This window comes from Hibiscus syriacus, unplaced genomic scaffold (genome assembly GCF_006381635.1).
Source record: "Hibiscus syriacus cultivar Baekdansim isolate YM2019G1 unplaced genomic scaffold, ASM638163v2 tig00000002_pilon, whole genome shotgun sequence".
Classification (NCBI taxonomy): domain Eukaryota; kingdom Viridiplantae; phylum Streptophyta; class Magnoliopsida; order Malvales; family Malvaceae; genus Hibiscus; species Hibiscus syriacus.
In genome coordinates, this window is record NW_024061752.1 from 318,829 (window position 1) to 594,231 (window position 275,403).

Below are 275,403 nucleotides of genomic sequence, written 5' to 3' on the forward strand. Positions count from 1 at the left end.
ATCAAAGTAGGATGTCGGAGGACAATTATTACTCATCCTCCCCGTCCGGCTTTTGTCAACTTGGCAATGACAGTACCCCACAAAACATTTGTCCTATTGCCACGTGTACGGTTCGATTGTTCACCACCCCAAATCACAAGGAGGATCAGCAGATCATCATACAAAAAACGGCTTCACTGGTAAATTAATGTTTTCCATATGAGGTGGCAATCGGCATTTGTGGCAATCGGCATTTGTGGCAACCTGTCTCTTGGAAACTATGTATATAGAAAATATTCAGAAAAAATAAAATAAAATCCAGTCTTTCCTCTTCTCCTTTGCGACTTTCTAGTTTCTACTATGAAGAACAACGCCTTTCGGGAGATGGAAAACAACTAACATACAAACAAATTGTGCTTATTTGAGTTTTTAACTCGAAAAAGACACTCCTTTTATCAAATCGAAGAAAAGTTCTTGTTTTTTTAGCTTTGTTTTTATTTTGCAAGCTTGGTGCTGTTTCTCAGCTCTGAGACAGTCATGGCGGAGGCTGGACCGGTAGGATTCCCTGGAAATTACCTGGACCCGTCTGCACAGGAATTTTGGCCCGCTCAAAAAGCTGTTTTCCAACCCCAAATACCTATCTTCATGCCATCGGAACTTTACTATCCGTACGCTGCTGCGCCACCCTTGACGGTATCCTTTTCCGGTGGAGTAGCGCAGTTCCATGCTGCGGTTCCTGTGCCTGTACCTGCACCTTACGTCACGGGTTCCATGACGGTTTCACCTCAACCGCCACTTCTGCCTCCGAGTGCGGCGGCGACGAGGGCTTTGGTGTTGACGTCGGTTCTGTGCGATGTGAGCGAGTCTAGGGTGAGGGAAGAATTGGAGGTGTTCGGGGATGTTCGCGCGGTCCAGATGGAAAGGGTCGGGGAAGGAATCGTGACCGTTCATTTCTACGATCTGAGACACGCTGAGCGAGCATTGAAAGAAATACGAAACCAGCACATGCAACAGCAAAAACAACAACAACAGCCATTGCTGGTGCAGCCGGGCACGAACCAGGGGAGTCCGACGCGTGTACTCCACTGCCTCGTTCGGAACGTGGACGGATATTGGGGAAAACCGTTTGGGCCCACTTTATTATTCCGGCCAGTAATGCTTTGCCTGACGGGAATAATCAGGGAACTGTTGTCGTCTTCAATTTGGACCCCGGCGTTTCTAATTCTGAACTCAGAGACATTTTCCAAGCTTATGGTAAGCTTTTGCGTTTTCCCTTTTGAAAATAATGTAGCCAAAAATTACGGGTTTAATTGTAACTTAATGTCTCTTGTTTTGCAAAATTTGTGAATAGGTCCCGTGAAGGAATTGAGAGAAACGCCATTGAAGAAACACCAGAAATTCGTGGAGTTTTACGATGTAAGAGATGCAGCTAAAGCTTTAAGAGAAATGAATGGAAAAGAAATCAATGGGAAGCAAGTTGTAATTGAATTCAGTCGACCCGGAGGATATAGCAGAAAGTTCTTCAATGCAAACACTGCCAGCAACATTACGCCTTTCAAAGCTTACACTCATAATATTCCATTGACACCCAGTAAATATAATCACCCGCCGCTGCTGCCGCCGATAGCTCCTAGATTCTCTAACAGATATTCTCCCAACACCCATCGCCGTTTTCTTTCTCGAAGCCAATCGCCGACCAAGAAAGTGACTGATTCTAGCAAGGGAAACCCTAATGCCAATGACAAGAACAGGAGTTCAGTTGGAACGATGGTCGTCGGTGGCGGTGCTGCTGCTGCTAAGAAGACGGCGAAGAAGTGCCAAAACAACCAGTCGACGCAGAGGATTAGCAACGGGGCTAAGCAGCAGTGTAGGGGAAGGCCTTGGAAAGGCGAACAAGAGAGGAAGTTCGATCCTCGTTTCTTAATAAGCAAAGAAGCCATGGCGGAATCTGATTGTCAAGATTCAAGGACCACTGTCATGATTAAGAACATACCCAATAAATATAGGTTTGTCCTTTTCATCAACTCTTTCTACTTGAATATAAAAGAAAAATAACATTATTGTGATTTTGGTTTTATGGCATTTTGAAGTCAAAAATTGTTGTTGAACATGCTGGACAATCACTGTATTCACTGCAACGAGCAAACCGTCAACGCCGGCGACGACCAGCCTTTATCTTCCTATGATTTCGTCTACCTCCCCATTGATTTTAAGTAATTTTCTTCCCTTCCCATTTCCCCAGAATTTGTACATAGAAATTTACTGATAGTTTCATTGAAAAATCCAGCAATAAGTGTAATGTGGGATATGGGTTTGTGAACATGACATCCCCGAAAGCAACTTGGAGACTTTACAAGGCCTTCCATCATCAACACTGGGAAGTGTTCAACTCCAGGAAAATTTGTGAAGTAACTTATGCCAGAGTTCAGGTTTTTCAGTTTTCTTCTTCTTCGTATTGGATCAAGAACGATAACTTCAAATGGGTCTAATTTGATTATGAATGAATGAAAATAGGGATTGCAGGCGTTGAAAGAACATTTCAGGAACTCCAAGTTCCCATGCGAAATGGATCACTATCTTCCAGTAGTTTTCGCCCCGCCGCGAGACGGGAAGCTTTTGACCGAACCAGTTCCTGTAGTTGGTGAAAAGCAGCAGCATCGGTCGATCATCAATGGCCCCTCCCCGAAACCTGATGAAGAACAAGATGAAGAAGACGAAGAGCGTAGTGTTGATGAGAACTCTAGTGACGATAACCCGCATGACGGTTGTGGCGATGTTGGCAATGACACCCTGAACTGAAAATACGATTCTCTTATTTTGTGACCTTCTACCAGTAGTTTGCATGGAGAGCAGTCGTGGAGATTTGAATGAATGCAAATATAATATTAAGTTTTTTTTTTGTTGTAAAAAGACAAATGTTCATTTTCACATTTTACAGCTGTTATTTTTGCTGTTTAAAATGGCCGCACCCACTAATGACCGACGGGGTTCGTGTTGATCACCGGGCCTTTAATTTAGCTGCCCAAATCACCGCCAGTCTAGGGCGATTTCTCTCTCTGATTAACTGGGGCCGACTGCCATCAAATCCATTTACTGCTCTCATCACCTCATCTCTGTCCCTCCATGATCTTTTTCCCTCTAGTATAAGGCTTAATTGAACAGAACAGGAAGCATTTAAATTTTATATTTTAAATGTTAAAGTTATTAATCTTCACTCTGGATCTTTATTATTATTTTTAGGATAAATTACAAATGTCATCATAAAGTATCGATTCATACTATATTAAATTAGACTCCTAATTTAATGTCAGTATTGACATCACCAAATACCATCTGACAGTAGGGAAGGAAAACGAAGCTAGGAGTTTGGTTGAATGGTTTTTGTAAACGGATATTGTATTGAGGAATGTCGGATTTCAAATGAATTTTATGTTTTTCCGTTTTATTAGTTTGGGAATCTCATTTTCAGTAATGTAATATCACTAATAGTAAATTTTTGGGCATATTAAGGAATGTCATTACCACATTTTCCTTAGGTATTGTTAGATTATTAACATTTTGAACTAAAATATCCTTAATTTTTTTCTTCAAAATTATCTTTATTCTGTCATTAAATAATAAAAATTCTACGAATGTTAAATTATAAATTTATCTTTAAATTATTTTAGATTTAAAAAAATCTTTAATTAAAATTTTATATGAAATTCAGAGGTTAAAATAAACATATAAATTTTACAGTTTCATTAAACCTTTTTATATTTTAATTTTGTAAAAAAAATTATATAAATTTTTTGAATTTAATTTTTTTAAAAAATATATAAATATTTTCTAACTTATTAAAATAAATAAATATATAATAATGACAAAATTTGGTCAAATATACATTTTAATAATATTTTATTTCTTTAACCAAACACGGTAATCTTACATTCCTACTAAACCAACCAAACATAAAATACAACATTCTCAGTAATCTTATTCCCTGGTAATCTTATTCCCACTGGTAATCTTATATTCTCACTGATAATCTTACATTCCCACTGATAATCTTATATTCTCACTAATAATCTTACATTCCGTGAATTAAACACCTAATAGCAATGAATTAAGAAGAATGAACAGGAGGAACCAAGGGATAAAACGAAGAGGTGGGCACAAGGCTTTTACAAGAGTGGTGTCGGTGTGGGTGCAGTAGTTTGGCTGTCATCTTTCCCTGTAGCCCCCTGCCCTCTTTTCTCAGCATTTTAGGCTTTATTCTGTACCTGTGTTTCTTGCCGCACTATATTCTGACACTTCCACTTCCTTTTTCCAACAGGTTTTTTCTTTTATTTATATAAAGATAAGATTAGTGTTGATCAAAGAGAATTCGGAAAATCGTTTGAAAATTATGAATCCAATTTTGTTTAAAATTTTATTTGATTTCAATGGTCAAACACTAGGTGTGTTAGATCTTTGAAAAATATAATTTTACAAAATAGACATATTAACAGTTGGTTGAATTTACAAACAAATATTACGCAAGTTCCATAATTTGTGTTTTATATTATTTATACGCATAGTTTTTTAAAAATGTATTAATCAAGAAAAATGATAAACTTATAGGTAATTATGTAAATGGTCATTAATGTTTGAGTAAGTTTTTGTTTTCACCACTGATATTTCGAAAGTCACAATCGGTCACTAACGTTATAGTTTGTTACAATTGGTCACTCGACGTTCACAGCCGTTAATAGGCGTGACGGAAACACATCTGGTGCTGCTTGCGTGGACTGGGTTGATCGCCACGTTTTTTAAACTTTAGCGAGGAAAACGAAAACTTACTCAAACATTAGTGAACAAATGTGTAGTTTACCCTAATTATGAGGGGAATAAAGGGTTTCATTTATCATTCTTCTTCCATAAACTCGTTGCTTCTTCTTCAATAAACTTATTTTTTCTTCTTCCATAAACACATTCCTTTCTTTCATAACTCATTTCTTCTTCCTCTTCCATAAACCCAGTCTCTTTTTTCAATTCATTTAAGAGAAAATGTAGTGAGAAAAACAATTTCTTCTTCTTCTATTTATCCAAGAGAAAAAGTAGTGAGAAAAATTAGTAAAGAAAACCATCATACTTACATGGAGGTTACGGTAAAGGGGGACAACGCTATGTTTTATGGTAAGCTTCTTTTGGGTTTGATAGAAAATAAAAAATCAAACCTTAGTTGGGCATCCACATTGCAAAGTGGAACATCAATGGAGTCTTCTATCTTCACAAGATTTCTTTTATCTTACAATTTTCAGAATTTTTTTAAAGAATATATAGGAATGAATACCCTAATTAAGTTTAGGGATTGAGTTTCTTTTAAGGAGAAGAGGTGATCATTGAAGGCTTTCGAGTCTCCAACGTGCGGTTAACCTAGTCTATGTAAGCAGTTAATGCACCAGTTTGTTTTTTCGTCATGCATGTTAACAGTTGTTAAAGTCGAGTGACTAATATATACAAACGATAACGCTAATGACCGATTTGTGACTTTTGAAACATCATTAGTGAAAACAAAAACTACTCAAATATTAGTGAACATGTCGTAGTTTACCCTAAAATTATTCATAAAATGTGATTGATATATTTATTTTAAAAAATGTAAAAGACTGACATTTAAGGATAAAAAAAGAAATACAAGTTTTGTTCTTTGTTGAATTTTCTAATATTATTTTGAATGAGATAATTTTAAAATACCATTTAGTGGGACTGAGGAAGTATTTGGTTATTTTAAATGATTTAAATTTTATATTAAAGTAGATGTTTAATATTTTTTCTTATTATTATTAAGACATTTAAAAATTATCTCAATAATAATATCAAAGAAATTCGTCAACCAATAGTCCAAATGCCGTGTGAAATTGATTTTATAAATTGAAGATCTGACTATGAGGGATGTCTCAGATACGACAGTCTTAATATACGGTTTAAGGAAAGACGCTATCGAAAATGTTAATATTTTTTAACATTTTCGGTAAAGCACTACCTAAAACATTATTTTTTTTCTACCGAAAATATTAATATTGGCACTTACTAAAATGTTTAATATTTTAGGTAAACGTTACCTAAAACATTATTATTTTTACTGGAAATGAAATATTGGTTATACTAGAAATTAGTTAGCGAAATTAATATTTCCAGTAAAAAATAATATTTTAGGTAGCGTTTACCGAAAATATTAAAAAAAATATTAAAATTTTCGATAAGACATTTACTTAATCGTATATTAAAACTGACATACAATTGAACTACGCAACTATGAGTGCACGGTCAAAGGTTCGAACAACTTGATTTTGATACACTGGCAATATAGTCTCATTAACGAAGGGACGACATCTGACCAAAGGAGGGTGATTGACCGATGGGAGTGCGATGAAAAAAAAATTAAAAATTTTGAGTAATTTGGCGATTTTAGAAAATTGATGACGTTATTCATCAAAATAGTGTTGAATGACTCAACACAGAAGTACATTTTGAATGATTCAAAGCCATTATCAAACAGCATGTCACATTCAGAGCCTTTAAATCATTCAACATTTAAATCATTTAGCGTTTAATCATTATGAAGTAAACAAACAATCCCTAAGACTAATTCGTATAAAAAAGCCCACAACTCTAAAATCTAAAAAAAGACTTCATGGATCCGTTGCCCATTCCGTAGTGTAGCTATTGCAGTAACCAAGAATGCATGGTCGTCGAGAATATATAATAAAATTAAATAAAACAAATTATAAATTAATTTAGTGTTGAATCACTGTAATAAACTATGTAAAATATAAAATAAACTAAAATATAATAAAATATTAAAAATCACTGAAATGAATCATGTCACGTTATGAAAGTATCATAAATGTGACTTAAGTTTACAAAAACGTCAATTTTCTTTTGAATAGTTTTAGATTATTATAAGGTAGTATTTGTTTATAATTTTTTAATTTTTCAATAACGTATACATGTCATACAAACATAATTGCTCGAACTCAAATCGTCTAAGGAAAACAAAACTCTTTTTATCACTAAAAATATTTAATAATTAATTTTTTATGAAAATTTAGGTAACCAAAATATCAATATTATTTGATGAAGGGATTAGAAGAGTTACCAAATATTGAATTTGAGATAAATTGTCAAATAGAAATTCATTTAACAAAAATATTTTGTCACTACATTATAAACAAAAACAATGGTAGCATATATATATGTAGACACTCATTTTCGCCCGGAGTTATTGTGTTTTTTTTATTATAGTTTGTAAAAATGTTTTTGACAAAATATAATATATAATTTTCAGAAATGATTTTCAAAAATTATATATTATATAGTTTTTGAAAATATTTTTAAATATATATAATATATAGTTTTGAAAACTATTGAAACGTTTATATTATATAGTTTTTAAACCATTTGAAACATATAGTATATAGTTTTAAAACATTTTTTGTGAAATTATATAATATATTTTTAAAAACTTTTTTTGAAAAACTTATATAATATTTTAAAACGTTTTGAAAACTATGTAATATAGTTTTGGAAACTTTTTTTTAAGTATAATATATAGTTTTCTAAAACATATTTTTGAAATATATATATTATATAGTTTATCATAATTTATTTTTATTTTATTTTATTAATTTAATTTAATTTCATATATTTTTTTCTCCAGGTCTAAAAACGGGTCCAGAAACGGGTCCAAATCCAGTCAGACGGGCCTGATCCAGCCCAGAGGTCAAATTAGGGTTCCAGTATATGTCACAGCACCACACAACAGGGGACCGTTGGATCAACAAAGAGATCAACGGCTAACATAGCAAGGGAATCAGGGTTTGTTTAACCCACAAAGAGCTATCAGCCGCGGCCAATCTTGTACCGTTGGATCTGACCCAATCCAACGGTCAAGATCAAATCAAGGTTACCAGAAGCCTGAATGCCACCACACACCGGTCACCGAGATTTTCAGCCGAGGGGATCGGGACTGACCCATCCCGAAATCCCCGGCCAACCAACCACGATCCCGAGATCGTCAGGACCCCAACGGCCGGTGGGGTTATAAAAGCCCACGACCAACAGTACAGAGGGGGTTATGGGGAACCAAACAGAACCCACAGAGAGCATCGTCGAGAATTAAACAACCACAAACAAACAATGAGAGTGAGACCATCAACAAGGTCAAAGCAACCAACCACGAAAATCAACTGAAGCCAACAGTACATCAGAGTCACAAAAACCAGAAACCAGAAGACATCAAAAACCCATCAAACCACAACTACCAAATACATCCAAGATACAAAGCAAAATATATCAAAGAAAGGATCGAAACCCTTGGCGCGAGGAAAAGCACCACCGTGAGGAACGAAAAACGTGGATACGAAGGGTTTTAAGGGTAAAAATCGAATCTTTACGCCTAGATCTACGCCGGTAGGGGCATATTTGTGTTTTTGAGTCACATATTTAGGTTTACGGGGTAAAAATCGGCGGTCGTGGATAGCGTCGGCAGGTGGTCGGAATCGCCAAGGGAGAGGGGTTCAGAGCCTTCTCTCGTTTGAGAGAGATGAATCTGTAAGGAAATGTTGAAAATGAGCTGAGAAAAGATGTGTTTGGGCATTTATATCGAGGGACCAGTGTGCAAATAAAGGATTCTTAAATCCTCTCCGCAGTCCCTATCATTTTGAGTCGCAGTTCAATTTGGTCACTACTGTAAATTTGCCTCCATATTTGATTTAATCAATTTGGTCCCTATTTATATTTTTTTATATTCTGTGAATTGGTCCCTAACTTTTTATTGTTCTTTTGCAGTTCATTTTCTAATTCATTAAGCTCAATTTGTTCCAATTTGATCCTAAGTTTTATCTTTATTTTTTTTATTACTTTTAAATATTTTAAACTTAACCTTTTATTATTTCTTTCTTTCATTATTATTATTATTTTTTATATTTTTTATTCATTTTTTATTTATTAGCATTTTGTTTTCGCTTTTTATCTAACATATTTTGTTTCAGTCGTGATTTCAGCCGATCAAATGGTAAGTAATTCGGATCGAATAATTTTAATTTTAATTTAAATTCCAATTTTCGCAATTAAAGACAACCGATAAATTAATTGGTACCGAAAGGGCGGTTCAAGGGTGCTAATCCTTCCTTGACCGTAATCGACTCCCGAACCCAATGTTTTGTACAACGCAGATCAGGTAAGATGGTGTCCGACCCACCTAAATTCATTTTAAAGTGGTCGGTGGCGACTCCCAATCCACATTTTCCAAGTCGAAGCCCAATTCCGGGGCCCAATCGAAAGACGGTTGCGACAATATACATACAGTAATTTTTTTTAATTCTTTAAGCACATAAAGATTTAATGCAAAAGGTTAATACATATACATTTATTAAAATATTATAATAAAATGTGAGATTTTTTTCGTTATTATGTATAAAATAATAAGATTTATTTTCACTCATAGATTAAAAAATATTGTACGTTTAAATATGTTTGAACCCACATATTTTTATATGTTACAATAATAACAATATCAATAAATATATATGAAAAATAAAAAAACGAAATATAATATAAAAATTTTAACATTATAAAATGATGCCCCTTCACTCGTAACATTAAATTTAATAGACCTCGACATCTACAACTTGGAAAAGAATTAGTAATTTTATCAACCTTACAAGTATTCACTCGTCAGAAGAACCTGTCAAAACGTTAACCATAATCTGCATGACTTCGACCCTCATCTGCAGAGCCAATATATATTCAGCTGTATCCCTAAAGAGCCCCTCCAACCCCGTTGAATCGTTTCTGGGAATCAACCTTTTCAGGGTTTTCACCTTCTTTTCGATGGGGTTGACGACGAGTCTTCTAGAACGTTCTCGAACTGTCCTCCTCTTCATCGAGACACTTCTGGTTCGTGGCGTTCTTTGCTTCTTTGTCATCAACGACCGTCTCCTCGCCTTTGCTTCGGACCTTTCCTCGTTGCTTGGGGTGTCGTTCGAGTGAAGTCGAGGAATTCCCATGATTTGAGATGATCAAAATTTCTTGTTTAAGATGCAACGAGAAAACATTAGGGATAATGAGAGGTTTTTATATGGGTTGGAAGTGGATAATTCATAATAAATTAATGACAGCCTAAAAGAGTGGAGAGGCTCATGGAAGGTTGGGGTGGATGAATGAGAGACAGCCAAGTGTTATTAAGGGGTTGCTTTGGGCATGTTCCTCCAGCTCAATGCACATGCAACCACATGACTCCGCCACCACCACCCAACCCTAACCCTAACCCTAACCGCAACACCCTCCTTCACTAAAACCACCCCTCAATCTCATCACAACACCCTGGATTATTCCTCCCCCACTTCCCAAATTCAATGCATACATCATTTGAATCTGGGGTCCTCAATTTCCTTTGTCCAGCTCAACCAACATTCGCATCATTCCACGTTCATAAAACATACTTTCATTTTGTGATTCTTAATTATATTTAGATATAAAAATTCGTAATTCGCATTTGAAATACGAAAGTAGATAATAAATATCTAAGGGTGCCTATTTATATTTATTTTAAACCTACAAATTATAAAAGTTTTAACATCCAAATTTGAATAGAATTTGAATCCACAAAAACAATCAAATATTCTTAAGTATCTGAATTATCACCCCTAAATATGATCCAATTCAACTCTAAATATTTAACAAAAGTAAGAAAGAACTTCCATGTATATGTTGTTTCATAGTGGTTAGCCCATGTTTTCCAGACAGGAAGCCCTAGGCATAAATCATGAAGGAATTAGGATTGCAGCTTGTCAATATGTGTAAACAAAACAGTAGACAATTTAGATCTTAATGTTGGGATAAGGTAGATTTTCTTATGACATTCATGAATTACATTTTTTAATATAAAAATATATATGTTTGTTTTTCTTAAGGAATTAAGTATTTAAACCATCATGTTCGACATGTTCTGAAACCAAAATGGAAAAAAAATGCAAATGAAAGTGAGATATTGAGCTAGACAAATCTTGGGGACAAAGATGCATGCATCTATAAACCGCCGCCGATGCTGTACACGACATTCTCAACCTTTAAGCATCGCATGTTCTCTTTGCCTTCGTCCCCATATACCCTAAATATAAACCTTAAATTTTAAAAAGAGCAAATTATTTTTTATTAACTTGAGTGAACATAAGATAATATATATTAAAAATATTTTCAATCATTTAACAATAAACATTTAAACACCTCTACAAAAGTTATACTCGAACTCGGGACTTATAGAAATAACAGTAATCTCTTTAATCATTAAGGTCACTTAATTTGTATAAAATATAATACATTCATAATTTATACATGTAACGTAGACGAAGGCCTTCTAATTTTCTAATGAAATTTACAGCAACAGTGCAGTGTACACTGTAGCATTTTCTCCTCTTAGTTTATGCTTATCCAAATGTGGTTTAGGGTTTTTCATATAATTTTACACATCTTGATATTTTTATGTTATTTATATTTATTTAATAAGATTAATAATTGTATTTAATATTTTATCCTGTGAAGTAGAATATTTTCGATCCATACATTTATGTATACAATATATTACTAAGTTTTTTTTTTATAAATCTTAATTCTGATCTTAATCCTACCTAGACGGGAGGGAAAGAGTGGGCTCTATGGAACGGAGGGATGCTCATAATAGGTGTAGAACTTATGACCTAAACAAATATGAGGAAATAAAGAGAAACAGTTTGACCAACTGACGAAACATATTTACTTAATATATTACTAAATACTAAAATCAACAAACCAACGTATGAATCATATACTAATTTAAAACGCGTTCATAAGTCATGAACATGAAGTAATCCGTTCTTTATAATAATAATTATAAAATAAGCAAAGAGCTTTGGCACATGGATGAATCTCTGCCGCATGATTAATTGATTATATCATTATATGTGCTTATTGATTGATTATCCATTAAACTTTTCTAAGAAATGCTAACAGTGGAAACATGTTATATTTCCACATGCTTTGCAACCGGTTGTTAGCTTCTTTTTTTAAGTCAATAATAATACAGTAATTTGGATCATATTTATTTTAAATTAATTTTTAAAAGTGAAAAAATTATTTATAATAAAAACTAATATTATAATAATCAAATTTCAGCTTATAGCTACTCAAGTCTAATATATATATATATATATATATATATATATATATATATGTATATATATATATATATAATACACTCAAAACTTAGTCGTTGTAGAACTCATTGAATTGTTTATGTAGTGAAAGGGAATGTTGTTCTCCCTTAAAATTTTGAGTTTGAACAGTTACAATTGTAGGCTATGTATTATCAATGACTAAGATAGATTATAAAGAGATATATCTTGTAACCACTCTAAACTATTAAAAAATAAACATCATATAAGTAATTAAATAATTCTTACTCGCGATTGTCATAACCATTTTTTTAAAAAAACAATTTTCGAGACCCGAAAAAAAACGAATATCTACGGCGATGTTGATTTTTTTTATAAAAAAAACTCTAAAATAGAAAAACTAATATTTTCACTTCATTTGTATAGAATTATATATGTTGTATATGTCTCCTGGTGGTTATAGGTAACTCAAAAAGAAGGTTGTTAAATAAAATGATTGATAATAAGATACTTTGAAAAGAAAGAAAAAGATGGAAAATATTGTTTATAATTAAGTATAAATATTAATTAAGGGGGAAACCCTAAATCCCTAAGCGATTTAGGGTTTAGGCACGATGTCGGCATTACAAAGAAGGGCCTTCCATGTGCAGGAAATGATAGTCTATCCAAGTGGAAGCCAACGACAACGGTAGGCCTTCCTTGGCCCATTAAAGCTGTTCGCCTCTGCGCCCATGTTCTCCATGTGCGCTCCCACCTCTATTTTTATTTACAAACATAAATTATGCTTAAATCCAGACCTGAGCTATTCTCAACTTTAATATTTTGAGTTTCACTTTGTATTAGGATAAGGGTTATTTGTGGCTTTTTGATTTAAATTTTTCGAAAGGTTTTTAATGAAAATATAAAAAAATCAATCGTAAATTATAAAATTTTCATTAGAAAAACACAATTTGCGTAATACCGAATACGTGTTGTTGAACACACAAACATATATCAACGATTTTTTTCTTATATCTTATATTGAAATTTTATTTTTACGAAACTAATCAAACGAATTCAATGATTGTTATTTCCTAAGATTCGAGTAATTACGTCTGTAAGGTGTCTGCGTTGTCAATGACTAAGAGAGATTATAAACATATACTATCTTGTAATAATTTAGACTATTGAAAAAAAGAAAAAAATTCAATTTTAAAAAATATAATTTAAAATTGATTAAATTAACTAAAATACAAATACTAAATCCCAGCTTAATATACAGTATAGATGCATTTGACCTTTATTATTCATCTAAGCCTGGACTTCTTTAAAAGGTACGGCCAGGAAAGCACTGAATCATGACCACACTTATTTAACGAGCCCAAGTTTACGTTTAGAGGGGGGTGGCTTTAGAGAGGAGCACGCACTTATCCAAACATGCTCTTGGTAGATATAAATTCATATTATATATAGGGTACACTATGTATTTAGTCATCCATTTATTTTTACAGTTCCGTTTTGTTCATCAAATTATTTTTTAAAAGCATATATTATGTTTCATTTTGATCATTCGTCGTTAAAAAATTAACGGTAATATTGACGTGTTACCATAAGATAATGTCATATCATCATTTTAAAAATAAAAAACTTCACGTCAACAATTCTATTTATTTTTTAACGATATGTGAACAAAACAAAACAAAAATATAATTTTAGACATGATTTTGAAGAAAAATAATTTAATGACCTAAACAAAACCATAAAAATAGGTAAGTAATTAGATACGTAGTTTACCCTTATATCTAACGTCAAGCAATGGACATTGGGTCGCATTAATCGTCTACTGAGATGCTTGGCCATGAAGGTATTAGATCGGCACAAGGAGGAGAGGTGTCTTTTGTTGCGGAAGACGGCTATCGGATAGAGCAAAATCGCAACTGATAATTTGAGAAAATAAAAATGAAGATAAAAGAAACATAACCCCTAAAAATTTAGGGTAAAAACCACGGGCAACGGTAGAAGAATTTCACTATGAGAAAATAGGAATTACAACCTCTCTCGATCTACCAAGGAGAAAACAATGATAATTCTCTCTCGATAAAAAGGAGAAAATAACTCTCAAGAAACTCTCTAAATTCTCTCTAGTATTGGAAGAAAGCTAGAATGCTTTGGGATGGTTTTGAAGCTAAATGAGCTAGGGTATTTATAGTTGAAACTTAAGGACTAATCTTATAAATACCCTAAAGTTTAGTGACTAAAGTTTATAATTTACCCATTTAATTTTCAAACATTATTACACCTAATTTTGACATTGTTGCACCTAATTTTGACATTGCAATATTAGGTGCCTAACTTGAACCAATTTTCCAAGCTTTGACATTTCAACAATCTCCCACTTAAGGATTTGATTGGAACAATCATATCTTCACACCATTCTTTCTACCTTGTACCATCATGTTGCTTACGTCTCTGACAGGCCACAAGAGGATCGACACCAGGTAAATTTATCAGTGTTGATCGCCTTCGTCATGAAATATGCTATGTTGTCTTTGGTATGGATCTTCTGCATATCTACCGTTCCTTCTTCCACCTTTTCACGAATGAAATGGTACTGAACTCGTATGTGCTTAGTCCTTGAATGAAATGCTGGATTCCTTGCTAGATGCAAGGCGCTTTGACTGTCACAAAATAGAGAGACATACTCTTGATTGTGCCCAAGCTCCTCCAATAGCATCTTCAACCAAATTGCTTCTTTACTGGCTTGTGTAGCTGCTACATATTCTGCCTCTGTTGTGGACGTAGCCACAACTGACTGCAATTTTGAAACCCAGCTTACAGCTCCATCAGCAACTTTGAACACATATCATGTTGTAGATTTGCTTTTATCCAAATCCCCTGCATAGTCAGAATCTACATACCCATTGATTAGTAAGTTTGATCCTCTGTAATATAATGCAACATTTGAGGTCCCTTTGATGTATCTCAGGATCCTCTTTACTGTATTCCAATGCTCTTTGCCTGGATTCGCCATGTATCGACTAACCACTCCCACTGCTTGTGCAATGTCTGGTCTTGTGCATATCATAGCGAACATTAAACTTCCCACTGCTGATGCATATGGTACTCGAGACATCTCCATCCTCTCTTCTTCACTGCTAGGACTCATACTGGAGGATAATTTGAAGTTAGTAGGAAGAGGGGTAGAAATTGGCTTACAATCTTGCATGTTGAATCTTGACAAGATCTTCTTCAAGTAATTCTTTTGTGAAAGCCAAATCTTCCTATTACTTCTGTCTCGGTGAATTTGCATCCCTATAATCTTGTTTGCTGATCCCAAGTCCTTCATTTCAAATTCCCTAGCCAGTTGTACCTTCAATTCTTCAATATGATCTTTGGTGGGTCTTGCAACCAACATGTCATCCACATACAACAGCAAAATAACAAAATCGTTATCACCAGACCTCTTGAAATAAGCACAAGGGTCTGCATTAAGTCTGTTGTATCCAAGGCACATAATGAAAGAATCAAATCTCTTATACCAACACCTCGGCGCCTGCTTTAGACCGTACAGAGATTTGTTCGACCTGCAAACCAAGTTCTTCTTTTCTTTTTCTTCAAAACCTTCAGGCTGGAGCATATAAATTTCTTCTTCAAGATTTCCATGAAGAAAAGCTGTTTTAACATCTAGCTGCTCTAGATGTAAGTCCAATGTAGCACACATTGCCAAAACTACTCGAACTGTTGTTAGTCGAACCACAGGAGAAAATATTTCATTGAAATCAATACCTTCTTTTTGAGCATATCCTTTGACCACCAGTCTTGCACGATACCTCTCAACTTGATCGTCACCATTTCGCTTGATTTTGAAAACCCATTTGTTACCAATTGACTTTCTTCCTTGTGGTAGTGGCACAAGGTCCCATGTATTATTTTTATGAAGGGCTTCGATTTCTTCTTGCATCGTCATCCTCCATAGTGAAGCATCTGAACTATTTATTGCCTCCTGGTATGTTGATGGCTCACCGTCCTCTGTTAAAAGGCAGTATGCAATATTACCTTCTATAACATAATCTGAGTGCCAATTGGGACGTCTTCTTACACGATATGATTGACGAGTTGTTGGAGCTTCATAACTCTCTGGTTCTTGTTCATCATGTGCTGGTTCTGCTTCAGAAGAATCTCCTTCTTCAAACTCTTTTTCCACATGTATCTGAGTAGTCTCTGACTTTTCAGCGCTATCATCGTCTTCTTTTCTTTGTAGTTTATCTTCTACAAAGATAACATCCCTGCTAATAATCACTTTGCGGGCAGTGGGATCCCACAAGCGATACCCCTTTACTCCATCAGCATACCCCAAGAATTTACATTTCCTGGATTTTGGATCCAGCTTTGAAATTTCTTGGGAGTTGTACATCACATACACAATACTTCCAAATACATGGAGGTTTGAATAATCAGCTGGTTTACCAGTCCACATCTCCATTGGTGTCTTCAGCTCTATTGCAGTTGATGGAGCTCGATTCACCAAATAACAGGCGGTATTGACTGCTTCTACCCAGAATGATTTTTCTAGGTATGCATCCCTCAACATTGCTCTTGTTCTTTCTAACAAGGTTCTGTTCATCCGCTCTGCCACTCCATTTTGTTGAGGAGTGTTCGCCACTGTGAACTGTCTTTTGATGCCTTCTTTCCTGCAAAAGTCATCAAATTCTTCACTTGTGTATTCTCCTCCATTATCTGTTCTGAAACACTTGATTTTATTTCCAGAATCAAGTTCCACCCGCGCTTTGAAGTTTTTGAAAGTTGAAAACACATCGGACTTCTTCTTAATAGGGTACACCCAACATCTCCTGGAGTAGTCATCAATAAATGAGACAAAATATTTTGCTCCGCCTAGGGATGTAACTGGTGCTTGCCATACGTCAGAGTGAACCAGTTCTAGAACACTTTTGCCTCTAGAATTTGATGTGTTGAATTTCAACCGGTGCTGCTTACTTGTTATGCAATGCTCACATAAAGTAAGTGAAACCTTTGTTAAGCTTGGAAGTAGCTTTTGCTCCACAAGGACTTTCATTCCTTGTTCTGACATGTGTCCAAGTTTCTTATGCCATAGCATTGCAGAATCTGAACTACATGAGGCAACAGAGGCTTCTGCTTCTAGCAATGTCTCTCCCTTCAGCAGGTACAAGTTTGCAGCTATCTTTTCACCTTTCAGCACCACAAGCGCTCCACGAAACACCTTCATGATTCCTTTCCGTGTTTCAATCTTGCTAGCATTATTATCCAACAATCCGTAGGATAATAAATTTTTCTTCAGACCTTTCACGTGCCGCACATCTTGAACAACTTTAATTGTTCCATCATATATCTTCAATTTGATGGTTCCCACACCAACGATCTCTAAGGCATGATCATTGCAACTATACACAGATCCTCCTGAGACAGGTTCATAATGATGGAACCATTCTCTTCTTGAGGTCATGTGATATGTCGCTCCTAAATCAATGAGCTATATATCTGCAAATCGTTTTCTTCCTTCCACGGTGGTTGACGCTTCACAGCATAGAGCATCTCCATCATCTGAAGTGTTTGCGATATTGCCTTGTGGATTAGAGTTTTTATTTAGACTCCAACAATCCTTCTTCAAGTGATCCTTCTTTCCACAGTTGTAACACTTTAAATTCTTCTTGCTTCTCAACTTCGATCTACCATGTTTGTGACTGCTGCTTTGGCCACGTTCTGTTAATCTCCCTCTCATCATTGTCATCGTTGTCAACGCTTCTGCTTGTTGCAGATTTACTTGTCTGTCTTCCTTGTTCTTGCGCCGATTTTCTTCTTGTAGAACAGCAGCTGCAACATCATCGAAGACTAGACTGGTAACATTATTGTTTGTCAAGTTGATGATGAGTTGATCATATGAATCCGGTAGACTTTGAAGTAGAAGTTCAGCACGTTCTTGTTCTCCTATTTTACAGCTTAAGGATGTAAGCTGAGAAAATAAAGTGTTCATTGTATTTAAGTGCTCCGTCACTGAAGTAGATTCTGGCATACAGAGAGTGTACAATTTTCTCTTAAGGAAAATTTTATTGTGCAACGATGTGGCCTCGTACAGTTTGGTGAGATGATCCCATATCTCCTTAGATGTCTTCTTCTCCTCGATACTTGACAATACTTCATCTGCTAATGCTAGATGAAAGTTTGCCATAACATTTCCATCCATTTTGATCCATTTGTTGTCGTCTGTGAAATCTATTGGCCTTTCGCTGATAGCTGCTAGACAACCGTCTTTCCTCAGGATGACCTTCATCTTCAATTTCCACAATGAGAAATTTCTCCCATTGAACTTTTCAATATCAAATTTTGTTGCCATTGCTTCGTTTACGGGTAGCTCCCACGTTTTCACTATCGTGAATAGTTCTCTGGAACCTTCAAAGAATGAGTAATAACTTCTTACTTTCTTATGTTGGAGGATCCACCTTTTAGTGGCAACCACAAAGACAATAAGCAGATATTACACACTCTAATCTAGCTCTGATACCAATTATTGCGGAAGACGGCTATCGGATAGAGCAAAATCGTAACTGATAATTTGAGAAAATAAAAATGAAGATACAAGAAACACAAAATTTACTTGGAAAACCCCTAAAAATTTAGGGTAAAAACCACGGGCAACGGTAGAAGAATTTCACTATGAGAAAATAGGAATTACAACCTCTCTCGATCTACCAAGGAGAAAACAATGATAATTCTCTCTCGATAAAAAAGAGAAAACAACTCTCAAGAAACTCTCTAAATTCTCTCTAGTATTGGAAGAAAGCTAGAATGCTTTGGGATGGTTTTGAAGCTAAATGAGCTAGGGTATTTATAGTTGAAACTTAAGGACTAATCTTATAAATACCCTAAAGTTTAGTGACTAAAGTTTATAATTTACCCATTTAATTTTCAAACATTATTGCACCTAATTTTGACATTGTTGCACCTAATTTTGACATTGCAATATTAGGTGCCTAACTTGAACCAATTTTCCAAGCTTTGACATTTCAACATCTTTTTGTTGAGGGTAAGGCACTGAACAGTCTGTTCTTCCATGCTAATATCCGTCTCTTTTGTCCCAACTGGCAAAGCCCAATCGAAACAATACAATAGATTTGCGAGTAAAAGCTCCGATGTAACGGTTCACATGTACATCCCTGGACACCCTCTTCTACCACTTCCAAATGGCAACAACTCAAAGTTTTGTCCTTTAAACTCCATGGTGTTATCGATAAACCTGTCTGGCGAGAATTCTTCTGGGTTTTTCCAGTTCTTTGGGTTCCTTGCAATGGCCCAAGCATTGACTTGGATAAGTGTTTTGGGATAAATGTCGTAGCCGTTGATTTTGAAGTGTGACATGGTTTCACTGGCGATGAGCATCGGCGCTGGAGGATGCAATCTTAGAGTTTCTTTTATGCCTCGAACTTTGTCTTGTGCTTTCTTCATCAGTGTTGGATTTCTCACAAGCTCCGCCATTGCCCAGATCACAGTTAGCGCACTGGTGTCTACACCGCCCAAGAACATGTTCTGTAAACGCCGATCATTAGTTGAGTAGAATCTGTGCATAACTTAAAAAAATGGTGTTTTTGGGCTTACCAAGACAACTGCCTTGATATGATATTTAGTGAGCCAAGCATGACTGTGTTCCTCAATTTGCTCTTTTTCTTTGGTAAAGATAACTAGTCCCAGAACTGATATGTTGTCATTGGTTGTGTTGGTAATGCTCAATCTCACATAGTATTGGTTGTGGTAGTGGTAATACATGTCTTCGACACGTCCGCTCTGGTTTCGGGTATACGAAATTCGGAGCGACCTTGTTAATCTCGAGAGACGGTCCGCTTACTACAGCGATTACACACATCAGAACGAATCGTTTCTAAGGCAATAATTATACCACGATACGATTTACGAATATATTCCTTTTCCACAACGAAATAATGGGATGAGGATTTCCTACGTGAACATTTTACGGGATCAGAAAGTGACACAATTTTATCAATTCCCCTTCCTACTATGGAGATGGAAGATTGTTTGGTGTGGGGTGGTGAAAAAACAGGAACTTATACTGTGCGAAGTGGCTATCGTCTCCTTCTAGAGGATAGTTGGACTCTCAATCAATGGACAGAGCTTTATAAGAAACTTTGGGCGAGTCAATGTCAGCGTAAGATCAAACTTCAAGGTTGGAAGTTCATCCAAAATCTGGTTCTAACACTGCAAAACCTCCACTTTCGACGGGTTGCTCATTCTCCTTTCTGTTTCAGATGCCCAAACACAGTGGAAACTATTGAACATGTAACCAGGGAGTGCGGTGTAGCAAAAGAGATATGGACAGAATTTCAATTTCGTTGGCCATCGCATGGTTCGGTATGGACAATAAAAAAGTGGCTAAGCTGGATTTTTGCAAATCACGACTAGACCCACCTTAGAATGAACTGGATGGCTTTTCCGAGGAGTGTTCAGGATCAAAGTTTGTTTTTCTTAGTTTATACTCCCCGGTCAACGTTTCAAGGTTTCAAAAAAAAAAAGTTTAGCGGACAGTTATTACAAACCAAAGACTGTTGCAAGCTTCACTTGTAAGTATGTTTTGCATATTCATCGAAGACAATTCATACAACGTCTCTCCAACAGGTTTTTTCGGTCCATTGTCGCCATTGCATCGTCAACATAATTTAATTACAGTCTCATATGTAGTATCCTCATCTCTCAAAATCAGGACAACAACTGACCTACAACCTCAGTGATAGTGCTTCCAAACAATTTATTTCGATCTCCATCTTCTTATAGCCCCTATTTCACGCATGTTTCAGTGCATCATAAATCGTCCATAGCTCAACGATGAACACCGAGCATGTGCCTATTTTATTTACTTTGAAATTAGTTACATCACATGCTAAAATGATTGTCATAATTGTATATTTTGTAATCTAGTTAGTATAATTGTTATTATAACATTAAAGAGGAAATAGACTCAAACATATTTAAGTGTATATTATTATTTGATTTAGAAGTTTAAAAGCTTTGAATAAATTTAGATAGTTAATAGATATTATATTAAAATAATTATATATTCGATATCAATACATGGATAAGCATTACATTATTTTACACTTTACATAATACAAATAATCAAAATATTTAAATTTGATAAATTTTGACATGAAATCAACTTAAATTAAATTTAAAGATAATTTGTCTCGATCAATCTCAAAATATTTAAGAACATTATTATATTTATATTATTCAGCATATTATAAAACCATCAACATATGACAAACTCATTAGGTTTAATACTACAACATGCATTAAACGGGAAAACATAAATTCTATTCGTAATAATAGTCTACTGATCCGATCACTTGTCCCTCTTATTTAACACTAGGTCAAGTGCATGGCTAGATGGGGGTTGGTTTAGACAAGAGCACCCACTTTGCCTAGTGAGATGCCTGGCTAATTGGCACAAGAAGAAGAGGTGTCTTTTTCGAGAGGGTAAGGCACTGACCTGTCTGTTCTTCCATATTAACATCCGCCTCTTTTGTCCCAGCAGGCAAAGCCCAATCGAAACAATACAAGAGATTCGCGAGTAAATGCTCCGATGCAACGGTTCCCATGTACATCCCCGGACACCCTCTTCTGCCACCTCCAAATGACAACAACTCAAAGCGCTGTACTTTGGAATCCATGGTGTCTTCAATAAACCTGTCCGGGGAGAACTCTTCTGGGTTTTTCCAGTACTTTGGATCCCTTCCAATGGCCCAAGCATTGACTTGGATAAGTGTTTTGGGATAAATGTTGAAACCGTTGATTTTGAAGTGTGAGATTGATTCTCTTGGAAGCAGCAACGGCGCCGGAGGATGCAATCTTAGGGTTTCTTTTATGATCAGCTTGACGTATTGAAGTTGATCTAGATCGGTTTCCGGTACTCTTCCTTTCTTCTTCCCCACGATCCCTCGAACTTCAGCTTGTGCTTTCTTCATCAATGGTGGTTTTCTCATAAGCTCCGCCATTGCCCATATTACAGTAAGCGCGCTGGTGTCGATGCCGCCCAGGAACATGTTCTGTTTGATACTTGAAGTAAGATTATTTCAAGACTTTAATGAAATTAAAAAAGGATTAATACCGAAATAAGTGTCCAAATTATACATTTTTAATTTCTTGAATAGTTGCCTATAATATTTTTTTGGTCCTTCCATACGCTTAATGATACAAACGTTACCACTTTAGATGACCGGGTTGTTAACAGTGTTAATTTCCTCCTTTAAGTGACACGTGTCACAATCTAACAATTTTAAAAATTTTAAAAAATAAAATTATATATTTTTAAAAAGAAATATAATTTTTTTGAAATAACCCCAAAACTTTAAAAACCTTCATTTTAACCCACACCGACCGCTGCCATTTGTCGTCGACGAAACTCCACCTGACCTCACATCCCCCGACGACCAAAACCCCTATGAAATCATGACCGATAGACGATCGATCAACAGCGAATCGACGTTTTATAACCCGCGAACCCTATGATGAAAATCATGATCCAACGTGATTCCGACGAACAATCGGCGAAAATTACGGTGACGTATAACTAGGATGATGGCAAGGACTATGTCGACGACGGTGGTCGTAGCCGGAGAGGACGACAGGGGTTATTGTTAGGATTTGGGGATTTTAGGGATTTGAGGCTTTTTTATAATTTATAATTTTAATTTTTTTTAAAAATAAATTTCAAAATTGCCAGATTATGACACGTGTCACTTAACGGAACAAACAAATGTTACAGTCCATACATCTAAAGTGATCACGTTTGTAATGTTAGACACCTAGATGTGCCAAAAATACTGTGGGCATCTATTTGGAAAAAAGAGTATAATTTGATCACTTAGTTAGGTATTGCCATTAAAATAGTAATATTATGGGAAATAACTTACCAAGAGAATTGCTTTGATGTGATTTTTGGTGATCCAAGCATGACCGTGTTCCTCGATTTGTTTCTTTTGAATTCCGAGCATCACGTCGATAATGTCGTCCTCATGTTTTGTCCTTTCAGGTTTACGATGGTCTTCGATCAACTGTTGAAACAACGTATCCAACTTACGGAAAACTCTGTCTACTCTTCCTTTATGACCACTTATCCAGTCCACAATCCAGCCGAATCCCGGAAAGCATTCGTCGTAGCAAAAAGCTCCGGCCACCGTCTCGGCATCGTGAATCAATTCGTAGAACTTACGACGATCAAACTCGCTTCCACGGAAGGATTTACCGTAAGCTGTTCTGAAAATTATGCTCCCAGAAAAGGCAAATACCTTCTCAGTCAAATTCACCGGATCAGTCGGCGACGATGATGCCGACTGAGAGATAAAATCCATCAACGACCCGACCTCGTCTTCTCTCACGAACCGGAAAGATTTCACTCTTTTGACACTAAAAATCTCAAGAACACATAGTTTGCGCAGTTCTCTCCAGTACTCATTGTATGGCGAAAATGCTACGTCTATATAATTGTACGAAAGCCTCCCAACACCGGTTAGCTTAGGCCGGCTGCAACATGCGAGATCATTGACCTTCAACACTTCCTTCGCGGCATCCGCCGATGAAACGATTAGGACCGGTATACGACCGAGATGAAGGAGCATGAGCGGACCATATTTGCTAGCAAGTTGGCTTAGAGAACTGTGTGGCAGTGCACCGAGCTGGTGCAAGTTACCGATAATGGGCACCTTGGGTGGGCTCGGAGGGAGATTCTTGAGCTCTTTGTTCACATGTTGGGTCTTCTTCTTGAAGATTAGCAATAGGGGAAGGAGGAGGAGAAATGGAAGCCAAACAAGTGAATTAAACAGATCCATTATTGGTTTAGTTTTGAGGTTCCTCCACCGTTGCTTCGCTCATATAATAGGCCATGCTTCGGCACTAGGTAAGCGGTCACCGTTTATTTATCCTTTTTTGGGCAGATAATCAGTGCGCTACGTTTGTGAAATTAATGAGCTTCTTCTGCACAAGGAACCAATTATCAATCAAATGTAAATAATATCGACATATAATTTAATTAAAACTTTGATAACCACTGACTATTAAAAGTTTATATAAAAGAATTAATATATGTAATTGAATTGTTGTGGAAAGGGGAAAGTTTGGGTTTGTATTTAAGCTTAAGAATTAGGCGAGGTGCAATAATGCACGCCCATTTTGCTAGAGGGACAGAGGCTAGTTGGCATTTGGCAATATGGTTATGTTAACATCATTCTGTCAATGTCATTCTTTGGAGTATATATTTTTCTAACGTTAATATTAAAATTTAATAATTTTTCGTTTATATATATTTGATTTGTAAGTCTTTTAACGGATATGATAATTTTAAATTTAACATCAGCCGTCTTATAATCGGAGACTCGAAGTATTTATATTTTGAGGAAAGACTGAAAAAAACGACTCTCTATCTTTTGTTCCCTCGACCGCATTGCCATCTCAATGCTATTTTTATCCTGTGAAAATCATCGATTTATAATCGTTCTTACACTGGTTGTAATTCTCCACTAAATTAGGAGTGAACCACTAACGACCTACATAACTCATTTGTTCCTATTAACATATATCAATATATGGTTAGGTGTACGATTTCACGTTAAGAATATAGATTTTTAAAAAGATATATATTGAAAATTTAAAATTATAGGTTATATGTTGGGATTTGCGGAAGTTCGAATTGACAATCGAAAGGGTTTGCCAAGAGGGGTCGAGTCGGTTCTTGTGTTTAGGGAGTAAGGAGATTGAAATATAAAAATTTTGCACAGCGATTTATAGTAGTTCGACTTCTCAACCAAGTCTACCTCCACTACCTTAGCTCCTCACCAAAGATTTTCTAACAAATTTACTAATTTGTTCTTTCTTTTTCAAGGATTAAGAGTAACCTTTACAACTCCCTAAATTTTTACCGGCTAAACTAAAACCTTATCCCTAGCTTTTCAAGGGCTCAGCTAGAACATTTCCTTTGACAAAAGGATAAAAAGAAGTAAACAAATAAATCTCTTAAAGGTAGGGTGTGTACATGAATTTAAGCTCACAAGAACAAAATATTTACAAGAGAATTAAAATAAAGAGTGAAAAACTCTTCTCTTGTGTTTGAATGTTTGGATAGGTGTTCTCTACTTTCTTCATGTGTCATCAGCTTGTTTTTATAGCTTGAAATGAGTTTGAAGTCGTATATAGCCGTTGGGGATGTTTTGGAGTTGCCGGGGATTAATTTTCTACAAAATAAGACTGTCCAAAACTAGAAGTATCGGTACTCTACTATGGGTATCGGTACTACCTTTGTTAAATTCAAATTAACTAGCCGTTGGAGCCTTGTAGTATCGATACTGTCTTAAGGGTATCAATACTACTTTGCACTATGGTATCGATACCCTTTCATGGTATCGGTACCATTTTGCATTCTGGAATCTGAGCCTTCATGGTAGTATCGATACTACCTTGATGGTATCGGTACTACCTTTGCCTATGGTATCGATACCATAAGAATAGTATCGGTACCGTTCATGTGGTATCAATACTGCAAAGAACAGTATCGGTACTACTTGTACAAAAATCAATTTTTGCTCAATTCTAATTTAAAATGAACTTTAATTATTTTTGAAATCTTTGAAAAACTTTGAATAAATTCAATTCAAATCCAAAAATATTTTGCCTTAATTGTTATATCAAAAACTTAATTCTACATTATACAATTTCAAATTTTTATAGTGTAGGAAAGCTTCTCTTGAAAGCTTGGTTTCATGTTGAAGTTGGAAAAAAAAGGGATGAAGTAATGTTGTTTAGTTGAAATTTAATCTTTTTATTTTAACCAGTAATCGACTTACTTAATCAAATATGTTAAAATTATGGGCAAAATACACAAACGGTCTCTCGATTATATAATACTTCTTTATTGAGTCTTTCGACTATTAAAAGTTATAAATGGTCCCCTACTATAGAGTTATTTTGTTGAGTCCATCAACTATTAAAAGTTATAAAATAGTCATCCGACTATTCATTATATTCCAAACTCGTAATTTTCTGTTAAAAATTAATTGTAGTTTGAGCTGGACGTAAACCTACTGATTAAGATATGATAAAATCTGATCTCATAATTTCAAACGACTATCATATCTTAGTCAACATGTTCACGTCCAACTCAAAGACCAATAATTTTTTTCCAAAAAAATGAGTTTGGAACAAAATGAATAGTTGAATAACTATTTTATAATTTTTAATAGTCGATGAACTCAACAAAACGACTCTCTATAGTTAAAGGCCCATTTTTTAATTTTTAATAGTTAGAAGACTCAAAAAATTAATATCCTATAGCGATGGACCATTTGTGTACTTTACCCTAAAATTAAACGTGCCAATTAAATTGATTTTAACCAAATTTTACTTTACCTCTAAAAGCAACTATAGATGGGAGTCGGTTATAACAGTGTGTGAAAAGACTAGTTTACCCTTAACAGATGAAAGTATTTTCAGTAGTGTTTTCATGATGTCAAGCAACTTGATCTGAACACTTCATAAGTGGACTCTGAAAGAACCTTTCTTTTTCTCTCCTATCGAGTTGTTTGCATCCACCACCCGCGTAAATCTGAGTCGAAGAAGCCGAAGCAGAGCTTTCGAAAAGCTGGCTTAGAGTCGGAAGCCGCTCATGGTTGAGCTAAGACACTCGAGCAGCTCGCTCGGGAGCCGAGCCGCTTCTTCTCCAATGAAACGCGACGAGGACGCCTCTCCTCTGATCCACGATCAATTCTCTCCACACGCCGAGGATCACCCTCGCCATTCTTCAAGAGATCGTGACCGTTCGTTTTGGTGGCAAATCCACTCTTTTTTCCCTTCCTTTAAGGATGATCCTAGGTTTTCTCAACGCGGCTCCAGGATCTCTCTTTTCGTGCTCATGCTTGTCGCCATTGCCGGATTAATCTCCATTTTCTCGATCTTGCAGCGATTAGTAAGAAAACGGTTTACTTTTTTGTATTAAATAGTTCAATTTACGCGCAACTTTTTCTCTCTTTTTTCTTGTTTTGTACAATCAGATTTTGAATCATTCTTAGTTTTTTAGTAATGATATTATTAGTGTTCGGAATAAAAGATATTTGATTGGAGTAAGCTTGCAGAGTAAGCGCTACAAAAATTTAGCCTATTGAAGTTTGCTTAATGGAAATTGTGAGTTTGGCATTTAATTTGTGTTACTAATGCTAATATACGTGTGTTAATTTATGGTAGAATTCCCCGTATTTATGTAAAAAGGATGGCATTGTTCTGCATTGTCCGCGTGTAAGTTCCTGATTAATTTTGTTCTTTTGTTCTCATTGGTAATACTTTCCGTATTATTTCTGGTTTCTTCCATTTGTGATTGGTGTTTTCTGCTTTCAAGGTTAAGGAGAAGCCTTCACTTTGGGAGAATCCTTTCACTGCAACTACTTCATGGAAGCCTTGTGCTGAGCGTCGCGAAGGTGGAATATCAGGTATTGTAGGTTCCTCCTTTTAGGGGTGTGATACCAAGTATTTGACTGTCTCAGATTTGTGAAACACATTTATTGCATGTTTGGGAGCATGAATTTGAAACCCTGAATTTGGATTTCATTTTCTGTATAAATTGTGATAATGAAATGCGTACATTACATTTAAATTAGTTGTAAATCAATACGATTACACATTTAAAAGATATGAAACATGAATTTCTAATCCAGACAAATCTATAGGTATTTTAAATGTATCATTAAACCAACATTTAACTAATCCATAAATTTGAAAAGTAATATCAAGTGTTGCTGTTTCATTTGTTTTTATATCACAATTTTCACTACTTTTGAAATTCCAATCCAAAATTTAGAATTTAAATGCTGCAACGCAACCTTAAGAAATTGTTTGTTACTTGAAAACTTGTCCTGCCTTTTGTTAGCAAGAGAATATGGTATCATATAGCTTACTTCTACAATTTGTATATATACTCTCAAGATGGGGAACTACTAAGTTTTAGGTTATGGACCTATGGACATAGAGGATTAGATCAGTCTAAACTTCTTCAGATTGGTTAACTGTTAAATTCATGATATTTGTTATCAAGTTGTTTTGCTCTTGTTCATATTATCACAGCTAAGGTTAATCACTATTTTAAATATTGTCCAGAGCTTCCTCCCGAGAATGAAACAAGTGGTTATCTATTCATTCATGCTGAGGGTGGTCTAAATCAGCAAAGAATTGCGGTATGGATTCTTTTCTTCTAGTTGCAATCTGATCACATGTTTTAGTTATCCTTTTACCATTTTTTATCATATGGAGTTGGAAAAGGTTACAATTTCATTTTGAAGTTATTGAGTTATAATTAATGATACTTATAGTTGGTGTCACTGGTGTGAAATCTTAAGAAAAATGCTCTTGCCTGACCTTGCAATTCAAAATTATTATAGTCTCAATTATGTCACAAATCTTTCTGAAGTGATTTAAGCTATTAAATTACTGATACTTAATAGTTAGCATCACATGTGCATTATCGTGGTATGCAAAGGCTTGTGAGATTTGATGCTGTCCGCGGTTTACCCAAGTTAGGGGAGTCATCCCTAGCTGTGTGATGAGTTTTATGTCTGTGCCTAAGTTAGAATTGGTAATAAAGTGCTTCCTTAAAGCACTTTTTCTTCTTGTATTTGTCATGATTTCTTGATTTAATCTGGTACCTTTGCTGCTTGGTTCTATTCTAGTTTCTATCATTTCGAAATGCCTTTTGGTTGTATTTAAAATGGAAATTTTGTTGAATGTTTTGGTATCGTTTTATGTCCAGCAACAAACTAACAGACTTATTGTACAACTCCATGCAGATATGTAATGCAGTGGCTGTGGCCAAAATTTTGAATGCCACTCTCATCTTGCCAGTGCTGAAGCAGGACCAGATTTGGAAAGACCAAACGTGAGAGAACTTGTCCAATAACTTCACACATATTGTTTATCTTGTGAATAGAAATCATTGGAACCTAAGTATTGATATATGCATAAAGTAGGCAAGAAAGGATAAGTGACTAAGATTATTAATTTAGCCAAAAGATTTTGTATAATTATTACTCTTAGCTTCACAACCTTAATGCATTGAAGTTATGTCGTAGAAAGATTATTTTTCTTCACTTCAAATAATGCCTAATATCTACGAGAATGATGTACCCTGTGTTAATGTTGACATTCTTATTAATTAACATTTGAAGTGTCTAGGCACATTGTAATTGTTTCTTTATTCAAGTTACTTGAGGTTCATTAATAAGATGGATTCCTAGGAGTTGCAATTCGGAGGCAGATAAGTTAGCTAAGGAGGGAATTGGTTGATGATTATAGCTTTATGGTTGGTTTGGTTTGTATTTTATTTTGGGAAGTTATGATGTAAGATGTAAGATTATGTAATTTTGGTTTATTAATAAGATGAGGTACTCTTTTCCTCCTTCCGATGTTGCCTCTTCCACAAGAGCCAACTAAGAAGGAGGTTTTTAATGAGACCTCCTATTCCTATATAAAAAAAAAGTTACTTGAGGTTCACTTATAACCTTGTCAAGTTGTTAGGTTTCATGTGCAAATAGCAATACCTCAAGATTAAATATATTCTTGGAATCTTGCCTTGAACTTAGATTTAAAGCTCTAAGCTAACTGTAGTTTGCTGAGAATTTGCAGTTTTTTCTGCTCCTCTCGTGGTCCTAAGCAAATCACTTTATTGCATTACTTATCTAACTGCAGAAACTCTGTTTCATCCTTTTGGTTGTAATTTATTTGTTAAACCGTGTGCAGGAAATTTGAAGACATTTTTGATGTTGATCATTTCATTGACTACTTAAAGGATGACGTGCGAATTGTTCGTGACATACCTGAGTGGTTTACTGACAAATCAGAATTGTTTACCAGTATAAGGTGATCTTTCATTGTTTTTCTGCCTCTGATACATTTTCAATTTTAATTAGTTGAATAGCAATAATCAATTTAGAAGTTGTTTGCTTCTGTGAATTTGCTTCAATCATGACAGTATCATGATCTTCCTTGGGGTGTGCTTGGTTGAGTGGAAAAGTGGATAGGAGGGAGTGGAAAAGTGAAAAGAAAATAAATTTGGCGTGCTTGGTAGGAAAAAAAATTAAGAGGAAAGAAAAGGAGATGGATGATCGTTTTCTGTCCTCATGTGTAAAACATTCTTTCCTATTTGGAATGATACGAGGAGACAAAATGTGAGAGAGATGTAAGTTGGTTCAAAATTATGTATTTTCAAAAACTTTATTTTTTCCCCTCTCGTTTTTCAACTCTACCAAGCAACGAATCTGGAGAAAAATACTTTTTCTTTCAAATTGTCCATCTTTCCTACCAAGCACATCAATGAGAAGAAAAATATATATTCTTTATCTTTCTATTTTTCTATTCCTTTGATTTTTCATTTCCAATTTTCTTTCCACTTAACCAAGCAAAGCTTAAATTGTGGTTATGACCTCATCAGTTGCATGAAGTACTAAGAGACAAAAAGCTATAGGTGAGGGTGATGTGGGTCCTTTATGGACTTTGAACTACAAGTCTACTAGTACTTCTTTCACGAGGAGTTTAAATAGACCTCATAACTGAAAATTTCATTTCATTGTTTTAGATTAACTGATATGGTATATTAATATTTAATGTATTTTAATTTACTTTGGGAACAATGTCACTTGTAGCCAATTTTCTTTGAAAAGGAAATGTAAGAAATTATTTTGCTCATGTCTCATTTCATATATGTTAGAAGCATCATTGACAGGCCTCTATCTTGCTACATGTGTATCATAGTTCAGTTTGAGCTTGTAGCCATCCAATCATAGGCTTTATTGGATGATGATGTCCGTACTTTAACAAGATAAGTCGAGAATGAATAAAGCATCTTGATCGACATCTATTCCATCTTTTTGCCACTGGAATTATTTATATGGAGAATTTTTGTTTTGTGCAATAGACGGACTGTGAAGAACATTCCAAAATATGCTCCAGCACAATTTTACATTGACAATGTGCTGCCTCGGATCAAAGAGAAGAAGATAATGTCCCTAAAACCTTTTGTTGATAGACTTGGGTAAGCCATGGGTGTTTGATATGTGTAATATTACTTTCAAAAGTTTATTTTTCAGAAAAGAAACTCTGGTTTGGTTTATTAATTCTCTTACACTCCTTTATTTCCTTCCCTATTTCCGTGGGTGTTGGTTCAGGTATGATAATGTCCCTCCAGAAATCAACAGGTTAAGATGCAGGGTCAATTATCATGCTCTTAAATTTCTTCCTGAGGTAGAGGAAATGTCAGATTTGTTGGTCTCAAGAATGAGGAACCGCACAGGAAGTCCAAATCCTTACATGTATGTATTATTTTAGCTAAGATTCTACTAAAATTCTGAGTTCGCGCTTTTTTAAATCCAGAATAACTAATAGTTCATTTCATTCAGGGCTTTACATCTTAGGTTTGAGAAAGGGATGGTGGGCCTATCATTCTGTGATTTTGTTGGAACTAGGGAGGAGAAAGCTAGAATGGCAGAATACAGACAAAAAGAATGGCCTCGACGGTATAAGGTGATTTAGAACAGCATGCCTTTTCCGTTTGTTCTTTTTGAAGAACCAAAAGTTGGCGTGGATATGCTTATATCTGTAGTGATTGTGATGGCAGAATGGAACCCATCTCTGGCAGCTGGCTCTGCAGAAGAGGAAAGAAGGTAGGTGCCCTCTAGAACCTGGGGAAGTGGCGGTTATTCTTCGAGCAATGGGCTATCCGAAAGAAACACAGATTTATGTTGCTTCTGGCCAGGTTTATGGTGGTCAGAATCGGATGGCACCCTTAAGGAACATGTTCCCAAATCTGGTGCGTTCTTTTCAGTCTTTATTTTCTATGAATGGTAGAAAATCTTCTTGTACGAAATCATTTTTCTTTGTGGCACTTTTTATGTGCTACTGCCCTTAATTATAAATGGAAGCATTAGAGCTATACTCATCCAAGCCTGTCAATTAAACAAACAGGACTATGTTAGGGACTACAATGCAAGTAGTTGACATGACATACTTGAACTGCAAACGTTTCCATTTTATTTTCCTCTTCTTTTGCAAAGATGACAATTACAGGGCTTTCAAACAGGTTACCAAGGAAGAGTTAGCAAGTAAGGAGGAGTTGGCTGTTTTCAGGAAGCATGTAACAAGCTTGGCAGCACTTGATTTCTTGGTGTGCCTGAAGTCTGATGTGTTCGTAATGACACATGGTGGCAACTTTGCCAAATTGATAATCGGAGCAAGAAGGTACATGGGTCACCGTCAAAAATCCATTAAACCAGACAAGGGGCTTATGTCTAAATCTTTTGGGGATCCTTATATGGGCTGGGCAAATTTTGTCGAGGACGTGGTTGTCACCCACCAGACACGAACCGGATTGCCAGAAGAGACCTTCCCGAACTATGATCTTTGGGAGAACCCCCTGACTCCTTGCATGTGTAACTAAAGCCTGATAACATAGGTATTTCTTTTCGGTTTCACTATATTTTTCAGGATTATCACCGAGACGAAACTGCATATCTATCTGCATTTGGAATAAATGAAAATTCTTTTACTTTCAAGCTACAAGGGAAAAATAAAGAATAAAATTGTTTGGCCGGAAAAGAGGAGTGCCGACAGAGACGATGGTTGGCCTAATCGTATCAGAGCAGGGATTCATTATTGACCCTGTAAGGGCTGCCGCTACCACCGGGACGCCCAGCATTAGCAGTTTTGCTTTAGCCTCCAAAACTAAAAACTAGAAGATTGATTTTTGAACATATATTTTCACCTTCCTTTTTATCTATTGTCTTTGATTTGTACCTTCTGAGCATCAGGATGCAGTACGTGTAAAATATTATTGAAACTACCTAACTAGTTTCTGACCATCCAATTTACTTGTGTGTTTATACACACACAAATCCTCTTAATTATAAAAATTTTGAAAGTTTATAAATGTCTTTAAGAAAAATAAAATTTTCTATTAAAGTGGACTGATGTAGAATATTGAAATTTAAAGACCAATTTAAAACATAGGTCATAATTGAAGAACCTTATATGCAATTAATAAAAGTTGAGAGCTCTTATAGAATAAAACCAAGTGAAGAGTGAAAGAAAGGAGGAATTAAATCAGAGGAAGGAAAGGTAAAGATTATGAATGGTACAGGTACAGCACACCTTCCCTCCATTACCAGAAAAGTGAAACAGTAGTCTCCACCCCACACAACAGCTGCCTACCCGTACCCGTGTAAAATTTTTTGAACTATAAATTTGACTATAATCTCAAAATTTTATGAACTAAAATTATATGATATAAAAATCTTAAATAAATATATATAAATCATAAAACTTAAAAAATACATAAAAATCTTAAAAGTTCAAAATAATTAAATTTTCTTTGTTTTATTTTTTAAATTGTTTGATTCTTTTTAAAAAAAATAATTTTATGTATTTATTTTGAATTTATCTTTTTGAACACATAGTTCTAGAAGATTATAATACATGACATAATTTTATAATATTAAATTGTTAAAGTGTGGAAAATTAAAATTTAGAGATTAATGTTGAAAAAGGATCAAATTAAAAGATATATGAAATTTAAGGATTAAAAGTGATTTTACTCTTGGTTAACAGTAGCAGCTGAGGGGTCAAATGTCAAATACAAAGAAGAAGGCTTTGAATGTTAAATCAAAACCTTACACGATTTTCGGCACAAATCCCACTCACCAAACATCAATATGCTGTCGCCGAATCGCCCAGTGAAAATTTTGAAATATACCTAAAATAAAATATCAATATTAAATCCTACTTTTTTTTATAAGAACATAAATTCCTTTTTAGATTAAATCTTATATTATTTTTACCTTCCTTTTTGCTTTTGCAATTATTAAATCAGATAATCTTTAGCATTTGATTATTTATTTAGCAAATTAATAGTAAAAAAAAAGTAGATAATTTTCTTCTTTCGACCTTTTTTCCGGGAAATTGAAACCCATGGTTTCAGTTTCAAGTCCTTTTCCTTTCACGTTCCCAATCATTTTCCGTTTAGGAGGGTGACCACGAAATTAGCTCATTCAGAGAAAGATATACACAAGTTTTCACTTAAAGAGTTGGAGTTTATTCTCGCGATTTAGAGGATTTTTTTAAAGCGTTTTAAATACACTTTCAGTTTCCGCCAGATCTTGCTCTGTCATTCACTATATCACCTTATCGTTCAGGTAAGTAAATATTTATAGTTTATTTATTTATTTATTTTTCTTTTCTTTTTATTTAACGATATGTTCTGTTTGGTTCCCGAGAAAAATAAGCATCGTCTCATCTACATTCTGTATGAGCATTCCGTTTTCTAACTTGCTTAAACTAGATTTGTTTAGTATTTCAGTTTTCTGAACGAACTTGAGTCGTTTAACTTTTTTTTTATTGTTTGAAGTATAGTGGTATTACAATAACCGAAAACGTGGTTGAAATCGAAAAAAGAAATTCAGGAATAAGGCTGGATTTTTAAGATTAAATATTGTTAAAGGTTTTGATGGTTTTGTTCTGTATCTTTCAGACTAAGCAAGCTCGGTTGTTACTTTGAACATTTCTAGGCGTTGCTGCCTTTTTAATTTATTGAATTCAACAGTTTTAGGATTCCAGGTTATTAGCCAAAGAAAGAAAATGAAAATGCACATGCTTTCTTAATTGTAGAGTTATTGAATCCAGGACTGGGATTTGTTTGCCTCGCCGATTTGAACTTTTTGTCAAAGGCGGTGCACATGGTTGCTTGCTTTGTGAAGTTGCTAGTTGAAGTTTATTTTGGTTCTTAGTTGCTACTTAATTGCTTCATATGCTTGCATATTTACTATATAATAGTTACAGCATGAATGGAAAGGTCTCATGGCTTGTATTTTGTTTGCTGCTTTCTGCATATTTGGGTAAATTTGATTTAATTAGGATATTATCCTAGAGCGAATGGCTCCTAAATTGCTGTTTGTTCTCAGTTCTCAGTTAATTTATTTCATCTGTAACCATTTTTTTTGCTGAATTTTAATACAAAGTTTTGTTGATATCAGGTCTTTATGCTGAGTGACTTCACATCCTTTTTGTTGTGAGCATACGGTTATACGGATTTAAATAGCATGGGGATCTTTACTCGAAGGTTCAAAACTTATGATGGCCTCTTCATTAGAAAGAATTATTTATTTATGTGTATAAAGAAGTTACTTAGAAGTAGAAGTTATTTAACTTTTATTCAATCTTTGTGCCCACAGTGTAGCTAGTAGAAAGCCAAACGAGAGCATGAAGCTTATTGTAACAACATTTGTTGGAGTAGTTTTTGGATTCTTGATAGGATTAGCTTTCCCAGCATTGTACTTATCAAAGGTATACAAACTGTTGCCTCCGCTTTAGATTCATCATTTTTCTTCTATTCAATAATGATCTTTTTCATCTAAATAATGGAACTTCTGTATTTGTCTGAATATGGCAGTTCAATCTATCGTCCAGCGTTCTTTCTTCTATTGATTTCAAATACACTGAGTACACAAAGTCAAGCCCCTCAAGCTCAGCTGATGTGCCACTTCCAGTTGGTAATGATAGCAGCTCTACAAATGTCACATCAAATAAGGTATTCCTCCTCTCTTAACCTGAGGAGTTCTGAAATATATGAGATAGAAGTTTTGCATGCATGGTCGGAACCCCTTAATGATTAATTTGAGTTGAAGTTTGATGTGAGTAAGTGAAACTTGTGAAAAAATATAGTTCTTGTGGTAATAATGGCAGCTATATTTCTATTTGCATTCTGTTTCTTGTTGAATATTCAGTAATTACGGTTCTTGTGGTGATATTGGCAGCTCTATTTCTTTTTGCATTCTGTTTCTTGTTGAATATTCAGTAATTATAGTTCGTGTGGTAATTCATATATTGTTTACTTGGTTTACCTGTCGGAAAAAAATTATAAATCAGGGAAGCTGAATAAAATACCAAGATTAAATTAAAAATGTTGTGCATTGCTCACTTACCCTAGCATGTCTTGCTATGTGAATGCATATGTTCATGCGTCATCCATATATGTACTCATAACTATACCTATATTTGAGGCGTGTGTTTATTACTTTGTAGTATGTTAGAGGTTGCTTTATATTAATGTTGGCATATCCAAATGTATTATTGGCATCTGTTTTTCTACCACCACCATGTTCTCAAGTGATGTGATTTTTGTGTTTGATAATTTTGTAGGACCTGAATAATATGGTGCGACTTTTATATGCTATGTTTTTATCCTTTATGACTCTAATGCAGATTTGGGTCCCATCAAATCCTCGAGGTGCTGAAAGACTACCACCAGGAATAGTTAGACCTGAGTCAGACTTGTTTTTACACAAATTATGGGGCAAACCTAGTGAGGTTTGTTTTTGTGGACACTTCTACAACCTACTTTGAACCCTGGATTATTATTTAAAGATTTTAATGCAGGCATGAAGATGTTTAGCTCTCGCATGTGAAAATGAATTACATTTGTATCAATTGAATATTTTTTTTATAAATGGATAATCGCTTTTGGAATTGCTGGAAACATCTTTGCCGAAAATCCTTTTCAAGGCCTGATAAATTTCAGGATTTCAAAAATGCAGATATTAATGCCTGCGAGGTTATTTTCAGTATTATCTTTAGTAATCTAGTAAAAATCTCACTTGTTCCAGTCCACAGTTTTCACAAAGAACAGTATCAGATAAAGAGTAAAATATGCTGCAAGGTTTCCTATTTCCATGATTGTGTTTGACAATATTGGCATGTGCAGGACTTGACCAGCATGCCAAGGTATCTTGTCACATTTACAGTTGGCTATGATCAACGAAAGAATATTGATGCAGCAGTTAGTAAGGTATCATACTCTTTATATATCCAAGCATATATGTTTCTTTGAGTACTCCTGTGTATGAATGTGCATCCTTGTTCTCATATTCATGGAGGCAATTATGGATGGTAGCAGAATGCTGAGATGGCGATGGAGGTTTTCTCATGATTATGCGTTTGTTTGTTTCACATTGTAAGTTGTGTGACTAAAAATATTCTTCCAACAGTTTTCGGGGAACTTTACTATCCTTCTCTTTCATTATGATGGTCGAACAACTGAATGGGATGAGTTTGAGTGGTCAAAACAGGCAATACACGTGAGTGTTCATAGGCAGACTAAGTGGTAAGTATTTGTAATTGGAGTATGGATTTACAAATTCTAGTCCCAGATTCATGTAATGACTGGTTATTCTTTGTGTTACTTAAAAAGTTTTAAAGATTTAACTCTTGAGGTTTTAACTACTTAGGTGGTATGCCAAGAGGTTTCTGCACCCTGACATCGTGGTGCCCTATGACTATATATTTATCTGGGATGAGGACTTGGGGGTTGAGCATTTCAATGCTGAAGAGTGAGTGTTGGACATTATTAATAAATGTTTTGTTCACGTTCAACCTTGCCTTTTCCTTTAAAAGAAAATTACTAAGGAGTGTTTTATTTATTTCATTTTTCAGGTATATTAAACTGGTGAGGAAGTATGGACTGGAGATTTCACAGCCTGGTCTGGAGCCAAATAAAGGGTTAACCTGGCAAATGACAAAGAGGAGAGGTGATCGTGAAGTTCACAAGTAAGATATCAGCGAAATTATACCATTAATTATTGAATCAGATGAATTAATTGGTTGACAAGTAACTATTTTTGTTTTCCAATTTTGATTCAGAGAAACAGAAGAGAAACCCGGATGGTGCAATGATCCACATGTTCCTCCTTGTGCAGCGTATGTGTAGCTTTGAGCATTGTTGGTTGTGTAATCATGCCTTGATATTCCATAGATCTATTAACTATTAGTTTGTGTTTTCTTCCTTGTATGCAGGTTTGTTGAGATAATGGCTCCTGTGTTTTCACGAGATGCATGGCGATGTGTATGGCATATGATTCAGGTACAAGGGTGTATTTATCTCATCTTAATACCGTGTAGTTTCAAATTATTTTGCCGCATACTCATTTTATTGCTTTCGTATACAATGTCCAGAATGACTTAGTCCATGGTTGGGGTCTTGATTTTGCCCTCAGAAAATGTGTAGAGGTCAGCATCTCTGTTTTCTTCCCAAACCTTCTAGCAAACAATTTCTTTGTTCAGTGACCGTTTACTAAAAGTACTAATGTGTTTTTATAAAAACAGCCCGCCCATGAGAAGATAGGCGTCGTAGATGCCCAGTGGATTGTTCATCAATCCGTCCCCTCTCTCGGGAACCAGGTAACGACAGCTTTGATTTTCTCTTCATTATTATGGTTAGTACTAAACTTTTGTTGTTGTGCCTGAATGAAGCACTTACCATAATTTGTCTTTTGGTAGGGAGAGTCGCAAGATGGGAAGGCTCCATGGAAAGGGGTATGCAAACTTTTGAATCTCAGATTTACAAAATATCAGATTTTTTATAGTGATTGAACCTATAACCTTTTAGAGGAACGAGTTGTCTAGGGTTGAACTCGTGATAAGGTGTCGATCGGGATTTGATTTCTATTCAAGCCTGTTGTCATTGCGCCATAGCTCGACTAATAACAGCTTTGTTTATTAGCATTTATTGAAGTTGATGATTTGATTAATGGCATTGGCAGGTAAGGGAAAGATGTAGGAAGGAATGGAGTATATTTCAAATGCGGTTTTCAGCAGCGGAGAAAGCTTACTTCAAGGCGATAAATTCAACATCTCGCTAGGACTATTAGCAAGCAAAACTCGAAAACCCTGGCCTGTTCGGCGCATTATTCAGACTCAGAGCCACCCCTTACCGTCGCAGCTGGAATTCCTCGGATCTGTCACGGTAACTAAGAGAGCTTTAATATTATTTTAGAATCGTCATTCTTAAATTCACATAAAATTTGTAGAATCCAACATTGTTTTCTGTTAACCATTGGTTCTCGTATGTCATTGTGTCTTAAATTCGATTTCTTATAAGAAAATTCTGGTCCATGGCCTGCAATTTTTTTTAATAAAATTCAGTAAATAAATTACAGAAATTGGTATGCCAGGCACGATCGTTATTAATATGAACCAAACCGACGTGGCATCCGTTACTCTTTTGATTTGAATTTAAGTGATCTGGAAAACATAGGTTGCTGAGGCAGATAACTTATCAAACTATTCCTTGGATTTGCGTTATTTAGCCGTTTTCAGTTAGTTGGCGGTGAGTTGGACGGGACCCAGTGGGCACTACTTTTATTAATAATCTCTAAACTTAAAAATTATAAATACATGTATAAATATCATGGATTTATTGGGGGGGAAGTAATAAGAAAATCCAAAAAATTAAAAATATGGATATTCAATAATTATTTTAAAAAATAAGTTAAAATGAACAAACAATATATAAAATTATCCCAAAATAGATAGGGCTTTGTCGAAATCTATTAATTTTGAACATAAATGTCAAATTTATATTTTTTTTAAGAGAACAAATTGGAATAAAAGAAAATTAAGATGAATGGAAAATATTTTGGTAAAAAGAATACAAGGACATTTGTCTAAAAGCACATTAACATTAATGTATGTTCAAAATCAAAAAACTAAAATGCTAATATTTTTTTGAATTAATCACTGATATTTGATTTATTGACCAACTAATCTAGATCGGATACTGCAGAGATGAGGGTGATCCTCCCAAACCAGTTTGCTCTATTCGCAAACACCAGGAATCGAACCCGACCTTGCTTAAGGGACTTAATGCATCACCTGGTTGTTGGTAGTTAGATAATATTTTAATCCTCTCAAATCCTAATTAAAACTAAAATATAAAAACTTTTTGATCCGTTATTGTCAACCATTAATCAGTTTAAAACTATATTATATTAATATTTTGGCTAAAAACCGTTGATTCCTCTAATTGGATATTCAATATATTAATTTCTAAAATTGCAATCAAATTCTTTATTCAATTAATTATGGTATTTGATGTAAGCCAAACCAAATGAAATAAGGATTAATCATAAAACAAGTAATCAAGGGGAACAAATTAAGGAATTCCATAGAACATGTATGAACAAATGGTCTCAAAACAAAACTCCCCAACATAGGGAAATCACATGAACCCTAAATTAATGTATTAGAGAATCAACCTAAAGGGCAGTACATGGCTCAGCGAATGAAATATCCTCCACCAAGTAAACCTCAAATCAAGGAATAAAGGGTTATATACAAACCGAGGCATCTCGGTGAAGTTTCACCGTCGTTAATAATTCAATCGAACCCTGGTAGGACCTCCGACTAGCCGTTACAAGTACAAGCATATGAAGCTGCTTGAAGATTTACCCTCTTTCTCTTATACAATTTCCAGGCAAAAGGAATTTATATTTATCTGCATTCTCGAGAAGAAATGATGGCAGATGAACAGCTGAATAGGAATGAGGGATCGGTCCCATTTTCCCGATTATTTCCTTGAAAGTGTACTCCTCCGGGAGCATGTCGAATAGATCAGAGCCCTTGCAGATTATTCTTTGTATCCTTTTCGGGTTCAAAAAGCGTGAGAACCTCACTCTATCGTTATGGCTGTAAGCTTTCATCTTAAATACGAACTCGCTAATGCTGCGGAAGCAAAAACTGCAATGCCACCCTGCATCTGCCAGAATCTCATCGCTCTGGCGATAATGTGCATACCTTGTTTTCCCCGTTTGATATCTATGGACCGACGCCCTCCAGCTGTTATTATCAACAAGAAACTCAAAGGAATAAAGATAATTCTTAAGCCGAAGATGAAGCACTTGAGGTATGTCATCGCACCACCTGAGGAGGTTCATGGTATGCCTGCTTGGTATCTCGTCAACATCCGACATTATTAACAAGTCATCATCCGAAATCCCGGCAACTTTGAGAAGCTGATCCAACGCTACTCGCTGCAAAGCCTCCTCAACAAATGGATTTTCTCCTTTCTTAAACCTTCCTCCGATTGTCCCGTAAGTCAACCGGGGCTCAACAAACTTGAATTTGTCTCGATTGCTAGCAAATACCATAGGCTTTGGAATCCCCGTGAATGTCGAATTAGACTCGAGAAGAACAAACTGCGTAATGTAGGGGTACAACTCTTGCCACCGTAGAGTAAGAATATCCACCTCATTACTAAACAACACCGCATCATAAACCCGTCTAGGAAATTCACGAACCCCCCAACCATGAAGTTTGCAGAGCTTCTCCATCGACACATTCTCGTGATAATAATGCGGGATATCATGGAAAGGCTTGGGCGGCGATTCCCATAGCGGCCGGAGAAAGTATGAAATCTTCTGACCATGAACATATATGCCAAATATGCATGTCGGAATCAGAACAAACATGAAAATGTAAGTTTTCAAATCGATGCCTCGCAGTATACAACGAATTCTCGACATGCTCAGCTGGCTTGATTCCTGTAGCATACAGAAAATACAATATTAATTCTAATCAAATTCAAAGTAAAATTTCAAACAAGGCAATCCAAATACATCAATGGCTAGTATAAATCTAGGAGGAGAAATCTAGAAAAGAAAAATAATGGAATAAATGCAGCGTAATGCACTTTCAGATTCTTAGAAAAGTATGGAAGGAGCTGAAAAGTATATATATACATATACACACACACACACGTATATACAAAAGCAGTAGAATCCATTCAAACCATCAATCGAACACCTTAAAAGCAAGCTAAAATATTTGCAAACAAAGTCCCCAAAGTAAATAAAATAGTTAAATCTGAAGAGTTTCAGACCGATAACAAATCAGTAGGCAAACTCTCAATCCCCAAATAAAAAGCGAAGACTTAGAAGCTAACTTGTAAATGAAAATATTTACTAAAAATTTAAAATTTTTGAACCCCGTTGATTTCCCTCACATCCCCCCACGAAACCCAGAAATCGAAACATAAAAATAGAGAGATCAAAGGAGTAAAGTACCTGTCCACAAACATCTCCACAGATATCATCAGATTTCTTCGAACAATACTGCCCTCCTCCTTCATTCATCATCCACCACATTTTTTCAACAAAACGAAAGAATAAACCACAACAAAGAGAAATCTTTTAGCTGGAAGCTGAAGAACCCAGGTAGATCAACCACCAGAAAAGTAACTATCTAGATCTCCGACTATCCCACTTTTCTCCTCTAACGGTTACCTATAATCTCTCTCTCTCTCTCTCTGTAAAAGGGAAACCCCAAAAGGCCCAAGAGAAAGACACTGAATTCTTAATGGGAAAGAAAATTAACAGAAATACGGAGCTTTAATAATTAGTTTATACGACCCAAAAATTGAATTTAAAGAAATTATTGAATAACTGGGTATTGTCTATCTGTGAATAGGTGACACTTGTTGATACTCGATAAACAATGGAAGGAAGTGGTGATAATAGCCAATTCTCTTGTCGTCTACTTCTGCTCTTCTTTCCCCAATGCTATACCTTTGCTTTATATAATTTTTCCCTTTTTACCTACGTTTATGAATTTACCCTTAGGGTTTTACTTCGTGGCTAAGTCATGGGTGTTCCAGCGAGGGTGGTTTAGGTAATTACGGTATTAAAAACAGGGGTTGTCGGACCGGGTTTTTCCGCGAATTGGAAATTTGGGAAATTGACAGGCTCAGATCGGCAAGACGAAAACGTCTTCGGTTTTTACTAGGGGTACACGTGGCCCTCACATGCTAGTTTGAGCCGAGTCTTTTAATGCACGCGCTTTAGTGTTTTAGCCTTTTTGGACTAAGTGGCAAGCTAATTTGCCATTAGGTCCTTTGATGCACAAGTTTGATACTGTCAATACAGATGTATTTTTTAAGCTTACATATTTTTAAATCTTATCTGTTTTTAAATATTATTATAATATAATATATTTTAGAATTTTTATAGTCATTAATAATACGTTGATAGTTTATACACATAATTATTTAAAAAATCCATTATTATGATTATCAAATTAATTTAATTTAATTTTTTATTTATATTTATATTTCAACTAAAATATTAATGAAAAACTGTATTTACCTCTTAAGATAGAAGAACACCAAACACATTGAAAATTATTTAATTTTTATTAATAGTATTAAATTAAAAGAGGTGATGGTCCTCCATGAGGGTTTCCCTCCCTTTATTTATATTTATATTTCAACTAAAATATTAATGAAAAACTGTATTTACCTCTTAAGATAGAAGAACACCAAACACATTGAAAATTATTTAATTTTTATTTAATAGTATTAAATTAAAAGAGGTGATGGTCCTACCATGAGGGTTTCCCTCCCTTCCATGAAGGACCTACCCCTTGCTGAGATGCACATGGTTTTAATAATTGAAATTATATCCCCAGTTCCTCTCATTTACCTATTATTATTATTATTATTATTATTACTACAACTACTATTATTAAATCTATATTATCTCATTATATTGCCTATACTTTTGATAAATCTTTTAACATTTTAAAAAAATAATTTGGATTATTATTTTCTAAATATATTATTATTATTATTTCAACTTAGAAACTTATCAGACCAAGCATCGTGCATGGCATGATTTTTGTGTTCATTTTTTTTTTGAAAAGGGAGTTTTATATTATTAAACTAAATACAAAACATGATAAATACACGAGTCTCATTAAAAAACTCCTATAACCAATGACCAGAAGACATTACACCATGCCAAACACTTCGACAGCACTGCAAATTGGTAAGCACTGAACCCACCTCATATGGAATTAATGTTCAGTAGTAAATTATCTACACTAGATCCTTGATTGGATCCCTAGATGATCTATCCACATTTCCCATATCAAAGTAAATAAATAAATTAATATTTTGTTAAAAAAATATTTAATTTGCATGAAAAATAAATAAACAAATTATTTCATAATTATATAATTAATATAATAATAAAACAAAACACACACGTATATATCGAAATTACCAAATCTAATTTTATTCCAACGGCAAAGTTGAGTTCCCGACATTACAAGTTAATTGCTTCACAATTTAAACGTGAATTTCATCAGTTATCCTTTTTCATCACTTTTAGATTGTGTTTTCCTTTCAATATTTCTAAAATTTGTAAAATTAAAAGTTAATACGATAAAATTACATTTTAGTTCTTATGTAATTTTATAATTTAAGTTCAGTCCCAGAAAGAAAAGGAATTTATGGTTTCGTCCTTGTTTAAAATTTTAGACTTTTATAGTCGGCATGGATGTGATATTTGAGATTTGGGGGAGGTGATTATAGTTGAAGTTGAGGGACCAACTAAATATATTAAAGTTACCAAGAGAGAGATGACTATCCAGCTCAGTTGATAGAGCACAAAGTTCTTAACATTTAGGTCGTGGGATCGAGTTTCACGGAGGGCATTTCATAATTCGGAGGTCTTCTACGGAAGCTGTTCTCAAACTGGTGTTGGGGGCAGCCTACTATCTTACCTTCCCCTTACCCCATTACATATGAAAACAAGGGACAACCATTTTTTACCAAGAGAGTAGGTGGAAGGAAGATTCAAAAAGGGTCAACTGAAGAAATTCCAACGTAAAACTCCATCATCGTCAAGTCAATGGCTCCCATATACACTCATTAAAACATATAGACATTGCAAACCTTAAACTAAGCCCTAGCATGCAACTTGCAATCATCTTGTTGAGTGTTTTTAATAAAGTATACCTAATAATAATGCAAATGACAACCGAGGAGAAAATTCATAGTTGGATCTCATTTTAGTTGTAAATTGAAATATAAACCGTTAGATAAATATAAAAAAATATGAAAGGTGTAGTCGATAAAAAATAGATGGAGAATTAATATGTGTGAGAAAGCAGCCATGGAGGCTGTGAATGATGAAAGGGTCGGTGGTCTGAGTTAACAAACGTGGAATGAGAAAATGTAAATAGAGAGACGACATAAATTTTCTATTGAATGTTTAATAAACTCTGTTTCAACCTCATACAAAGGTATGTCTTATATAGCCAAAGTAACCAACAAATCATAACAAACTAAGTCCTAACTAATAACAAATACTAACTAATCTTATTAATATTCTAATAATATGAATTGATTCAATTAATTGAACAGATACTAGTACCCTTAAAATATAGCGACATCAGAGATTGGCAGGAGTCTCAGTTCCTCTTAACTTTGTCTCTTTAAAAATTGTACAATTCTTGTTCTCGAGTAAAAGAAATTAATTTCGTGTATGTGTACAAGCCACATTCTAATAATAAGATGAAGATAGCAATCTCATTTGATCCATTCGAGGGGAACCTAAACTATTGTTAAAAAAAAAAGTGAACCCTGAATTGCTTTTGACATTGTTAACAAAAATTAAATTGGTCAACAACCCTTTTGAAGTCGTTATCCTTAAATTTCTGGAACCGTTACTATACTAAACAATATTTAGTTGATTGATTTGACGATATCAACGTTAAATTTATTTAAGTCATTTCGTTCTTTTTTTCAAATTGTTGCTCTTATTATCCTATTCATTTTTTTTTCGTTGTGAGTTTTTTTTACTCAATATTGGAATTGTATATGCTAATATGCATGTACGAGTCTAAAATTTGATTTATTAATATATTTCACATCGAATTTGAACAAGTATTCAACGTTAAAGGAAAGACCCAATTAAAATGATACTAATATTTTAAAATCTCAATTTGAACTACAGAAATTATGAACTAATTTAAATTTACGTTATCGTTTGAAAATATTTCATGAATCTAATTTTTTTTCATCGTCATAAATAAATATAATAAACTTTTTTTTATATAAATTTCCTTAATTACAAATAACCTCAAATCTTTAAGTAATTAAATCGAAGAAGATTACATGTATAAATGTATAAAAATTTATGTTCATTAGGTCCAGACTAAATGATAAGATTGAAATTTTAGGATTTTTTTCTTTCTAGATTTAAGTATTTTATCTTTGTGTGTGTTGAGATTCATATTATAAAGATCTTAGCGGATAGATCAGAATCATACTAATCCAGATTTTATTCTAATTATATTTTAATATTTTTTTAGAATTACATATAAATTCAATTTTTATTCGAATAAATATTAATTTATTGGGTCCAAATTTTTAATTAGGCAATTTCAGTGGCCAACAACATTGTGCCGTGCAATCAACCAATAACCTATTAACGACATTCCTACACAATATTACATTACCACCAATGTCTTGTTTACTGGTCGAGCCTTTGGACTTTTCTTTTTTAATTTTTATTGGGAAATGGAAACGCCGACGACTCCGATTATTTTAATTTAAGGGAAATTGCTAAGCAGCGTCTAATAACATTAATTAAGCCTCGACATGCATGAAATATAATAGTCTTTAAAGAATGAATACATAAACATTATTTGATGCCTTCAACCACTGATTAAACGGCAATACAGATCAATCGGCCGGTGACAAAAACCCAGAAATGTATTTCCAAGAAATTATTCCACGGCAAAAACCTTGTTTTATTTACGTTATAATATTAGCCTTGTTTACGCCAATAGCCTGATGACTGCTTTAAATATTCCTGATTCCTCGAGCCTTTCAATTCCTGTCAGTTCAAAACCCAGTTAGAATTTCGAAATTTTCAAATACGGAAGGGATCGGATTCCATTTACATTGCAGATGAAGCCAGATGAACCTCAGTTTAGAGCATAAAGTTCTTAACTTTAAGGTCGTGGATCGGGTCTCACGGAGGGTATTCATAATATGAAGGTCTCCCATAGAAACTGTTCTAAACTTGACGTTGGAAACAACATATTACCTTACCTCCCCTTACCCCATTACATATAGGAATAAGGGACAGTTAATTTTTATAGAAAAATAATAAATACAATCATTTTGCAGTTATTGGCCCAATAAAATAAAAAATCGAAAATCTAAAAGAATAAAATGATTAAAGCTATAATTTATATATGATATAAATACTAATCATAAAATTTAACCTTTTAGTTGATAACTAGGAGAGGGCGTAAGGTGGAAGATGAATAGGGCGAGTGGTGCTAATGCTTGGACTCGAGAAAAAGAAGATGACACGTGCTTTTAGATTCTTTACAGCCTTTCTGATTAGCATATTCTCTATTCTTAGTTAAAGAGGATGAACAGTAAAAACGGTGAGCTTAAGCTATGGCTAGGCTTAAATAATATGGAGAAAAGGGGTATTACTTTTCCAGTTCCAACCACCTTCATATGCGACCTAAGTCCTAACAAAGCTTTAACCAAAGATGCTTTAGGCTTAGGCCATGCAAAGTCCAGATGCTAATTTCAATTTTAATATTTCAGTTTCCGGTTTCAATTACAGCCTGAAAAAAACAAAATTATTGGGTCATATGTACATAATATATACAATACATAAATAATTAAATAATTATATTATTTTCCTATCATTAAAGTTTAAAAATTCAAATTATGATGTTATAAATAGGTAAACTAAGTTGGAAATATCATTGTTGTATCGAGTCTCTACATTACTTAATCTGGATCATAGGCGGAACATCTCCCATTGGCCCTTGCTAATTATTTTTTAAATTTTCATTGATAAAATCAAGTACACTTTTATATTAATTTTGTTTAAAATTTACGATTTTTTTGTTATTTTATTTTAACATTAAGTCTTATTATAAAAAAATATTTATTTTCTAATTGAATTGAATTATCAATAATTTTTTTTTGGAAAAAAAGGTATAAATTTGGAATAAAACCCAGTACATAAGATGTCGGAACCATGAAACCAAAGGCATAGTGGGCTGGATATGGTTAAGATCTAGCAAGTAGCAATATCCAAGAAAAGCAAAACGTTTGGGCTCATATAGATCATTAGACATATTGGAAGGCTCATTAGACAATATGTCCGCCGCCCCCCCCCCCACCCCCAAGTTTCTGAAATTATAGCCCACAACTTAACAAATTAAACTATTAGTTCGATTGTTATTGCTGTTTATTGAATTTAGTTTAGGATAGGTATTGCTGTTAGGTGATATCTGATGTCTGCAGGGATGGATACGGTGTGAACAATTATCATATGAAAATTTAAAATTATCACGTATTTTGAATTGTTTTATAATTTTTTTATTGAAATTTTTTTTCGTCCCCCTAAGATTTTATAAGTTAATCCCTCATAAAATCTTAGAAGTTCACCTCTTAACGTAAGATTTTGCATCTGTCCCTACATGTAATTTTATAAGTTAATCCCTCATAAAATCTTAGAAGTTCACCTCTTAACGTAAGATTTTGCATCTGTCCCTACATGTCTGATCACAACTGATAAATAAAATAATCAAATTAAAACCTTTTAATGTGGTTAGAGAAAATATTAGATTAAGGAATGAAATGAAAGTATATATATGAGGTTAAAATCTTAAAATAAAGGCGAATGCTTAAATTATTGCAAAAGGAAAGAACACTACCGTGCTGAGTGGTCCCTCCATGGGTGAACTCATTGATGCGATTTAAGCCACAAAGTCCATAACGTGAGATCAGATAAACCAAAGCTTAAAGCCCCAAAAAGAAGAAAACCTTAACAATCAAAGATACGAGTGAATAATTGCTGCCATTTGTCAACAACTGTATAAAGTTTGATATTCTATTACTAAAAATATTTTTTATTTTACATTATCGTCCTTTTTATATATCATTTTACAACACCATGGATTGGATTGGATTGGACTCTGGACCTAATCATTACGAGCATTTTCTCTCTCTTTTTGGGTAGGGATGGAAAAAAATCCAAACTCGACGGGTAAAATTTAAAATCGAATTAAACGGGGACGTGAAAAAATCATTTATGTTAAACGGGTATGGGAACGGAAAAAAATCGTTTATGTTAAACAGGGACGGGACGGGTTTAGAAATCCCCGCCCCGATTACATGGCCCGATACCCGGCCCGATAAATATTAATAATAATAATTATATATATAATATTAATAAATTAAATTTAAATTAAAAAATATATAATATTTATATATTTAATTTAAATATATATACCCGGCCCGATACCCTACCCGATACCCGTTTATGCTAAACGGGATACCCGTTTCCCCGCGGTTTTCCCCGATTACCCGATGGGGATCTCCGTTTAAATCCCCTTAGTTTTTTAAGCGGGAACGGATACATGTTTTTTAAATAGGGACGGGGCCAATACCCGGCCCGAACCCGGCCCGTTGCCATCCATATTTTTAGGGTTGATTGTTAAGGTGTGGTACTTGTGGAAAGTTATTTATGGGTATAAATTTAGATTATGATATTAGAATTTCAAAAGAAGATTATGATTTTTGTCAAGTGGATATGCGTAAACGTTGAATATCAATTAAAGGGTGTTAATGCAATGTACCAAATGGCTTGTCTAAGGTTACACTTATCTGGCCTGGCGGGTAACTTGACCTTTAGATAAGTATATGTTTTCCTGGATCGAGTTCGAATCGAATATAAATACGAGAGTAATATAATATATAACTATTTAAATTTATATATACGATGAAATGACAATGATACCGTTAAATTAACAATAATTATTTTAGTATTTATATGAGACTCAAGTCTCACAAAGAAAAAGATGTTAATCATGGATACTCCAACAAATGATTGAAAAGATGGAATGCTGTGATGGTCAAAATTCACCGATCTAGTAATGATGAATTTGATCTGCGATTTTGGTTTGATTCGACGTTTCAGCCTATTATTTGCTCTTCTTCCCTCGACCCATCTGCAAGTTACACTACTGTGAAATTCAACAGTAGCACACCAAATTATATCGCGACACCCAATTACCCTATCGGTAGTTTTTGTTGTTTTCTTCAAGATCTGGATTCATCACGAGCGCATAAACCCCACCACCTCATTGGTAAGAAAAAGGCTGAAAGTGACATTGATTCGAATCCATGCACGGCCAATGCCCCTGAAGGTTACGATTCACAAGATAAGCGTGTGAGTTTCTTTCCAAATTCCAAGCTCTCGAAAGTTGGGTTTTAAATAACAGACAGACAACGATAACACCAACTTGAAGTAAATTGCCGGGTAGATAGTTATCAGAGGTGACAAGCATTTCTCGTGGCGTCACTTCAATGTTGTTTCAGGCCCATCCCGAGAGCCCTATGTTGCTTAAGTTGTATGCCGTTAGATAAACGTCGGACTCCAACCGTGTCTTGTCTTGTGATTGTATATTATTAATGAATAAAGCAATAGGCCGTGTCATTATATGGTTCAATATTTAACGACCCATTTCATATTTATAATATATTTTAATTGAATGATTGAATTGTAATTTTTTTTTAAAAGTGACCCATTTATAACCGAACTAATAATTAAATAACCTGAAATGTATTATCTATAATAATTCTATATACTCCATAAATCAATAAGTCACTATATATGAGCATGTAAAATGAACACATAGAGATAGACAAAGTTGGAAACAATGTATATTCTCTTCTGATATTCATTGATTTCCCAAAGCAAATCTCTGAACAAGGAGGAGGATTCCCACTTTGCCCGTCACCTTCTTCCCATCACCATGCATCAATTATAAGTTTCTTTCTTTAATATTCCTTTGTTTTTGTTCGAGTCTTTCGGTGTTAAGTAGTTATACGAATTCCGATTATATCTAAATTTCAGTTAGATCAAACCCTTGAATAAAGGAAAAAACTTTCTCATTCAAAAAAAAAAAACTCGAACTCAAAATATTATAAAAAGAAAATATAAACTCGATAAAGATCAGGTCACTCTCTTCAAAATTCTAATCTTGCCGATCACTATCTTCTTTCATTTAGTCCGACCTTTCTAAGCCGCTCTTTTATTCCATACACTTGAAGATATTCAAAAATAATTTAATGAGATCCAAATTTTCTTAAGCTGAGTCGAGGCAAAGGCTTAGGAGCTTCAAAAATTCAACCCCTAATGATCCAAGCTACAAAGGATTTCCAATCGTGGAAGTGGGGGTACAAGGGTCCCACACCACGGACCCCAAAATGGTCCTACTAAAGGAGATGTTGTCGGCTGGCCGACCCTTAAGGTAGCACTGAGAAGGACCATTACAGGCATTTGTGGATTACCCTTTCCTCGCACGTAAGGTTGACATCAAATTATCCCCCACAGAAGACTTCACCCTGTATCCATCTCCACTCAATTTCATCACATTATCCTTAGCCTACACCAAAAAAAAAATATTGAGATCACCAAAGTTGCCTGGCCTTAGGGTCGGCATTGGTCGAGCCAAGACGAATCTTCGGTCTCGGTCTTTAGTGGACAATGATCAAGCCTAAACGGAGACTGTATCTTAGTCTCCCTTGTGATATGCCTCAGTTCTTCACGACATTTAGGTACACAACATGGCCTCTTTCACAAAACCAAGTTGTTTAATGTTACGTTTTTAACTTATTTATTGATTGGATTTGCAGAGAATACTTGTTCTGGCTTTATTTTTATACCCTTTTTGTTTCTCCCTTTCACTTCATCATATTTAGCAGCTTGAAGAAAGTTCCCATTGAAACATCTTTAGCTAAATCAGGTGACCATGAAAACCCATTTCCCTTTTTGTTTTTTAATTGTTTATTCTGAATTTTCCTTGTAATTTCTATCTGGATTTTTGCTTGGTCATGCTGTGAATCCAAGCCATTAGAATAAGATATTATATAAAACAAAGACTGCAAAGCTTGTGACCTTCAACTGCATTAATGAATCTCTTTTACAACTGAAAAAAAGAATACACTTTCTCTTTTCTCAACATACTAACATTCACATTAATGATCTGCTCAACTTCATGATCAGCGGACCATTTTGGATTAAATTCGAGGAAAGGGTTGTTGGTGATATTTTAGTGAAAATCACAAATGGCAGTTCAGCTCCAGATTTTTTTAGTTGTGGTGCAGATTGCAGATTGCACTTGCAGCACCCAAATTTTTAAAAATATATGATCTGCAATGTTTAAAAGTCGTCGGTGACTCTGGTTAAAGGCAACTATAATAGCCATACACATATATATTCTATTCCTTCTTTCAGCTTTTTCTTCTTTACTTTCTTTGTGTAAAGTTAGCAGACATTATAAATGGTAATTGAGTGGCGTACGATGCTGCGTATAAACTAGTTTTTGGCTAAAATAAGCCTGGGGCCGTACAGATGAAAAAAGAAAAACATTTTGGGTGTACACACATATATATACACATGTACAGGTTGAATTTTTCGATGAATGGTTGGCATTTGGTGTCGGATTTTCAGGTTGTTGTCTCAAGAAACATTCTTTCTTTCTAATTGGAGTAACATATTGAACCTCAACTTTCTTGTTTTCTTCTATGTTTACACTGCAATGGCTTTGATTCTTTGTTTTGCATGTCCAAACCAAATGGGGTATGGAATTTGGATTATTTGATCTTCTTGGTTTCCTTCACTTGACAGTTTTGGTTGGGTAGTTTTGGACCAGGAAATTGATGGTCTGGTTGGTGCACCAAGAGACGAGCTTTATTAGTTCCTATCATGTTAATTTGTAGCTGGTGAAAACACAATTCAAGAAGAACACAAAATCCAGACATGAAGTTTATGAAACTTGGATCTCGACCAGACACCTTCTACAGTGTTGAGGCTTTAAGGTATGATTATGAAGACACACTCAAGTTTCCATTTTCTTGTTATTTTTTTAGGAAGATTCCATGATTTTCTTTTCTTGATGCAGGTCCGTCTCTTCTGACGTCTCTAGTGACCTTATAATTCAAGTGAATGGAAGTAGATATCTGCTTCACAAGGTAGTTTTTTATTCTCAGATTGTTGTGGTTCAATTCAATCTCTTTTTTTCTTATACCGATTGTTTAATTCATTGTACAAGCAGTTTCCTTTGTTGTCAAAGTGTTTGAGGCTTCAAAGGATATGTTCTGAATCCCCTGAGACATTACAACGCCAAATAATCCAATTACCTGATTTCCCCGGAGGTATAGAGGCTTTTGATCTTTGTGCTAAGTTTTGTTATGGTATCACAATCACCCTCAGCGCCTATAACATCGTCGAGGTCCGATGTGCTGCCGAATATTTGCAGATGACGGAAGATGTCGAGAAAGGGAACTTGGTTTACAAAGTTGGAGTTTTCTTCAATTCCTGCATCCTGCATGGTTGGAAAGACACTATTGTGACCCTGCAAAGCACCAAAACTTTTCCTTTATGGTCCGAAGACCTCGGGATCACGAGCAGATGCATAGAATCGATTGCGTCAAAAGTTTTGACACACCCTTCGAAGGTGAGCTTGTTGCATAGTCATTCGAGAAGGGTTCGGGAGGATATATCATGTAATGGAGCCGAGAGCCAGCGGCACCGACCTACAACCAAAGGTTGGTGGGCCGAGGATGTTGCTGAGTTGAGTATTGACTTGTACTGGAGAACCATGATAGCTATCAAATCTGGTGGGAAAATACCTTGTAATCTTATCGGCGAAGCACTGCGAGTTTATGCATCTCGATGGCTACCGAATATATCGGGAAAGGTAAAGGCTAACAAAGAAGCAGCAGCATCAAGCTCGGATTCGGACTCGGCTAATGAGGTTACTTCGAAGCACAGGATGCTGTTGGAATCTATAGTAAGCTTACTCCCATCGGAGACAGGTGCTACTTCTTGCAGTTTTCTAGTTAAGCTCTTGAAAGCGGCCAACATTCTTAATGCTTCATCGTCTTCGAAGATGGAATTGGCTCGAAGAATAGCACTTCAATTAGAGGACGCAAGAGTCAGTGATCTGTTAATACCTTGTTTAGCACACTCAAGCGATGCCCTCTACGATGTCGACGTGGTTCAGTCCATTTTGGAGCAATTCATGTCACAAGGACAAAGCCCTCCTACGAGTCCTCCAAGATCCAAGCTGGGGATTGAGAGGAGAAGAAGGTCGCGTTCGGCCGAGATTGTCGATATCGAGCTTCAGGAAGCTAGGAGATCTTCTGCATCACACAGTTCCAAACTAAAAGTAGCTAGAATTGTAGATGGATATCTCCAAGAGATTGCCAGAGACATAAATCTTCCCCTGTCGAAATTCATTGCAATAGCTGAGACAATCCCAAATTTCTTGCGGCCTGATCACGACGATCTCTACCGAGCCATCGACATCTATCTCAAGGTACATACAAACTGGTTTTCTGACCTCATCGGTCCACCATATACTAGTAATCATCTCTGGAAACATTACCAATAAGCGTGCAGATTCAATTAGTTGTTGTGTATGTACATCCAGGCACATCCGAACCTAAACAAGAGCGAAAGAAAAAAGATATGCCGAATCCTCGACTGCAAAAAGCTGTCGGTGGAGGCCTGTATGCATGCTGCTCAAAATGAAAAGCTTCCACTTAGAGTAGTGGTACAAGTTCTGTTCTTCAAGCAAGCTCGAGCAGCCGCTACGGGCGGCAAAGTGACTGAACTCCCTAGCAACATCAAGGCACTTTTAGCCGCACATAACATCGATCCATCTAAGCCTCCAGGGCCTTTAAGCACTACTACTAGTAGCCACATTCCAGCAGATGACCAATGGAGCATGTCAGTCATTAAGACCCCGAAGTCCAGAACTTCGACATTACGGTCGAAGGAGGCTCTAGACGATGATTTGGACGAAAACGACATGAACTTCGATGGAGTCAGAAGACCTTCAATGTTCAAGGCTTTCTGTGCTCTCCCTACCAGACCCAAAAGAATGTTCAATAAGTTGTTGTCCATGAATAGAAGTGGCAGTGAAAAGAATTGAGTGAAGTTTTGTTTTATTTTCAAGCTAGGGATGCTAATTACACCAAATTTAAACAAACTATCCGGTTGATTTAGATTTATGTGGAATTTAATTGAAATAATAATGTAGGGTGGTAGTTTTAACAATACATTTTGAAATTTTGATTTTTTTTAGATTCATATTATTTTTATTTTCAATCATTTAAGGTTGATTTTTATTTGAGTCATTTATAGATTCAAATTTAGATAAAAATTGTCGGATTATGAGTGAATAAAATATAACTTTCAAATGAAGATTTGTTGTAGGAATTTTATATTTTCTCATTCAATCATTCGATGATATGTTATCCTTGTATGATAACAAGTGTCATTAACATAGATTAATCATTAGGGATTAAATGAAAATAAAACTTAAAGTTAGTAATTTGTTTGTGCTTTTTTAACTAAAATTTAAAATATAGTATATAATTAAATGACGAACTGTGTAATTTATCCAAAAGTTAACAGATTGAATGATTTATCATTATGTTAGATAATGCCATAATGAGTTGGGTATGGGCGTATGGCAGTGTGGGACTGGAAAGCTACTTGTGGTGAACGGCAATTCATACCTCGATGAGTTGGGTATGGCAGTGTGGGACTGGAAAGCAACTTGCGGTGAACGGCAATTCATACCTCGAGAATTAACCTTTTTTAAGATGTGGATTTTATATCTTATATTCTTATTTGATTATCGATAAGTAGTTTTACCTGATGTTTTATACAGTAAATAGATATGATTACCTGCTAATACACGTATGTTTTCTTCTTCTCACGGCGTCTCGTAGTTTGTGCATTTTCCTTTAAAGACAAGCCAACCAGACCACAGCAAAACTCACTCCGGTTCTCTGTTTTTGTCTCTCACTGAAGAACCAGTAAACTCTGTTCGTGTTTTTGTCTAAACTCTAAAAGCAAGGCAAATCGATCCTTAATGTCCGAATCGAGGTTTGCGGGTGAAGCCATTTGAAGCGAAAGGTTAGGAACCCAGAACTCAGAACAGAAAAATAAAAAAGAAAGGAAAGAAACAGTAATCACAGAGATACGGTATTTTGCTGTATGTCAATAGACTACTACAGTGCTAAATACTACTGTGGATACTGTGAGGTTGCTAACCCCTTGCAATGGCCTCAACTCAGGAAAAAGCGACGCCTTGTTGCATACCCAAAACCATCAACAACAAGGTCCCTTCTTCTTCATCTGCTGAAGTGTTGCGTCTTGCTGTCGTTTCTGGGTCTGATCCATCTGAGGATACCGTCCCCAAAAGAGCTTCCATGGCGACCCTGATCCGACCCGTTGAACCCATCTCGGATCCTCCTGCTACCAAGAGACCACTGCCTCCAAAGGTTTCACTTTCACACTTCTCTTTTTGTTCATCTTTTGTTGGATAATCCTACTTGGCTTGTTTCTTGTTGAAATGTTATATTTTTAGATATGTTTCATGTTCAATTTGGTGAGTATGTTACCTAGGTATTTCAGTCATGCCAAGGGCTCAAACCAGCCATCCATTGGATCCATTGTCTGCTGCTGAAATCTCTGTTGCAGTGGCAACTGTAAGGGCAGCTGGAGCAACCCCTGAGGTAAAAAAGAAATTTATTCAACAGCTAATTTATATTGTTGCTTCACTTTTGATTTTATCATTTTAGTAGCATTTTTTTTCCACATGAATCAATGGATGTGTATGTTGTCTTAGTTTTTTTTTGGTATGTTGTCTTAGTTTAACTTGTATCGTTGCTTCAATTTTGATGTTATCATTTCAGTAGCTATTTTTCTTTTATATGAATTGATGATATGTATATTTTCTTTCCTTAGGTGAGAGACAGCATGCGCTTTATCGAAGTGGTTTTAGTGGAACCAGAGAAGCAGGTTGTCGCATTGGCAGATGCGTATTTTTTTCCCTCCTTTCCAGCCTTCATTAATTCCCAGGACAAAGGGTGGACCTCTGATTCCTACTAAACTTCCTCCGCGCCAAGCAAGACTTGTTGTTTACAACAAAAGGTCCAATGAGACTAGTGTATGGATTGTTGAATTGTCGGAAGTTCACGCTGCAACTCGAGGAGGCCACCACAGGGGCAAAGTCATTTCGTCTAAAGTTGTTCCGGATGTCCAACCTCCCATGGTAAATATGTGTCTTCTCTTTTAAGAATATGAAAGTATTTCTATAGGTATGGTTTAGACTGGACCGACTGTCAAAATATGCTATTCGAACACTTTTAATAAGCGACTTTATTAGTTATTACATGGACTGGAACGAGTAATGTCTGATTAATAAATGTTAATCTATGTTGTGCTTGTCCTTTGTTATGGTTTTTTGCATCCAGCACACATGATACATATGTAATCGGCATGTTTGTCCATTAATGTTCTTATTCTCAAACTGTAGGATGCTATGGAATATGCTGAATGTGAGGCTGTTGTTAAGGACTTTCCTCCATTTCGAGAGGCAATGAAAAAGAGGGGTATTGAGGATATGGATCTTGTGATGGTTGATCCTTGGTAAGTGATCATCCTTAGCTTTCTATGCCTTGGTGTTCTATAGAATCATTTCTCTATTGCAGGTGTCTTACCCTTCCATATTTGGTTACTTGCCTTCTGTAGGTGTGTGGGATATCATAGTGATGCCGATGCTCCTAGCCGAAGACTTGCTAAACCACTTATCTTCTGCAGAACTGAGAGTGACTGCCCCATAGAAAATGGTTATGCTCGTCCAGTTGAGGGAATACATGTCCTTGTTGACATGCAAAATATGGTGGTGATTGAATTTGAAGACCGTAAACTTGTTCCCCTTCCACCGGCTGATCTTTTAAGAAATTACACTCCTGGAGAAACACGAGGAGGTGTTGATCGAAGTGATGTGAAACCACTGCAGATCATTCAACCTGATGGTCCCAGTTTTCGTGTTAATGGGAATTTTGTTGAATGGCAAAAGGTGATTGGTAGTGAAACTATGTTTATAACTTTTATCAGTTCAAGATGCACTGATTTATTTTATTTGTAATTTTGGTTCAGTGGAATTTCCGAATTGGTTTCACCCCTAGGGAGGGTCTTGTAATTTATTCTATTGCTTATGTTGATGGTAGTCGTGGCCGGAGGCCTATAGCCCATAGATTAAGTTTTGTCGAAATGGTAGATCCGTATGGAGATCCAAATGATCCACATTATTGGAAGAATGGATTTGATGCTGGAGAAGATGGACTGGGTAAAAATGCACATTCTCTTAAGAAGGTTTGTCTCTGCTTTTGTGTTTTTGTTTTTATGTCGAGTTTCATTTAGATCCTTCCATTTCTCTTAATTTAAGTTGAAATTTCCCCTTATTCACTCCTTATCTTTTGTAGGGCTGTGATTGTTTGGGATATATCAAGTACTTTGATGCCCATTTTACAAATTTCACTGGAGGTGTAGAAACAATTGAGAATTGTGTTTGTTTGAACGAGGAGGACCATGGGATCTTATGGAAGCATCAAGACTGGAGAACAGGTTTAGCAGAAGTCCGACGGTCGAGAAGACTGACAGTGTCATTTATATGCACTGTGGCTAACTATGAATATGGATTTTTCTGGCATTTCTATCAGGCAAGTTGGTGTCTTCCAGGATTGTGTTTGCTTACTATGCATGAATATACTCGTCTTTGTTCGACTTCTGAATAATCTAATTCCTCCTCGTAACTAGCTGTTATGCTGCTATACACTATATATTTTTGTTGTATCGAATGGTCCGTTTTTGCCTTCTACATTTTTAATGTGAGTTTTCCCTTGATTTGAAAGTTGTGTTGCTTAAAATTTGATTAACGGATGCATGCTATAGGATGGTAAAATTGAAGCTGAGGTTAAACTCACTGGAATTCTCAGCTTAGGAGCATTGCAGCCTGGTGAAACACGGAAATATGGCACAACCATTGCTCCTGGTTTATATGCCCCTGTCCATCAACACTTTTTCGTGGCTCGCATGGACATGGCAGTTGATTGTAAGCCTGGTGAAGCATTTAATCAAGTAAGCAGTCACGTTATTCCTTAATAATGATTTGCCTCCTTTAATTCATTGGCATTTGCTTCCTATAATGCATCCTATGATATCCATTATTTTGTGGTTAAAATATTCATGGCAGTTTTAGCTTGTAACATTGATCATCTCCATGTCTATTCTCCGCTGGTTGCTCCTATAGAAAGAAAGCAGGGAGTTATTCAACCTTAACTCATGCAAAACTAAAACATTTATGCATTCTTACAGGTGGTTGAGGTGAATATTAAAGTTGAAGAACCAGGGAAGAATAATGTTCATAACAATGCATTCTTTGCTGAAGAGGAGCTACTCAGATCCGAATTACAAGCAATGAGTGATTGTGATCCGTTGTCTGCACGCCACTGGATTGTAAGTAATTGTGATCCCATCAACTTATAGCTTCCTTTCCTTCTGTTCCTTATTGTTTCTGAAATCAGATCAGTCAATGGCTCTTACTTGAATCTCGTTTAGTCTTAGCTCAAGTTATTTTGCCTTGCTCGACTAGCATTTCATGTAAGAGCTCTTTTATATGTATGTTAAAAGAAATCTTGGAAAATGCGTTTATCTTCTGCACTGTTCAAGAAGTTGATCCCTCACCGTACTTACTATTTCCAATATTTTAGGTTAGAAACACACGGAATGTCAACAGGACCGGGCAGCTGACAGGTTTCAAACTCGTTCCTGGTTCGAATTGTTTACCACTGGCTGGCTCTGAGGCAAAATTTCTGAGAAGAGCAGCTTTCTTGAAACATAATCTTTGGGTCACACCCTATTCTCGTGAAGAAATGTATCCTGGAGGGGAGTTTCCGAATCAAAATCCACGCGCCGGGGAGGGATTAGCTACTTGGGTTAAGCAGAACCGATCTTTGGAAGAAGCTGATATAGTTCTGTGGTTAGTTTCTTACACATGTTTCTCTTAGGAACGGTAGTGATAATTTATGTTTGCATTTAACTATAGAATCATAGCATCCGACTGTATATGCATTCACTGGCATCTCAGTATGTATCATCTATATTTGCATTTAACTTATGATATCGGATTCAGTTGGCAATCACGTGCAGGTACGTCTTTGGAGTGACACGCGTTCCTCGGCTGGAAGACTGGCCTGTGATGCCGGTGGAACGCATTGGTTTCATGCTCATGGTAGCATAAATTCTTCGACACATTTTCTTTTCCGAGAATTTGTAAATTTTACCGACATTTAAAAGTTACCCTTTGGTATACGTAATGCAGCCACACGGTTTCTTCAATTGCTCGCCGGCAGTTGATGTTCCTCCTAGCGCAGCCGATCTGGAGCTCAAAGACAACGATATTGCAACGAAACCTATCCAAAATGGGATAATTGCTAAGCTTTGAGTTGATCATAATTCAGGTATTAGTAAGGTCATGCATTTCAGCCTGCTGTATGCAATATCTGGTACTGAATTAAGCATAAAGATTTGTAATTGTAAGGAGTAAGGATTACCCCCATGTTTGTGGAACTACCTTTGAGTCATTGCCATCTCTTGTACTGCTAAAGAATCATTATGGACTTTGATGATTATGTCGGTGTTCATGATGATCATCAAACCGTTTCCTTCTCAACAGTATTAATTATGTACTTTATTTATGATTGAGAAGATGATGTTCAAGCTAACATCCGGCACATATATGGGACATTTTTTGACACCAGAACATTGTAGGCTTTGGGCTGGCTAGCCGCCAAACCCTTCAGCTCCAGCCGTTCAAGTCCAGGCTGTCCCCCACGTAAACTTAATTTGACAAATATTTGAACTGTCAGGGATCTGATGTGTCACTATACAAAATAACAAAAGGCTTTGGGGATAGTCAAGGCCTCTAACGTCATTGAATACGAATCTATCTTATTTATAAACATTTATTTAATTTGTTTTAAAATTTAAAACGTTAAGTGGATATTATTATATTCAGATAAACACGTTTATGTGCTTGATATAGAACAACTCGTTTGTTTAAAAATCAATAGAGAGATTCTTCAATAATTGAAGCAAACTCTACTTTAGAATAAGTAAATTGATCCTTATCCTACCATATATGCTTTCATGATTTACCCCATTGCTCCCTTGTCTCCTCCCATGATACAAGTGGAAAAGCAGGCTCAACAAGGCACAGTCACCCAACATTGGCGAATGAATAAAGGAATGGTATTATTATATTACAAGGTGTCAAGCCTCCATGTGGTCTCCATTCTCCAATAATAACACTAAGTAGGGGGGGGGGAGTTTGGTTTAGTAAATAATCTAATCCAACATTATTTTGATTGGCTGTACGTGTTGGAACATGATTGCTTCAATCTCTGATAAAAGTTTTGTTTTTCTGTACAAAATCATCTTGAGATTACATGAACTCCCCCTTTGTCCACTTTTTGAACAATGGCTAGCTTGGATTTGTATCCATGCTATCCCCTTCACATTCTTCAATTCTAAACAAATATATCATCTTCCTTTCTCCTGGAAAAATCTTATTTATTCTCTTAAATATTTATTGAGTTTAGATTTTTTTTATTGTTTAAATCAAAAGAGATGAAATATTAAAAAATGTTGCAAGTACCGACAATTAGTTGGTCTAGTGGGATGAGGGATTAGATCCTTTAAGCAAGGTTAAGGGTTCGAATCCTAGCTATTGCGAACGGAGCAAACTGGGTTGGGAGGGTCGCCCTCGCCTTTACAGTACCCGATTTAGATTAGTCGGTCATTAGATCAGATACCAATGGTTAATTAAAAAAATGTTGCAAGTGACAATATTGTCAATTATTGGAGGGGTTATTTGGGTTGGAACTTTTAAGAGTTGAATAAGGTCCCCATTAAAACGTAGAAGAAACCCCACACTCGTGCCCTTTTCATTTTCTTTTGAGTTATTAAAGTCACATTACAAGGAAACTTCCCGCATTCATCAGAGTCGGAGCTGGGTGGAGGTTCTTTAAGATTGTAAAATACGAAGTTTCATATGGATGACAATGAAGTCATTGATGGATCGAAGGGATTGTCAAAACAGTCGATTTTATAAAAATTTGAAATTTTCTTAACAATTTATTTTCATCTCTTAAAGTTTTATAAATTTACCATCTCTGCCCTAAAATTATGTAAACGTTTCAAAATAAAACATAAATGGAAGTTATCAAACTTAGTATCAATCTACTGTTAATAAACCTTGTCCCAAGTTTTTTCTTATCTACCTTTTACTGCGAGTTTGGCAACTTTTGGGGTAAGATTTTAACCCTAGTTAGATGTTGACTTGCATGTGTCACTACTGCGCATGAACATGAAACTTCTGCTAACTATGAATCGTGATTAATACTGAAAATGGGATGATTTAGAATTTCTACATTAAAGTTGCAGCTCTGATTGCTGATAGATTCAATACAGAATCCAGAAAGAACCATACTATATATGGAAACTTGAAAGAAAGATAAAAGAAGCTAAAGATTTCCATGTTATTTATGTACAAAAACTTCAAACGATCATCACTACAAAGTAGCCTAAAACAGATAAATTAAAGAGGAAGGGTAAGAGAAGAAACAAGCTTGGGTACGATGGAAAATTAGTAAATTAGTTAGCCCTTTCCCTTATAAACAGAGTCTCCAAATCTGGGGGAGTGAAGAACTCTCTAACACCAGTTCTTCCATAGTTATTATTACACTTGAACGAAGCTTTTGGCTTCCTCGGAGCAGGCGGTGGACGCGTGAATAGAGTTCGAATCCTGGCTTCTTCTCCGGTTGGAGTCGATGAGTCTTCATCGTCATCATTATCGATGCTTTCTTTATCTTTCTTCAATGGAGGGTCAGTTGATTTTGTGTATATAGGCTTCAATGGAGCTCGTATGGAAATCATGGCTAAGACCCATTTTTGGCCTTCGGATTCTAAGCCGTCGTCCACCTTTGGCTTCCTTGAAAACCCCATTTCCTCGGATCAAAGATTGAATTTTTTGGCTACAATTATAGATTTCCAGGAGGGAATAATGGAATAAAGGAGGAGGAATAAAAGAATATGGGGTTTTTCCGCTTTCTTTTCCTTTCCGTTTGTGGAGAGAATCAAGAGGAAAGCAAGAGGAAAGTGGCGGAAATGGAATCAAGGATTGTTACGGCGTTGTTCTGATCGGCGTTTTATCTACTCAAATTCGATTTGAATATAATATATTTTATTTGTCATTTGATCTTATTTACAATAAACATTGGATCCCTTGCTCACTGATGATGCATCGTTGAGTTCTTGCGGTAACGCATCACTTCTTCTACTTCAAGTTGCAGAATTATTCATTTAGCTGAAGACTTTTATTTCGAGTGTTATCGGCTACTTTTGGTTTACTCACATCTTCCTTATATGGAACTTGTTATGATCGCAACATCGACAATCCACACACATTTTATAAAGACAACTGCTTAAATTTAAAACATTTAAAGAGAATAACATTCCTTTTACCGTTTAGACAATTTGAAGAGTTCTACTAATAAGAATTATTACTTTTTTTCCTCAATAAATAAAGAAGACACGGAACATAATCTTAGAAAGTTATAAAAATTAAAGCGAAACAACCATTTCCTCCAATAAAAGATTATTGAAAGCACAATGAAGATAAAATCGCACAAAATATATTAAAGATTTAAATAATTCGAAAAAATAGAATATATAAACAAACCCCACTTTCTATAGTGAAAGATAATTGATGCAGGGCATCCGAGACAGATGATGTTGAGCTATCAGATTGCACCTTGATGGCGCTGAGATACCATGAATTGGCAGATCAGCGCAAAGGCGGGAATTGATTGTGACATGTTTTTCATTGGGGTCGTTTTGAGTATGTTTTAGTCTTTTGGCCATAACTTTGGTTATAGGTGTCAGAATCGCGCATAAGACCCCAATCCGAAAAGCTCTTTTCGACGCGCACGCTCTCCACAGCTACGCTCCATGTGGCCTTTTTTTCAACCTCAAATTCTGCCGTTTTCCCCTCCGAATCACTAGAATTATATATTTTTTACTATTTATGGTAATATTTCGATTGTCAATTAGGAAGTCAATTTAAATCCGATTTAGGCCGGATTTTTTGGAGATTGTTTATTTTATTTCGAATTTCAATTTAGAGTGATTTTCGGGATTTTGCTATTTTTGGCAAAATTCGAATAAAGACGATTTTTGGCTATAACAGTCCGGCTTGTGGACTGATTTTGGCATTGTTTGATTTGATAATATTTTATTAAACCCTAGAGACTTTTTTTTCTTTGGAATTTTTTTGACGAATTTTCTCTTGTGAATCATCTGTTGGAGCGTTTGCAGGATAATCACTATTCTGTCTGGCGTCAATAATATCATTAATATTAACATAAAAAATGAATATAACAATGACAATATACTGACAATTGATTTTGTTACAAACCAAACACAATCTATTTGATTACAAACACTTATCAACCTGCGAAGATAATTTAAAAGTTAAAATCAAAGGTTTACCAATAAGATAAAAACATCAATTGAAAATACGTCTAACTATACTATAATAATTAAGAAAATGTATTATAATAACATAAAAAATGTGTTATAAGGATAGACAAAAACGTTCACTGTTTTTATAAGAAAACAAATATATTTTATGAAATAAATAATACAATTTAAATATACAAAATTAAAAGGTTAAAAGGAGAAAAAAAAGTAAGATAAAAGAATACAAAATTAAAAGGTTAAAAGGAGAAAAAAGTAAAAAGAACAATAAGAATATGATAAAACATGCGTAATAGTTGTTTGGGCAAAAACTAATGACATGATAGGTAAAGGAAGATAAAAAATCAATAAAGACCTTGATGACACATGAGATGATCAAGGGATACAATCGTTTTTTTCCTTTCTTCAAGGTGTGTTTGAAGTTAAATTTACAGAAAGCTTTCGATTCGATGGATTAGGTATTCCTTTTTGATATGTTCGAAGCTCTTGAGATGCCAAAGGATTACTTGGGGAGTGTATCGCATGTCTCTTTCTGTGTTTCTCTCAATGGAGGGTTAGTGGAGTTTTTCAAATGAGCTAAAGGGGTGAGGCAGAGTGATCTTTTCCCCTTATCTCTTGCGATTATGATGAATGTTTTACCTAAGCTTTTGGATATAGCAGCTGAGTATGATGTGATGCAATATCACCCAAAACGTCACAGGGTCAAGTTAACTCATCTTTGTTTCGCTTATGATTTGTTGGTATTCTCAAAGGAGATTTTTAGTTCCGTTATTGGAGTCTGGGAGGTGCTTAAAACCTTTCACAGGTTTTCAGGGTTGCAAATGCACTCGGATAAGTCAGAGATGTTCTCATCTAGGATTGGGACTGAAGTGTTGCATGTGACTTCTGAGGTTACGAGCATTCGGAGTGACAAGTTTTCGGTTAGGTATCTTGGCATTTCTCTCGTTGCCAAGAGACTCATTGTTAGGGATTGTGCCCCTTTGATTGAGAAGATTGAAGCTAGGTTGCAAGGCTGGCAGGCTTCAGCTTATTCGTACAGTCATTTATAGCATTGAAAATTACTGGTGTAGTCAAGTGTTGCTTCCTGGGGCGGTTATTAAGAGGATAAATCAACTTTGTTTGAGGTTCTTTTGGAAGGGTGAAGATAAGGCGATTAAGCGAAAAAGGTAGGTTGGACGCAAATTTGTACTCTTAAGGCTGAGGGAGGTCTTGGTCTCAGGGACCTTAAAACTTGGAACCATGCTTTAATGGTTGGTGATTAGGAAGCTCTTATTTAAAGATAACTTCATTTGGGTTGCAAGGGTTCATGCCTATATTATAAAAGACAATTCTTTTTTAAATCTGTCTTGTCCTCAAATTTGCAGCTGATCATGGAGGGAATTATTGCAGCTTAGGTTGAAAGCGGTTCAAGTCCAAGGTCTGCTTATTGATTCGGTTTCCTCCACTCGGGAGATTTGGAACTAGATGAGGATGAAAAGGGAAAAGGTGCCTTGGGAAAGACTTGTGTGGCATTCTGGTTACATCCTCAAGTTTTCGGTTACAACTGATGGCAATTTTGAATAGATTGCCCACTAAAAACTGGCTCATTTCGGTTCCTTTTTTGTGTACCTTTGTATAATGTACAAACTACAAGCTTATCTTTTTGCACGAGCAGATGGTGTAGATGCAACAATGGGGTATATTTCCATAGGGTGATGGTTGTCGTTTTGCATAGAATCTATGTGAGAAATTCCAAAAATACAAAGTAAAATCCATGTAGGTTGAAGCCATGGTATCAATCGACAGTTTTCGACTTCAAAACAGATTAACCACATAGGCAATGACACCACTCCATAGTGTCACGAAATTGGGCCTTTTCCCCACACTTTGGGCTATGTTGGGCCACATTTGGTCTTGGAGGTTGATAGAATAGTGTAGATTATTCTAGAACACTCAAGACTTGTACATATTCTAGAAGCATTCTAGAGTCTTCCATGTTAGGTAGGAAATAATGGAGAATTCTAGAGAATCTCTCCCTACCGTAGGATCAAATCAATCTCCACCGTCCATTGAGGAGGTGGATCTATAAATAGGTGTAGAATCCTCATTTGTAAATCATCCAAGAGTTGTAAGCATTCAAGCATTCAACAAGCTTTCTCTCTAAGTTCTTTCCTCCCTTCTTTGTTTCCTTGCCAATCCTTTCTCTAGCACGAGTTCGAGTGAGGCTGACTTAGCTATCGCGAGGGGCGAAAAGGAGCTAAGGCCGCACGAGGCTTATTGAGCGATTAAGTCCGTGACAATAGCCTATGTTTAATGGGAACGCTGTGGAAATCCTCCATAAGATTACATAATGAATAAAGGTCAGCATCATTTGGCTAAAATTGGGTTAATGCAATTACAGTTAAGGGTGGAGAGTTGTTTCCAAAATTTTAAATTCTTATAATTTATATGTTTTATAAATATCTTCATCTCTGAAATTTTATAGGTTCATTTCCTCTTAAAATTTTATAAGCTTATTTCACATAAAATCTTGTGTTTTCTTTGATTTAAACGTTTATTCATGTATGTTTATTGATATACGATATGAGATATTAATTTGCGGCAATTCAATAAATTATAATATAAATGATAGTTGATAATTTGTGATTCATTTCTTTTTAATTTGGACAGAAGATCATCGATGGTCTTAAATTTATAAATGTCTTCTTTGATTATTTATGAGAATCTAGATAAGAGAATGATTTTTTGAAGAGAAAGATGAATATTTATATCTCGTTTATCTTTTATTATATGTGAATGAGCAAAACTAAAAAAAATGGTTCATTCTGAATGGATATATATGATTTTTTCATGAATTTATTTTATTAATATAGTAAACATACTCTCCATGGCTGCTTGAAACTCCTTAGTTTTTGCTCGTGTGATGGGGCCACTTGGATATTTCTCCGGGTCATTGCTATTGGCGATCATATCATGTTATTTTTTTTAATTGCTATATTATTAAATTGATGTGATGATGTAACTAATTTGTAACATCATAAAATAATATTTTAAAATCTAAAGGTATAACACTATCTATTTAGATATTTACAATATCTTTAATTATATAAATTCTTCATTGACTTTTAATAAAATTAAAAAAATATCCCTGATTCAACATAAAAAAAAGTGAGTAGATGAGCCTGAGTTATTGGAGGATCTACGGATGCAACTCCAAAAGAAAGACGTGTCCAATAATCTAAACAATATGCCACCATGGGAAAGCACACTCATTATTCATCCTTATACCATCTCGCCTTTACCTTAATTATCTCTAATTACCTTTAATTTATTAGATTAATAGTCTAAATATATTTAAATAGAGTCGACACATGACAATTGATAAGATTTGAATTACATATCCTTTACACAGTAAGAATCAGATCTGAAATATTAAAGTTAGTGATCCAATAAGAACAAGACAAATAGTTTTAACATATCATTGTGAAAAAAGTAGACAGCTTCGGATAATGAACATGTGAGTTTATCAACGTCCACTTCCGGATCACGGGTCACCAATTCTCAAATCATCAGCTATTTAAACCCCACTAGCAAGAGCCAAATTCCCCCATTAGCTTTTGAGACACCCCTATTGGATATATATCTGTTCCTTGGAACTGATAGCATCCGTCCATGGGGTTTTAACAAACGCATATTAGGTGGCGGAGGGTTTGGAGGTTTCGGATTCCCCCGATCCTCACCCTCTGCCACCGAAAACTGTTTGCCTTTGCTTAGACCGATAGCTCGGCCTAAACAGAAAACACCGTGCGCATGGAAGATATATATCTGAAGAGGAGGGTTTTTGGCTAATGCAAAGGCAAATCGGCAAGTCACGAGAAGGGCAATGAACTCATGTCTACGAGTCTTTTTATCTGGCTAAATATATTTATATAATATGTTTTGTTGTATGGTATTGAATGCTTTCAATCATGGTTGTTGAAATGTAATAAAAAACGAAGCTGTGTGATTAGAGCAGAGACTCACCCTTTGATTGATGTGTGAATTTGCTTGTTTTGAAATTTGCAGCATGTTGCTGCAAATGGATCGAATAGTTTAATACATTTTCAGTCTTGTATTTTGTGCATGACCGAGTGACAGAGTCAACGTTCCACTATCTCTCAAGTAATATGAAGAATAAGCTTGCCGGTTGATTTAGAGAGGTGACTCGGTTGATTGATGTCATTAGGGAAATTAAGGCGGTGACAAAAGAGAGCACATTTCTACTAAGATCTTTATTGCCATAGTCTGCCTGAGATCTCAATGTTCATTTCTCCGCAGACAATTCCAGATGGTTCAATAATATGAACTAAAACATTACTTTATGAGGCTTCTGCCACACACATCTAATCAACATATCCCAACGGAAAGAGGAAACGTTGAATAATCTGAAATTGAATACAAGAACCAACGACTTATGCAGCTGCAGTGATGTATTGGATGGCCTCCGCATATACCAGTCATTGTAGCTTCAGGACCATAAACCTGTGATGCAAGCATCCCAACAATTATATGTTAAAAGTTAGTACGATTGTAAAGATAAAAATGACAAGTACACGTAGATTTATGTGAAAAGTTCTAAGAGAATTATGCGAGAGTGTATCGGACATTAAAATCCTCGTTATATATATAGTTGTATAAACACAATAACTCTAGTCGAATAAAATTGCACCGCAGATGAAATTTGGGTCACAAACTATGAACAACTTTTAATTTTTTCTGAGTAAATATACCTTTTCTTTTCCTTCTTTTATTTATTCATTTTTAATCAACGGTAAGGGAAGGGATTGTCCAGGTGATAACAAGGATCTAAGCGTTGCAGGTCATTTATTAATCATCATTTACATAATTAGATTTGGAGTGTTATAAGTAGTTGTACAGGATAGGGATACCTCAATGGGGATGCCAATTTCATCTCCAAGTGCCCGCATTTTTGCAAGCCCCTTCTGGTAATTGGGACCTCCTCTCCTCGCGTATATGTGCATATTGGCTGCTTTGAGCTTTGATTCCTGTATAAATTATTTAGGGTTGCATATCCAGTTATTCTTAAATGTATATGAAGGATGATGAATAAAGCAAATGCAAATATAGTTGAGGTCACCTTCTCCTTCAAAGCTCGAATGATGCCATTGAATGTAGAGCCCACATCAGTAAAGTTGGCTATTCCTCCACCGATTACAAGAGCTCTTTCACGACCATCAGGTTCAGCAGTTGCACACTGTAGAGGAACAATGAAATTATTTGTACAGCCAAAACCATAGAAACCAGTTTGACTCAAGTGTGAGTATTGGATAATGGTACGTGTCTCCAAGTGTTTTCAGATCCTTCGGAGGTCATATCATAACCTCATACCAACGTCTAAGACCGGTGATTCAAGAAATAAAGTTGGACAGCATTAGCTGGTTAAGTACAAACAGTTTCAACTCTAACAACAATATAATATGAATAAAGTGGCAGGCTTCTTACATCAATTACGACTCTGGCATACTGCAAAACTTCCTCTTCGTTGGGTGCTCCACTGTATTCAGCATAATTTCCAAGCTCAGAGGCGAATCCAAGATCTCCAACCTGATGAAGCATATGTTATATAAGTAAATTAAAAGCATGGCCAATTTCAAATTATCAGGCTTTAGTCCTATCCTGAAAATTCTGAATGCAGAAAGCAGAGAACCAACCGTATCGGCGTAGATGACACTCGCACCTCCTCCAGCAACCATTGTCCAAATGCGTCCCTTAGGGTTCAACACTGTAAATTTTAAAGATGCACTTGTCTGCAAGATTTTTATTTAAAAGTTAATACCATACTTGTGGATGAAGCTACTAAATGAACATCACACCACTTCATCAGAGAAGAATTCTTAGATTGTAAATTTTTTAGTAAAACAATCATTAAGACCGAACTGAACATTCAGGTTTACTTAAAAATAACATATATGACAAGCTGGCTAATAAAAAATTGCCATATCTGCCATATCAGATATAGATCAAGTTTCTTCTGCAACTAGGTGATTAGCAAGTAAAAGATTTTGCCATCCATTACATCTAGAATACCTTCTCATCTAGCCCATGAATATAACTTTCATTTGCACTCATTACTCTTCCAAATGGCATTGGGAATTCAATATTATCCCACCTACAGGGAATGAAATTGCATCAGATGATGTTTTCCTGGCTCCATATTACATTGAATCGATAAAATAAAGAAAACTATTGATGAAAAGGGATTTACTTCTTGAAGTTCTTGAAAGAAGCAGTGTCATCAAGCTCGCCTCTCATATCCAAAGGATAAGGCTTTCCATCAACCAGTGTGAAAGGGTTCATCTCAAGGAAAGTGAAGTCAAGATCTAACATTTTGGCATTTTGAAACGTGAAAAAGTTAATGGCAAGTTCCAAACGTTAATATGAATACTGAATAGTATTAGATTCAAAACCGTTATATGGCATACCTTGAAATAGAGTAAAAATCACTTTGATGAACTCCTCAATTTCTCCTTTGATCTATAATTAAATAACATAGAATCGTCAAAGATTCAGAGTGTATTTTACTGATGAAGATATATAAATCTACTGATTTAATTGGTAAATCCATCTAAAGTTGTTCATTACACAAGGAAGGAATGTGCTCCAGCTATGAAATGGAAAATTCAATACTGGAAATTAATGACCTTAAAGTACTAGTGAAACTACGATCAAGATGCAGAAACAGCTCCCAAAATCAATAAGTATTTGGAAAAATTACCTCCAAGGGAAGGGTTGCAACAAGAGGAGCACAAGCCTCTGATGTGAAAGATGAATCGGTTGGGACAAATATGGTCTTTACCTGTATTAAGGTACCACCGTAAGAAATAGAAGAAATAAAGTTGAAGTCAATAAGAAATCTAGTTTATCTTACAGTACCTTGTCCCAGTTCTCTTCAATTTCAATTCCTCCACACTCTGAAAAGCTAATGCTGTTACCGAGTCGCTCCGAGACAATATTAAGGTAGAACTCTTCATTGTGAGGAATGAAAGGTTCAACAATGAATGTTGTTACAGGTCCTTTACATCCACCCATTTCCACCTGCAAGTCATCAAACAGGTTAACATAAAGCCTAAACTTAAACCTTACCAATAACGTCAAATTAACAGTAGTAACCTCTTTGCCGAGGCGCTCTTTCACAAAAGCAATAACTTGAGCGAAATCAAGATTTAAGCCAACCAAACCACTCTTCCCACGCTTTCCAAACAACATGTCAGGTTTAACAACCAGCTTCTGCGACAAAACCCATGGCTCCTTCTCTGCTAGCGCAATGAAATCAGTTGACTCCGTCACCTTAACTCAGCAGCACAACCAAACAAACAATTTGAAATTCAATACTTGCAGTAATCATTCATAAACGAACCAAGGAACGATAAACATCCTCCAAATCCAAAAGTTCCTGATCTGGACAGACTACTTCTTTCATAAAATAAAGAAGGTCAATAAAGGAAACCGAACATTCGTCTATCTTAATTTTGTTTTGAAATCAGTTGAAATTTGCTCAGCAAACAAAATACTAATCAAATCTGTGACAAAACATGCGAAATATTGAAGAAAAAAGATACGGAAGGAGAAATTGAACTGACTTGTGCAGATTTGATTGGCAAATCTTTGCCGAAATGCTGCTTCAACAATCTCTTGGAATCGTACTCTCTGATCTTCTTGCGTGCCATTTCTTCGTTCTTTTCCTTCTTCTCTCCTCTGCAAAATCAAGGCGTAAACCTTTGTAATTCAGATCTGGAGAATAAAATCTCATTGAAGATGAGAGGAAAATGAAACGGAAAAATACCGTTGAAAGACAGGCGGTGGTAGTTAGAACTACTGCGTTCGAAACCCTGTTTCTCTCACTTTTGTTTTCGTTTGGTGTATGTATTTATAGTTAGCTTCTGCTATGCCGGTCCAAAATTTGGAACTTTTAAGAGAAAAGTTAGCTTCAAATACTGCAATGCTTACGTTTATCAAACATCAAACAAACAAAATATGTTGTCATTCTTATTTTTAAAGAGTCCAAGTAAAATATTTGTACGCAATTAACTATCGACATTTTTCCAGTAAATTTCAAGTTGAGCGGCTTGTCGTTTTGACAATGTTATCAACGCTTTTGTTGAGCTTATTTTGAATTGCATATTTTCCATAGACTAAAGAGTAAATATTATAGATAAGCTTATTCTCAAAGCCTCAAGTCCCATCGTACGCAGTTGACCTTTGGCTTGGCAGTGAAGCAACCTTGGAATCACTGGTCACTTGCCATGATTTGGACACTGGTAATCTCTCACTTTCGTCTACCTTCTTGAGTTGTTTCAAAGAGTTGATTATACGCCTTTTAAAATCTTTGAAGACATGAATTGATATACTCTATAAAATCATTTTGTGTTTGGTGTCGGATGGACAAAACCAAATACTAATATTAGTAATAGAAAGATGGCTGAAACCAATCAAATTTTTGTAGTATTAAAATTGGGTTCGGAAGGTGAGTCAACAAGGAAGAAATTGAAGATTTGTCGCATGAAAAGATAATAATTCATTGAGTCAACACTGACGGCACAGGAAAAAAAACTTTAGTTCTATTTGATTTCCATAGAAAACTAACTCCATGAGTTCGCCGGATCTGTAAACAGGGCCGATTCAATGAGTTTTAATGCCCTGAGCGAGATAATAATTTTATGCTATGGGCGAGATAATAATTTTATGCCCCTATACTTGTACCGTATAATAGACAAAACATAAATCTGGCACATCTGGCACATCTGGCACAAGGATATTAACCAAATATATATCTTATACATAATTCAATAACTAATATAAAACTTTGCCTTTTAAGGTATAGAGAAATGCATCTTAAAATTATAGCTTAAAAAATTTACTATTTAACACAAGGATAAATTTCGTTTATGATATTTTATTTTGATTATATTTCAATTGTTCATTTAATTTCTGAATATGTTGTCAATGAAGAAAATGATGGAAGAAAATGAAGAGTATAAATGCTAAATGACTATTGCCTCTGTCCAGCTCACTTGTCAGTGGTAAGTAAAAAAAAGTTGTCCCTCACTCATCTAACATATGTATTGGGTCGGGTCTGGCTGTAAAATAAATGGATAATTTAAGATTACATGATTTAGGGGTTGTTTGTTTACTTCAAAATGATTAAGCGTTGAATGATTCAGAGGCTCTGTTTGAATTAACTCTGAATGTGACATATTGTTTGATAACGGCTCTGAATCATTCAGAATGTACTTTTATGCTGAATCATTCAACAATGTTTTGCTGAATCAGTCAGCACTGAATCATTCAGATGTGAGAAACAAACGCGCTAAATGCTGAACGGTTCAACATTCAACGTTGAATGATTTTATTCAAATCATTTAGAGTCAAACAACATCCCCTTAAGTAGCACTGCACCGACTAGTCCCAAATGCACTTCAGACCCCACGATGTTTGGGGATGCTTTTAATTCTAATGGTAAACTATATAAGTAGTCACCAAAGTTTTAGGATATTTTCATTTTTGTTATCAAACTTTTAAAATTTATAATACAATCATAAATTGTTAATTCATTCTCAATACAACCACTATCGTAAGTTGTCGTGTCTAGGGGTGTAAACGAACAGGGCATTCAGTGACTGTTTGTGAATCGTTCATATAATGTCCGTTTATGTTCTTTTACTATGCTAAATGAATGAGTATGAACAAAATTTTTTGTTCATTTAATAAATGAACGAATACGAACAGAGGTGTGTTCGGTTCGTTTATGTTCACGAACAAGCTCGTTTAGAAGCTCGTTTATTTTTTGTATTTTAAATATTAGTAAAGGTACATACTAATTGAATATATGATGAAATTTGGAGTTTAAACTATGAAATTAAGAAGTTTAAGCATTAGTTGTACAATTTTACCATTTTCCCTATTATAACACAAAAAAACCTTTTCGTCTCACTCTCTTTTCCCTTTTATTCTAAACGAACATGTTCGCAAGAAAGATACGAAAGATCTCCCTCCAAGCCGTACATACGACTTTCATCGAATACAATTTTCCACATACTGCTTGTCCTTACTTCAACAAAGGAAGAGCTAGTTCGTCTGTCGGTAAAATTATAACACAAAATATATTTTTTCGTCACTCTTTTCCTTTTATTCTAAACGAACATGTTCGCGAACACTAAACGAACATGTTTGCGAATTAACGAACACGAACACCTTCAAAAGTAAATAAATGTACACATACACCTTCAAAAGTAAATAAACAGACACTAACATGATACTAAAAAATTAAACGAACATGAACACCTCCAAAAAATAAACAAATAAACACGAACACAACATTGTTCTTTTAAGCTCGATTCATTTACACCTATAGTTGTGGCACACTAATGCCATCTCCTTCCCAAAAAAAATTAAAATCTTATTCTAAATTGACAACAGACCTTGTTACCGTTCGTCATCACTTAACACAATACTCACTTTAAAGAACTTTCAAATCTCAGAATTCCTCAATGGTCTTGAATGCACCACAAGTACAGTATACAAATCCCAAAGTACTGGTGTTCTGTAGTTTTAGATAATTACCTATAAAATTTAGTACAATTTACGGGAGGATGGTATTATGTTTCTTCTTCTTTTGGGGCAGACAGTATTGACCTTTGCTTATTCATTTTTATGCCACAGCAATCCAGTCTAGAGCTCCTTGTTTTATTTGTACCATTCAATGAACCATATATTTGGTAATTTCCTCTTCTTGTTCTACTTAGAGGTAGCATTTTTCCATATTTTCCTTTTTGGTATTACTAACCTTAGCTGCGTCCTCGCATATTCATATTTGTGCAGCAAAATTTAACCAACATGTATATAAGATTGAATTGGATATTAGCTGGTTTTAATGAATGACCTATGGCTGCATATAAACTTTGTATTATTTTTCATAAAATATACTACTTTGCAGATATATATATATAACATATTTAAATGTTCGAGTATTTACCTTTTTAAAAATAATTATGAGAAGTTAAGCTTCGAATTTCATGTAAAGTACCATCTGATTTTATCTTTGGTGCAGGACAAGATTAAAGGCCTCTCCATTGTCACTACATGGATCCACATTAAGCTGACATTCAGGATGAATAACTAAAGCATCAAATTCATTAATAATCGTCTTTGACCACACAATTATCCCAAGAAACAAAATGTAGCATTCGAATCACTTTCAGCATTTCAAATCCCAGATAGTTTTCATACATACAAGGATTCATCATAGAACTAAAACTAAAGATAACAACTAGACTAGTACTACTTAAGTCCTTTCATTTCTCTGGATTCAGACCATGGTCCACTCCCACAAAACTGAGAATCCTGGAATAAAGTTCTACATATTTTCTCAACTGGTTTCTGACTTCTCCAATGCTGCCAAAAGGAAAACGCAGAGTCAATGAAAGGCAATAACAAACAAAGCCGTTTACACCAAAAATGAACTTCCATGAACAGAATGAGAGCAGGAAAGGGAGACAGATAAATTACTGTTGTAGTTCAGAAGCTTCTCGATGAGGTCCACATGAGTCATTAGCATTCTCCTACAGCAATAACGAACTAATCCCAAAGCATCAAGAGCATCTCTGCAGGTCAAAAAAAAATTCACAGTTTATTCTCTGCAATATCATTCTAAGTCTTGATGCCTTGGATAACTTCCGTTAATGAAGACTATGGTTCATAGATCAGTAAAAATACATAAATTTGATTATGATTCGCATCAACCTGCAATATAATACTATAAAACACATGCTTTGCTTCTTGGATGCATTTACCGATGTTTCAGCAAATGGAAATGGTAGAAAAGATGTCAATGGGATGAATAACTTCATCAAATTATTGTGAAATGATTCAGATTTCAAATTTCTGAAAGGCAATTAGGATTGATTTATTATTTAGATAAGACATTTCTTTACCAATATATTCCTCCACTTCCAGAACTTTAACCTTCCCTTAACAATCAAGCAATCTAGTTTCTCCAGTATTTCCTTCTTAAATCACCCAGTTCCCAATCACATCCTTGTAAGAGTTTTCCCTACAAGTTAATTTTCCAAAAAGTACTAGCACCTCTTTTTTAAAACCAAACTCTTGCCTCACAAAGTACCTAATTTGGGTGTTTCTGGATCACAAAAATCACTAAGACATGCAAATTAGCCAAAGAAAGAAAAAAAAAACCTTGGAGAAAGGCTTTCGGTTTAGTGCAAAGGCAAAGTCAAGTAGTCAACTTCTAGTGTATGAATCCATTAAGTAAGATTAGTAGCATTGTAATTGAGAATATGTGATGAGAGCATTTACTATTGGCTTTCTACTTTTCTAGACTGACTTGAAAAGGCAAACAAGCAGGAGCCTTTTGGACTATTTCACCAAAAATTATCAATGAACGGACATATGATCGGTTTCCATTCAACGGACAGAACATATTAATTGGCAACATGTATCAAATTGTACACAGCTGAAAGTTAGAGGGAAAAGGCAGAGATGTTTGACTATTTAGGTTTAAACAGACGCATAGAAATCTTAAGCATCAAGAGAACCTAAATTAAAGCGTCCTTAAAGTGCTCCTAAAGATATCGATCAAGCAGTCGCGATGAAAATGTTTAGACCCAGATAAAAACAAACCTAAACTGAAGTAAATCACCAGAAAACAAGTTTTAGGCACAAGAGATTATTATACATCAAAGAAATCACTTAATTCCTTTAAAACTATTAAAATAGAGGGACTGGAACTGTCACAAACCCTTCGGTATAGTCGGCCTGGAGAAGATCAAGATAAGTGTCCCATTTGTTACCAATGACCTACAACAATAACCAACCCAAACTTGCAGTTTAAGAAACATGCAAGGGAAACCCTAAAATTAGTTGAAAGAAAGAAAACCAGGGCAAAATACCTTTCCGCAGGTAAAGCAACGAACTGGGATGATCATCTTGCTCCGCTACTTGTTTGTCTCGACTTCGAAGTTTGCCCTACCTCTCTCGGAGTACTCACCTTCCTATTTATACTACTCCTTCTCGCGCCCTAAAACCTTCTCACGGGATTGCAACTTTGCCTATGGGTAGTGCGGCCGTTCACCAAATACCTTGGCCTCGAAACTACGTCGTTTTATACGTAAACTAGACCACCTGATTTTTAGACTTAATTTTTAGGTTAAAATATGATCTAAACTCCACTAACCCAATCCTACTCTTTTATTGAGGGTGTATATTTTCATCGGTTTTCAGATCAATTAGCTCGAATTTTGTTTTTTTTATATCAATTTTAATTTGAGACCTTTATATTTTATATTAGTACTCTTCATCATTTGATAAAATTTTAAAATATTTTTTATCAATATTTCTTAAAATTTAATTTTTTTAAGTAAATAAAAAATATATAATATAATATATTTCACTATTTTTCCTAACCACCATCATCTGTTATCTGCTACCATCATTTAACATCGCCCAACTCATCACCTACCTTTGGCTTAACAATTTAATATTTGGAAACCACTTTTCTTAGCCATTGCCAATACTTTAATAGACAAAACAGGCATGGGAAACACCACCTAGCATTTGTACACAACCAACAGACAAAAAGTAAGATAAGGATGGCTTTGAGATTGAACAAAGGATGCTTTTAGCCAACTCCATTTCAAGAGAATGGGTACACTTTGAGAAAGAAAGGGGGGATACGCTGGATGTCACACACAATGAAAGGGTATTATATTTTTCATCTTTCAAAGAATTTTGCTTCACATTTTAGGATAAGTACACTTGGACACCAGCAATTTTCATTACCTGGCATACAGGACAAATTGATCGATAAATCACAGTCTTTACATAAGCAGAGATGCCTACACGGCATCACTAAAATGGATACCTCCTTGGCTTTGCAAGCTCTGCAAATAATGTGTTCCTTCGTGGAACTGGAAACGCCTTTTGCAGCACTGAGAGGGGCACTGAGAAGTTGTCCGGATCAATATATGAGGCAGCATCATCAACTTCACTGTCTCCGAAACCTTCCTTCACCTGTTGAGGGCCCTGTGAGATTACTTGCTGAAGGTTGCTCTTCAACAAGTTAACAACCGACTCGTTGTATTTTGCTCTATAATGCCAATTTTGGACTTCTGCAGTCACCTGCTTTATTCTCTCAACCAGTCCCCTATTCTTGTTATTCACAGTCTCTAATTCTATGTCTTTCTCCCTAAGCTTCTTGCTGATGCCTTTCTCGATAGCAGCAAAAGAAGCCACGTGTTTCTGCTTCATGTCTCTTATTCCCTTTGTCAGGTGCTCTTCCTATTATGAGAATAAAACGAACCATAAGTTACAAAATCATGACAAAAAATTTAAGTCAATATCCAATTACATAGTTATATTATAATCCTTTTATTAGAATAATGTGACTGATAATTAAGGAAATCCCTGATAAAAAGGAGACAGTTTATTTTTATTGGAATGCATCAGATTGTACCACAATAATACCTGAATTTTGATGTACTGATCAAACTCCTGTTTCTGACGATCAAGTTCACTTCTAATGTTGTCACCAAGTGACAAGATCATCGATGGTCCATGCGCCATGCTTCCACTACCAGATGTCACAGTAGAATTTCGTTCATCATCATCATCATATGATAGCCGTAAGCCAGTTGAGACAGCATTGGGATTTGGAATGCTAGGAGAAATCCCACTTCCTCTTTACAAATGTTGTAATTCAAGGAAATTTGTAGCTTTTGCTGCCTTTGGACATCTTCTGTTTCTCTGCCTCTTTTATTGGGTCGAATCATGGGAATGAGATGTTCGTTTCCAAAACAGTTCACAGGATCAACATTGCATTCGTCTGGCACTGAACATTTAAGAAACTATGAATCAGTAATGAAAATTTGAGAGGATACCAAAATAGGGGAGTGAAAGAAATAACTAAAAAAGAATCTAATTGCAAAGGTAAAGTAAAAAGATAACTTACAGCTTCCAAATAACTGCAGTTGGTTTGATGCATTAGTCTGATTCTGATATTGAAGATGATTCTCATCCAGGAAAATGGGAAGCACAGGATTACCGTTGTTGCCTCCTAACATTCTCCTTATAGAACCTAAATTACTGTGATTTCTATAGCTCTTTGAGGAATACCCACCCACGACTGAGAATTTGCCTGACCAAGAAAAGGAAAATACAGTTTAAACTCCATTTCAATGTCTAGAATAAGGGTTCATTGTCCCCATCTTCGATACCACCACAATGCAATGACCAATTATAATACACATTTATGAGAAAAGATTTCATACAAATTTTTACCATAAAAATACACTATTAATACATGTCCAATTTATATATTCAGGGAAAAAAAACAAAGTGACCATGCACTTGTCTTCCTTAAATAAGGTTCAAATAAATGGAATTCTAATTCCGATAATCTATCAAACACCACAAGGACCCTCACGCGGCTAATTCAAGCACATAATGCTCGCAAACCCTCACATTCTTATAAAAAAAATCTTCAGAAATAAACAAAAGGTGACAACAAACACCTTAGACGAGGAATCAGTTTCGTAAAGTTATACTTCTACCCCAGTAAAGTAAATTCTACACGGTGGTAAGGGTGAATAAAAGATCAAGCTTGAAAAAAAAAAGAACATGACTGAATTTCTGGATGTTGCTTCCTAGAAAAATTCCGATTCTTCAAAAAAACAAAAGGGTTTCTTTGTTTACATAGAAAGTCCATGACAAACAAATTAATATAATCAAAGTTAAAACCCGGACAAAAGAATCTTGGGAAATGATTGTGGGAAAGGAAAATTTTGAGGTAACAAAAATAGAAAACAAAATCAAACCCAAAGAACGAATCCAGTTTTGATATCTCTGACGGTTCCGATGAAACAATTAAAAAAACCCACATAAAAAAACAAATTACCTGCGCGAGATGAAAGCACTATCGATTTCGATTCCAACAAAAAGTAACGACCCAGATCCTGCAATTTCAAAAACAATCCTCAGATACCCATAAAAGAAGAAGGGAAACCCATAAATAAACACAATAAATAACGAGTCAATAAGAAACGCACCTCAAAATGTAACGTTTACGGAGAAGAAATCAAAGAGATGAACCGATCATTTAGGATCTGAGAGAATTGGGCTCAGAAAAAGATCAAGGGAAGATTACAAGAGAAACAAAGCCAAGAAACGAACGGTTAGAGAGGCAGAAGAAAATAAATAAAATGAAAAAAAGAAAGAGAAAGGAGAATAGGCAACGCAGAGTGTGGGGAGACGTTGGAGGAAGCATAATTACTTTAAAACAGATTTTAAAAAATTTTCTCAATTTAACTTACATCAATTATAAATTGAGAAAATCGTCTCAGTGATCAAAAATACCTTATATATACGATTTTAACCAACTTTTTTTGGATTTGTCAAAATGACCAATAAATCGCAACGCGATATCAAATCGCAACGCGATTTAGAAAATCGCAACGTTAAAAAGAAAATCGCAACGGTCAAATTATTCGATCTGAATTTATGTATTGAATTATATTTTTTATGTTTACTTAAATTTAATCTCAATATTATTTAACTCGTTTCATATTTATAGAAGACAGAAACTTTCTCCAGCAATGCGCATCTTGTTTTGATTTTTTTTTAATTTTTTTAGTTTAATTTATGTAATTTAAATTATTTTTCTATAAAAAAATAAACATGATGTATATGGTTATGGATAGAACTTTTATCATTTTCTAAATTTTATTTTTATTCTTATCAAAATATAAACTACAATAATCAATAATTGTAATACCCAAAAAGGTTAAGTGACCAAAATAAAAAGAAGTATAAAAGTTTGTGTTTAAGGTATAAATTTAGGAAAGGTTGGGGATTTGTTTAGTAATTTATCCAAAAAATTATTTTTATTGGATAAATAGGTCGAATAGAAATTTAAGAAGTTATTCTAGTCTTTTAAGATAAGAGAAATACATCATTTTCTAATTTTAGGATTTATATTAACCATTAAATTAAGAAGATTTCTCATGTTAAATATGGACCATTAGATAAAAAAGGATAAGATTGACATTAAAATTATTTTAATGGCAAAATGGTCTTTTTGACATTCCATAGAATGAGTATAAACCATAAAATGTTTAGAATGACACGTGGCATGATATGGATCATAAATGTGCAAGGGCAAAATAGTTCTTTCATTTTGAAATGGTTAAAATAATATTAATTATATAACCATTGTTAAAGAAGAAGGGAAGTAAACTTAGGACGGTTTGTTTACCTTTTAATGAAATCATTCAACGTTAAATGTTGAATTATTCAGTATTGAATGTTGAATCGTTCAGTATTGAATGTTGAACCGTTCAGCATTCAGCGCGTTTGTTTCGCACATCTGAATGATTCAGTGTTGACTGATTCAACAAAACAGTGTTAAATGATTCAGCACAGAAGTACATTTTGAACGATTCAGCACAGAAGTACATTCTGAATGATTCAGAGCCAGTAACAATAGCATGTCACATTCAGAGTTAATTCATCCAGAGCTCTGAATCATTTAGCATTTGAATCATTCAACACTTAATCATTCTGAAATAAACAAACAACCCCTTACCTTCTTCTCAAGCCGCTGTATTTGTCGAACGGGCGGATTCCAACGATCCGAAAGCCTTGGTTAACCTGAAGTTGACGAGCTTGAGCAATGTGAAAATCAACTGTAGACAAATCAAGCTGCGATGACATTAACTGCCAACAATGTGCACTGCATCACACTCAATCCAAACATGATTATATTGCATCTCAAGAACCAAATGAGGACCATAAGTGATTGCATATGCTTCAGCTATACCTGCATCGAAACAATCAGGGAGAGGGATGGCTTGGCAAGCAACCACCAAACCATGATGATTTCGGTCAACTAAACCAGCGGCCGAACGTCCTCCTGACGGGAATAAGCTGTATCTAAATTAATCTTCAAAACAGATTCTGGGGGCTTGCACCAGTGATCCAACGGAAGCCTGTAGGCGACAAAGGGGAGCCCGTTAAACGAACTGCAGCATCAAAAGAAGCAACCAGCCTTGCTTGTACTGACCACATGCCAACCTGGGATTAACCTACCCTCTATGAGAAACACATTGCGACGATTCCAAACAAAATAAAGCACCACTAATAATAGTCGAAACTGATCAAGGCAAAGCTGAAGAATAACGATAAAAGCCACTCGCCACCAGAAGAACCCCATCAAATAAACTTGAATCATGGAAACCGGCAGCTTGCAGATATTTCTTGTGTCTTGACAGTCCCTAAGGGCATGCAAACATGTCTCATTATCCAGCCCACACATAGGGCATTGACCATCGGATAACCCTGCCATTTGAAGACGTCGACAGACAGGAAGCGCCTCATGAGCCAGACGTCATCCAAAAATTCGATACTTAGGAGGCAAAGACAAACGAGATAAGCATAACCAGAGAGGTGACACTAAATGGGAACCTGTTGTCTTATCAACAAGAATATCTCGAACGAACATTATAAACCCCCGAGGAATGGCTAGACAAATCATAACATCTGTCGTTGTCGGAGCTATCAGACAGCTAAAATCGCAGTTGCATCTGGAGGTTGAAAGACTGCATTTTTCAAATGGGTATTCCAACGAGATTCGTTTCGCTCCATAATTCCCCACATTTAACTGGTTGAATCGGACTGTTGACATAGGTTGACGTAAATTGGATTGCATGAGAGGCGCCCCAACGATCAACAACATGCGTGAGGCACTATTCTGACCCACCCGCCTATGAAAACCGTACCTCAACTAAGCAGTAAAAATTCCCCTCAAAGCGAAAGACAGACGAGTGCTCAATCTAGACTAAAAATACAGCCAGTTGGGAAGTACTTTGCAAAGTACACACGGGTTAATAAGCTAGAGGGCGAATGGAGGCATCAAACCTGTTTACCAAGCAATACAAGATTAAATTGCCGAAGATCGCGAAATCCACGTCCATCAAGGAGTTTCAGCTGACAAATATTCTTCCAGACAATCATAGGCCAGCCACGATCAGAAGGACTACCTTCCCACCAATACGATTAGAGAATGGTTCCCATATCAGATACAAGACCTTCAGGAAGAATAGCATCCCATGAGATATGTATAGCTTGACGCCTTCACCCATATATAGAATATACACAGTCCGGCCGTGAAATGAAAGAAATGCTCTGTCCAACTACGAACCCCATAAGTAATCTGTCCCGAAGAAAACTAAAAGCATTATAATCTTGTTCTGATCGACTTCTGGCAGAGTCCCCAAATATCGGCCTGGCTCATCGATCAAGTTTACACCAATATGGAACTTAAAGTACATCTGTAGGTGTTATATGGGCACCAAAAAACAAGTTGGATTTACCAAAATTAACATGCTGCCCCGAAGCCTCACAGTAGATATGAAGCACTCCTGAACACAAGGAAACTTATTGATCGTGTTACGAAGAAAGAGGATACAATCATCAGCATAAAGCAAGTGGGTAATCCGAGGTGCCAACGCTTCACTCGAAGACCACCAAGGTGCCAGATTGCCGCTCATGAAGGAACGAGATAGACCTTGAGAGAACAGTAAAAATAGAAATGGTGACAAAAGATCACCTTGTCATAAACCACGTTCTGGTTTGAAACCTTCCGTGAGACATCCACTCACCTAGACACAATATGATACCGAAGTGACATATGACATAATGGGCGAAACCCAAGCCGGAGCAAAACTGAGCCGAAGTATCATATCTCTAAGAAAAGACCAGTCAACCCTATCATAGGCATTCTCTATATCAAGTTTCAAAGTTGCAACCTGACTAATTCCTGAAGGTGCCGTTTTAAGATAATAAAATAATTCATGGGCAAGAAGAACATTGTTCGCAACCTTTGGAATAAGCACAATGACTGTCGCATTTACATCCTCCATTAATGCTCGACCAATGAGAAGATCTAAGCAGAGCGTAAGAATGTCATCCCCAACAATCAGCCAAAACGTTCGGCAGAAACTGCCAGGAAGCCCATCTATACCCGGAGCTTAGTGTGATGCACTTGGAGGAAAGTAACATGAATTTCTTCTCAGTGTAATCAGCCATAAGAGCAACATTAATTTAGGAGTAACCACTGAAGCAACAACATTTAATAACTAACTAGTTGGTATTGGAACAGAGGATTGGTAAACAAAAGTAAAATAGGTATACACCTCATCCAAAATAGAGTCCAAATCATCTACCACAGACCCATCAGCTTTAATTAGCCGCCGTATATGATTCTTACGACACCTCCCTGAATATCTTGCATGAAAATAGGCGGAGTTAGAATCGCCCTGTGCAAGCCATTGAACACGCGAACGTTGCTTCCAAAATAGTTCTTCACGGCTAAACGCCTCATCAAATCCTCTCGAAGACGCGTAAACTCCTGGAGGTTATCCGAAGTCATCTGCTGTTACCATGGCGCAAAGCATGAATACCATTCCGATCGGCCTCTCGACGATCACGTTGCCACCGTTGAAGGTAAAACCTACAGATTGAATTTTCGAGAGCGTAGACCTGAGGTCGATTCCCAAGCTGTTTCCACCCGCTGAACACATTCAGGTTCATTCTGCCAACATTCTTCAAAACGAAAATAGTCCTCCCTCCGAGTCAAGAGAGAAGATAAAGGTTGAAGGGTATCCAACAGAACATAGCAATGACCCAAAGTAGCCATAAACTCACTCGAAACTGAACAAGACAAGTGAAGCGAGAGCCATGCAGGAGTACTAAGAAAACGATCCAGCGTTCACAAATAGCTGCTGTAGGAGAACCCCCTCTATACCATGTGTGCCATCCACGAATTGGCCTGATATCCCATAAGTTGTTCCGGTTAATACAATTACGGAAAACAGTCATATCAGAGCGAGATCTACGAAGACCCCCGGACTTCTCAGAATCCATAAGTATTTCATTAAATCCCACCCACTACCCATGGAAGTTGAGATTGCGGCCAAAGAGAATCAATGAGTGACCAAGTATAGATGCGGTTCCGATGATCACTACCGTATTTATATGATGATCTGAGTAGGATAACAGATCCATTGGAACAGAAGATCATAATACTATCAAACCAGAACAGAAGAAAGCTAGGTACACTAATGCAGCCATCCATATGCAAATATACTTAAGAGATTCCACCCGAGAATGTTGAAGTCGAGATTCACAAAGGAACAGTATGTCAGGACCTTTTCGAGCCACAAGGAGCTCTAATGATCGAACTGTATGTGGGTTCCCAAGCCCACGACAGTTCTAAGCTAAGATTCACAAGGAACACCTGCACCAGGGAAGATGAGACTTCTCCGGTAGCCATACACACCACTGCTAGAGTGGAGCCGTGAGTGAGAGAACGAGAGAATATATTTTCTTTTTCGTTAAAAAATCATTTAATCTAAGTTGAAAAAAAATTCATATACTTTTAATACTTGAAGAATATATATATATATATATATGCATATGGGTAAAATTTATTGACACACATAATTTACTTTCATTTTAATACAAAAATATTCTCATTTGTTCCGATTAATTTCAATCGATCCATTTTAAGAGGTTTGCACTTTAATTATCGAATATTTAAAACTTAAATTAAACGACTCTAATGTGAAGTTTAAAAAAATAGGTGACCAAGCATAAATATACGTAAATATATAATGGATAAAAACATCCGAATAAACTCAAAAGACACGGATTGATGTAAAGGAACGGCCTTGGATGAAAGGTTGAAGAAGGTCAAAGATAAGCTGTTTGACTGATAGATTCAACTAATCATATCATTATTGTTTTCCCACCTTTATTTCCCAAGAAAAAGAGAAGAAATTCAACTTGGTGATTCACGCCCCAGTAGGTGGCGGAATAATAATCACGCCGGTTTGACATTGAAAATTTTCATTATAACGGGTTTTTATGATCTCACCAGCGACAATATTCCACCAAATCCCTTGTTGTTTTCTATATATATTATCTTCTAATGAGATGCCAGCTGGGTTAGATGTAGAAAATCCAGAGATCAAAAGCTCTTCCTTTTGTTTCTCTTCTGTTTCTGGGTTTCTTAAGCTCAAATTGTAGAGGAAAAAATGGATCTTCTCGCCGATGCGTCTACCAAAATTCTCAACCCCAAACTCAAATATCCCATTTGGCTCTCGACATTGGAGGTTTGTTTTCCTTCCTTTGATCCTTGAATTTTCTCGAATTCCCCTTTCTTTACCCTGTTGGACCAATTATCGCCCGATTTAAATCCTCCCATTTACAGAGTGAATTTCGTTGGTTTGCTTGCAATATACGCAAATATATAATGGATAAAAACATCCGAATAAACTCAAAAAGACACGGATTGATGTTAAAGGAACGGCCATGGATGAAAGGTTGAAGAAGGTCAAAGATAAGCTGTTTGACTGATAGATTCAACTAATCATATTCATTATTGTTTTCCCACCTTTATTTTCCCAAGAAAAAGAGAAAGAAAATTCAACTTGGTGATTCACGCCCCAGTAGGTGGCGGAATAATAATCACGCCGGTTTTGACAATTGAAAATTTTCATTATAACGGGGTTTTATGATCTCACCAGCGACAATATTCCACCAAATCCCTTGTTGTTTTCTATATTATCTAATGAGATGCCAGCTGGGTTAGATGTAGAAAATCCCAGAGATCAAAAGCTCTTCCTTTTTGTTTCTCTTCTGTTTTCTGGGTTTCTTAAGCTCAAAATTGTAGAGGAAAAAATGGATCTTCTCGCCGATGCGTCTAACCAAAATTCTCAACCCCAAACTCAAATATCCCATTTGGCTCTCGACATTGGAGGTTTGTTTTCCTTCCTTTGATCCTTGAATTTTCTCGAATTTCCCTTTCTTTACCCTGTTCTGGACCAATTTATCGCCCGATTTAAAATCCTCCCATTTACAGAGTTGAATTTCGTTGGTTTGCTTGCTGATTTGTGTTTCTTTTTATGCCTACTTTGCTTCCAGTTTATCTACCGTCTAGTTAGTTTTTTTCTTCTTCTTTCTTCCCTTGTTTCCTAATTCTTTGATAGGTTTTTAGTTAAACTGTTTGAAAGTTAGCTTAACGGTTGTTAAGAGAGTTTGAGCTTTTGGGTATAAAGGTTTGACTATTTTTTCATATGTACTGAAAAGAAAGGAGTGAAACATTTACACTAATGCCTTTTCTTCACATTCCATTTAGATTCAACAATTTAAATTCTGAGAAGCAACTTATTGCAATCGTCTATGTTGGTTGACAGGTTCTTTGATCAAATTGGTGTATTTCTGTAGATATGATGATAGTTGTAGAGATGATGATGATGAGCTAATGTCCCAAAACGATAGTCTTTGTTCCAAGAGGGAGAACAGTCGACCTGTTCTTGAAGGGAGGCTTCATTTCGCAAAGTTCGAAACTAGCAAGATAAATGATTGCTTGGAGTTCCTTAGCTCCATGAAACTTTGCCTTGGTGGTATGCTTAATTTTGTTTTGTTTTTGTTGTAATCATTCCTTAAGATAGTTTTCCTTGAATATCATTAATTTTTTGTTGTCTTTGAGTGGATTTCAAGAAGCGTGCCTCTTAAATTCTAAGAGGCATTATGATTACCGACGACAATAATGTGTAACTTAGCCACACGACCTAAATAATAGGGGTTGCAAGATCTTATTCAAGTTTAGACGATGGAGTTGCTTAGTTTAATTTTACATGCAGGCTTATTTAGCACAATGAAAGTTATTTCCAGTTTCAGATATATTTTATTTAGCTTTGGCTTGTTCATTAGTGTGCCTTAGCTATATTTCAGCATCGTGCACTGCTAATATAAGTGATAGGATGTTCTTAGTTGGCTACTTCATGTAATTAAACTGCAACATGGAGAAGATTGTTGTTGTAATCATCATTTCCTTGGACTTAGCTGTCCTTAAATATCATTAATTGAATATGCTTTTGAAGCTTATTTTATTCTGATGTTGCTGAAGTTTATTTTCTTATCAGCAAATCTGAATTCAGGTTTCCATGATCGCTCTGCTCCTTCGAGTGATAAGATCTTTATAAAGGTAAAACTTGATTTCACATTTCTCTGGTTTCTGAAGGAGTTCGGTTTTTCTGGACATTCTGTTTTATAATCTGATAGGAGCTACCTATTCTTAATAATTGATCAATTTTATTATATCACGTAGCCAATGTTATTTTCCCCTCCCCCTTTATTTCTGACTGTTTTTTCAATGCTATAACTATTTACTGCTTTGAACACTTATTTCTCTCAACCTGCTTGTGTTAGACATGTGTTGTTGGATGTTTTGCAGTATAAACACACATTAAACAGTTAATATCTGTTTGCAGGCAACGGGTGGTGGTGCTTACAAATTTGCTGACCTTTTCAAAGAAAAACTTGGTGCCAGTCTTGACAAAGAAGATGAAATGGAGTGCCTTGTGACTGGTTCTAATTTTTTGCTTAAGGTGGGGATTCTAATACTGCAAAAATGTTGTTGGTATGCAAAAATTAGTCTCTTAATTTCATTAGTATTTAATCTCCGACTATCATGAAGCCGATCCTATCTGTTGTCCTCCTGAATATATGTGTGTGCTAATATTTTTTTTCCTTTTTCACTTTTTGGAAATTAATGCATGCCTGTTAAATGTATTGTATTCATTTTGGCTGTTTGTCATGATTATGGTATTTTTAACAGCACAGTAGATTATATGATGTTAATGGAGAATTTAACATTATGCCTCTCGCCTTAAGATAATCTATCTGTATTCATCAGTGTATCTAACTGGTTAACTATTTACAATCTGATACTATGGTCTGCTTATGTGTGAGAGAGAATGGAAAGAAATCGACATTACTATTTGATGGCAGAGTTCTTTTTACCTATGAGACTATTCTAGTTGGCTTTCTTCTGAGGTTTGACGCCTTATGGAGTCTTGGTGAGTTATAACAAAAGTGGCTTTGAAGTTTTATTCTTCTTAGTTCTCTAAATTTAGAGAATACACTTATCTTTATTTTTGAAAACTAAAGAGTTTTACTTAACCACAGAAGTTTTTACTTTTTCCTTTACTCATAGTCACGATGTTATCCGAAAGTTAGTGTGAACATTCCTGTAGTCTCTTTTCCTGTTAGGGTCGAGGAATATATTTATCAATACAAAATATGCATGGCAGTGAAATACAGTTCTAAGTTTACATTTTCAATGATATTGTTCTATGGGAGTTAGCATGTAGTTTTCTATGTTTTTTTACACTGAGTATATTTGCCTATTGTTCTTTGATAGGCAGTCCACCAAGAAGCTTTTACATACTTGGATGGGTCAGAAGGAATTGTTCAGATTGACCCTAATGATTTATATCCTTACCTTCTTGTTAACATTGGGTCCGGTGTTAGCATGATAAAGGTATTATTTTCATCTACATTACTTGGATAATATTTAAAGCTTTTAATATGTATAGCTAATTTTCAATCCTTTGGTATATAGGTGGACGGAGATGGCAAGTTTGAGCGAGTTAGTGGAACTAGCCTTGGAGGTGGCACCTTTTGGGGTATGGGAAGACTTTTGACGAAGTGCAAGAAGTAATTATCATGTCCCGATTGTCTACCCTAATCTTTGATTCCTTTAGTTTTGTGATTTTTGTATGTAAACAAATATATTTTCTGTCACAGTTTTGATGAACTACTGGAGCTAAGTCATCGGGGAAATAATAGAGTTGTAGATATGCTTGTTGGTGATATCTATGGTGGAACCGACTATGCAAAGGTACGGAGATGTCTTTCTTCTAACTTAGACAATGAGAACCTCTCCATATTGATGTATGTATATGGAGTTTTCCATATAACGGGACCTCGGTTTGCTTCAACACAATAAAAGTCTGTAATTACCATCTTTGACTTTTTGACATGTAACCAATTGAACTGCTTCACAACTGTTTTATTAATGGCAGTTTGGTCTCTCTTCAACAACAATTGCTTCCAGCTTTGGCAAGGCCATTTCTGATAATAAAGAGCTGGAAGATTACCAACCTGAAGATGTCCCGCTCCCTTTTACGAATGATTTCAATAATATTGGCCAGGTTAGTTTATATAATGGTTTTCTGGCTATGGTGAATCAAATATTTTTCCTAAAACAGGCAATATTTGAAGCTTGCCTGCCGAAGTGGAAAATTTGAGTCACCATATGGATTTTGGCCTCAATGTCGATAGATATTGCTTCTCACGCCTGGTCTGTCCTTTTACAATCATTCCATGTATTAGTGGCTAATTTGGTGGATAAGAATTCCAGATTACTGTTTTGCCTAATTGATTTTGTTGCAGAATTAATGTTAGTATCTGATACATATCATGCTTGTGGCTTATAATTAATAATAATTTGTTGTTCTGCTGGCTTCATTTTCCTTTCTTGTCCCAGATATCTACTTGAACGCACTTCGATTTGGCCTTAAGCGGATATTTTTGCCGGATTTTTTATTCGGGGTCATGCCTATACCATGGACACTAATCTGTTGCTGTTAATTTCTGGTAACTATAAACGCTATTGCATTCTAAATTTTCCCTTTTACCAAATCGATCTTCCTCGACTTTCAGTTTATTTTCTTGCTTTCTTCCCTGAAATGCAATCTTACAGGTCCAAAGGTGAGGCTAAAGCAATGTTTTTACGGCATGAAGGTTTTCTTGGGGCACTAGGTGCATTCATGAGCTATGAGAAGCAGTGTCTCGATGGCTTGACAGTCCATAAAATGCAGCAAAAGTTCCCCATCAGCTTATCCTCAGCCGGGGATAAGAGTTACTGTGCACGGAACAGTAATTCAGATGAGAATGGAAGTATGAAATGGAAGTATTGAGTGCACCGTATACGGAACATAGAGACAACATACAAGATAAGTGATTCTTATGGAAGACTCTAGGTAACCATGCAAAAAAAAGTTCCCATCTTGAAGGATGTGTATTACCTAATAGATATGTTGCAGGACCTGGAATTTCGACAGAAACCGATACGAAGAAACAATATAGTTACTAACAATTAGACAAAGATTGTGTTGATTTTCCCATCATTGTAGCTTACATGTACCATATATGTAGTTTTTTTAATGAAATTATTCACTTCAATCTGTTCTGAATATTTGATTCTGTTGTGGAGAGGCATTTTGGTACCTGATCTTCGTGATTTAACATAACTTCATTTGGAATATCCAAATGTAACAGATCGGTTTGAAGAAGTTATAAGTAATGCAGATTTTTCATTTTTCGTTGAAGTATTCATATTCGACACTTTTCTCTGATATATATTCGAACATCATATGATCTTTCAAATATATAAAAAATAAACATTATTATATTCATATCAGCCAAGTATCTGTATCCGAGACATGTAAGATAATACAAGTGTTTTGGAAGATTTCAAAAGTTAAAACGGGAACATCATAACAACGATGGGCTACTCTCATGCAACAGTCAACGTCCTCTTACCACGAGGCTTTGCATTTCTCCTATGAAGGTTCCATCTTTGTTTAATGTCGTGAATCTCCCCAACTTGATGATGTTCATTAATTTCCTTAACAAATCTATGCTCGTTTGAATTTTCAGCGTCAAATACACCCTTTAGTATGGCAGCTTCGCGCGCAGATGGATCAGCATCTCAGTGGTTTTGCAGGTTATTCCCCTCAGATACCAAGAAATGGGCGGGGGCGGTACAATGGCTGGCTGAATCAATTGGTCCAAGCTCACCTTCGAACCAATCCTTCCTTTACCTCCGGTACATGAACAATACTCTGCCCATGTTTTAGGTTTGAAAGGAAAGCAGATTCTTCATCGACGAACAGGCTCTCTCTCCAGTGGCCTTCAAATTTTTTCATGAATCCCACGTTTACTTGCTTGAACTTCATCTGTAACAGTCATCATTAGAATTTAAACCCGAGCATGATCTTTTTCGGTGACAACTTATGCATTGGGGAATTCTGACATGATAATATTAAGCAAAAATGAAATTAAGTGCTTCACTGAATGGAGAATCAAATCTTTTAAAGTCCAAGTACAGAAGCTTGAAAATTTTAATGTAATTAAGCACCACAAAATCAAAGTCTGACTTCATAAGAGAAGGCTCTCATGGATATTAACATCGAATAATCGAAAAATTAATCCTTACCGAGTGATCTTCTCTGTTTTGATCCACTAAACATGAACTGAGATGGTCCCTGACCACCAAGAGGAATCTACACAAAGCTGCTTGCTCCACTTCAACCACCTGCCTTTGACCTTCATCAACTAAAACCTTTCTAGATATCACTTCCTGAAGCATAAGATCAGCTTATTATATAAAAAAATACCTGAAACGGATTGAAACTTAGAAGCTACAAATGACATTGCCTAAGATTAGTAGTTTTTACCAAAGATAGAGAACATATCTACTACCGCAGGTGAAAATGTAAAGCTTACCTAATATTTTGAAAACTCTTTTGTTATCAGGATCAGTTACAATATTATACACAGCATCAGGAGGCAATCCGACATCAACTTTGCCCTTAAGATTGCAAAGAGAACCTTTTGGTACACTGACCTGCCAAGAATAACATTATTGCAAATTGATAGATGCTTAAGGTAAATATCAGACAAGCAATTGAGAAAGTAAGATGAGAGCAACCTAGTGTAAACAGTGGATAAGATAATCAACCTCTAATATAAAAACCAGGATTTTTCTTCGGTGTTGCCTATGTGGAAAAAAAATAGTACTATGAAAGTGTCCTCTAGGTTACAAAAACACATTCTATATAGCTCGTTATTCGAACTTGGGTGTGTCAGACATGAGCATGTGTTTGACGTGGGTATGTTCAGTTTCTCTATGTTTGTCCCTCTATTTGGGGGTTATATCCTTGTATCAACGTCCATAATTGTTTTCAAACACATGTCTAAGACGGGTACTTCGAGAAAAATGAAGAGTGAAAGCAGCATAGTATGCTAGATAGACAACATGTTTGAGACAAAGGTGAGACTACAATCTCTTGATAATGAAACCACAATTTCCTCAATAATCTTTACTTAATTTCTGGGGGTTGATTGACCCATGTAGGATTTTTCTCCAATCTTGCAATTGCTTCTCCAGTTCAATCCCAATCCGGCAGATAAACCCTTCTTCCCAAGAGAAGAGTTAACCGAGTTTGTTTCTCATTATCTTTTGCTAATCTCTTGATCCGTGACTGTAATAAAAAAAAGGACCCTGCCCTTCAAAATCTAATATAGAAAAACCCATCCATCAAGTTCACCACAGCTTTCCAATTTCCATTGGACAAGTTCCCCTCTACATACGAGTCATGACTAACCTTAAGACAATTTTGAAGTTGGTTTTGGAAAGCTGAACAAAAAAGGCAGAAAAGGCTGGATCAAGAACCTTCAGTTTTCCATTTCTTCACTCCTAGGAATATCAAAGCTTACTTTTTTCCCTTCCATCAAACCTGTCAAAATCTAAACATTAATACAACGTTAATCCACAAAAAACTAAAAGATGTTCAACGTAATTGCTTTGGGGGAAAAAATACTATAAAAGCAGTTTACAGATAGCAGAGAATGCAAAGCTTAGTGGCAAGATATTTGGTAACTAACATGAGACTTAGGTATTAGTTTCTCGATTATGCCTCGTTTCAAATATTAGATGCAAAAGCGTATTAAACACCAAAACCTATATAAACTTTGAATAAATCCGGGATGAAGGATATAACATAAACTAATGCTTATTCACCGAGTTGAAATGTAAATTTGTCATCCTACATACTAAAGATGACATAAGACTAACCCTTAGTTAAACAGACACCCACCCACACTGAGACAATCTCTGGAATTACTACCGATTTGTAATCTCCGACCATACAAGAAACCCAAGAAATAAACCATATTCTAGTTAAATGCTCTGGATAGGTCAAGCACATTAAATCATTATCTCTAAAATTTCTACTGCAACCAGAATTTGTGGGGGGATAGGGATCTCTGCAGTAAACCAAAATTTCAGTTAACAATATCTTTATATGTATTTTCATCAGCCATTAACTGAAAGCACATAAGTTAAAATGGAGTAAATCCATCAGCCATTAACTGAAAGCACATAAGTTAAAATGGAGTAAATCCATTAAAAGCTCCAGTAATAAGATTAAAGTAACAATTATTCCACAAACCTCTTAAGTCGGCTCTAAACTGACGTCAGATATGAAAGAAATTTATGCATAAATGAAACAATTCTGAGACAAATTCTTAGCAGTATTTCATGGTCTGCCGCAAAATTCAAGATTCTAATTCAACATAGGCCAATTGGAATCGATACCCATTAAAATTTACAACGAAAAAAAAGATAACGGAAAAATACCAGAAAACACCGAATCAGAAAAGAAATATAAACATGACAAGCAGTAATATATCAGACTTTTCAATGAAGAATTAAGACAAAGATAACAGAGAATATGGGTTTAACTTACAACATGAATCTGGTGACAAGAATGCTCATTCCAGTTGAGATTCGACGTGAAAAAAAAAGAGCGCGGGAATATGAAATTCTGGCAGGAAATTGTAAAAGGGATTTATTTTCTTGTGTTTTTCAGTTTCTTGTTTAGAATTTTAGAAGTTAGGTACAACACGCGACGCACATGGAGCGCGGAAATTGGAGGAAGCAATTGTTGTACGTTTGCAACTTCAACCATTCACTCAAAAAGAAGCTCACTTTAACTTCCAGATGGGTAATTCACATTGTGGTTCAACCATGTTTATAAAATATTGTTAATTTTAAGAATATTTTATATATTTTTATTTAAGTCGCATTACGTAAATTAAAAATAAGCTTGTAGCAGTCGTATAAAAAACTAGCGAAAATTAATATAACGAATGAATGAAAAAAAAAACAAATTTTACATGGCACAACATTAAAACATAGTAATATATTACGGTTTAAAATTTTTTATTAGGAGAGAAATAAACATTTATATAAATATTTTAGTGCCAATAAATTTATGATTTCAAAATAAATAAAAAATATCAACTAATTATCATTTAAAAAAAATTCAATGAGAATGGTCAGACAAGGGATGACCTTCAAGGTGGCTGGATTGGGATGCTTACACTTCTAAAATATAAAAACACTAACTGCAATTACAGGTTATTTATGAGGCCTATTTACAAAGCCAAGTCCCAAGTTTAACTAGTTCGCTACTTAATATTACCAGCAAAAGAAGAAGAAGAAAAGAGTAACAAAATTACACGTGCAAGCCTGCAGATTATGGGTTTCCAATTGTGGTCACAAAAGGCACCAGCCTTCTATATTCCCTTCTTCTCCCCAAGGCGCAGCTATCGAGCACCCGCCCGAAGATCAGTCGGGTGTTTTGCAAGGCCACCTCTTTAGGTGGCATACCTGAGTCGGTGGAGAATGGTTTGCATGACTGATGTTGAAACTACTCCGTACCCTGGTCCCAAAGCATACTGCAGCAGCCCGCTTCGAGCCATAAATGAGGTCTGAGGAGCTAGTGTCTTCTCATCTGAGCCGTTTTCAAATGCCCCGGACTTGTGTGTAAGTGTACCAGTCAATGAACTACAGCTCTACAAAAGAGCTTCAAATACGCTAAGTGCCTCTCAACACAATGAGCTCTCCACTAGTGGGACACGATAGCGTACATATGTGGGCTTTGAGCTGAATCCATGGGAGTGTGCTGGAGCAATGCCTTAAGAATGCGCAATATTACACGTTGATACTCGGTTTGGTCTCTCCAGTAGCCGCAGCAAGTGTCCAAAAGCCAGAGCTGAGTGCTTAGGGAACCATTCATTGCATAACAACGGTGATATGCAGGCAAGAAGATTCTCAATGCATCTGGAAGCTAGGAAACTATTAAAACACTATACACATACACTTTGTAGCTGTAAAGAGTGAAGACACCTAAAAGCTCTAACGAAGGCAAAACAATCTGAAGCACAAATTCTAACATGTTAAGGAATTTGTGGAATGAATTAGCAGTGACAATTATGAAAAAGGGATCCTGAGAACCATGAAATATTCATTATTCTGCTTTGTTCGCAATGAATTGATTTTGTTGTACATGAAACACCTATTGGACCTAGGTTACATGATAGAGGTGGTTCACTCTTTTTCCATAATCAGAAAGCCCACTACCAAATTTTCAAACCTCAGACCTTCAAGATAAACTCCAAGATTTTCAACCACAAAAAGGGAATAATAATAATAAATCCAAAGGTTTAGCCAGCAGGATGCCCCTTTGTAGACAACGTTATTACCAATTTTTTGTTACAGAATGTCACAACCTACATCTTATGTTTTACCATGTAAAGGGGAAAATGACAACATATGAATTTTTGTTGAAAATTTTCATCATAACTAGAAATTCAGAAACCCTTTTATAGTAATTTTAACAAGTTCAAAATCAGTCATTTCTATGAAATTTTAATGTCCCAAACAACAACACAGCTACCTGATCCGAGATAAGGCGCCTAGGAGTTGGGCAACTAAGTCAATAAAGAGACCGCAAATCAACTAGTGAGGGATACTCAACTTGGCTAACACCCTGCAACAAGAATTTATTTACTATAACTCATTATTCCGGCAAGATCATGCATAAGTAAATAGTTAGGGTAATATCCAAAATCTCTTAGGCAGTATTTCTATATTAAATATTATACTAACATTAAAAATGCCATAGACAATTTATTAGGCTAATAATGAAATGTTTTTCCCTTTTCGTACTCAGATGGAAATGCAGCAAAGTAATGAAAATTATTTTGGTATAATTGGTTCTGTTCTTTGGGTAAGACGAGTCACCAACGCTAAGGAAGCTGGCATAAAATGCAACCTTTACAGAATTCAATATTTGTAACAAATACCATATAGCATCCATCTGAAGAAGCATATAGATGCAGCTGCATGATAAGGATATACCTTAATCAAATTCTCAAATGCAAAACATATATTTGTATACTTCAATTAACAATTTCTGATGACTTGGTTGAGCAGGCTCTCTGCAGATATTTAATTTGAACTTCAATTCAGGTGCACAGTTTTCATTTTTTTATGGACTCTTTAGGAGAATAAATCAGCCTGGAGATGAATCCTCCTTTATATCGTACTACCTACTTTCTTATTGTTTGGTTTAACACCTATAGTTGGCAGCTTGATAGTTGTTATTAGGACTTTATTCTCCAAAATTATGCCAGTTCACATATTTTGGCATAAGTTATTGCTAAAGTTGCCAAACAAACAATGACATGATGTAGCCTTCCCATCTGTTGGTCCCCTAAATATGTTTAAGCTAAAATAAATGAAAAAATGATGAAATTGCTAGTTTCCTTGTTCTTATTGGCTGTAGACTGTAGTAGTATATAAATACATAGGCTTGTATCATTGTTTTAACTTAAGTCAATAAAATAATCTATTTTTCCACATGGTATCAGCAAATTTGCTTCTTGGGAATTCTATTTTCATCCCCCCCTTTTTAAAACAAGTTCAACTACACTTCTATTGAATTTAGGCAGAAGACTTCTACAAATTGAAAGCTTCTGGATCACCTTGTCAAATGAATCGCTGGCAATTTAGCAAATTCACTACCTTCATCAAGCCACAAAGCAAATCACTTGGTAACCAAGGACAAACTGCTTCTCATTCAACATTAATTTTAAGCATGACAGTATAATACTGAAGCTATAGAAATTTAATATCTAGTCAACCCTTTACTCAAACAAGTAGCTCCTGATCAAAACTCATCCTAGTAAGCACTAAAGTATTCTAGCAGCTGAATAACTTCTTCTTTTTTATAAGAATTGGAGGTCTCATTAAAAACTCCCTTTGTATTCTTCCACATACTTAGAAGTAGTTGAAGAACATTGGAAGGAAGAAAAGAGTGCCTCAAATTTATTAAATAGAAGACCAAGTACATGTGGTAACACCGAACCCTCATACGGGAATATACACCATTACAACCGTATCATCTAATAATCCTCCAACTTCAAACAAAAAGCCCCTAAGACAATAACTCTAATTCTAGAATACACCTCAAGATGTATAATAGCAAAATAGAAACCAACAATTACAACAAACTAAAAAATGCCTGAGAAGATAGCTGGCGAACAATCACGATCCGATTGGAAGAACAAGTTCTAATGAAATATCGCAATCTTCAGGGACCCAAGAGTTAGGTTTGAAGGACGGATCAACTTCATGCACCAAGATTTTGAATAAATTATCACCGACCTTCAACTCCATTAACTCATCAATTCTCCCTTGAACATTTGTGAGTATTTGAATTTTAGCCCGATCAAAAGACGATGGAAACTCACAACTGCTATCAATTGCTATTAACTTGCCCCAATTAGTTGCGATGTTTTTGAAAGTATCCCAATTCCAAACGTGAAAGGGAATACCCTCGCAAACTAACCACACGCGCCGACACTCCACCACAAGGCTCTCTGACCAAGTTTCCACTCTGGAAAATCATTCTGCAAGAGTCTCTAACTTATCCTCCTTCACGCTTCTCAACAAAACAGAGTCTTCAAACACCATTAGAACTACATTTCTAGCAGCTCTCATTAGCGTGAAACCAGCTAGTCCTTTGGCTTGTATTTGGTTAGCAAGATTACCAATTTTGATAAAGTTCTTGCACCACCCCCACAAGACAATTACTCAACACGTGAAGTTTATCTTCGTCCACAACACCCTCAACTTCACATTGTTTATTCCTCGGACAATCTTCCATCCCAGACTTACTTTGAAAAACTGTCGAGGACTTTCGCCAGTAAGACTGTCGGGGTTTATATTTAGCCAAAGAGACTCTAATTTTGCTGTCGTAAATATGATTACCATTCATCATAGAAATCGCTTTCCTTGCTTCTTCAATTGTAGCATAGCGTATAAACCCAAAGCGAACCCCATTCGAGTTTTTTTTTAAGAATGAAGGCATCAATAACTCGACCATGTGTACCAAATATAGATCCAAGTCTCTTCCAATGGACCTTCTCAGGAATGTTTTCGATAAAGATCGTGTAACAACCATTTCTAAACCCATCACCGATTATTGGCTGACCTTCCTTCCACCAATTATGAAACCCAGTTCTTCTCCTTCCCGCTTCTTCAGAATCGGAATACCCTTTCGAATTGATCTCCTTGACTCCATCATGATCAACATCAGCGCCAGAAGGAGCTGGTGTTGCCTTTACTAAAGAAAGCTTTCCGATCATGTTTTTCCCTCTTTGTGAAGGAGACTTACCAATGTCATCAACTCTGACAACAGGTGGCTGACAGTCCAAAGTTGCTTTGGTGGAATACTTCTTCAAAGGATTGTTTGATAGTGGACTTTCACCTGACCTCGCTGAATATGTTTCCAAATTTTGTTGATTTTGGGTCGTAGGAAACTGTCTGTAAGTAGTACTGTCAGGCTCAACTATCCAACCAGCCTCACGTGTCAAGGCGGCCAGTACATCGTTCATAGCATCATGCAGGGGAAGAGGGAAGTTACCATATTGCCTCAATCCGACCAACATGCGTCTGATGAAAACTCGCCTGTGCCGTTTTTGAATCTTTGTCCTCTCCTTTACTTTCTCACTTTCACGTTTTTCCTTACCCGAGTAAGATGACGTGGTTGCACCGGCGAATCTAGAGGTCTTGAAAAACCTACCTCGTGCTACTGCTTTCTCCTTCATTTTTAATTTCTTTTCCCGCTTACTCAAATTTGCCACAATTGCTTTAAGGTCCTTCACTCTCGCGTGTAACTCCTTGGCAGATTCCAAAGGAACATCGACAGTACACCACGGCTAAATGATTCAAGAGGGCTTTTAGAAGTCCTTGACGATGAAGGAGGAGTAGTAGCGTGCCTCACAGAGGAAGCTGCTACTGCCCCTGTTGAAGCGAAACCTGGAAGTCGGCTGGGCTTAGATGGGGGTTGGAGTTCCATGGTGAGTTTAAAACTGTTCACCGATTCTCGACAGTAGAAAACTCGGGTTTTTATCGAGATGAAGCGCTGAGTTCGGAAATGAGGCAGAGACGAACTGAAATGGCGGGAGGCGGCGTAAAACTTCAGTGGACGGCGTGTAGATCTGCGTCAAATGGCAGACTTTTCGCGAATCTAAGGCCAGATCTATATTCACCGTGAGAAGACAACCATCCCAGGAAAAAATGGCGTCAAACGGTGGTCGGAGAATGGCGACGAACGGCTGACGGTGGAGAAAACACCTGGGGCCTAGAGAGAAGCTCCACTAACGGGTTTAAGAAGGGGATTGGTTGATTGTAAGATTAAAGCTGTATTCAGCTGAAGAACTTCTTAATTAACGGTATATTATTTACAAAGAAAAATCTCCCCATTTTTAAAGTTTTCCATTTACGCAACAAATTCCATTTCCCTTAAATATCATTCAAATCAACCCCAGCAGGTAGGGATGGCAAACGGGTACAAATTCGTGGATTCCGCACCGCATCCGCTCCAATTGGAGCGGGGATGGGTATAATTTTAGCGGGTAGTGGGCGGGTGTGGATTTATAAAGTGGTACCCGTCGTGGGTGGTGGGCGGGTAATGGGTTTGAGACATTACCCGCCCCGCATCCGCCCGCCCAGCTAAATATCTATTAAATTTTGGACCGTTATGAATTTAGTTGTAATTTTAGAGACTAATTTATAAATTTTAATATTGTATAATGTATAACATATAATTTAACCAAATATTAAGGATATTTAGTCTTTAATCTGGTCTTTAATTAGGGAAATATTCGGCTCTTTGATTAAACCCATAATCCCACTAACCACGTCACTTTCCATGTTCTTTACTTTCCATGTTCTTTAGCCCATGCTGCCCATCCAAACACAAATTAGCCGTACTATAAGCATTAACATCAAAAGCAATAGTTTCCATGTTCTTTAGCCTCTCAAAACCCATATTAGGCGCATTATAAGCATTAACATCGAAAGCAACTCAACAATCCAGCTCTGCGACTACATGCTTCCTACAATCTGTCTCCATAACATTCGTAGAGCCACTCCTCTGACAAATTGAAGCATGCGCTGCTACCCCATCACGAACTGTCTGGGAACCAACTCCAACATCCCATTAGTTTGCTTTCAGGTGGGTCTAGATGGGTATGTTGCTAATGGGTAGTGGGTGTGGGGATGGATTTGAAAATATACCCGCGTGGGCGGGTGTGGATTTGAAAATTTGTACCCATCATGGGTAGTGGGCGGGTGGTGGATTGAAAAATATTAGGTAGGTATGGGGATGGGGGAGGGGGTATCCGCACTCGACCCGCCCGTTTGCCATCCCTACCAGCAGGTGTATACTCGGCTATACTCGATACAACTTAAGCTACACGGAATTTTTATGATTTATCAATATGGGATAAACTATAGTTCATTTAATGAGTTAAAAGAGGCAAAAAAAACTTAGACACTTTTTCCATGCTTAAAAGCATGACGATTGCTATCAAATTCAAGGAAATGAAAGGTTATAACAACAGCACAAAATTACGAATAAAGTAATAGCAAATTAGAGAAGAAACCCTAAGACTGAGCCGTTTCAATGCGGCGCCGAGCGAGAGAAAGAAACCTCTGCAGCAAAGCATCTACAATCAACTTGGCAGCACTTCCTGACTTCATTTCTTTCTACAAAATCTCGAAACATGACAGCTTAATGCTCAAAACAACGATTTATGCATAAAAAAGATAATTGAAAATAAATATTCTTCTAGCAAAATCATGTAGGACAATTGATGCTTTCAAATTCGGAAAGAAGAAGCGGAAGAAATACCCGGAATTAGGGCTTTACTAAATAATAAGACATTGAAGTTTCAGAGAGAGAGAGAGAGTGAGGAAGATCCGAGTCTTGCTGGCTTTTTTTTCCTTTTTGCTGATCGACGATCAACGAAGTTGAGTTGGTTTTGTAATAGAATCGTTATAATAGTATTAAAAAATGATTATTACCGGAAAAAATAAAATAACGATATTAAAATAACAATTTTTCAGAGATTAATAGTACAGAGGAGCATTACCAGAAATAACCGACTGTCTCTGGGTTTTAAATTCTTTTAGGTATAATGTCACATTTGGTATTTGTACTTTAATAAAACATCAATTGTGGTATTTGTACTTTTGAAATATTCAATGTGATACATATTCTTTGACCAAATATCAAAAGTAACACATTAAAATAGTTTGATAAAATAATTACAAAACTACAAACTGAAAACATAATACATTACGTAAAAGTATAAATAAACTAAATACGAGAGGCTCCGAAATATATTGAGTCTCACATTAAGAAGCAATACCAATTAAAATGGGAAGATAACATGATATGATGTGCATGATAGACTAATAAGCCATATCAATCCATACATCCGCTAATCTGTACAAGTAGAACATCCTAAAACAAAAAAACATTTTATTCTCCAACAAGCAGTTATACATGATCGTATTACAATAAAAAACAATAGTATGATAATATTAAATTTTCAAGGGACGACTTTCCCCACCTGCACCTAGGGATGGCAACGGGTCGGGTATTGGTCCCCCGTCCCCGTTTAAAAAACTCGTACCCGTTCCCGCTTAAAAAACTGCGGGGATTTAAACGGGAATCCCCATCGGATAATCGGATAAAACCGCGGGAAAACGGGTATCCTCGTTTAGCATAAACAGTTATTTAAACGAGTATCGGGCCGGGTATATATATTTAAATTAAATATATATATATATTATTTTAATTTAAATTAAATTTATTAATATTATATATATATAATAATTATGTTTAATATTTATCGGGATGGGTAATCGGGGCGGGGATTATCAAACCCGACCCGTTTAATTCGATTTTTCCCGTCGGGTTCGGGTTTTTTTACCATCCTACCCCTTGGTGTATCCCTGGTAATAAGCATAAATATATAATCGTATTACAATAACAAACAATAGTATGATACATACTACAAAAAAGTGACATCCTCCTGCACAACATGTCCTATGTATAATGCAATATGATATATGAATAAAGAAATAATATGTATAGGACATGTTTATCAAGCTATCCATAATGCATGCCAATAGTATGAATTAAGTATGTATAGGACATGTTTATATAGAAATTTTTAACAAGTAAAACAATTACCCAATAAAATAAGGATAAGCGTTCACGTCATTAGAGTGTCTCCACGGCATATAGCACCACTGGCATTTAAATCAGAGGACCACTCTTAGATGTATTCAAAATAAACTCTAACTAATTAATTTATAATTAATTCGCAACTAATCATAATATCATTAAAACCATATTTTTTTCGTTTTAAACTAAAAAGAATACTTAAAAAATATATAAATAAATTATTTTAAAATCAATGAGTAAATGTCGTGAACAATACAAAAATTACAATTGTGAAACTATAATTAAGTTTCCTCAATATTATAAAGAATTTTCAAGCAAAAAAAAATTATAGAATCTATACATCAAATCTTTGCCAAATTTAGTAGGATAATCCGGACGTTAATTTTTAGAATATACTACTGTTAAAAAAATTATATTAGAATCTAAAACATTTATTACAGTAGATTAGAAACTTTTTCACGTTAACATGATGAAATTTAATAAAAAATTATATTATATGAAATTCATTTATAGAACTCATCATGTTAACGTGACAAGTTACAAGAAAATATACATTTTATAAATCTAATCATGCAAACATGCCAAGTTCCTAATCTATTGTAACAAATGCTATAAATCTTGAAATAATTAGTAATCAGTCAGTAGATCAAGTCATAAATTAAAAATGGGTAAGGTCAATCTTAGTCAGAGTGGACCAGTAAAATAAATTTAAAAAGGACTATTCGAGATATGGGTTAATACTAGGTCAATCCTATTTGGGCTCAACTACATTTGAGCTTATACAAAATAATTAATAAGTTTTTCAATCAATAAATAGGGTCATGAGTCAAAATTGGATAAGGCAAACCTTAGTCTAAATCAATTGGTAAAGTTAAAATTTTCTAAATAATGGGTCAATCCTATTTGACCATGACTTACTTCTGAGCTCATAGAGAATAATTAATAAGTTGGTTCGATCAACAAATCATGTTATGAGTCAAAATTGAATAAGGTCAACCTTAGTCAAAATTTATTAGTAAAATTGAGTTAAAAATGTATATTCGAGACATGGGTTAGTACTAGATCAATCCTAGGCTCCACATACTTCTGAACTCTTACAACCTATGCTCAAGCGAAATAGTTTATACGATTGGGTCAGATCCTTGGGCTTGGCCATCACCCATCAATCCAGAGGTAATAGGTCACACTAAGTAGGTATTATTTAGGCTCAAACAAAATGGGCGGAGACTAGTTTTTGAGTCAAAACTCATTCAATTGAGTCCATTGGGCTTGAAGGTTAGGTCCAAGCCAATCAAACAATCGGGTGTATAGACAAAATAAACAAACTGACAAGAGGGGTTCTTGATTTGAGCTACAAAAAATTGGGCCGAGTCTAACCTGAACGGATCTACTCATGGGTTATAGCTAAATGACTTGTAGCAAATGACTTGTGTCCATTGAATATATGGATTAGTATTTGGCTCTGAGTGTTGGCCGCAATGATTAGCGTCGGGTTGTGACGGTTGACTATATGGATTAACACTTGGCTGCATAGATTGACCATACATACTAACCCTCGTTGACGTTGACATTTTTTGAGATGGAAACTGAGAGTTTGTTGATGGAGGTTGAACGCGTGATACTAGGTGCATAGTAGTACTGGCAGAGAATGAGTCCCCAAAGTTGAAGTTTGTAATCGTCTCCGAATTTGTTGAAGGGCTGAAATATTATGAAACCTGTAGAACAAACAAGAAAATATTATGAAAGAACTCAGCATCCACATTATTTATTCTCATATCAAGAATGAAACTCCAAAGCAATATCTTTAACAAATTGTTAACGGGAGAAGAAAAATATCATACAGATCCCACTGATCATGATCCATAAATGTAATTGGAACGTACATAAATAGAACTGAATAAAAAAATCTAGATTAAGCATGGTACTTCTCTATTTGAGTTTCATTTCATTGCTAATATTCTCAAAGGTCTATTACTCAAGAAAGGAAGAAAAAAATAAATGTCAACTAGTGAATGAATGAGCAATAACTATCTCACAATTAAAGGCAATAATGAGAAAATACAACAGTACCTTTAGGGACCTTATAAAGCATATACATTTTCATCTTATGAACCAAGAAAACCAAAAGAAACTTCACTAAAGCAAATGTCTGGATAATCGTATAAAACTTAAGACCTTGAAATCAAATGAATCAAAACAACAACAAATAAAAAAGATGCACCTTGATATCAGCACCACCAGAAAATATTTTACGAACTTTTATAGATGAAAATGTGGCATTCTTGACACATTTAAGTAGTGCATCCCCTAAACTTGTTCCATTATCATTTTGGTCCACTGAGGAAGCTTCTTCTGCTTTTGAGGTGAAATTATCAGAAGCAGCAGCAAAGATTCCCCATGGACTGCGATTTCAGTTAGAAAAATTACAAATTGACTCAGCTCATATACCAGACAATAAACGAGATAACTAGATCCTAGACAATTTACTTCTAAAGTCTGAACTTCATGGATGCTATAGCTGTAAGGAGTACCTTCAGCACTTGCAACATTACAGTCTATTGAAAAAAAGGCTAATAGACAAAAGAGCATATTCTTAATTCATGGATTTTATTAGAAATCTGAATAACATACCTGTATAGCAGGTTAGGAGCCCATTAATGGTATGCAGTGAACTTTCCATTTGTTTTATGTTTTTGATATGTATGTAGATAAGAATATATGAATAAGGCTTAAGAGAAAGTAAACTATTGCGACAACAAAATCAATCCTCATGTTATCTGCTTACTAGTGGTCTGGAAGGAATAAAAGAACAAGAATCCATGACATGTAAAAATTGTAACTTTACTTGATATTGATCTCAACTAAATATATACCCAATGCTATGTTTTTTTTTTATAGGAATTGAAGGCCTCATTAAAAAATCCCTTCATGATTAAGGAACTCAAAATGAGTTCCTTTATCAGAGGAAGGAGGAAAAGAGTGCCTTATACTTCATTAATAAGAAACATAAATTATAAAAGACCTTTACAAACAAGCGTTATAACCCAAAATAAAATACCCCTACACACACTGTAATTAACCAATAGCAGACTTAGCTAACCCATCAGCCTCAATATTGGCTGTCCTTGCAACCCATCTAATAACACCCTCCACTTCTTTATTCTCGACTGATATATCCCTGACAATAAAGACAAAAAGTTGGGGACACAAAGTCCCATCTAACCCACTCCACTACCAATTTACAATCTGTTTCTATAATCAACCGACCCTTAATGCCTCGTCTCACTGCATCAAAGAAATGCAATCCCTTCTGAACAACCTTTAACTCCATCAAAATAGGCGGACCCGGACCAATAGCTTCCATAAAAGAGCCTAAAAGAAGACCTTCCTCATCTCTTAGAATCCCCGCAACTCCACTACTCTTCCAATCCAAACTTGTAGCTGCATCCACATTCAATTTAACACAACCCTTAGGAGGGAGTAACCAAGGGATGAAAGTGACAATCGACTTGTTGAGTGGGAAACAAGAGTCCCCAAGGGAAGGGTCACATATAAGAGAATCCATAGAAATAATCGTGTCAGCAAACTTAGCTAAGAACCAAGATGCAAGCCTAACTCTTGCTATAAAGAATAGGTTTGTCTGGTCAAAAATCCCTCTTTCGAACACAATATCATTTCTAGCTTTCCAAACAGTCCAAATAACAACAGTCCAAATAACAACAGCAGGAATTAGCTTCCAAATAGCAGAGTTATGATTTAGTTCTTCCCAAGCTTGGAGGAACTTCTGCGCATTCTCATGAAGAACCAAACTAAGACTCCAATATTGCTCAAATTTATTCCAAAGTGACCAAACCACAGCACAAGAGAAAAATAAATGTGAAGAAGATTCATCAGCCAAATGACAAAGAGGACAAGACAAATCTGCAATACCCGTAACCCCTCTTTTAACCAGTTCTTCCAAATAGCAGAGTTATGATTTAGTTCTTCCCAAGCTTGGAGGAACTTCTGCGCATTCTCATGAAGAACCAAACTAAGACTCCAATATTGCTCAAATTTATTCCAAAGTGACCAAACCACAGCACAAGAGAAAAATAAATGTGAAGAAGATTCATCAGCCAAATGACAAAGAGGACAAGACAAATCTGCAATACCCGTAACCCCTCTTTTAACCAGTTCAGTCCTCACTGGCAGCTTTTGTATACTTGCCACATAAAAAACTCAACTCTTGGGGGCACCAATCCTTTCCACAAGTTTTTCTTCCAAAAGGAACTCTCTTGGGAAGTCGAGCTACAAAACTTCACACAAGAATTAACAGTATAGACACCACCCCCGTCTCCTTTGCAAATCAGACCATCAATAGATTCTGTGGACAAACAGAAATTAGAAACAATATTCATAATATTAGCCCACTGTTCAAATTCCCAATCTGTCAAACTCCTTCTCAACTGGATATTCCAAATCCATCCCGATGAACTAAACTCGCCAAATGCAATTAGTTTGCCACTCTTATTTGAAGAAATAGCAAACATACTCGGAAAAGAGGTCTTAAGCGGGCAGTCCAATGCCCAATTGTCCTGCCAAAACCGAATAAACTGGCCATTCCCAACTTGAAATCTGCACATGCTGCGAAACTTAGATCCGAATGAATCTTCTTTAAAATGCGAATTTACCACTAACCTCCAAATCCAAGAAACTTGATTATTTAGAGAGAGAAAAAAGCTCACTTGAGAACTGATACTAGGCCTAACGATATTGCAAGAACATAGCCATCCAAATTTCCAAAACCTGAAAAAAGAAGTTGAAATCGCAAGGTCAATCATAAGTATTCCAACTAAAACTTCATAATAATTATTTATTACAGACCCTAGTTAGTTACAATCAGAGTACAAGGAAAAGTCAAGATGCCATGTTCATAGGAAAACTGTAAAACTTAACAGAATGAGCGGAACTTAGATTAACTGAATTCATAAACTTTGCAACAGATATTCAAATTACCAAATATGCATATAACATGAACGCCGACTTGTGATCTAAAGCAATATGCATTTAACAGAACATGGTATCATTGATGTATGAAACAATGAGCACCACATTAAATAGATTAACTTTCATAATGTTGGTATATAGGCTAACTTTGTATACGATCAAAAAAATTTAACAATAAAGTATCATTTTCCTTCCTTCCCTTCCCCTTCCCTCCCCTCGCCCAAATCAAATCCTGCTAATGACAAGGATGCTTTTCCTTGAGAGGCGATCAGAAACACCAGTTCTTCCTTTAGAAACTGGTAGGAACCTATAGTCCTAGTATACTAAGAAACCTTTTGTTGAACTCTCTTTATCATCTCATATGGGACAGAAGCATGAACCAGAAAAAGACCAAAACAATAACATAACCCAACTCGTTGAAGCCTTAAGTTAACAGCACAAAACTATGAAATGCAGAAAATCCAAAAATTCATTCTGAAGCATGGAGAGATATTATAGAATGAAAAGATTGCTACAACAAAACTAGAGATGTGGTGGCCACTGCTATCTTTTCAAGAAGAATTAGATTTAGAGATATGAAAACCTTGTTGAAGAAACCAAATTAGCTTATTCAGAAGTAGTCATCTAGCAAAACCAATGAAATCAATAAAAACCTAAAAAAAATGTATTTGTAGTAAAAACTTAAATTCATATATAGCAACTTGAAAACTTCAGTCAATGATTTTTTTTTACTTTTCTGCAAGGTGAACACTAGAATTACCAATAAACAAGTACACCTCAATTTCTCAAAATGTTTTAATGCAAAAATTCATTCTAAAGCATGGAGAGATATTATAGAATGAAAAGATTGCTACAACAAAACTAGAGATGTGGTGGCCACTGCTATCTTTTCAAGAAGAATTAGATTTAGAGATATGAAAACCTTGTTCAAGAAACCAAATTAGCTTATTCAGAAGTAGTCATCCAGCAAAACCAATGAAATCAATAAAAACCTAAAAAAAATGTATTTGTAGTAGTAAAAACTTAAATTCATATATAGCAACTTGAAAACTTCAGTCAATGATTTTTTTTTACTTTTCTGCAAGGTGAACACTAGAATTCCCAATAAACAAGTACACCTCAATTTCTCAAAATGTTTTAATGCATTAGGGAACACAAAGATATATTCAACAAACAAGCTTGTACTTTCTTTTTTAGATTTTTTTTCAATGAAGCATAAAGAACTTCCAGATGTCATCTCAAGCAGTCTTAAAGAGTAAGAATACTTTAATAAACCTAGTCGAAGATATGGCCATCCATAAGCTTAGAAGATTGCTCTAAATAATGATGCATTTCAACAAGAATTATTTTGTTGATCTTGCCAGCAACTTAATAATTTATCATGACATGTAGAAGGATCCATATCAGCCGGCAGCAAATGCAAATCATCAAAGTCAAAGCTGCTTTAGCAAACCAGAATTCATTATGGAAGTGATTGATTTGAACACCATATGATCCCAAAAGCCCTGCATGCTTCTCTTTGACAACCGAGCAAACATGAAAAATAATAGTAACAGTTTATTTAATATAGAAAATAAAGAAGGGAAAACAAGACACATTTTGTACTGAAATACAAAAAAAAAAAAACGATTTGGCATGGAAGTTTCTGGATGGCTATAATATGGACAGCTGCTAATGAGAACTTGTTGAAGCAGGTATGTCAAATAGATACACGTTATTCAAACTAAGTAATTTTAAGACGAGCATGCCAGTATAAGGTGGAGATACATCAGTTATTAGGATCTCTGTACAACTGCACATGCAATCAACACGCAAAGAAGAGAATTATTATTTTTAGAATATAGGCTAAGTATGCATTTCATCAAATGTAATACGCCTTTTTAAAAAAAATGAAAACTACTACCATAAAATTGGATTCCATGAAAATGTCAAAGTTCATACTTAAATTAGTTTCCATGAAACTCAAGAAAATCTTAATTCACCAAATGGAAAAGTTAAGACGTTAAGAGTACATAATAATCCCCAAGTATCCTATTTATATTCAGACGCATTCTTGGTGCTACCTAGCAATTTTTGAACAGACATACTTCCAACAGATGGCTAATGGTAGAGAGGCGCCGCATGAATATCAAACAAGTGTAAAATAATTTTGCATTTACCATATCAACTAAGTTTCCTAAAAAAAATTGCTATAGTGCTAAGAGCACAATTTTTAAAATTATTTCTATAAAAATACAAATCATATAAACATTATATAGGCTGGAATAATACTGCTAAGAGCACAGTTTTTAAAATTATTTCTACAAAATACAAATCATATAAACATTAAATAGGCTGGATGCATGCACGAGAAAAGTTGACATGAAAGAATTTCTTACAGTGTCTGTGTGATGGCATTCCTCAATGTCCATCTCAACGTAAAGGTGTGAATCTTCCAATGTGCTATAAGTTCAACATGAAAAATGTTTAGCCAATAAGTCTCAATAACATAAGAGCAAAGATATAAGGCTTTGGTATGAAAACTTCTATCAAACCTTTCTCAAAATGTTGATTATGGAAGATGGGAAGTCTAATGAACAAGAACATTTGGCAAACTGCTCCGTGGAAAAATAAGTTTTGGCCTACATACCTATTTTTCATGCAGAAAATGAATAAAGAACTTTATAAGAGATCCAAAGTCATAGAGATTGGATCCATGCAATGACGAGAAACCTTTTCAATTTGATTACCATTATACAAGTTACAAATGTAAGCTAAGAATTACTAATTACAATGGGAGAATAAAAGCTATGTAAATATGTAATTAACATGTTGATTCACAAACATCTAATTTGAAAAGAAGAAGAAGATGTAATTAACATCCATGCAATGACGAGAAACATTTTCAATTTGATTATTATTAAACAAGTTACAAACATAAGCTAAGAATTACTAATGGGAGATTGAAAGCTATACAAAAATGTAATTAACATGTTGAGTCACTGACATGTAATCTGAGAAAAAAAGGATGAATAAACTAATGCATGAATATCCGTGATAAAGTGACTGAGCCAGGTCTTTATCAGATATAATGCACGTCATGATCCTTTTTAACATCCTTATATAAGTTGTAATTAAAATAAACTGTTTCCCACATGAAGCATAATAACATTTTCACACTTCACATGTCCTCCTCACAAATCATCAATAATAGTTTTTAGTTGTATTTATCTTTTTACATACCATCTCTAGCCCATTCTTTTCTAGGTTAGCTGTGATTGAAAAAGCATGTCAAGAAAGTTTTCAATTACAAATATTTGACTAGTCCTAGAACATTTATCTTACTTAGTTATGGATCCAATCATGATAAAAAAAAGGTCCAAGCACAAGCTAGCATAACTGGTAAAACCACAAGGAATTGTACGAGGCCTCCACTTCTTATAAAAAAAGAAAAGAAAAGAAGAAGCCTTTTTCTTTGTTTTACCTTCTTTTAGTTGGAAAGACAAAATGACAACATATCTAAGTAATTTAATAATCTAAACATAAAATACACCATAGAAAACACTAAAATGTAACCTGTGGTACAACCTAAATACTTGAAATCATACCTTTTGTTCATAGATGATTGTTTTATTCGGGTATAGTTAATGGATATACAGAACATGATATCCAAAAATAAAACAGAGCTTTCTTTAAGACACCCTAAAACTTGCCAAAAAGGATAAATAATTAATTAGAGTTGGTTCGCTGAAAATTCATTATCAAGTTCCTAAAATTGTTAATGCCTATGTTAAGTGATCAGTTCTATTCATGAAGTACGCAAAGAGCAACATAAGAAAGTTATAATATTACCTCAAAAGGAACAAGACAAAGCCTTATATAGCTTGTAGTTGCATCTTCTTTCTTTCTATTTCAAGAAGAAGAATAAGAATGGAACAAACTACTGAGACAGATCAACATTATGTAATTGCAAGATGCATTCCACATACGAAAAGATGATTAGATATGGGATAAGAAAAGGCTTTACTTAAAGATTGTTTTCACAATATCATTGACTACTACATTCAGACAATTTTTAAACTGCAACCTGGAAACTAAAACTAAATGGCTTAAATATTGTTTTCCAATAATATATGCAAAATTCAAATACATTAACACTTGTACAGACATGCACCAGTGATACTTGTGAAGGACAATAATTGATCACTCAGAAGTGAAGACAGCGGAGGCAAATATAAAAAAAAATGAAATTGCAAGAAGATTTTAATTATCTGAAATGGTCTTGGCATATCAACGTTTTGGAAGAAATAATTGTTTCTTTCAGCCAATATTCAATAATATGTTGCATCTTTCTTCCTACTATTTAGATGGATATGGCATTGTACCATAAAAGCATCCATAATGTCTTCTTCTTTTAACTATCCTTTATTACCAGGACAAGATGGCATACTATCTTATCATACGGTGTCCACAGAGCAAACATAAACAAAACATAAGCATGCTTGGCACATGAATTGGAATGTTTAACACACCATTAAATACTTAAAGATTAGCAAGATCAACAACCCAATAAATTATATAGAAGCACTTGATAAATTGGAAGATATCTCTAAAAGGAAAAACAAAGTACCTCCATTGAAAAGAATGTCTTTTGCAAATGAGGGATTCCAACATAGTTTTTATAATCCACCATATACAGAGGACTGCACCGCACAATATGTGTTGAAAACAAAAACACCTCAAAGAGAACACGATCTTTGCCTATATATTTTAGAAACAAACAAACAATGTTAAGATACCAGAACAAATTTCATAAAAGAAAGAAAAATGCTTAAAGTTCTGAGCAAAAAGCCAATGACTTAAACGTAGAAAAGCTTACCCGGACCATGAAATGCGAAAATTTTAAAAGCCACTCATGGTATAAGAGAAAATCCCCATGAATCTTTCTCTTCGTAAGCAATATGACATCCACACATGATAAACATGCTCCAATGACTACTATACGATGTAGAAGACCTTCTTTGAAAATTTTACCTAGATTTTACATATATACACGTGTATAAATACATATATATCATATATATATATATATATATATATATATATATATATATATATAGTTTTGAAACTTTAGTAAATTTCTCAGGTTAAAAAAAAAGGTAAAAACAATCTTTTTGCTACTCCAATCAAAAAAAGAAAAAAAAAAGAGCCAGAATTGAATGGAATGTGGAAGGGGAGGTATGTAGAATATTTCTTGCTTAGTTTGATGCATGATAATAAATAAGAAGGATTTGAACTTCAAACCGGAGCAACAGCTGATGCATAAACCATATATTTCCACACAAAAAAATCATATATATTTCCATTCCAAGACGCATATCTAATAAAATCAGACCACTTGTCTAAATAAATTGATATAGAATTTAACCCACTTTAATAATCCCGCTAACATCAACAGATGCTGATTCAACAGATCTTAATACATCATCGCCTGGGAAAACTAATGAACAAATATTTTGTCCAAGATACTGAATACTTCTACAAAATAGAATTTTATCCAAGATAATTATTACTTCCATGTTACTAGCCTTGTTGACAGCATAATGAAACAAAAAATAAGCACATATACTCTAAAAGTGACTAAATGGTAGGTATTATCACAACTTCTATCCATCCAGGGTACGAATATAAATAGGCATTACAATAAAAAATTAAAAAAAAAACTTATAAAAAATAGAATACCATGGTTCCCACTATCACATGCCATCTTGCCAAAAGAATGCATGCGCCCAGGCTGATCTTCACCATTGATGTATGTTAAGGTGCTTCAAAGTACTTGACGTATCTCTAGAGATCATAAACCAAAATATATGACAATCAGATATGATATAAGCAGCTCCCAAAAACCAACCTGAAAAATCACTAGAAATCAATTGCTCACAATTTGATTTGGCAAAACAAGCTCCTTCCTATCCACACGTCTTTTCTACTTGTAGTAGTCCATTCTCTTCACTAGTGGGCAAGAACTACAAAGAGATAACAAATTAAAGAAAAAAACCAACCATTGTGACCAAGAAATGTGTAGCTATATTAGATTCACTCGTATTTCTTCAAGAACATGTTCATTGGGTCGAACCTTCAAGTATAGAAGGCTTGAGATCATCAACCCTGTCCTTACCATCCCAGATTTACGGTCCACAACCACAACATTCTCAATATCCTCCTTCAGCCACGAGTAAGCACTTTAACAAAAGGATATGATCAATCGAATTTGGGGGAGGGGCAATTATGGTCATCAAATGAGAAACTAGCCACCTGAAGAAAAAGTTGGATATCAACTATAAGATGTATAATTTCATTTCACATAGGTCATCTTACAGTAAGTTCTAACAGGCTGCATTTGCTGTTATGCATTAACAAGTAGGAAAACAAATGGTCATAAAGATTTGTCAAAGATTAGGTGGAACTGACTCTTCTTAAGAATTATCTTCTGCCAACAATTGATTTTCATCATTGAGTGAAACACTCTTGTCCATCAACTCCTAATGGATTCAATTGCCAAATAGTTTAAGAAGAAATTAGAGGCTGATTTTTCTGATTTGATCCACATGTCCAACCAAATGGAAGTCAAAAAATATTTTCAAAAGCCAACATAACATGGTATGGTTATTTGCTTAAGAGACCTCGAAGAAGATCTTTTATCAAAGTTATATGATAGGCACATGGCACACAACAACAGCTAACCAAAAAAAAGCCCAGGTGGAAGTAAACATATAGTGAGTTACCCCAACAACATACCTTTCCTTCAAACAATGAAGCATCATACAGCCTCTCAGAGAAAAGATTATATACTTTGTACTTGTCCTGCATTGAAGTAAATAGGGTTTAGGATCAAACAATACAATGCATGGCAATGATGAAACATACACAAATACATATTAACTAGCAACAAAACGGCCCCTTCAAACCCAAATTTTATTTTTAAAGTAGATCAACCAAATAGTCAGCGACAATGATTTTAACAGCTCCAGAAACCCCAAAAGACAAGATTCATATTGAATGAAAGGTGGATATAATCTAAAAAAGGTATGTAGATCAGAAATTTGACATTAGACTACTGAAGCTGTTATTTAACTAGGTAAATACGGACAAGTGCCAAAGCACGCATAGCCCAAAGCAGACAAAGAGCTAAGCCAGTTATCATTTTCAAAGAGCTGAAAACATATTATAGGAAGAGGAACAATAATCTCTGTCCACCAAAAGTGTAAACTCCGTAAACCAGCATTTCAATGAGTTGCTTTGTCGAAATGGACAACTTATCATCTGCTAACATGTATAAATAAATACTGATCAACCTAAAACAAACTAGACCATGTTGTTTTTCTCAACTTAGGATGTTAAGAACTATAAAACAAAAACACATACAGCTGCATGGTGGAGAAAACCAAGGTGAAAAAAAGGAGGGAGAAGAAGATACAGATTATAGATTAGTTAGTAGACCTGACATTACCTTGTGATGTGTTTAAAAAAACTGAATCACTTCTTCCATGATATTTCAATAGAACCCCTTTATCACAATTATAGAATTCTTTGACTAATTAAAAGAGGATAGACAAATTCAAAAGTCAAAAATTGATTAGTGTAGCTACCCAACGTATCCAAAAAAACCCAGACCTCATGTCACCAGCAGGGACATAGCAATTATTTTCTCAGGGACATAGCATTACCTGTAGCAGCTCTAAAAGAAGAGAAAAGCATCTTTCCCGTAACTCACCACAATCCTTTTTAGAAAGACCAGTCCCTGAAAACAAAAATAAAGAACAACAAGAGACAAAAACAATGACGAAGATCATGGGTAACACACAAGAGAATATATATATATAGCATATTAAGGAAAAATTCATTGTATCAACCAACTAAATATCTAACGTATTATGGAAAAGTAATTGAACAATGAAAGAGAAAGAAAATTAACTTTTTCTTTCAAACTGTGAAAAAATTTAATGCTTTAATATCATGGATTTCTCTCTCTCTGAATCACGATTAGAATTCAAAGAAACGCTTGGAAATAAAAACTAAAAGAAGGAAACAAACAAAACCCAAAAAGGAAAAGCGCAAGAAATCATTTCCCTGATAAAATTGAACAAGTAGCCAATGACCCCATTTAAACCCTACACCCTCCTTCCTCATTTTACCCCAACCCCAAAAACAAAATGCACCCATTACCCAATATTCCAATTCGAAAAAAAAAAATGAAAGAAAGAAAAGGGGGTGAAGAAAAAGAAACCCAGAAACACCATGCATTATTCAATACAATAATACGACATTAATGAATGCAACATACCACTACTATCGCAAACTTCATAGTCCATACCGAGAAAAAAATTCAAAAATAACGAAACAGAAAAAGATTTCCCGTTCGTTGAAGGAAAACAGCACCCCCGAAAGAAAAGAAACAAAACCCTAACGAAAGAAGAAGCCGGTGACGACGCAATCGATCGAATGGAAATGGGAAGAGTTGAAGTAGGAAGGCTTTTTGGGTATAATTTTGGAAAGAGATTTGATTTGGGGATAGGAAGAGATGGATTAACGCAAGGCAAAGGAGGGTTTTTTTGGACTTGAAATTGTTCCTCGAAGATAAGAAAGAAAGAAAAGGCGGTGAAGAAAAAGAAACACCGTGACATTAATAAATGCAACATACCGAGAGAAAAAATTCAAAAATAACGAACCAGCGAAATATTCCTGTTAGATATAATAGCCGTTGGTTGAATATGAGCTGTTAGATATGATAGGCTGAGGCTCCCATTTGATTTAAAGATTATTTTATTTGAAAAATTCATAGTACATCGTAATTAAATTCTATCGAGTCACGTGCCGGGTTTTTGACTGTCTTAACGTTGATTCGAAAATATTTTATTAATATCAGATTATGTCGTTTCTCGATAAATTTTAAGTTTTTCCCATTTTGATTTTTATTTTATAACCTCGACCCAAATCGAATATATCAATTTAAATAATTTATATTTATAATTAAATAATATATTTTAACACTATAAAAATAAAAATATTTAAAATCAAAATATTATATATTTTATACTAGGTCTGGTATGTGATTTTTCACCTTAAACCCTATCCCGTCCTACCCCAAACCTATCTTGTATATAACCTGTCCCGCCCCGATCCTCGAAATTTCCAAAAAAAAAAAAAGAAACGCCCCTATTGATCGAGTTGGGTCGGGACTCGTCAGATTTAGGTATTTTGACAATCCATATTATGAGATGCTTTTTACGGTTAATTATTCTTTTTCAGATGTCAAATAGTTTTATTTGTATTTTATTTATCATAGGAGTGTATGTAAGTGAAGAACCGATATGATGAGGTATATAAATCCAAGAGAATTTCAATGGAAATGCATTATCTCGGAAGATTTGACTATCCTTTAATATACTATGCAAACTGGTATAATAAGCTGCCAACGACTCGGAATCATTATAATTTCTTTCTGGTCAGATTTTGGCATTAATTTGCAAGTGCAGCTTGGCTTGCTTCCTTGTTTGACATGTTCAACGGGATAGCTACAATTTCACTGTGTTAGATATGTCATTCATTTCAGCAGTGACATCAGAAAAGGTTTATGAAAGCCACAAATCTTGGGAACATTCAGGGTCTTGCAGCTGCTTTAAGTCCAATGAAATTTTTTAAGAGGATATTTCATCAAATTTTATGCTTATAATTTTCATCAGGTGTTACCAGATAAGAAATGCATTCAACTTACCAAACCAAAAGAATCAAGTTTGATCTTTTAACATAAAACAATATGAACCCATGTGATGCCAACTAAGCAAAACAAATCACCAATAAGTAATGTTTTTTTGCCAAATGTTAATATGCACATGCATACCATGGTCGGAATGGAAAAATGAAAATATTACCATGCAACATGCGAATTAAGTTTTCAAAACAAATTCAGATTAAGTCAGATTAATAAAAGTTTAACTGTGTAAGGATAAAGCACTTTGATATAATGTATTTGTCACAGACCGCCAGCCCAAGACCGAGCCCAGTTCGTTCAAGGCTGCCAGAGACTACCTTTGCCACGTTTTGGGCCTTCTAGAAGACCCAGCAGAGCTGGCCCATCCACCTTGGAGAGAGAAGAGGCATGATAATTATTTGAAATTATCTTAGAGATAATTCCCACTAATTATTATTTAATTTAGAGTTATAGATAGAGTAGGGCTCTTTTCTGACCGTTGATGTAATTTAATCTTAACCGTTGATTGTAGGGGGCTCCAACTATAAAAGGAGGCTCACCCCCACCTCATTTACTCACTTCAGATTGAGGAATACAAGTTAGCATTCACTCTAAACTCTCTCTTCTCCATTTGAGCATCCATCTCTCTATTTTTCCCATTTCCTTTGTTTTTGCAACGTTCTAAGCATTCTCGCTTAGTGAAGGTTTGGGTTACTTAGCCGAGTTTCGACCTCGAAAACGACTAAGGCCGCACGAGCTTGCTAGCAGCAGTCTAGCCCCGTGACAAGTGGTATCAGAGCCTATTTCTTTTTTATTTTCGTTGGTTCGAGATGGCACCACAACATGGTGAAGCGACGGGTTCTGATGGGAATGAAACCCGCAATGCTGGAAAGAAGAGAGCACCCTCGAAAGATGTTCTCACGTCCATCCAGGAGAAGGTTACCAGGCTCGAGGGTTCCATGACGGAAGCCAAGGTAGTGCTGGATGTGCTAGAGTCCGTAGACCTTGAAAAGCTGGGATCGTTGGATCTCGATAAGCTGGAGTCCTTGGAGAGTATCAGGGAGGAGGTTCAGGATTCACTCAACGATTTGGATGTGAAGGTAACTGATCGAGGTGATTCCTTAGAAGCCATGGTAGTGGCTTTAAGGAAGGAAGTTGAGGAACTCAAGAGTAAGGGTTCCGATTCTGAGGTGGTCGAGCTAAAGAGGGAGGTCGATGTTGAGTTAATCGAATGACGAAATTGGCCAAGAGGGGGGTGAATTGGCAATAAAAATTTTGTGGAAGCTTTTGCAGAAAATTGAAAGCAATTGCACAGCGATTTACAGTGGTTCGACTTTCTCAAACAAAGTCTACGTCCACTACCTTAGCTATCCACACTAAGGATTTTCCAACAAATTCACTAATTTGTTCTTTCTTTTGAGGCCAAAGAGATAACCTTACAATTTCCTCAAGAGTATACCCCAACTCTTGAGAACACTCTTTTCTCAAAGAGAAGATTACAAATTTGCAAACTTACAAGAAAACCTCACAAGGTAAGATGTTTGCACAATTCTAGAACAAAGAAAAGAATACTCAAAGATGAATACAATTGAGCACAAAAAGTGTTCTTGAAAGCAAAATGAATATTGAATGAAAATGGGCTTGAAATGCTCAAACTTGAGGTTTGATGCTTTCTCTTTGATTCTCTCTTGATTCTAGTTGCTTGATGTTTCTTATTTTTGATCAATGGCTTCTAAGCTTGCTTAAATACACCTTGGATCACTTCTGAACGTTGGGGATAATTAGAGAAGATATTATAGCCGTTTTAGTGTGAAAACATTTAATAAAACAGCTTGGACAGTGGGGGGAATCGGTTCCCTCTCATAGGGAATCGGTTCCCTAAGTGTAAAATTCAAATATTTCGACCGTTGAACAAGGGGGAATCGGTACCCCCTTGGGGGGGAATCGGTTCCCTCCGAGCATTCTGGAAATCTCGGAGCCAAACCATTCAGGGGGGAATCGGTTCCTCCTATGGGGGGGAATCGGTTCCCTCTGAGTAATCTGGAATTTTTGGCTTTGAATTGGTTCGAAATACTTTATAAAATATTTTGAAATTGTTTTATGATTAAAACTTAATTTTACACTTAAGTAAGGATCAAAAATGATTTTTGAAATATTTGGAGTAATGTTTTGATATTCGAATAGTTATATCGAATATACTTAGAAAATCATTTGGAAAATCTTAAAATCCATTTAACTTAATTTGTTATATCGAAATATTAAAATGTTTCAACAATCTCCCCCTTTTTGATATAACAAAACATTTTAGTAATTTTAAGATTTTTGAAATCAAGTTTTGAAATTAGAAATTATTAGAAATTACTCCCCCTTACTTTAACACTTAATTCTTCTCCCCCTTTTTGTTAAATCAAAAAGTCATTGTAAAACAAGGTTTTGTAAATCATTTAGACAATTGATTTATTAATTATAAGCTTAAGCTGCTAAGATCATAATCAAAAGAGAGGTTAGCCATTAGTTTCATAAATCAATATTCATAAATAATGTGATATGGCAAAATTGGTCATATTGCTAATGATAATGTAAATGATGCAAAAATGAATAAAACAAACCAAACATATAAGTTCACACCATTCATATATCCAAAATCCAACAATCCACAAAATCAAACATATCAAAATGTTGAAACAATATTCATTTTGTTCAAGGTTTTAAAGCTAAACATAAAATCAAGCATCCGGATCGGTAGGAGGAAAACGGGCTCGCATAGCGGCCATCTCGTGTGTGAGTTCATTGATACGAGCGTTGGTTGATTCATTGTTTGCACGCATCTCCCGAAGAATCTCTAATTGTTGAGCTCCCATTGTGGATAAATGAGACTCTATAGAGGAAAAACGCGAGTCCATGGTAGCGTATCGGTAATCGAATGTCTCCATAAAGGATTGAAAATATGGAGGCATTTGATGCGTTTGTTGTGCTTGCTCCTCGGGCTGCTCTTCGGGCTGATCAGGTTCTTCTTCAACTTCATCAATATCCCTCATTAATTGTTCAAACTCGGGATCTTCGTCAGCTTCGGGTGGAGCTTGTGAAGAACTAGCTCCCGGAGTAGAAGAACGAACCCATTCACCGGTTTCTTTGTCCTTTACCCATCCCGCTCTCGTTAAGGAAAGAAGATTTATTTGTTTCTTAAGAGGAAAAACGGCATCTAGACCGACTCTAAGCCCAGCTTTGGAAAACAGATTACTCAAAAAGCAACCGTAAACTAGAGATGAACAGTGTTTCTTGTTAGGAACAAGATTTACGGTTTCAACAATTTCAGCAAAAATAATCTGAGGTAGGTTAATTTTAATACGGTTTTCAAAACAATGTAACCACCAAAGATCCAACGCTCTAAGAGTAGAATAACGACCTCCGGATGGTCGAAACCACCAAGAAATCATTAGATGAAGAAAACGCTCATGTAGGTCTAAGACACTCGCACTATCCCTTCTTTTATAACGAGAACCTAAGATTTGTTTTTCATTCGAAATACCATCATTATCTAATCCAAAAGTATTGGCTATATATGCCGGGTCAATATATAAGAATTGTCCTAGAAGGTAGGAACGAATTCCTATGGTTTCGGTTTCAGCTTGGTTTTTAACACATACGGCATTAGAGTAGAATATACGAACAAGTTGATGGTAAACGATGGGTTCAAGATCAAATAGTTTATCAAATTTCCATTCTTGTAAAATGGGAAGATATTTAAAATTGATAGCTAACATAGCTTGACGAGAAGGAATACGTTCTTCCCGGATTTTGTAAGAATCGAAATACTGATAATACCAATATCGGTGATTTCTAGACCCAGGATGATTGAAACACGAATTTTGGATAGTCAAGTTAGGATCAGTGGGATTGGGATTAGAAATTGGAATAGAAGGAGGATTTTGAGGTGGATTTGGTTGACGACTAGAACGACTAGATGAAGACCTAGGACGTTTAGGATTTGACATGGTGAAGAAAATCGGAATAGATATAATAACCTGCAATTTTAAAACAAGTGTATGCAATTCAATTAATCCCAAAACTCAAATGAGTCCTCAATATTTCAAGATTCTCTAAAACAATCCTAATGGGCAAAGTTTTTGAAAAATGAGAAACAATATATGTATAGTTTTTTATAATAACAATATAATTTGATCAAAACACAATAATTTGAAAAATAACATTTTTTTTTTTTTATTTCGAAAATTTTAAAAAATTTGAAAAATTCTTGTGTTTTTGATGAAATTAGTTGTAACATCTAGTTTCTAATCACTAAATAACCAATGCCCGATCACTATTTCAACCTAGAACTAATTGAAACTAATCCTATGTTCAAAAATAATGAAATAAAGAGTTTAGAAAAATTTACCTTGAAATATGAAGATTGAGGGGATTTAGATGTTGTTTGCACGATTTTAATGATTCCAACAGGTTTGGAAGATGATTTATGAAGCAAAATCCGATTATTATCGTTGATTTGAGGCAAAAATGGAGATTTGAGGGGTTTAGAGAGTGAGAACGGCGGAGAGAGAGAGAGGGAAAAGGGTTTTTGGAGAGTTTAGGTTATTCTGCCCGATTTTAGCAGAACCCCAGGGGGTATCGATTCCCCTGTGGGGGGAATCGGTTCCCCTTCAAAGGGGGAATCGGTTCCCTCAGGGGGGGATCGATTCCCTCTGCACAAAAATGCTAAAATCCGAATTTTTAAGCACAAAATGCTAAATTAATCTTTTCTAGTGGTATTGGCAACTCATATATCAAACTTTAATTATGTTCAAATAATTAAATTAATCTTTAATTGATTTTTGAACATAAAATTAATTTTCATTAAGAATCACAAACTCCCCTAACTAATAGCAAGAATGCAATCAAAAAATATAAGCATTTTTCAAGATTTATTAAAAGTGCTAAAATTATTTTAAACACTAAGTGAAGATAGATTGGTCAAACCTAATTCTCTCCTAAGTGTCCAAAATCTTTCCTTGTCTAAGGGTTTTGTAAAGATATCCGCTAATTGGTGCAAAGTATCAACAAATTCTAGAACTACATCTTCCTTAGTGACATGGTCTCTAATGAAGTGATGTCTTATTTCAATGTGCTTAGTTCTAGAGTGTTGGATGGGATTTTTAGTGAGACAAATAGCACTAGTATTGTCACACTTGATAGGAATAGTACCTACTTCAATTCCATAATCAAAAAGTTGTTGTTTCATCCATAAAACTTGTGCACAGCAACTACCGGCTGAAATGTATTCCGCTTCAGTGGTAGATAATGCAACACAATTTTGTTTCTTTGAAAACCAGAAATCAGCATATTTCCAAGGAATTGGCAAGTACCGGAGGTGCTTTTCCTATCTAATTTGCATCCTCCATAATCCGCATCAGAAAAAGCATGCAAGCTAAAACTAGAGTCTCTAGGATACCAAAGTCCTAAACTAGGAGTGTCCTTAAGGTATCTAAAGATTCTCTTAACAGCTAGTAAATGTGATTCCTTAGGACATGATTGAAATCTAGCACATAAGCAAACACTAAACATAATGTCCGGTCTACTTGCAGTTAGATAAAGCAAAGAGCCAATCATTGACCTATATAATTTAACATCTACACATTTACCTCCTTCATCTAAGTCAAGCTTTGTTGAAGAGCTCATTGGAGTGTTATGAGGTTTCCCATTTTCCAGTCCAAACTTCTTGAGCATATCTTTGACGTACTTAGCTTGATTAATGAAGATGCCATCTTTTCTTTGCTTGATTTGGAGTCCCAAGAAAAATGAGAGCTCCCCCATCATGCTCATCTCAAACTCACTTTGCATTAGCTTAGAAAATTCTTGGCAAAGAACATCATTAGTAGAACCAAATATTATATCATCAACATAAATTTGAACTACTAATAAATCTTTACCTTTTCTTTTTAAAAACAATGTAGTGTCAACCTTTCCTTTTAAAAAAATCTTTTTCAATTAAAAAATTTGACAATCTTTCATACCAAGCTCTAGGAGCTTGTTTTAAACCATAAAGAGCTTTTGTCAATTTTAAAACATGATCCGGAAAATTTGAATCTTCAAAACCTGGAGGTTGTTCCACGTACACTTCTTCTTTTATAAAACCATTTAAAAATGCACTTTTAACATCCATTTGATATAATTTAAATTCATTGAAACATGCAAATGCTAATAACATTCTAATTGCTTCCATCCTAGCTACGGGAGCGTATGTTTCATCATAGTCTATGCCTTCTTCTTGAGTATAGCCTTGAGCAACAAGTCTAGCCTTGTTCCTCACTATATTACCACTTTCATCAAGTTTATTTCTAAAAACCCATCTAGTACCTACAGTAGATTTATCACTAGGCCTTTCAACTAATGTCCATACTTTACTTCTCTCAAATTGATTTAATTCTTCTTGCATAGCCATAATCCAATGTTCATCTTTTAATGCTTCTTTGATGTTCTTAGGCTCTATGCATGAAATAAATGCAACATAATTACAGATATTTCTAAGAGAAGAACGAGTAGTTACCCCTTTTGATGGATCACCTATAATTTCACCATCTTTGACATAGTTGTACTCTCTTGGAAAAGATACTTCCCTTTCTTCAATGGTTGGATTCTCGAGGGGATCATGAGTTTCCTCATCTTTTGTTTCTTCCTTTGATGATGATTCTCCAACGTCATATCTAACGTCATTTGCTTGTACAATACCTACATCATCATTAACAGAAGAATCCTTCCTCGGAAGGGGATTATCATCGAAAACAACATGTATAGACTCTTCTACAACTAAAGTTCTTTTATTAAATACACGATAAGCTTTAGAGTTTAAGGAATAACCCAGAAAAATTCCTTCATCACTTTTAGCATCAAATTTACCAAGATTTTCTTTACCGTTGTTTAAAACAAAACATTTACATCCAAAAGGATGAAAATAGCTAATGTTAGGCTTTTTATTTTTGAGAATTTCATATGGAGTTTTCTTTAAAATTGGCCTAATCATTACTCGATTTATAACATAACAAGCGGTATTTGTGGCTTCCGCCCAAAAATATTTTGGCAAATTATTTTCACAAAGCATGGTTCTAGCCATTTCTTCTAAAGTTCGATTTTTCCTCTCAACAACTCCATTTTGTTGAGGGGTTCTAGGTGCTGAAAAATTGTGGCTAATACCATTAGAATTACAAAACTCAATAAATCCAAGATTTTCAAATTCAGTTCCATGATCACTTCTAACACTAGTGATAGAGTAACCTTTTTCATTTTGGATTATTTTGAAAATGTGATGAAATTTTCTAATGCTTCATCTTTAGTACTTAAGAATAGAACCCAAGTGTATCTAGAATAGTCATCTACCAAGACAAATGCATATTGTTTTCCTCCCAAGCTAGTAGTTCTAGTTGGCCCAAAAAGATCTAAATGGATCAATTGTAATACTCTACTAGTTGATACATCATTAATAGATTTAAAAGAAACTCGTTTTTGTTTTCCTTTAGCACAAGCATCACAGATTTTATCATTATCAAATTTAAGCTTAGGCAACCCTCGAACTAAATCACCTTGAATTAGCCGTTGCAAAACACTCATACTAGCATGACCTAGTCTCCTATGCCATAACCAACTATCATGCTCATCCTTAGCAACTAGGCATAAATTAGTCATATCAATAGAATCTAAATGCACCATGTAAATGTTTCCTATTCTATGACCAACAAGCATAATCCGATTAGATGCAATGTCAATGACTTTACAACCATTAATTTCAAATAAGACATTGAATCCTTTATCGCATAATTGACTAATACTCAATAGATTATGCTTTAATCCATTCACATATAAACATTTTTAATTTGTATGGAAGAGGTATTACCTATTGTACCAATACCTTCAATGTGACCTTTTGAATTGTCTCCAAAAGTCACTTCTCCTCCATTTTTGGCGTTAAGCTCAATGAACCGGCTTTTGTCTCCGGTCATATGTCTTGAGCATCCACTATCAAGGTACCATGAGTTTGAATTTGTTTCCCGTGCCTTGTAGCAATGCTCCTTTCCCTACAAACATAGATTAATTTTTGATTTTTGGTACCCAAATTCTTTTGGGTCCATATTCATTAGTTTCCAAAATCCTAGTTCCCTTAGGTATCCATTTTTGTAGGATATCTTTATCTTTAGTAGTAATGAGTCCTTTAGGAACCCATATACTTCTAAATATTTTACCATTTAAGGTTCGTTGAGGATTTCTATGATTGTAGTTTCTAAAATCTTTTCTAACAAAGTTGGATTTTGAATTTTCTCCTTTTTCAAAACGTTTTGTTCCAACTTTTCAAAAGAGATTTTAAGATCATCAATTTTCTTTTGATGATCATCATTGACCTTTGAAAGTAAATTTTGCAAATCTAAATTTTTCTTTTCAAACTCTTCTAGTTTGATTTGCAAATCTTTACTTTTACTTTCAAGATCATTGTTGGTTTTGGATATGAGTTTATTTTCATTTTTCAATTTTGAAACATCATTTTTATATTTTAAAAATAATTTCTCATAATCCGAAGCCAACCCATTATATTCCTCTAATAGCTCATCATAAGATAAATCATCAAAATCAGATGAGTTAGAGGTTACCTTAGAATCTTCCCCGAATGCCATCAAGCACAAGTTTGCTACTTCTTGTTCCTCTTCATCGGAACCTTCTTCATCGCTCCATGTAGCCACATGAGCCTTGTGCTTATTCTTTGATTGACCCTTTTTCTTCAATTGTGGGCAATCATATTTGACATGCCCCGGCTTTTTGCATTCATAGCAAATGATTGGGTCCTTCTCTTTTGATTCATTTTTGAGGCCTTCGTTTCGTTTGAATTTTCTTCCTTGGTAAGGTCTCATCATTTTTCTGAACCGTTTGGCAAACAATGCCATTTCCTCGTCATCATCATCATTAGAATCACTCTCATCTTTTGTGGATTTGAGAGCAACTCCAATGTTTTTCTTCTTCTCCTTCTCCTTTGGTGTCTCTTCAACTTTATCAAGGTCCACCTCATCTTCAAGCATCATCTCATGAGTGAGGAGTGAACCGATAAGTTCTTCAAGAGTTAAAGACGATAGGTCCTTAGACTCGATGATTGCCGTCTTCTTTGATTGCCATGATTTTGGGAGGGAGTAGACTAACTTCCTCACAAGCTTTTCATTTGAGATGATCTCTCCATATGATTTGAGACCATTGACAATCGTTGAAAATCTATCCGTCATAGCTTTGATGTCTTCATTTGGTTTCATCCTGAAATTTTCATAGCTATGCGTTAGAATACTAATTTTTGATTTCTTTACCTCATCTGTACCTTCATGTGTGACTTGAAGTTTGTCCCATATTTCTTTGGCGGTTGTACACGATGAAACTCTTCCGTATTCATCTGGTCCAAGAGCACAAAAAATAATATGGATGGCTTTGGAGTTGAGCTGGAACATTCTTGTCTCTCCTTCACTCCACAACCTTGGATGAGTGAGAGGTTTGATGTATCCTTCTTCTACAGCATTCCATGCTCCCATGTCACTTGCTTGAATGAAGTACATCATTCTATTCTTCCAATAGGCATAGTTAGCTCCATTGAAGAAAGGAGGCTTGTTGACGGGCATCGAATCAAGACCGGAGTCGAAGTTTGAAGTGGAGGCCATTGATGACTTTGTAATCGATGTAACTCTTCCCGGATCGACTCAAGAGGCGATTAAACCTTCAAATGAGTTAGGCTCTGATGCCAATTGTTGAGTTAATCGAATGACGAAATTGGCCAAGAGGGGGGTGAATTGGCAATAAAAATTTTGTGGAAGCTTTTGCAGAAAATTGAAAGCAATTGCACAGCGATTTACAGTGGTTCGACTTTCTCAAACAAAGTCTACGTCCACTACCTTAGCTATCCACACTAAGGATTTTCCAACAAATTCACTAATTTGTTCTTTCTTTTGAGGCCAAAGAGATAACCTTACAATTTCCTCAAGAGTATACCCCAACTCTGAGAACACTCTTTTCTCAAAGAGAAGATTACAAATTTGCAAACTTACAAGAAAACCTCACAAGGTAAGATGTTTGCACAATTCTAGAACAAAGAAAAGAACACTCAAAGATGAATACAATTGAGCACAAAAGTGTTCTTGAAAGCAAAATGAATATTGAATGAAAATGGGCTTGAAATGCTCAAACTTGAGGTTTGATGCTTTCTCTTTGATTCTCTCTTGATTCTAGTTGCTTGATGTTTCTTATTTTTGATCAATGGCTTCTAAGCTTGCTTAAATACACCTTGGATCACTTCTGAACGTTGGGGATAATTAGAGAAGATATTATAGCCGTTTTAGTGTGAAAACATTTAATAAAACAGCTTGGACAGTGGGGGGAATCGGTTCCCTCTCATAGGGAATCGGTTCCCTAAGTGTAAAATTCAAATATTTCGACCGTTGAACAAGGGGGAATCGGTACCCCCTTGGGGGGGAATCGGTTCCCTCCGAGCATTCTGGAAATCTCGGAGCCAAACCATTCAGGGGGGAATCGGTTCCTCCTATGGGGGGGAATCGGTTCCCTCTGAGTAATCTGGAATTTTTGGCTTTGAATTGGTTCGAAATACTTTATAAAATATTTTGAAATTGTTTTATGATTAAAACTTAATTTTACACTTAAGTAAGGATCAAAAATGATTTTTGAAATATTTGGAGTAATGTTTTGATATTCGAATAGTTATATCGAATATACTTAGAAAATCATTTGGAAAATCTTAAAATCCATTTAACTTAATTTGTTATATCGAAATATTAAAATGTTTCAACAGTCGAGTTGCTCAAGACCGAGTTATTGGTGTGTAAAGCTGCGTTCGGGAATAGCGTAGCCACGGTTGCACCCAAAGCCTTGGGTGACGTCCCTAAGCCGGAGAAGTTCAAAGGAACTAGGTCTGCCCAGGATGTTGAGAATTTCCTTTGGGGGTTGGACCAGTACTTTGCAGCCACGGGCATCACAGAGGATGCCAAGAAAGTAAGCATCGCTAGTGTTTACTTGTCAGAGGTCGCCCTCATGTGGTGGCGACGCAGATGCAACGATGTGAAGCGTGGGAACGCTGCCATCGAGACCTGGGTAGAATTCCAAGCTGAGTTCAAGGAACAGTTCTACCCGGAGTATGCTGAGGATGAGGCGCGATCCAAGTTGAGGCGTCTCAAGCAAGAAGGGTCACTGAGGGAGCATGTTCGAAAGTTTGTCGAACTAATGCTCCAAGTCCCAAATTTGAGTGAAGAGGACGGGTTCTTCACCTTCATGGATGGGTTGAAACCATGGGCGAAGAACGAGCTAAGGCGACGAGGAGTTAAGGAGCTCTCGGTTGCCTTAACGACGGCCGAGTCAATCATTGAGCTTGGCGTCAAGAAAGTGGACTCCAAACCAAAGCCGAAGTTCCGAGGTAGCAGTGGTGATAGGGACAAGGCGTCCAAATCTGACAAAGATTCGAGTGGCAATGGCAAGCCATCGAATGGTAAGCACTCGGATAAGAAAGACAAGCAAATTATCCAGTGTTACAACTGCAAGGGCCAAGGGCATTTGGCGAGGGACTGTCCGCAGAAGAATAAACTCTCGGCTATCAAGGAGAAAGATGGGGAGGAGAGTGAGACTCTAAAGCTTGGATCCATCCTTAGCACCATGGAGGTCAAGAAGGGTCGAAAGAAAAAAGGGTTGATGTTCGTTGACATCACCATTGCTGGCCAGAAATTGAGTGCACTAGTGGACACCGGTGCCTCCGAGTTGTTCATGTCAGAACAAGTTGCCAAGAAACTTGGTCTTTATGTCGAGAAGGCTTGTGGTTCTATCAAGACCGTCAACGCCAAAGAGGTTCCGATTGCGGGGGTCGCAAAGGGAATTGAGTTAACTGTTGGAGGTTGGTCCGGAACGGAAGCCATCAAGGTGATTCCTCTTGATGACTTCGACTTCGTGCTTGGGTTAAGTTTCTTGGACCGAATCAATGCTTTCCCAGTACCTTTTGCCGATTGTTTGTGCATCCTGGATCCAAAGCAACAGTGCATTGTTCCAGTGAGCCGAGGGCCCGAGTAGGGCCAAAGTTCTATCCGCAATTCAATTCTCGAAGGCGGTGCGCAAGGAGGAACCGTCCTTCTTAGCTGTCTTGGTGTGTGAGGAGCCAGCCACAACCAAGAAAGTTCCTGACGTGGTGAGACACGTGTTGGCAGAATTCCAAGATGTGATGCCTGCCGAGTTGCCTAAGAAGTTGCCTCCAAAGAGGGAGGTGGATCACAAGATTGAGCTTGTGCCGAATGTGGAGCCACCCGCTCGAGCTCCTTACCGAATGGCTCCGCCCGAGTTGGAGGAGATGCGCAGACAATTGAAGGATCTACTCGATGCCGGGTACATCCGACCATCCAAGTCCCCCTATGGTGCCCCAGTGCTATTTCAAAAGAAGCACGATGGTTCTTTGCGGATGTGCATCGATTATCGGGCTTTGAATAAGCTCACGGTGAAGAACAAGTACCCGATTCCTCTTATTGCGGACTTGTTCGATCAGCTTGGTGGTGCAAGGTGGTTCACCAAGTTGGATTTACGATCGGGCTATTACCAAGTCAGGATAGCCGAGGGAGATGAACCGAAGACAGCCTGCGTGACTAGGTACGGTTCGTATGAATACCTTGTGATGCCCTTTGGCCTCACGAATGCTCCAGCCACCTTCTGCACCCTGATGAACAAGGTGTTGCAACCTTTTCTGGATCGATTCGTTGTTGTCTACCTCGACGACATCGTCATCTACAGCAAGACGTTGGAGGAGCATGTTGAACACTTGAAGCAAGTGTTTCTGGTGTTGCGAGAGAACGAGCTCTTTGTCAAAGAGGAAAAGTGCTCATTCGCCAAAACGGAGGTTCCTTTCCTTGGCCACATTATTGGAGGTGGCAAGATCTGGTTGGATAGGGACAAGGTTCGAGCCATTGATGAATGGCAAGTGCCAACCAAGGTGACGGAGCTGAGATCATTCCTGGGGTTGGCCAACTATTACCGGAGGTTTGTCAAAGGTTACTCAAAAATCGCAGCCCCCTTAACCGAGTTATTGAAGAAAGACAGGCGTGGGATTGGGGCCCGAAGTGTCAAAGTGCCTTTGATGAAATCAAGCTTGCTATGATAAGCGAGCCAGTTTTGGTGTTGCCAGATCACACCAAGCCATTTGAAGTTTTCACCGATGCATCCGACGTTGCCATTGGTGGGGTCCTGATGCAAGAGGGACATCCGGTTGCTTATGAAAGCCGGAAGCTCAATGAGACCGAGAGGAGATACACGGTCCATGAGAAAGAGATGACTGCAGTTGTGCACTGTTTACGCACATGGCGACATTACTTACTTGGGTCCAAGTTCGTGGTGTTTACAGACAATGTTGCCAACAGTTACTTCTTAACCCAGAAGAAGTTGTCACCGAAGCAGGCTCGTTGGCAAGAGTTCCTTGCCGAGTTTGACTTGTCCTTGGAGCACAAACCTGGGAAAGTGAATTCCGTGGCCGATGCCTTAAGCCGAAGGTGTGACATGGAGTTTATGAGTTTGCCGACGGGACAGATGCGGGAGCGCATCAAAGAGGGGTTGTCACATGATCCGATAGCCCCTTCATTGATTGAGCTTGCCAAGGGGGGCAAGACTAGAAAGTTTTGGCTAGATGGAGGCTTGTTGTATGCTCGAGGACACCGCCTCTATGTGCCACAATTTGAAGGATTGCGAAAGGAGCTCATGAGGGAATGCCATGATTCCAAGTGGGCGGGACATCCGGGGATCCACCGGACTTTGGCCTTGATAGCGGAGCACTATTATTGGCCGCACATGGGCAATGATGTCGAAGCCTATGTGAAGACCTGTCTTGTGTGCCAGCAAGACAAGATAGAGCAAAGGAGACCAGCTGGATTGTTGCAGCCTCTGCCTATCCCCGAGAAACCATGGGAAAGTCTTTCCATGGATTTCATTGTTGGTTTGCCTGTTTCCGATGGATTTTCTAGCATCATGGTCGTGGTGGATAGATTTTCCAAGTATGGGACCTTTATTCCAGCTTCCAAAGTTTGTCCAGCCGAGGAGGCCGCTCGTCTTTTCCTCAAGTACGTGGTGAAGTACTGGGGTGTTCCAAAGACGATTATCAGTGATCGGGACACAAGGTTTACTGGAAGGTTCTGGAAGGAGTTGTTCAAACTGATGGGATCAAGCTTGAACTTCTCGACAAGTGTTCATCCACAAATGGATGGGCAAACCGAGAGAGTGAATGCACTCGTAGAGACCTACTTGAGGCACTATGTGAGTGCCACGCAACGTGACTGGCCAAAACTGTTGGATGTAGCCCAGTTTTCCTACAATTTGCAGAGGAGTGAAGCAACCAATCAGAGTCCATTTGAGATTGTTATCGGGCAGCAGCCGCTTACACCAAATGCGGTTGTGACCGGGTACCAAGGGCCAAATCCAACAGCATACCAATTTGCCAAGGAGTGGCAAGAACAACATGAACTAGCCCGAGCTTGTTTGCACAAGGCCGGGAAGCGAACCAAGAAGTGGGCAGATCGAAAACGTCGGGATGTAAACTTTGAGGTTGGTGACCTAGTCCTTGCCAAATTAAGTGGTATCTTGCGCAACCCATATCACAAAGGGCTTGTGCGAAGATACGAGGGGCCATTCAAAGTTTTGAAGCGAATAGGCACCATGGCCTACAAGTTGGAGTTGCCTTCGACCATCAAAGCTCATCCGGTGTTCCATGTGAGTTTGTTAAAGCCATACCATCAGGATGAGGAGGAGCTAGATCGAGGCAAGTCACACCGAGCGCCAGTCGGGGTAAAGGTCTCATACGAGAGAGAAGTAGAAGCTATCCACGCAGAGAGAGCCGTTCATGGAGTGGGAAAACGACCAAGGCATGAATACCTTGTTCAGTGGAAGGGACTTCCGGAGAGTGAGGGAAGTTGGGAACCTTCCGAAGCCTTGTGGCAATTCCGAGATAAGATTGACCAGTTTCACTCTAGTCGCGCAACGAGGGCGTCGCTAGAACTAGTGGGGGAGAATGTCACAGACCGCCAGCCCAAGACCGAGCCCAGTTCGTTCAAGGCTGCCAGAGACTACCTTTGCCACGTTTTGGGCCTTCTAGAAGACCCAGCAGAGCTGGCCCATCCACCTTGGAGAGAGAAGAGGCATGATAATTATTTGAAATTATCTTAGAGATAATTCCCACTAATTATTATTTAATTTAGAGTTATAGATAGAGTAGGGCTCTTTTCTGACCGTTGATGTAATTTAATCTTAACCGTTGATTGTAGGGGGCTCCAACTATAAAAGGAGGCTCACCCCCACCTCATTTACTCACTTCAGATTGAGGAATACAAGTTAGCATTCACTCTAAACTCTCTCTTCTCCATTTGAGCATCCATCTCTCTATTTTTCCCATTTCCTTTGTTTTTGCAACGTTCTAAGCATTCTCGCTTAGTGAAGGTTTGGGTTACTTAGCCGAGTTTCGACCTCGAAAACGACTAAGGCCGCACGAGCTTGCTAGCAGCAGTCTAGCCCCGTGACATATTGCACACAACAAATATCAGAAGCCACCATGTGCAATCGATATGACCCTAAAATTTGACCCTATTTTAATGTAAGAACTCATACTTTCATTTGATATGATCTCATATATATATATATATATAAATCTTACTTTCATTAGGTAAAATAAAGACATAATCGAAAAATTATAAATATATATATATATTAGAAACCACGAATAAGTATTTTATTACCCGATCCCATCCAACCCCGACCCTGAGCCGAACAGAGCCGGACAGACGGTGGCGTTGGCGGTGCGCGAGAGTTCCCCTTGTTCTCTTTCACTCAACAAGGAGGTGGAGAATCCAAACCTTAAATACCCATTCCCAATAGTGTTTCCAATACAATGTGGGATTGAGTATTACCAACAAGGCATTACGGCAACCATTGAATTGCAGTAAAAATAAGACAAGCATGGTGACGATGAGCTACAACAGCCTTGAGTCGATGACGGTGAGCCACTCTCGTTGCTACTGCTTAAGTTTGAAACTAATTTTATGTCCTCAAGGCTTATGCATTGATGAAAAACAGGATAAAGAGAACACCCCAAGCTTTCGACAAAGCATAGCAAAATAATCTTTGGTCAACACCATGCTCGGAAGGAACATAGTTAACCTTAAGCTTGTCTGCTGCAACCTTTTCTCTCACAAAGTAAACATCTAGCTCAACTTGTTTGGTTTTCGAATAATAAACTGAATTAGCACTCATTGCTATTGCACTCGAGTTGTCACTCCATACAACCAGTGTAGCTTGCAACTCTACCCTCGTGTTATTCAACAACGCCTCAAGCCATACAAAATAAGAAGTGACAAGTAACATCTGCCAAGCTCTTGTATTTTGTTTATGTGGTCAACCTGGAGACTATTTTCTTCTTCTTTGAACTCCACATCACCAACAAGAACTAATACATTATCTTATTACAGTAACAAGCATCAATACATGATCATATTACATTAGTAAGCAGGGGCGAACACATCATTTTATATTAGGGAGAACTTATAAAATTTTAAGGAACAAAAATAAATTTTTAATAAAAAACATAGAAAAAAATCTAAAAATATATAATAATTCTAAATTTTCAGGAGGCGATTGCCCCACCCACCCCTCAGTCCATCCCTGGTAACAAGCAATAATATATAATTGTATTACAATAACAAACAATAGTAGGGTACATTGTACAAAAATAATGATTTCCTCATGCACAACATGTCTTATGTATGATGCAGTATGATATACAATCAACAAATATATTTCCAATCAAAAATATATCATGAAGCTTCCCACGTATGGATGAATCAAGAACAATATATAATTATAGCATCTCCAAGGTGTATAGCAACACTAGAATTTAAAATCAAAAGACAACTTTTAGATGTATCAAAATAAACTCCAACTAATTAATATATAATTATAGGAGAATCCATGTATCGTGGCAGGTGTATATTTTTCAGCGTTGTGGAATATATTTTTCTAAATTTTATACAAATATTTTTATAAATTTTTATACAAATAATTTAATATATTTTTCTACGGCTTATTCAAATTTATGCTTTTTATAAATTTTTATACAAATGATTTAATATATTTTTCTACCATTTATCAGTTTTGAAAAAAATAAATATGCACTAATATTATGTGAGATTTACATACACTCACCGATGTAAGTATGTATTTATTTCTACATTTTTCCATAGTTTATTCAAACAACATGTATGAGTATTACTAGCAAAAATCATTACAAAATATTTAATAGAATTAATGAAAAACAAAAAAGATATAATATAATATAATATTTTTATGAAAATTCTTTAAAAAATAAATACAATGAAATACAAAAATTAATAATTGAATCAAACACATACATAATAAATAATGGCAAACCAAATATGAGAATACAATTTCGTAAACAAATATTTGTAACGCCTTAAATCAGACCTAGACATTACGACCAATTCAGGATGTCACAAAGTTTAAAATACTTATTTTCCATAAGTAACACATTAAAATAGTATGATAAAATAATTACAAAACTACAAACTGTAAACATAATACATTACTTAAAAGTAGAAATAAACTAAATATGAGAGGCTCCGAAATATATTGAGTCTCACATTAAGAAACAAGGCCAATTTAAAATGGGAAGATAACATGATATGAAGTGTATGATAGACTAATAAGCCATATCTACGCATACATCCGCTAATCTCTACAAGTAGAATTTCCTAAAACTAAATAACATTTTATTACCCAACAAGCAGTTATACATGATCGTATTTCAATAAAAAACAATAGTATGACAATTTTAAATTTTCAAAGGACGACTTCTCCCACCCGCACCCTTTAGTCTATCCCTTATAATAAGTATAAATATATATATAATTGTATTACAATAACAAACAATAGTATGATACATACTACAAAAATAGTGACATCATCCTACACAACATGCCCTATGTATAATGCAATATGATATATGAATAAAGAAATAATATGTATAGGACATGTTTATCAAGATATCCATAATGCATACTTCATGAATGAATTAAGTATGCAATTCCCATATGAAATGCCCATAAGCGTTCACGTCATTAGAGTGTCTCCACGGCATATGGCACCACTAGCATTTAAATTAAAGGACCACTCATAGATGTATTCAAAATAAACTCCAACTAATTAATATATAATTATAAAATATAATTAAACTCCAATAACACAATTTTATTAATTAGAATCAATTCGCAACTAATCATAAAATCATTAAAACCATATTTTTCGTTTTAAACTAAAAAGAATAACTTAAAAAATATATAAATAAATTTATTTTAAAAATCAATGAGTAAATGACGTGAACAATACAAAAAATTACATTTGTGAAACTATAATTAAAATTCCTCAATATTATAAACAAAACACATTTTTTAATAAAGTAATCATTGGAATACAAGCAAAGAAAATTTATGGAATCTATATATCAAATCTTTGCCAAATTTAGTAGAATAATCCGGATTAGAATATACGACTGTTAAAAAATTATATAGGAATCTACAACATTTATTATAATAGATTACAAACTCTTCACGTTAACATGATGAATTTTAATAAAAAATTATATTATATGAAATCCATTTATAGAACTCATCATGTTCATGTGACAAGTTACAAGAAAATATACATTTTATAAATCTAATCATGCAAACATGTCAAGTTCCTAATCTATTGTAACAAATGCTATAAATCTTTAAATAACTAGTAAGTGGTCAGTAGAACGAGTCATAAATTAAAATTGGGTGAGGTCAATCGTAGTCAGAACGGACAAGTAAAATAAGTTTAAAAAGGTATATTCGAGATATGGGTTATACTAGATCAATCCTATTTGAGCTCAACATACATTTTAGTTTATACAAAATAATTAATAAGTTTATTCAATCAATAAATAGGGTCATGAGTCAAAATTGGATAAGGCAAAGCTTATTCCTAATCAATTGGTAAAGTTAAAAATTTCTATTCGAGAGCTGGGTCAATACTGGGTCAATCCTATTTGATCAGGACTTACTTCTGAGCTCATTGAGAATAATTAATAAGTTGGTTCGGTCAACAAATCATGTTATGAGTCAAAATTGAATAAGGTCAACCTTAGTCAAAATTTATTAGTAAAATTGAGTTAAAAATATCTACTCGAGATATGAGTTGGTACTTGATCAATCCTAGGCTCCACATACTTCTGAACTCATACAACCTATGCTCAAGAAAACTAGTTTAGACGATTGGGTCAGATTCTTGGGCTTGCCATCGCCCATCAAATCCAGAGGTAATAGGTCACAAACTAAGTAGGCTTGTATTATCTCTGCTCAAACAAAATGGGCGGAGACTAGTTTTTTAGTCAAACTCAATTCAATTGAGTCCAATGGGCTTGGCGGTTAGGCCGAGGCCGATCAAACAATTGGGTCTATAGACAAAATAAACAAACTAAGAGGGGTTCTTGATTTGGGCTACAAAAAATTGGGCCGAGTCTAACCTGAACGGATCAACTCATGGGTTATAACTAAATGACTTGTAGCAAAATGATTTGTCCATTGATTGTGTAGGTCAATGATTTGGGCTACAAAGTATTTGGCTATGAGTGTTGGTCGCAATGGTTAGCATCGGGTTGTGATGGTTGACTATATGGATACTTGGCTGCATAGATTGACCATACATACTAACCTTCGATTGTGTAGGTCAAGAAGCTAGAAAAACATCAACTGATATATCATTTTCCTAATCTGGACTTGACAATTTTTTAGATGGAAACTAAGAGTTTGTTGATGGAGGTTGAACGCGTGATACACTAGGTGCATAGTACTAGTAGTACTGGCAGAGAATGAGTTCCCAATGTTGAAGTTTGTAATTGTAATTGTCTCCGAATTTGTTGAAAGGGGCTGAAAATATTATGAAACCTGTAGAACAAACAAGAAAATATTATGAAAGAACTCAGCATCCACATTATTTAATATTCTCATATCAAGAATGAAATTCCAAAGCAATATCTTTAACAAAATGCTAACGGGAGAAGAAAAGTAATCATACATATCCCACTGATCATGATCCATAAATGTAACTGGAAACGTACATAAATGGAACTGAATAAAAAAAACTAGATTAAGCATGAACCTTCTTTTTTTGATAAGAATTAAGCATGGACCCTCTCTATTTGAGTTTCATTTCATTACTAATATTCTCAAAGGTTTATTACTCAAGGAAGGAAGAAAAAATGGATGTCAAGTGGTGAATGCATGAGCAATAACTACCTCACAATTAAAGGCAATAATGAGAAAATACAGCTGTACCTTTAGAGAGAAAAACCACTTTAATCAATCTCAATAAATTTTCCATGGACAAATTAATGTTACACGTCAAAATGTAACTGATGTGTAGCATGCACCTGTCTCTCATTGTTATGTGAACAACAAATACACCATAACACATTAAGTTCAACCCAATATATCAGATAATGTTTCACCTAAACCTTATAAAGCATATATATTTTCATCTTATGATCCAAGAAAACCAAAAGAAACTTCACTACAGCAAATTCCTGGATAATCGTATAAAACTTAAGACCTTGAAATCAAATGAATCAAAACAACAACAAATAAAAAAGATGCACCTTGATATTAGCACCACCAGAAAATATTTGAAGATCCTTGACACATTTAAGTAGTGCTTCCCCTAAATTTGTTCCATTATCATTTTGGTCCCCTGAGGAACCTTCTTCTTCTTTTGAGGAGAAATTATCAGAAGAAGCAGCAAAGATTCCCCATGGACTGCGATTTCAGTTAGAAAAATTACAAATTGACTCAGCTCATATACTAGACAAAAAACAAGATAACTAGATCCTTGACAATTTACTTCTAAAGTCTGAACTTCATGGATGCTATAGCTGTAAGGAGTACCTTTAGCACTTGCAACACTGCAGTCTATTGAAAAAAAGGCTAACAGGCAAAAGAACATATTCTTAATTCATGGATTTTATTAGAAATCTGAATAACATACCTGTGTAGCAGGTTAGGAACCCATTAATGGTTTGCAGTGAACTTTCCATTTGTATTATGTTTTTAATAAGTATGTAGATAAGAATATACGAATAAGGCTTAAGAGAAAGTAAACTATTGCAACAACAAATATATCCTCGTGTTATCTGCTTACTAGTGGTCTGGAAGGAATAAAAGAACAAGAATCCATCACATGTAAAATTTGTAACTTTACTTGATATTGATCTCAACTAAATATATACCCAATGCTATGTTAAACATATATTTTCTTGACAAACTCGACTTTCGGACACTTCTTAGTTGTAAAATCTGAAAGACCGATACAAAGAAAAACAGAGACAAAATAATAGAGATACGAATAAAATCATTATTGATTATTTAGATAGAGAAAAGAGCTCACTTGAGAACTGAAACTAGGCCTAACAATATTGCAAGAACATAGCCATCCAAATTTCCAGAACCTGAAAAAAGAAGTTGAAATCGCAAGGTCAATCATAAGTATTCCAACTAAAACTTCATAATAATTATTTATTACATACCCTGGTTAGTTACAATCAGAGTACTAGGAAAAGTCAAGATGCCATGTTCATAGGAAAACTGTAAAACTTAACAGAATGAGCGGAACTTAGATTAACTGGATTCATAAACTTTGCAACAGATATTCAAATTACCGAAAATGCATACAACATGAACGCAGACTTGTGATCTAAAGCAATGTGCATTTAACAGAACATGGTATCATTGATGTATGAAACAATGAGCACCACATTAAATAGATTAACGTTCATAATGTTGGTATATAGGCTAACTTTGTATACAGTCGAAAAAATTTAACAATAAAGTATCATTTTCCTTCCCTTCCCTCCCCTCGCCCAAATCAAATCCTGCTAATGACAATGATGCTTATTCTTGATAGGCAATCAGAAACACCAGTTCTTCCTTTAGAAACTGGTAGGAACCTATAGTCCTAGTATACTAAGAAACCTTTTATTGAACTCTCTTTATCATCCCATGTGGGACAGAAGCATGAACCAGCAAAAGACCAAAACAATAACATGACCCAACTCATTGAAGCCTTAAGTTAACAGCACAGAACTATAAATCTTACAAAGTGAAATGCAGAAAAAGCAAAAATTCATTCTGAAGCATGGAGAGATATTATAGAATGAAAAGATTGCTACAACAAAACTAGAGATGTGGTGGCCACTGCTATCTTTTCAAGAAGAATTAGATTTAGAGATATGAAAACCTTGTTGAAGAAACCGAATTAGCTTATTCAGAAGTAGTTGTCCAGCAAAACCAATGAAGTCAATAAAAACCTAAGAAAAAAAAAACTAAAATGTATTTGTAGTAGTAAAAGCTTAAATTAATATATAGCAACTTGAAAACTTCAGTCAAGGATTTTTTTACTTTCCTGTAAGGTGAACATCAGAATTCCCAATAAACAGGTACACCTCAATTTCTCAAAATGTTTTAATGCATCAGGGAACACAAAGATATATTCAACAAACAAGCTTGTAAAGATGGAGAGAGTTGCAAGCAAGAAGGATATGTGCAATGCGGTGGAGAAGATGAATAATGTCAGGATTGCCGGGAAGATAATTTATGTGTCAGTAGCTAAATATGACAAGTTATCTGAGATGAAGAGTCTTGAAGGGCAGAAGATTGACTTCTCCAGCACAAGGGAAAGAGAAAATGGAACGAATGAGCAAGTTCCTTGATGGAAGGACTTATAGAGACACGGTGGTTGGGGTGAAAAAAGTTCCAGTGGGTCATCAAGTAAGCAGTCAAAGGAATACTAAGGAAGAGAAGAAATCTTTGGAAGTATTTATCCCGATGGAAGAGAGATTATGGTTGAAATCTTCACTTACTGGCGTTTGCAAATATATTTTTGAAGTAGAATTTGTGCAGAAAGCCTTACGGAATGAGGTCTTCAAAGTTAAGGTGATAAGGTGGGGATATGCGAAGAATGTGTGTCTGGTAGTGTTTCAGTCGGTTAAAGAGAGAAGAATTGCAATGGAAGAAAAATGGGAAGCTCTGACGTTCTGGTTTGAAATATTGGAGCCAGTGGTAGAGGAGGGGGGCATCCCATTAGCTTATTGTGCGATTTCAATGATTGGTGTCCCATTAAATTGTTGGTCGGTCCCGTTCTTTTCTAGCTTAGCATCCAGATGGGGAAAGGTAGTAAAAATCCAAGATCAAACTGCACATAGAGTGGATTGCAGAGTGGCGCAGTTGTTACTAAGGGTTGAGAGTCCATTTGATATTCCAGAACAGATCATCATCACTACGTATGGGAGAAAATTCATGATTAAAATTAAAGTTGATGATGCTTAGGATTTTTTCCCAGAATTAACAGATATGGAGGTAGAAGAAGCTGCAGAGGAACCATGGGAGGAAAGCTCTTCGGATTGGAGCAAGGAAGATGTGCAGAATCGGCAAGAAGAGCAGGTGGGAGTACAGGAGTTGTCAGAACCCCATAATAGGATTGAGTATTGGGTTAGAAGTTCTCAACAAGGTAAAAACACAACTACCAAGGGAGGTTTGAATTTAAACATAGGTATGGAAAATACTTTTGTCTTGTGCAAAAAAGTGACAGAAGTAGGGGATGTCTCCATACAGCAGGAAAAGTCAGAAGAAGTTAATGAAGGGAGAGAAAATGGGAAAAGTCTGGGAGGTGCTCCCATAGAGCATGAAAAAGTTGACTGCGGAAATGGGCTTATTAGGGGCCCGGATATACATTTGAGGAGTGGGCTGGATCAAGAGGAGGAGAGATTAAGCAAGGGATGTTGTTTCGAAACAGCAGAAAATAATGTTGTGCATTGTCAAACTCCCGTGCAGGTGGGGTCTGTTTCCTTGTCTTCTCATAAGAATTCGGGGGCTGTACCTGGGAGTAGAATGGGAAGGGGCAAATACAAACATGTTTATTCAAGATCTAGGTTGAGGGGAACTAGGAGCTGTTTAGGTACAAGTTCGGAATATGAATATAGAAATGAGGAGGGGGATGGGGCAGAGGCATTGGAGAGCTAGAATGTAAGTAAATTGTTAGGGGTTACATTTAGAGGGGGGGAAAACTTTTATGAACAAAGCAACTCCATTGGTTAAGGAGAGAGGTGCACATGGGGGAAATTAAGGGGTGATGGATTTCAAGGTTATGACTGGATATAGATGACTAGTTGGAATTTACTGTCTTGGAATGTTAGAGGTTTGGGTAGGAGGATAAAGGCTAGAGCTGTAAGGAGGGTTGTTAATGAGAGAAAGCCTTTAATTTTATTCATTCAGAAATCGAAAATGGAAGTGTTGACTCCATTGGTAGTGAGGAAAATGGGTGGTAATTTGTTGACAGCTTCGGCAGTTTCAGCAGCTGTAGGTTCTGCTGGAGGTCTGATTACTTTGTGGAATGAAAAAGAGTGTAAGGTTATAGAGGAGATCATTCATAGGAGGTTTGTAGCAGTTAAGGGTATTATTGATGAGTTACAAGGATCCTGTTGGTTCATAAATGTGTACGGTCCGAGTGTGGATTCAGAAAAGGAGGCGTTTTTCGGGGGAGCTGTTATCATTCTTAGAGAATATAGACTGTCCAATGTGTCTCGGAGGAGACTTCAATGTTGTAATGTCACAGGATGAGAAGATTGGAGGTGCAGTGAACTTAGCTACAATGTTTTCTTTCAAAGATTTTATGAGCAAAGCTAATTTACTGGATTTTCCTTTGGTTGGAGGTCGATTTACATGGTGTAACAATAGGGATATCCCAACTTATGAGAGGCTAGATCGATTCCTAGTGGATCAAAGATTTTTATCATTGTTCCCTATGATAACTCAAAGACTCCTTGAAAGGTCTGTTTCAGATCATAACAACATCTTGCTGGAAAATAGAGGCTGGAATTGAGGCCCTAAACCGTTCAATTTTTTTAATTGTCTTGGAAGAAGATGGATTTTGTAAGATGATGGAAGGAGAACTGGTCAAGCTTTGTAATGTGGAGAATAGACAACCAATCTCTAGTGTACTAAAAGGAGTGCAGGTTGTAGTGAAGAATTGGTCTGGGAAGGGTTATCTTGAGATCCCCGGGAGAATAAATAGGTTGGAGAAAGAAATTCAGGAGATGGAACTTAATTTGCAACAAGGTCTCTCCATGGTGTCTATGAAGAACCTAGTGGAAGCAAAGAAAGAGTTGTGGCTTTGAGCTGTGGGACTTGTATAAAAAAGATGAACTGAGCTGGCTTCAAAAGTCAAGATTGAAGTGGAGATTGAATGGGGATAAGAACATTAGATTTTTCCACCAGTGTGCAAGAGGTAGAGGAAGGAGAAATGGTATCAAATCCATCAAAGTAGATAATGAAGACATTTTAGATCCAAAATTAATTAAAGCTTCGATGGTGAACTTTTTCAAGGGGTTGTTAAATCAGGAAAATACATTGGAAGTTGAGGAGATGGACTTGGATTTTTTACAGCTCTCGAATCAGCAGAGTATGGCACTCGAGAAGCCTTTTTCTGAAGAGGAAATTTGGGGTGTAATCGCTAATTCGAATTGTAATAAAGCACCTGGCCCGGATGGACTGAATTTAGGCTTTTTTAAGAAGTTTTGGTCAAGTCTGAAGGAAGTTTTGTTGTTGTTTTTTAAGGAATTTTATGAGGGAAAGGAATGGGACATGGAAACCAATCATTCTTTCCTCTCTCTTATTCCCAAGAGGGACAATCTGGAGGGGCTTGAAGATTTTAGGCCTATTAGTCTAGTTGGGGGTTTCTACAAAATTCTCTCAAAAGTTATGGCTAGAAGGTTAAGCTAATGCATTAATGAAGTTATTAGTCCTTCACAGTTCGCATTTATACCGGGGATGCACATTTTAGATTGCTCGTTTATAGCAAATGAAGGCATTGATTGTTGGAGGAAAAAAGGATTGAAGGAAGCTGATAAATTAGCTAAAGATGGGATAGGGTGATGTTTTGGTTACCGTTTGTTTGTGTTAAAGTGTAGGAATTTGTGCTGTACTTAGCTGTGGTTTTTAAGTTTTATGTAATTCTTGAGGATGTTAGCAGATTGTGAGGGCTTGCTTATGATGGACTAAAGTTTTCATCTATAAATTTCTAGGTTCTCTTTTCCTCCTTATTTGTCCTTCATGTTACTTGTATAACATGGAGGGTGTAAAAGGGGGTTTTTAATGAGGCCTAATTTCTATAAAAAAAAAAGAGCTTTTGATACGGTTGATTGGAGGATCTTGCTGAAAATAATGAATAAAATGGGGTTTGGAGCTAGATGAAGTTCTTGGAAGTACAAGTGTGTTTCAACAGCTTCCATTTCAGTTTTGGTAAATGGCACACCTACGGAGAAAATTCACATTACTAGAGGACTAAGGCAGGGCTGCTCGTTATCCCCTTTGTTGTTCAATTTGGGAGGAGAATTTTTACATTTAATGTTGGTAAAAGCAGTGAACAAGGGGCTGTTTTCGGGTTTTGAATTAGGCTCTAATGATCGTTCTTTCATGTTATCTCATTTGCAATTTGCGGATGACTTAATAATTTTTAGTAAGGCTTCTATTCATGATTTGGTGAATATTAGAATGGTGCTTTTAATTTATGAACTGATGGTGGGTTTGAAGTTGAATCTGTCTAAGAGCAGAATTTTTGGAATTAATGTGGGGGAGGAGGAACTAGTTTCATGGGCAAATAGGGTGCGTAAGGGGAGTTTTTCCTTCGGAGTACTTAGGTCTTCCATTGGGGGCCAAGAGGAATTCATTTTCCCTGTGGGAACCGGTTGTACAAAAATTTTATAATAGTTTGGCTGGTTGGAAGGCCAAGTCTTTATCTCTGGCTGGAAGGGTTGTCTTAGTCAAATTGGTGTTGTGCTCTCTTCTAATTCACTATCTTTCTATTTTTCGGATCCCTATTAGTGTTCTCAACAAACTAAACTCTATCATGGCATCGTTTCTATGGGGGGATCATCAGATAAAAAGAACATTCATTGGATCAAGTGGGATTTGGTGTGTAAGCCAAAGAAGTTGGGGGTTTAGGGATTCCAAATCTGTTGCTATTAAACAGGGCTCTTATGGGAAAATAGGTGTGGAAATTTGCTGCAGAGAAAAATTCTTGGTGGAAATCAGTTGTGTGTTGTGTTTACAATATGGATCCTAATTCATTGATGATCCGGAATACTTGGACAGCTCGTACTTCTTGGATTTGGAAAGGAGTTGTTAAGAACTTCTTTTCAAGTGATGCATTTGGGGACTGTTTTAGGAGAAATTTGTGTGTTAGAGCTGGAAATGGAGAAACTGTTCAGTTTTGGCATGATGTTTGGTTGAGTTCGGTTCCTCTAAAAGATAGGTTTCCAAGGTTATTTGCTCTTTCGAATAACAAAGAGGGTAAGGTTGTAGAATTCAGATTGTACAATGATTCGGGTTGGGTTTGGGATATTCAAATGAGAAGGAATTTGGTGGATTGGGAGGTTGAGCAGTGGCTACAAATTATCTCTCTGTTGAATAGCTCTTCTTTGTCGCTAGTAGAGGAAGGTTGTTGGATTTGGTTGGGAAATGGAGGGTTGTTTTACAGAAAAATCATGCATGAAAACTTATTTTGATAGAGAGGGTATTGATCAATTAGAAAGTAATTGGGAAAGGTATGTTTGGAAAGGAGTAGCTCCACCACGTGTGGAATCTTTTGTTTGGCAACTTGCTCATCATAGAGTTGCGATGAAAGAGGAACTGCTGAAGAGAGGAGTTACTGGGGTTGAAGACTCTGTCTGCCCTATGTGCAAGAAGTACAATGAGTCGGTCTCTCGTTTGTTTTTCACTGTGAAGTGGTATGGGTTTTGTGGGCTAAGTTTTTAAAGTTATGGAATGTTTTCTTTGTGGTTCCTGGTTCGTTGATGAATTTCTTAATTGCCTGGGATGACCTAGTGCCGCGATCTCATATATGGAAGTTTATTTCAAGAGCAGTGTTGTGGTCTGTTTGGAAATGTAGGAATGAGGTGATTTTTCATAATGGGAAGGTAGATTCAGCATTGTTGTTCTTCATTTCACGTTTCAGAACTGTTTCTTGGTTTGAAACATCAGTTAAGGATGTTCATTTTCATTTCGATTCCTTGATGGGGGATTTAAAACTAGCAGATCAACATGTCAATCTTCCTTCTTCTAGGTGGAGTCCTCCTCCGGAAGGGTTCATAAAAGTAAATGTAGATGGTGCAATGGTCAAAGGTTGGGATAAGGGTGGAATAGGAGGCTTGATTAGGGATGGCAGTGGGTTGATGCTTGGGTCATTTTCAAAGAAGGTAGGGGGAGGTCCTCCCTTACTCGCAGAGCTTTTGGCGATCAATAGAGGGTTGATTCTTATTGAGGAAGTTGAAGCTGATTTCTTTTCAAATCAGAGGATCATTTTGGAATCGGATTCTTCCAATGCTCTGAAGTGGATTAATAATCCGAACCTTAGTACTACTTTGTTTCAATCCTTGGTAAGGGATATAGCTTCTACTGTGGAGAGGAAGGGTATTATCACAAGGCTCATCTCGAGAGCAGCAAATTGGGAAGCGGATGAATTAGCTAAAGCTGGTATAGGCTGATTTTTAGGTTTGTGTAATGGTTAAGGTGTTATGCCTTGGTTGTTCTTATTTAGGGAGTATCAGGGTGTGTTATGTTTTCAGATTTATGGTTTTCTGTTTTGTAAGAAGTTGTTAGTTGTTGAGGTGTGGAGGTGTATTATTATTCTAATTAAAAAAAGTTAGAGGCACTCTTTTCCTCCTTCCAATGTCCTTCATGTTATGTTTGTAACATGTAGGATAAGAAGGGGGTTTTTAATAAGGCCTTATTTTATCAACAAAAAAAACAAACAAGCTTGTACTTTCTTTATTTTTTTTTCTCTTTTTCTTTTTTTCATTGAAGCATAGAGAACTTCCATATGTCATCTCAAGCAGTCTTCAAGAGTAAAAATACCTTGAATAAACCTAGACGAAGATATGGCCATCCATAAGCATAGAAGATTGCTCTAAATAATGATGCATTTCAGCAAGAATTATTTTGCTGATCTTTCCAGCAACTTAATAATTTATCATGACATGTAGAAGGATCCATATCAGCCGACAGCAAAAGCAAATCATCAAAGTCAAGCTGCTTTAGCAAACCAGAATTCATTATGGAAGTGATTGATTTGAACACCATATGATCCCAAAAGCCCTGCATGCTTCTCTTTGACAACCGAGCAAACATGAAAAATAATAGTAACAGTTTATTTAATATAGAAAAAAAAAGGGAAAACAAGACACATTTTGTACTGAAATACAAAAAATAAAAAAACAAAACGATTTGGCATGGAAGTTTCTGGATGGCTATAATATGGACAGCTGCTAATGAGATGCAAAAGTCAAGAGGGCCTTGTTGAAGCAGGCGTGTCAAATAGATGCACGTTATTCAAACTAGGTAATTTTAAGACGAGCATGCCAATATAAGGTGGAGATACATCAGTTATTAGGATCTCTGTACAACTGCACATGCAATCATCACGCAAAGAAGAGAATTATTATTTTCAGAACATAGGCTAAGTATGCATTTCATCAAAAGTAATGCGAACTTTTAAAAAAAATAAAAACTAATACCATAAAATCGGATTCCATGAAAATGTCAGAGTTCAGACTTAAATTAGTTTCCGTGAAACTCAAGAAAATCTCAATTCACCAAATGGAAAAGATAAGACGTTAAGAGTACATAATATACCCAAGTATCCTATTTATATTCAGATGCATTCTTGGTGCTACCAAGCAATTTTTGAACAATCATACTTCCAACAGATGGCTAATGGTAGAGAGGCGCCTCATGAATATCAAACTAGTGTAAAATGTAACCAGTGGTACAACCTAAATACTTGAAATCATACCTGTTTTTCATAGATGCTTGTTTTATTCGGGTATAGTTAATGGATATACAGAACATGATATCCAAAAATAAAACAGAGCTTTCTTTAAGATATTCTAAAACCTGCCAAAAAGGATAAATAATTAATTAGAGTTGGTTCGCTGAAAAATCATTACCAAGTACCTAAAATTGTTAATGCCTATGTTAAGTGATCAGTTCTATTCATGAAATACGCAAAGAGCAACATAAGCAAGTTATAATATTACCTCAACAGGAACAAGACAAAGCCTTATAGCTTGTAGTTGCATCTTCTTTCTTTCTTTTTCAAGAACAAGAATAAGAATGGAACAAACTACTGTGACAGATCAGCATTATGTAATTGCAAGATGCATTCCACATACGAAAAGATGATTTGATATAGAATAGGAAAAGGCTACTTAAAGATTGTTTTCACAATATCATTGACTACTATGTTCAGACAATTTTTAAACGGCAACTTGGAAACTAAAACTAAATGGCTTAAATACTGCTTTTCAATAATATATGCAAAATTCATATCCATTAACACTTGTACAGACATGCACCAATGATACTTGTGAAGGACAATAATTGACCACACAGAAGTGAAGACAATGGAGGCAAATATATAAAATAAAATAAAATAAAAAAGAAATTGCAACAAGATTTCAATTATCTGAAATGGTTTTGGCATATCAACATTTTGAATGAAATAATTCAATATTCAATAATATGTTGCATCTTTCGTCCGACTATTTAGATGGATATGGCATTGTACCATAAAAGCATCCATAATGCCTTCTTCATTTAACTATCCTTTTTTTATCAGGACAAGATGGCATACTATCTTATCATAGGGTGTCCACAGAACAAACATAAACAAAATATAAGCATGTTGGCACATGAATTGGAAATACACCATTAAATACTTAAAGATGAGCAAGATCAACAATCCAATAAATTATATAGAAGAACTTGATAAATTGGAAGATATCTCTAAAAGGAAAAACAAAGTACCTCCATTGAAGAGAATGTCTTTTGCAAATGAGGGATTCCAACATAGTTTTTATAATCCACTATATACAGAGGACTGTACCGCATAATATGTGTTGAAAATTAATACACCTCAAAGAGAACACGATCGTTGCCTAAATATTTTAGAAACAAACAAACAATGTTAAAAAACCAGAAAATTTCATAAAAGAAAGAAAAATGCTTAAAGTTCTGAGCAAAAAGCCAATGACTTAAACATAGAAAAGCTTACCCGGACCATGAAATGTGAAAATTTTAAAAGCCACTCACGGAATAAGAGAAAATCCCCATGAATTATTTTCTTTGTAAGCAATATGACATCCACACATCATAAGCATGCTCCAATGAATACTATAAGATGTAGAAGAACCTTCTCTGAAAATTTTACCTAGATTTTACATATATACACGTTTATAAATACATATATAATTAATTTTTGAAACATAGTAAATTTCTCAGGTTTAAAAAAGGTATAAACAATATTTTTGCTACTCCAATCAAAAAAGAAAAATAAAAGAGAGCCAAAATTGAAGGGAATGTGGAAGGGGAGGTATGTAGAATATTTCTTGCTTAGTTTGATGCATGATAATAAATAAGAAGGATTTGAACTTCAAACCGGAGCAACAGCTGATGCATAAACCATATATTTCCACACAAAAAAATCATATATATTTCCATTCCAAGAGGCATATCTAATAAAATCAGACCACTTGTCTAAATAAATTGATATAGAATTTAACCCACTTTAATAATCCCGCTAACATCAACAGATGCTGATTCAACAGATCTTAATACATCATCGCCTGGGAAAACTAATGAACAAATATTTTGTCCAAGATACCGAATACTTCTACAAAATAGAATTTTATCCAAGATAATTATTACTTCCGTGTTACTAGCCTTGTTGACAGCAAAATGAAACAAAAAATAAGCACATATACTCTAAAAGTGAATAAATGGTAGGTACTCACAACTTCTATCAATCCAGGGTATGATTATAAATAGGCATTAGAATAAAAAATTAAAAAAAAACTTTAAAAAAATAGAATACCGTGGTTCCCACTATCACAGGCCATCTTGCCAGAAGAATACATGCGCCCAGACTGATCTTTACCATTGATGTATGTTAAGGTGCTTCAAAGTACTTGACGTATCTCTAGAGATCATAAACCAAAATATATGACAATCAGATATGATATAAGTAGCTCCCAAAAACCAACCTGAAAAATCACTAGAAATCAATTGCTCACAATTTGATTTGGCAAAACAAGCTCCTTCCGATCCACACGTCTTTTCTAGTTGTAGTAGTCCATTCTCTTCAGCAGTGGGGAAGAACTACAAAGAGATAACTAGTTAAAGAAAAAAACCAACAATGATGTGTAGCTATATTAAATTCACTCGTATTTCTTCAAGAACATGTTCATTGGGTCGAACCTTCAAGTATAGAAGGTTAGAGATCATCAACCCTGTCCTTACCATCTCAGCTTTACAGTGCACAACCACAACATTCTCAATATCCTCCTTCAGCCTGGAGTAAGCACTTTGACAAAAGGATATCAAATGAGAAACTAGCCACCTGAAGAAAAAGATGGATATCAACTATAAGATGTATAATTTCATTTCACATAGGTCATCTCACAGTAAGTTCTAACAGGCTGCATTTGCTGTTATGCATTAACGAGTAGGAAAACAAATGTTCATAAAGATTTGTCAAAGATTAGGTGGAACTGACTCTTCTTAATAATTATCTTCTGCCAAAAATTGATTTTCATCATTGAGTGAAACACTCTTGCCCATCAACTCTTAATGGATTCAATTGCCTAATAGTTTAAGATGAAATTAGTGGCTAATTTTTCTGATTTGCTCCACAGGTCCAACCAAATGGAAGTCGAAACATATAGTGAGTTACCCCAACAAACCAGAACATACCTTTCCTTCAAACAATGAAGCAACATACAGCCTCTCAGAGCAAAGATTATATACTTTGTACTTGTCCTGCATCAAACAATACAATGCATAGCAATGATGAAACATACACAAATACATATTAACTAGCAAAAAAACGGCCCCTTCAAACCCAAATTTTATTTTTAAAGTAGATCAACCAAATAATCAGCGGCAACGATTTTAACAGCTCCAGAAACCCCAAAAGACAAGATTCATATTGAATGAAAGGTGGATGTAATCGAAAAAAGGTATATAGATCAGAAATTTGACATTAGACTACTGAAGCTGCTATTTAACTAGGTAAATACGGACAAGTGCCAAAGCAAGCATAAGCACAAAGCAGACAAAAAGCTAAAGCCAGTTATCATTTTCAACGAGCTGAAAACATATTATAGGAAGAGGAACAATAATCTCTGTCCACCAAAAGAGTAAACTCCGTAAACCAGCATTTCAATGAGTTGCTTTGTCGAAATGGACAACTTATCATCTGCTAATATGTATAAATAAATACTGATCAACCTAAAACAAACTAGACCATGTTGTTTTTCACAACTTAGGATGTTAAGAACTATAAAACAAAAACACATACAGCTGCATGGTGGAGAAAACCAAGGTGAAAAAAAGGATGAAGAAGAAGATGCAGATTGTAGATCAATAGACCTGACATTACCTTGTGATGTGTTTAAAAAAACTGAATCACTTCTTCCATGATATTTCAATGAACCCCTTTATCACAATTATAGAATTCTTTGACTAATTAAAAGAGGATAGACAAATTCAAAAGTCAAAAATTGATTAGTGTAGCTACCTCAACTTATCCAAAAAAACACAGACCTCATGTCACCAGCACGGACATAGCAATTATTTTCTCAGGGACATAGCATTACCTGTAGCAGCTCCAAAAGAAGAGAAAAGCATCTTTCCCGTAACTCACCACAATCCTTTTTAGAAAGACCAGTCCCTGAAAACAAAAATAAAGAACAACAAGAGACAAAAACAATGACTAAAACCATGGGCAACACAGAAGAGAATATATATATAGCATGTTATGGAAAAATCCATTGTATCAACCAACTAAATATCTAGCGCATTATGAAAAAGTAATTGAACAATGAAGAGTGAAAGAAAATGAACTTTTCTTTCAAACAGAGAAAATTTGTAATGTTTTAATATAATAGATTTCTCTCTCTCTCTCTCTCTCTCTCTCTGAATCACGATTAAAATTCAAAGAAACGCTTGGAAATAAAACCTAAAAGATGAAAACAAACAAACCCCTGAAAGGAAAAGCGTGAGAAATCATTTCCCTGATAACATTGAACAAATAGCCAATGACCCCAATTAAACCCTAAACCCTCCTTCCTCATTTTACCCCAACCCCAAAAAAATGCACCCATTACCCAATATTCCAATTCGAATCAAAAAATGAAAGAAAGAAAGGGGGTGAAGAAAAAGAAACCCAAAAACACCAGGCATTGTTCAATACAATAATACGACATTAACGAATGCAACATACCACTATTATCGCAAACTTCATTGTCCATACCGAGAAAAAAAATTAAAAATAACGAAGCAGCAAAAGATTCCCTTTCGTTGAAGGAAAACAGCACCCCGAAAGAAAAGAAACAAAACCCTAACGAGAGAAGAAGATGGTGACGAAGCAATCGATCCAATGGAAATGGGAAGAGTTGAAGTAGAGAGAAAGTGGGAAGGCTTTTTGGGTATAATTTTGGAAAGAGAATTGATTTGGGGATAGGAATAGATGGATTAAGGCAAGGCAAAAGAGCGTTTTTTTGGACTTGAAATTGTTCCTCGAAGATAAGAAAGAAAGAAAAGGCGGTGAATAAAAAGAAACACCGTGACATTAATAAATGCAACATACCGGGGGGGGGGAATTCAAAAATAACGAAGCAGCAAGAGATCCCCGTTAGATATGATAGCGTTAGTTGAAATTGAGCCGTTAGATATGATAGCCGTTGGTTGAATATGAGCTGTTAGATATGATAGGCTCCTATGGAAGCTCCCATTTTATTTAAAGGTTATTTTATCTGAAAAAATCATTGTATCATCGAAACTAAATTCTATTGAGCCACGAGCCGGATTTTTGACCATCCCAACCTCAATTCGAAAATATTTTTTATTAATATCTAATTATTTCCTGTCTCAATAATTTTTAACTTTTTTCTCAATTTTAATTTTTAGATTACAACCTCGATCTGAATCGAATATATCAATATTTTATATAATTTAAATAATATATTTTTTAACATTATAAAAATAAAAATATTTAAAATCTTAAATATATTATATATTTTATAGTAGGCCGTGTAGGTGATTTTTTACCTTAAACCCTGTCTTATCCTGCCCCGAACTTACTTAGTATATAACTCGCCCCGCCCGATCCTCAAAATTTCCAAAAAATGAAATCGTCCCTATAGGTCGAGTTGGGTCGGGATTCGTCAGAATCAGATATTTTAACCGACATATTATTGAGATGCTTTTTTACGGTTAATTATTGTTTTTCAAATGTCAAATATATTTGTTAGTAATTTATTTATTATATGAGTGTATGTGAGTGAAGAATTAATATGAGGTGTTTTTCTCAAAAAATCATCGGTGATCGGTATATTTATCGATCTAACACCGGTCAGATTATATTTTTCGATCTAACACCCGTAGCAGTAAAGCGTGCCCCTGAACCACGTTATATGTTGATTTGGCGCCACGTGGGGTATAGTGCGCCCCCTGATCCGCGCTATACGCCACGTAGGGGTATAGCGCGGATCAGAGGCCGCGCTATACGCCACGTAGGGGTAATTATATTTAATGCGGTCCCTGGTCCGCGCTATATCTTTTTTCTGAAAAATTACATATAGCGCGGTGCAGGTACTGCGTCTTATATGATTATAAATACACTCCTCCGCCGGTTAAGTTTCTCACATCTCGTCGCATCTCTCCTCTCAACTTATAAATTAATACAACAATTCCGTCAACGAGTAATAATTTTGGTAATCTTCTCATATTTGATTTAGAAGTTCGTGTGATTTTTCGTTATAAGATAATTTTGTTATAATTTTTTAATTTTACTTATTGTTTATTATCATTATTTGAAAAAATATTATACTAATTATTTTCAATTAATTTTTATGTTTGTAAAATTGAAAAGCGGGAGCATACATCGAAATAGTTTTGTGTTGCAGGTAATAATATAAAATTATATTATTTAAATTATTTACGTTGATGTGTAAAAAAATTATTGTGTTATATTTTCGTTCATATATAATTTATTTAATCAGTTTTGTTTCAGTTATTTTTTTTGCAGATATAATATTGTCGCACTTTTAAACTCAAAGAATGACACGACTTTCAGCTATTGTTTATTATGATGGTAAAATTCGAGATGATGAAACCGGCGTTGTTTTCTTATCAAATGAGCGTGTTAAAATATCATTCAAGAGAAACATAACTCTTGAGGAGCTGATAACGAAGATTTCAAGGAAGATTCATGTTGGAAGTAGTAGAAGAATGTCGTCGTTGCAGTACATATTTCCAACATCATTGTTGTCATTAACTTATACAGCGTTCGAACTTTCGAACAATGATGATGTTCAAATGATGGTTGAAGCTCAAAGTAATTATTCAGACGCCGCGATTGAGATGTATGCACATTTTGTTCAAGTGCGTATTGTTCGGGGTCAATCATTAAACTCCCACTATGGGCTGGTTGAACAAGTTGATCAAGTTGACAGACCGACTACAATAATGTGTAATGATTTTAATGCCATAATGGGGAGACATTCATCCGTAACTCCTTACGATATGTACTGAGGTGGGTCTACGAACAATCCGTATGGCAACACCGCGTCCAGTTCAAGGGGAAGACAATCATCTGCAAATTTCTTTGACCTTAATATGGAGATGTCATCGACGCAACAATCTGTGCATTTTCCATTTGACACGATGGCTTCAAGCTCCAGGGGGAGGCATTCGACTGCGAGCTTTTTCGATCTTAATGTCGATATGCCTTCTAGTTGAAGGGGAATACATGCAAGTAGTAGGTTATTCGACCTAAATGTGGAGCGCATGGAGGAACCATCATCTCCACCAGAAGAACCGCTTCGTGAGCCTGGTGCGGATGGTGCTGAGACTGTACTATTCATTCACCCAGAATCACCGCAATTCAACTCCGATGATGATGATGTAGATGAAGTTCCAGGAAATGTGACACAAACTGACCCTCCTGCACACATGTATGAAGCTGATTATGGTGTAATGTACGGGCCAGAATTTACGGATATACCTCATTTCGGTGATTATGGATATTACTCATCAATAAATAATGGTGAGTTATCTTTAGACATGGAGTTTTCAAGCAAAGAAGAAGCAATGATGGCTATAAAAAATTACAATATTCGTAATTCTGTTCAGTCCAGAGTCAACCGATCGACGACCGAAAAATATGTATGCTACTGTGCCTGACGCGAAAACGAATGCAATTGGATGGTCCGCGTATCAAAAATGAAGAGAAAAAACAACATATGGGAACTAACAGTATACAATGGTCCTCACACATGTTGTGCTGGAGGGGTCAACCAAGATCATCCCAATTTGGACTCTGAAATGATATGCCAAACCATCATGCCAATGGTAAAAGCAAGCTCTCATATATCTGTTGCAGTGTTGATTTCAGCTATGCAATCGCAATATGGGTACAATGTCTCCTATAAAAAAGCTTGGTTGGCAAAACAAAATGCCATTATCAAACTTCATGGCGAATGAGATGCATCTTACAACGAACTTACAGGTTGGTTTAGGCTGGTGCAGACGTTGAATCCTAGGATAATTGTGGACTTCAAAACCTCCTATGCATACCATAATGATCGAGTTCTTCGCGATCGAAGCCAATTCTACCGGGTTTTTTGGAGTTACCCACAGTGCGTTAATGCTGCCAAATACTGCAAGCCTGTGGTCCAGATCGACGGGACTTTCTTGTATGGAAAATACAAGCAAGTTTTATTATTGGCAGTTGTCCAATATGGCAATCGCAACATTCTTCCAGTTGTTTTTTCTCTTGTCGAATGAGAAGATACAGATTCTTGGGCTTTTTTCCTCCGAAATTTACGTGCACATGTTATCACGAGGGAAAACATCTGTGTCATTTCAGATCGCGGAGCTGGGATCAAAGCAGCAATGGAGTCTTTGGGTCCAATGTGGCAACCACCCTTTGTCCAACATAGGTATTGTCTCCGACACATTGCTGCGAACTATCATGGAAGGTACAAGAAGAATGATGAGCGTCAATTAATTGTGCGCATGGGTAAGTGAAAGCAAGTTAGTAATTTATACATTTTTTTGATCATTTTAATTTTGCAAAGAAAGCAAGTTAGTAAGTTATACATTTTTTGATCAGGTTACGAACTACTTCCTCGAACGTTTGAATCAATGCTTCAAGATTTGCGGGCGAAGAACGAGGAAGGATACGATTACATCAGCCTCATCGATAAAGAAATGTGGACGAACGCATATGATGGTGGATATCGATATGGACACATGACGACCAACATGGCTGAGGCAATCAATTCAACCTTAAAGGATGCACGTCACTTACCTGTAGCGGCTTTGGTAAAAACTACATATTTTTGTTTGGGGGCGCTTTTGGCGAAGCTCGGGGAACATGCTCAGACCTGGATGCAAGGCGGTCATGTCTATCACCCTAGATTAGTTGCAGATCTACAGAAAAAATTGATGCATCAAATTGAATGTCTATAACAAGCTTCTCTAAAAGGTATGAAATGTTTCGTGTCACAGAGTTGCCGCGACCTCTTCAAGGGATTGAAGATGTGTCGTTAAGAGTAAATCTAAGGGACAAAACGTGCGACTGCGGGTTTTTTCAAGCTCTGACGTATACATGCTCTCATGTGATACCAGCTTGCTCGCACACACGTCAATACTATAATCATTTTGTGGATCTCGTATACCTACTATATGAAGTTTTTAAGGTACGTGAATTTGAGTTTCCCCCCATAGGTAATGAAAAAGACCCTGATGAGGTTCAAAATTGGCTTTCGATTGTACCAAATCCGAGTTTTTTGAGGGAGTGTGGTCGTCCAAAATCCAATCGAATTCATTGCGATATGGATATTCGAGAAATATCTAGACAATACAAAAGATGTGGGCATTGTAGAAACCCAGGACACACGAGAAAAACATGTCCACTTATGTTATCACCAAGTAACAATTTATGAGGAAATTATGTATTTATTTATCAAATAATAATTCTTGTACTTTAATTTGCATTTAGTTCAAGTTAATGATAACCAAATTGGTATTTGAATATAATTTTAAATACAACAAACTTACAATAAGTATTAAATGGTAAATGATAACCAAATTACAATAACTGATATTAAATGGTAATAAACAAAATTAACTAAAATACATTAAAAAAAAGTCCAACAAATTTAACAAAAATAAATTAAGTATTAAATGAGAAACAATAAAAAATTACAATTTAACAAAATAAAGTAAATACAAATATAATAAAAAAATCTATCGATGCCTGCGACGCGAATGTGTTCCGCAGGGCGGCGGCTGTCGGTCTCGAGGAGGATTTCTTCGTATCACTAGTTCTGACTCCTCGTTGTCATCATTATCACCATCGTCGTCGTCGTCATCGTCCTGAGCAGATACATTAGGTTGATGAGGAGCTGATGACGATGAAACACCTCCATAGAATAAGGACTCTGGAGGTGTATGACTGACTATCCCACCGGCCTGCGAAAACTGGGAAAACCCAGACATCGCTGAGTGTGAAAACTGTACAGGAGGTGTCTGTGTTGCGGCCATGGGTGATGAGGTTGAACCCGCCAAATATCTAGCATATGAACCCTAAGTCGAATATGCAAACATAGACCTATAATAGCCTCCAGGAGGGGTTATTTGTGACGGTGGCGGCGACGGGGTCATAAAATCAGGTGAAGGCGACGGCGACATCTGGTAATAAAAAGGCGATGGCAGCATCTGGTAATGAAAAGGCGATGACAGCATCATATATGGATGTGGCATCATATATGGCTGCGGTGGCTGTTGTGAAGGTCCTGCTGGTGCAGCTGAGGATGAACCGGAAGCACATACTCTCTGTTCACGAGTCGGGGGATGATGGTGCTGTGTCGGATCACGTCTCTATCGACGTCGCGGAAAGGTCTACCCTCGTGCATCCTCGGGAAGCAGAAACGGTTTCCCGTTACTGTTGAACCACTCATAATAACCCTCAGCATACATCAAGAAGTCAGTAAAAATGGGCTCTCTACGGGGAAGACGCCGATGTCGATCCTCCCACAACACGACCCACTCATGATGCCTCACCAGCCAATCTGTATCTGTCTTGTCGCGTCTATCTAAGCTATGCAACTCGTCCATATTGCGCTGTGCATCCGTAATTAGTTGAAAACAACCAAACTGCCGGAGCACGCGATCAGTGGAGTGCCACTCGACGGTCGCATAACAGATCAGAGGGACCATCGTCATCCAAACATCTGATGGACCCCTCAACTCAGGCGGGATCCCCGCCCTCACATCAGCAGTAGAATATGACACCCATTCAAACTAAAATAAATAATATATATTTTTTATCAAAATAATAATATAATTATATAACTATAATCTAAAATTGATTTTTAAACATTAAAATTCATACCTGTGTGCCAGCCTTCTCATCGATTAGCACCATAATTTTTTCTAAATCATCAGGTATCTCTTGATGATTTTTCCTATCAGTAGACCACCTATTCAAGGCAAAAAATTTATTATACGCTGTATAAAATTATTAATATACAAAATCAGTTTTATAATTACCTCAGAAGTAGTGGAAATACGAATGGGTTCTTCACAACGGGACATAAAAAGGGCAATCGATACCATGCCCAAGACTGCAGCAGCAGGAGACATCCGCCAATAGCATTACGCCTGTAGTCAGTGGCTCCACACATCTCCCTATACAGCAAAGCCAAAACTGTCGAGCCCCAACTGAATGTTCCGGCGAGACAAAAGTCGCTAAGATGTCGCAACCACATGCAGTAAACTAGGTTGTGCGATTTGTCTGGCATCAGCAACCCTCCTATCAACTGCAATATGCATGCCCGTGCATACATCTTAACCTCATCCTCAGAGGCGTCTGCGCTCAACTCCCGAAAATTAGCATATAACCAATTTAACGGTATCCTACCTTCGATAAAACTTTCCGGGACACGTTCTAGATTATCCCGACAAAAAGTAGTCAAAGAACCGGAAGCTATCCCTAATATCACATCTCCATCCACCTGAAGCCCCATGTGCATAGAAACATCCTCAAGCGTGATCGTGCACTCTCCGCACGAAAGATGGAATGTGTGGGTCTCCGGCCTCCACCGCTCTACTAAGGCGGCAGAAATAAGGTCTGGTTCTATCTTACAGAGACCCTGATATCTACCTATGTAACCAAACCCAACCTCTACTAAATACGGCAAGACACAACTAGGTATCACTAACTTAAGATTCATAATAAAAAGATCTAATACACGGTCCTTCTCCTAAAAGTAAATAATTACAAAAATTAATTCTTAATATAATAATCATGCATTAAATAAATTAAAACGTTAAAATGTTACCGTATCAACAAAGTGTCAAGATATATGATTTCTATCCAAGCGAAGTAGACTGCCTTCCATTATATATCTGCAAAAGAATTATATTAGTAAAATATTAAATAAAGTAAAATACTTAAATAAATTAAATACATAATATTATAAATATTATAAAATATACCATAAACAGATAGAGTATTTGAGAGAATTTGAGAAAATTTGAGAGAATTTGGTGTGATAAAAGTGATTGAGGATGGGGATATTTATAGGGAGGATTGAGGTGTGGACGGGTGGGTAATTAAAGGTATAGCGTGCCCCCTGTACCGCGCTATACCCCACGTGTCAGATAACCAGGTATAGCGCGGGCCTTGATCCGCGCTATACCCCTACGTGGCGTATAGCGCGGATCAGGGGCCACGCTATACCCACGTGTAACCCATGTCAGTGTATAGCGCGAGGCAGGAGGCGCGCTATACCCCACGTGGCACCTGTCAACACACCTTTTCGTCATACTAGGATTCAAACTCCTAAAAATAGGATAAAATTTTGCTAGGATTCAAACTCCTAAAAAATATGATAGAGTTCTACTATGATTTAAACTCTTAAAGATATGATCCACAAGCACTATAAATAGCCATTGTAACTCACTATTGTAAGGGAGAATTTACAGACAAAATACAAAGGAAAACACGGAAAATACAAAGGCAAAGCTATTGTAAACGATTCGAAAAGGAAATAAAAGGTAGCATTTTTTGTTGATTCGTTCACTTCTCGCATGTGCACGTTATTTTTTTTAGATTTGGTTCGAGTAACCCAAAACGTGGGTTGCGCCGATGACAAAAAATGGGTGGGGTTTCGAAGTTTCGAACCTAGATCTACCCCGAGACGTGTTCATTTTTTATCCCCTAATGCGTAATATCAACGTTAATTGTCTTTCAAATTTGGCCCCAATCTTTATTTTTCTTTATATTAGTCCTTTTATTTATTGTATAGATATTTTTATTTATTTATTATTTACATTATTTTTATTATATAAATATATATACGTATGTTCTTTTAAATGGTTTTCAATTGATTTTTTTTACACTATATATTATTATTATCTATACATATATTTTTTATTTATTTATATTCATTTAGTTATTTTTTAATACTATATTTATTATTTATATATATATATATATATATTTTAAATATTTTACTTATAAGCGTATTATTACTATATATATGTATATATATTGTAATTATCTTTATTTAATTTTTTTTACTTTATCATTATACATATATATGTATATTTTAAATAGTTTATTTATAAGTCAATTATCATTATATGTATACTTTTATATTTGGTTTATATATTTATTTATTTTTGTTTTTATTTTTTTTATATTATATTATATTATATTTTCATATTACTATTATTATTGTTATGATTATTATTTTTCTATTTTACTCATATATATATATAATATTTCATTTATTTATTTATTTATTTTTCCTTTTATTTTTTTACTTATTTTTATTCTTCATTTTTTCATTTATTCATTTTTTTCCTCTGACACATCTTATGACTTTTTAAGGGTATTTTCGTTAATTAATCAGAGGTAAGTAATTCATTATCAAATTTTACATTTTAATTTAAAATTACAATTTTCTTAATTAAGACAACGGGAAATTACGTAGTACCGAAAGGGCAGTTCAAGGGTGCTAATCATTCCTTGACCGTAACCGACTCCCGAGCCCGACATATTTCTGGTAAGACGCAGATCAGGTAAGGAATAGGGTATCCGATCAACCCATTTATTTTTAAATAAATGATCTGTGGCGACTCCAATCCACATTTTTCAAGTTGAAGCCTAATCCCGGGGCTCAACCAAAATACGGTTGCGACAGCGCCAAATCAACATATAATGCGGGATAAAGGGCGCGCTTTACTGGTACGGGTGTTAGATCGAAAAATATAATATGACTAGTGTTAGATCGATAAATATATCGATCACCGGTGATTTTTCGAGAAAAACGTCCTAATATGAAGGTATATAAATCCAAGAGAATTTCAATGGAAATGCGTAATCCTGGAAGATTTGACTACCCTTTAATATACTATGCGGACCGGTATAATAAGCTGCCAACTTCTTGCAATCATTATAATTTCTTTCTGGTCAGATTTTGGCATTAATTTGCAAGTGCAGCTTGACTTGCTTCCTTGTTTGACATGTTCAACGGGACAACTATAATTATTCTTCGTTCTCTGAAAATGCTATAAATTTAAAAAAGAATTCTATTAAATAACTTTACAGTACCATAAATATGTGAAATTAACAATAAATAAGTCACCAAGTTAATGTCTTTTTTCTTTTATTGAGAGAAATTTTCCATTAGATACCTTTAGCATTGATTGGATAATGATCTTCGCTTATCTTATCTATTTTAAGAGGCGATATGCCACAAGTTCCAATATCATCCGCAGAAGGATGCAATTTTTTTTCGTCTCCTTTAGAAAGTGATTCCAAGATTGTTGTTAGTTGGGTTTCAAATTCCACCAGGGCCCCGCCAAATTAATCTAATGAAGCTCATATTATTTATGAGTCTATATCTAGTGGTCGACTGATTTTCCAACATAATTTGGAAGTCATTAATGTTGAACCCGATGCTCTTGTTAAAGAAGGGATTGAGTGATGTTCAAGTTACATTCCTAAATTGGCTTTATTGTTATTTTGTCATAGAGACGAGACCAAGTGGTGGGTTAGATCAAATGTGATTTTTTTTTATCATAGACGAAACACTATCTTATTTAAAAAAAAATCATAATGTTTAGTGGGAGGAATATGAGATGAAAAATATATATATTAGTTTAAACAAATTAAATTTTACATATTAAAATAAAAATATTTACATGAAAACTCATAAAAAACATTTTTTATACTTATTCAAATTTATGCTTTTTATAAATTTTTATACAAATGATTTAATATATTTTTCTACCATTTATCATTTTTATTTCTTAAAAAAGCAAATATACACTAATGTAAGTATGTGTTTATTTTTAAATATTATGATATTAAGAGATTTACATACACTCATCGATGTAAGTATGTATTTATTTCTACATTTTTTTCATAATTTATTCATGGAAAATGAATGAGTATTACTAGCAAAAATCATCACAAATTATTTAATAGAATTAATGAAAAACAAAAAAGATATAATATAATATTTTTATGAATTTTATCTAAAAAATAAATATAATAAAAATAATAATTGAATCAAACACATACATAATAAACAATGGCAAACCAAACATGAGAATACAATTTCGTAAACAATTTGTAACACCTTAAATCAAACCTAGACATTACGACCAAATTCAGGATGTTACAAAGTTTAAAATAGTTATTTTCCAAAAGTGACGCATTAAAATAGTATGATAAAATAATTACAAAACTACAAACTGAAAACATAATACACTACTTAAAAGTAGAAATAAACTAAATACGAGATGCTCCGAAATATATTGAGTCTCACATTAAGAAACAAGGCCAATTTAAAATGGGAAGATAACATGATAAGAAGTGCATGATAGACTAATAAGCCATATCTACGCATACATCCGCTAATCTCTACAAGTAGAATTTCCTAAAACTAAATAACATTTTATTATCCAACAAGCGGTTATACGTGATCGTATTACAATAAAAAAACAATAGTATGACAATTTTAAATTTTCAAACGACGACTTCCCCCACCCACACCCTTTAGTCTATCCCTGATAATAAGCATAAATATATAATCGTATTACGATAACAAACAATAGTACGATACATACTACAAAAATAGTGACATCATCCTGCACAATATGTCCTATGTATAATGCAATATGATATATGAATAAAGAAATAATATGTATAGGACATGTTTATCAAGCTATCCATAATGCATACCACATGAATGAATTAAGTATGCAATGCCCATAAGAAATGCCTATCAATCATGCAAGATAATTTATATACAAATTTTTGACAAGTAAAACAATTACTCAATAAAATAAGGATAAGCGTCCACGTCATTAGACTCCACGGCATATGGCACCACTAGCATTTAAATTAAAGGACCACTCATAGATGTATTCAAAATAAACTCTAACTAATTAATATATAATTATAAAATATAATTAAACTCCAATAACACAATTTATTAATTAGAAACTAATCATATAAAACCATATTTTTCGTTTTAAACTAAAAAAATTAACTTAAAAAATATATAAATAAATTTATTTTAAAAATCAATGAGTAAGTGACGTTAACAATACAAAAATTACATTTGTGAAACTATAATTAAAATTCCTCAATATTATAAACAAAACACATTTTTTAATAAAGTTATCATTGGAATACAAGCAAAGAAAATTTATGGAATCTATACATCAAATCTTTGCCAAATTTATTAGAATAATCCGGACGTTAATTTTTAGAATATACGACAGTTAAAAAATTATTTAAGAATCTAAAACATTTATTGTAGTAGATTAGAAACTTGTCACGTTAACATGATGAATTTTAATAAAAAAATTATATTATATGAAATTCATTTATAGAACTCATCATGTTAACGTGACAAGTTACAAGAAAATATACATTTTATAAATCTAATCATGCAAACATGCCAAGTTCCTAATCTATTGCAACAAATGCTATAAATCTTTATATAATTAGTAATCAGTCAGTAGATCAAGTCATAAATTAAAATTGGATAAAGTCAATCGTAGTCAGAGCGGACCAGTAAAATAAATTTAAAAAGGTCTATTCGAGATATGGGTTAATACTAGGTCAATCCTATTTGGGCTCAACATACATTTGAGATTATACAAAATAATTAATAAGTTTATTCAATCAATAAATAGGGTCATGAGTCAAAATTGGATAAGGCAAACCTTAGTCTAAATCAATTGGTAAAGTTAAAAATTTCTAAATAATGGGTCAATCCTATTTGACCATGACTTACTTCTGAGCTCATAGAGAATAATTAATAAGTTGGTTCAATCAACAAATCATGTTATGAGTCAAAATTGAATAAGGTCAACCTTAGTCAAAATTTATTAGTAAAATTGAGTTAAAAATGTCTACTCGACATATGGGTTAGTACTAGATCAATCCTAGGCTCCACATACTTCTGAACTCATACAACCTATGCTCAAGCAAAATAGTTTATACGATTGGGTCAGATCCTTGGGCTTGGCCATCGCCCATCAAATCCAAATCTAATATGTCACACTAAGTAGACTTGTATTTAGGCTCAAACAAAATGGGCGGAGACTAGTTTTTGAGTCAAAACTCAATTCAATTGAGTCAAATGGGCTTGGCGATTAGGTCCAGGCCAATCAAACAATCGGGTCTATAGACAAAATAAACAAACTGACAAGAGGGGTTCTTGATTTGGGCTACAAAAAATTGGGCCGAGTCTAACCTGAACGGATTTATTCATGGGTTATAGCAAAATGACTTGTCTCCATTGAATATATGGATTAGTATTTGGCTATGAGTGTTGGCCGCAATGATTAGCATCGGGTTGTGACGGTTGACTATATGGATTAAAACTTGGCTGCATAGATTAACCATACATACTAACCCTCGATTGTGTAGGTCAAGAAGCTAGAAAACCATCAACCAATATATCATTTTCCTGGTTTGGAGTTGACAATTTTTGAGATGGAAACTGAGAGTTTGTTGATGAAGGTTGAACGCGTGATACACTAGGTGCATAGTACTAGTAGTACTGGCAGAGATTGAGTCCCCAAAGTTGATGTTTGTAATTGTCTCCGAATTTGTAGAAAGAGGTTGAAAATATTATGAAACCTGTAGAACAAACAAACAAAAATATTATGAAAAAACTCAGCATCTACATTATTTAATATTCTCATATCAAGAATGAAACTCCAAAGCAATATTCTCAAAGGTTTATTTATCAAGAAAGGAAGAAAAAATGGATGTCAACTGGTGAATGCATGAGCAATAACTATCTCACAATTAAAGGCAATAATGAGAAAATACAGCTGTACCTTTAGAGAGAAAAACCACTTTAATCAATCTCAATAAATTTTCCACGGACAAATTAATGTTAAACGTCAAAATGTAACTGATGTGTAGCATGCACCTGTCTCTCATTGTTATGTGAACAACAAATACATCATAGCACATTAAGTTCAACCCAATATATCAGATAATGTTTCACCTAAATCTTACAAAGCATATACATTTTCATCTTATGAACCAAGAAAACCAAAAGAAACTTCACTAAAGCAAATGCCTGGATAATCGTATAAAACTTAGGTTGAAATCAAATGAATCAAAACAACAACAAATAAAAAAGATGCACCTTGATATCAGCACCACCAGAAAATATTTGAAGATCTTTGATAGATGAAAATGTGGCATCCTTGACACATTTAAGTAGTGCATCCCCTAAACTTGTTCCATTATCATTTTGGTCCCCTGAGGAAGCTTCTCCTGCTTTTGAGGTGAAATTATCAGAAGCAGCAGCAAAGATTCCCCATGGACTGTGATTTCAGTTAGAAAAATAATGAAAAAAAGGCTAACAGACAAAAGAGCATATTCTTAAATCATGGATTTTATTAGAAATCTGAATAACATACCTTTGTAGCAGGTTAAGAACCCATTAATGGTTTGCAGTGAACTTTCCATAATGAGCACCACATTAACTTTCATAATGTTGGTATATAGTCTAACTTTGTATATAGTCGAAATAAATTAACAATAAAGTATCATTTTCCCTCTTTCCCTTCCGTTACCCTTCCCTCCACTAGGCCCAATCAAATCCTGCTAATGACAAGGATGCTTTTTCTTGAGAGGTGATCAGAAACACCAGTTCTTCCTTTAGAAACTGGTACGAACCTATAGTTCTAGTATACTAAGAAACATTTTGTTGAACTCTCTTTATCAACTCATATGGGACAGAAGCATGAACCAACAAAAGACCAAAACAATAACATAACCCAACTCATTGAAGCTTTAAGTTAACAGCACAAAACTATGAATCTTACCAAGTCAAATGCAGAAAAAGCAAAAATTCATTCTGAAGCATGGAGAGATATTATACAATGAAAAGATTGCTACAACAAAACTAGAGATGTGGTGGCCACTGCTATCTTTTCAAGAAGAATTAGATTTAGAGATATGAAAACCTTGTTGAAGAAACCGAATTAGCTTATCCAGAAAGAGTCGTCCAGCAAAACCAATGAAATCATTAAAAACCTGCACCACAAAAATCAAAATTGTATTTGTAGTAGTAAAAACTTAAATTCATATATAGCAACTTGAAAACTTCAGTCAAGGATTTTTTTACTTTTCTGCAAGGTGAACACCAGAATTCCCAATAAACAGGTACACCTCAATTTCTCAAAATGTTTTAATGCATTAGAAAACACAAAGATATATTCAACAAACAAGCTTGTACTTTCTTGTTTTGATTTTTTCTCAATGAAGCATAAAGAACATCCAGATGTCATCTCAAGCAGTCTTAAAGAGTAAGAATACTTTAATAAACCTAGACGAAGATATGGCCATCCATAAGCATAGAAGATTGCTCTAAATAATGATGCATTTCAGCAAGAATTATTTTGCTGGTCTTGCCAGCAACTTAATTCTTATGATCAAAGTTAATCTGCTTTAGCAAACCAGAATTCATTATGGAAGTGATTTATTTGAACATCATATGATCCCATAACCCTGCATGCTTCTCTTAGACAACCGAGCAAACATGAAAAATAATAGTAACAGTTTATTTAATATAGAAAATAAAGAAGGGAAAACAAGACACATTTTGTACTGAAATACAAAAAATAAAAAAAAAACGATTTGGCATGGAAGTTTCTGGATGGCTATAATATGGACAGCTGCTAATGAGACCTTGTTGAAGCAGGTGTGTCAAATAGATACACGTTATTCAAACTAGGCAATTTTAAGACGAGCATTCCAGTATAAGGTGGAGATACATCAATTATTAGGATCTCTGTACAACTGCACATGCAATCATCACGCAAAGAAGAGAATTATTATTTTCAGAATATAGGCTAAGTATGCATTTCATCAAAAGTAATGCGCCTTTTTAAAAAAAATGAAAACTAATACCATAAAATTGGATTCCATGAAAACGTCAGAGTTCAGACTTAAATTAGTTTCTGTGGAACTCAAGAAAATCTTAATTCACCAAATGGAAAAGATAAGACGTTCAGAGTACATAATAATCCCCAAGTATCCTAATTATATTCAGATGCATTCTTGGTGCTACCTAGCAATTTTTGAACAGTCATACTTCCAACAGATGGCTAATGGTAGAGAGGCGCAGCATGAATATCAAACTAGTGTAAAATAATTTTGCATTTACCATATCCACTAAGTTTCCTAAAATAAATTGCTATAGGATGGAATAATATAGCTAAGAGCACAGTTTTTTAAATTATTTCTATAAAAATACAAATCATATAAACATTAAGTAGGCTGGAGGCATGCACAAGAAAAGTTGAGATGAAAGAATCTCTTACAGTGCCTGTGTGATGGCGTTCCTCAATGTCCATCTCAACATAAAGATGTGAATCTTCCAATGTGCTATAAGTTCAACATGAAAAATGTTTAGCTAATAAGTCTCAATAACATAAGACCAAAGATATAAGGCTTTGGTATGAAAACTTCTATCAAACCTTTCTCAAAATGTTGATTATGGAAGATGGGAAATCTAATGAACAAGAACATTTGGCAAACTGCTCCGTGGAAAAAAAAAGTGTTGGCCTACATACCTATTTTTCATGCAAAAAATGAATAAAGAACTTTATAAGAGATCCAAAGTCATAGAGATTGGATCCATGCAATGACGAGAAACCTTTTCAATTTGATTACCATTATACAAGTTACAAAGATAAGCTAAGAATTACTAATTACAATGGGAGAATAAAAGATATGCAAATATGTAATTAACATGTTGAGTCACAAACATCTAATCTGAAAAGAAGAAGATGTAATTAACATCCATGCAATGACGAGAAACATTTTCAATTTGATTATTATTAAACAAGTTACAAAACATAAACTAAGAATTACTAATGGGAGATTGAAAGCTATACAAAAATGTAATTAACATGTTGAGTCACTGACATGTAATCTGAGGAAAAAAGGATGAATAAACTAATGCATGAATATCCGTGATAAAGTGACTGAGCCAAGTCTTTATCAGATATACTGCACATCATGATCCTTTTTAACATCCTTATATAAGTTGTAATTAAAATAAACAGTTTCCCACATGAAGCATAATAACATTTTCACACTTCATATATCCTCCTCACAAATCCTCAATAATAGGTTTTAATTGTATTTATCTTTTTACATACCATCTCTCTTCCATTCTTTTCTAGGTTAGCTGTGATTGAAAAAGCATGTCAAGAAAGTTTTCAATTACAAATATTTAACTAGTCCTAGAAGTTTTATCTTACTTAGTTATGGATCCAATCATGATAAAAAAAAGGTCCAAGCACAAGCTAGCATAATTGGTAAAACCCCAAGAATTGTACGAGGCTTCCACTTCTTATCAAAAAAAAGAAAAGAAGAAGCCTTTTTCTTTGTTTTAGCTTCTTTTAGTTGGAAAGACAAAATGACAACATATCAACCAACATATCCAAGTAATTTAATAATCTAAACATAATATACATCATAGAAAACACTAAAATGTAACCTGTGGAACAACCTAAATACTTGAAATCATACCTGTTGTTCATAGATGCTTGTTTTATTCGGGTATAGTTAATGGATATACAGAACATCATATCCAAAAATAAAATAGAGCTTTCTTTTAGGACACCCAAAAACCTGCTAAAAAGGATAAATAATTAATTAGAATTGGTTCGCTGAAAATTCATTATCAAGTTCCTAAAATTGTTAATGCCTATGTTAAGTGATCAGTTCTATTCATGAAGTACGCAAAGAGCAACATAAGAAAGTTATAATATTACCTCAAAAGGAACAAGACAAAGCCTTATAGCTAGTAGTTGCATCTTCTTTCTTTCTTTTTTAAGAAGAAAAATAAGAATGGATCAAACTACTGAGACAGATCAGCATTATGTAATTGCAAGATGCATTCCACATACAAAAAGATGATTTGATATGGAATAAGAAAAGGCTTTACTTAAAGATTGTTTTCACAATATCATTGACTACTAAGTTCAGACAATTTTTAAACTGCAACCTAGAAACTAAAACTAAATGGCTTAAATATTGCTTTCCAATAATATATGCACAATTTGTCGAAACGATTTTTTTCTTAAATGTGAAAAAGTGAGATTTTAAAAAACCACATTAATTCTTAATTATCTCTTTTTAATTTAAAAACAAATATGATTTAAAAGACCTCTCGTTTCGAAAATTTTTGGATTTCCTTTATGATCGAAAAATACGGTTCAAAGAGTCGCCACCAATCTTTGATTAGGGTGTGATTGGGCACCCAAAAATGCTTTGTCATTTTAAATAAAAATTAATTTTAATTAAAACAACAAATTGAGGTCTGCATAACCAAAATCCGAGTTCGGGAGTCGGTTACGTGTGGGGAAGGATTAGCACCCCCACAACGCCCTAAATCGGTACCTAATCAATTAATTAACGTTTTTGCAATGAACTTTACAAATTCGAACTTAATTTGATTTTTGATCCCATAAAACAAAAATATAAATTTAAAACATTCAAGAACACTCAAACGAATTAAATTAAAATTACCAAGTCATTTTAGAAAGATAAAGAATGTTCGATTATTTACAAATATCGAGACCAGATCTTAAAGATATAACAACCTTTTCTCGATATATTTAAATATACAAACATTTCTTTTTCTTTCATTCCCAAATTTTAGGTGATGAATCAAATTTTTTTGTTTCACTTTCGGGATACACTTTTATTTTAAAATCATTAAAAGCGGACCTCAAATCAGTTATGACTGCCCACTTAATACAATTTTAAATTAAAAGTGTATTACCCTTAGTCCGATTATGTAATAGGTCGAGTTATGCAAATGAGGTTACCATGCGAATCGTGTAAAAAAATGTCATGTCAAAATTGATTAAACAAAATTAAAAATATCATACAACGTGACATACAAAAAAAAATCATATACACATATTTTAACTAAAAAATCATAAACCATGCATATTAACATATTATGTACACATGTGACCTAAAATATAAAAACAAAATCATAGCATGCTAAACTATAAATTAAAAAAGTATATATATATACATAAATATAATGACTAAATTCAAATACACATAAAATTAAACATACTAATTCAGAATTAAAACAAAGACTTAAAGAAAAACAAACATAAATATAATGGACTTAAGCCTAAAATAAAGTATGGTGATATGGTACATACATACATACAACGACATTGACATACATTAGAATTATACAATAAAACATACTATTAATAATTCGATTTTATATTCAAAATTACCATGAAGGACCAAAATAAAAATAAAATAAATATAAGAATGCAAAAATGTAAATCTAACAATCTAAACGAACATGCCATAGGTCCAAAGTGTAAAGAAAATAAACAACAGGCCTTTTCCATAAAAATTTCATTTATAGGCACCTCAAACCTAATATAACCCAAGTGTTACACGGGACCAAAATGCAAGTTCCCAAAATTACATATCAAATGTAAAAACAGTAAGAAAATAGCCCCAACACAACACTGGACTGAAATGAAACACGGATAAAATTAAGAGACAACATTAATATACTAGCAAAGCTCGATTTAGGGATCAAGACGATACAGTTCAAAGCTGCGAGGACCTATATAGATATTACCCCAACTTCTAAAACGCAGTTCATCTCCCCCCCAGACAACAACACGCTGCCGTTTTGACCCTCTGGAACGACGCCGTTTTGACATATGATTATACGGGATATTTAGGGTAAAACTTAAACCTGATTCATTCTCACTCTCAACCTCACCAACCAGACCCTGCCGTTCTCTATACCCATTTCCCCTCTACCTTCTTCTTCTACTTCTCTCCCTCAACACGAACAGCGGCCATGGCCACCCCTCCGACACAAGTAAGCTACGATGAAGAACCCACAAGACTCGATCACAACCCCTAGCCTCAAATCTTTCTCCTCTTACCGAAAAAAAAAACCTTAGACCTAATCTTCCAAACAGAAAACCCATACGAAATCAAACCATGAATAGCCACTGTCTCGCCATTCATGGTCTCTGATGACGAGCCAAACTATTACCCGACTCAAAATCCCTAAAAATCGAAACCCTAACTTTCCTAAATTAGAAAAACCCCTCAATAAATCCCTAGAACCTGAGGTTTAGAGCACACATGCATAACGGGAAAATAACGAAAGAGGGTTTACCTTCTTCTAGATGGGATGTTTGTTCCTAGCAAAGGCGACGAGAGCTTATGGATCAGAAGGGTAAGTTTTTTTTTGCTTTCCTCGGTGGTTCGTTCTTTGGTTGATGATGCTTTCATAAAACAGTAGGGTCTCCTCTTTTTCTCTATTTTTTTTAGTTTTTTTTTCTTTCTTTTTTTTATTTAAAATGTCTCCGGTTTTTCTGGTGATGGCTACTGGTTTTCTCCTCTGTTTTTGATCTGTGTCCTCCAACTCTCCTTGTCCTCTCGGTTAAATTCCCCAAATTGATGAGTGGTCCTCAAAAAAACTGACCATCCCCCTCCATTTATAGTTTTTTGATAACTCAAAATACCCCCCCACTCTCTACAAACCGTTCCCTCTCTTTTCCTGCTCAAAACTGCCCGTCTTAGTGGCCTAATCCAACTAAGCACGGGTTGGGTTAAATATCATGTTGGGCTCGATTCGAATTGTCTAATCTGCTATAAGCTCGGACAAAACGAGCATCTACACAATTCATATCCATTAACACTTGTACAGACATGCACAAGTATATTTTAATTATCTAAAATGGTTTTGGCATATCAAATATTAGAAAGAAATAATTGTTTCTTTTAGCCAATATTCAATAATATGTTGTATCTTTCGTCCAACTATTTAGATGGATAAGGCATTGTACCATAAAAGCATCCATAATGTCTTCTTCTTTAAACTATCCTCTTTTTACCAGGTCAAGATGGCATACTATCTTATCATAGGGTGTCCACAGAGCAAACATAAACAAAACATAAGCATGCTTGGCACATGAATTGGAATGTTTAACACACCATTAAATACTTAAAGATGAGCAAGATCAACAACCCAATAAATTATATAGAAGCACTTGATAAATTGGAAGATATTTCTAAACAGAAAAACAAAGTACCTCCATTGAAGATAATCTCTTTTGCAAATGAGGGATTCCAACATAGTTTTATAATCCACCATATACAGAGAACTGTACCACATAATATGTGTTGAAAACAAATACACCTCAATGAGAACACGATCGTTGCCTAAATATTTTAGAAACAAACAAACAATGTTAAGATACCAGAACAAATTTCATAAAAGAAAGAAAAATGCTTAAAGTTCTAAGCAAAAAACCAATGACTTAAACGTAGAAAAGCTTACGCGGACCATGAAATGTGAAAAATTTTAAAAGCTACTCATGGTGTAAGAGAAAATCCCTATGAATCTTTTTCTTCGTAAGCAATATGACATCCACACATGATAAACATGCTCCAATGACTACTATAAGATGTAGAAGAACCTTCTCTGAAAATTTTACCTAGATTTTACATATATACATAAGTTTTGAATTTTGAAACATTAGTAAATTTCTCAGGTTAAAAAAAGGTAAAAACAATCTTTTTGCTACTCCAATCAAAAAAGAAAAATAAAAGAGAGCCAGAGGTATGATAATAAATAAGAAGGATTTGAACTTCAAACTGGAGCAACAGCTGATGCATAAACCATATATTTCCAAAAAAAAATCTTATATATTTCCATTCCAAGAGGCATATCTAATAGACTGATATAGAGTTTAACCCACTTTAATAATCCCGTTAACATCAGCAGATGCTGATTCGACAGATCTTAATACATCATCGCCTGGGAAAACTAATGAACAAATATTTTGTCCAAGATACTGAATACTTCTACAAAATAGAATTTTATCCAAGATAATTATTACTCCCATGTTACTAGCCTTGTTGACAGCATAATGAAACAAAAAATAAGCACATATACTCTAAAAGTGACTAAATGGTAGGTATTCTCACAACTTCTATCAATCCAGGGTATGATTATAAATAGGCATTAGAATAAAAAATTAAAAAAAAACTTATAAAAAATAGAAAACCATGGTTCCCACTATCACAGGCCATCTTGCCAGAAGACTACATGTGCCCAGGCTGATCTTCACCATCGATGCATGTTAAGGTGCTTTCAAAGTACTTGACGTATCTCAAGAGATCATAAACCAAAATATATGACAATCAGATATGATATAAGCAGCTCCCAAAAACCAACCTGAAAAATCACTAGAAATCAATTGCTCACAATTTGATTTGGCAAAACAAGCTCGTTCCCATCCACATGTCTTTTCTAGTTGTAGTAGTCCATTCTCGTCAGCAGTGGGTAAGAACTACAAAGAGATAACAAGTTAAAGAAAAAAACCAACCATTGTGACCAAGAACTGTGTAGCTATATTAAATTCACTCGTATTTCTTCAAGAACATGTTCATTGGGTCGAACCTTCAAGTATAGAAGGCTGGAGATCATCAACCCTGTCCTTTTACGGTGCACAACCACAACATTCTCAATATCCTCCGTCAGCCAGGAGTAAGCACTTTGACAAAATGATATGATCAATCGAATTTGGGGGGGGTAATTATGGTCATCAAATGAGAAACTAGCCACCTGAAGAAAAAGATGGATATCAACTATAAGATGTATAATTTCATTTCACATAGGTCATCTCACAATAAGTTCTAACAGGCTGCATTTGTTGTTATGCATTAACGAGTAGGAAAAGATATGGTCATAAAGATTTGTCAAAGATTAGGTGGTACTGACTTTTCTTAAGAATTATCTTCTGCCAATAATTGATTTTCATCATTGAGTGAAACACTCTTGCCCATCAACTCCTAATGGATTCAATTGCCAAATAGTTTAAGAAGAAATTAGTGGCTGATTTTTCTGATTTGCTCCACAGATCCAACCAAATGGAAATCAAAAAATATTTTCAAACGGCAATATAACATGGTATGGTTATTTGCTTAAGAGACCTCGAAGAAGATCTTTTATCAAAGTTCTATGATAGGCACATGGCACACAGCAACAACTAACCAAAAAAAAAGCCCGGGTGGAAGTAAACATATAGTGAGTAACCCCAACAAACCACAACATACCTTTCCTTCAAACAATGAAGCATCATACAGCCTCTCAGAGCAAAGATTATATACTTTGTACTTGTCCTGCATTTAAGTAAATAGGTTTCAGGATCAAATAATACAATGCATGGCAATGATGAAACATACACAAATACATATTATAACTAGCAACAAATAGGCCCCTTCAAACCCAAATTTATTTTTAAAGTAGATCAACCAAATAGTCAGCGACAATGATTTTAACAACTCCAGATACCCCAAAAGACAAGATTCATATTGAATGAAAGGTGGATGTAATCGAAAAAAGGTATATAGATCAGAAATTTGACATTAGACTACTGAAGCTCCTATTTAACTAGGTAAATAGGGACAAGTGCCAAAGCACGCGTAGCACAAAGCAGACAAAGAGCTAAGCCAATTATCATTTTCAAAGAGCTGAAGACATATTATAGGAAGAGGAACAATAATCTCTGTCAACCAAAAGAGTAAACTCCGTAAACCAGCATTTCAATGAGTTGCTTTGTCGAAATGGACAACTTATCATCTGCTAACATGTATAAATAAATACTGATCAACCTAAAACAAACTAGACCATGTTGTTTTTCTCAACTTAGGATGTTAAGAACTATAAAACAAAAACACATACAGCTGCATGGTGGAGAAAACCAGAATGAAAAAAAAGGAGGAAGAAGAAGATGCAGATTATAGATCAATAGACCTGACATTACCTTGTGATGTGTTTAAAAAAACTGAATCGGTTCTTCCACGATATTTCAATAGAACCCCTGTATCACAATTATAGAATTATTTGACTAATTAAAAGAGGATAGACAAATTCAAAAGTCAAAAATTGATTAGTGTAGCTACCTCAACGAATCCAAAAAAAAACCCAGACCTCATGTCACCAGCAGGGACATAGCAATTATTTTCTCACCGACATAGAATTACCTGTAGCGGCTCTAAAAGAAGTGAAAAGCATCTTTCCCGTAACTCATCACAATCCTTTTTAGAAAGACCAGTTCCTGAAAACAAAAATAAAGAACAACAAGAGACAAAAAAAATGACGAAGATCATGGGCAACACACAAAAGAATATAACATGATATATATATATATATATAACAACATAATATCTAGCGTATTATGGAAAAAATCATTGTATCAACCAACTAAATATCTAGCGTATTATGGAAAAGTAATTGAACAATGAAAGAGAGAAAGAAAATGAACTTTTTCTTTCAAACAGAGAAAAAATTTAATGTTTTAATATCATGGATTTCTCTCTCTCTCTCTGAATCACGATTACAATTCAAAGAAACGCTTGGAAATAAAACCTAAAAGATGGAAACAAATAAAACCCAGAAAGGAAAAGCGCAAGAAATCATTTCCCTGATAAAATTAAACAAATAGCCAATGACCCCAGTTAAACCCTAAACCCTTCTTCCTCATTTTACCCAACCCAAAAAACAAAATACACCCATTACCCAATATTCCAATTCGAATCAAAAAATGAAAGAAAGAAAGGGGGTGAAGAAAAAGAAACCCAGAAACACCAGGCATTGTTCAATAGAATAATAGCACATTAATGAATGCAACATACCACTACTATCACAGACTTCATAGTCCATACCGAGAAAAAAATAACGAAGCAGCAAAAGATCCCCCGTTCGTTGAAGGAAAACAACACTCCCGAAAGAAAAGAAACAAAACCCTAAAGAGAGAAGAAGATGGTGACGACGTAATCGATCCACTGGAAATGGGAAGAGTTGAAGTAGAGAGAAAGTGGGAAGGCTTTTTGGGTATAATTTTGGAAAGAGATTTGATTTGGGGTAGGAAGAGATGGATTAAGGCAAGGCAAAGGAGGGTTTTTTTGGACTTGAAATTGTTCCTCGAAGACAAGAAAGAAAGGAAAGGCGGTGAAGAAAAAGGGACACCGTGACATTAATAAATGCAACATACCGGGAAGAAAAATTCAAAAACAACGAAGCAGCAAAAGATCCCGTTACATATGATAGCCGTTGGTTGAATATTAGCCGTTAGATATGATAGGCTCCTATGGAGGCTCCCATTTGATTTAAAGGTTATTTTATTTGAAAAAATCATTGCATCATCGTAATTAAATTCTATTGAGGCATGTTCCGGGTTATTGACCATCTCAACCTCGATTCGAAAATGTTTTATTAATATCTGATTATGTCGTGTCTCGATAATTTTTAAGTTTCTTCCCATTTTGATTTTTAGATTATAACCTCGATCTGAATGGAATATATCAATATTTTTTTATATTTAAAATAATTTATTTTTATAATTAAATAATATATTTTAGTAGGTGATTTTATTTTTGGAATACCAGACTAAATTGGATAAAAGGTTCGATAAGAAGCTCCAGTTCCACGCTAGTGAGTTCAAACTCCAAAAACAACAATTAATTTGTTTTATTTATATATACAGAGGCTAGAGATACAGTTTCTTCCTTGACTGGCATGAAGGGCATAACAAAGGTGTTTGTTAACGGGAAAGACAATGACTACCATACAAACTATACAAACCATACAAACCATTAAACTACTCCAATGTCACTAAAACTTTATGGTTTGTATGGTAGTCATTGTCTTTCCCGTTATATTTAGGTTGTGTTTCAATTTGGCCATTACATTTTAAAACGCTTTACCTCTAGACTCTGAACTTTAGTTTCTAGTATATTTACATTGAAACCAAAACTAAATTTCTAGTATATTATGAGCTGGTCTCATGTCCTAGGTTCGAACCGCGTTGGCTGGGAATCCTGGAAAAAAGCGGGGGAACAGAGTGGTGGGTTCTTTGAGCCCCTCCGGAGGTTGCCTTGTAGGATCGGGTTTTTTAACCTAGCCTTAGGAGGTCTTACGTTATAAAAAAAAAACTAAAGTTAAGTGATAAAATTAGAGCGTTTTAAATTTAAACCAAAGTTCAGTGACAATTAGGATAGTTTACCCTATAATCTAAATGAATTCTTATGATGCACAACCAAAACTGATTCTTTTGCATGTTGTTGTTGTTCAACTATTTAAGCATAAGTTATTTCAAAAAAAAAAAAAAACTATTTAAGCATAAGTTGAATTACCTCTTTGTGATGCTTCTCAAAGCATTTAATCTTCTGATACTTGTTTGGTTGCCATTGCCAGTGGGAACTAATCACTAATAGGTTATGCATTCAAAACTCGAAGCTTGCTGATGATTTCTTCGTGTTATAGATGATGTACTTCAACTCTTCCTCTGTTCTTGCCAGTGCTTAAATTTTGGTTCAATGCCAAAATTCTCCATGATCTCGGTATTTAATGCATGATAGTATGTATTAATTATTTGGAATTTAATCATGGTATAAACAAATATTAAATTAGATAATCAAACTATCAAGTGGGGACGGATCTACATGGGAGGTGGGAGGAACGATTGCCCCCTCACTTTGATGGTTTAATTGGTTTTAGGTCATTAATATTTTTGAAATTATTACAATTAAGTCACCGTCCCCCCTAAATTTACTGGTTTAATTATATTTTAGGACAATTTTAGTTTTAAAGTGAAATTTCGACTTCTAATTTTTTTGGTTTCATTACTCTTTAAGCTCCTTCAATTTTAAAATTAGTGAAATTAAATCATAATTTCTTTAATTTTTATGGTTTGTTCAATTTTAGAGATTCTATTTATTTTAAAATTAAACAACTTGTCCTCTCATAATTCCATCATGACTCTATTCCTGCTATCAAGCAATCATTAAACATTACCATCAGGACTAAAACATATCAAAGACGAGAGTTCTAAAGTATGAATTTGATCATCATACTTGGTAAATTACCATAGCCTAGTAAAACTAGCAACATGTTAGTCATCATGACATATGTCGCGTTTAAAAATTTTTAATTTTTTCATTTTTAAAAAAACTTAATAATATTATTATTTAAAAAACCTTTTTTTTGAAATTTTGAGAAAAACCCCAAAATTCTGAAAATCTCTAATTCTTACCCCTTTACTTCTGCCGTTGGTCATCTCCGGTCACCCATCCATCTTCCATTGCGGCAACCATTGAACAATGGGTTCTGTTATGGGCAGTTGAAGAGATACACTTGAAGTAAAAATAAGACAAACATGGTGACAATGAGCTACAACAGCCTTGACTCGATGACGGTGAGCCACTCTCATTGCTACTGTTGAAGTTTGAAACTAATTGTATCTCTTCAAGGCTTATGCATTGATGAAAAACAGGATAAAGAGAACACCCCAAGCTTTCGGCGAAACATAGCAAAATATTATTTGGTCAACACCATGCTCAGAGGGAACATAGTTAACCTTAAGCCTGTCTGCTGCAACCTTTTCTCTCACAAAGTAAAGATCTCAACATGTTTGGTTTTCCAATAATAAACCGAATTAGCACTCATTGCTATATTGCACTCGAGTTGTCACTCCATACAACCAGTGTAGCTTGCAACTCTACCCTCATGTCATTCAACAACGCCTCAAGCCATACAACATAAGAAATAACATTTGCCAAGCTCTTGTATTATAATTAATATATAATTATAGGAGAATTCATGTATCGTGGTGTATCGTGGCAGGTGTATATTTTTCAGCGTTGTGGAATATATTTTTCTAAATTTTATACAAATATTTTTTATAAATTTTTATACAAATATTTTTATAAATTTTTATACAAATAATTTAATATATTTTTCTACCGCTTATTCAAATTTATGCTTTTTATAAATTTTTATACAAATGATTTAATATATTTTTCTACCATTTATCAATTTAAAAAAAATAAATATGCATTAATATTATGAGAGATTTACATACACTCAACGATGTAAGTATGTATTTATTTCTACATTTTTTCCATAATTTATTCAAACAACATGTATGAGTATTACTAGCAAAAATCATTACAAAATATTTAATAGAATTAATGAAAAACAAAAAAGATATAATATAATATATTTTATGAAAATTCTTTAAAAAATAAATACAATGAAATACAAAAATTAATACTTGAATCAAACACATACATAATAAATAATGACAAACCAAACATGAGAATACAATTTCGTAAACAAATATTTGTAACGCCTTAAATCAGACCTAGACATTACGACCAATTCAGGATGTTACAAAGTTAAAAATAATTATTTTCCATAAGTAACGCATTAAAATAGTATGATAAAATAATTACAAAACTACAAACTGTAAACATAATACATTACTTAAAAGTAGAAATAAACTAAATATGAGAGGCTCCGAAATATATTGAGTCTCACATTAAGAAACAAGGCCAAATTTAAAATGGGAAGATAACATGATATGAAGTGCATGATAGACTAATAAGCCATATCTACGCATACATCCGCTAATCTCTACAAGTAGAATTTCCTAAACTAAATAACATTTTATTATCCAACAAGCGGTTATACATGATCGTATTACAATAAAAAACAATATTATGACAACTTTAAATTTTCAAATGACGACTTCCCCACCCGCACCCTTTAGTCTATCCCTGATAATAAGCATAAATATATAATCGTATTACAATAACAAACAATAGTACGGTACATACTACAAAAATAGTGACATCATCCTGCACAATATGTCCTATGTATAATGCAATATATATGAATAAAGAAATATATGTATAGGACATGTTTATCAAGCTATCCATAATGCATACCACATGAATGAATTAAGTATGCAATGCCCATAGAAATGCCTATCAATCATGCAAGATAATTTATATACAAATTTTTGACAAGTAAAACAATTACTCAATAAATAAGGATAGCGTTCATGTCATTAGACTCACGGCATATGGCACCACTAGCATTTAAATTAAAGGACCACTCATAGATGTATTCAAAATAAACTCTAACTAATTAATATATAATTATAAAATATAATTAAACTCCAATAACACAATTTTATTAATTAGAAACTACTCATAAAATCATTAAAACCATATTTTTCGTTTTAAACTAAAAAAATTAACTTAAAAAATATATAAATAAATTTATTTTAAAATCAATGAGTAAGTGACGTGAACAATACAAAAATTACATTTGTGAAACTATAATTAAAATCCTCAATATTATAACAAAACCATTTTCTTGACTATAATTCAAGATGCTTATAGCTTTTGCCATCTTAAATCTTGCCGGCATATTGTTGCAACTTCTAGCCACTTTTCTTGACTTTTCTACATAATTCCAAGAGTTTGAATTCCAACACTCCCCCTCAAAAAATCAATGAGTAAGTGACGTGAACAATACAAAAATTACATTTGTGAAACTATAATTAAAATTCCTCAATATTATAAACAAAACACATTTTCTTGACTAAGTAATTCAAGATGCTTATAGCTTTTGCCATCTTAAATCTTGCCGGCATATTGTTGCAACTTCTAGCCACTTTTCTTGACTTTTCTACATAATTCCAAGAGTTTGAATTCCAACACTCCCCCTCAAACTCGACCTTCCATTCCTAACTTTTCTTTGAGTCGATTGAATATATCTGCTCTCAATGGTTTTGTAAAAATGTCTGTTATTTGATCTTCAGTTCTGCAGTAAATTAGCTCCACATTTTTGTTCTTCACCTGCACTTGTATAAAATGATACTTTGTATCAATATGCTTGTTTCGGCTATGTTATTTCTTTCTTCTTGTTTAGGAGCATATCTACAGTCATAACTATAATGACCATATTTATTGCAATTATAACATTGTACCTGAGATTTATTTTCTTGTTGATAACTGCCCCTACCTCTGCCTCGGAATCCTCGTCCACAACCTGATGTTGGATTGTTTCCACTTATTTGATTGGTGCCATATCGACCACCACGTCCACGAGTTCCTCGTCCTCCTCTGTATCTTCCATGATAACCACCACGATTTCCCTGACCTCGTGTGTAGCTGCTGCTAGCTTCTCATTCGTTGACATTCATCTTGCTCTGTAGAGCTTGCTCCAAATTTTCTGAATCTTCATTTTGTTTTATTTTCTGCTCATGGGCTTGAAGTGAACCCACAAGCTCATCAATCGATATCTGAGATAAATCTTTTGATTCTTCGATTGCCACAACCACGTAATCGAATTTTGTTGTTAATGATCGCAAATTTTTTTCCATCACTCTAACATCGTCGAGTGATTCACCATTTCTTTTCATTTCATTTACGACCGCTTTCACACGGCTAATATAATCATCGATGGTTTCTATATTTTTCATTTTTAACATATCAAACTCAGCTCGGAGAGTTTGTAAGCGTACCTTTTTTGCTTTTTCGGCACCTTGTAGAGATTTTTGCAAAATCTCCCACGCTTGTTTTGCGATCTTCGCATCAGAAATTTTTTCAAATGTAGATTCATCTACTCCTTGAAAAATAAAGAACAACACTCTTTTATCTTTTTCCCAGGATTCATTCAATATCTTCATTTCTTCATTGACCAGGGTTGCTTCTGCTGCTGCATTTTCAGGCTCGGTGTAACCATCCTCGAAGATATCCCAACAATCTTGGGAGCCTAGTAACGCCTTCATTTGAATGCTCCAATTTCCGTAATTCGTCTTTGTCAATCTCAGGATTTGTGGTTGAATCATGTTAGCCATCTTCTCCACCACGTTGAACTCGAACCTGGCTCTGATACCACTTGTTGGAAGAGTAGATGGGCTCTCGGTAATTTCTAACTCAAACTTTTATTTATTGATACGAAACAAAATACTTTACAATGACACTACCTTAATATTACAATATTGCAATACTATAACACTACAATACTAGCTGCGGCTTGTTTACAAACACAACCTCGCTATTCTAAGCTTTGCTAAACTTTATTCAAATTCTCTCATAGCTTTGCTAAGCTATCTCTCATTTGGCTTTTCTTAGCCTTTACTTTTCTCACTTATGTTTTTCATATGGCTTACATACATATATATATATAGTTGTAATAAACCAACATTGATTGAAGACTTTAAAAACTTCTCAATTTTGCTTAACGTGTTATTTCATGTTTGCTACGAACTTATCCTTTTATGGGACCACCTTAATAACTAAGTAATTCAAGATGCTTCTAGCTTTTGCCATCTTAAATCTTGTCGACATATTGTTGCAACTTCTAGCCACTTTTCTTGACTTTTCTACATAATTCTAAGAGTTTGAATTCCAACATATATAATTAGTAATCAGTCAGTAGATCGAGTCAGAAATTAAAATTGGGTAAGGTCAATCATAGTAAGAGTTGACCAATAAAATAAATTTTAAAAGGTCTATTCGAGATATGGGTTAATACTAGGTCAATCCTATTTGGGCTCAACATACATTTGAGCTTATACAAAATAATTAATGTTTATTCAATCAATAAATAGGGTCTTGAGTCAAAATTGGGTAAGGCAAACCTTAGCCTAAATCAATCGGTAAAGTTAAAAATTTCTATTCAAGATATGGGTCAATCCTATTTGATCAGGACTTATTTCTGAGCTCATAGAGAATAATTAATAAGTGGGTTCAGTCAACATGTCTACACTAGATATGGGTTAGTACTAGATCAATCCTAGGCTCCACATACTCCTGAACTTATACAACCTATGCTCAAGCAAAATAGTTTAGACGATTGGGTCAGATTCCCGGGCTTGGCCATCGGCCATCTAATACAGAGGTAATAGGTCACACTAAGTAGGCTTGTATTATCTTGGCTCAAACAAAATGGAGGGAGACTAGTTTTTGATTCAAACTCAATTCAATTGAGTCTATTGGGCTTGGAGTTTAGGTCCAGTCTAATCAAACAATCGGGTCTATTGACAAAATAAACAAACTGACAAGAGGGGTTATTGATTTGGGCTACAAAAAATTGGGTCGAGTCTAACCTTAACGGATCTACTCATGGGTTATAGCTAAATGACTTACAGCAAAATGACATGTGTCCATTGAATATATGGATTAGTATTTGGCTATGAGTGTTGGCCGCAATGATTAGCATCTGGTTGTGACTGTTGACTATATGGATTAACACTTGGCTGCATAGATTGACCATACAAACTAACCCTCGATTGCGTACGTCAAGAAGCTAGAAAAACATCAACCAATATATCATTCAACTAAAACTTCATAATAATTATTTATTACAGACCCTAGTTAGTTACAATCAGAGTACAAGTAAAAGTCAAGATTCCATGTTCATACTGTAAAACTTAACAGAAATAGCGGAACTTAGATTAACTGAATTCATAAACTTTGCAACAGATATTCAAATTACAGAATATTCATATAACATGAACGCTGACTTGTGATCTAAAGCAATATGCATTTAACAGAACATGGTATCATTGATGTATGAAACAATGAGCACCACATTAAATAGATTAACTTTCATAATGTTGCTATATAGGCTAACTTTGTATAAAGTAGAAAAAATTTAACAATAAAGTATCATTTTCCCCCCTTCCCTTCCCTTACCCTTCCCTCCCCTCGGCCCAATCAAATCCTGCTAATGACAAGGATGCTTTTTCTTGAGAGGCGATCAGAAACACCAGTTCTTCCTTTAGAAACTGGTAGGAACATATAGTCCTAGTATACTAAGAAACCTTTTGTTGAACTCTATTTATCATCTCATATGGGACAGAAGCATGAACCAGAAAAAGACCAAAACAATAACATGACCCAACTCATTGAAGGCTTAAGTTAACAGCACAGAACTATGAATCTTACCAAGTGAAATGCAGAAAAAGCAAAAATTCATTCTGAAGCATGGAGAGATATTACAGAATGAAAAGATTGCTACAACAAAACTAGAGATGTGGTGGCCACTGCTATCCTTTCAAGAAGAACTAGATTTAGAGATATGAAAACCTTGTTGAAGAAACCGAATTAGCTTATTCAGTAGTCGTCCAGCAAAACAGGTACACCTCAATGTCTCAACATGTTTTAATGCATTAGGGAACACAAAGATATATTCAACAAACAAACTTGTTCTTTTTTTTGTTTTTTTTTCAATGAAGCATAAAGAACTTCCAGATGTCATCTCAAGCAGTCTTAAAGAGTAAGAATACTTTAATAAACCTAGACGAAGTTATGGCCATCCATAAGCATAGAAGATTGCTCTAAATAATGATGCATTTCAACAAGAATTATTTTGATGATCTTGCCAGCAACTTAATAATTTATCATGACATGTAGAAGGATCCATATCAGCCGGCAGCAAAAGTAAATCATCAAAGTCAAGCTGCTTTAGCAAACCAGAATTCATTATGGAAGTGATTGATTTGAACACCATCATGCTTCTCTTTGACAACCGAGCAAACATGAAAAATAATAGTAACAGTTTATTTAATATAGAAAATAAGAAAGGGAAAACAAGACACATCTTGTACTGAAATACAAAAAAAAAACGATTTGGCAAGGATGTTTCTGGATGGCTATAATATGGACAGCTGCTAATGAGACCTTGTTGAAGCAGGCGTGTCAAATAGATATATGTTATTCAAACTAGGTAATTTTAAGACGAGCATGCCAGAATAAGGTGGAGATACATCAGTTATTAGGATCTCTGTACAACTGCACATGCAATCATCACGCAAAGAAGAGAATTATTATTTTCAAAATTAAGGCTAAGTATGCATTTCATCAAAAGTAATGCGCCTTTTTAAAAAAAATAAAACTAATACCATAAAATTGGGTTCCATGAAAACGTCAGAGTTCAGACTTAAATTAGTTTCCGTGAAACTCAAGGAAATCTTAATTCACCAAATGGAAAAGGTAAAACATTAAGAGTAGATAATAATCCCCAAGTATCCTATTTATATTCAGATGCATTCTTGGTGCTACCTAGCAATTTTTGAACAGTCATACTTCCAACAGATGGCTAATGGTAGAGAGGCGCCGCATGAATATCAAACTAGTGTAAAATAATTTTGCATATACCATATCGACTAAGTTTCCTAAAAAAAAATTGCTATAGGCTGGAATAATAATGCTAAGAGCACAGTTTTTAAAATTATTTCTACAAAAATACAAATCATATAAACATTAAATAGGCTGGAGGCATGCACGAGAAAAGTTGAGATGAAAGAATTTATTACAGTGTCTGTGTGATGGCATTCCTCAATGTCCATCTCAATATAAAGATATGAATCTTCCAATGTGCTATAAGTTCAACATGAAAAATGTTTAGCCAATAAGTCTCAATAGCATAAGTGTAAAGATATAAAGCTTTGGTATGAAAACTTCTATCAAACCTTTCTCAAAATGTTGATTATGGAAGATGGGAAATCTAATGAACAAGAACATTTGGCAAACTGCTCCGTGGAAAAATAAGTTTTGGCCTACATACCTATTTTTCATGCAGAAAATGAATAAAGAACTTTATAAGAGATCCAAAGTCAGAGAGATTGGATCCATGCAATGCCGAGAAACTTTTTCAATTTGATTACCATTATACAAGTTACAAAGATAAGCTATGAATTACTAATTACAATGGGAGAATAAAAGCTATGCAAATATGTAATTAACATGTTGAGTCACACACATCTAATCTGAAAAAAGATGTAATTAACATCCATGCAATGACGAGAAACATTTTCAATTTGATTATTATTAAACAAGTTACAAACATAAGCTAAGAATTACTAATGGGACATTGAAAGCTATAAAAAAATGTAGTTAGCATGTTGAGTCACTGACATGTAATCTGAGAAAAAAAAGGATGAATAAACTAATGCATGAATATCCGTGATAAAGTGACTGAGCCAGGTCTTTATCAGATATAATGCACATCATGATCCTTTTTAACATCCTTATATAAGTTGTAATTAAAATAAACAGTTTCCCACGTGAAGCATAATAACATTTTCACACCTCATATGTCCTCCCCACAAATCCTCAATAATAGTTTTTAGCTGTATTTATCTTTTTACTTACCATCTCTCCCATACATTTCTAGGTTAGCTGTGATTGAAAAAGCATGTCAAGAAAGTTTTCAAGTACAAATATTTGACTAGTCCTAGAACTTTTATCTTACTTAGTTATGGATCCAATCATGATGAAAAAAAGGTCCAAGCACAAGCTAGCATAATTGGTAAGACCCCATTGAATTGTACAAGGCCTCCACTTCTTATAAAAATAAAATCCTTTTTCTTTGTTTTACCTTCTTTTAGTTGGAAAGACAAAATCACAACATATCAACCAACATATCCAAGTAATTTAATAATCTAAACATTAAATACACCAAAGAAAACACTAAAATGTAACCTGTGGTACAACCTAAATACTTGAAATCATACCTGTTGTTCAAAGATGCTTGTTTTATTCGGGTATAATTAATGGATATACAGAACATGATATCCAGAAATAAAATAGAGATTTCTTTAAGACACCCTAAACCGCCAAAAGGGATAAATAATTAATCAGAGTTGGTTTGCTGAAAATTCATTATCTAGTTCCTAAAATTGTTAATGCCTATGTTAAGTGATCAGTTCTATTCATGAAGTACGCAAAGAGCAACATAAGAAAGTTTTAATATTACCTCGAAAGGAACAAGAAAAAACCTTATAGCTTGTAGTTGCATCTTCTTTCTTTCTTTTTCAAGAAGAAGAATAAGAATGGAACAAACTACTGTGACAGATCAGCATTATGTAATTGCAAGATGCATTCCACATACGAAAAGATGATTTGATATGGAATAAGAAAAGGCTTTACTTAAAGATTGATTTCACAATATCATTGACTACTAAGTTCAGACAATTTTTAAACTGCAACCTGGAAACTAAAACTAAATGGCTTAAATATTGGTTTCCAATAATATATGCAAAATTCATATCCATTAACACTTGTACAGACATGCATCAGAGAAGAGAATAATTGTTTTGAAATGGTTTTGGCATCTCAACATTTTGAAAGAAATAATTGTTTCTTTTAGCCAATATTCAATAATATGTTGCATCTTTCGTCCGACTATTGAGATGGATATGGCATTGTACCATAAAAGCATCCATAGTCTAAAAGGAAAAACAAAGTACCTCCATTGAAGAGAATGTCTTTTGCAAATGAGGGATTCCAACATAGTTTTTATAATCCACCATAAACAGAGGACTGTACTGCACAATATGTGTTGAAAACAAATACACCTCAAAGAGAACACGATCGTTGCCTAAATATTTTAGAAACAAACAAACAATGTTAAGATACCAGAACAAATTTCATAAAAGAAAGAAAAATGCTTAAAGTTCTGAGCAAAACGCCAATGACTTAAACGTAGAAAAGCTTACCCGGACCTTGAAATGTGAAAATTTTAAAAGCCACTCATGGTAAAAGAGAAAATCCCCATGAATCTTTTTCTTCGTAAGCAATATGACATCCACACATGATAAATATGCTCCAATGACTACTATAAGACATAGAAGAACCTTCTCTGAAAAGTTTACCTAGGTTTTACATATGTACACGTGTATAAATATATATATATACATAATTTTTGAAACATTAGTAAATTTCTCAGGTTAAAATAAGGTAAAAACAATCTTTTTGTTACTCCAATTAAAAAAGAAAAATTAAAGAGCCAGAATTGAAGGGAATGTGGAAGGGGAGGCATGTAGAATATTTCTTGATTAGTTTGATGCATGATAATAAATAAGAAGGATTTGAACTTCAAACCGGAGAAATAGCTGATGCATAAGCCATATATTTCCAAAAAAAATCATATATATTTCCATTCCAAGAGGCATATCTAATAAAATCAGGCAACCTGTCTAAATAAATTGATATAGAATTTAACCCACTTTAATAATCCCGCTAACATCAGCAGATGCTGATTCGACAGATCTTAATACATCATCGCCTGGGAAAACTAAAGAACAAATATTTTGTCCAAGATACTGAATACTTCTGCAAAATAGAATTTTATCCAAGATAATTATTACTTCCATGTTACTAGCATTGTTGACAGCATAATGAAACAAAAAATAAGCACATATACTCTAAAAGTGACTAAATGGTAGGTATTCTCACAACTTCTATCAATCCAGGGTATGATTATAAACAGGCCTTAGAATAAAAAATTTAAAAAAAATTATAAAAAATAAAATACCATGGTTCCCACTATCACAGGCCATCTTGCCAGAAGAATACATGCGCCCAGGCTGATATTCACCATTGATGTATGTTAAGGTGCTTCAAAGTACTTGACGTATCTCTAGAGATCATAAACCAAAATATATGACAATCAGATATGATATAAGCAGCTCCCAAAAACCAACCTGAAAAATCACTAGAAATCAATTGCTCACAATTTGATTTGGCAAAACAAGCTCCTTCCCATCCACACGTCTTTTCTAGTTGTAGTAGTCCATTCTCTTCAGCAGTGGGGAAGAACTACAAAGAGATAACAAGTTAAAGAAAAAAAACAACCCATTGTGACCAAGAAATGTGTAGCTATATTAAAATTCACTCGTATTTCTTCAAGAACATGTTCATTGGGTCGAACCTTCAAGTATAGAAGGCTGGAGATCATCAACCCTGTCCTTACCATCCCAGCTTTAAAATGCACAACCACAACATTCTCAAAATCCTCCTTCAGCCAGGAGTAAGCACTTTGACAAAAGGATATGATCAATCGAATTTGGGGGGGGCATTATGGTCATCAACTGAGAAACTAGCCACCTGAAGAAAAAGTTGGATATCAACTATAAGATGTATAATTTCATTTCACATAGGTCATCTCACAGTAAGTTCTAACAGGCTGCATTTGCTGTTATGCATTAACGAGTAGGAAAACAAATGGTCATAAAGATTTGTCAAAGATTAGGTGGAACTGACTCTTCTTAAGAATTATCTTCTGCCAACAATTGATTTTCATCATTGAGTGAAACACTCTTGCCCATAACTCCTAATGAATTCAATTGCCAAATAGTTTAAGAAGAAATTAGTGGCTGATTTTTCTGATTTGCTCCACAGGTCCAACCAAATGGAAGTCAAAAAATATTTTCAAAAGTCAACCTAACATGGTATGGTTATTTGCTTAAGAGACCTCGAAGAAGATCTTTTATCAAAGTTATATGATAGGCAAATGGCACACAGCAACAGCTAAAAAAAAAAGCCCATGTGGAATTAAACATATAGTGAGTTACCCCAACAAACCACAACATACCTTTCCTTCAAACAATGAAGCATCATAAAGCTTCTCAGAGCAAAGATTATATACTTTGTACTTGTCCTGCATTTAAGTAAATAGGTTTTATGATCAAACAATACAATGCATGGCAATGATGAAACATACACAAATACATATTAACTAGCAACAAAACGGCCCCTTCAAACCCAAATTTTATTTTTAAATTAGATCAACCAAATAGTCAGCGACAATGATTTAACAGCTCCAGAAACCCCAAAAGACAAGATTCATATTGAATGAAAGGTTGATGTAATCGAAAAAAGGTATATAGATCAGAAATTTGACATTAGACTACTAAAGCAGCTATTTAACTAGGTAAATACGGAAAAGTGCCAAAGCATGCATAGCACAAAGCAGACAAAGAGCTAAGCCAGTTATCATTTTCAAATAGCTGAAGACATATTATAGGAAGAGGAACAATAATCTCTGTCCACCAAAAGAGTAAACTCCATAAACCAGCATTTCCATGAGTTGTTTTGTCGAAATGGACAACTTATCATCCGCTAACATGCATAAATAAATACTGATCAACCTAAAACAAACTAGAACATGTTGTTTTTTTCAACTTAGGATATTAAGAACTATAAAACAAAAACACATACAGCTGCATGGTGGAGAAAACAAGGGTGAAAAAAAGGAGGAAGAAGAAGACGCAGATTATAGATCAATAGACCTGACATTACCTTGTGATGCGTTTAAAACAACTGAATCACTTCTTCCATGATTTTTGAATAGAACCCCTGTATCACAATTATAGAATTCTTTGACAAATTAAAAGAGGATAGACAAATTCAAAAGTCAAAAATTGATTAGTGTAGCTACCTCAACGTATCCAAAAAAACCCAGAGCTCATGTCACCAGCAGGGACATAGCAATTATTTTCTCAGGGACATAGCGTTACCTGTAGCAGCTCTAAAAGAAGAGAAAAGCATCTTTCCCGCAACTCACCACAATCCTTTTTAGAAAGACCAATCCCTGAAAACAAAAATAAAGAACAATAAGAGACAAAAACAATGACGAAGATCATGGGCAACACACAAGAGAATATAACATTATATATATAACAACTTAATATCTAGCGTATTATGGAAAAATTCATTGTATCAACCAACTAAATATAAAAACATCTAGCGCATTATGGAAAAGTAATTTAACAATGAAAGAGAGAAAAACTTTCTCTTTCAAACAAAGAAAAAAAATTAATGTTTTAATATCATGGATTTCTCTCTCTCTGAGCTGGATACAAACAAAACCCAGAAAGGAAAAGCGCAAGATATCATTTCCCTGATAAAATTGAAGGAATAGCCAATTGCCACAATTAAACCCTAAACCCTCCTTCCTCATTTTACCTCAACCCCAAAAACAAAATGCTTCCATTACCCAATATTCCAATTCGAATCAAAAAATGAAAGAAAGAAAGGGGGTGAAGAAAAAGAAACCCAGAAACACCAGGCATTGTTCAATAATAATACCACATTAATGAAAGCAACATATCACTACTATCGCAAACTTCATCGATCATACCGAGAAAAAAATTCAAAAATAACGAAGCAGCAAAAGATCCCCGTTCGTTGAAGGAAACAGCACCCCCGAAAGAAAAGAAACAAAACTCTAAGAAGAGAAGAAGCTGGTGACGACGCAATCGATCCAATGGAAATAGGAAGAGTTGAAGTAGAGAGAAAGTGGGAAGGCTTTTTGGGTACAATTTTAGAAAGATATTTGATTTGGGGATAGGAAGAGATGGATTAAGGCAAGGCAAGGCAAAGGAGGGGTTTTTGGACTTGATATTGTTCCTCGAAGATAATAAAGAAAGAAAAGGCGGTGAAGAAAAAGAAACACCGTGACATTAATAAATGCAACATACCGGGAAGAAAAATTCAAAAATAACGAAGCAGCAAAAGATCCCGTTAGATATGATAGCCGTTGGTTGAATATGAGCCGTTAGATATGATAGGCTCCTATGGAGGCTCCATTTGATTTAAAGGTTATTTTATTTGAAAAATTCATTGTATCATCGTAATTAAATTCTATTGAGCCACGTGCCGGGTTTTACCATCCCAACCCCGATTCAAAAATATTTTATTAATATATGATTATGTCGTGCCTCGATAATTTTTTAAGTTTTTTTCCGTTTTGATATTTAAATTATAACCTCGACTCTAATAGAATATATCAATTAAAATAATTTATTTTTATAATTAAATAATATATTTTAATATTATAAAAATAAAAATATTTAAAATCTTAAATATATTATATATTTTATACTAGGTCGGGTAGATGATTTTTCACTTTAAACCCTATATCGTCATATCCCGAACCTACCTGATATATAACTCGCCTCGCCCCGATTCGATAAATTTCCAAAAAAAGAAAACGCCCCTATAGGTCGAGTTGGGTCGGGACTCGTCAGATTCGGATATTTTGACCATCCATATTATTGAAATATTTTTTTACGGTTAATTATTCTTTTTCATTTGTCAAATAGCTTTATTTGTATTTTATTTATTATAGGAGTGTATGTGAGTGAAGAATTAATATGAAGGTATATAAATCCAAGAGAATTTCAACGGAAATGCATAATCCCGGAAGATTTAACTATATGCAAACTGGTATAATAAGCTGCCAACTACTTGCAATCATTATAATTTCTTTTTGGTCAGATTTTAGCATTAATTTGCAAGTGCGGCTTGGCTTGCTTCCTCATGCCCATACCACTAGCAATTGGTTGTTGCATCTTTTCCCATTTCACCAGTGGTATGGTAGTGTTATTATTACTTGTACCTTATATAAATCGTCGGATAATTTTCTCCATTTCAACACATACTCCTTTAGGTAACCAAGAGGATTGCATTACATAACACGGAATAGCCTGAAGGACAACCTTCGCAAAGGTGATACGTCCCGCTAATACAACGTTCTCACCACCCAACTCGAAAGCCGTTGATTCATACGATCAAGGAGATAAGCATTCGTGGCCTTGGTAACTCTACTACGAAGTAAAGGGATCCCAAGGTACTACCCTAGATCATTGACCTCCTTAAACCCAAAGCTCCTGGCAATAAGGTTCCTCACTTGTGCCTCGTAATTCTTCGAGAAATGTATATGGGTTTTTTAGACACTAATTTGATACCTCGAATCCTTACAAAAAACCATTAAACACCTCTTTTATGACATCTAAATGATACAAATCAACCTAAGACCAGATCATCGGTAAAGAATGAAGTGACAACCCCGGAATACCCCTTGAAAGGTGTTTCGGCTTCCATTGACTCGAACTAATTCTCTCCTTAATTGATAATCTGTCACAACCTCTCAATATATAAAACAAAGAGATAAGGGGATAAGGAATCCCCTTTCCGAAGACCTCTTGAAGGTTTAAAAGGTTCAGATAAATCTACATTTCACAAAATCTTCGGGGAGACTAATTTAACACACATCATAATAATAAGATCAACAAATTTGTCTAGCAAACCTACAACATGAAGCGTCTCCTCAATGTAGTCTCATTCCAACCGATTGTACGTTTTCTGAAGATCCACTTGTATTGTTATTTACCTTTTTTTTACCTGACTTATTAACCATTGAGGGAATTGCTTCTTGAGCTAAGATAATATTATCCTTAATTTTTAATAATTTATTATTATTTATTCACCCAAGATTTCTAGTGTTTTCCAAAAGTTTAGGATTAAGATTTGTTAATAATAACTTAAGATTTTAAGTTTAAAATTAAGATTTAAGTAATTTAAGTTAAGAATTAAAGATTAAGTTTCAATAATTTAAGTTAAGAATTAAATTTAATTAGATTAAAATTATGATTAGTACAATATATAATAAAATATTAAATTAAAAATATTTAATATGTTTTAATTTATAAATGAAAAGAAAATTAATAACTTAAATATTATGTTAAATTATTAAAGAAAGTTGAATAAATTTCGTAACATTGTCCAAAAGGCGAGGCTAAACATATTATTTCGACAAATTAATTCAGAAACGTTTCTACAGGATGCTTGAGAGACACGCCCGTGCACACCATTTTAGACAAAGCGGCACGACAGCTGTGTATTTATCTTTGTTTTTCAATAACAATTTAAAAAAAAAAGCTAAAAAGGTCGGCTTGAGTCCAACTTTTTAAACCTATAAATAGAATATGCAACAGCAGTTTTATTTCCGTCTTTGGTATTTTTTCTAGAGTCTTCCTCCTCTTTTGTGATTATTTCTTCTTCTTTTCTTAGAAACAGATGAATCGAGTTGTTGAAGAAGATCAAGTCTCCATGATTATGGATGATGAGGAAATCTCAGACGCTATGTCTGGAAGTAACGAGCTTGTTTCAGGTTCCAATTGTTTCGAGCACTTTGTTGCAAACGGCTTCTTTAAGATAGACCAATCAAGCTTAGAAAGCTGTATTATTCAAACAAGTGTATCGCAAAAATTACAGATGTCTAAGAGAACAAGAGTCGTGGCGATTCATAAGAACTTTAACTCTAGTCGGTCCTGGCAAATTCGAGCACACAGTTTCCGTGTTACTGCTAAGGCGGTGGCTGATAAGTGTGGTGGAGACGCGCAGATCCGGTATGCTTGGTATGGTGCTTCCAGAGATGAGATTTGCGAGATTGTGACGCATGGATTTAGTTGGCGTTCTAAATCCGCTGCCGATTCACATAGCATCTCTTTGTCTCCTGCAAAACATGTCATTGACTGGTTAGTTTTCTAATTGAAAACTTGCGTTGAGATTTCTGGATCCCCAATTTTGTTTATTTGAGGGTTAATTTATGATTTCTTTTACAGTGTGTTGTCTTCAACGGTTGATGAAAGTGGATTGAGGCATTTGTTGTTATGCCGAGTTATATTGGGGAAACAAGAACCGGTAACCGGAGACTCATCCAATCAGTTTCACCCAATCTCGTCGGAGTTTGATTCCGGCGTAGATGATATCTCAGCTCCCACGAAATACATCAATTGGAATTCTCGCTTGAATTTTAGTATCCTCCCTTGTTACATTGTCAGTTTTGAGGCCCCTTACTTAAAAGGCAAGCAACTTATCGCAAACCTTGTTTGTGTGTGAACTGTGAACATTAATTTGTTTTCATGCATTAATATTATCTCGTAACAATAGTATTTGCTCATCAATCAATTAGGGTTCAAAGGATTAACAGAGGTAAAAACCATCAGGCGTAAATCATCATTGGTGACGTTTCCCACATTGATTTCCATACTCTCTCGGTTTTTAGATCAATCACGGATGGCTTCCCTAGAAAAACAATACACATATTTTAAGGTACGTTTATTCAATTTTCTATGTATGTCTCAGAATTTGTATCTCCAATTAAAAATCTAATGAAAATATAATCTTGGAACATATAATATATTTCTATGCATTTGATTTTACAGGGAAAAGAAATTACAAGGCCGCAAATGATACAGAGGGTGAAAGAAATAGCTGGAAACATGTTGTTATCTGCCATATTCAACATGTACACAAACAAGGTGCAGTTTTGCAAGTAAATTTGAGGACCATTTTTATCGTAATTGTTAAAATCATTCTCGAAAACTATTATATATAGTATATAATAGATTGTTATAGTTGTTCAAAATATATTCTTTATGTGTATGCTGCTTGTTTCCATGCATAATATAAAATTCGTTATTTGAAGTTACAATTAAACATTTAGAGACGACTTTGACGGTGCTTATTAAATTAATCGATTTTGAAGATGTTGATTGATCGGATTTAAGAGAAAAATGATTTAAACAATCGTTAACTAATTAATCCCTAACATGCAGGATATTCAAGTTACCAGCAGCGGAAGGGCGGCGATGCCGATAGTTCGATAATAGGAGTGGAAGTCTTCGGTTATGGTTTATTTATGGACCCATCCATTTGGTATTACATGGTTACACTTGTAACATTTGAATTCTGTAACAGAAATAGTAGATAATTCTATTGGTTTACAACTTAAATTAAGAGTCTAAAGGCCATTGACTTGTGAAACCTGATTAAGCAACACATATATGTCATCGATTAAGCAAACACCACTCGATCATCAATCCAAAGCCCAATCAACCGAACCACAGTTATTAAGTTGTGCGGAAGTGTGGCCCAGGTTCTGGACCAAGGCCTTTGGGTCGTCACCGCCACTCAACAGTAACTCTGTGACGGTTTGGTTTTATGGTGGCGTCGGTTTTCAGTAAAAAAGCTGATCTTGAACACGCCGCCGCCGCAAAAAAAAATCAAGAAGAGAACAGCGGAGTTAGAGGCGGCTTTCAGTCATACTCAGTTCGACCCGGACAAGTGGATCGAAACCGGATGAGAAATATGAGTAAGTTAGTCCACTTTGCAGTGCTCTGCTTTGTATACTTATTCCCTCGTGAATACCATTTCCCAGGGAATAACAACGGACCAGATTTTGGTGCACTTTGTGATATTGTTTTCATTTGTGAGAGAGAAAATTTTTTGATTCCACAAAAGAGAATGTCTAAACTTAGGTTGCAACCATCCTTTTCTTTTCAATTGCAGCTAAACAGCTCACAGCAGAAAAAAATACGTAAACATGCTTTCATTGAGAGTCGAACTCAAGACCTCCCGCTTACTAAACGGGTGCTCTAACCAACTGAGCTATGAAAGCTCGATGCCGTCTTTTCTCTGATTTATGTAATCTTTCTAGTAAAAACAAAAACTATTACTAAACTTCAAGCAATGTGTTTTCCCCCAAATTTATCCTTTCAACCACAATCCACAAGTTCCCCAAAACAAACTCGGCATGAACTTACGAGGCTAAGAGCAGCAACAATAATTATGAATCGTGATATTTATATCTTTATATTTATTTTTCCATGGTTGTCTGGTCGGGTGTTTTTAAGAAATAAATGAATTAGATTTCCTTTTAAAAATACTCATCTAAGATCAAGATTAATAGATGCCAAAGAGGTTTTTTTTTTTGTAAATTTGAAACGACACCGTTACAGGTAGTTCGGTAAACAAATCCAATCGGAAATCTACGGCTAAAACCTTCGCCTTCAGCCGACTTTAAGTGCGCTGTTGCTTCTCAAACAAATCTCTGTTCTCGTTTTTAACTCAAATTCTCGATTCCATTGTCGCTCTCTAGATCTCCATAGGTAACATCGAAACCTTGAATTCTCTCAACCCCCTCGTTAATCTGTAAATTTATGTTTTTTTTTCAATTTGCATTTCTTTCTCGTTGGTATTTCATTTGAAAATTTTTAGTATCTTTCGTCACCATTCTGTTAGATGATCAGAAACGAGAATCAGCGGACTCTGATTCGTTAGATTTTACTCAAGTTATTCTCTGCTATGTCTATTTTTCTATCAAAAATGTATTTATTAGGGAAAGTCAGACATATTACTGTTCTATCTAAAATTACTGTTTGTGATTAGAGTTATGCTTTCTTGCTAGATAGAATTTCAAGTTGCGTTGATCAAAGTATTATTTTTGGATGTAAAAACTAACTGTTTGGAAATGAATAAACATCAACTGGAGTTTCACATATATATATGTGTGAATACATTTCAAGGCGTTTAACTTTATTTATATTCGATAACATATTAAATGTAGAATTATCTGATGTAACTTCTGCCATGGTTAAGACGCTTATTTTATGTGGTGCAATTTTTTGGTCAAAGCTGGTTTTCTTGATCAATTTCTCTATGTTTTCGGTCTGAAGGTACTGAAATGGCGGAATCAAAGTCATTGAGGAAACCTGTTTTCACCAAGGTGGACCAGCTTCGCCCTGGGACTAGTGGTCACACTCTTACTGTCAAGGTTGTCAGCACGAAGATGGTGTTGCAGAAGGGTCGTGCTGATGGTCCTCAAGTTCGTCAAATGCGAATTGCTGAATGCTTGGTAGGAGACGAGACAGGAATGATCATCTTTACCGGTAGAAATGAACAAGGTATATTCTTCTCCAGATCCAAGTTTGAATATGGTTAGTTTTACATTTTATTGTTTTATCTTTCAGACTATTTTTTTTTTGTCCCTCGTTGCTTTTGGATTTAGTTCTCTCATTCTGTTAGACAATTACTGCAACATTGGGTTGCATGCGATTATATTTTATGTTGGAAAAGTAGCGAAGATTTGTGTTTGATAGTATTCTTTTACATAATTTATCTGAAAAGGTTTATCTTAGGGTGGTACAGACTGAACTCCTACATAATTAGGGAATACAATAGAAGAACTAACACTAGCTTGAATAGCTTCTAGAATCCCCAGTTCCTCGAGAACTTGGTTGTCTTAATATTCATGTCCGTTTTACTGTCCATGTTCGGGGTTCGAGCCTGTCCCTCGCAACAATTTCGTCTCCAACGTTCAAATTTTGGTCATTCCTTGGGAGTGCAATGTGTCTTATCATTGCACCCAACATTTCTTGGTGAAGTTTACTTTATTACTTAAGAGCTAAGACAATTTTCATTTTGTAGTGGACATGATGAAAGAGGGAACTACTGTTACACTTCGCAATGCGAAAATAGACATGTTTAAAGGATCAATGAGGCTTGCAGTGGACAAGTGGGGTCGTGTTGAGGTTGATGAACCTGCAAGTTTCATCGTGAAGGAAGACAACAATTTGTCGCTGATCGAGTATGAGCTGGTTAATGTTGTTGAAGAGTGATCCTTTTTGTATCTTTGACCGGGCAGCGATTGCTTTTCTTCTATATTGTGAACCAAGAATAAAGTCAAACACCAATGAACGTGTTACCCTGATATATGCTTCATCTTATCTTCAAAAGGGTTCACGGAAGCTAGTATAGTTCTCGAAGTTGCTTCTCAGTCCTCGCGGCAATATCCAGCAGAACCTTTTGGTTGGACCACCCAACAGACGGTGATGGCTGTAAATTTTAGAGCTAAAAACAACTAGCTTTTGGAACTTGCTTTCATCTGTGTTTTCTGTGTAGCAACTGTGTTTTGCTTTTAAATTATACTTCGGGAGTCTAATATTATGCATGCCTACGATACTAATTGAATTGTTGATGATGATACAATCATTGATGTCATTAATAGTTGTATGCTCATGGAATCATAATAATTTCAGAAGTAAATCATTATAAATTCAACAAACATGTTTGACAATTGATTGCAAGTAACTTTTTATATAATACCGATATTTGCTTTACTATTCAATCAATCTGGATATTATGAGGTGATTTTTCTAACGTAATTTATTTTATTCACAACGTTAAAATTTAAAAAATTAAGAATAATTAAGGAATATAATGTTTCTGACGTTATATTTTAACAAAATTATAAAATAAAATTTCTAAGAATAAGAGCTACGACGTCGTGTAAGGCCATAGTTTGACAAACCCCGATAAAAACCCTGCAATTCTCGGTAAAACAACAAAACACAAAATGGAGATGGGGTATATGTGGATGAGGCGAGTTCGATTCGCAGCTAACTCTCTCCTCCAAGCTATGGCGTTTCCCTCTCCCTCTTCTCCGGCTACTGCTCTCCGATATGCTTCCCGTCGCCCTCTTTTTTCCTTCACTTGTTTTAAACCACCTCATCCCATTACCTTAGCTTCCTCACATGGCCGTCGCTCCATTTCAATCTCAACCTTCTCTTGCTGCTCTTCTGCATCCACACTTCTTTCCCTCCCTGAAAACGAAGATCTCCCTGATTTTGAACGTGGGGAAAGCTACGAAAATCTGCCCAAGAGCTCCAAGGTGCTTCTCAAAGGGATGAATTACGGCGAACTTCAAGTGAGTCTTTATTAAAAAAATAATAATTTATGGCGTGTGAAGTTTGTGATTTTGAATCTCTGTGTCTAATCTTCTGGGGTTTTATTTATCAGGAATGGGTTCAATCACATGGATTCAGGCCTGGCCAGGCTTTAATGTTATGGAAGCGTCTCTATGGAGATAACATTTGGGCACATGATATCGATGATCTAGAAGGTTTTTTTTCTATTAAGTTTACTTCATCCATTAGAGAACCTTGTTTTTGTTTTGGTTTTTGTAATCCCACGAATGATTGTATCAATGGATACTCGTGGTTTTTAGGATTAAACAAGGATTTCAAGAAAATGCTGAGTGAACAAGCTGAACTTAGAGCCTTATCTTTAAAAGATATTCGCACTGCATCTGATGGCACTAGAAAGGTACACGTGATCTAATAATGATCAACCTCTTGCAGTTTCAGTAGACTCTTTGTTTTGACTCGGACGTTTTTCATCTCTATAACACCTTAAATATGTATGTCCACCTTGGGTCAGTTGCTTGCACTACTTTGAGAGTCTTCTCATTGATTTTGAAACTCACACAGGAGGTTGCAGATTTTGTTCGTGCTGGACGACGGGTTGGTCATAGAAACAGTTGTGATACCTTGCGATAGGGGAAGGACAACCGTTTGTGTTTCGAGTCAAGTGGGCTGTGCTATGAATTGCCAATTCTGCTATACTGGCAGGCAAGTTATTTTCTTAAATTGGCAATTTAGATAGTTTGGGACTCTTAGAAATCATTACCTCTCTAAGGTGTACTTTGATTCATGGATTTTTATTGTAGGATGGGTCTGAGGAGACATTTAACTGCGGCTGAGATCGTAGAGCAAGCTGTATATGCAAGGCGATTGCTCTCTGGTGATATTGGTTCCATTACAAATGTTGTATTTATGGTATGTTTACTGCAGATTCCCACTGTTCATTGACTCTATTGCTTGGAAAATAATTATGGCTCTCTTGCCTGTTGGGATCTGCTTGTCTTTTATCTATTAGAATGTATATTTATATATTCATAATTTGGCATGTCGTGCATCTACTAGATGGAGTTTTGTTCCGGAAATGTTTAAACAAACAGCATTAAATTGGTCTGTAGTCATGAAGTGCTAGTTATTTGAGAGTCAGTTTCTGAGCGAAATTTTTCTTCTTTTTTCTGTTTTCAATCTCATATGCTGTGTGTAGACACTCAAAAGACTTGTCCTTCAAATAAACATTTTTTTTTCATTTTTACTAATGAAAAACTTGTGGGTATTTAATCCTGTTTTAATAGACTACTTATGGGTTCTAAGGTTTTCTTAGATTATCTTGTAGCCCAGTATTCAATCATTTTCAGTGAACCTATTGTGCCCTTAACTGTTGTTTCTACATGAATTTGAAGGGAATGGGAGAGCCATTTCATAATATTGAAAATGTTATAAAAGCTGCTGATATCATGGTGGATGAACAAGGCCTTCACTTTAGCCCTCGCAAAGTCACTGTTTCTACAAGTGGACTTGTTCCCCAGCTGAAATGTTTTCTCCGTGAATCCAAATGTGCCTTAGCTGTTAGTTTGAATGCTACAACTGATGAGGTATTTTATTATCATATGTATATCCCTATCGATGCTCATCTTTCTTGCATATATACACTCATATACACATAAATTAGAGTGGAATGCACTTGTATTCTCACTCACAAAAGGAAGGCACAAATAAATGCAGAGAAGGAGATCTAGAAAGTTGGATACTGACCCTTTTTTTTTGTTGAGAAATCATGCAGGTCAGGAATTGGATCATGCCAATCAATCGGAAGTATAAACTGAACCTTCTTCTTGAGACCCTTAGGGAGGAACTAAAGTTCAAAAATAACTACAAAGTTCTATTTGAATATGTGATGCTTGCGGGAATTAATGACAGGTTAGATAACCTTACCCTTTTAAGCAATACTTCATATTCTTTAAGTGTTTAAGGATGCAGAGTTAGATCGTACGCAATAAATCATCCTTTCCCTTTAAATATTGAAACTTGTGGACTACTGATTAATTTCCAGTCATTGTGTGTGCATCAATCAATCTCAAGGGCAAGTTCAAGTGCAATTGAGATTTTGGCTGATGTGATTCCATTTAACATGCATTTGCGTTTCCTACATTTTTCTGTGTCTTTTACCTCAAATATTGTTATTGGGTCTGTAGATTGTGAATGTCAATGGGTTTCCATCAGTTTGCCTTTGCAATGTTGAAACAACGATATCCTAATAGTTAATCTATATAGTAGAACACCAATTCCAGCTATCATAGTATCCCTGTTGTTTACGAATCTTTGATTGCCATATTCTGAAGCCATTGACATGTTTATTAGTTTTTGCAATCCTAATTTGAATTGATATAATTCCGACCGTCAATGACATTGATTTATATCTGCAGCATTGAGGATGCTAACAGGTTAATCAATCTTGTGAAGGGTATTCCCTGCAAAATCAATCTTATTTCTTTTAATCCTCATTCTGGGTCTCAATTTAAACCGAGCAGCGATGAGAAGATGATCGAGTTTAGAAATGTTTTAGCCAAAGGTGGTTGCACTGTTTTTATGCGATTTAGTAGAGGTGATGATCAGATGGCTGCGTGTGGTCAGCTGGGGAACCCTGGTTCAATTCAAGCACCCTTGCTCCGTGTTCCAGAGCAATTCCGGGTGCCTCTCAACACCGGTACATGATTTCTTGGACAATGAACAAACCAGATTTGGCTTAATCTTATCTCAAGCCTCAGACGAGTGGAGTAGGGCATGTTAGACTGTTGTACCTTTTCTTATTCTTATCGTTCCTTTTGGATTTATTTAGTTAAATGTGATGTGCTTTCTTCAAGGGGTTGAATTTAATTTATAATTTAAAAAAATTCTTTATAAATGCAGAATATCTTGAAGGAAATTACATGATAAAATTTATATTGGTACAGTGCAAATGTTTTCCAAGTATTTTGACCTAAAATATGTGAACATGTACGTTCAGGAATTTTGTTTTCCGGTGAAACAGCCCATATTCATTTTCCAGAACATTTGCTACATCATACGGTTTTAAGACAGAGACATGCAATGAGAGCAGTTATACATGCTTTAAGCACAGGATTTATCATAAAATTTTACATCAATTTTTTGTTAACTTTACAAAGATGAAAGCACCATCTGTGGAATCCAGTTAAAGGAAGAAAATGCTTGAATATCAGATGACCCAGAACCAGGCTATAACCGATCCTGATGCCAGACCAACAACTAGAAACAATACCATAACAATGCCGGAAGTCTCGGCGTGTTGTATCTGAACAGATTTGGGAGCCATGATCATTAACACACTTGTAAAGTAGCCATTAGTTAGCCCTAGAAGGCAAGTTAGTAGCGAGATGGGAATCTCCGTCCGGAAGAACTGAGGACCGTGCAAGCATCCTATGAAGATGGGAAAGAACAGTAACCTCACAACACAAGCAGAAATTGCAACCCTTGCATTTTCAAGGAGGTAGACAGCAGTCAACGATTTGCCAACCAGGTCAAACACATTGTAGCACGTAATAAGGAGGACTGGATACCAATCTTTGAGAATCGAAGAGTGCACATCTTCTGTGATATATCCTGGAAATATAGCCAAAGTCACAAGATATATGAGAACAACCCCAAAACCATACCATTTGACTGTTCCTACTATATTCCACAAGGTTGCTCTCCAAACTGGCCCGGTAATCGGACCTTTCTCCACGTTTTCCTCCTTAACAGCCTCGATCTTCAACTCCTCATAGTACTTCATAATCGGAAGTCTGTATGCCACATTGTACAAGACTATGCATATAACCATAAACACAATGCTAGTGAAAAAGTAAAGATATGCGCTTTTTCTCAGGCCATCAGCATCTTGTGGAAATACAGCTTTGGTTAGGAGTCTCAGCAGTGAAACAAGGACCCCTGAAGCCAACAATTTGACAAATTAAAAAAATGCATCAGACGCAATATTTATCACTAATCAGTATCAACCCAGGTTAATAACAAGAAGCAGCACAGGCCTGCATATGAACAGATTCAGGGTTCGTAGTAACTAAGGATTTATCAGGAGCTTTATTAGGTATCCGGCGAACCTAGGCAACCTTTAAGCTGTAACTGCTCAACATACCTTGAAAATTACTAAGTTATGGTTGACTCAAACCACTAGTTGGGTTACTAGAAGTTAAACAAAACAGCTAAATTAGTGTGCGCTTAAGTAATCAATGAACAAGTTCCTTAGAAATTGAGTAATGACTTTTTTAAGTACTAATCAACTGAACCAACTTTCAATCATTCACGAAATCAAATAATTAAATCAACATCCATATCTACAATTATTGAAAAAAGGGGTTCTTGTTGAATTACCAGAACCGCCGGATCCTGCAACGATGGCCTGCATGTAGCGTTCCGGCAATTCCCCAGCCGCTCCAATGAGCCCACCTTGAACAAGCGCATCAGCTATACCCGCCAAAGCGAGAACCCCGACGGTAACGTAGAACCCGTAATACAACCCGACCCGACCCTTTATATAAACAGCATCCATGACAGGCACGATGAGGAGGGAAACCACGAATAGGGCCAAACCAACATTGATCCTCATGTGACCTTCACTCTTGTGAGCATATAACACAATGATCAAGAGGGAGAAGAGGCCGACCACCATGTAAGCGACAGCGAATACACGATCGACTGAAGCTTCCGGGTAGAGGTAGGAGAAGTAATCGACAGCGGTGATGAAGGAATTCCATGGGAGGAGGACACCGACGCCTAAAGTGAAGTAGATGGTGTAGGCCAAATTGAATCTGTCTTCTGGCTTCGGCGATTGGCGGAGGAGGAGGGCGGATTCGGCGTCGGGTTCTGGGCCTCCGTCGGTCGTGGATGCACCGGAGAAACCCATTCGGAGAGTTTTTTTTTTTAAATAAAAATAAATAAATGCAACTAAACTTGGATCACAGTTTCCCTGTGGATTGAGAATTTATGGAGATATCTCCTGTGTGGCAAATGTGATGTCGTTTTGCAATTGTTGACCTGCTTTAATAATTATTTTTAGGTATCTATTGGGATACGTACCCTCGTTCTCTGTGGTTGATCTTTTGATATTTTGTAAAGGCTCTTTTGACTCTATGGTTGATGTACATTGTGTGTTGGAGAAGTTTTATAGAATGTCTGGTTTGAAGTTGAATGCTGCCAAGAGTGAGGCTTTTGTTTCGGGAGTCAGCTCAGAACAACTGGTTAACATTCAAGGTTGCACGGAGTTTCGAATTGGTCGGCTGCCCGTCCGTTATCTAGGAGTACCTCTTGTTACTAGGAAACTTTCGGAGGAGGATTGTGCTCCGTTAATTGCCAAGGTGCAGGATAGGCTCTGAATCGTTGGGAGAATAAGCATCTAATCTATGCTGGTAGGCTCTAGCTTGTGAAAGCGGTTCTGTTCAGCATTGCGAACTATTAGTGTCGATAACACATTCTTCCTAAAACAGTTATTGGGAGGATTGGTCAATTTTGTGCTAGGTATTTCTGGAAGGGGAAGGATTCAGTCGCTTCGGGGGCAAGAGTGAGTTGGAAGCAAATATGTAGTGCGAAGTCGAAGGGTGGGTTTGGTTTGAGGGACATCGGTTGCAGGAATAAAGCTTGCATCCTCTTCCTCATTCGGCATATCCTGGCTGGGGAAGGGTCCTTGTGGGTCGTTTGGCTTAAAGCTTATGTGTTCAAGGAGGTTGATTTTTGGCAAGTGAATGGCAGGGTAAATGCTAGTTGGAGTTTAAAGAAACTCTTGGGGTTGAGAGAGGAGGCTCGCTCCGGCAGTGGACCTTCATACATTAGAGTCAGGAGGATTTAGTCTTCGATTCAGGGGTCAGTGCTAAGGCTCCTTGGCACAGAATCTTGTGGTTCTGTCTCTATATTACTAACCACGTTGTCATTGGTTGGATGGTTATTCTTAGGAGGCTTCTGCCAAGGATCGGTTGCTTAGGATGAGGTTGGCTGTTGATGGGCAGTGTGTCTTCTGCGATGAGTTGGAAACTAGGAATCATCTCTACTTTGGATGTTACTTATGTCCAGGAAGGTGAAGTGCTGGGATAAAGAGGACCATTGCAATTCTTAAGGGTAAAACTTTGATTGTTTATGTGCTTAGAATTGTTAGGAATGTTGTTTATCACACTTGGGAGGAGATGAATAATAGGCAGTTTAGGACTGCTGCTAGAGAACAAAGGGTGATTTTTTTATAATTATTATATGATAAACTCACACTATTGACTTGATTATAATTATTATTCCCACAATCTTCTCTCCTTATTTCCGCAAAGTAATGAAACAGATGAAGTAAAGTACGATTGGTGGTGGAACAAATTTTAGATCCATGCTAGATCCTTCAAGGGAGTGACAACTGCCTTCACTTGCAAGTAATTGCTAAGACAGTGAATACCCTTTTCTCTTCCCTGTCCGCACATCTTGTACCCACCAAATGGGATAGCCGCATCGAACACATCGTAGCAGTTCACCCAGACCTTTCCCACTTTCAATGCTCTCGTCAGTGTGTTCGCTGTGTCTATGACCTGCGTGAACACACCTGCGGCCAGTCCGTAAGAGGTCGTGTTCGCTCTCTGGATAACCTCGTTGATGTCCCTGCGATTAAGGGGAAGTGATAACTATTGTTAGCATCGGTCACATTTAATGTGTTCGATAGGGCAAGGGTGATGAGTTTGCTCACTTGAATTTCAGGATGGATTGAACTGGACCGAATATCTCATCCTTTGCAATCAACATTTTTTCGTTTACGTTGGAGAAAACGGTGGGCTGAATGTAGTAGCCCTTGTCTCCGATCCTCTCGCCGCCAGTTTCAAGGGTTGCTCCGCTTTCGACGCCTGATCTTATGAACTTCATGATCTTTTCAAATTGTTCTGAATCAATCTGATTTGAGTATACATCGGTATCAGTACAACTAGCTAGTAGCTACCATGGAAGAATACAGAAGGCACTATTCGTCGGTGGTTGATTTACCTGAGGACCTTGTTCAATGCCTGCCACAAATGGATCTCCAATGCTACGTTTCAATGCACGCGCCTTCGCCTTCTCTAAGAATTCATCATACACGCTCTCGTGTACGTATGTACGAGAGCCGGCACAGCAACATTGTCCCTACAAATGTTTCATAACTAGTGTCGATAAAAAGAAACCCCATTCCTAAACTGATTTCAGTGCATTTCATCGGACATTACCTGATTGAAGAACAAAGCAAAGTGAGCCAGCTCAACTGCCTTGTCCACATCAGCATCCTTGCAACGATAAAAGGTGATTTTCCTCCGAGCTCCAATGTTAGGGGCTTAAGATTGCTTTTTGCAGCCAATTGAAGGACAATTTTCCCAGTTTCAGTTGATACAGTGAAAGCAAGCTGTAAATTCCAAATGGTACAGAACATGAATTAGTCTAGGACTAAGTAGTTTACTTTAACGATTTAAAGTACCTTATCGACTTGCATATGACTGGCAAGAGCAGCTCCAGCGTTGGGCCATAACCTGAAACCACGTTTACAACACCTGCAGGAACCCCAGCCTGTGAAAATGATTCCAAGAGAGAATGTGAAATTATTAATCAATCCGATTGCTCAATGTTTCCGAAGGCAAGAAACTATACGAGAAAAACAAGTACCTCGTGAAGTAGGTTGGCAGCATAAAGAGCAGACAACGGCGTCTGCTCCTCTGTCTTAAGGACGACAGTATTGCCACATGCCAAGGCAGGTGCAACCTTCCAAGCAAACATGAGAAGAGGGAAATTCCATGGAATAATTTGACCAGCAACACCGATTGGTTCATGTAAGGCCATGAATCTTATTTGCCCAACCTAAATAACCCAAAGAACACTGTGTCAAACATTAATGCATAAAAAGCAGACTAGAACACAGTAAAATTTCTGATATTTTACCGACCAGCATAGTATCGGATCAGACGAGAGATCATCGGCAGTTCAACCTTAGCAGCTTGTTCAAATGGCTTTCCATTATCCCAAGTCTCAAGTGTTGCAAGTTCTTCAGTATGTTGATCAATAAGATCAGCAAATTTGAATAACACCCTTGATCTTTCCTGGAATACAAGAAAAACAAATTTAGCAGGGTTGAAGATAATTTATTGTATATGACAGAGGAAATAAAAAAACAATAATGGAGTTACATAAGCAGTCATCTTTGGCCAGGGTCCTTCATCGAACGCCTTGCGTGCGGCGGAAACTGCTCGATTTATATCTTCAGCATCACCTTCAGCAACATGAGCAATCACATCTCCTGTCCTGGGATCATATGTTGGAAAAGTTTTACCCGAAGCTGAAACAACATAGTCGCCATTGATTAAAAGCTTCGTGTAGCTCCCTTTGACCGAAGGAGTAATTGGTTTCTCTAAAGCAGCAGCAGTGGTGTAGCTACAAACAACTGATCTCCCCACTCCACCGACCCTCCCTAAAGAACAATAATTTTCAAAAACCAAGGCTAGGAATCAATATTATTAGCCAATAAACCACAAGGAAGAAGTATCCGATTCAAGTGAACATTACCTTTGGAGAACAGAGAAGAGGAAGTTGAGGAAGCCAATGAACGAGAAAGCAATGAAGGGATCCTCGAAACTGCCGCCATGCTTGATTAATCCTCTAATGCTATCAGCCTCTCAGTAGTTTCAGATAGTGGATCGGATAAGCAACCGGCAATGGCAGAAGGCGGGTTAAAGTAAGCGGATTCAGATGAACATTTTACTGACAGTAAGCCGACGGTTGGATCACAATTCTCATATGTTCTTGGACTTGTAGTTCTTGCCACGTGAGAGTCGTAGCCGAGCGATAATTTGCCAGCTCTTACTATATTTTTTTTATAATAAAAGGTGCAAATCTCTATAATAAAAATTATAGTTTAAGGATTAAAATATATATTTAATAAATAATATTTTTTAAATACATTCAAATTAATTTTCATTTATATTTTTATATATTTCTTTTATAAATCACAAAAACGAGGTCTTCCTTTACTTATGTACGATCCATCATTTTTTTTATTAAATTGTGAAACATATTTTATTATTTTATTCGAGGAGACGTTACCCCCAATACCAAAAGGATAATACAACATAATTTTCGGTATCGGAATAAAATCAGAGGACAAGTAAGCAACAGATGAAACAGTACCATCAACAATTAAATATCATCAGATGAGTATATTATAGTATTAATTAATTAGTTTATATGGGCTAAATCCACGAGATAATGTGTTGGGAAATTTTATTTCATGAGACAATGTTCTCACCATATTAATTGCTAAGATATGACGAATGCTACAGTCCCCACGTATGTTGCCATGCACTCCCAACGACTTGTATAGGTCGTCATGCATTCCCACCATGGTAGGTCGCCATGCATGCCATTAGCATTAGCATGGGTGCTGAATAGAATCTACCACATATGAGCTATCTGAAATCTAAAACCTGCAATTAATATGTATATTTTGGAAATAGCAAGAGTCGGGGTGGGTGTAATTGGGAGAGATTTCAGTTTTCTTGGTGCAGGTGGGCACTTGAGAATGGCTGGAATCCTATGATCCAAACACATTGAAGTCTTGTACCCATCATCGTAATTGCAGACAAATGTTAATGTTAGTTGACACAAAGTCTTAAACAAACCTAGGACCCATGCCAAGTACACCCACCCCCACTCTTGCTATTTCCATAATATACATATTAATTGCAGGCTTTATATTTCAGGTAGCTCAAATGTGCAGATTCTATTCAGCACCCATGTTAATGTTAATGGCATGCACGGCGACCTATACAGGACGCTGGGAGTGCATGGCGATCTACGTGGGGACTGTAGCATTCGCCCTATCTCAGCATTTAATCTGCGAGAGCATTGTCTCCTGAAATAAAATTTTCCAACACATTATCTCGTGAATTTTGCGCCTAATCACCAAACTAAACTTGAGATTTATTGTAGTTTACCAAAAAATATAGTTAAAGTTCAGTCTTCCTCTCAAATGTTAAGTGTATTGCATATGTAAATTATTATAGGGAAAAGTACAAATGGTAACAGGACTATAGGATGTTGTTTTGTTGAGTTTTTGAGACACTATTTTATTGAATTCTCTCAACTATTAAAAGTTATAAAATGATCATTAGACCATTCATATGTTAAAAAATAAACTTTTTTTGTTAAAAAATGACGATCGTTTGAGCTGGCTAACTAAAATATGATAAAACCATATTTTTAATGATGTCTATTGACACCGTCGTTGCTTTCAAGAATTAGCTCGACGACATAATATTTTAAGCACTGACTCGATGACATCATATTTCAAGCACTGGCTCGAAGGCATAATGTAAACATAGACTCGATCCATAAAATACAATTCAAACAATTTTGGGATCATAATTTATCATATCTCAGTGAGCAGGTTAACGTCTAACTTAGAAGACCACCATTTTTTTAATGAAAAATGACGAGTTTGGATCATATGAATAGTTGGGTGACTATTTTGTAACTTTTAATAATTGCCGACTCAATAAAGTAATGTCTTATAATCGGATGATCATTTTATAACTTTCAATAGTTGAGGACTTCAACAAAGTAACGCTTTAAAGTGGGAGACTATTTGTGTACATTACCCTTTGTTCTAACTTGATAAAATCTTTTGACTTCACCGCCCACTTTTTGGGCTAAGGTCAAAACATGCCTATTGGCTCGTAGGCTCCTTAACATGCGTATTGCAATCAACTTTCCTTTTGCTTGTTGTGGCTCCAACGTTTCAGTCAGAAGTGGGGTTCTTCTCTAGTTTTGGATTGTAGATCTTATCAAACTCTTATAATTCATATATACACACATCTTAGACAAGTTCTCTAGTTTTGGCGTATAGGTTTTGTTAAGCTCTTATAATTTATACACACGCATACATGTTAGACATGTTCTTACTGTTTCTCTTGGTGTCGGTTTCGTAGCAGAAAAATCTTTCATATGTTTCTTTCTTTTTCCCGTTTAGGGCTTTCTGGGTAAATGGTCGTGTAAGAAACCCTGAACACTGCTTTGAGGTGTGAACAAAAAGCTTTAACCATGCGTCCATGCCCCATGATCCTTCAATCCTTTTGACTTCACCGCCCACATATCTTGGAGTTGCAGACACTGCTTCCAAATCCATTAGCATCTGCTCCTTTGACTTAGGCGGCAAGAACTCCAACATGTGTTGTTCTTGTTTTAATCTGTTTCTTTCAAAGATAGCTTTGAATTACAGCGTGGCTCCTGCATTTTCACCTAATGTGTGCATGTTTGAATGTCTGTCTTTGCATGTGTTTCTTAAGGGGAATATAAGTTATTTACACGTTTCCTTGGTAAGCTAGGCCTGCAGGAGATTCAGTGGCAGTGTAGCAGCTGCATTAGATGATGATATAGTGGAACTGGAGAAAAATAATATTCGATCCAACTTGACTCCATTCTCGTAAATTTAATTTGATTCAAAAATAATTTAAATAATATAATAAAATAATATGGTTACTTTTCATAAAATCCTCTTTTCTTTAAAAAAGAGATTCCCATTCAAATAAAATAATTACCATCAACTTTATTATTTTACAGAACTACCATTTCCAAGGACCCTACAAGAGACATATCATAGAATCTAGAGAAATATAATTTCTTCAAAGCGTTATACCATGCCGGAGTTTGAAAATGGCACCCATCACTACCATCTTCCTCTTCTTCCTCGATGCTTTCGCTTTCCTTTTCAGCCCTGGTTCATCATATGCCTTTTCTTCTCTGAACCCGCCATGGCCATCCACGTCGAGGTCTGAATTCTATTTCTTCCATTCCGATTCATCGGTTTATCCGCCTTTGTAAAACGGAAGTCCAATTTCACGAGAGGTAATTCAACCTTCGATGGATAGTTTGGAGTTGGAATTCGTACTCTTCTCTCTCTTTTACAGATCCACTCATGAATATCAATCAAGAAGTTGAATATGGTTTGGTGAACGATCCATCCTTTTGCTTTTATCCAAGTATTGATATATCATTGATGCATATGTTATTGTATCCTTTCATCTAAGTATTGGATCTTCTGAATTTGTAATAGACTTAGATATCCGGACTTATTATCCATTTTAATTTACTATATTTAGATATTTAACGAATTCAAATATCCAACAAATAATTTAAATAATATATATTTTTACAATAATATTTAGATTTAATATATAATGAAGGGTTTTAAAATGTCGTCTTAGGCAGTGGTCTAACCGTCGTCTCTCCTTTTCTTATTCTTCTTATTTTTGCTTAATTTTATTTTAAATTAAATACAAGTAAACAGGCAAAAATGTTTGAAGAATGCAATGGAAAAAAAAATTCTTCACATGGTGCAGTCGAACAATTATTTGCTTAAATATGGTGATTGCTACAGTGACCACCATAGGTCGCAAAGAACACTTGGCAACCTATAGAGCACTTTGTGACATATGGAGCACTTGGCAACCAATGATGTCACTGTAGCAAACACCCCAGTTCAAGAAATAATTTGGGTAGAGCTCTATATTGAGATTTTTTTTTTTATGCTTTTATGGTATAGTAGTCTGTTTGCTTTTATGACACGGTTTTATTTGTCGTTATGATAGTATGGTGTTGCATTCATCGCATAACACCTCCTGATAAAGAAAGATCGAAAGTCTTGTATAATTAAATATATTTTCCTGATGGTTTATCAATGCATTCAAAACAGTTCACGAAGCAATTTGTTAAATTGGTTCTTTCAATATCCACGTCTACATCAATATTGCGTCTAATTTTGAATACAGATAGAAGAATTATCGATAGTTTCTAAATTTTCTTTGGAAGATAAAGCATATATTCAATTTTTATTTTTCTTCGCGTGCTTTGAATTTTCATGTTGGAGTTATATTACTTTTGTACATTGCCCTTTTATTTAATAAAAAATCCAGTTTATTGTTTTAGAAAAATATTTCTAGAAAGCATTTATAAGTACAAACAATCGTCATTAAGAACAATATATTCCGAATAACCAAATTAAAATCAATAATCACAAGGTTTGAATGGACCGATAATCGAAATAAATTCAAACTTAAAAAAATGAACAAATCTCACATATAATAAAATTTAAATCATAATTTATATCTAAACTTAAAGCTACACATAATTTTACACAAAATAAAACTCAAATTTAAGTTCTTAAATTTTTAGACTCAACCTTACTGCCAAAATCTAATTAAATAATCACTATACATTTAAAATTTAAATAAAATATTAAAGATTAAGAGACAATATCAAAGATAATTATAATCTATAATCGGAAGATTTGGGTAATCCTTGAATCTTGTCATTTTGTAATCATTGTGAGGCAAACATAATTAATATATAGTTTTCTAAATAAACGTCATTAAATGGTGCAAATTAGACAAACACCATTATCCTTACTTTTCGAGTAAATTAATCAAAATTGACGGTCGTGTTAAGCTCCCTTGAAACCGACCTTAATGCCAAAAAAGAAATTAACAATCGTGTTAAGCTTACCTTTCCCTTTCCAACATTGTTTTTGTAAGGAAACTTTTGGTATAAAATAAACTTCCAAAATTTGTAAGATTATTTTAATTCTTTATTTTGATATTTTAAATAATATTTAGACTCATTGATTGACCTCGAGGTGAATGTTATTCTTTCTTGAGATCTTGGTTCGAGTAATTGTATTAGCAGTGCGTATGTACATTGCCAATGATTAAAAAAGATCATGTGGAGATATTATCTTATAATCACCTCAGATTATTTAAAAATATATATATTTTTTAATTTATAGGTTGATCTTGTTACGACTATTTTTTTAAAATATACGAAACAAGCACGCTTGCGATGCACCGGCTGCTAGACCGATACCAACTGAAGTTTTGAATGGCAAAGTGATCATCGTCCGGTAAGCTTAACAACCCATGCACCACCTAAGTACAGACCCAGAAGTGGCGTTGCCAGAAGCATTTGAGTAAGAGGATCTGTTGATGGTGTCAATACAGCTGCTGCAATGACTGCACCAACCACTACATATCTCCAAATGGAAAGCATCTGGTCCCCCGACACAAGACCGAGTTGTCCGAGAAGAAATTGTATGACAGGAACCTGCAGGATAAATCACATGAAGCCATAGCTTCGAGGTAAAGGTCTGTTCTCAGCATGAGACAGTATCAGTTTAGGTTCCCCTAAAAACGTGGTTGCAGAAATATAAAGTTATTATTTTTAAGAGATTTGTCGGACATTGCTAAGAGAATCATCAGATAGATATCTTACGGAGGGAAATTGGAAGATGTGAACTTCAGAACATAGAAATATGCATGGCGGCTAATTTCTAGGTGTTACCCCAATAAAAAAAGGAAATACCTGGAAAGACAAGCCTGTGCTGAACATGAGCACTAGTACAAACTCGAAATACTGATCAATGGACCACAAAGATTCTACAACCCCTTCTGCGTAAGTAACAAAGAAATTTAAGGCTGCTGGAGTCAGAACCGAGTAGGAAAAAGCAAGACCGGCATAGAAAAGAACCGAGGAGCCCAACACAATAGGCCCCAGAAACCTTCTCTCTGCTCTGGTCAAACCTGGAACAACAAAGGCTATGATTTCATACAGAATTACAGGGCTTCCTAAAAGAAGGCCACAACATCCCGACACCTGCAGAACACCATGAACTAAATCAATTGTTGTGAGTTTGTTATCTAATCAAAGTTGCAAATATTAATTCAGCAAGCCAGCTGCAGCTTAAAGTTAATCAGGGAGGATAGGATTAAAGCTGTTACTAGCGTCTAGCAAAGTCACATTCTTCCAGGTATAACACTGTACATCAATTAACTCCCAACTTAATCCAAAACTTTTGAAGCTTTCCCTAATATGATAGGCTGATAGCACATCATACCAAAGGTATCTCCTATGGTGCCGTACTAGTTGGTTCCAAAAATAAACATGAAATAGGGCAAGAAGGGATGCCAGTACCCATCCATAGTTAAGTCTACTACAAAAAACATTGCAGCCAATGTCCTGAACTTTACAATAAATTGTTCAATCTAACCTTTAAAGTTGTGAAGAAAAATTCGCCAGGAGCTAGTTGCAGAAATCGTACACCCTGTGCTTTAACAGGAGCTTCAAGAAATACAATCAGTTCTTTTGAAAATGCAAAGCATCCCATGATAGCAGCCCCAACAGCCAATACAGACACAAATATCCTCTGTCTTAACTCTTCAAGATGATCAAATATAGTCATTTCTTTATCATCTGGGAGAAGATCTTTATCGGGATAAAGAAAATTATAAAGAACACTTCCATCATTATTCTGCTTAGATCCTTGTGTTGTTTCTTCTGCTGAGATACTAGCCAAATCTATATCATAATCAAATAAACGATGTCAACATTATAGTAGAACCATGAAATTCTATTGAGATCTTGGAGGTACAATAATCGAGAACTAGATTAAGAAGATGATATAATCCCAAAACAACAGATGCAGCTCGTGTGCTTCTAATGATATGAAATCAAGAATATAAGCATCTAAAGTTGAGCCCAAACGCTTTGGATTTGTTTTATAGCAAATTTTAACGTTATAAAGAATAATGAAAACAATAATCAACAACAGGAACAATGAAACTAAGCATTAAATAGCGAAGTGCAAGCAATTATAATTATATATATATTCAATTTGATTGATACCGGGTCTATCTTCGGTGGCAGAGGCGCTGCTGGTTTTACTGAAGGCTTGTTGCCGGTTTTCTTTGACATCGTCATCAACAGCTGCCAAACAAACGACTGTACCAAAACCTTTCCTACTCCGCGTAGCCCCGAATTCCAACCTCCCTGTCCTTGAATGCCTAAATTTGAGAGAGGTGAACTCGAGCTGAGTCTTGGTTGGCTCAACGAGCTTGAAGCAGCTTCTGTTGAGCCGCAAATGGGAGATTAGAGCAGCGCTGGTGCTGGTGCTTGCCATCGTCTGCTTTTGCTTTGTTTTCTTGTTTGGCCAATGCCTTTTTTCTCCCCCCTTAATTGGTAGATTTTCTTCGTGTAATTTCCAACTTGCCACCCCTGCCATACACAATAAACTGTATTTATTTAAATATATAAAGCTTTTTAATAAAATAAATAAATTGCATGGTAATGATATTACAAAATTTTAAAACTTTTTTTATTATAAAATGGATTATATTATAAATAATTCTATTGAAATAAAAACAAATAAAAACAATTAGACTTCCTTTTTCACATTTTAAAAAATTAAAAGCTACGATAACCACTAAAAATAACTTAAGTTTTTGACTTATTTAAATTTTAATTTTGCATATAAACTAAAAATCAAGTTAAGGATTTGAGTTATAATATTAATTATCGATATGTAGATATGTATGTTTATATAAAAAATATTATAGCTTTAATAAATAATATTTATGAATCTATTTAAACTTTCATCAATTATCATAGTTATTATTTAATGACTTTAAGAAGCGTTCGATTTACGGTAATAATGATAATAATATTTTTCGAAATAATATTACTATATTTGATTTAGGTCCATTCCATAGGAGTTAAAAAACATAATTCTCCATCCAAATTAAAAGGAGTGAATTATTCATCGTTACAATTTTATTAAGATTTTACTAACACAAACAGTAACTCATATTCATTTTGTCTTAAATTTATTGTATCAATACATAATGCTCTCTTGAAGGATCTAATAAATAAATAATAAAGGCTTAACGTAAAAATAAGTGTCCAAAGTCCGCAACAACAGGACATTCCTCAGCTTCGCCTTTAAACTCTGGAGCTCCTAAACCCTTCAACTCCTTAGCAACATTCATTCTCGAAGTTAAAGTAGTAGGAGGTTGGAAACGTGTCAATACTGCATCTAATGTTCTAAAGAACACATCTTGATCAGTTACAGACACTCCAGAAGGTGTCTGTTCTTCACCTTGCCTGGCCAGGGCAGGTGAATTACTACTTTCAGCGGGCCTATCATCTCCCGCTTCACTTTTAGAGCTACCATGTCCGGACATCTATAAGAACATAACCATATCGTTCTATTAGCAAAACAACATACTTATTATTATATCAGATCAGAAGTTTTCACTATTTGTTGGCATGAATACTTTATAAGACACTCTAGACTCCGGTTTATGCCGAGAATCGACTAAACCGTAGCTCTTATACCATTAAATTTAACACCCTTAACCCGTACCCGACTCGAAGACGAGTCCGAGGTGTCACATTGACTTTTCAAACTTTGACTAATGACAAAAAATCAAGGAAATTTAAAACTTTCATTAAAATAACATTATTACTTTACACAAGTTAACCAAAACAAGACAAAACTGATCAGAGCATCTGTAACAGACACTTTTCTTACATGCCAACCATATACACAACAAAAGACATACTTTATCCGTTACTTCTGATCTGATCTTCTAGCAGTGCTGCTGTTCTTGCAACCCTATTTCCACTCTTCCTGATTCTTTGTACCTACGTGTAAATCACTTACACGCTAAGTCATAGACTTAGTGAGACATATAAATATAACAATAATGCATTCAGTATGAATATGAACATGCAATCTATCCATTCAATCCTGTCGTATACAATTCAATGTAAACAATAATAATATGATAACATATAACTATAACAATGTAATTACCTTTGATAACCTTTTATAGTCCCATGTACATTTTTGAGAACTCAAGGTATTCGAGTACATTGAGGTTGTACACTATGCTGTCACCACAGCTCGTATGGGTCCCACTAGGGGCTATGAAATTTGTCTCGAATGACCTATAACTATATTTGTCCCGAATGACCACTCCTTAAGAACCATATACATATTCCAGTGGATCAGATCTGTCTCAAAAGACAATGTAAATGTTCCAAAGGATACATATACGTCCCGAAGGACCACGTAGAACCCTCGACTCTTGGCATGCCAACTATACCTATAGCTCTCATATCGTATACCATGGGCATTATTCTTATGTTTCATGTGTTCATGTCATTTCTCTTGTGATCACATAGCTCATATAACTTATCATATCACATGTACATTTGGGTCTTTTCACATATATCATTTATCAAATCATATGAACATATATACTTTATGCATTTATCATAATAATTATCATGTATGCATGTTCATAACTATTGTGCTATGAAAATCAACATAGGAATTAGACTTATCACAAGTCTTATTCCCTTGTATCATACTTCTAATATGTACTCACCTTAGCCTTGCTTGACTCGATTATAATCCTTCAATTGTTCCGGAACGAGATCACGTTCTAAATCTACATATTAATACATTGATACATATCAGTATACTAATTGATATATTCTAAACTAACATTCCTTAGGCTAATAAGAAAGCTATTTTTATCTTTTAATGAAGGCATGCATCGATGCACTACACTATGCATCGATGCATCCCTTGACAGGTGCATCGATGCACTATTCATGCATCGGTGCATAAATCCTATTCGATGTTTGTATTTTAAGCAGGTGCATCGATGCACTCCTTATGCATCGATGCACTGATTGCATTCGATGTTCATTTATTTGAGAGTGCATCGATGCACATTGAAGATGCATCGATGCACACAACCCAGAATTTACATTTTAAGCACGAATTCACTCTCTTTCAGTTTAATTCTTCATCTTTCACCTCCTTTAATATTCCTAACTTTCATATACATACTTAAACTCACTTCTACTCCATAATCACTTCTTTAAACTCAAAATTCTATCTTCCATATGAAATCCAATAATCATACTAAATTTTCCACTTGTTCTAAATTCAATTCCATCACTTCATATCCCTTAATTAAGTGGATGACAAGTCAAATTTGTCTTCCAATATGAGTAATGAACTCTATTCCAAGATTTCATTCAAGAACTCACAATCTTTAATCTCTCATATATCTTTCATCTTGTTGTTTAAGAACAAATTAAACTTTTCTTAAGCTTAATTATCATCTAGTGATCCTAACCCAACCTTTAAATCAACAAATAATCAAGAAAACACAAACTTATCTTTGAGCTTGGAGATACGGGAGGAAGAAGAAGAAGAGAGTTTCCCAAATAACTCTTTCTTTTCCCCCCACGTGATTCATTCTTATAAAAGGGGAAAAATATCTTTCTTATCAAATGACCAATTTTCCCTTTAATTCATTCAATAATTACCAAACAACCTTCAACTATATTCCAATAAGTCATTAAACTATTAAACTATTAAACTATTTTACTTTTATCACCAAATTTCAAAAATTCTCATTTTAGTCACTGACCCGGATTTCGGGATGTTACATTTAAGATGCGTAGAAATGATTGATGTCTGTTGATTTTTTTTCTATCAATATATTTAGTGTTTCTCTTGTATGCGTAGAAGTGAGTATTGATCAAGTTGAGTCGAATTTAATAGAAAAAAAATTAAACTAGTCGAGCTGATAAGTATTAGCGTATCATTTAAATTTTATTTTTAGATTTTTTAGTTGAATTTTTAAAATTTAAGTTAAATCAAATATTTGTGAATTTTTATTATTCTCAATGTTATGGTATTGTTTTAATTTAAATAAACCGCACTAATTATATATATATATATATATATATATATATTGAATAGTTTGAGGTGATTATAAGATAGTTTCATTCACAAATTTCTTAATCGTTGACAACAATTGACAACGTAATATATTTGCTTAACCTCATGAACTCAAGGGAGAACAATGTTTTCTTTAACTACTGAGATCACTCAATCATGTTCATATATTCATGTTTTTCTATATGTGTAAGTAAGATTTGTGATATTTAATAAATTAAATATTATACAAAATTATATTATATATTTATAATATTATTTTTCTAAAAAAATGATAGAGAACAAAGTATTGGAAGTATAAAGAAGTTAAGGAATTGATGAGAAGAAGGAATTGACAAAGACTTATAATTTAAAGATCAAACAGAAAGAAATATAAATTGAGAGATTAAATCATAAAGAAAATTATTGTCAAAATGATAAAATGAAGTAAAATATGGGTAAAAATCCGTTTAAATGAATGAGAAATTTTGAAAAAACAACGAAATCGATGATCAAATCACAAAAATAAAATTATTTAGTTACAAACAAAAATGTTTTAATTTTAATACTTAATTATTCAAAATTTTAAAACTCTAAGTCTGAATTGAATTTAAAGTTCTGACCACCAATTCAAGTTGACACTAATAATTCAAATAACTTAACTAGATTTTTTTTTTTTTGGGTTACAGAAGGGAGGTAACACGCCTAATCTATTCTAGAGCCCTCCTCATTCACTCTCGTCGCTACCATTTCGAATGGTAGATGGAACTCATGCAGCCCCTTTGGAAGGGACCACGCGAGTTTTGCGAGTCTGTCTGCAACAGTGTGACTCTCTCTTTGGGTATGTCTTATTTGCACACTCCAGTATTGATCGATTAACTTGTCAATATATTGCATACTGGTGAACTTTCTTCCATTGTTTGAGGTCTCGTGGATCATCTTAACAGCTTTGTTGCAATGTGTTTTTGGCTGAACTTGTCTCGCGCCTAATCTCCATGCGGTTTTGAGGCCTTCGCGTATCCATCAAAGTTCCGCTTCAAATGGGTAACAATAGCCAGTTTTTCTAGCGAATCCGATCATCCAGTGCCCTCTATGATCTCTAATAACTCCTCGCAGATTGCCTCCCCCGTAAGGGTTTTGTGTGCGCCGTACGTATTGATTTTACCCCAGGGTGCTTCTGGGACTTTCCATTTATCCTCCCCTTGATTTTGCATTTGAGCCCTTGGTGTTATGGCAAGGATTCTTGAATGTAGGAAATCGTGAGTCATCCTTCTTCCTTTCTCTAGTATCGTTTCTCTCTCGATCATGTCCAGATTAAGGATGGTGTTGTTTCTTCTATTCCGTAAAATCCAGAGCATGGTGCTAAAGAAAGTTGGTCAATCCTCCACTGCCTCTGTGCACTCCATTGTGTTTGACAATTTTCTCATAATTCAGGGTTTTAGGCCCGCTGTTAGAAAATCTCAGAGTTTGTTCGAAAGTATTACTCTTTTCCATAATAGCAGACCTGGTGGGGAATGTCTCAGGAAAGGCGGGTTAATATACGGCTAATATACAGCATTACCGGATACATTAAAATGTATTTAATAAATTCGGTTTAGCGGTACCTATTATGTTGACAACTAATAATGTTTTAGGTAGAAAATATGAAAAATTATTAAAAAATTTGGTAACCGGTAAACTTTGGTTATCGGTAAGTATCTATCCTTTTTATAAAAGTGTCCATACGTTTAACATATCAAGTAAATTTTACCGGTTTTGTCATAATGAATCTGGTTTTGTCATATTTTTACTTGTTATATTGTAAATTATCTATCCTTTTTATAAAAGTGTTCATACTTATTTCACTGTGAAAATATATTTATTATTATCTTTAGTTAATATTATTAAATTTAAAATCTAAATAATATTTTATAAAATATCAAAACAATCAAATAATTTTTTGTGTAAATGAAATTATTAAATTAATATTGTAGGTGAAAAACATGAAACACTATTAAAAAATTTGAAACATAAATTACATAACTTTCAAAAAAGTATATATCATTTTTATAAAAGTGTCCATACTTATTTCACTGTTGAAAACATATTTATTATTATATTTGGTTAATATTGTTAAATTTAAATGCTAAATAATATTTTATAAAATATCAAAACAATCAAATAAAATTTTGTGTAAATTAAATTATTAAATTAATATTGTAGGTGGAAAACATGAAACACTATTAAATAAATTGAAACATAAATTACATAACTTTAAAAGCAGTTTTAAATCCTAAAAAGTGTCGATACTTTTAAAAAATATATCGATCCAAAACGATATACCAGGTAAAAATATGATAAAACCGGTAACAAAATGATAAAACCGGTAAATTTAAAAGTGTCGATACGTTATAAGGATCGACACTTTGTGAATTTAAAAGAGAAGCAGTTATAGCGCCTATAATGTGTCGATACTTTAAAAAAAATATCGATCCACAACGATATAACAGGTAAAAATATGATAAAACCGGTATCAAAATGATAAAAACGGTAAAATGATACCGGATATATTGAAAGTGTCGATACTTTCGTAAGTACGTGTAATAAATTATCGACACTTTCAAAGAAATAGGTAATTATCCTTTCGAAAGTATCGACACCTGACATAAAAGTATCGACACTTTTGTATTTGTATCGATTAAATATAAATAACATATCCGATGAAAATATAAGCTAAATATCCTCTGAAAATAGATAGAACGGACGAGTTTTTGAAATCGAAGAGTAATTGTTGCTGCATTTCAGAAGGCGTTTCTAAAGCGAAGTTTGTTTGTTTGTTGCTGCAGTCGAATCGAAAAGTATGTTGTCGAAACCCTAATTTTTATTATTACAGTAATCGCGATAGGGTTTTTTATGTGTTGTTTGGGGTTTTGGAGTAAGGAAGCATTTGGGACCGATTGCAGGTAGAAATAGATATTCAAGGAAAAATATAAATGTCGATACTTTTATTAAATATTATAGGTAGAAAATGATATTATAGGTTGTATAAATGTGCCGACACATTTTGGTGTGGCCATTCAAATTCTTTTGAAGAAAACCGTTTTACCACAAGAGTAGTTATCTATATTTGTATATTGAAAAGTGTATGTAACAAAATAATTGATTTGCGTAAACTGATATATGAAGGAAAAAATGGAGTCAATGGGTTGGAAAATTGTTGGTGGAGCAGATGACTTTGAAATTGAGGCCGAGACTCGAAAGCAACCAAAGGGTGGATATATGTACTTCTAGTAAGTATCAATGTCTTTTTGTTATTATTGTTGAAATGGTAATTGGATTAAAGTATCGATAAACTTTAAATTGATTACAAATTTTAAATGTTAACAGTATGGCCGAATGCAAAAGGATGAAGGGAGATGGCACACAGAGCGGTTCGGTATGTAAAATGAAATTGACATTGAGTAGTATTAGTATTTAGTGTTAATGTATTGATTAAGAAACGTTTATGTTTAATATTAGGTGAAAAAAGATGTGAGGTCCAAATGGAATTCAATGAGTGATGCTGAAAAGGAACCTTACATCACACAGTCAAGGAATGATAGTAAAGAATACAAAGAACGGAGGAAAGCACATGAAAATAAGGTATTCATTAAACTTGTAAATACGTTGATACAAAATATATAAGAACTATAACATTATATTGTTAAAAAATGTAGGAAGTGTCGACAAGATGCAGCATTAAAAGGGTGAATTTATTAATTAAACACCTTAAGGAGAAGGGTCAGTTGAATGTGCTGGGAGAAATAGGTTTTGGATCGTTGGAGGGAATTGTGTCGATCCTTGATGGCACAATTTGACGTCAGTCAATGTATGGCTAAGTATGGTGATTATTCATTCCCTCTGGGGGTATCGACTGCTGCAGCCGTATTGGGGGTACAAAACAAAGGCAAAAAGTGTTATAGAAGTCTGTAGGAGTAAGAACTGGAAAGCACTTGCCTCCAAATATGGTTTGAATCATAAGGTGACATATACTGAAGTTGAAGAGGATATCAAAAGTGGATCTTACTTGGGGGATGAGCTGAAGGCCCGAGTTCTATTGTACCTTGTCGGTATATTTCTTTGTCCAACGGGTGATACGTCAACGAACAAGGAATATATGAAGCTCATTTGCGATGAAGGCTTGAAGGGTGAATTCAATTGGGCTGAATATATCCATTCGAGATTGATTGAATCAATTATCACCTTTAAAAAGGGCAGCCAGAGATACCTCAAAGGGTGCATAGCAATCTTAGAGGTAAATGAGTTGAATCACTTTTTTGTGTTTTTATATAAAAATTCTAATTTTATTATAAATGCAGGTTGCACTGTTCGATTTTTGGTCGGGCTGTGAGGCAGTGCCGGCTTATGAAAGAACCGGAGTGGCACGCATCCGTGCATGGGGGAAGGAAGAGGTGGTTAGAGTGATGGTGAAGTTGAAGTTGGATAGAGGGAAGAAGCAAGAAATGGTAATAAATGTAATTAAATAATATTAAGAATATAATCAATGTCTTAATATTGTAATTTAATTTTTGAAGGTTATTGGCAAGGATGTAGAGGAGGCAGTGGAGGCAGAGGAGAAGAAAGGAGGGATGGTTGTATTGGGGGATGAAGGTGAGTGGGACGACGGTGAAGCAAAACAGAGTAACTTCGACATTTTGATGTCTGAATTGGCTGATATCAAAAAAATCCAATTTGAAATCATGCAAAGACAATCAAGAGTCGAAGAGAAACTTGATCAAGTCGTAGAGAAACTCGAGAGGCATAAGGGGGTAGTGGAAGGAAAAATAGATGGAGTGGTGAAAGAAGTAGAGGTGTTGAGGGTGAAGTGGTGAAAGAAGTTTCGGTGTTAAGGGGTGATATTAAGATGGTGACGGGAGAAAATTTGAGGGAGTGGTGAAGGAGGTTGTTGATTTGAGGAGTGAACTTACGGGGGTGAAGGGGGTGGTTGATAAATACTCGGATGAAGGAGCTCAATTGAAGGGTGAAATAAAAGATATGAAGAGCTATGTAGAAAAAAAGTACGATGAACTGAAAAAATATGAAGAAGAAAAGAGGGGGAGGAAGAAGAAGAGATGGAAGAAATGAGGAGGAAGGAAGTCGATGTGATTTATACACGGAGAGTGTTATAGCAGCAGTTTTGGATTCGGAATGTCCTGCACCCCAGAAGAAGAAGCAGAAGGTAAGTTTAATAAAAGAATACTTAATTTGATTTTATATGTTGTTGTGACAAAAATTTGTATGCAAAATTGTAGGTTGAAAAAGCGGACATTCCAACCGGAATTGATGACATCGAAGCTGCAATTTGTGATTATTTATGGAATAGCGAGTTAGAATCAGGGTAAGTGAATATATGTTTTGTGAGTGATATTTAAATATTTCATGACAAGATATTAATCCTAATGATTCATACAGATATTCTGTAATATCAATGGGAAATCAATTCGCTACTGTATACGACGTTGCAACGTTGAAGCCTACGGAATGGGTTGGCGGTGTGGTAAGTAGAAAGTAGAAAATAAATAAAACTTATTGAATATGTTCTGATTGTGTAATTAATTTTGTTAGGTTATCGATTTGCTCGCCTGGACCATATGCTACGATTCTCAAAAGTCACACCGGAGGATTGGCTACCTTCCATACCTCTTAGTGGTGAGTTAAATTAATAAATATTGAAAAGTAGTGTTATAGACGGTAAATTAATAATGTTTGTTGCGTAATTACAGCAACAGGCGTTGGAAGGCAACAACAAAGAAAGTGTTGAGGGTATTTCTACCTTCTGGGGTGTCATATTGGATAACTATGTGAAATTGACCGACTGTGAGAAGGTAAGACACCATACCAATTGCAAATGATGTTTTCGGATATAGAATGTTGAATTTTGTCAAATTGGGTGTGAAATTGTTGCAGATAATGATCACAATAAACTACCATAATTCACATTGGTATCTGTTGGTGTTGGATATGGTAGATCATGTTGTAACAATATATGATAGTATGTTTACAACTGAAGCAGCTAAACAGAGAGTGAAGGATGCTAAGAGATTGGTATGTATGTATGTATGAAAGGACATTATGTAAATTATAATGCATAATTTTTTGGTGCATAACTTCTTCTATTTTAATGCAGATTAAAATATTAGATTCTTATAATAAGAAACGCATTTGGGTTGAGTCATGTGGATCTCTAGGAAAGTATCCCTTGAAAAATTTCAAATTTGTGGAGCATAAGAAGAATAAGCAATTGAATGGGTATGAGATGTTATCACAAATAGAAAGCTTAATTTATGCAGTATTCATCATATTGACATGTGTGGTTTTCAAATTTTGTAACAGATATGATTGCGGCATGTATGTGATGATGTGGATGGAATCGATCGGTTCTACAGGGGCAACTGGTGATTTTGTAAGTGGATAGAAAAAATTGTTTGTGGTAAAATTGTTAAAAGTCGTAGATTGAATGCTGTAGTTGACAATACTTAACGTTCTGACAATTTGAATATAGGTTGTTGGAGACTGGGATCGATCGCGAGTATTAAACGATCTCGTAAGCCACAATCAAAATGAACGAAGACAGGAGATAACAAAAGCTGCAATATTACATAGGAATAACAAAAGGATGCAATGATGTAAATGTCGAGTTAATTTTGTATAAGATTTATAATTTTGTATACGATTTATATTTTTTTATGTGAATATAATTATGAATGAGATGAGAAAAGTTAGCAGTATGTTGTTGTACATGTTTCTTACACATTAAGGGTCATGTCGATACTAATATAGTTTGTGTCGATATTTTTTTTCCAGAATGAATTAAAAACAAGGTGCACCCATAAAGTGTCGATCCATATATAAAAAAGTGTCGATCCCAAAATCATTGAACCCAAAAGTATAATGTAATATGTAATTTTTCAATCTAACCGGTACAATAATACCGGTTTTATGAGAGAATATGTCTAAATAATGTGTCGACACTAATATAGTTTGTGTCGATATTTTTTTCCCAGAATGAATTAAAAACAAGGGGCACCAATAAAGTGTCGATCCATATATAAAAAGTGTCGATCCCAAAATCATCGAACCCAAAAGTATAATGTAATATGTAATTTTTCAATCTAACCGGTACAATAATACCGGTTTATGAGAGAATAAGTCTAAATAATGTGTCGACACTAATATAGTTTGTGTCGATATTTTTTTTCCAGAATGAATTAAAAACAAGGTGCACCCATAAAGTGTCGATCCATATATAAAAAGTGTCGATCCCAAAATCATCGAACCCAAAAGTATAATGTAATATGTAATTTTTCAATCTAACCGGTACAATAATACCGGTTTTATGAGAGAATATGTCTAAATAATGTGTCGACACTAATATAGTTTGCGTCGATATTTTTTTCCCAGAATGAATTAAAAACAAGGGGCACCAATAAAGTGTCGATCCATATATAAAAAGTGTCGATCCCAAAATCATCGAACCCAAAAGTATAATGTAATATGTAATTTTTCAATCTAACCGGTACAATAATACCGGTTTTATGAGAGAATAAGTCTAAATAATGTGTCGACACTAATATAGTTTGTGTCGATATTTTTTTTCCAGAATGAATTAAAAACAAGGTGCACCCATAAAGTGTCGATCCATATATAAAAAGTGTCGATCCCAAAATCATCGAACCCAAAAGTATAATGTAATATGTAATTTTTCAATCTAACCGGTACAATTATACCGGTTTTATGAGAGAATAAGTCTAAATAATGTGTCGACACTAATATAGTTTGTGTCGATATTTTTTTCCCAGAATGAATTAAAAACAAGGGGCACCAATAAAGTGTCGATCCATATATAAAAAGTGTCGATCCCAAAATCATCGAACCCAAAAGTATAATGTAATATGTAATTTTTCAACCTAACCGGTACAATTATACCGGTTTTATGAGAGAATATGTCTAAATAATGTGTCGACACTAATATAGTTTGTGTCGATATTTTTTTCCCAGAATGAATTAAAAACAAGGTGCACCCATAAAGTGTCGATCCATATATAAAAAGTGTCGATCCCAAAATCATCGAACCCAAAAGTATAATGTAATATGTAATTTTCAATCTAACCGGTACAATAATACCGGTTTTATGAGAGAATATGTCTAAATAATGTGTCGACACTAATATAGTTTGTGTCGATATTTTTTCCCAGAATGAATTAAAAACAAGGTGCACCAATAAAGTGTCGATCCATATATAAAAAGTGTCGATCCCAAAATCGAACCCAAAAGTATAATGTAATATGTAATTTTTCAATCTAACCGGTACAATTATACCGGTTTTATGAGAGAATATGTCTAAATAATGTGTCGACACTAATATATTTGTGTCGATACTAATTTAAATATCAAGTGTTTTCCACGTTTATATAGTACTCTTAATCGAGAAACCCTAAACATAAATGCAAGCAGGCAGATCTTCCTCTTTCTTCCTTCTATATTAAGGACGATTTTCAGGTATTTATCCTGAATGTGTTTTGTGTTCCATTGTAATAGGGGTAGCATCCAACCAAAATGGCTCCAAAACGTCAGCGTCAGAAGCGAGGTCTTTCTCAAGCTCTTCTCAACCCAGTTCTTCTCAACCACCTCCTTCTGTAACAAACGATTCTTCTGAGGAAATCAGGTCCTTCGAAACTCTGAACTTTAGATCCGACATGGAGAAACAAAGATGGCAGACGAGTTTTAAAGTAAGGAAGATTCGTCCCGAACGTGTCATTGACCTGGGTTTCTTGTTTGATGATAAATATGCATTTAGTTTTAAATCCACATTACATCTTGGGGTTGGCTTGAATTCCTGGTAGAACCAAGATATTATCCCAACCTAGTTAGAGTCTTCTACAACAATGCTTCCTTACAGCACGAGCCTAATAAGACTAATATAATAGGAATTAATACACATGTCATGGGGAAGGATATATATATATCTCCAGAAACGAATTACGTCAACGACATCAAACGAGTTAGGTAATTCATTATCTATGTTTCTTAACATTTACACGTTCTGAACTTTATTTTATTTTCTTTTAACAGATGTGGACAACCATCGGTCGCAGAAGATGAAGCTGACGATGAAGATGACGATGATGATGATGATGACGATGAAGCTGGCGATGAAGATGATGACGATGATGATGATGATGATGAAGATGATGATCCAAACAAGTATATCGTGTCTGCAACGCCGCCTTCAAGAAAACTTTTAATTTTTGATCTCAATGGTGTCCTTGCCTACATCCCAAGACTGCCGGCAGGTTTTAATTCTATTCTTTTGTATCCATTATTTTAACATATAAGCGTAGAACTTTAATCTCATTTCTTCATGTTGTAGATGTGTCCTCAGAAGAGGATTATTTGAATTATGCAATTTTGTGTCGACAATTTTGTTGTTGCCCTTTGGTCTTCAAAGATGAGGTTAGAACATGTTTGAGGCAATTGAATTACTGTAGTCAAAATCGTTAATATACATTTGAATGTTAACATTCAAACTTGATTACAATCTCAGGCATAACGTCGACCGTGTACTTGAGAAACTACCTGTATTTTCCGAGCATTTCTATTCGTGTGGGTAAGATGAATGTCATTACAGTTTGCTGACTTTTCCTTGTCTATGATTCCTACATATTTATGTTCGACTGTTTGTGAACAGGATCAAAAAAAATGCAAAACATACGATTCTGTTACCTACTGTAAAGATCTCAATGATGTTGGAACGCGTGTCCAGATTTTAACGAGCTAAATACACTTTTGGTCGATGATTCAGCGGAAAAAATGATTTATAATCCGGTAGGTTGCATTTATGCAATATGTTTCTGATCAGTTGAACAGGTGTTCAGACATTGATTATTTTAACAACTTATGTGTTTATATAGAAATACAATTACATATGTCCACATACCTTTGACGCTGCTTCCCATTCGAACGACAAAGCTCTAGGTATGACACAAATTTATTCATGCTTATGCGAATTTAATTTATTGTTAGTAAAATTGCACCTCATTAGTTTGATAATTGAAATTATTTATGTATGTCCTCAGAAAAAGGCGGAAACATACGAGAGTATTTGGAAAATTTGTTGAAGGCCTCTAATGTTCCGGACTTCGTTAGAAACAACCCTTTTTCATCGGATTAATTTTGTTTGTCGGTACATATTTGAACATTCTTATGTATTTAAATTTTGGTGTGATTATATTGTATGTATATTTTCATTAATTATTCCATATTTGCTTCTATGTGTACATATACATTTGAGTGTCTATACTTTTTTAATATATTGTAAAGTATCTATCCTTTTTATAAAAGTGTCTATACTTTTTCACTGTGGAAAACATTAATTTAAGGTTATCTTTTGAGTGAGTTTTAAGATATTAATTTAGTAATTATAGGCGTCTAATGATTAATTTTTTACGTTACGGTATATGATATTGTTAAATTAAAATTCTTAATATTATTTTATAAAATATCAACACAATCAACTAATTTTTTGTGCAAATGAATTATTAAATTAATATTGTAGGTGGAAAACATGAAACATACTTAAAAAATATGAAACATAAATTACATCTTTAAAAAAAGTATCGATCCTTTTTATAAAAAGTATGGACACTTTCAACATATTATAATAAAAATAGATAATTTTGTAATATAACCGGTATAAATATACCGGTCTTATGCGCAATAGGTCTACAACCTATATCGACACTTTTTAATATTGTGTCGGTACTTTATGTCCATATTGGAAGAAAAATGTGCGATACGATTTAAAAAAGTGTCGACATTTTACACATCGGAACCCATAATTATAAATAGATAATTTTGTAATATAACCGGTATAAATATACGGTTTTATGAGCCAATAGGTCTACAACCTATATCGACACTTTTTAATATTGTGTCGGTACTTTATGTCCATATTGGAAGAAAAATGTGTCGATACAATTTAAAAAAGTGTCGAAATTTTACACATCGGAACCCATAATTATAATGTAATAGATAATTTTGTAATATAACCGGTATAAATACCGGTCTTATGCGCGAATAGGTCTACAACCATATCGACACTTTTTAATATTGTGTCGGTACTTTATGTCCATATTGGAAGAAAAATGTGTCGATACGATTTAAAAAAGTGTCGACATTTTACACATCGGAACCCATAATTATATGTAATAGATAATTTTGTAATATAACCGGTATAAATATACCGGTTTTATGAGCGAATAGGTCTACAACCTATATCGACACTTTATAATATTGTGTCGGTACTTTATGTCCATACCATTTAAAAAAGTGTCGGTAATTTGAAGTAACGCGGTTTTTCTTCCTTCATTCAAAATATTATATGTACATACAATAGGAGTGATGTTGATACTTACGATATATTATATGGAGATCGTTGTCATTCCATTCCGTCTTCGAAAAAATCAGTTGATGTAGGCTGTGTGCTTGTACTCAAACTAAGCTTGACTTGAGGACATGTTAGTTTGTTATGCCCTCACCGTTGCAGTACCCACATCGCCTAATTTGCTTCTCGACCTTGTTCTTCGGCACTTCTTTTCGCTTGCGTTGTTTTCGTTGAGGGTCACGAACATTGTTTACTACAATGCTCTGGTTGACTGAATGATTCAAACCAAACGAGTTTTCTAATTCTTCTATTAGTTTTTTCATCTCATCTCTTGCGGTTTTGAAAGACTCTTCTTTGATGCAATGTAGCATAACCTACTTGACGTTGAACGTAGAGCAGCGAACCTTGCCATTTGCATCACTTCTGGAGACACTTCAAATCAACATAGCTGGGTGCAGAAGCCTTCGCATCATTAGTCCACTACTTTGAATCAAAGTCCCGGGCAAATATGTGTAGTCCAATGCTTCAAAATGTGAAGTTGATGGCGACACGGAAGTCCAACGGTCTCGAATTTTTTGCAGGAGCAAATTAGAGTTTTCGTACGAGAATCAAAACTAATTTCAAATTTCCTATTTTTTTCTGCGTACTTTGACAAAATATAATGTTGACATTCATCTGATAAGGACTTAATCTCTGCCTCAATCCGGTACAATGTCTCCCGTGTAAGTTCATCTTGGAACACACGAAAAGATTCGCGGGTAAAAATCGCAGCGGCATGGCTTTCAAGGTCGACCAGTTTTGTGATCTGGAAGGGCTTCGTATGGGAACTTAAGTAATCCGCTTTCAACTCGTTCATACGCACTAAACCCATGTTCCCGTGCGAATCCCTTGTAAAAGTGCCAAGCTTGATCACGTGAACAGAAGAGCTGACCAACCAATCTGTCAGATTCATCAACATTATGTACTTCATGGCATTCCTCGTTGGCTTAACATTGTCTACATCAGTATTATCCATGGCAAAAATTTTGTTGTGCAAGTTCAGTGCTCCAGGAGTTGATGGTATGTAAACGAAGGTTCATTTTGAACATGTTTCTGTAGTTAAAGGGTGGGTACAACATTAAATTCGCAGTACATATTTAGGTATGTACAATAACTACAAGTATATATTTTTAAAATTCGCATACACTGTTAAAAAAATTGAAACATAAATTAATTTTTAAAAAAAGTATCGATCCTTTTTATAAAAAGTATGGACACTTTCAATAAAATAGGTAAACATATGATGTAATAGGTAGCCCTTATATGTAATAGGTATCGTTTATATAATGTAATAGGTAGTGGTTATATTGTAAAGTGTCTATCCTTTTTATAAAGTGTCCATACTTTTTTCACTGTGGAAAACATTAATTTAAGGTTATCTTTTGAGTGAGTTTTAAGATATTAATTTAGTAATTATAGGCGTCTAATGATTTATTTTTTACGTTACGGTATATATTATTATTAAATTAAAATTCTAAATAATATTTTATAAATATAAAACAATCAAATAATTTTTTGTGCAAATGAAATTATTAAATCAATATGTAGGTGGAAAACATGAAACACTGTTAAAAAAATTGAACATAAATTACATAAGTTAAAAAAAGTATCGATCCTTTTTATAAAAAGTATGGACACTTTCAATATATAGGTAACATATGATGTAATAGGTAGCCCTTATATAATATAATAGGTATCGTTTAAATAATGTAATAGGTAATGGTTATATTGTAAAGTGTCTATCCTTTTTATAAAAGTGTCCATACTTTTTTCACTGTGGAAAACATTAATTTAAGGTTATCTTTTGAGTGAGTTTTAAGATATTAATTTAGTAATTATAGGCGTCTAATGATTTATTTTTTACGTTACGGTATATATTATTATTAAATTAAAAATTCTAAATAATATTTTATAAAATATCAAAACAATCAAATAATTTTTTGTGCAAATGAAATTATTAAATCAATATTGTAGGTGGAAAACATGAAACACTGTTAAAGTATCGATCCTTTTTATAAAAAGTATGGACACTTTCAATATAATATAATGTAATAGGTAAATTTGCAATGCTATCGGTATAAATATACCGGTTTACTTATAAAATAGGTAAATATAAGCGCTACCTATTACATTATATAAGCGCTACCTAGTATGTTATTGTACTTTATAATATTTCCGGTTAAATAATATAACATAACCGGTCTAAATTTTAACCGGTCACTTGTTTAACCGGTCACGCCGTATATTAGCCGTTTTTTAGGCGCGGCATCGCAGAACGACCCAGACCTGGTGGGTAAAGACTGGAAATATGATTGACGTCTGCTCCACAGATATGACATCTGACATCAGTTCCTATATGGCGTCTGACTTTTTCGGCGTTCGCGAGGACACATTCCTTGCATGCGAGCCAGGAGTATTCCAAATCTTGATAGATTCCGGTACTTTGTGAGGGTTTCTCATAATTTTTTAGTTTGGTTTCTCAAAGTTTTAAAATATAATTCTTTTAAGTCTAATCGGTTTTTACTCTTAATAAAAATAAATCAATTTTTATGCAAAACATAAATTATAGATTTGATTTGATTTGATTTTTATAATTTAATCAATTAGTCTCTATACTTAACCATAGTGCATAGTCTAATAACAAGATTTAACATAGAATATTTAATATCTATCATTTAGATTAAAATTAAAAGATTAAAAAATAATGAAATCATAATATAAGGACTAGCTCCTAACTTAAGTACAATACAGGGACTAGAAAAAGAAATTGATCTAAAATGTAAAAAACACACGTGTAATTTGCCAACTCGAAATGGACGCTTTCACCCAAGAAATCCCCGGTCCCGGTAATCTTATACTCCGCGGTACATTTTAGCAGAATACCCTTAATTAATAAAGGAAATTACAATAAGACCCCCAGAAATCTCATAACCTGAACGTTAAAGCCGCCCCCCGCCCTTTTCCCTCACTCCCATGTAATCTATCATATTGCGAAAACTCTCTCTGCGCTTTCCCGGCGATCGGCGTAGCGAAGAAGATACCTACCGGCGGCGGTATTTTAAAGAAAATTTCTTCGAAGCATAAAAGAAAAAGGAAATCATATTTTTTTCATTGGGAATTCAGAGAGAAAAAAGCTTCTTTTTTGAATTTTTTTTCTTGGTGTTAAAGATTGAGCTCGCTCTTCGATGCGATCAATGGTGTGTTCTGGTGAGAGAGAGATGGCGACGGGACCCCAGAGATCAAAACCTCTTCACAATTTCGACCTTCCCTGTTTGAAGTGGGGGAATCGGAGACATCTCCGGTGTATGAAACTCGACGATGTTTCAAACGCCACCAACTCATCCGCCGCTGTTGCTGATCAATACCAGCATTGTCGTCTTCGTGTCGTTCAAAGGCGCCGATCTCCCCCTTCGAAGCTTGAGAGTTTGGTGGTTGGTGGAATGCGGCGGCGCGAATCGGAGTCGTCGTCATCTCCCAGCAGAAAGAACACCGATTGTGCGAGAGAACAGCGGTTGATGATACCGAAGGGAGAGGCGGCGGCGGCGGGGATCGAGGCTGTTAGGGAGAAGATCATGAAGGATCTTAAAACGGCGGCAGATGAGATCAAAGGTGCAATTTTTAGAGACGAAGTGTCCGACGACGCGAACGACGACGACGATGAATTCGAAGAGCCTAAAATTAAGCAGAAAGTAAAAGAGAAAGAGAGGGAAGAATCGCCTGCGGTAGAGGTGGAGCCGAAGCCGTGGAATCTCAGGACAAGGCGTGCCGCGTGTAAGGCTCCCAATGACGGAGAAGTAACTAACACCAATTATAGCTCTCCGATGATGAATGAGGTGTCTAAGTCACCCAGAGCAAGAGACAAGGGACCGTCGTTGGCATCGGCGCCGCCCGCAGCCGATAGGAAAAGATCCCGTCCAAAATTTTCGGTGTCGCTATCAAAGGAGGAGATCGAAGAGGATTTCAAGGCCATGGTTGGCCACCGCCCTCCTAGAAGGCCAAAGAAACGAACACGTAACGTTCAGAAGCAATTGGATGTAAGTTTCTTCTTCTTCTTCTTAAATTTTTACTTTTCCGATTGTTTTTGTTGTTTTTCGTTATTTAGTTATTGTCTTGGCTCCAGTACTTGTTTCCTGGATTGTGGCTGACGGAGGTAACGGTGGATTCTTACAAGGTCCCGGAGTTGGCTGAAAACGGCAAGGTAAGTGCTCTTTAATTCAAAAAAAAAATCCACCTTCTTCTCTTCTCTGTCTGCTAATTTCTTAGCAACCAAACAGATGAAAGAGCAGGGTCTAATTTAAGATCTCTGTATTATTATGGACTCGAAATTTGTGAGCTTGCCTTATTGTCATTTTGACTTTCTGCAGAGGTAGTAAGGGGAGTTTCAACTTGTAACAAGGTCTAAAGAAATCATTCGATTTGAGGCTTCCGTTTGAATTAATCAGACAGGGTTACCAAAGCTTTGTGGATTAGAAATTTCACAGAACAAAGTTGAAATTTTCTTATGTTTCTGGTTAGGTTAAAGTTGCTTTACAATGCTAATTTTTGTTTTAATATGATCTTCATTCATTTTATTTCTTTATCTCGAGCCGAATAATCTTGTACAAATTAAGGTGACAAGTACACCTGCTGCTTTTTTCAATAGACGAGAATGGTTCTTCTGATTACAATAATTGAATGAAATGCAGTTCTTGACTTAGATTCTGTGTCGTGTTTCTAAAACTTTTGAGTGCACTCAACTAAGTTCCTGGTTCTTTCAGTTCTTTAAGCTCGTCCTAGGTCAATTTATTTACTATTGGTTTAATCGATACTGCTATGGCTTTCTTCTGTAGCATTAGCGTTGTTTGTTTCACGATCTGTGTGCTTGTTTCAATCGATGAGGATGCTTGAGAATTGAACTTTTCCATGCTTCTTGTTTGTGTTGTTCGGATACTTTGTTTTCGAAAACTTTGCATGCTTCTTGTTTTTGTTTAGCGTTGTTGGTCAATCAATGCAGAGTAACAGGCTGCTTTCGGCTTCAACAAAAAACAAAGGAAATTGACCATGAAAACGTGTGCCTGCATTTTCTGTGTTAGGCCCCAACCCCGTTTAGGTATCTTTGTTGCAACTTGCAAGTCATGGATCTTATTTTCAGATACGCCGACGCTTTTCTCTAGCAGCAGGGTTTCATTTCATCGCTTGTTTATCTAATAGAATGCCCGCCAAGGACAAAAGGATGTTGCTAGGGTAGGCCGCAACCTACGAAGCCCATGAGACATCAACCATTCATTGCTTGGGCCGATCTAAACTAGGGGATGGGTATTTCATCCGGATCCGACGGATTTTAATCTTACTTGATTGGGTCAATTTTTTATTTTTAAAATTTGGTTTCGGATTGTGTTTTTTTAAAAGGATTGGGTTGGGGTCGGATTTAGAGTGAAAATCTTGATCTGATATAATATTATAATTTCTCTTTTATATTTAGAGATAATTGTAATAATAAATATTTCTATATTTTTTCAATTAGGTCCTTTATCTCATGAAAATGAATTTATATATAGATAGATCGGATTAGGTTATGTGTGAGTTTTGACCTAAAAAATCAGATCAGGTAGGATCTTACTAAACCCAAGTCAAGTGTGCCTGAATGGGTTTAATATTCGGGTTGAGTTCAGGTGATGAAGAATCTTATTTAATCCATGATCATTCTTAGTCGAAACTCACGTGAAATTAATAAAGTTGTTATAATGGATGTATAAGAAACGATAGTCCTATAAATACAGCGCTTAATTCCATAGTACATGTCCATTAAAGATCACATCCATCACCTTATATGATGGGTCATATGCCACAGCATTATACCACAATCTATAACTATCACACAAAGCATCCAGTCCAATGTGGTTTCTCATTAACGATAACTCGACTACTCCATCTAGCTAGTTGCCCATCTCTCCCAACTCTCCACATTGCCATAACCCATCCGTCATCTCATCATATATCCAACAACACCCTTCACCGGCAGCAGCCATAGATTCTATGCCGTGCCCACTGCTGCCAATACCGTAACTTCCATTCAAAATTTGCTCATATACGTTTGGACTCGCTTGGTGCTGGGCAAATTGATCAGTTTCCTCCGAAGTGTTCACGAATTCTGCTGCAAATGAACCGGGAAATGTCGACGAGGAAGGGACTATGCATTCCGGTAGTTGAGGACTCGTATCTTTCGAATGAGAAGCAGAGCATGTCTGTTTTTGCACCCTCGTCCTCCAATAATTCTTGATCGCGTTGTCCGTTCTTCCTGGAAGATGCTCTGCAATTTTTGACCACCTAGAGAGATAACAAAACTCAGGCCATTTCTAAACAGCCCTCTGGGTTAGATCATTGAATAAAATTACCTGTTTCCCCACTGGGAATGAAGCTCGAGAATCAAGAGCTGTTCTTTGAGAGTCAGGTTTCCGCGTTTAATGTCGGGGTTTAAATAATTCAGCCACCTTAGTCTGCAACTTTTACCAGTTCTCTTGAGACCTGGAGGTGGATCAACGAGGAATACATAAAAGAAAAAGAAAAAGAAGATTATAGTTTGATAAAAAGTTTTGGTACCTGCACATTTTGCCAACATATTCCAACGACCAGCCCCATGATGATCGATGTAATGGGTTAAGAGAGCATCCTCTTCAGTTGTCCATGGCCCTCTTCTCAGCTCACTGTCTTCTTCAATATGACTGCACATTCTCTTTGTGATTGAAGCAATGAAATTCGAAATACTTGGCTTACTGAAATTTATAGGCTTCAATGCTATAAAGTAAAACAAGGTTCTAGGACTAGGAAAGCAAGCAAATATCTAAATTATATCAGTCCAAAAAGTGTTACATATCTCCTATTTTCAGCACGTGAACATAAATCTAAATTATTTTCTTTGAGATCACATGTTATGTAAAATTTGATTACTTCGAGGTATGTTTCTAAAATATCATATCATAATAAATATATCGTGTTCTTTCTGAAATAAATATCAAAACTTCGAAAAATCATAGATTAAAAGAAGATAATTTCATATTCTATAACGTGACACAATTTATATATTAAAAGTTAGATCGAATGATAACATCTATAATATAATATTACCAAATCTATGAGATTTGAGACCACGAATTGAATTGACAAGGATGCTAAGAGAAGGAATAAGATCCAAAAAGAAGAGATCAATAATGGATGTTGAAATTAAGCATGAACATCATGTTTTATTTTCTTCTTTTTTTCCAATTTTAGTTGGTTAATCTATACCATCGGTGGAGATACCTTTGTCACTTTTTTTCTTAATATGGCATGCAAATGCTGGAAAGATCATGTGGCCTGGTGGTATAGATAAGGGATTAGACTACAATAATTTCCTTACGGAGGAATACCATTCCAAAAATAACAGTGACATGTAGAGCTGGGTATACGGACTACCCTCCCATTTAGTCCGCGGGTTTTGACGGTGTGGGTTGAACGGTTTAAAAAGCCCGCAATCATAAACGGTCTTGAATTCTAAGACCCGCGGCCCGTTCCATTTAACCCGCAGGCTAACGGGCTTACCCGCGACACGTTAAATAACAACAATTTTAAATGTTATAAATGCAATAAAAAATAATGTTTTAACTTGCTACAAATTTAAAAATGATCCAACAACTTGAAAAGTCCATTACACTATTAAGTCTCAAGATAAACAAGTAAATAAATAACACCATTAAGTCTCAGTAAGTCTAAAATAAATAACACCATAACACCATTAAGTCTCAATAAGTCTAAAATAAAAAACACCGTAACACTAATAATAAGTCTAAATAAAATCAACATCAATAATATTCAATGTTTTTTTGAATCCTTGGATGTAGTTGAATCTTTCATTTTTCCAATAACACTAATAATAAGCCTCAAGTTTTATATATTATTTGCATATTTGCATATTATGTTACTTTACATTTTTAATTTAATTATTATATTTATACATGGTTTAATACTTTGATTTGTTTTTTTTTTCTGTTTTATTAACGTATGTATATAGTTTTTCTTATGATTAATTATTGGAGTATAATAAACATTTTATGGCTTATTTATATATATATATATATATATATTGATGGTATTAATTATAAATAGTAAATATGTATATAAAAAGATGGAGACCTTTTTGCTTATATTATTATATTACGTTACCATAAGTATAATTAATACGTTTGAACTTCAAAATTCCATATCATCAAATTAAAACGTGAATTGAGCTTCAGATTTCAGTGCACATAAAACGTGAATTGGGCTAAATGTGAATTGTCTTCCGTATAACATAAAATAAATTGAAAAAAATAATTAAATTAGGTGGGCTACCCGGAGAGCCCGCAGGTATACCCATTAAACCCACATGTTTAACGGTCCGAGCTAATAAGCTCGCAATTTAAATGAGCATTATTTTTTGAGGCCCGAAGTCCTCACGGACCGCAGGTTGTACGGGTATTCCACGGGCCTTAGCCCATATACCCAGTGACATGGGAGGATAAGGTCACATACAATATGAGAAACCCCATAATATTTAATTAAATATTGATAATTAAATAAGAGTATCAAATAATTTAATTAATAAGATAATAAGAGTATAAAAAATATTAAAAATATGAGTTAACGTCCCCTCTAAATCTATCTTTATTTGGCATGTAGTTCCTTCTCTAACTTGTGTATATACGTAGTGAAATCCAATGGAGTACATCATCTCATTGAAATGAGGAATTGGGCCCATGAGAGGCTTATAGTTCATAATTTAAAGGGGAATTGAAACCCACGAGAGGCATGTCAATATGCTGTAGCATACCCTTTTTCACTGCAGTTAGAGGGGACTTGAGTTGCGTATAATGCATTGGATTAAGTGATGGTTGTTGTGAGAATAATATCAATTGGAGACAAAAAGGACGACAGGTGTAAGAAATGTGGGGCTTTAGCTTCACCAAGAATTTTCCAGACTTAAGGGCTAAGCATGTAACAAAGGAAGAATGATTGTTGGAGTTTCACAGGCAGTAAGTAGCAGAGGTTGAAAACAAAACATAAAGAATCAATCATTCAAACTTTAAAGTGATGGAAGGTGTCAGAGAAATTTTATTTATTTAATATTTATGTTATGTATCCATTTAACAGAGCAGCCCTCCCACTCCGCTCCGATTCCAACAGAAAGTTGGGATGTGATGGAAGGCATGATTGGTGGACGACCCAATTTGCCTTTCCCCTTGATGCCTCTAATATTTTCCACCAAAATTTGTTAATCTATATGATTTTTTATTAAGAAGTGATGCTGTAATTTTAAGATAAATATTGAAATTTGAATTTTAATATATTTTAAAAAAATGTTAGATATTTTAGATAAGATCATTTATTTTAAATATTAATATTATAAATGAAATGAATTAAATTAAGATTAAATTAAATTAGCTGCTCATTATTTCCATATGTAATGGGGTAAGGGGAGATAAGATAATAGGTTGTCCTCAATGTCAGGTTGAGAGTAACTTTCGTAGGAGACCTCCGAATTATGAAATACCCTCCGTAAGACTCGATCCCACGACCCCAAAATTAAGAGTCTTGCGCTCTACCAACTGAGTTGGATGGTCATTTATAGTTCCAAATAGTTAGTATTATTAAAAATACAAAAGAAAACCTTAACCTCAACCACTTCAGCTTATATCTTATTAGCTAAGGTTACAATTTTTACCCATGATAAATGAATGAAAGTGTAGCATCGAAATTTATTTTGAATTAACTGCACTCATAATTATTTTAATTCTATTTATATGATTGTTTAATTATTTAAATAATATCAATAAAATTTAAATAATCACGTGAAAATTTTAATTCTATTTATAATATTTTTTAATTATTTAAATAATATCAATAAAATAACAAAAGACTAATATAATAATTCATTTAACGGAGAATTCTAATTACTTTCGCTAATAATATGTATCCTAATGTTTTCTATACGAATTTAGAGTGCGTACGTATCAAAAAGGAAAAGGTCCCCACCTAAACACCAATATCTTCTTTCTCTGCCAATACCTAAGCATTAATATCATATAATAATGGATAGTTTTGCGGTGCGGCGCCTAAAAAACGGTTAATATACGGCGTGACCGGTTAAATAATTGATCGGTTAAAATTTATACCGATTATATTATATTATTTAACCGGAAATATTATAAAGTACAATAACATACTAGGTAGCGCTTATATATGTATAGGTAGCGCTTATATTTACCTATTTTATAAAAACCGGTATATTTATACCGATAATATGTAAATTTACCTATTACATTATATATTGAAAGTGTCCATACTTTTTATAAAAAGGATCGATACTTCTTTTAAAATTATGTAATTTATTTCAATTTTTTTTAATAGTGTTTCATGTTTTCCACTACAATATTAATTAATAATTTCATTTGCACAAAAAATTATTTGATTATTTGATATTTTATAAATATTATTTAGAATTTTTATTAATAATAATATATATCGTAACGTAAAAAATAAATCATTATCGCCTATAATTACTAATTATATCTTAAAACTCACTCAAAAGATAACCTTAATTAATATTTTCCATAGTGAAAAAGTATGAACACTTTATAAAAGGATAGACACTTTACAAATAACCATACTATTACATTATATAACGATACCTTTATTATATAAGCGCTACCTATTACATCATATTTTTACTATTATATTGAAAGTGTCCATACTTTTTTAAAAAAGGATCGAGACTTCTTTTAAGTTATGTAATTTATGTTTCAATTTTTTTTAATAGTGTTTCATGTTTTCCACCTACAATATTAATTTAATTTCATTTGCACAAAAAATATTTGATTTTTGATATTTTATAAAATATTATTAGAATTTTAAATTAATAATAATATATATCGTAACGTAAAAAATAAATCATTAGACGCCTATAATTACTAAATATCTAAAAACTCACTCAAAGATAACCTTAAATTAATGTTTTCCACAGTGAAAAAAGTTTGGACACTTTTATAAAAGGATAGACACTTTACAATATAACCACTACCTATTACATTATATAAACGATACTATTATTATATAAGCGCTACCTATTATCATATTTTACCTATTATATTGAAAAGTGTCCATACTTTTTATAAAAGGATCGATACTTCTTTTAAAGTTAGTAATTTATGTTTCAATTTTTTTAATAGTGTTTCATGTTTCCACCTACAATAGTAATTAATAATTTCATTGCACAAAAAATTATTTGATTATTGATATTTTATAAAATATTATTAGAATTTTTAATTTAACAACATTAACCAAAGATAATAATAAATATGTAATATATATGTTTATTTTTTAATAATAATATATACAATATCAAACACATTCCAAGCTATAATTACAAGCTAAGGACACTTGAAGAAGCAAGAGAACAACTATTCAAGCATCAAAACGAGAAAATCCCAACATGATAACAACTGAACATATATCAATGTTCAAACTCAAGTTGTAGATTTGATTTCCTTTTGCTTGGCATCATATGAGATTTGAATTTTGATTTCCTTTTGCTTGGCACCATATGAGCTTTGGATTTGATGAGCATCGGAAGTATTCGGACTTATGATTTGGGTGGTACTCAGAAGCATTTCGAACTTCTGATTTTAGTTGCTATTTGGTTTACCACCCAGATCATACGCCCGAAACGTTTCTGACGCTTTAAAGTTGACCAAAAAATACAATGGTCGAGATTTCCCTCGCGTTTAAACGTTGGAAAAAAAACAATGGAAATTAGGAATAATCAATGATAACATGCATATTGGCTTGGGCAATATTTATAGTGGAGCCGAAATATATGAAATTCAAACTCAAATTGAAATTTAAATTCAAACTCCAATTACATATGAAATGAATTTGAAATGCAGTGTTAATTGAACATGAAAATGCATAATTGATTCATACTGTTCAAGTACATGCTTTATGAACCATCAAGCTAAAAGATAATTGATTGAGTTCAAAGCTGAGTTGTGAGTGATGGGAGTTGTCACACTTGTCACAGTTGGAATAAAGTAATTTGATTTAATAATTTTATGCAGTGTTAAATTGAACATGAAAATTGCATAATTGATTCATACTGTTCAAGTAACATGCTTTATGAACCATCAAGCTAAAAGATAATATTGATTGAGTTCAAAGCTGAGTTGTGAGTTGATGGAGTTGTCACACTTGTCACATAGTTGGAATAAAGTAATTTGATTTAATAATTTTATTTGCACAAAAAATTATTTGATTGTTTTGATATTTTATAAAATAATATTTAGAATTTGTAATTTGTAATTTAATAATAATATATATCGTAACGTAAAAAATAAATCATTAGACGCCTATAATTACTAAATTAATATCTTAAAACTCACTCAAAAGATAACCTTAAATTAATGTTTTCCACTAAAAAAAGTATGGACAATTTTATAAAAAGGATAGACACTTTATAATATAACCACTACCTATTACATTATATAAACGATACGTATTACATTATATAAGCGCTACCTATTACATATGTTTACCTATTATATTGAAAGTGTCCATACTTTTTAAAAAGGATCGATACTTTTTTAAAAGTTATGTAATTATGTTTTAATTTTTTTAACAGTGTTTCATGTTTTCCACATACAATATTAATTTAATAATTTCATTTACACAAAAAATTATTTGATTATTTTGATATTTTATAAAATAATATTTATAATTTAAATTTAACAACATTAACCAAAGATAATAATAAATATGTAATATATATGTTTATGTTTTTAATTTAATAATATATACCGTAACATAAAAAATAAATCATTAGACGCCTATAATTACTAAATTAATATCTTAAAACTCACTCAAAAGATGTATATACCTAAATATGTAGTTAACAAACATACCTAAATATGTAGTTATTGTACATACCTAAATTTAATGATAATATATACTTGTAGTTATTGTACATACCTAAATATGTACTGCGAATTTAATGTTGTACCCACCCTTTAACTACCACTACCAATGTCACATCCTATTGAAAGCAGCACGACTGAAATATGTTCAAAATGAACCTTTGCTTACATCTCCATCAACTCCTGGAACACTGAACTTGCACAACAAAATTTTTGCCATGGATAATACTGATGTAGACAATGTTAAGCCAACCGATGGGGATAGGGCAATGCAGAGGGCTATCAAATCTGTTATCCCTTATGCTAAGCACAGATTATGTTCTTGGCATCTTTCTCGCAATGCACAAGCTAACATTGGTGACCCAAAGTTTACAGCAGCATTCTCAAAATGCATGGCTTCCTGGTGGATAACCAAGGAATTTGATATTCAATGGCGTTCGATTGTTTCAGAATTCAACGTCCAAAAGCATCCATGGGTGATTGAGAAGGGAAATACACGACACTTATGGGCACAAGCATATCTAACCGGTCATTTCTTTGCCAATATTCGCTCAACACAAAGGTGCGAGTCTATGAATGCTTCACTAGCTATTGCACTGAAACACAAGAAGACATATTTAGATGTTGTTCGTGCAATTGAAGATGGAATTAGTAGAATGCGTATGAACGAGTTGAAAGCGGATTACTTAAGTTTCCATACGAAGCCTTTCCAGATCACAAAACTGGACGACCTTGAAAGCCATGCCGCTGCGATTTTTACCCGCGAATCTTTTCGTGTGTTCCAAGATGAACTTATACGGGAGACATTGTACCGGATTGAGGCAGAGATTAAGTCCTTATCAGATGAATGTCAACATTATATTTTGTCAAAGTACGCAGAAAAAAAAAGGAAATTTGAAATTAGTTTTGATTCTCGTACGAAAACTCTAATTTGCTCCTGCAAAAAATTCGAGACCGTTAGACTTCCGTGTCACCATCAACTTCACATTTTGAAGCAATTGGACTACACATATTTGCCCGGGACTTTGATTCAAAGTAGGTGGACTAATGATGCGAAGGCTTCTGCACCCAGCTATGTTGATTTGAATTTGTCTCCAGAAGTGATGCAAATGGCAAGGTTCGCTGCTCTACGTTCAACGTCAAGTAGGTTATGCTACATTGCATCAAAGACAGACGAGTCTTTCAAAACCGCAAGAGATGAGATGAAAAAACTAATAGAAGAATTAGAAAACTCGTTTGGTTTGAATCATTCAGTCATCCAGAGCATTGTAGTAAACAATGTTCGTGACCCTCAACGAAAACAACGCAAGCGAAAAGAAGTGCCGAAGAACAAGGTCGAGAAGAAAATTAGGCGATGTGGGTACTGCAACGGTGAGGGGCATAACAAACTAACATGTCCTCAAGTCAAGCTCAGTTTGAGTACAAGCACACAGCCTACATCAACTGATTTTTTCGAAGACGGAATGGAATGACAACGATCTCCATATAAATATCGTAAGTATCAACATGACTCCTATTGTATGTACATATAAATATTTTGAATGAAGGAACAAAAACCGCGTTACTTAAAATTACCGACACTTTTTTAAATGGTATCGACACATTTTTCTTCCAATCTGGACAGAAAGTACCGACACAATATTATAAAGTGTCAATATAGGTTGTAGACCTATTCGCTCATAAAACCGGTATATTTATACCGGTTATATTACAAAATTATCTATTACATTATAAATCTGGGTTCCGATATGTAAATGTCGATACTTTTTTAAATCGTATCGACATATTTTTCTTCCAATATGGACATAAAGTACCGACACAATATTAAAAAGTGTCGATATAGGTTGTAGACCTATTCGCGCATAAAACTGGTATATTTATACCGGTTATATTACAAATTTATCTATTACATTATAATTATGGGTTCCGATGTGTAAATGTCGACACTTTTTAACAATGTATCGACACATTTTTTTTCCAATCTGGACATAAAGTACCGACATAAGATTAAAAAGTGTCGATATAGGTTGTAGACCTATTCGCGCATAAAACCGGTATATTTATACCGATAGCATTGCAAATTTACCTATTTTATTATAATATGTTGAAAGTGTCCATACTTTTTATAAAAAGGATCGATACTTTTTTTAAAAATTAGTTGAAAGTGTCTATACTAAATTAATATCTTAAAATTCACTCAAAATATAACCTTAAATTAATGTTTTTCACAGTGGAAAAAGTATAGACACTTTTATAAAAAGGATAGATACTTTACAATATTAAAAAAGTATAGACACTCAAATGTATATGTACATAGAAGCAAATATGGAATAATTAATGAAAATACACACAATATAATCACACCAAAATATAAATACACAAGAATGTTCAAATAATGTACCGACAAACAAAATTAATCCGATGAAAAAGGGTTGTTTCTAACGAAGTCCGGAACATTAGAGGTCTTCAACAAATTTTCCAAATACTCTCGTATGTTTCCGCCTTTTTCTGAGGACATACATAAATAATTTCAATTATCAAACTAATGAGGTGCAATTTTACTAACAATAAATTAAATTCACATAAGCATGAATAAATTTGTGTCATACCTAGAGCTTTGTCGTTCGAATGGGAAGCAGCGTCAAAGGTATGTGGACATATGTAATTGTATTTCTATATAAACACATAAGTTGTTAAAAAATCAATGTCTGAACACCTGTTCAACTGGAAAACATATTGCATAAATGCAACTTACCGGATTATAAATCATTTTTTCGCTGAATCATCGACCAAAGTGTATTTAGCTCGTTAAAATCTGGACACGCGTTCCAAACATCATTGAGATCTTTACAGTAGGTAACAGATCGTATGTTTGCATTTTTTTGATCTTGTTCACTCAAGTACACACGGTCGACGTTATGCCTGAGATTGTAATCAAGTTTGAATGTTAACATTCAAATGTATATTAACGATTTTGACTACAGTAATTCAATTGCTTCAAACATGTTCTAACCTCATCTTTGAAGACCAAAGGGCAACAACAAAATGTCGACACAAAATTGCATAAATTCAAATAATCCTCTTCTGAGGACAACATCTACAACATGAAGAAAATGAGATTAAAGTTCTACGCTATATGTTAAAATAATGGATACAAAAGAATAGAATTAAAACCTGCCGGCAGTCTTGGATGTAGGCAAGGACAGCATTGAGATCAAAAATTAAAAGTTTTCTTGAAGGCGGCGTTGCAGACACGATATACTTGTTGGATCATCTCTTCATCATCATCATCATCATCGTCATCATCTCATCGCCAGCTTCATCGTCATCTTCATCGTCAGCTTTATCTTCTGCGACCGCTTGGTTGTCCACATCTGTTAAAGAAAATAAAATAAAGTTCAGAACGTGTAAATGTTAAGAAACATAGATAATGAATTACCTAACTCGTTTGATGTCGTTGATGTAATTCGTTACGCAACATGGAGACTTCACGTTGCAATGATGAAATATCGGATCGCATTCCACTCACAAGGGAATCAATATGCTCCCGAAAATTGACCAAGTATTCCATCACGGTCTTAATTGTGACATCCTCTGCAACTGGAGCTTCTTCCATCATTGTGTCTCCACTTGGTTGCTCTTTTTCATGGCCAACGGGGTCCATTTCCCCTCTCTTGATCTAATCCGACCTCATTGACACGCTTCCAACCGAGTTTTCAACAAAATCATATCCCGCTTTTTTAATAAATACCAAGTCAATCTTGCGGGTTAATCGAACAGGGGCGTCATGCGAAAAATCAACTTCCTCTTCTTAGTGTAGTTGAAATTGTTGCTCCCTTTGTGACCATATATACAATTGTATTAAATATGAGTTTTGCAATGTTTGGAGCCGTTTTGGATTTATACTTTGCTATCCACCAATAATCGCTGTCTCGAAGCGTTGAATGTTTTCCCCCACTAGGCCGGATATACCATGTGAGCATTTTGTGAAACACTCTTGACTCTACATCGAGGTGAATTGGGCTATTTCTAGTAACCCGTTTAATTGTAGACCAATCTACACCATTTTCATCTGAATCCCCTGTATTCGCTACACCTAAACCCTCCGCAATAGTTTCTGGAGATATATATATATCCTTCCCCATGACATGTGTATTAATTCCTATTATATTAGTCTTATTAGGCTCGTGCTGTAAGGAAGCATTGTTGTAGAAGACTCTAACTAGGTTGGGATAATATCTTGGTTCTACACCAAGGAATTCAAGCCAACCCCAAGATGTAAATGTGGATTTAAAACTAAATGCATATTTATCATCAAACAAGAAACCCAGGTCAATGACACGTTCGGGACGAATCTTCCTTACTTTAAAACTCGTCTGCCATCTTTGTTTATCCATGTCAGACCTAAAGTTCAGAGTTTCGAAGGACCTGATTTCTTCAGAAGAATCGTTTGTTACAGAAGGAGGTGGTTGAGAAGAACTGGGTTGAGAAGAGCTTTGAGAAAGACCTCGCTTCTGACGCTGACGTTTTGGAGCCATTTTGGTTGGATGCTATTACAATGGAACACAAACACATTCAGGAAAAAAAACTCCAATATAGAAATCAATCAAACCCATAAAATATCGATAAATTTACCTGAATATCTGATCGTCACTTATGATAACGGTAGAAGAAAGAGGAATAGTTATCTTCTGCCTGCTTGCCTTTAGGGTTTCTCGATTAAGAGTACTATATATAGTAAACGGTGGAAAAACACTTGATATTTAAATTAGTATCGACACAAACTAAAACGTGTCGACACATTATTTAGACATATTCTCTCATAAAACCGGTATACTTGTACCGGTTAGATTGAAAAATTACATATTACATTATACTTTTGGGTTCGATGATTTGGGGATCGAGACTTTTTATATATGGATCGACACTTTATAGGTGCACCCTGTTTTCCATTCATTCTGGAACAAAAATATCGACACAAACTAAATTAGTGTCGACACATTATTTAGACATATTCTCTAATAAAACCGGTAAACTTGTACCGGTTAGATTGAAAAATTACATATTACATTATACTTTTGGGTTCGATGATTTTGGGATCGACACTTTTTATATGTGGATCGACACTTTATGGTTGCACCCTGTTTTCCATTCATTATGGAACAAAAATATCGACACAAACTAAATTAGTGTCGACACATTATTTAGACAAATTCTCTCATAAAACCGGTAAACTTGTACCGGTTAGATTGAAAATTACATATTACATTATACTTTTGGTTTTCGATGTTTTTGGGATCGACACTTTTTATATATGGATTGACACTTTATGGGTGCACCCTGTTTTCCATTCATTCTGGAACAAAAATATCGATACAAACTAAATTAGTGTCGACACATTATTTAGACATATTCTCTCATAAAACCGGTAAACTTGTACTGGTTAGATTGAAAAATTACATATTACATTATACTTTTGGATTCGATGATTTTGGGATCGATACTTTTTATATATGGATCGACACTTTATGGTTGCACCATGTTTTCCATTCATTCTGTAACAAAAATATCGACACAAACTAAATTAGTGTCGACACATTATTTAGACATATTCTCTCATAAAACCGGTAAACTTGTACCGGTTAGATTGAAAAATTACATATTACATTATACTTTTGGTTTTCGATGTTTTTGGGATCGACACTTTTTATATATGGATCGACACTTTATGGGTGCACCCTGTTTTCCATTCATTCTGGAACAAAAATATTGACACAAACTAAATTAGTGTCGACACATTATTTAGACATATTCTCTCATAAAACCGGTAAACTTGTACCGGTTAGATTGAAAAATTACATATTACATTATACTTTTGGGTTCGATGATTTTGGGATCGACACTTTTTATATATGGATCGACACTTTATGGTTGCACCCTGTTTTCCATTCATTCTGGAACAAATATCGACACAAACTAAATTAGTGTCGACACATTATTTAGACATATTCTCTCATAAAACCGGTAAACTTGTACCGGTTAGATTGAAAAATTACATATTACATTATACTTTTGGTTTTCGATGTTTTTGGGATCGACACTTTTTATATATGGATCGACACTTTATGGGTGCACCCTGTTTTCCATTCATTCTGGAACAAAAATATCGACACAAACTAAATTAGTGTCGACATTATTTAGACATATTCTCTCATAAAACCGGTAAACTTGTACCGGTTAGATTGAAACATTACATTACATTATACTTTTGGGTTCGATGATTTTGGGATCGACACTTTTTATATATGGATCTACACTTTATGGTTGCACCCTGTTTTCCATTCATTCTGGAACAAAAATATCGACACAAACTAAATTAGTGTCGACACATTATTTAGACATATTCTCTCATAAAACCGGTAAACTTGTACCGGTTAGATTGAAAAATTACATATTACATTATACTTTTGGTTTTCGATGTTTTTGGGATCGACACTTTTTATATATGGATCGACACTTTATGGTTGCACCCTGTTTTCCATTCATTCTGGAACAACAATATCGACACAAACTAAATTAGTGTCGACACATTATTTAGACATATTCTCATAAAACCGGTAAACTTGTACCGGTTAGATTGAAAAATTACATATTACATTATACTTTTGGTTTTCGATGTTTTGGGATTGACACTTTTTATATATACACTTTATGGTTGCACCCCTATTGGCCATATTGTAAATTTGCCTTTTACTTCAAAGTATCAACATGACCCTTAATGTGTATAAGAAACATGTACAACACATACTAACTTTTCTCATCTCATTCATAATTATTTCACATACAAAAATATAAATCGTATACAAAATTATAAATCTTATACAAAATTAACCCTACATTTACATCATTGCATCCTTTTGTTATTCTTATGTAATATTGCAGCTTTTGTTATCTCCTGTCTTCGTTCATTTTGATTGTGGCTTACGAGATCGTTTAATATTCGCGATCGATCCCAGTCTCCAACAACATATATTCAAATTGTCAGAACGTTAAGTATTGTCAACTACAGCATTCAATCTACGACTTTTAACAATTTTACCACAAACGAATTTTTCTATCCACTTACAAAATCACCAGTTGCCCCTGTAGAACCGATCGATTCCATCCACATCATCACATACATGCCGCAATCATGTCTGTTACAAAATTTGAAAACCACATATGTCAATTATGATGAATACTGCATAAATTAAGCTTTCTATTTGTGATAACATCTCATACCCATTCAATTGCTTATTCTTCTTATGCTCCACAAATTTGAAATTTTTCAAGGGATACTTTCCTAGAGATCCACAGGATTCAACCCAAATGCGTTTCTTATTATAAGAATCTAATATTTTAATCTGCATTAAAATAGAAGAAGTTATGCACCAAAAAAATTATGCATTATAATTTACATAATGTCCTTTCATACATATATACATACCAATCTCTTAGCATCCTTCACTCTCTGTTTAGTGCTTCAGTTGTAAACATACTATCATATATTGTTACAACACGATCTACCATATCCACACCAACAGATACCAATGTGAATTATGGTTTATTGTGATCATGATGCAACAAATTTCACAATTTGACAAAATTCAACATTCTATATCCGAAACATCATTTGCAATTGGTATGGTGTCTTACCTTCTCACAGTCGGTGAATTTCACATAGTTATCCAATATGACACCCCAGAAGGTAGAAATACTCTCAACACTTTCTTTGTTGTTGGCATCCAACGCCTGTTGCTGTAATTACGCAACAAACATTATTAATTTACCGTCTATAACACTACTTTTCAATATTTATTAATTTAACACCGCTAAGAGGTATGGAAGGTAGCCAATCCTCCGGAGTGACTTTTGAGAATCGTAGCATATGGTCCAAGCGAGCAAATCGATAACCTAACAAAATTAATTACACAATCAGAACATATTCAATAAGTTTTAACATTTTCTACTTTCTACTTACCACACTGCCAACCCATTCCGTAGGCTTCAACGTTGCAACGTCGTATACAGTAGCGAATTGATTTCCTATTGAGATTACAGAATATCTGTATGAATCATTAGGATTAATATGTTGTCATGAAATATTTAAATATCACTCACAAAACAATATATTTCAGTTACTCCGATTCTAACTCGCTATTCCATAAATAATCACAAATTGCAGCTTCGATGTCATCAATTCCGCTTGGAATATCCGCTTTTTCAACCTACAATTTTGCATACAAATTTTTGTCACAACAACATAATAAAAATCAAATTAAGTTTTCTTTTATTCAACTTACCTTCTGCTTCTTCTTCTGGGGTGCAGGACATTCCAAATCCAAATCTGCTGCTATAACACTCTCCGGTGTATAAATAACATTGACTTCCTTCCTCCTCACTTCTTCCATCTCTTCTTCTTCCTCCTCCCTCTTTTCTTCTTCATATTTTTTCAGTTCATCGTATTTTTTTTCTACATAGCTCTTCATCTCGTTTATTTCACCCTTCAATTGATCTCCTTCATCCAAGTATTTATCAACCACCCCCTTCACCCCCGTAAGTTCACTCCTCAATTCCACAACCTCCTTAATCACTCCCTCAAATTTTTCACCCGTCACCATCTTAATATCACCCCTTAACACCCCAACTTCTTTCACCACTTCACCCCTCAACACCCTACTTCTTTCACCACTCCATCTATTTTTCCTTCCACTACCCCCTTATGCCTCTCAAGTGTATCTTCGACTCTCTCAAGTTTCTCTTCGACTCTTGATTGTCTTTGCATGATTTCAAATTGGATTTTTTTGATATCAGCCAATTCAGACATCAAAATGTCGAAGTTACTACGTTTTCCCTCACCGTCGTCCCACTCACCGTCATCCCCCAATACAACCATCCCTCCTTTCTTCTCCTCTGCCTCCTCTAAATCCTTGCCAATAACCTTCAAAATTAAATTACAATATTAAGACATTGATTATATTCTTAATATTATTTAATTACATTTATTACCCTTTCTTGCTTCTTCGCTCTATCCAACTTCAACTTCACCATCACTCTAGCCACCTCTTCCTTCCCCCATGCACGGATGCGTGCCACTCCGGTTCTTTCATAAGCCGGCACTGCCTCACAGCCCGACCAAAAATCGAACAGTGCAACCTGCATTTATAATAAAATTATATTATATAAAAACACAAATAAGTTCTTCAACTCATTTACCTCTAAGATTGCTATGCACCCTTTGAGGTATCTCTGGCTGCCCTTTTTAAAGTTGATTATTGATTCAATCAATCTCGAATGGATATATTCAGCCCAGTTGAATTTACCCTTCAAGCCTTCATCACAAATGAGCTTCATATGTTCTTTGTTCGTTGACGTATTACCCGTTGGACAAAGAAATATACCGACAAGGTATAATAGAACTCTGGCCTTCAGCTCATCCCCAACGTAAGATCCACTTTTATTTCCTCTTCAATTTCAGCATATGTCACCTTATGCTTCAAACCATATTTGGAGGCAAGTGCTTTCCAGTCCTTACTCTGACAGACTTCTACAACACTTTTGCCTTCATTTTCTACCCCCAATACGGCTGCAGCACATGGGATCCCGAGAGGAAATGAAAAATCACCATATTTAGCAACACATTGCCTGACATCAAATTGCGCCATCAAGGATCGACACAATTCCCTCCGAATAGGTCGATCCCTTACTCCTACCAACGATCCAAAACCTATTTCTCCCAGCACATTCAACTGACCCTTCTCCTTAAGGTGTTTAATTAATAAATTCACCCTTTTAATGCTGAATCTTGTCGACACTTCCTACATTTTTTAACAATATAATGTTATAGTTCTTATATTTTGTATCAACGTATTTACAAGTTTAATGAATACCTTATTTTCATGTGCTTTCCTCCGTTCTTTGTATTCTTTACTATCATTCATTGACTGTGTGATGTAAGGTTCCTTTTCAGCATCACTCATTGAATTCCATTTGGACCTCACATCTTTTGTCACCTAATATAAAACATAAACGTTTCTTAATCAATACATTAACACTAAATACTACTCAATGTCAATTTCATTTTACATACCGAACCACTCTGTGTGCCATCTTCCTTCATCCTTTTGCATTCGGCCATACTGTCAACATTTAAAATTTGTAATCAATTTAAAGTTTATCGATACTTTAATCCAATTACCATTTCAACAATAATAACAAAAAGACATTGATACTTACTAGAAGTACATATATCCACCCTTGAGTTGCTTTCGAGTCTCGGCCTCAATTTCAAAGTCATCTGCTCCACCAACAATTTTCCAACCCATTGACTCCATTTTTCCTTCATATATCAGTTTACGCAAATCAAATTATTTTGTTACATACACTTTATTCAATATACAAATATAGATAACTACTCTTGTGGTAAAACGGTTTTCTTCAAAAGAATTTGAATGGCCACACCAAAATGTGTCGGTACATTTATACAACCTATAATATCATTTTCTACCTATAATATTTAATAAAGTATCGACATTTATTTTTCCTTGAATATCACTTTCTACCTGCAATCGTTCCCAAATGCTTCTTTACTCCAAAACCCCAAACAACACATAAAAACCCTATCGCGATTACTGTAATAATAAAAAATTAGGGTTTCGATAACATACTTTTCGATTAGACTGCAGCAACAAACAAACAAACTTCGCTTTAGAAACGCCTTCTGAAATGCAGCAACAATTACGCTTCGCTTTCAAAAACTCGTCCATTCTATCTATTTTCAGAGGAGATTTAGCTTATATTTTGATCGGATATGTTATTTATATTTAATCGATACAAATACAAAAGTGTCGATACTTTTATGTCAGGTGTCGATACTTTCGAAAGGATAATTACCTATTTCTTTGAAAGTGTCGATAATTTATTACACGTACTTATGAAAGTATCGACACTTTCAATATATCCGGTATCATTTTACCGGTTTTATCATTTTGATACCGGTTTTATCATATTTTTACCTGTTATATCGTTGTGGATCGATATTTTTTTTTAAGTATCGACACATTATAAGCGCTAAAATTGCTTCTCTTTTAAATTCACAAAGTGTCGATCCTTATATAAAGTATCGACACTTTCAATATATCCGGTAACGTTTTACCGGTTTTATCATTTTGTTACCGGTTTTATCATATTTTACCTGGTATATCGTTTAATATTTCTTCATGACTTAGACCTACTTTTATACGTATAGACACTTTTATAAAAATGATATATACTTTTTTTAAAGTTATGTAATTTATGTTTCAATTTTTTTTAATAGTGTTTCATGTTTTCCACCTACAATATTAATTTAATAATTTCATTTACACAAAAAATTATTTGATTATTTGATATTTTATAAAATATTATTTAGAATTTAAATTTAACAATATTAACCAAAGATAATAATAAATATGTTTTCCACAGTGAAATAAGTATGGACACTTTTATAAAAATGATATATACTTTTTTTAAAGTTATGTAATTTATGTTTCAATTTTTTTTAATGTTTCATGTTTTCCACCTACAATATTAATTTAATAATTTCATTTACACAAAAAATTATTTGATTATTTGATATTTATAAAATATTATTTAGAATTTAAATTTAACAATATTAACCAAAGATAATAATAAATATGTTTTCACAGTGAAATAAGTATGGACTCTTTTATAAAAATGATATATATATTTTTTAAATTTATGTAATTTATGTTTCAATTTTTTTTAATAGTGTTTCATGTTTTTCACCTACAATATTAATTTAATAATTTCATTTACACACAAAATTATTTGATTATTTGATATTTTATAAAATATTATTTAGAATTTAAATTTAACAATATTAACCAAAGATAATAATAAATATATTTTCACAGTGAAATAAGTATGGACACTTTTATAAAAAGGATAGATACTTTACAATATAACAGGTAAAAATATGACAAAACCAGATTCATTATGACAAAACCGGTCAAATTTACTTGATATGTTAAAAGTATGGACACTTTTATAAAAAGGATAGATACTTACCGATAACCAAAGTTTACCGGTTACCAAATTTTTTAATAGTTTTTCATATTTTCTACCTAAAACATTATTAGTTGTCAACATAATAGATACCGCTAAACCGAATTTATTAAATACATTTTAATGTATCCGGTACTACCATATATTAGCCGTATATTAACCCGCCTTTCCTAAGACAATCCCTATAATAATAGTATACTACAATCCACGAAACCCAGCTGCCAAAACTATCAGCCTCGGAAACCACCGTGCCACGATCAGAACCACGAAATGCTACCACTTGTCCTTACCTTTCACCTTTCTACTTTAACTTTCACTTCAATGGCTTCCCCTCTTTTCCTTAGCCCCCACCCTTCCATTCCCATTATTTAAATCCTTCAAACCCCTTTCATTACAACACAGACCAAAACCAAAAACATCCTTCAATCATTTTTTTTAAAGCTTTGCTGTCGTAAAATATCTCTCGGTGTCTTCGTTAAGTGTAAGAAGAAAATGAGGAACAAAGCAAGTGGATTGTTGAAGCAGATACTCACGGGTTTAGCCACAATGGCCAAGGCCAAAACCATGGCCATAAAGAGCAAGACGAAGGCAATCAAGACTCGCCTCGTCATCTTCTCCTTGCTTCAAAACAGGAAGTTTCTGGTGGTGAGCTCGCTCTCCGACAAGCTCAATGCCTTGATGGGGCGCAATGACAAAATCTCCAAGGAGGTAGAAGGCGATGTGAGTGGAGGTCAACGAAGCCCGTCGATCGCTCTCTACAATAGCAGCAATGCCATGTGGATACCGAGTACAACCCAGACCAAGTATGAAGACGATGCTGATGAAGAAAAATACCCAGACCTGAGTCACTCGCTTTTCGAGTCGGAAGAAATGGAGTTGGGCGATCAAGGAGCTTCGGTGATCGAGATAGTGAAGAAATCGAAAGAAGATAGAGGGGAAGAGTTCAGGCTGGAAGATGAGATAGACCGAGTAGCTGACTTGTTCATACAGAGATTCCATTGTCAAATGAGAATGCAGAAGCAGCTTTCGTTGAAGAGACGTCAGGAGATGACGGAGACTAGCCCCTAAAGTGTAATGTAAGTAGAATTTAGACACTTTAAATCTGCAATTATTCGGGGAAGAAGAAACACTTCCTCTTTGTACCCAAGCCAAAATCAGTTTGTACACCTTTATATTAACACAGGTGTTGTACATTGATTTCTCTCTTCTTTTTTAAGCATAAATTGAACTAATAAGTAGGTCGGAACTCCGACGTCGTTCAGGGGATATCTTCAGAAATAAAAAAAATATTAGCAGTTTAGTTTTTTTTTCAATTAATTTAGGATAAATAAAAATTAATATTTGTTTTACGATAACTCTCGATCATTTAACATTAAACATTCATAATATTATTATTCACGGTGTTTAAATATGAAATCTTAAAAAAAATTACTATCAAGATCATTTTGTTTGTATTAATAATTTAGTTTAAATAGTTCTTTTAGTTGATCTCGTATGAATTAAATTTGATTTACAATTAAGAAATATAATTTCTAAATATATAAAAATGTATATAAAATATATTTTTAAAAAAAACTTAAAATTGTTAGATAAAATCAGAAAATTGAAAGGAAAAATAATTGAAACTCTGAGCTCAACTCAGTTCAAAATGACATCCTCTCCAGTCTCCGCCCAATTTTTAATGTGCAAAAAGAAGTTAGATAGTGATACTCCAAATTTTATTATGTTTATTTAATTATCATTTTAAAAATAATCCTTACAAAACATTTTAAAATTAAACTCATACTTAGTTAAAAATAATATTTATTATCTAAATTTATATTAATCACAGGAATTATAAATTCAAATATTCAAATTAAATACTGTAATACAAAATAAAGAATGTATTTATTTCTAAGTTGGTTTATGTGATGGACTGATTTATTGGGTATGTTATATTGGGCCATTTACATTTGTTTTGGGTTCAAAATTGTGCATAGTCAAATCCACGCGTATGTCAGTCCATTTACATTTTATTATGATTTTGAATTTATTATATAGGTTATATTTTATTTTAAGTTTATATACATATTAATTATATTTTTTATTTTGATTTACAATGATTAAATTAATAATAATAATCATTTGAATGTATATTATTTATCGTATTAGTAATTTTTTTATAAACACAACTTTAGGATTAACATGCAATTATTAATACAATGCATAACTATAGATTCAACATATTATTATGTTATTATTGATTATTTTGAAAAACCCATAACTTTACGTGGAAAATATGTTATATTTTTCTAACATACACAACGTTGCACAAACTACATCATCAGTCATCAAATTATTACAACTTTTCTATTTGGTTATTGAATTGTTTTCTTTTTCTACAAATTCAGCCACTAATGTTATATTTTTTTCCTATTTTGGCAACTGACTGAAACTGGTATAATAATAGTTTTAGTCTCCGAAACTTATTACACAATTTAACCTAAATATTATATCTGTCAATCCTACAACAATTATATAGCTTGAAATACCAATTAAGTGTTTTGTTATTCCATGGTATAGGTTTGATCCCTTCCAAACCCATTCATTTACCTTAATTTTCACATAGATTTAACTTCAGTGAATTATTTAGATTTAGAATGAGGATCAAATTGATGGAATTTTTAAATATAAAAAAGTTAAATTTATTGAATTATTTTAAATTATGATCAAATTGCATGATATATAAATTTCAAGGATTAAAATTATTGTTATACCAGACTATATCAACATCTTCATTGAAATTTAACAGAAATTTAATGTTTAATGATCAAAATAGAAAAAATGTAATATTAGCGATTAAAACTATAAAAGAAGTAATTTGGTGATCAATGATGTAATTTACCTTTATTCTTATTATTTTATATTCAATTGTTTATTTTATGGTAATATATGTTTAGCATTTGGACTTGGTGGTCCTCATTCTCCTGCCGTGACCAACTTTCCTTTAGCACCTGTCAAGTGTCAATGCAAATGACTAATTTATTGGTCTAGGTTAATCCACTAAAGGTACAATTATGTTCAAAATGATCGTTATAGTCATTAATTTTTAAAAAAGATATAAAATAGTCATTAAAATTATTGAAATAGTCACTAAATTTTATTGAATTATTGCAAAATATTCATTATTTCTTACAATTATTCAAATTGATTATTAAGTTTATCAAACTTTTACACTTATCATAACATCACATCAATTCAATAAATTTAATGATCATTTTATAAAATTTAAAAATATAATGAATAAATGATCCTTTGAGCATAGTTAAAGACATCTAATACATTTTAACCATTAGTGCTAAACACACTTGCACTAAAATGAACTATATTTTGACCAAATGGCCCTCCAATTAATGAAGCGCCAAAATACCATTTGTGAACACTGGAGAGTATAGAAGCCACCACTGTCATCGGAAAGTCTTAAAAATCATAAAGAGTGAAGTCAATTAGCCACCCACCTTCCGTTCTTAAATAAATGGCCACCAAATGCCAAAGCTTTCTTCACAAATCACCATTAACCTTTTGCAAAGAGATGATTCGGCTATGGAAACAAGGGGTTAGAGTTGTTGACAGTGGGGCAACCGGTACTACCGAAGATTTTAGCAGTGTTTTTTAAATGTCGTGGGCAACTTTAGTAGCCCTTTCTCTCGTTACAGCTATCGTATTCTCCTGTGCCGGTGGCCCGTCCAAAGACAAAGCCACCGCTACCCATGATACATATGGCTGCAGTAATGAACAGTGATGAACAGTGTTTGTGATTCATGGGAGGAGAAACCACAGTTTCCTTCCTTATCTACGTTTCATCGGTCAAGTTTAGAGGTTTAAGTCTATGGCTAAACACATTAAAAGACGTAAATAAGTTGCAGAATTATTGTCTATATCTTTCATTATTGTTTTATGACCTAAGTTCAACTTAATTACAAGATTTCAATATGATTCAATTGCATAAGAACTCAACCCCCAAGTTAATCCAATGTCTGCAGAATGCGAAATCTCTCCTACAGAGTTCTTAGTACAGATGTTTTGTTTGATGCATGGAAAGGTTCAACAAACAAGGAATTAGAGGACCACTGTTGATTCCCAGAATCAAATTCAGCTGTTTCCTCTGCAGAGGTTTATGTATTAACTCCCACCTGCGTAGGTAATGGCAGTTTCAGATTCCCATGTGCTAAATTGAAGGCATTAGGTCCAGTTGGGGTGGATTGTTAAAATCATTCAATTATATTCAGGGATAAATCCCCACTTAATTCTCAAAATTGATTACATCTCCTACATTGTTCCTTGATTCTTTTTACAATATAAGCCCTTGAACTTAACGTATTCAAGTTTGAGAGTTGTATACCAAATAATTTATTTTTATTAAATGAGATCCACAAATCATTAAAAGTGCAGCATCGAATATTCTCACAACAGCCATACATTACATATACAATTCTCAACTTGCCGAGATAGTCATAATTGCTGATAACCAGAATCTCTAAATGCTCTCCAAAACAGTGACACTCAGACCACCGTAACAAAAGAATGGTGAAACTTAGGGATGGATGGATGGAGGGGTGGTAAAGATGGTTGTTTTTTTAAAAAAATTTAAATTTTTATATATTTTTATTTTCTAAAATTTTATAGATCATTCTTTTAAAATTTTATTAATTCAACTAAGGTAAAATTTTATGTTCGTTTTAGATTGGAATTCCCTTGATTTGTCTATCTCCATCGTAGTCGAAGCCGTGTTCCGATTCCCAGTTTGTTTGTTTCTCTAGGGTTTCAACATTGGCATATAACATCACATTCTCCATTAGAACCCGACAAAAATGGAACCAGAAGAAGTTGCAGTTTTCGAAACACCAAAGCTTTTGACCGCAGTACACAAGAAATGCAAATACCGACCAAATCATATGTAATAAAACAGTGTAATTCCAAGCATCCGTGACGGGGTCATAGGATGCATCGGGTGTTGAATTTTTTGGACGTCATATTTCAGCACATTGAAAGACACAGACAAAAGGGTGTCCTTTTCTTTGTACTGAGAATTACTATAACAAAGCTCCTTCGATTTATTCTCTGTACATGCCGGGACACTGCCTTGGAAATGATCGCCAAGTAATTGCTATAAAATATATCAATGGCTTTTACACTGTTCCAAACTTTCCACACTTTGGGTACAGAAACATACGCGATGGCTACTTTCTCTTGTCCGGTGAATTCGTTTTTCTTCCGGTGTTGTTATGGCTCGAGTTCAAACGGTAACCATGGAGATTATAGAGTAAATATCAATGTTAATGGGAATGCTTCTGCAGGGCCTTTTAAGCATCATGCATTAGTGAATGAAATTTCTCTAAAAAATACTTCTTTGGCTAGTATCCAGTTCCTTGGAAACGGGCATATAAGCGAGGAGAAGATTCGGCAGAGGATTCCGACGAAGAAGCAGTTTGTAGACCCTAACCGTCAAGGGCTCATCGTCGAAAGGGGAGTTGGATATAGACAGAAGGTAGTGATCCGATCTTACGAAGTTGGTGTCGATAAAACAGCTTCATTGGAAACCCTGCTTAACCTTTTCCAGGTGATAAATTTAAGCTTTTTGGATTCTTTGACATTCAATACAGAAGGCATCTTGTTAATTATTCAGAGATTGTAATTTTTCCGTGTAGGAAACAGCATTGAATCATGTCTGGATGTCTGGACTTTTAAGCAATGGATTTGGAGCCACACATGGAATGATGAAGAACAACCTCATTTGGGTTGTCTCAAGAATGCACGTCCAAGTGGATCACTATCCAATCTGGTCAGCCTTTCTCGGTTCATAAAAATCGACAAACTAGGACTTCAGATAAGATATTTCTGATGATTTTAACCGAGTTTTCAGCTTGACACGAATTCTGAGTGATACAGGGGAGAGGTAATCGAACTCGACACATGGGTCGGAGCATCGGGTAAGAACGGGATGAGACGAGACTGGACAATCAGGAGTCAAGCCACAGGCATCACCTATGCTCGTGCCACTAGGTATTATTGTATATTTGCATGCAAATTCACAACATAAATTGACTAAAAACATGCATGATTAAACAGCACATGGGTGATGATGAACGAGCAAACGAGACGACTCTCAAAGATGCCAGATGAAGTGAGAGGTGAAATTTCTCCTTGGTTCATAGAGAAACAAGCAATCAAAGAGGCTGTGCCAGAGAAAATTGTCAAGCTGGACGATAAAGCAAAATACGTGAACTCAGACTTGAAGGTAGAATTTACAATTATAATAACATACATTATGCATCAAAGAGCTAATGGGGTTTACACTAACATAATGTTGTAGCCAAAGAGGAGTGATCTGGACATGAACCACCATGTAAATAATGTCAAGTATGTAAACTGGATGCTGGAGACGATCCCAGACAGATTTTTGGAGTGTAATCAGCTGTCGAGTATTATACTCGAATATAGGAGAGAATGTGGGAGTTCGGATCTGGTTCAATCGCTTTGCCAACCCGATGAAGACGAGATTTTATTCACAAATGGAATGGTGCAACAGAATCTGCTTAAAAATAATGTTCTAGGAATGGTGGGAGGAAATGGACGGCCACTGGATATGAACACGGTGACGTATGGATATACTCATCTTCTTCGAACCAAAGGGGAGACTCGAAATGAAGAGATGGTAAGAGGAAGGACCAGATGGAAACCAAAGATTTGATACACATACATGTATATGTAAATATGTTTGTACGTGTGTATGACTGACAAGAACAAGGAAATAATAATATTATTTAAAGATGGAACGGTGAAAGGAAATAATTGATTCAAGCAAAGGGCATCTAGGCTTAATTTGGGCTCAGAAATCCCAGAGTTTGGTTGTGGCAAAGGGGATGGGAAACTAAATGGAGACCATCTTAATGGCATGCCCGGAGCTGACTGCCAAGCAACGGAAACCCCGAGAGGAGCTGCTATTTGCCTGGCGTCAAGCCCCGGCAAACTACGTTCATGATTTGAAGTGATACACGGTATTTACAACCATCAATATAATAAAAACCACTGATAGTTTCACCTCATATCCAGAAATTATCGTCTCTTTTTGCCGTAACAGCGCAACATTTTCCAAGACCAAATGAGTATGAATGAAACGAGAGCCACTCCGACAGACACCCAAAATATTACCAACCATTTCGGCATCGCCTTCGGATATAAGCCTGATGAGACGGAATTGTTAAATATTAAAGAGTGATTGCAAAAGATATGAAATATTATTGTCATTATGTATGGGACTTGGGATATACCATGTCCAAACTTGATTCCAATGAGAAGCTCAACAATGCAAATTGCAAGGGAAAGCCAACAAAGTGCTCCAACCTTTTTCACCGGTTTTCTGAAATAATAAATAAATAAAATAAGTGTTTTAAGTTGAACAAGAAAATTCTTCCTTGAGTGAGAGAAAGAGAGGGTACCGGTCTTGGAGGTATGAATTGTACTCGCGAATTGTCGGTATTGCTATTAGCCACCACAAGATCAACCTATATACGATCACAGGGTTTCGAGGAGGAATCCACAGACAAAACTTGAGAAAGAATGTATTAAGTTCTACTGTCGAAAAGACGATGCAAAGACTGAGAACTTGAACGAAATGCATTGGACCAAGCAGAGGGTGCCATTCATCTTTGTCCCACTGTGCTGGCGTAAATTGTCCTAAAGTTCGTTTAACCTGGAGACAGCAAAGAGTATATGTACAAGGAAAATATCAGAAAGATACAGTACAACAAAAGAAAAACTTATTTATAACGAAAAAGGGACCATATTTCCATGTCCAAAGAGACTTGAAGGTTTAAAAGTTGCAGGAACTTTTGTATTTATAAGAAGTAATTACACAGCAAGGAACTTTGCCCATGATGTTAGGCTGGCGACTTATACCAACCCACTCGTATGTTTTCCCATCAAAGTACCTAACGGTATGCATTCCAGCCCAAATACCTATGTGCAAAGCAAATTTGCTGTCAAGATAGGTCGAATAATCAACAACCCATTATTTCCATACAATAAATTAATAAAACAAAAAGTGAAACGGAACAGATTTAGCACTTGAGATCTTACCAAACCAGTTACAAGTCAAAAAATCAAGAATAATGCTGTCCCACCAGCACTCATTAAAGTTCGGTAGCATGTGTCGGAAGGTAAACTGTATATGCCTCCATATTAGTTAGTTTATGGATGCAAAACAGACGGCGAGAACATTCAAGACTTACCAATTACTATAATAAATCTAAATGTGAATCGAGGATAAAACGAAGAGACAATTTGTGTCCATTCAAAAAATTAACCTCCATCAACTCAAATCCAATTGAGAGGACCCAAAGAAGTGGCTGATTGCGGATCAAAATGGCCTTGCCACACCAACCAAAGATGTGGGCTACTACAAATTCATCAAATAACGTTTCCTAGAAGGAAAAAAAATATCCATGACAAAAGTTAGAAGTACGAAATGAATATATAATTTGCAACAAGAAATACAGGCTCAATTATGCAAACTAAAATAAACACCTAAAGAAAAAGAGGTAAAAGAAGTAGAGTAAAATACAGAAGCCAGGTTGTGCAAGAAGAATCGTACATAAACATTCTTAAACCTGCTGCTCGAGGGATTTTCAGGAGTATATATGCGACAATCCGCACCATAGGATCTTTCTGGAAGCTCTGCATAAAGAGTTAAAGACGCAAACAATAATCAAGGAAGTTTGATAATATTAATAATAGCAGAACAAGTATGAAACTAGATGACTTTCAAAAGCCCACCAAGGTCAGGATGGAGAAACTTCATGAACTGCCTAGCATCATCACGCTTCTGGAAAACAGAGTTGAGAGCAGCCATCACCAATCATATATTCAACTATGGATGATAGCTTTTGTGTTTGTATGTGTGGGTTAAATGTGAACCCTTCCAGAACAATATTGAATATCAACACATCATGCATCGATACATGTGTTTCCATGCATGTGTGAGCAGAGAGAGAGAGAGAGATGGATTTTATATTTGTAAGTAGAACACCTCAGCATCTATTTGGAAGGGTGTCTTCTTATATTCTTAACTCATGGCATGTTACCAACTAACGTTACAATAAAGAAAATAAGAGAAAAGAGAGGGGGAACTAAATAAAAACACTAAAACAAAAACAGAAGAGTTCCATTCTTTTAAATATAATCTTTTTAGATTCTTTATGGTTTTCTGCTATGTATATAGGATGCAACCTAAGGGCGGGGAACTAGTTCTGCCTGTTTAAAACATTTAGGAACACTATTATAAGAAATCACATTCATGATAAATGAAAGTAAAATGTATAATTTTACGGGGCAGAACTTAGCCAAATAGATAATACAAAGATGTTTGCCTTTCAGAACAGTCACTTTTACCAAGCAAAACGGTGAGAGAAAAATAGAAGCCACTATATTTGAATAATATTTATTGAATGATATAGAGTCAGAACAAATGTGTAGGCTCCCATGATATTTTCCTAAAATTACTAAAAACGTCTCCAAAACCATTGCATCATTGCAACCATAGTGTCCTTTCTAGAAAGGATACCCCATCCCATGCTCAAAACCTTGATTCACTGAACAGTTGGCAACACAATAGCAGCATCAAGTATATCTACAAGGGGTGGAGACTGGAGAATGTACCAGAAACAAGTTCTACAACAAGGACCAAAAGACAACCATTGGTTGATGACAACCGAAATATTGACAGTCATTTGTAACAAAAAATGAGTATAAATGCAAAGAAGATGAAACAACATAAAATATGTATGCTAACCTAACAAGGGGAAAACTGCACAGTAATGGTTGAGTTACAGCTAAAAGGAGGTAAATATTAAGCATAAGAGTCACATGAGAAAGCATGCACCAACAAATAATAATGAAATAGTACGAGGCTTATATGCCCATGCAGTCCATGTATCCAGTTCATCTATGGAATACGATAAGCCAGTATGTCCGTTTGCTTGGACAAGATGATCCCTTCTCCTCGCTCTCCTATGACCATTAGGTTCCATATGCGCTCAGTGTTTCAGAAAGACGCTGCAGAACAACAATAGAAGTAAGATTGAGGGAATTGAACTTCAGAATTTGAATAAAGACAGGCCACATGTTTGGGCAGGAATGGGTATAAGGCAAGACCAATTAAGTAAAACAAATTGTACACTAGTGTAACGAAAGATGTAAAACCCAACCTTATTAAAGGTGAACGCAAACCAGTAAAGAATCCCTAAAGCTATGGTCCCTACAGTTTGGCCAAGGATTGAAAATCATATGCAACACCAGTTCATACGATGTGACAATCCACTTTCCTACTACATTGTAATCTATCTACCACATAACAAATATCAATATAATTGCTTTATTAGCATTATAGTATTCAAAGCTAATGGTCATTTTAATCATCAAAAGGCAAACATTTTCACTAGGAGGGCAAGATAAAAGGATCCAAACTTTAAGGTGCCTCTCAAAAATTTGTTTTAAGAAGAGAATTTACCAAAGATTAGTACAATAGTTACAGTATTTATTTAAAAACAGCAATAAATACTCCTCACATGGAAACTAACTAGAAACATTTCTGGATCATTAAATCGTAACACAGAAGAGCAATCTCAAGCTTGGCAAAATCCCTTTAAAATAGAATAATAGTTGGTAACTAGGCAGTTCTATCTTGGAAAACATGAAATGCAAACAAAAAATGAACCCATAAAACTAAACAGCTTCACCAAAACAAATCAATGTACTTTAAAAAGCAAAAGCAAAGCCCATTAACCAGATCATTTACGTAAAAGAAAAAAAATGCAATAGCACCCAATAATGATTTCTTATGCACTCTACCAGGAAAAGGAAAGAACAAATACAAATTCCATCCTGATAATAGAAAAGAATGATAATTAACCACTTTCCATGTCCAGGAATCAACAAATTCCAAGTCAGAAAAAATAGAAAACAAAAATGCATTCCAACACGAGCAAAATTTGATTCACATGCAAATCATAATTAAATTGATAAACCCATTGATCATCAAAAGCTGCTCGACCTTTTTCTAAAAAAAAGAGAGAAATAATAACAAAATTAACTAGAGCTACTGCAGGGTTTAAACCAATAAATAACAGTTCCAAACTCATGCTTAAATATCAATGAAAAATAAAATTAATAGTATAGTTCTAGAATAAAAAAGAAGTAACGAAACCTCTATTATTTAGCTAATCAAAGAAAATGAACTGTCGATAGAAAAAAATTAACCTGTAGCTGAAATTTATGAGAATAATTAAATCCTCAAATTCTATATTATGTAATTATACTGACATAATAATCCTAATTTCCGATTTTTGGGATTTATTCAAATTCTATATTATTCAAATGCTTGATAATTCTAATCATAACATTAATTATAAATTGGTTTCCACTAATCCCTTTGACTACTAAAGCTTTTAGATTCACAATCTTCTGTAAATGGTTACATTTATTAACCTCTAGTAGATTTGCTTGCTTAACCTAATTATTAAGTTGGGTCCCCTGAAGTCAGAGGCAAGATGGGTCCAATAATGTTAAGATTTCATAATGAAATAATTTTGTTTAATATAATAATACTGATTATGTATCATATCGAACAAATAATCAGATCAAACAAATAATTGAATTTATCGAATCAAATAAATAATCGGACTTTAGATAACATATTTTATGGTAGCTAGGGTGGGTCAAAGAAAAGGCAAGTGGGGTGTGATGAAACAGGAACCATGTCCAAGCAAGTTGTATCCATCAAATTGTAGAGATGAAAGATGCGGCATGAGTTCCCCGGACAGTACCACACATGTTGAAGTCGAACGATCAAACTTTAAGCATTTGGTCATACGTTGATTGTCGATGAGGGGAATTTGGCCCAAGGGGAGGGCCTGCCGTTCCATCTTCAAAAACCATCCACACGAATTGGAGCTGAAAAGTGAAACAACAGAAGGGGTCCTCAAAACCAATTAATGTCATTTCCATTACCAAGTTGAAAGCATAGCGACGAAGAAGAAAATAAAAATATACTTTTCATTATCCGTTGGCTTCATGTCCCGACACTCCGGCAACGATACAACATGACGACGAGGACTCGTGGTTACCGGTTGGGTTGGGGAGATGGTCACAACTCTTAATATAAAGCCAAATTAATATAGCAAAAACCTTAACTTTTTTACTCCAAATTCTCATCCAATTATACACAGCAAAGCAAAATGTTTTAATTTAGGGTAAAATACACCTCCTACATCATCCAATTATAAAGAGTTATTTTTTCTTCTAAAAGTTACAATTTAGCCACTAAATTAAAATATTATTAGAAGTAAGTTAGTAAGTGTTAAATATCAGATGAAAATATGAAATAGTAATATGATCTGATATAATAATAGTTTTTGTCTTCAAAACTCATAGATTCTATCAATACAATTGATTCTAATCAACTCAATAAATTTTATCCTTTATTTTTTTTTTACCAATTTAGTCCTTTTTCCTCCTAAATTGTTTTCCCCCCCCATAAAAGTTATGTTGTTTTTATTGTATAATAAAATTTTATGTAGAATGTAGTTATTCAACTACTTTGATATAATAGACACTTTTGGTTTGATAGTATCACAAAAAGACTAAATTAATAAAAAAAATTAAATACAATAGGTTAAAAAAATTCAAATTAGAAACAAATTGATATAATATATAAATTTTAAAATTAAAATTATTATTATATCAAATCACATTAGGTGTTTATTTCAATTTTAACAATCAATAAATTATTTTTAAAAATTATGATTAAGTCATTCAATTATAATTTTTAAAAACAATGTATTTATAATTGAATTATTAATTAAATGACCTAAAATATATTTTACCCTTTAATTTAATGAAGAAAGCCTAAAATTTATGGTTTAAAAACGAATGTGAGGAGCAAGCCTCGTGGGCATATGCCCAGATTCCAGCCCCCCTTGTACGATTCGGTCTCACATACAGATGGATCAAAAAGAAACAATGGCCCTTTCATTAAGGCCGCATTCTAGCCCGCTACCATGACAAACACAAAATGCCCAATTTGGCAAAAGATCCAATGGATGCTGACATTAGGCCTGTAACCGATTATTTCTGACCCAATTTGATTTAATAGTATCAATTCTTTTTTCTTTTAAAATTTGAGTTCCAATCGAATTGTGTCTTTTTTGAAACATAAGGTCGAGTCAAATTTAGATTTAGAGTGAAAAATATTGAACCCGACCCTAGAATAATAATATAATTAACCTATATATGTTTGGGGATAGTTGTTATAATGATCGTCTCTTTATATTTTTTTCAATTAAATCCTTGTCTTTATGAGACATGTGTGTGTATGTATGTATCAAGTTAGGTCAAATGCGAGTTTTTATCTTAAAAGTCAGGAAGAATTTCGGATCGTGTGAAATTTTCCTAAACTCGAATCAGATTGGATAGCGAGTGAAGATGTGTTATACTCGGGTTAAGTTTAGGTATGCCAAATACCTGGCCAGATCCCCATCCTTTGTTGTAAACAAGGCTCTTCCCATCCTTAGTTGTAAACAAGGCTCATGGACCGCTCACTATTACTTTAAAAGCAACGGACATGACTAGCAATTCTTGTTGATCATATTGTGGATGACACGAGCAAGATTAGGATAACTCACGGAATTACAAATCTATTTCTTGTTTTTAAGTTTACATGGAGATCGCTACCTAAAGATCCAAGGAACAGTACTCTGCTGCAATTTCGTTTTTACAGCCAAATTGTATTTTTGGTTTAATTTTAAGAAAATGCAAAGCATTATCGATCTTTATGGAGTTCTACTTCGATGGACATCGTTGTTGTTACGACAATCTGAAATCAAGTACCATTTTTTTTTATTCAACACAAAGCAAAATACATATTATAGGTGTAAGCGATGCATTCCCAGCAGCATTTATGTTTAACAAAAACTACCCAAACTCAAAATCCTACACGCCAAACAAGTTATCTGGCTAGCTACCTCGTATGCATCTCTTACATCCCATAATTCAACACTACTTTAGTCCTACAAACACAAGCCAAATAAGTAAAGAAAAACATACAGGATACAAGCGTTTAAACAAAGCAAAAGAAAGAAGATTTTTGTAGAGTTAAAAAGTAAAATCGGACCGCTACCCTCAATTCCCCGCAATGCAACGATACTGCTCTCCCGGTTCTGCTACTTTTACTAAGCTAGAAACTCAGGAGAGCGCAATTGCAAAGCCTTGTTTGTTTCTTTTGTCATATCATTTCCACCTGTAATTACAAAAGAACCATTGGTCGTCGTGCCACCAACAACCACCGCCACCGCTTCCTTTGTGTTCCCGGCCGATACCAACACATCCTCGCAGGTTGCCGGTAACCATCATTGAGTTTAATCAATGTCTGAACTTGGTGAAACTATGTGTAGAATAGTTTTAGTAAAGAAAAGATTGGATATAGGCGTGAGGGGACATGATGGGTCGTATATAAAGGCCACAACCTAACTTTTTTCTTTGCTTTTCTTTTTTTGTTAATTTAATTAAAATGTTTTCAAGTAAAAATTTTGATTTTTGGAGTTGGGGTTAAAGGCATGTTTGTGGGGGAAATGCAAACAACTCCACTAACTCGATTTCCAAGGCTCTTGGAGTTTTCATATTATTCTCATTGACGAGATAAAAAGTGGGCACTGATGGTTTTTTTATAAAAAAAAATTTTAATAATTGTTTGAGTTAAATCAAATTTAATATTTTTATTTATTAATTTTAAAAAATAATATTATACAATCAAGTGAATTAAAATTATTAATTTTAAATATTTTAATCATTCCTATGTGGATACGAAGGCGGGTTAAAAGGAATAATTGTTATGTTTAGAGGTCTTAAATTGGAGCATGAAGACTGCAAGAGTGTTTGAGCTTTCCTTAAATTAAACCTAGAGTTATGATATTAACTTAATTTCATAAAATTTAAGGTTAAAAGGAATTTAAAAAATAATTGAATTATACACGAATTAAGTTATCTCGGATAAAGGAGTGATTGTTATGTTTAGAAGTCTCAAATTAGAGCATGAAGACTGCAAGAGTGTTTGAGCTTTCATTATCAAATGATTGAGAGTCTTTAGAATATAAACTACTTTTTAATTTAGAATTCTATTATCAAATGGTTTATAATCTTTAAAATATATACTACTATGTAATCATTCTAAATTAATCAACAAAAATTGAATGAACAGTTTTTCAGTTGACAATGGGTGTTAAAATTTTAGGGTTTACAAGAAGCCAACCCTAGGCAAAAGAAGCATTAAATTGAACAACTTTTGCTTTTTGGTTTCGGTTTTTTGGTTCAGAGTGGACCGACTTTCGATCGAATTAGTGTACTCGACTTTAAAACAAAATCATTAGTGTTGGGTGGGTGAAGATTCTGTTCTGTAAGATTGTTGACTTTCTTCCAACTTTAAGTCTTTAATACACCATTAGTCAGCTCATATTTTAGCCATGTTCTCTCTGTACTTATAGAATCTAATTAAATGTTTTTTATTAATATGTGATTATTATAAGATAATATATGTTTTTAAAGATTTTTGATTATTTGATAATAAATGTTCCATATTTATGTAGTATTTAGTGCTTAAACCTTAAACCTAAATTTTTTAGAGATAACATCAATGAGATAACTTAACTTATGTACTAATTTTTTATATTAAAATCATATTCTGAAAATTATTTTCATCGTCATATCAAAAAAAGAGATATTATACAAAGATTAATAAATGTTAAGTCTTATTATTTATAATTTAATAGAATGAATTCACGAGTTAAAAATACATATAATCAACCAATGATCATTAAATATTAAGTGATTAACAATTTTAAAAGCGAATATCTACTAATCTAGTTTTTTTTTTCTTTTTTTTTCTTTGTGTCGTTGGTTCTTATTTTTCATCTTTGTTGACTTGATGGCAGCAGTCTTGATACTAGTTGCAGGTTTTTAAATTTTTTAATAACTTTATTTTTATGATACATTTCTTTTGTCTTTTGATAAATTTTTGGTCGTTTGACTGTTGTTTTCAGGGTTGGATTGACATCGTCACGACTGATCAAGATGTTGTTGATTTGTTATCATAATGATCTTCTATGCTTTGAACCATCAAATTAAATTTAGATACGTGATGTGCATTCGTGGATAGTTGTCTCTCTTCGCTCGACTTAGATTTATGGTTTGTCGATGGTCTTTCAGTAGTTTGATCTCCTTTTGTAGTTCATTTGTAGATGCAATCAGATCTTTTTGTATTATCTTTTGTTTGAGTTTTTTGGTTAGGTTTTTTAACATTTTCCTTGTATAGTCCATGTGCAATCTTAAGTGACTAGTTTATTTTGTCAATGATTATAATAAAATATACTAATTATATTTTTAATTTACTATTATGATCATACACCTTTAATGTAATTATAAATGTTTTTCATTTTTAATAAAATTAGCGATTTTCATAAAAAAAATTATCATAAATTGATTACAAATATGAAAAGTATTATGTTTTGTTTCAAGTGTCGACGAGCTTTATCATTAAGACGGAGATTTTTATTTTTATTTTGATTGAACAATATCAAAGATCAACATTTAAGAATAAAAGAGTTTTAATCATGTACTAAATGAATGAAATTCCAACTAATAAAACTAGGAATCTTTTTAAAACAAGGTAAAAGTAGGAGGAAAAGGAAGGATCATACCACTCTTTTATTTATTTGTCAACTTTCAGTGGGGGCACACAGTGCCTTGAATTTCAAGAAATAATTGCAAAAGTGGATGTCCATTCACGGTGATGGGACAAGAAAACACCATTTCAGTTTGATGGGAGAAGAAACTAAAGATAATAAGGATTTATGGTGGACACAGAGGTTTTCAGGATATATATCTAAGATTTTTAGATTTCTAATAGGGTTTTGTATATGTAACATGCAGTGTGTTTGGGTTTATTGTGCATTGCTTACAATTTTTAATATATTTATATTATCGACGTAATATTTTTTTATATTAATTATATATATATATATAGTTTTATAATCGATTATTCGTTATTATAATAATATATATATTTAAAAAAATTGATCACGAGAAATATGAAAAATACAAGTGGAGATGTGAAAGGTTTGGGTGTATGGCGAAGTCAGCGGTGAGATTGTGGTTTCACTTTTTGTGATTGGCCCTGCCGGCCATTTATCGACACTTCCTTCGAAAAACTTTCCCTATGAGATTGGTGAAAATATATACATCGTGCTGTAACACTAGGCCACCACAATATGAACCGTCGCGATCATTTTGGTAATCATATCCATGGTCGTCTCATACACATACTACGGCCACCAGGTTAGCGAAGGCGAAATTGTGTTAAAGGACATGTTTTAATTATATCATTAGTTTTTGGAGTGTAATTCTATCATTATATCAAATCTTAGTTTTTTTAAGGACTAGAGAGAAATTATACCATTTTACACCCACTCAACTCAATGATAGGGAAATAATAACACGAAACCCTTATTTTCAGCCGGGGGCCATAGAAGTAGTTTTCAATCACATTGACCCAGAAAATTAGGATGTTTAAAGAAAAGTTTTGAGTGACAGTGGGAGCTCCACTTGCTAACTTTTTAAAAATTTAGGGTTTGGGGTTGCTTCCTTTTGTTGAAATTTTGATAGTAATATTTAGATAAAATTCGTTTCATTACGATATAGAGCTATTACTTAAAATGATAATTTGATTCGAATTTGATATATTTTGATATGAACTGGACTAAAGTAACTAAAATTAAAACAAAAATTTGAATTTGAATTGGTCCGGGTCTAATTTTGTAAGGGATGAAGTCAAGTTGAGTTTGAGTTTATGATGAAAAATCTTCGACCCGAGATAATAATATATTTTTATTCTATAAATTTAGAGATAATTGTTATAAATCTCTCTATATTTTTTCCAATTAGGTCTCTATTTTCTAAATAAAAATAAGAATTATATATATTTGTCTTGAACCAAATCAGACCGGATGTGGGGTTTTACCTCAAAATTTGAGCTGAGTTCAAGGTCGGATGATATCTCACTAAATTTTGGTCGAGTCGAGTTCGATGGGGGAGTATGCTTCTTGAGTCGGATAGGTCGACAAAAACCCAACCCAATTCAAGACGTTGCCATCTCTAAGTATAAATAGATATGAGTATGTGATTTAAACTTGACGAATTCTGATCCGATTTGATTTTGTAATGTTGGTTTTTTTTATCCAATAAATTCAACTTGTATGCTTTCATTAATAATAATGAAAAAGAACTTGTACACTTTCATAAGTGGAATCTGTGTTGATTCAGAATCAACTCGATCTTAAACCTGAATGCAAACAAGCCGAAGTGATAAAATGAAGGGAGATAAAATAATCAATGATTAGATACTCAAAGGCCATATGTATAAGAGAGAATGTCCAAATGCGAAATCCCAGAAAGGTAATCAAAGTTTTCAACTGTCTACCAAACAGACGACAAAGAAAGGCGCATGGGCTTCGAACACATTTCACGAACGCCACCCCACGCCGCTATCCCATTTAGCCGTTTCAAGCCAACACTAAGATCACACGCACCGGCACCCCCAGCATCGGATCCCGTATGACTATCGCCTCATCTTTTTACATTTTAGAACCCCACTCTCTGTTATTTTTATTTATTTAATTACTGTGATTGTTGATGGTGGGTGGGATGGGAACAAGCTTTATTGGAATTATGTGATTTAATTTTTTTAATTGAATTCAAGATGAATGGGAACAAATTTATTTAAAATGAAAGTTAAAATGAGAATTAACAGTGGTGAACAAAAGGGTTAAATTTGCGTAAATTTTTTTCTTCTTATTTTTACAATATGATGTAGAGTAGTAAATTCAATTTGCCCCCTTAAGAACATACGACTTCACTCATGCCACCCACAACGACCCTTCGTTTGCCAAGATCTTCCTGAGCAATTGACATGCTCGATTCCAACATGTCAAATCCTTCAAATCCAAACCACCCTCGGATTTAGGAAAGCAAACCCGACTTCAACTCACCCTTGCAGCCACGGCCAGAGAATTCGAACCATCCAAAAAAAACCTCATACAGAGCTGCTCAATTCTCTTTACAACATCATTGGGCAAAACAAATTGCTTAAACCAATCAACACAGACTGGATCAGCTGCAACTTACCCGCGTAGCTCAACCTATAGCTCGACCATAGGCTCAGTCTCTTCCTGATCGAAGCAAACAAACCATGG

At 34.9% G+C, this 275,403-nt stretch overlaps 20 protein-coding genes, 6 long non-coding RNA genes, 1 other non-coding gene and 6 pseudogenes across 40 annotated transcripts; 12 read left to right on the plus strand and 21 right to left on the minus strand.

Annotated features, from left to right (window-relative positions):
- The first annotated feature begins 307 nt into the window (after positions 1-307).
- LOC120134001 lies at positions 308-2,778 on the plus strand (annotated as a pseudogene).
- Positions 2,779-9,674: 6,896 nt separating this feature from the next.
- Positions 9,675-10,013, minus strand: LOC120134966 (transcription factor UPBEAT1-like). The gene has a single exon (XM_039151577.1). It carries the CDS (start codon positions 10,011-10,013, stop codon positions 9,675-9,677), a length of 339 nt encoding a protein of 112 aa, XP_039007508.1.
- Positions 10,014-13,929: 3,916 nt separating this feature from the next.
- On the minus strand, positions 13,930-24,029 carry LOC120200221 (cytochrome P450 71B36-like). 2 transcript variants are annotated; one of them, XM_039201197.1, is made up of 3 exons: positions 23,090-24,028; positions 21,620-22,222; positions 13,930-14,007 (listed from the first exon to the last, which is right to left on the minus strand). In XM_039201197.1, the coding sequence occupies exons 1-3, from the start codon at positions 24,002-24,004 to the stop codon at positions 14,002-14,004; spliced, it is 1,524 nt and encodes a 507-aa protein (XP_039057128.1). In that variant the 5' UTR covers positions 24,005-24,028; the 3' UTR covers positions 13,930-14,001. The 2 variants fall into 2 exon arrangements, with proteins under 2 accessions (XP_039057128.1, XP_039057079.1); XM_039201148.1 differs by lacking the exon at positions 13,930-14,007 and having other exon boundaries at positions 21,479-22,222; positions 23,090-24,029.
- A 2,655-nt stretch (positions 24,030-26,684) lies between these two features.
- Positions 26,685-33,070, plus strand: LOC120200388 (protein PECTIC ARABINOGALACTAN SYNTHESIS-RELATED-like). Of its 3 annotated transcripts, none has more exons than XM_039201312.1 (11): positions 26,685-27,129; positions 27,405-27,455; positions 27,556-27,646; positions 28,311-28,387; positions 28,997-29,085; positions 29,946-30,065; positions 31,120-31,236; positions 31,370-31,513; positions 31,616-31,724; positions 31,819-32,010; positions 32,281-33,070. In XM_039201312.1, exons 1-11 carry the CDS (start codon positions 26,830-26,832, stop codon positions 32,635-32,637), a joined length of 1,647 nt encoding a protein of 548 aa, XP_039057243.1. In that variant the 5' UTR covers positions 26,685-26,829; the 3' UTR covers positions 32,638-33,070. The 3 variants fall into 3 exon arrangements, with proteins under 3 accessions (XP_039057243.1, XP_039057289.1, XP_039057210.1); XM_039201358.1 differs by having other exon boundaries at positions 31,601-31,724; positions 32,255-32,443; XM_039201279.1 differs by having other exon boundaries at positions 26,686-27,129; positions 31,601-31,724.
- A 1,177-nt stretch (positions 33,071-34,247) lies between these two features.
- On the plus strand, positions 34,248-46,042 carry LOC120200953. 2 transcript variants are annotated; one of them, XM_039201732.1, is made up of 15 exons: positions 34,248-34,387; positions 35,225-35,310; positions 35,423-35,534; positions 35,641-35,778; positions 36,453-36,557; positions 36,952-37,035; positions 37,235-37,350; positions 37,475-37,576; positions 37,680-37,793; positions 37,887-37,943; positions 38,040-38,106; positions 38,199-38,252; positions 38,349-38,458; positions 45,974-45,988; positions 46,031-46,042. In XM_039201732.1, coding segments are annotated over exons 2-14 (1,080 nt in total). In that variant the 5' UTR covers positions 34,248-34,387; positions 35,225-35,290; the 3' UTR covers positions 45,975-45,988; positions 46,031-46,042. The 2 variants fall into 2 exon arrangements, with proteins under 2 accessions (XP_039057663.1, XP_039057618.1); XM_039201687.1 differs by lacking the exons at positions 45,974-45,988; positions 46,031-46,042 and adding exons at positions 38,523-38,558; positions 38,786-39,142 and having other exon boundaries at positions 38,349-38,423.
- Positions 40,293-42,364, minus strand: LOC120201107. 2 transcript variants are annotated; one of them, XM_039201861.1, is made up of 2 exons: positions 42,102-42,364; positions 40,293-41,567 (listed from the first exon to the last, which is right to left on the minus strand). In XM_039201861.1, the coding sequence occupies exons 1-2, from the start codon at positions 42,164-42,166 to the stop codon at positions 40,469-40,471; spliced, it is 1,164 nt and encodes a 387-aa protein (XP_039057792.1). In that variant the 5' UTR covers positions 42,167-42,364; the 3' UTR covers positions 40,293-40,468. The 2 variants fall into 2 exon arrangements, with proteins under 2 accessions (XP_039057792.1, XP_039057736.1); XM_039201805.1 differs by having other exon boundaries at positions 40,293-41,563; positions 42,086-42,364.
- Positions 46,043-50,479: 4,437 nt separating the features above from the next.
- Positions 50,480-52,412, minus strand: LOC120201477. The gene is made up of 3 exons (XR_005523657.1): positions 52,295-52,412; positions 50,900-50,902; positions 50,480-50,492 (listed from the first exon to the last, which is right to left on the minus strand). It is a non-coding gene; the product is annotated as an uncharacterized LOC120201477 (long non-coding RNA).
- On the plus strand, positions 51,571-54,861 carry LOC120200618 (BTB/POZ domain-containing protein At1g67900-like). Of its 3 annotated transcripts, none has more exons than XM_039201433.1 (5): positions 51,571-51,653; positions 52,538-52,728; positions 52,812-52,881; positions 52,965-54,230; positions 54,345-54,861. In XM_039201433.1, exons 2-5 carry the CDS (start codon positions 52,670-52,672, stop codon positions 54,846-54,848), a joined length of 1,899 nt encoding a protein of 632 aa, XP_039057364.1. In that variant the 5' UTR covers positions 51,571-51,653; positions 52,538-52,669; the 3' UTR covers positions 54,849-54,861. The 3 variants fall into 3 exon arrangements, with proteins under 3 accessions (XP_039057364.1, XP_039057462.1, XP_039057412.1); XM_039201531.1 differs by having other exon boundaries at positions 51,590-51,653; positions 52,552-52,728; XM_039201481.1 differs by lacking the exon at positions 51,571-51,653 and adding an exon at positions 52,326-52,366.
- Positions 54,862-55,779: 918 nt separating this feature from the next.
- On the plus strand, positions 55,780-60,420 carry LOC120201374 (annotated as a pseudogene).
- A 1,782-nt stretch (positions 60,421-62,202) lies between these two features.
- LOC120201275 (cyclin-dependent protein kinase inhibitor SMR6-like) lies at positions 62,203-63,148 on the minus strand. The gene has a single exon (XM_039201941.1). The coding sequence runs from the start codon at positions 62,777-62,779 to the stop codon at positions 62,429-62,431; it is 351 nt and encodes a 116-aa protein (XP_039057872.1). The 5' UTR covers positions 62,780-63,148; the 3' UTR covers positions 62,203-62,428.
- A 5,399-nt stretch (positions 63,149-68,547) lies between these two features.
- LOC120200847 lies at positions 68,548-72,238 on the minus strand (annotated as a pseudogene).
- A 3,214-nt stretch (positions 72,239-75,452) lies between these two features.
- On the minus strand, positions 75,453-87,738 carry LOC120202000 (DNA-directed RNA polymerases I, II, and III subunit RPABC5). The gene is made up of 5 exons (XM_039202518.1): positions 87,727-87,738; positions 77,254-77,329; positions 77,103-77,161; positions 75,857-75,951; positions 75,453-75,742 (listed from the first exon to the last, which is right to left on the minus strand). Exons 2-5 carry the CDS (start codon positions 77,287-77,289, stop codon positions 75,717-75,719), a joined length of 216 nt encoding a protein of 71 aa, XP_039058449.1. The 5' UTR covers positions 77,290-77,329; positions 87,727-87,738; the 3' UTR covers positions 75,453-75,716.
- On the minus strand, positions 78,040-80,608 carry LOC120201908 (annotated as a pseudogene).
- On the plus strand, positions 86,471-91,263 carry LOC120201541 (pantothenate kinase 1-like). Of its 5 annotated transcripts, none has more exons than XM_039202314.1 (9): positions 86,471-86,529; positions 87,613-87,822; positions 88,345-88,406; positions 88,693-88,809; positions 89,625-89,744; positions 89,826-89,920; positions 90,011-90,104; positions 90,289-90,862; positions 90,969-91,263. In XM_039202314.1, the coding sequence occupies exons 2-8, from the start codon at positions 87,681-87,683 to the stop codon at positions 90,511-90,513; spliced, it is 855 nt and encodes a 284-aa protein (XP_039058245.1). In that variant the 5' UTR covers positions 86,471-86,529; positions 87,613-87,680; the 3' UTR covers positions 90,514-90,862; positions 90,969-91,263. The 5 variants fall into 5 exon arrangements, with proteins under 5 accessions (XP_039058245.1, XP_039058092.1, XP_039058144.1 ...); XM_039202161.1 differs by lacking the exon at positions 86,471-86,529 and adding an exon at positions 86,792-87,176; XM_039202213.1 differs by lacking the exon at positions 86,471-86,529 and adding an exon at positions 86,797-87,176 and having other exon boundaries at positions 88,351-88,406.
- A 430-nt stretch (positions 91,264-91,693) lies between these two features.
- On the minus strand, positions 91,694-92,639 carry LOC120135933 (annotated as a pseudogene).
- Positions 92,640-93,032: 393 nt separating this feature from the next.
- Positions 93,033-94,995, minus strand: LOC120202095. The gene is made up of 3 exons (XR_005523710.1): positions 94,801-94,995; positions 93,658-93,799; positions 93,033-93,534 (listed from the first exon to the last, which is right to left on the minus strand). It is a non-coding gene; the product is annotated as an uncharacterized LOC120202095 (long non-coding RNA).
- A 14,885-nt stretch (positions 94,996-109,880) lies between these two features.
- On the minus strand, positions 109,881-111,132 carry LOC120202157. Its single transcript, XR_005523716.1, has 3 exons — positions 110,967-111,132; positions 110,811-110,874; positions 109,881-109,949 (listed from the first exon to the last, which is right to left on the minus strand). It is a non-coding gene; the product is annotated as an uncharacterized LOC120202157 (long non-coding RNA).
- Positions 111,133-114,091: 2,959 nt separating this feature from the next.
- LOC120149332 lies at positions 114,092-116,052 on the minus strand. The gene is made up of 5 exons (XR_005518684.1): positions 115,922-116,052; positions 115,210-115,275; positions 114,548-114,726; positions 114,353-114,437; positions 114,092-114,258 (listed from the first exon to the last, which is right to left on the minus strand). It is a non-coding gene; the product is annotated as an uncharacterized LOC120149332 (long non-coding RNA).
- A 34,156-nt stretch (positions 116,053-150,208) lies between these two features.
- LOC120137907 lies at positions 150,209-152,632 on the minus strand. The gene is made up of 6 exons (XM_039153772.1): positions 152,612-152,632; positions 151,986-152,059; positions 151,081-151,146; positions 150,586-150,727; positions 150,402-150,486; positions 150,209-150,307 (listed from the first exon to the last, which is right to left on the minus strand). Coding segments are annotated over exons 1-6 (390 nt in total). The 3' UTR covers positions 150,209-150,305.
- Positions 152,633-165,042: 12,410 nt separating this feature from the next.
- On the minus strand, positions 165,043-166,691 carry LOC120162300. The gene is made up of 2 exons (XR_005519832.1): positions 166,092-166,691; positions 165,043-165,571 (listed from the first exon to the last, which is right to left on the minus strand). It is a non-coding gene; the product is annotated as an uncharacterized LOC120162300 (long non-coding RNA).
- A 7,524-nt stretch (positions 166,692-174,215) lies between these two features.
- Positions 174,216-175,862, minus strand: LOC120155802. Its single transcript, XR_005519314.1, has 4 exons — positions 175,801-175,862; positions 175,091-175,156; positions 174,435-174,599; positions 174,216-174,324 (listed from the first exon to the last, which is right to left on the minus strand). It is a non-coding gene; the product is annotated as an uncharacterized LOC120155802 (long non-coding RNA).
- Positions 175,863-194,447: 18,585 nt separating this feature from the next.
- LOC120202229 (probable inactive poly [ADP-ribose] polymerase SRO2) lies at positions 194,448-196,229 on the plus strand. 2 transcript variants are annotated; one of them, XM_039202697.1, is made up of 5 exons: positions 194,448-194,943; positions 195,031-195,272; positions 195,390-195,520; positions 195,634-195,729; positions 196,027-196,229. In XM_039202697.1, the coding sequence occupies exons 1-5, from the start codon at positions 194,483-194,485 to the stop codon at positions 196,075-196,077; spliced, it is 981 nt and encodes a 326-aa protein (XP_039058628.1). In that variant the 5' UTR covers positions 194,448-194,482; the 3' UTR covers positions 196,078-196,229. The 2 variants fall into 2 exon arrangements, with proteins under 2 accessions (XP_039058628.1, XP_039058692.1); XM_039202761.1 differs by having other exon boundaries at positions 194,449-194,943; positions 195,399-195,520.
- Positions 196,230-196,794: 565 nt separating this feature from the next.
- Positions 196,795-196,868, minus strand: TRNAT-AGU. Its single transcript has one exon. It is a non-coding gene; the product is annotated as a tRNA-Thr (tRNA).
- A 364-nt stretch (positions 196,869-197,232) lies between these two features.
- On the plus strand, positions 197,233-199,203 carry LOC120202847 (uncharacterized protein At4g28440-like). Its single transcript, XM_039203234.1, has 3 exons — positions 197,233-197,358; positions 197,926-198,153; positions 198,677-199,203. The coding sequence occupies exons 2-3, from the start codon at positions 197,934-197,936 to the stop codon at positions 198,865-198,867; spliced, it is 411 nt and encodes a 136-aa protein (XP_039059165.1). The 5' UTR covers positions 197,233-197,358; positions 197,926-197,933; the 3' UTR covers positions 198,868-199,203.
- A 373-nt stretch (positions 199,204-199,576) lies between these two features.
- LOC120202387 (dual-specificity RNA methyltransferase RlmN-like) lies at positions 199,577-202,764 on the plus strand. The gene is made up of 8 exons (XM_039202842.1): positions 199,577-199,955; positions 200,048-200,150; positions 200,256-200,353; positions 200,528-200,658; positions 200,757-200,865; positions 201,348-201,539; positions 201,728-201,864; positions 202,371-202,764. Exons 1-8 carry the CDS (start codon positions 199,605-199,607, stop codon positions 202,657-202,659), a joined length of 1,410 nt encoding a protein of 469 aa, XP_039058773.1. The 5' UTR covers positions 199,577-199,604; the 3' UTR covers positions 202,660-202,764.
- Positions 202,765-203,078: 314 nt separating this feature from the next.
- LOC120202486 (equilibrative nucleotide transporter 1-like) lies at positions 203,079-204,924 on the minus strand. The gene is made up of 2 exons (XM_039202935.1): positions 204,334-204,924; positions 203,079-203,892 (listed from the first exon to the last, which is right to left on the minus strand). The coding sequence occupies exons 1-2, from the start codon at positions 204,863-204,865 to the stop codon at positions 203,162-203,164; spliced, it is 1,263 nt and encodes a 420-aa protein (XP_039058866.1). The 5' UTR covers positions 204,866-204,924; the 3' UTR covers positions 203,079-203,161.
- A 1,280-nt stretch (positions 204,925-206,204) lies between these two features.
- On the minus strand, positions 206,205-208,604 carry LOC120202942 (annotated as a pseudogene).
- Positions 208,605-209,484: 880 nt separating this feature from the next.
- LOC120202675 lies at positions 209,485-235,404 on the plus strand. 2 transcript variants are annotated; one of them, XM_039203150.1, is made up of 6 exons: positions 209,485-209,489; positions 224,638-224,642; positions 233,920-233,930; positions 234,193-235,039; positions 235,126-235,203; positions 235,370-235,404. In XM_039203150.1, exons 4-6 carry the CDS (start codon positions 234,200-234,202, stop codon positions 235,373-235,375), a joined length of 924 nt encoding a protein of 307 aa, XP_039059081.1. In that variant the 5' UTR covers positions 209,485-209,489; positions 224,638-224,642; positions 233,920-233,930; positions 234,193-234,199; the 3' UTR covers positions 235,376-235,404. The 2 variants fall into 2 exon arrangements, with proteins under 2 accessions (XP_039059081.1, XP_039059031.1); XM_039203100.1 differs by lacking the exons at positions 209,485-209,489; positions 224,638-224,642; positions 233,920-233,930 and having other exon boundaries at positions 234,072-235,039.
- Positions 213,774-216,018, minus strand: LOC120202578 (sec-independent protein translocase protein TATC, chloroplastic-like). The gene is made up of 4 exons (XM_039203020.1): positions 215,671-216,018; positions 215,036-215,343; positions 214,351-214,641; positions 213,774-214,092 (listed from the first exon to the last, which is right to left on the minus strand). The coding sequence occupies exons 1-4, from the start codon at positions 215,942-215,944 to the stop codon at positions 213,883-213,885; spliced, it is 1,083 nt and encodes a 360-aa protein (XP_039058951.1). The 5' UTR covers positions 215,945-216,018; the 3' UTR covers positions 213,774-213,882.
- Positions 235,405-236,800: 1,396 nt separating the features above from the next.
- LOC120138870 (transcription factor MYB24-like) lies at positions 236,801-238,332 on the minus strand. The gene is made up of 4 exons (XM_039154502.1): positions 238,284-238,332; positions 237,585-237,779; positions 237,380-237,509; positions 236,801-237,311 (listed from the first exon to the last, which is right to left on the minus strand). Exons 1-4 carry the CDS (start codon positions 238,330-238,332, stop codon positions 236,921-236,923), a joined length of 765 nt encoding a protein of 254 aa, XP_039010433.1. The 3' UTR covers positions 236,801-236,920.
- An 18,147-nt stretch (positions 238,333-256,479) lies between these two features.
- LOC120169072 lies at positions 256,480-257,324 on the plus strand. Its single transcript, XM_039179799.1, has one exon. It carries the CDS (start codon positions 256,562-256,564, stop codon positions 257,135-257,137), a length of 576 nt encoding a protein of 191 aa, XP_039035730.1. The 5' UTR covers positions 256,480-256,561; the 3' UTR covers positions 257,138-257,324.
- A 3,960-nt stretch (positions 257,325-261,284) lies between these two features.
- Positions 261,285-263,069, plus strand: LOC120139859 (palmitoyl-acyl carrier protein thioesterase, chloroplastic-like). Its single transcript, XM_039155205.1, has 5 exons — positions 261,285-261,668; positions 261,757-261,890; positions 261,998-262,111; positions 262,178-262,346; positions 262,422-263,069. The coding sequence occupies exons 1-5, from the start codon at positions 261,285-261,287 to the stop codon at positions 262,797-262,799; spliced, it is 1,179 nt and encodes a 392-aa protein (XP_039011136.1). The 3' UTR covers positions 262,800-263,069.
- A 63-nt stretch (positions 263,070-263,132) lies between these two features.
- On the minus strand, positions 263,133-264,559 carry LOC120203029 (CDP-diacylglycerol--serine O-phosphatidyltransferase 2-like). Its single transcript, XM_039203424.1, has 6 exons — positions 264,415-264,559; positions 264,188-264,272; positions 263,976-264,067; positions 263,548-263,801; positions 263,380-263,468; positions 263,133-263,292 (listed from the first exon to the last, which is right to left on the minus strand). Exons 1-6 carry the CDS (start codon positions 264,418-264,420, stop codon positions 263,165-263,167), a joined length of 654 nt encoding a protein of 217 aa, XP_039059355.1. The 5' UTR covers positions 264,421-264,559; the 3' UTR covers positions 263,133-263,164.
- Between the last annotated feature and the right edge of the window lie 10,844 nt (positions 264,560-275,403).

Excerpts from the sequence above, each read along its gene's own strand:
- LOC120134966 (XM_039151577.1), bottom strand. The coding sequence starts at position 10,013 with ATGGGAATTCCTCGACTTCACTCGAACGACACCCCAAGCAACGAGGAA.
- LOC120200221 (XM_039201148.1), bottom strand. The coding sequence starts at position 24,004 with ATGGATCTGTTTAATTCACTTGTTTGGCTTCCATTTCTCCTCCTCCTT. Across the intron at positions 22,223-23,089 it reads ACATCAAAGCAATTCTCTTG|AACATGTTCCTGGGCGGCAT; the intron begins GTAAGTTATTTC and ends AGTATCAAACAG.
- LOC120200388 (XM_039201279.1), top strand. The coding sequence starts at position 26,830 with ATGGTTGAGCTAAGACACTCGAGCAGCTCGCTCGGGAGCCGAGCCGCT. Across the intron at positions 27,456-27,555 it reads TTGTTCTGCATTGTCCGCGT|GTTAAGGAGAAGCCTTCACT; the intron begins GTAAGTTCCTGA and ends TCTGCTTTCAAG. Across the intron at positions 32,011-32,280 it reads GGAACATGTTCCCAAATCTG|GTTACCAAGGAAGAGTTAGC; the intron begins GTGCGTTCTTTT and ends GCTTTCAAACAG.
- LOC120200953 (XM_039201687.1), top strand. The coding sequence starts at position 35,291 with ATGGGGATCTTTACTCGAAG. Across the intron at positions 37,351-37,474 it reads GTTCATAGGCAGACTAAGTG|GTGGTATGCCAAGAGGTTTC; the intron begins GTAAGTATTTGT and ends TTAACTACTTAG. Across the intron at positions 37,944-38,039 it reads CATGTTCCTCCTTGTGCAGC|GTTTGTTGAGATAATGGCTC; the intron begins GTATGTGTAGCT and ends CCTTGTATGCAG.
- LOC120201107 (XM_039201805.1), bottom strand. The coding sequence starts at position 42,166 with ATGTGGTGGATGATGAATGAAGGAGGAGGGCAGTATTGTTCGAAGAAA. Across the intron at positions 41,564-42,085 it reads GTGGAGATGTTTGTGGACAG|GAATCAAGCCAGCTGAGCAT; the intron begins GTACTTTACTCC and ends TGTATGCTACAG.
- LOC120200618 (XM_039201433.1), top strand. The coding sequence starts at position 52,670 with ATGAAGTTTATGAAACTTGGATCTCGACCAGACACCTTCTACAGTGTT. Across the intron at positions 52,729-52,811 it reads TACAGTGTTGAGGCTTTAAG|GTCCGTCTCTTCTGACGTCT; the intron begins GTATGATTATGA and ends TTCTTGATGCAG. Across the intron at positions 52,882-52,964 it reads GTAGATATCTGCTTCACAAG|TTTCCTTTGTTGTCAAAGTG; the intron begins GTAGTTTTTTAT and ends TTGTACAAGCAG.
- LOC120201275 (XM_039201941.1), bottom strand. The coding sequence starts at position 62,779 with ATGGGGTTTTCAAGGAAGCCAAAGGTGGACGACGGCTTAGAATCCGAA.
- LOC120202000 (XM_039202518.1), bottom strand. The coding sequence starts at position 77,289 with ATGATCATCCCAGTTCGTTGCTTTACCTGCGGAAAG. Across the intron at positions 75,952-77,102 it reads CAGGCCGACTATACCGAAGG|AGATGCTCTTGATGCTTTGG; the intron begins GTTTGTGACAGT and ends TTTGACCTGCAG. Across the intron at positions 75,743-75,856 it reads GAAGCTTCTGAACTACAACA|CATTGGAGAAGTCAGAAACC; the intron begins GTAATTTATCTG and ends TCCTTTTGGCAG.
- LOC120201541 (XM_039202161.1), top strand. The coding sequence starts at position 86,993 with ATGCCAGCTGGGTTAGATGTAGAAAATCCCAGAGATCAAAAGCTCTTC. Across the intron at positions 87,177-87,612 it reads TTTGGCTCTCGACATTGGAG|GTTCTTTGATCAAATTGGTG; the intron begins GTTTGTTTTCCT and ends GTTGGTTGACAG. Across the intron at positions 88,810-89,624 it reads GTTCTAATTTTTTGCTTAAG|GCAGTCCACCAAGAAGCTTT; the intron begins GTGGGGATTCTA and ends GTTCTTTGATAG.
- LOC120137907 (XM_039153772.1), bottom strand. The coding sequence starts at position 152,632 with ATGAAGTTTGCGATAATAGTG. Across the intron at positions 152,060-152,611 it reads TGAAGTTTGCGATAATAGTG|GGACTGGTCTTTCTAAAAAG; the intron begins GTATGTTGCATT and ends TTTTGTTTTCAG. Across the intron at positions 151,147-151,985 it reads TTCTTTTGGAGCTGCTACAG|GACAAGTACAAAGTATATAA; the intron begins GTAATGCTATGT and ends TGTTTGATGCAG.
- LOC120202229 (XM_039202697.1), top strand. The coding sequence starts at position 194,483 with ATGAATCGAGTTGTTGAAGAAGATCAAGTCTCCATGATTATGGATGAT. Across the intron at positions 194,944-195,030 it reads GCAAAACATGTCATTGACTG|TGTGTTGTCTTCAACGGTTG; the intron begins GTTAGTTTTCTA and ends TTTCTTTTACAG. Across the intron at positions 195,521-195,633 it reads AACAATACACATATTTTAAG|GGAAAAGAAATTACAAGGCC; the intron begins GTACGTTTATTC and ends TTGATTTTACAG.
- LOC120202847 (XM_039203234.1), top strand. The coding sequence starts at position 197,934 with ATGGCGGAATCAAAGTCATTGAGGAAACCTGTTTTCACCAAGGTGGAC. Across the intron at positions 198,154-198,676 it reads TACCGGTAGAAATGAACAAG|TGGACATGATGAAAGAGGGA; the intron begins GTATATTCTTCT and ends TTCATTTTGTAG.
- LOC120202387 (XM_039202842.1), top strand. The coding sequence starts at position 199,605 with ATGGAGATGGGGTATATGTGGATGAGGCGAGTTCGATTCGCAGCTAAC. Across the intron at positions 199,956-200,047 it reads TGAATTACGGCGAACTTCAA|GAATGGGTTCAATCACATGG; the intron begins GTGAGTCTTTAT and ends TTTATTTATCAG. Across the intron at positions 200,659-200,756 it reads CAATTCTGCTATACTGGCAG|GATGGGTCTGAGGAGACATT; the intron begins GCAAGTTATTTT and ends TTTTTATTGTAG.
- LOC120202486 (XM_039202935.1), bottom strand. The coding sequence starts at position 204,865 with ATGGGTTTCTCCGGTGCATCCACGACCGACGGAGGCCCAGAACCCGAC. Across the intron at positions 203,893-204,333 it reads TGCAGGATCCGGCGGTTCTG|GGGTCCTTGTTTCACTGCTG; the intron begins GTAATTCAACAA and ends TGTTGGCTTCAG.
- LOC120202578 (XM_039203020.1), bottom strand. The coding sequence starts at position 215,944 with ATGGCAAGCACCAGCACCAGCGCTGCTCTAATCTCCCATTTGCGGCTC. Across the intron at positions 215,344-215,670 it reads TGCCACCGAAGATAGACCCG|ATTTGGCTAGTATCTCAGCA; the intron begins GTATCAATCAAA and ends ATTATGATATAG. Across the intron at positions 214,093-214,350 it reads GCACAGGCTTGTCTTTCCAG|GTTCCTGTCATACAATTTCT; the intron begins GTATTTCCTTTT and ends TTTATCCTGCAG.
- LOC120202675 (XM_039203100.1), top strand. The coding sequence starts at position 234,191 with ATGCGATCAATGGTGTGTTCTGGTGAGAGAGAGATGGCGACGGGACCC. Across the intron at positions 235,040-235,125 it reads ACGTTCAGAAGCAATTGGAT|TACTTGTTTCCTGGATTGTG; the intron begins GTAAGTTTCTTC and ends TCTTGGCTCCAG.
- LOC120138870 (XM_039154502.1), bottom strand. The coding sequence starts at position 238,332 with ATGATCTTTCCAGCATTTGCATGCCATATTAAGAAAAAAAGTGACAAA. Across the intron at positions 237,780-238,283 it reads TAAGAAAAAAAGTGACAAAG|CATTGAAGCCTATAAATTTC; the intron begins GTATCTCCACCG and ends TTTACTTTATAG. Across the intron at positions 237,312-237,379 it reads CATTCCCAGTGGGGAAACAG|GTGGTCAAAAATTGCAGAGC; the intron begins GTAATTTTATTC and ends TTATCTCTCTAG.
- LOC120169072 (XM_039179799.1), top strand. The coding sequence starts at position 256,562 with ATGAGGAACAAAGCAAGTGGATTGTTGAAGCAGATACTCACGGGTTTA.
- LOC120139859 (XM_039155205.1), top strand. The coding sequence starts at position 261,285 with ATGGCTACTTTCTCTTGTCCGGTGAATTCGTTTTTCTTCCGGTGTTGT. Across the intron at positions 261,669-261,756 it reads CCCTGCTTAACCTTTTCCAG|GAAACAGCATTGAATCATGT; the intron begins GTGATAAATTTA and ends TTTTCCGTGTAG. Across the intron at positions 262,347-262,421 it reads ACGTGAACTCAGACTTGAAG|CCAAAGAGGAGTGATCTGGA; the intron begins GTAGAATTTACA and ends ATAATGTTGTAG.
- LOC120203029 (XM_039203424.1), bottom strand. Across the intron at positions 263,469-263,547 it reads AATTCATACCTCCAAGACCG|AAAACCGGTGAAAAAGGTTG; the intron begins GTACCCTCTCTT and ends TTATTATTTCAG. Across the intron at positions 263,293-263,379 it reads TGGAATCAAGTTTGGACATG|GCTTATATCCGAAGGCGATG; the intron begins GTATATCCCAAG and ends CCGTCTCATCAG.